The sequence below is a fragment of the Betta splendens genome, chromosome 1 (assembly GCF_900634795.4).
Source record: "Betta splendens chromosome 1, fBetSpl5.4, whole genome shotgun sequence".
In the NCBI taxonomy this organism is placed as follows: Eukaryota; Metazoa; Chordata; class Actinopteri; order Anabantiformes; family Osphronemidae; genus Betta; species Betta splendens.
In genome coordinates this window covers 19,727,907-19,996,295 of record NC_040881.3, presented here as the reverse complement: position 1 = coordinate 19,996,295, position 268,389 = coordinate 19,727,907, and the positions used below count along the sequence as shown (strand labels likewise).

At 40.9% G+C, this 268,389-nt stretch overlaps 3 protein-coding genes across 14 annotated transcripts; 1 reads left to right on the top strand and 2 right to left on the bottom strand.

The window, feature by feature from the left end:
* The first annotated feature begins 56,584 nt into the window (after positions 1–56,584).
* Positions 56,585–189,440, top strand: tenm3 (teneurin transmembrane protein 3). Of its 9 annotated transcripts, none has more exons than XM_055511951.1 (57): positions 56,585–57,239; positions 62,235–62,298; positions 85,127–85,206; positions 90,116–90,227; positions 91,458–91,575; positions 91,682–91,752; positions 94,724–95,011; positions 139,982–140,249; positions 142,583–142,756; positions 143,869–143,933; positions 145,321–145,437; positions 145,708–145,791; positions 146,238–146,362; positions 146,464–146,719; positions 147,137–147,238; positions 147,891–148,085; positions 149,681–149,881; positions 152,285–152,470; positions 153,519–153,545; positions 156,946–157,092; positions 159,196–159,326; positions 159,455–159,543; positions 164,453–164,572; positions 164,830–164,962; positions 165,209–165,337; positions 165,558–165,689; positions 165,804–165,939; positions 166,994–167,137; positions 168,998–169,069; positions 169,392–169,569; positions 169,946–169,966; positions 173,319–173,443; positions 173,531–173,638; positions 175,045–175,199; positions 175,529–175,630; positions 175,789–175,962; positions 176,351–176,410; positions 176,774–176,936; positions 177,109–177,247; positions 177,691–177,796; positions 178,120–178,262; positions 178,385–178,563; positions 179,170–179,274; positions 179,462–179,592; positions 179,768–179,937; positions 180,204–180,330; positions 182,585–182,782; positions 183,224–183,283; positions 183,521–183,865; positions 184,254–184,498; positions 184,687–184,868; positions 185,280–185,482; positions 185,931–186,041; positions 186,127–186,269; positions 186,356–186,480; positions 187,612–187,742; positions 188,012–189,440. In XM_055511951.1, exons 4-57 carry the CDS (start codon positions 90,125–90,127, stop codon positions 188,765–188,767), a joined length of 8,298 nt encoding a protein of 2,765 aa, XP_055367926.1. In that variant the 5' UTR covers positions 56,585–57,239; positions 62,235–62,298; positions 85,127–85,206; positions 90,116–90,124; the 3' UTR covers positions 188,768–189,440. The 9 variants fall into 9 exon arrangements, with proteins under 9 accessions (XP_055367926.1, XP_040927582.1, XP_055367931.1 ...); XM_041071648.2 differs by having other exon boundaries at positions 90,113–90,227; XM_055511956.1 differs by lacking the exon at positions 62,235–62,298.
* A 543-nt stretch (positions 189,441–189,983) lies between these two features.
* dctd (dCMP deaminase) lies at positions 189,984–193,408 on the bottom strand. 2 transcript variants are annotated; one of them, XR_008695750.1, is made up of 7 exons: positions 193,190–193,408; positions 192,404–192,500; positions 191,831–191,966; positions 191,291–191,407; positions 190,837–190,933; positions 190,434–190,571; positions 189,984–190,335 (listed from the first exon to the last, which is right to left on the bottom strand). XR_008695750.1 is itself a non-coding variant. In XM_029149524.3 (6 exons), exons 1-6 carry the CDS (start codon positions 193,228–193,230, stop codon positions 190,496–190,498), a joined length of 564 nt encoding a protein of 187 aa, XP_029005357.1. In that variant the 5' UTR covers positions 193,231–193,408; the 3' UTR covers positions 189,984–190,495. The 2 variants fall into 2 exon arrangements, 1 of the variants encoding a protein (XP_029005357.1); XM_029149524.3 differs by having other exon boundaries at positions 189,984–190,571.
* Positions 193,409–195,799: 2,391 nt separating this feature from the next.
* LOC114859859 (FERM and PDZ domain-containing protein 1) lies at positions 195,800–222,804 on the bottom strand. 3 transcript variants are annotated; one of them, XM_029157905.3, is made up of 16 exons: positions 222,507–222,804; positions 216,420–216,533; positions 211,607–211,732; positions 211,359–211,522; positions 208,781–208,883; positions 208,654–208,699; positions 207,274–207,378; positions 206,258–206,353; positions 205,540–205,665; positions 205,321–205,440; positions 205,075–205,211; positions 204,751–204,970; positions 204,454–204,636; positions 204,231–204,375; positions 202,960–204,138; positions 195,800–201,290 (listed from the first exon to the last, which is right to left on the bottom strand). In XM_029157905.3, the coding sequence occupies exons 3-16, from the start codon at positions 211,726–211,728 to the stop codon at positions 198,094–198,096; spliced, it is 5,943 nt and encodes a 1,980-aa protein (XP_029013738.1). In that variant the 5' UTR covers positions 211,729–211,732; positions 216,420–216,533; positions 222,507–222,804; the 3' UTR covers positions 195,800–198,093. The 3 variants fall into 3 exon arrangements, with proteins under 3 accessions (XP_029013738.1, XP_055366435.1, XP_055366436.1); XM_055510460.1 differs by lacking the exon at positions 216,420–216,533; XM_055510461.1 differs by lacking the exons at positions 211,359–211,522; positions 216,420–216,533; positions 222,507–222,804 and having other exon boundaries at positions 207,274–208,699; positions 211,607–211,715.
* Between the last annotated feature and the right edge of the window lie 45,585 nt (positions 222,805–268,389).

Genomic DNA, 268,389 nt, shown 5'->3' with positions numbered 1-268,389 from the left:
AGAGAGACAGTGGCCAAGGTTTGGACATGCGTCAGTGGTCCGCCTGCAAACTGCAATCTCAGCCCCTGACACTTTTACCACACACAGATACTTGCATGCATGCATCAGTAGGCCAGAAAGGTGGACACATTTGCATATGACTGTCCACACTGTGACTAAGTCCAAAACTCCATTCTGCTCCCTGACATGTTTTGTTTGTCGGACGGTGGACTTGAGGCCTGTTTAACTGGAGCAAACTAGTTAAGCTGTTTTAAGGTTACATTAAGTTTATTGACTTTAAATAATCAAATTGATATTAGGTGTGATGAAGATCTTTGAAAGAGAGATTTATTAGATTTTAAAGAATAAAGCTGTTGTAAATGTAAGAATATCTACTAATTCTTTCCTTGCTTGAGCATTAAATTGCCTAATAGCAGGTGTCCAAAGGTGAACTGTGTTGGCTGTGACACAGGACAACTATTTTCTGAATTTATCATTGAATTTCCTGTAAATGGAACATGTTATTTTGATTCATTTCTGTGTTCAAAATATTTTGTTGTTTGCTGCGTCTCTGTGTCAATAAATAAAATCTGAGAGCAACACACATGCAGTAGAAGCATCCCAGAGAAAAGTAATAATCAGGAGAAAGACAGTCCCGATTGTGTTTCCTCAACAGTGTGACAGAGGGCATAATAAAGATATGAGGAAACCTTTGTCTGCCCTGCTATTATTCTGTCATGTAAGTACAGTAGCACATAAACAAATGCTAGAATATAAAATTATAAAAACAGTAACAAATGTGAGCCAAACAAGTGAGGCAGTGACAGGGGAGTAGCAGACACTTATTGTGCTGACAGCAAGGCTTAGCTGTCTAAAATTTATGCACAACGATGGTGCTTGCACATTTGTCACTAACATTATAAACACACATCCTCGGAGTCACCAAGGTGAGTCAGTCACCTTGTTCATGTTTAAACTGTATTTCAGTTAAACACCCTCTATCACAATAATCATATTAATTACATTTACTTTTATACAGTAGGTCTTTGTTTATAGTATATTATTCAGTTTATCCCGTGTCTATTCTTCACTTTTAGAAGTCTTATTCATAATCATTTTACTTGCCCAACTCAAACGGGGCTGCTCCAAATATGCATGTATTCATTTTCAGACACATTTCTGTCTTTACTCCTCTTCGACCAGGTGATCAATGACGTTTTGGAGATACTGTATGAACTTCATATCACAATATCATTGCCAATTCATGAAAAACAAGCTTTTTTTAAAAGTATTTCCCACCTTTAAAGGCATTAGTAAATATCTCAGGCAGCAAAAACCCAAGAAATAACTCTCTGAAACAATCCAGCTGCTAGCAGGCTTGGCATACTTGGGACACTGGAGTCCTAGAGACACCCCAACAATGACATGATAGACATGCAGCAGTGGTGGTGGACAAGCAGAGACACAGCTGCACTAATAGTGATGGCAACAGGAAGAAATAGAAAAATGTGTAAAGGTGAAGGCAAAAGTGATCCTCATAGTAATTGGAAGACCGTGTATAAAAAAAAAAAACTCCCTTCTCACCCCACACGGGTGGTCTCATCCGTTTTCCAAGCCAGGAAGCTTGAGGGTTCTGCGCAGTATCCTTGCTGTTCCTAGGACTGCACTTTTCTGGACTGAGATGTCGGATGTTTTTCCAGGGATCTGTTGTAGCCACTCCTCCAATTTGGGGGTCACTGCCCCCAGTGCTCCAATCACCACAGGCACCACTGTGGCCTTCACCTTCCAAGCCTTCTCCAGTTCTTCTCTGAGCCCTTGGTATCTCTCTAGTTTCTCATGTTCCTTTTCCCTGATGTTGCCATCACTTGGTATTACCACATCCACCACTACGGCTTTCCTCTGCTCTTTGTCCACCACCACAATGTCTGGTTGGTTCGCCATTACCATTCTGTCTGTCTGTATCTGGAAGTCCCACAGGATCTTGGCTCGCTTATTCTCTACCACCTTGGGAGGTGTTTCCCACTTTGGCCTTGGGGTTTCCAGTCCATACTCTGCGCTGATGTTCCTGTATACTATGCCAGCCCCTTGGTTATGGCGTTCCATGTATGCTTTCCCTGCCAGCATCTTACACCCTGCAGTTATGTGCTGGATCGTCTCAGGAGCCTCTTTGTACAGTCTACACCTTGGGTCTTGTCTGGTGTGGTAGATCGGGGCTTTGATGGCTCTGGTGCTCAGCGCCTGCTCCTGTGCAGCCAGGATGAGTGCCTCTGTGCTGTCCTTCAGCCCGGCCCTTTTAAGCCATTGGTAGGATTTGTTGAGATCAGCCACTTCAGTTATGTTCCAGTGGTACATCCCATGCAAGGGCTTGTCCTCCCATGATGGTCCCTCTTCCAGCATCTCATCCTCTGTTCTTCACTGCCTGAGACATTCACTTAGCACGTCATCTGTTGGAGCCTTATCCTTGATGTACTTATGGATCTTGGCTGTTTCATCCTGGATAGTGGCTCTCACGCTCACTAGTCCTCGGCCAGTCTCAGGGTGCTGGATTTGGGGTGGAACCCTCCATGCATGGTGAGGAGCTTTTGTGTCTTAACACCTGTGGTCTGTATCTCTTCCTTTGGCCACCTTATTAGTCCCGCAGGGTATCTGATCACTGGCAGGGCGTAGCTGTTTATTGCCCGGGATTTGTTCTTGCCATTGAGCTGGCTTCTTAGGACTTGCCTTACTCGTTGGAGGTATTTGGCTGTTGCTGCATTCCTTGTTGCCTGTTCAAGGTTGCCATTCGCCTGTGGTATTCCAAGGTACTTGTAACTGTCCTCAATGTCTGCTTTTGTTCCTTCTGGGAGTGAGACCCTTTCTGTGTGAATTACCTTGCCTCTCTTTGTCACCATCCTCCCACATTTCTCGGGTCCAAATGACATCCCAATGTCCTGGTGGTGTGGATCAGTGAGTCGATGTCTTGCTCATTCTTGGCGTACAGCTTGATGTCATCCATGTAGAGGAGGTGACTTATGGTGGCCCCGTTCCGGAGTCGGTATCCATAGCCAGTCTTGTTTATTATTTGGCTGAGAGGGTTCAAACCTATGCAGAACAGCAGTGGGGACAGTGCATCTCCTTGGTATAAGCCACATTTGATGGATACTTGGGTAAGTGGCTTCCCATTGGCTTCAAGGGTAGTTCTCCACAACCCCATCGAGTTTGCAATGAAGGCCCTTAGATTTCTATTGATGTTGTACAGCTCCAAGCATTCAGTGATCCATGTGTGTGGCATTGAGTCATAAGCTTTCTTGTAGTCGATCCAGGCTGTGCACAGGTTGGTGTGTTGCACTCTGCAGTCTTGGGCGACTGTTCTGTCCAGGAGTTGGTATTTGGCTCCTCTGGTATCCTTACCAATGCCCTTCTGTGCTTCGCTCATGTACTGACCCATGTGCCCACTTATCTTAGCTGCGATGATGCCTAACATGAGCTTCTATGTAGTGGAGAGGCAGGTTATTGGCCGGTAGTTCGATGGGACTCTATATGTGTGTGTGTGTGTGTGTGTGTGTGTGTGTGTGTGTGTGTGTGTGTGTGTGTGTGTGTGTGTGTGTGTGTGAGTGAGTGAGTGAGTGAGTGAGTGAGTGAGTGAGTGAGTGAGTGAGTGAGTGAGTGAGTGAGTGAGTGAGTGAGTGAGTGAGTGAGTGGTGTAAAGTACTTGCCCTCACAAGTTCTGGGGCAGCTCCAGTGAGTCACTTTGCCATGTATACATCTCTCATCCAACATTTACAAGGCTTCAGCTCTCCCTCCTTCCCTCTCTGTCTTCACCTTATCCATGCTCCACTGATTCCCTTCTTTCTATCTCCTGTCCTGCTTCAATCATCACCATGTGTTTCATTTCTCTTTGCTATTTTGTCTTTTCTGCTCCCCTAAAGGTTCCATTTGTGCTTTTATTGCGATATTGTTGTACTGTTTTATTCAATGTTTAAACTGTATTACAGAATTGACATGCCATCCATTTTACAGTATTACAGGTTAGTTATTAGTTCATCTGTATTCAGGTGTAGTCCACATTTTCATGTTTGTATGTTTATTCCTATAAGTCTGCCACTATTTTTCTTCCCCAATTTCCTCAGCAGACTCACTGTACCATGATTAAAAAAGGAATATCCTGCTTTTTCTTGGCCAAAGTGTAGTATAGTCATGCTGTTGTTTGTGTTTGAGAAACAATATCACATGAAAGAAAAATAAGATGATGCTTGATTATTTCTTATGCTTGTTTAAAGGACTGGTTACCAAATATAATGAGTAAATATAAGCAAAACCATCAGTGTTGACACGACGCAAACGCCACCGTCCTCACTGTCAGATGTCCACGTTTGCAGAGGAAGTGCTGCTAGATGAAGGCTAGTTTTGGGGTTACTTTCTCCTCCAGCATCAAGTGTGCAATATATTACCAGTTTAGATAATATAAGTCCTCCTAAAGGCTAGTAGTAGATGAGTACCTTACAGTACCTTGGATCACCATAGGAATATTGGAACATACTATGTATGTTATTACTATGTAATATAAATCAACTGAAAAACATACAATAAAGAATGTAAAGACAATATTTATTTTATGCATATAGTCTAATATAATCTCACAATGATCTGGGTGAGAATACTGTACCTGCTCCATCCATATCCATATTATGATATAATTCTGAGGCCATATCACCCTCTCCTACTGTACAAGCCTGTGCAATATATAGTTTAGTGATAATGTCGAGAAAGGTCATGTTCCTGTACTCTTCCTCCTTCCTGGGTAAAAACCAAATGAGAGTCTTTTCTAGGGCGGGGGCATTGAATACGTCCAAAGGATTACAGTGTAATTCAGATGTGGCATCCACAAAGTTGCTGATTCTGCATAGAGAGGGTTTGTACAGATCTGAAAGCTTTAGCGCTGGGATGTTGTTGTCGTTGTTGGTAAGTCCTCACAAAAATCTATATAGAATGCAGAAACTGAACATTGATTACATTTTATTTCCCAAGTAGAAAACACGTACTATTGCAGTTTTATGCCTCTAATGGCATTGCCTGTATGCCACATGAACACTGCAGTCACGCCAGCATAGACATGTCTAGACATGTCAACAAGGAAACTGAACTATGTGCTGATAGTAGACAAGAGAGACTAGAGGAAGCTAATTTTTTATCAAAACACTTAAGACACTTCAAAGGGATATTAAATTAAATTGGTGGAATTCTGCACTGATCTGTTCACTGTTCAAATAGCTGCACTCATGAGTAAGTGTGACAGTTTTCCTTTACTTAGCCTGTTGCATATTTTAGCATCTTCATCTCAGACTTATATTTTCATGTTCTAGAGCCACAAAGAGGACGGTTTAGAGACCTTGGCATGAGGCACAGTCTGGACTTCTAAATAAGTCAGAAGTGTTGAATTCTCTCTTTTTTGTTAATGGTAAAGGAAACAGATTCTACAATAGCTGAAGGATATTGTGAAACATTTTGGTGGTTGTGCAAAAATGCAGATAATTATGCACAGTACAAGTACTCCACTTTGTACTTTGTAGTATTGTAGTGGCCCAGGGCTGGTCAGGCAGCCCTGAGAATGCTAGGGAGTGTGGGTTGTGTTCAGTTCAGTGTTTGCTGCTAACAACCACCAAAGACAAGAGCCTCCTCCTGGTGCTTTGCGTTAAGAGGAACCTGGGATCGGATGCTGCATGGCACACAGGTACAGTGTTGCCAGACATACCGAAACAAACTAGAAAAAGAAAAGAGTCTGGTGGTGCAGAGCCTGGTGCGTAAAACAAGGAGCTTAATAGGTCTGTCTGTGATTTGGACACTACGCTTCAGTGATTCAACCTGTTGAATGAGGCTGAAGCCTTTTGCCGCTGCTGCAGTGTTCAAGTGGTGTGAGATATTACAGTGTAAAAGAAAACACAGACAAAACATCAAGTCTCTAGCTCCGGAAATGAATGAAGTAATTGTTTAATTGAAGTAACTAAACGTATGTGATTTCCGTAGGTAATGTGCACATAGAATAGGTTTGTTGTAAATTCACTGTAATTTTTAAAGTTGTTTATATTTCTTATGATACTTTGGGTCAAAATATTATCATTTTAAAGCGACAGTACCATATTTCTTTATTTCCCATCTGGCCACACTACACAGGTATCCTCTCCCTCCACTGCACGGTTGAGCTGGAGTTAGCTTCAGTTAGCTCCACTCCAGCTCTTGTACGGTACCCCAGATTGGGGTCAACACATGTTTGGTCATTACATGTCATGTCATGAGGTTAATGGCTAGCGAGACACTGATGTAAAATTAGAATCTTTATAACTATTCATACGGCAGAATGCTGATTGACTACTGGCCACATTTAATATTTTATCATCATTTTTCTCTCACCCACAGGAATATATTGGATGTATAAGGTTCCTTTATACCAGCAAGACACAATGGATGTCTTGGATCATATCTATGGCTCATATTTAGGGTGTAAATGTTTCACTTTCATCCTCAGTGAAGTTGTTTTTAAAACTAATGCTTGTCATTTTTTAAACATATTTTTTTAAAAACAACAATAAATAATAAAGGTTAAAACTGACTATTTTTCTTACTTTTTTTATTTTAAAAATTAAAAAAACCAATTGTGGTTTTACTAAAGAGCTGTGATTTTCTGTGTTAAAGGAGTATCAGCATCAATCAAAATCAGCTATTTTTATTTAAATGATGTTAAGTATTATTGAAATTCTAACACAGATTATTGGACGGATATGTCGTGTTTGTGCCTTAGCTGCATGCATGTTACTGGTCACCATGGTCTGGATGACTTCTGATGCCTTTTGGATGTCATCCTAAATAAATGTTGGCTGACTAATGTACACAAGTATTTCACTATCACATATTTGCATAATTATTGATAATTTTTCACCCTATACATTACACTAAACTGTAGGACAGCAACAACGATTCGACGAATCCATAATAATAAATGACGGAAGTTTACCAGTAATGATATGCCGCTATCGATTAGTCGGGCTGCTCATTTTATGGCACAGCAGGACGGCAAAATAATGCAGCCGCTGGCGCAGTGCCGGATAAAACAAACCAAGCGGCAGCAGGAGGAATTTCTAATTAGTGGGAGAGCTGAACAGCTCTCGCCCTATTGTTATTTTTGGTCTTTATTATTCAGTTTCTTCTTCTTATTCCGCTCTTTTTTCGATTGCTATCTACAGTACTTTTTAACACTTGATCGTAGAATCGTCGTTTAACTTTCTAAATGTGTGTCTTCTTTAGGAGATGTGGGCTATTACTTTTTAAGTTTTCACCTATTAAACTTTTAATGTTATTCAACTTTTTTCATCGTTTTTTTATAATGGTCGTCTTTGGGAATCATCGTTCAACTTTTTGTCAACTTCCCTCTTTTCATCAGCGTCTATCATCGTCATACGTTGGCGTAGAAACGTCATTTCAACTTCAAAAGTGTCTATCATCTTTCAACTTTATCAGTGTCAATCAGCGTCCTCGTAACTTATACTTTTCAACTTGTCAGCGTTTAAATATCGTGTGTTTTTTGTTAGATTTCAGCTTTTCCATGAGTGTGCATTACGTGAGCTAGAGTGCGTGACGTCACAGCTAGAGTGCGAGGGCGCGCTTTTAAATACAGAACTTCTGTCTTTAACTCATCACTACAGCCACAATTTTCACTCTATCAACGTAATTATTTCAGTAAATCTACTTGTCTTCTTCCTAATGTTGTGTCTGGCTATACCCTCAGACCTATACTTTAGTCGCTATGGACCTCGAAGCGCAGAGAGGTCCTGAATTCCTCCCATAGACTCTAATGATAATTTTCGGCAGACGTTTGGGAGAAACGCAGAAAGAGACACATATTGAAATTGCGACTGTGGCTACAGTCTTTAATCCTCAAACATAAAATTCACACCATTTGGTCATTGACGCCTTGGAACTTGTAAAAAGAAATAATTTTTGTGATAACTGTTATGGTTTAGCTGGAACAAGCCTGTATATACAGGGTGAAACTCTGCTTTTACAGAGCAGAGTGAGCCTGATTTTCCCGCCTTTTGTCTCCATGGCAATGGCGCAGCTGCAGATTTGATTCAGTGTACACAGCAGTTCCATGCTTATTACTGATAGTCAACTACACTATTGGATTGTGTAGTAATTAAGCACACACTTTCTTTAAATCCTTTCAAAATAAAAGCACCAAGCCAAATAATTAGCTTTAATAGCAATATTTCTGCTTTTGGCTGGGTAATTATGACTATTTAAAGATAGATTAACAATTTAGTAATTACCCACACATGCTTCCCCTACGTCCTTTCAAAATAAAAGCACCAATGCAATTTATTAGCTTTAACTGCACTTTTTTGCCTTTGAATGGATAATTATGATTATTTAAAGACTAATTGACAGTTACATTATTACCCCCACACATTTCCTCTAAAAGCACCAATGCAATTTATTACTTTCAATGGCAAGATTTTCTAAAAATTTTTGGTTCTGAATAATTACTAAATCGATAATGAGAATATTTTACAGTTCAGTAAATAACCACTCACACTCATGGTGCTTTTATTCTGAAAGGGCTTAATCTGAATCTTTTTGCTTTAATAGGGCTAATTTTGCTTTTGAAAGATAAATTATGACTATTTAATGACTATTTTATAGTTTAGTAATCACTCACACACAAACTAAATTCTTTTAATATAAAAGCACCAATGTAATGTATTGTCTTAAATGGCAAGATTTTTATTTCTGACTGCTAACTTTTGACTAGTTAATAAATTATTACACAGTTAAGGAATTAATTACAAATACTTTCTTCAAATCAAAAAGCTAGTCAGCTTATTTATGATTGTCAACAATGCACCTTGGTCAACTTTTTACCCTTTGACATCTTTTCACCTTGGTCAATTTTTTAATTTTTTAAATCGCCCTCTTCTGTCATCGTTTTTCTCTTTTTTCATCATTTTGCCGTAGTCAACTTTCTGATGTCAGCAGCTTACTCAGCGTTTGGCATCGTTGCGGCAGCAGATCAGCTCTCCCACGTAATTTCTCGAGAAATTACTTTTTCTAGTTTCTTCATGAGCTTAAAATATTAAACAAAGACAACATTAACCTGCAAGCCATACAAAGTTTAGCTGGTGGTTTGTAAATACTACAGAGACACGGGAGAACGTAAGAATGAAACACTGGTGTTCCAGATTTAAAAGCAGTAACAAATGCTGTTTATCCATCACGTGAAGACTCTTTATTAAGTGCCACTGTGTTAAAAGGTACTTTGTTACTTGGCTGCTCAAACATCTCATTCGCTACATAGTGATGAATGGCGCCACCACAGAACAGCGCAACTTAAATGTAACAGCAGCAATAAAATATGACGACATGGTTTTTAGTGGTTGTCACCGTTGCCTCAGAGTCAGAAGGAGCCCAGGAGTCTCTGTGGAGTTTACATGTTCTCATGTGTCTTTGCGGATTTTCTCCCGCAGTCAGGTTGACTGGAGCTGCTGCAGATGCAAAACTCTAACTAAGCAAAACATCAAAAAATGTTTATTTTTTATCCGATTAATCTGATTAATCAAAAAAAAATTAACAGTTTAATTAATTATCAAAATAATAATAGTTACAGCCCTACTAAACTGATGAGTCTGTATAAGTTACCCTGACCACATGTGTCATCTACAGCCAGCAATTACTTGATGACTCCTCTTTTATACATTAAGACTGTGGGCTGCTCCTTCAGATGGCTCTTTCACTGACACAGACTACACAGAGTGGCACAGGATTGCATAAACATTTTGAAATATGTACAGTGTATACTTTATATCTGCAAACCGAAATATCAAACATTTGTTAGATTATTAAGTTAGACTGACTCTGTCAGTCTGTTCTGACCTGTCTCTGACTCCTCTGACTTCTACTCTCTGATGTACCTCTCTGTAATCCCCTTGGTGTTCGCAGACAGACCTTCCCTGGCTTAAATTCTGTTAGTCTAAATAAACATAACACAAACGCTGCTTTGATCAAGTGTGCAATAAAGATCTCTACTAAGATGTAACTTGTTGTGTGCTAAGCAAATCACAACCTTCTGTTCTTTTAAAGAGATGCAACACAAGCTATGTTGTTCCTAATCATAAAACTCTCAACATCATGTCTTGACATTTTGCAGTGCTATCATTTTATGCTAACAGCTGTGCGCAGGAAGATGTGTAGCCTTCAGTATGTGGAAGCATTAGATTGATGACATAGCTGCAGAAACAGGATGGGTAGGGTTAGGAGCTGAGGTGGGGCTAAAGCCCAATGGTTTGGGTTGAAAACTACTGCCATTACGGAGTATTGATGTCTGTTTTGCACACTTACTGTAACTTTACACATTCCATACTTCTATTTTTAGCATGCATGTAATTTAAACAATTATTACTGTATAAATAAAATTATAAAATTACTGTGTAAAACCTTTTTGCCACCTGCCTCGTTATAAAAAGTGAGTCGCTAATAAGTGTTATGTCTCTTTAAACGTTAAAGTAACAAATGGGCAAAAGAGATATTCCAATGTATAAAAAAATCTGTCTAGGGTTAATTATGATTTTGGCCTTTTTTTCCGGAAACCAAATAATTAGATATAATTATTTGCATTTTACATAGTTTCTAGAAAAAAGGCAGAACAAAGTACATATACATGTTGCTGACCTATAAATTATGTGGATAATAATCCAAAACCCGATCAGGTCAAACCAATATGAACATTACCGTTAGAAACAAACTCTTGGTCCTGGTCTGAGCCAAATGTCAAGTGTGGAGGTCTGACCTGAATGGCACAATCAGGCAAGACACAAAAATGTACTTTTATTTAAATTGTAAAAAGACGGGACACAGGAAATTATGAGACTCAACAGCTGGAAAGTTACTGGAAAGTGTGGAAAGTGGAACTGGATGCTGAGGTGGCATACAGTGTATAAATCATGTAATCACTCAGGGAACAGGAACCACTGGGAGGAAAGGCAGGGCATGAACCAGGGTGTAATTAGGTGAATGCAGAGCTGCTGGGGCAGAGTAGGTGACATGACACCAGTGTGTGAGCTTGTGTGCAGGTATATGTAAACATATAGTGATGCTGTGGAGTTGGCCACTAGTCAACGTTTGTGTTCTACTGCTTTTCTGTGTAGCTTCACAAACCTTCAAACCCACTGGGGTCTGTCCCTGCGTTTATTCAGTGCATCTTCAGATTTACCTGTTCTATCCCAGCAAACGGGCAGATATGGACTAAACTGTCTGTGTTTTTTTTGTGTGTGTGCATACTGTACTTGCACAGATTAAACTGGTATTAATATCAAGTCTTCCCTATAGTGCTGGGCTCCTCTCACTGCTTTGTTTGAACACTGTGATAGAAATCCACAGTGGCTGGCTCTCAGCCTGAAATGAAAGGAGAACAGGAGAGGGCACGACTCAAACAGACAGAGAATAGCAAAGAGAATGATTAGCAGTGTGTTTGTCTAAAGATACGTGGCAAGATACACATTGTGATCAGCTAAGTAAAGGCCATAAAATGGGTCAACCAGTAATCAAGTAGAAAACCAAATATTGGCGAATATGATCTTGAAAAGTCAAATTATTGAACACGTATGCTATGTATAAGGGCCAACATTAAACATTTCACTCAACCCAAAAAGAAACCATTCAACAAGTAATCACCATTGAAAGAATAACTATGAATTGTACAACTACATAACCACATCTGAACCTGTTATTACCATCTAATCTAGCTAACATATAATCACTGCACTACAGAACTCACCCAGCGGCTTGTGGTTCTTACCTAAGCACGTTTATGTTTTGAGATGTCTCTCTTTTGAGTGTGGCACTTGCTTCAGACTGTATAAAAAGACTAACAACTGTGCAACGTTTGGTTAGAGGTGGAGGAAATCCCTTACATTTCTGTGATTTCAGCATTTATCCTACAGTAATATTCTGAATAGCCATTAGCCATTTTCTAAATGACCCAGGCGTTGGACCTGGGAAGAGGAGAGAAGCCAGTCTTGTTCTCCCCCTGGCCAATGATTAGTTTTGTCAGCAATCAGTTTCACCTGTTCCTCTTCTGAGCATTAAAACCCCTCAGTTTTCAGGAAATCGCTGCATTGTTGTCCTTAAGTGTTGAGACAACTTCCACAACCTCCATTCAGCTAGGAAATCTATTTGTTTTATTCTTCTTGCCATTAAGAGATGTTGTGTCAGGAACAGTTTTTTGCCCATAGGGTGTTAAGGTCGTGTCTAGCATCATTCAAGTCTATTACGTTTGTTTAAGGACCATGTTATCATTAAGAAATCAGAAGTAAAATCAATCAGAAGTAGATAACCAAAAATTAGGTCAAATTCATAAATTTTTTTTGTTTTGTCCGGCCTCTTGTTTTCTAGATACAGACTTGAAACTTGCCAGAGGCATCTCACCCACTGTTCTTATCTTTGTTGAGTGAAGGTGGTGTCAGCTGTTGCTGAGCCGTTACCTATTCACTAAGCATAACAGCCTTACAAATAAGTTGTAATATTTTGGTTGAAAGTTTTGTTTTGTTCAGAATAAATAAAGCTTTGCTGTGATGTACTGTAAGAATGAGAGGATTCACAGCATTTCAACAATCCATTAAAGCTGAAAGAAACACACATTCCAGCTGCACATTTACTGTATATGTTGAGAAATTGGCCCAGTATGAATAAAGAGCAAAAGTAATGGAAAGTAGAAAGATTGATGTGTTTTTTATTGTCTGGAGTAGGACAAGTAAGACCTTCACCATGCTTATTAACAATTTTATTGAAGCAACAAACACAGAAATTCAGGAGGCAGATTGACTAATAAACAATCTCCAGGCAAAGTGAAGAACCTCTAGTGGAAGCAGTCAAAGCTAGGCACCAGAAATCGTTCTGGATATGAGGGAGTGATTGCTGTGTTCAGGCTGATGTCCAGGAACAGTGTCTACAGATGCTAGATGCTTTTTCGTTGCCAATGGCAACCCTAAAGACCGCTCTGACCATGATAGGGTAGCTCTCAAAAGCCACGGATGTCGCTATACCAGAGTATGAATGAATGACCAACAACCTAAAAAGGCAGACACTAATGACAGTGATTAGACCAGGGCACGGGCAAAGAGAAATGACTTCACATCAACAAAAAAGCAGCCAGAAACTAAACCCAAGACAGCCCAGTAGGCTGGGAGACATAGGTCTCCACCATCACATATCCAAATAGTGTGGTAACAATCATATTAAATATACTGTAAGGTCATACACGGTTTAAAGTGATATTCTGACAGCCTGACTAATGCATTTGTCAACTACATAGTTGAGATGGATCCAATATATATTAAACTTGAAAGCACGTCCTGACCAGGCACCGAAATTATTAAGACAAATCAAACGAGTTTAAAAAATAAAAGCATGTTTTCTGAATACAGCCTTAAATCTGAGCCAGTTCAGAGTTGTGTTTATCTGCATGTTGTTCTGCAGGCGTCGAACTGACTCAGGAAATCAGAGTTCAAATACACACACGCACACACACACACGCTTGCAAAGACACATTATAGACACATCAACATGTGCATATGTACAGTTAAGTGAATGAAATATTTTCACTGTTGCTTGAAGAAATAAAGAAATAATGAGTGGCTGTAGATGAGGTTCTGTATGGGACTGGTTAGATGATGATGAATTTTAGGTTTTCTATTTGTTAACTCAGCAGGTTGAAGCTGCAGTACCGCTGGGCTTCAGTAATATTTCATTTCTTCTTTTAGATATCTTTAATCCATACTTATTCCTTTGCGCTTCCCTCCCCTAATATCAGCCCCCTTTGCCATCTCTTCCATTCTCCCTCTGTCTTCATCATTCCTAAGCTCTGTTTTCATAAATTCTTTGATGCTGATATAATATATTGGATTTTCGCTGACTACTCGCTTCCACCTGAGGACTGAGCAAATGTGTGTCCTTAAAATCCTTCAGGAACAACTCAACATACAGTAAAGGTGCCTATGTTGCGGTACAAATGGTACTATATGGCAATAATGCACAATACAGTATAACTGTGGTGGAAATTTGCCATAAACAAGCAGATGAGTTAGATTTATTATAAAAATAAAGGAAAATAAAAATAATGGGGAAAGCAAATCAAAAACATGGATGTTGATCGTGGACATCAACTGACCAAAAAACAGCTGAGGAGATCAGTGCATACACCACGAAGGTGTGATGCAAAGAGCCCACGATCCTCAAGTTGCTTTTGCCTTTTAATCTGTCTGTCTGACTAGAGTGGAATGTCTGTGTAGTCCAATCAGACTGCATGCACCATCTCATCCCTGTCACCCTGTGTGTGGAAATGTTTATATTCTCACACCTGCATCACTGGCGTCTGGCTCAGAAAGAAAGGAGCACTAAGAGAGACACAACTTTCCGGCCTTGGGTTTGGGAGCTAGAGTCCAGAGCCTATCCATTCTATCCATATCCATTGTCAATTGAACAATGTAGGTGAAATGTTGAATACATAAAACAGATGTAAGACAAAACATAAGATATTAATTGCAGAACATAAGTCATAAATCATATAATAACTGCATAGAAAATAGGAAAAAACTATTTTTCTATTACAAAGGCTCACATACTGTACTGTACATACAACTTATTGTGGCCGGATTATACTGTATATCAGTCTGAACAAGGGCTAAAGTTAGGAAGTAGCTATGACTCCTGGCACTGTGTTTTCTGTGGGCTTTGTCAGAGCCTAGAAGGCTGTTGTGTTATGACCCTTGTGTTTTCCATCCTGTCCTTTCTTGTCCTGTCATGCTCCTTTTTGAAGTCACAAACAGAGAAGGGCCGACAGAGTGAGGCAAAGAACAGTGGGTAGGAGGCTGAAGGTGGCAATTTGGCAAAACCAGCAGAGCATTGGAGTGCAATCAAACGACAGCACTGTGAATGTATGTGTGTGATGACAGAGAGAGAGACTCCATTAGTGACCGCCACTGTCAGGTCACCAAAGAGGTGCCTGTCAACAGCAGGGGAAGAGGGGGAAATAATAATAAAACAGAGAGGAAAAGAAAGTAATCGATGAAATGAAAAGAGAAAGAGAGAAGTGGACAGAAGAAAAATAATGACTTATAATGATGGGATTTTTTTCCAATCATTACTGTTTTGTATCAAATAAAAAACTGACATGATCCAACTGTTGTTACAAACACCAAGACCAGACAGGACAGAACCCAAAAGCAGTAAACAGGCGAGGATGGCAGAATACAAAACGATATATTTATTATACTACACAAAACAAAGGGTCACTACAGAGTAGGCAAAAGGTGCATAAACTAAACTGAGGCGCGCTGCGAAGCAGGACCAAACAAACTAGACAGAGGAATAATAAGCAGGACCAAACAAACTAGACAGAGGAATAATACAAAAACCGAAGCCACTACCAAACAAAACTAGGACACAATATGTCGCTGCACTGAGTAGCCAAATAAGAAGTAACAGGGCTGTTCACGATCCAAACTAAACACAAAACCAACCGTCATACAGGAAGCCAGATGCAAACTGAGAGTCCACCATAACACACTGACAACTGGAGGAGTCTCCATCCTCCATTTAAATAGTCCCCCAGTTAATGATGTTCCGGAAGGAAACAGTTACTCAGTGCCGCCCTCTGAGGTTGGGAGGAGACTCACAACAACTGTTTTCTTCAAAGAAAATATTGCTGATTCTTTTAGTGCTAATGTGTGCACAAACCCCTCCCCCCATACATATAATACCAGCCCGTGTATATACAAAGCTCTCCTTAAGAGCTTGTCATGAATGAACATTGGCTCTGCACAGTTGTAATATGTTCACGCCTCTTCGCCAGTTTAACGTCTGTATAGTCCACGCGTGAGTTTGTCTTAAGGATCCATATCAGCCATGTCTGTCAGCACTCGTGCCTCTGCATAAGAAGCCTGATCAGCGGGCCCTCGGCTTCGTCGCCATCTATCCCCCCTCCTTCTGATTCTTCATTCACTCCTGAATGTCTCACTGTGGTGGAAATTTTCCATAAAGAAGCAGATGAGAGAGTTGTCCTTTTGTGCGATTTATTGAAATAATAAAGAAAATAAAAATAATGGGGAAAGCAAATAAAAAGCATGGTCGTGCACATCAACAAACCAAAAACCAGCTGGGGAGATCAGTGCACACACCACAAAGGTGTGATGCAAAGAGCCCACGATCCTTAAGTTGTCTCTGCCTTTTAACCCCTTTCTCTGGCTCTGGTGGAATGTCTCTCTGCAGCAATGGAATTGTTTGTGCCACCTTATCTCGCTGTGAGTGAGAACGTTTGCTTTCTCACTTCTGCATCGTCATGTCTTGTTATCCAAAGGAAGGAACACCGAGCTTCCAAGACAAGATGCATTCGCTTTAACAGCCTTGGGTCTGGGGGGGAGTCAGATAGGAAGGAGCCAGAGTCCGGGTGTAAAAGACAAACATATATCATAAATTATTAGTCAGTCAAATAGAACATCAGATGTTTAGACTTGATGTACGACAGGGTGCAAGAGATTAGTTGTTTGTGTAAGAATGTTCAGTATTGCACCTAACCAGCACATGACGACTGTGTTGGATAAGAAATAGCACAAGGCAAAATTTTTCCATTACACTCTTCCTGTTCACTTGTGCTTTTGTGTTTCTTCTTCTCTCTTTCACTGTCCTTTTCTTCCAAAACCCTTGAGCTACTGTTCTATGTTTGCTAAACAAAGGCCCAGCAGCAGTAGTCGACACCGGCTCCTGTTTTTCTTTTCTGTCGCTCTCTCCTGTTTGCTAAGTAAAGATGATAATATTCCCTTTCTGCTTGCTGTCTCTAGTCTCTATTTCCTTTCTACAACCTCATGTGTTCATATCTTTCCCATCTTCTGTCACAGCAATTTTTTTTATGATGACCATCACTCAATAATCATAATATTGATTTCTCCAGGATGTTATTATATTTATGATGAGAAAAGTTGTACTATGTGATTTCTAAAAAAATTAAATTAGTTCAAAGTCAGCTTGCTCCTAGATAAAAGTTTGCAACTAAGCCACAGACGTCAGCTTCTGTTAGTCAACATGATTTTGAAAAGGTTTGACAGATTCACTATTGGTTTGAATGTTTCCTCATTAAAAAGCAACATTAGTCATTTTGACTCACATTCTTCTTCCTCGTACATTCACAGACATGCTGGAGGTCTCCCAGCATAAGTGGTGGCGTTAGACCCTGTACAGGCCGGATGATCACACAGCCACATACAGTATACAGTACAGAGAGGCAGTCACTCAGTACCTATAAATTAAATGCTTCAGTCAAACTGTGTTTGAATTGTGAGCAAACCCAGCCAGACACAGGACCACAGCATGGAGCCATGTGTAAAACATCTGAAGTAATTATATTATTTTATTATATTATATGGGTGATTTTGGTGCCTGTAGTTTTCAAAGAGCAACATGAACAAACATTGATTATAATCTGAACCACTTGGTAGTTGTGTGATGTTCGACCATGACTGACGTCTCTGTGGTTAAGCACAATACACCTCATTGCCAGGGACACAGCAGTAAATGAAAAGGCACTGCCACAACTGCTGTTGTATGTTGTTGGAGCAGTGAAGGAGTCAAAAAGAGCAGGATGCCTGTGGAGACCGGAAATGAGTTTCCAGTATGTTAGGGCTGAGTTCACAATCTGCGAATGAACAAGGACAGAAAAGAATAGGTCAGCCACTGAGGAGAAACTCAGGTTGAAAATCCCCTAACTGTTGATCCAATGCTCAGCATTAGGGACTATATTTGCCTTTCATACAGCAGTCAAACATTATATTCCGACTGCATCAGTTCACCTCACTGTATTGGCATAATATGAGTGGTCACTGCATTTGCATTCCCTGCAAACTTCAGATTTAGTTCTTTGTTGAGGTGCTCACATTCTTGAGCAAACGTGAACTTTTTTGCACCTACTGTACTATATGTACAATGTTAACATCTTTAACATTGAACTTACATTCTATAGATGGAGAGTGACCTTGAGCAGAAAAATAACATTTCAGTCACACAGCATATTGCACTCAATTAGCAAAGCACAAAACCTTGAAATCAGGCATTTTAGCATGTATGCGGATCCAGCTACAGTGCAAACAGACTGCGATGTGAGTCATGGAGTTGATCTCTCCAGCTCTAGTCAATGTTTGTACTTTCACCAGCTGCACCACAGTTCTTATCCAAGAAGCCTTGTTACTAAGCATATGCCCTCAGTCGGTTTCTCATAGGAATGCATATGTGCTTCCATCATGAATGTTGTACCTTCCTGTCATAATGTCAGGAAGTCAATTAAGAACTTTTTTTATTATTATTTATCTTATTTTTTATTTGCTTACTAAGTTATTTTATGTGGTCCTTCTGCTTGAAGAGCCTTTGTTAGTGGGTGTGTTTTCTTGTGAGTGATGAGATTGTGCACTTTTATTCATTTATACAGTACACATTTGATTTATGTACTGAGTGGGGTGCCCCCTGGTAATCATAAGGTATCATTACAGTTGGCCTTTAGACAACATAGGCTTTCAGTGAACTGTAATACAATGTCAGCATAAACTGCTTCTGGTTGCACACTACTTCAGTGATACAGTACATGTTCAGTGAATGGAATAGGCTTCTAATAGAGTTGAAGACTACAATGAAAAGCGGATGGATGGATGGATGGATGGATGGATGGATGGATGGATGGATGGATGGATGGGAATATATTTGTGATCATGAACTATTGGTTATTATGGTGGATTCACACTCAACAGTAATAAAAGTAAAGACGAACACATTTGCCCAGCACAACAGATGCTTAGCAACTCCACAATAATTTCTGAACAGCCTTAAACCTACAGTATTGCTTGTATTTGTTGCTTTTCTCTGCATTCTTGGTGGTGCCTTTAATGGACAATCAGCACTGAAGATGCGGATAGAAATAATGGGGGGAAATAGAGAATGACTTGCAAAACGTTCCTCTGAGCATGGATATGTTGTGTCCTGCAACCATATGGCTACCACTGTCCTCTAAATGTGCACAAATGCAACGCCTGATTTCAAATTCACCATTATTACCTTTAATGTTGGGGAAGTTTGACAGATGATCTTAAACAAACAAAACAAAACTACAGTACATCTATAATAGATGTTGGAGAATTAATATTTTGGACAGTGTCTGATTTCTAATTCATAAATTGCTTACTTATTTGATTATTCACCAACTTTTATTAAAATATTTACACATTTATGTCTGTGTTAATCAGAATTTCATAGTAGTTTATTTTTCATTTCCCATTATTTAAATTTATTTTACTAAATGTGGCAAATTGTATGATTAGCTTGACCACACATTGTACGTTTTGTATAGTACTGTGCTACAACAGTACGAAAAGGAGGATGAATTACAGTATTAAAGACTGACTCAGACTGATTGAATGGGACACAACCATTCTAAGCCATGAATAAGGATTTTAATGGGCTAAACATCTTGAAAATCACTCCAATAATTCATTTTGATGCCTAACTCAGACATCTTTCTACTAGTAGCCTGAATTTGCCAATAAGTCTTTTAATAGAATGCATTCTGGTACAAAACTAGAGTACACCTTGTGCTGCAACATAATTTAATGGTGCAGTTTAGTCCAAAAATACTGGACTGCCAGTTTGGCATGTGTTGGCATCGTAGGGAAGACGGACTCCAGTGGTGAAAGGAATGGAAGAGCCGCCTTTGTAGCGTCTGGGATTCGCAGCCAAGTCATTTGACAGTTGCAGTGTTTAAAAAATGGCATGGGGAGTGGGTGTCTGAAATGCCCTCCACAGCGGGGAGCTGTTGAAACAATTACTATAAATGTACAGCAGGAGCACTTTCCTCTCCATACGAGATTTTATAACTTTGCCAATGAAGTTTCAATTGAGCCAACTAATTTGTCTGGCAAATTAGCTTTAGCATGTCTCGCAGCATGATTCAACGCTTACAACAATTGGAGTCAAATTGTTTCTTTGCTTTTTCGCGTCTGGCGTTGTGATGAATGGCTCGTCTGAAAATAGGGAAGTGCTGTTTTAGCTATCAAATTAAATGGTTTTTAATCAGTTGGTGTTTTAATGGTAGCTCAGTGCGGCTTCAGTTGTGCTCAACATAGACAGTACAACAAAACAAATGCAGTAGCTTTGTAATTGAAAGTGCTGTGATACCTCAGTTAAATAGTGGCATTATGATGGTGTTTTTTTCATTTGTTCACTTGCTCAGTTTGATTGTCTTTTTTTTCCAGAGGCTCTTTGGAATTGGTTTGTTACTGTTATGGGCGTACGTGAAAAACTTGTTGGTGATTCTGTAGTTGTGAATTATTGTATGTGTCTATTTGTATAAATAACCAAATAAAAGTTTGGATCACATTTGCAACATTACTACAGTTAATATTACTACAGTTGCTTTCAATCACATTTATTGAGAATTTTGAAAAACTATCATTTAACTTGTGTTTTCAAGGCTGGTTTAAATAATTAACTATAGAGCGTTTTTCTTGACTGTATGACTGTATAGATATCTCGATTTGTTTGACTCAGTTGTATGTGTTTTTGTACAGTAACACTATCACTCAGAGAGCCTCGGCTGTGTTCTTCTGAATAATGAGCCGTACAACTAACATTTGCTGGGTAACACATGTAGTTATACATATATATGAAAATAAATATCCTAAATATACCTATTATAAGCATGACAGCCTTGTGAAATATTTGATAGTATGAGGAAAGAAATAAAAGACTAAGTATCTAAGTAGCAAGTGACAAATTCATTCTTTTTGGGTCAAAGAAAAGAGAAATGGTTGATAATGCTGTAATTAATGGATCATATCCTTGTCACCTATAAGAACTAGACAATCAGAAGAAAAGGAATCAATGTGTTCTTTTTTTCTCTGTTTGATTTAGAGCACATTTTGATTTCCCATCCATGTAAACATGGGTAAGTTCATGGTCACACTGAGGGCTCTAGTGTTAAATTAATACCTCTTCATGCACGACGGATAATCTCACAAATAAAAAAAAGTTGCAAAATAGATCCCATTTTGTAGGTTAGAGACTCCTGGGAAGGAATAGAAAGAAGTGTGGGGTGGTACAATAAGTTAGGCCATCACTTAAATAAATACACTGTCATAACTCAGATGCATAAAAACCTTCCCTTATTCACGATACTCATACAGTACATATCAATGGCATTCAGTTGGCATTCACTCAGAAATTATTTCAAACTTCTTTTTTGTACACATACACACTATTGCTGTGGTTGTTTGATACACACTACTACTACAAAAATTAAAGGCAGTTTCTGTAAAGTTTTTTCTTAATTTCCTTGTTTTAACATTGTGCACAAATACTAAAGATGTTCAAACTATGAACAGACCGGATTGGAATTAGGTTAAACAAGCCAGAAAATGGTTTAATATTTTTATTACAGATTTGCACACACTTGACATTCTCCTAAAGACACTGAGTGTCTGTTAGCTTTTCCTTTATTCTCCAGTCCAACTCCTTCTAAAAAATGTATACTTGATTCAGATCAGTTAATTGGGAAAACAAACTTTCAAGTACAGTATTTACTCCTAAATGTCATGAGCAGTTGTCATTAATTTGCCATTTTTTTAAATTTGTTAAATCACTGTTGTCTGATACTTAATAAGAAAATAGTTGTCCTAAAAGTTTAAAAAAGCTAAATGATGTAAATCTAATTTGCATAATTACTCATTGTGAAGTCATCAAATTTAGCAAGAAAATTTCTAAGAAATGTCACTCAGTAACTAATAAAAAATGGAACATTGTTTATGACCTCCAACAAAAAATTAAGATTTTCAAAGAAGGCTATATGCTGATGATGCATTACTGTTTCTACTAAACCCACAAATTCATAATGAATACAATTTAGACTATACTGTAGACCAAATTAAACAGTTCAGTCTGGACTACAGTATTGACTACTACAATGCTACAGGTGTATCATTCACATACATCAAACACAGCTATATACATAAAAACAATTCCCTAGGCGCTTGAGGGTCCTGTGCAGTATCATAGCTGTTCCTAGGACTGCACTCTTCGGGACAGAGATCATAGATGTTGTTCCTGGGATTTGCTGGAGCCACTCACCCAATTTGTGAGTTCCAGCCCCCAGTGTTCCTATCACCACAGGTTCCACTTGTGCCCTCACCCATCACATCTTCTCTGTCTCTTCTTTCAACTCTTGGTACTTATCGACCTTCTCGTGCTCCTTCTTCCTGATGTTGCTATCACCTGGGATTGCTACATCTATCACTACAGCCTTGTTTTCTCGTTTGTCCACTACTACTATGTCGTGTTGGTTGGCCATTACCAGTTTGTCAGTCTGTATCTGGAAGTCCCACAAGATCTTAGCTCTGTCATTCTCAACCACCTTTGGGGGTGTGTCCCATTTAGACTTTGGGACTTCCAGTCTGTACTCAGCACAGATGTTCCTGTACACTACACGGGCCGCTTGGTTATGGCGTTCCATGTATGCCATAACTGCTAGCATCTTGTATCCCGCTGTTATGTGCTGGATTGTTTCAGGGGCATCTTTGCACAGCCTGTACCTGGAGCCCTGCCTGGTATAGTAGATCCCAGCCTCTATTGATCGAGTTCTCAGAGCCTGCTCCTGTTTTACTAGGATTAATGCATGCGTGCTGTCTTTCAGTCCAATTTTGTCCAAACGCTGGTAGGATTTGTCGGTACATACCGTGCAGGGGTTTGTCCTTCCATGAGGGTTCTTCCTCCTCCTCCCCCTCTTCCGATGAGTTACACGATATAGAAGAGTACAAGGCTGCCTGTGAGCCAGGACATCCGGCAGAGCGTCCTGCAACCGACAGCTAACAGCCTGATGCATCGTGTCTCTGCGCCGATAGAAGCCAGTTTTTCTTGGATGAATTGCAGATTCTACTGCTGAGTGTGTGTATTTGTTGTGATCGGTTTTGGGTTACTGGGAAACTGGAAACTACTGTAGCTTCTGAAACTAGCGTCTGGGTGCCTACTTGGCATTGACCGATATCTAGCTTCCGACCTACCAATATCGTCTTTGATATTACAGTACCTACCTTTTGTAGGTAATATCGGCCTGCCATGTATCGTCACAGAGACTCAACATTTGTCTGTTAGATTCAGTTGTGCTTCTTTCAGCGCAGAGACATGATGCATTTGGCTCTCAGCTCTCCGCCCCCTCTCAGTCTGACTGTTGCTGGGGCCTGTACAGAGGAAACCAGGAAGCACTAGTTGTACAGTAGTTGTCGAGCCCACAGCAAACCATCTACCAAGATATCTTACTGGAGGAATAAATGATAACTTCTCTGCATAGAAATTATGGAGTAGTCTGAGTGTTCCTTCATTCTTAAATATTACCCAAGGTTGTTTTGGTCAACCCCCAATGAAGTCATGGCTTTCCTGTAGTGAATCTAGGCAGTTCTTAGGTTAGTTAGTATGCCTGGTCCTGCAGTCTCAGGTGCCTGCTTTGTCTACCAGTAGCTGGTGTTTTGCTTCCCCGGTGTCAGTACCAATTTCTTTCTGGACACTGCTCATGTATAAATCCATATTCCTGCTCATCTTGGCTGCTATAATTCCTGACAGGAGTTTCCATGTTGTGCAGAGCCAGTTACTGGACGGTAGTTAGATGGGATCGCTCCATTCTGGGGATGCTTGAGGACTGTTCGGCCTTTTGATTAACATACAGGGTGAGTTTCATCTTTTATTCATTTTTGCTGCCAGGTGCTCATGGAGTGAGTTTAGCTTCTTCGTGGATCATGTCAGGGCCTGGTGCTGTCCAGTTCTTTATACCTGAGACCTTCTCTTGGATGACTGTCGTTGTGATGGTTACTGGATCTTGTTCAGGAAGGTTGCTGTAGTCTGCTCTCAAGTCCACCAGCCACTTAGTATTGCTGTTATGTGATGCCTTCTTCTCCCATATGACTTTCCTGTATTCTCCGGTAGTCTCCAGCCTTGGTGGGTCTGCTCTCACATTATTTCTATATTATGTTAGTACACCTTGGATGGCTCAGTGGGGAACATCCTGTTTATTCTCCTGGTTTCAGCTTCTCTGGTGTATCTCTTCAGCCGGGTAGCTAGGGCTGTGAGCATTTGCTTGGCAGTCTCCAAGGTCTCAGGTAAGATCTCTTAGCCAAGTACCTCAAAGATCACAGTTGCTGTTCTGTATACTGTATCAGCTGATTGGTCTCAGTGATAGTCATATTGGTATTGTTTGTAGTGCTGTATTCACATCTTCTAGCAGACTTTCAAAAGGTGCCCTGATTTATTCCTGGTAACCGACCTTGGGGGTTCCATGTGTAGGAGCATGGGTTGCAATGCTTCCTCAGAAGATGGGTCAAATACAAAGGTCAAACTTCCCCATTGCAAAGTGCCCCATCATTTTTAATCAGGAGGAGTTACTGTTCCTATAACTGTAGCCTTTGCGTCGCTAAGGGCGCTCCCGTGTTTTAGGGTTGTTAACATAGTAGTGTTTAGTTTTCCTGCATAGCAGCAATTTTTAGTTCTCACATTGGTGTTTGAACTTTAGTCCTGCATTGCAGTGAGTTTATGTTTGTAATTAATAAATCACTTTATTTCCCTCTTTCCCTTCCCCTGCGACCTGGTCAGCGGATGCGGCCAGGTGCGCATTAAGGTTCAGTATAGAACGTTTTAGATTACAGAGTGTTTTAGGTAGCGCGACATGGTCGCAGTTATGTGCAGTGTGCACATAGGCCGTAGCGCCGAAGTTCCCCGCTCTGTGAGAGCTATAGCTCCCCGCTCAGAGCGGGCGTTAACTCAGTCCCCTGCCTCCACTGCATCTCCCCTCCTGTCCTCTGTTCCTGGTCAAGCCCCGCAGGTTCGAAATTGACATGGAAATTTGTAACACTGTAGCAGTAAATGTGGACCCAGCAGTTGGCACCATCTCTACATACCTAAAGAATGCATCATAACTCATTTTGTTTTATGCCTTATATTTAAGGCATGTTGTCCAAACAATTAATTGTTAAAAAATAAACAAGCTGAAAGTATTTATTTTAAAATCATCCTTAATAGAAATAGGGTAGAAAACCAGTCAGTGTCATTAGGTTTAGGAGTTCAGTTAAATAAAAATGAAAAAAAATAATGTTTGAGTGAGAGAAAGAGTAGTGAATGAATACAAAACAAGCTAAATAGTATAAAAAAGAAAGAAAGAAGAACCCACAAATCCTGATATATTGCCAACACATAGTGAACTCCATTAATTACATTTGCAGGGCTTTTAAATAAATTAGGTCTTAATTCTACCTCAATTACACTCCACTTTCTCCCTAGTTGCATGCTTAATTGGCACTTATCAGAAAGTGGGCTAAATGAAAGAATTACATGCTGTGTAGTTGAAGACAAAAACAGACTAATATTTACTGTAGATGTACAGTACCTGTAAATCTCTGCTATGACATAATTTTGCATTATTTTCCTGAGGAGACAGAAGCTCAACCGCTTCACCTGTGAAAGCACAACAGAATTATACATTTTAAAAATACCCTCATGTCTCAGGAACACTTTAATGTCCTTCACACTTGAGAAATATTATGCATTATACAAATTACAAACATTCATGCATTTTCAAAACCGTACTTAATTCCAGAATTTTTATGATGTTTTATTATTTTTAGTTTAAAAACTGGGATGAGTGTTTTATATGCAGGCAGAATCATGGCTTTCGTGGCCAGTTAACCATTTCCCCTTTTAAAACAGCAGGGGCTGAAAAGATGTCTTCCTTCATCTGCTTTTCTGTGTTTAATCATGTTTTTATCTAATTAAAGTTCTAGGTGGCTTTATATTTTTATATCTATTTTATATTTCATTGTTACCTAACCCTGCGTCTATCTAGGGAGGCTGCTTCACGTGCGTGCGCATGAACATTATCCTGCATGACAGCCAGTGGGCTGCTATGGTACATTCACAGAAACACACTGCATGAGCACTGCTGGCACATGAAGGGATGCGTTGAAAAAAGTGTGATTATAAAAGCTGTCTCCCAAAGATAATTATGGTAAAAATAGGGAAAAGCAGATAAATTCTGAACTCTGACTATCAATATGAACAGGTTTATCCCCATGAACAACCTTAATTATTCTTCTGCACAGTCAAGGTAACATGAAATCTTTGGTTCTCAATAAGTGATTAAAATAATGTAACAATAATGTAAACTGATTTGGCCACGTTTTATGGAGTTGCAGTTCTTCGCAGCTTGAGTGCGTTCAACTAACATTTTGTTGAACGCATGGAGGATGTTATAGTCCTTGTCAATATCCATGCGTATTATAGAGCATGAATCTGCTGTTTATAAAAAGCATGCAGCAAAAAAGAAGCACTCAACATGCATTTTGCAACAAGCGAATGGCCATTGTTAGAGGACAAGAGGTTAACAGGAGTTTATTTTTCTAGATATTAATGTCAACAAACTTTCTTATTAGTTGACTTGTTAGACTAGTTAAAAGTACCATTAATGAGGTTAGTTAAAGTGTTTTTCATTTTGTATGGATATTTTCATGCTCTAAAATGCAGGTCACTGTTGTAGATGACAAATCCATATCTAATATCTTATTGTAACATGAAATATTTTTAGTATTCTTGAGGCTCAGCTCTGTTTGATGGACATTTGTTAGTGTGCGGTCAACCAAGACTTTTTTAGTTTACCTTAAATACAGCAGCCAAGTGACAGGACAGAGTAAGGTGTCAGAAGGAGAGCAGGAACACACAAGTAATGATATCAAAATTGCCATCAAGCACACACATCCCTTGCTTCTTGTAATAGATAATGCACAAAGTGCACAGGATAATTGCTCTCCAGGATCTCTGGCGCCTTTCGCTGGGCAGATGTGTGTGCATGTGCATTCTGGTGTATTATGGCACATTGATGGTCATTAAAATTAATGATGAAGGGCTGATGTCACCAAGTGTGTGTGTGTGTTCTAGCTACAGAATGATTATAATCAATCAGACATACACTTACAGTATGTGTGTTTTGTATGTTTTCACCTTAAGATTTGTTTCATTTTTATAGGTAGAGAAGAGCAGAAACCACTGAGTGACCTGAGCTACTATACCTGAATGATACACAAAAGTATGAGAGGAGTAATATATGTACAGTAATAGTTTATATGGCTCATGCCTCAAGCGGTAAGTTGTAGGGAAGAAAGAATATTTAATTAAACTGGGTAACGCAAAGCTCTGCTAAATCTGAATGAATCAGCAACTTACAAATGGTTTGAAATTTCATTTTTCATCAAAATGACATAAATTGTTGTTTTGAAGGTTGATTTTTAGACTGCACCACCACCAACACAATGGAAAACAGAATTTCTTGAACAAAAATACAAGCTAAAAACTACATCGATACAAAAGTCTAAATCAAACATTGTGAGTCTGAGTAATTGTTATTTTGAGGCACAAAAACCCATCATGCATCACAAAGCTGATGTGGTTCAATCTGTTTTATTTAATAACGACCAGGCATTGATCAATACAATTATACATTTCTCAGGATGTAAATCTAAAAGTAAACGTTCCAAGATACAGAGTGTGCAGAAATACTGTTCATACCTGTGTTACTGTGCATGTGAAGTTAGGCCAGAAGATATCAGGGCCAAAAGGGAAACATGTTACTAAACTATAGTAAATTGTTTTGGGATTGATGCTATGTATCTTTTGCATGTTATCTGGTATTAATTCAGGCTCTCATTAATTCCTTGGTTGTTTTTTTTACTAGTTAGTGTACAGTAGCTGCTTAAACTGCAGCAGTTTTTCATCCAGTCGTATCAGATCCAGCACAAACTTGTGCTGCAGCCCAAAGGAGAATGACTGAATGTTTGTCTGCTTGGTTAAAACACTGTTTATGTGCATTTTTATTTATCTGTTCATTTCATGCTCACGTCTACAAATGGGACAAACTTCCATTGGCCTCTGTCTTTACTGTAGCAACACATACAGATTCACTGTGCTAGGACCCTGTACTTTCCCTTTTCCTTTCCTATGCTTCACAGGTTTACTGATGGAAATGCACAGAATGCACATGCACATACAGGGCCTACGACAAGGCAGGAAAACATCTCTCCTACTGATTTCTGAAACACTTGACTTAACCTCAGGGACGTGCTGCTCCACTGAACACACACACACAACCACATACACACATGCACCTCACTTAACCTTAGAGAGTTGATCCTTGCTAAAACCTACTGAAATATGAAAGACCTGGAAGGAGGAGGAGGCTGGATGTACAACGTAGACACAAAGTGGGGGAAGAGAGAAGGATGGAGATGCAGAATGAGTACGTGAATATTAGATGTGAAGGGAAGAGGTCATAAAAAGTTCTAGAATGTGTTGCATCAATGCCACTACATGATGGGAGAACAGGCTCTGTGCCGCTGGAGAGGCTGAAACATCAGGCTTTAAAGTAAACAACTGACACACACACACACACACACACACACACACACACACACACACACACACACACACACAGAACAAAGTAGAATATGAATAGATAAATATTAATGTAAATCATTAGCGATGTTGGGTTCTAAGAAAAAAAAAGGAATGACAGGAGGGTGTGACAGGATCAGGTGGGGAGGTGTTATTTTTCCCACTGTGCACGCACTCTTATTTCAATCAAGTGTCACAGATCAACATGGTGAAGGACCCACACGCACAGCTTGCATGGACTTAGGTTTGTGAAGGTTTAATCAGGCTTATGGTCAGGCAGGCAAAAGTCAGTACACAGATCAGCACAGTGATAATGGCAACGACACAGACAGGAGTGAGCAAAGGCAGTCAAGATCCAGGCTGGGTTTCATACACAAGGCAGAGTCCAAAGAAACCGACTGGGAGCAGGCAGGACACGGTCAAAACAAGAAACAGGGTCGATACACAAAAGGACTTACGTGGCTGAATGCTAGAGAGTAGACACGCAAACATGAACTAACAATCTGGCAAAGCAAGGGGGTAAGTGCAGGAGTATAAGTAACCAACTAATTACTACTAACTAAATGGAATGCAGGTGATGAAAACACGACTGGCTGAACAGGCTAAAACAGAACAAAACCGGATATGATACCAAAATAATACTTACTTGGTAAGTAAACAAGAACTAAGGCAGACAGGAAACAAGACAGGAAATACTAAAATAAGACTGGAAACTAAGCACAACACATAAACAAAATGCTGGATCTATGACATGAAGCCATGCTGAGTAAAGGTAAATTTGCTGAGTTTGAAGAATATTTTTAGTGTTGAAACTTTACGTATATCTTCTTAATCATTGTTACTTACTCAAGAAGATCTGATTCTACAGTAGATATAATAAAGTGATACTCAGATGTTGACGTTGATGAGAACTCAACAGACCCAATGTCCCAGTGGCATTGAAACTAATCAGTCTATCCCTTAGTCCGGGGGTCAGCAAGAGTGCGCTTATTTTGAAAAAAACATTGTGTGAAATGATAGTTTGTTATTTAATTTAAATTCCTTTAATTTTGTTCTTTAATTTTTTTTGGTGTTACAGTTATCTTTTTGGGGTTTGAGGCGGCTGAATAAAACCTTTTTACTTTGTCTACTGCTTAATACACTACAGTACAGTGTACAGCAGAGAAACCTTACAAGGTGAGGCAGGTCTCTGCCTCGCCCTGAAGGGGGCGAATTTGAGCCGACAGGTGTTGTTCGCTACAGGGAATTGCAGCCCTGCAGTAAAACCACAAATGATTTTCACAAAAATACCTGGATGACAACAAGTTAAGCTTCTAACGAGTCAAAATTTGTCAAAACTGAAAATTTACATATCTATGTTCTTTTGTTTAGAGTGTAAATTGTGAGGAACACAGGGAGGCTACATATCAAATTTGCCTCTTGATGCTATAAAAGAAATGTTTTTTCTAGACCAAATGTTCCAGTGGGTGAGAGAGGAATGGTGATAAGATTTGAAATGTGGCCAGCAGTCAAGTCTGTGAAGCTATAGTTTATAGATTAAATGAATGAGGTAAAAAAAAAAAAACTGAGTAATCTTTAATACAACCCAGAATCAGGTGGTCATGTGTTTATGGTGCTGACGCAGACAAGTTGGTAAGACAGATTTTTTCCTGTGCTGACAGTGAATGTCTCAGTGAAATTACTTACTATATATAAGGAAGGCAAAAAATTCTATACTGTGCATAGTTACAGCACCATACAGTATGTACCATAAATAGCTTTTAAATCAATCATTAAATTCTACAAAAACCTTTATTATAGTAATCACAAATTAGCCAATAAATGCAATCTAAAAATGATAAGCAACTTAATTACAAGTGTGTTGAACCTGTATTTATGCCTAATGCCAATGAGTTCTTCTTGTTCTTCTTGCCTCTTTCACAAAACAGAACTTTCTTTTAAGGTTTCCCATAATTGTCCAATAATTAGTGGGAGAGCTGAACAGCTCTCACACTATTGATATCTTCGGTCTTTGTTATTCTGCTACTTCTTATTATTTCACCCGTTTTTCGGTCGCTTTCATCGTCTCAACGCTTCATCGTAGAATCGTCGTTCAACTTTCTAAACGTGTGTCGTCTTTAGGAGATGGGGGCTATTACTTTTCACGTTTTCAGCTTTTCAACTTTTAACGTTATTCAACTTTTTCCGTCGTTTTTTTTTATAATGGTCGTCTATGGGAATCATCGTTCAACTTTGTGTCAACTTTCCTCTTTTCATCAGCGTCTATCATCGTCATACTGTGGCGTAGAAACGTCATTTCAACTTCAGAAGCGTCTATCATCTTTCGAATTTATCAGTGTAAATCAGCGTCTTCGTATCTTCTATACTTTTCGACTTGTGAGCGTTTAAATATCGTGTGGCTTTTGTTAAATTTTCAGCTTTTCCATTAGTGTGTATTGGCTCTGCTAGAGTGCGTGATGTCACAGCTACAGTGAGAAGGTGCGCTTTTTTAAGACAGAACTTCTGTCTTTAACTTGTCACTACAGCCACAATTTTTACTCTATCAACGTAATTACTTCACTAAATCGTAGTCATACTTGTCTTCTTTCTAATGATGTGTCTGGATATACCCTCAGACCTATACTTTAGTCGCTATCAACCTCAAAGCGCAGAGAAATCCTGAAATTCTCCCATAGACTCTAATGATAATTTTTCGCAGACGTCTGGGGAGAAAAACAGAGGAGACATATTTTGAAATTGCCACTGTGGCTACAAGCTTTTGTCCTTAAACATAAAATTCACACCATTTGCTCATTGAAGCCTTGGGACTCGTAAAATGAAATAATTTTTGTGATAACTATTATGCTTTAGCTGGAACGAGCCTGTTTATACAGGGTGAAACTCTGCTTTTACAGAGCAGAGTGAGCCTGATTTTCCCGCCTTTCGTCTCCATGGCGACGGCGCAGCTGCAGATTTGACTGACAGGTCAAACTGCTGATGCTCAGTGTACAGAGCAGTTCCATGCTTGTTACTGATTAGTCAACTACACTATTGGATTGTGTAGTAATTAAGCACACACTTCCTCTAAATCCTTTCAAAATAAAAGCACCAAGCCAAATAATTAGCTTTAAAAGCAGTATTTCTGCTTTTAGTAGGGTAATTATGACTATTTAAAGATAGATTAACAGTTTAGTAATTACCCACACATGCTTCCTCTACATCATTTCAAAATAAAAGCACCAATGCCAATTATTAGCTTTAACTGCACTGTTTTTGCCTTTGAATGGGTAATTATGATTATTTAAAGACTAATTGACAGCTACGCTATTACCCCCACACATTTCCTCTAAATCCTTTCAAAATAAAAGCACCAATTACAATTTATTACCTTTAATGGCAAGATTGATTAGAAAATTTCTGGTTCTGAATACTTACCAATCGTTAATGAGACTACTTTAGAGTTCAGTAAATGACCACTCACACTTATTAGGGTGCTTTTATTCTGAAAGGGCTTAATCTAAATCTTTTGCTTTAATAGGGCTATTCTTGCTATTGAATGATAAATTATGACTATCTAATGACTATTTTATAGTTTAGTAATAACTCACACACAACCTCTAAATCCCTTCAAAATAAAAGCACCAATGTAATTTATTACCCTAAATGGCAAGATATTTGATTCTGACTGGTAAATTTTTAATAGTTATTAAACTATTACATAGTTAGGTAATTATTTGCAAATACTTTCTTCAAATCAAAAAGCTAGTCAGCTTATTTATGATTGTCAACAATGCACCTTGGTCAACTTTTTAATCTTTGACATCTTTTAACCTTGGTCAACTTTTGAATCATTGTCATCTCTTTAATATTGTCATAGTATGACCTTGGTCATCTTTTTAATCATCATCTTTTTATTCGCCATCTTTTGTCATCGTTTTAATCTTTGTCAACGTTTTCTCGTTTTCATCGTTTTGCCGTAGTCAACTTTTGGACGTAGTCAACTTTGTGACATCAGCAGCTTAATCAGCGTTTGTCATCGTTGCGGCAGCAGATCAGCTCTACCACGTAATTTCTCGAGAAATTACTTTTTCTAGTTGCTTATGTTTTTGCAGGTATTTCACATAACCATTAACTGAAGACATGCAAACTAAATGTAATTAAATTAAATAAAGTTTAGGTTTTAGGCATGATTAGTTTTTAGAGTGTATACTGATCAACCTGTTTCATTGATTTGAGCACTGATTTTAAGAAAAGGTTATCTGATGTTTTTGTGTACAGTATATGTTTCAGCATATTTGCATTATGTTTATTTAAAAAAAATCATTTGAAATCTCATTTTTCATATATATAATACTTAAAAATTGTAAATGTTTTATTAGGGGCAAGAATAATTTTTTGAGTGTACTCTCTGTTACCCAAGTGTGTTTAAAAAGGCTGTTTCTCAAATAATCTAATCTAATCTAATCTATACTGTACCATACTTTGCTTGTGTGTGTGTTTTGGGGGGTCTACATTTCAGCCTTTACACACACACACACACACACACACACACACACACACACACACACACATTTGGCATTAAATAAGCCATTATTTGGAACAAGAGTCAAATGTCTATGAGACTCTCTAATGCAGCGCATGTTAACTGGGACACCATCTACAACATTGTGTGCGTGCATGCGTGTGTACTGTATCTATAGATAGATAGACAGACAGACAGACAGACAGACAGACAGACAGACAGACAGACAGATAGATAGAAGCTATATCTATAAGCTCTATAAGATACAGTGATGGAGCTGGAGCTCTGAAACCCTAGGCACCTTTGAAACGCTGGAGAGCCCCAATCTACAAATAACCTCAATCTTGACCAACACTTAATCCTTGCAACAATGGATGAAGACCTTTAATGCTGATAAGTGTTTGTGCTTAGATATGCATGGAATTCTGCTTATATCTACATTTACGTCCTCAAGATGTTGTGGTGTGCTGATCAATGGTTGGCGACTATTTGTGTGTCTACAGTAAGTTGCTCTTTTTTAATCTAAACTTGTCTGCTTTGAAATAAAAGCGAGACCCAAGCAAAGTTTTTAAAATGGGACAAAGAGTTTCAGGGGAATTTGATATTTACAGTAAGACACTATGAACAGCTCCTCTGTGGGGATGGAAAACTTGGAGTCTCCTGGGACATAATACCGTGTTGTTCGTGGAAGATTTATGACTGTTTATGTTTGGCTTGGTATTTAAACAAAACAAATGATAAATACTGGAGCAATGCAAAAGAAGTAGGCTGGACTAACAAGCACGTCTTGGAGAAATGTAATAAGCTTCATATAGGTAGTCTTACATACTTCAGCAATATGAATTTGTATGTTGTTACATATCTTTACACACTGTTTATTATCTGATACATTAAAAACACATATCTAGTCATTTTACATAAACTTCACACATTTAATTCTGCATGATCTAACTAAAAACTAACAATCAACAACTGCCAACAAATTCACAGACATGACGTACTTACATTACAAAGGATACTTGAATCAGCTCAAACTGACAAAGAAAGAAATGCAATGAAAACTAAATAAAAACTAAAAATCGCTGCACTACAGAAGAAAAAGCATAAAATCACTGCTTTGGCAGCACCAGAGATAGACAAAAATATACCCAACAAGGAAATAGTTTCTAGGCAGAACAATAGAGAATATAAGCTATGGACACTAACTGATAGGGACTACTGAAAGAGAAATGCACTACTGAAACAAGTAGGTAGATATAAATACAAGTGAACTAACTTACAAGAAACTGAAATAAAAAACAGATACCAATGAGCAAAACAGTAGCTAAAAGAGAGCTGACGGGATCTACATAAACTACAAGAACATCCAGAAAAACATGAGACAAACCATCAGTGGGTGAATGACACACAAGTCCTTAATTATTGAGTGTGGAGAGCAGATGGAAATTACACATCCAATGCTTTGTGAGCCTTTCGCTGGAGACGAGATGGGATGCATACGGCTACATTCACTGATGGTACAGAACAGCAGTGTCGCCGATTGCATTATCAGTTGTCAAGCTACATATCTCTTGGTAAACCTGTAGTGAGATGTTGTATTTGTGGTTTGCATGTAAGCATTCACTATATGCTCAGCCACCGCCATATTGGCTGCTTGAGTATGTCACTATTAAGAGGTACAGAACATTTTCTGTCTGTTACACCTACAGAAATATAAAATTAATTAATAAAAGTATTAAAGGTTTTACACATACAGTTTACTTTAACTAAAAGCACAGTGGAGACACTGTTTGACACAAAAGAATACTTTTAAACAGATCAATAAAAGCTGCAGGATTTACTAGACCTGGAAAGGGAACCTTGACAGGGTGCCAGGAAGGGAAGACCCTGGGTAAAAGTAAATGGGTGCAAGAACACAACACATGGTCAGTCACATCTGGACCACGAGACTCAGGCCTGTCCCTCAGCGAGCTGCACAAATACATGGTTGGTCACTACTGGACTGCAAGAAGCGAAGAAGAAGGCAAGAAGAAGGATCGACCCCCAGTGGGCTGGAGTTCTGGTTTGAAAAAAACTGTTGAACTGCAAGCACACGAAATTAAAGAGAGTGGTGGACCTCCGGTGAGCTGAGGAACAACGGCACCAGGGAGTGGATGCTGGATTTGAGCGTGGACATGGTGATGCCGAGAGTTGAATGGGGATGAGTGAACCAGATGTGGAGTCGCAGAAAGCAATGTGTGGACTGTGGTGGGCATGTTGGGCATGGCTATGACATTGCAGTAAAGGTAAATGGCAGGGAACTTCAGTGACAGGTGAGTCTGTAACTGGGCGAGACTGTAGAACAGGCTATGTACCTGGACGTAGTGGGGCATGCTTGAGTTGGTTCCACAGTGACAGAGGTTTGACGCAATGATGCTCCAGTGACCTGGATGGGTCAGCAAGCGGGGGTGCAGCAACAGTGGTGGCGGTGGAGCTGCAGGTGAGGCGACACCTCTGATGACATGCTGGTGTAGTCTTTGCAGATGGTGGAGACCGACTGCCTCCTTGGTGACAGCAGTTTTCATCTGACAGCTTGGTTTCTCTTAACCGCTGAGCTGGAAGCTGGGACAGGAGGCTGGGTATTGTGTGGGATCACGCTGCTGTGTTGTTGTTAGTGTTAACAACCTACTGTCGGTGTATAAGAAAGCAGTCCCTCTAAGGCGTTCACTGCCAGCACAGAAAATGTTTAAACACCACAGACAAACAACGCATGCCGGTTTAGTGTTGCCAGCTGTGTTGCGTTCACTGTAGTGCAGCACAAACAGGCAAGACAAATGTGAGGTTCAGGAACCACATCATAAACGTTCCCAAATGAAGAAAGGCCAAACAATACTAAAGATTAAAACAACATATTACAACATAACAGTGCTCATTAACACAACACTTTCTGCAGCAACTTGTGAGATGACAATTTAGTGAATAAAGGTTAATCTGAATTTATAAGTAGTTGCTTTATTTGAACTTTCTGTTTGTTAAATTTAAGAGGGAAAAGCTTGAAGCCAAGTGGTTGACAGTTGACGGTTGAATTTTAGGACATGGAACAAGGAGTTCATCAATAGAGATTGATGAACTCGTTCCCACCTCCTCTGTATGTCAGTGCTGTACAGCAGTTAGAGGCTTATACTCAACACCTGTGAGATGTAACAGCTGTTGCTTGCTGTCCTTGTACACAGCAGTTGTGGAACTATGGGTCAAGATGTGTCAGAGAAAGAAGAAAGTATGACAGAATTTGTTTGTTGCAATACCTGAATGATGCTGTACAAAATGAATGTTTTTGCAGATGTGTTTTTCTCAAATCTGTTGGGTCCATGTGTACTCCTGTCTGCTGTGAACAGTGTATAAAAAATATAAAATGCATTTGTAAGGAGCATATACTGTATTCAAACCCAAACACACACATATTTAACAACAGCTCATATTAATACACATTCTTAATTTCTTTCAACTCTGACCATGATTGTTCTCAAACCTTCTAAAGGAACATGGGACAATTAGAGACCATAGGGGTCAGTCCCTAAAACATTCTCTAGTGACCAGGGGACAATGTACACCCTGCAGAGTCGGCAGAGGCAGTGAGATAATAGAGAAAAAGTGTGTTAGCCTCTATGACACAAGATGGCTGGCGGCAGAGACAGGGGCATGAAATGACATTTGTCAGAGAAACTGTCTCTTTGTGTAAGGATTAAAATGGCTAACTAAAAAAGGGGGGAGGGTACATTGGGGGAAATATTAAACCTAATGCAATGAGACATGCCTTCATGTATGGGAATAATCGTCAAAGACAGAGAGGATTTGGTAATTATAGCTGTTAAGACACTGGGCAGCTTCTCTCTGTCTATGATAAAAATGAATATTAGAGAAAACTGTTAGTACTCAAGTTACTTTTAGTCAAGGGATCAATTATTTGCTCATCTGGACTGTGATTTCAATCATCATAATTACTGTATATGATTAAGATGCTTGTTGTAAACCGCCAGCTACCTTTGAGCTTACACACCTTTCTGGGGCTAGTTGGACTGGCTGCCCATTGAACACAATTGGACAGGGAGACACTGCTTATCTATGGGGGGTCCAGCATTGCTGGCTGGAGCCTGCATGGCCTGGAGAGTTTCCCATGACCAGTCATTTAGTGAGGGCTTGGGAACATGCTGGCTGATGAAGGACTTAAAGTCCATAGGAAAATACACACACCAAAATCTTAAGTAGACCCAATAAGTTACAGGATACGGTTTACAGAAAAGGCAGGTGACAGGGATTAGAATGGACACAAAATATATATATATATATTATAACACTATTCATAACTGTGTTTGCATTTTTGCACAAATAAAGTCATTAATATTAGCAACAAGACTTATTATTGCTATTTATTATAACTTTGAGAACTTTGTCTAAATATTGATAGAAAAGAGAAAAAAACAGGTGAGGTAGATTAAAATTGTCAAGTAGATAAAAGTGGGGAAGAAATGTGAAATTCAACAAAAGTAAAGCTGTCATTTTCCACAAGGAAGACAAATAAGCCAGGATGTCAACAGGGGAGGAAGTGTTAACAAAGATCCACAATGGCAGGAGGCATGTAAAACATCTTGCTGATGGCAGGTGAAATATATACACTGATCACAGAGCTTTCCAGGTGAGCATTTAATAGGAGAAACTAATCAGGGTTAACGGGTACAAGCAGCACATGAAGCATTATTGTGACAGTATTTTAAAACATAGGACAAAGTGGTTGTAAAAACTTGAAAATAATAATAAAAATAATAATAAAAAAATAATATTGTAAACCTATGGCCTTGATTTGGCTTGATAGAATTCTCCCTCAACATTTTGGTGAGAGCTGTTCAGCTTTGTCCTTCTCCTTTTTTTTTCAGTTAATTTTGTGACAAGTCTCTTACAAGTGAGTTCTTGAGGAAACAGATATGACAGAAACAATGATCATGTATCTCCCTGTAATCTTGAATCGTCTGCTTCCTGTCACATTACTGTAGGTGGAGTAGGTCTGGGCAGAAGAGGCAAGTGAGCATCTTAGGGACAGTTTTAACACAACGGACTGGGGCATTCTCTGACATTCTCACACATTGTATGACGGATCACCAAAACATCTGGCTAATGAGGCCTGTCATTGAACAAGATGGTGTAAATGACATAGATGACTTGAATGGCTATGGTGGTGTGTTACACCAGGTGCTATAAGCTGTGAAATACATTTTCTTTGTTATTGGGTTATATCTGTAACAATTCACAGACTGTTATACAACAGTTTGAAAATATGTAGTAAGTCTGCTTCCATCCCCCGTAGAAGCCTGTGTGATAACATGTCATAGAAGCAGCATATAGGAACCTGAGCACATGATCCCTCCCTGGTGCTTATTTGCCTCCTTTATGGTGGAATATACAGTACAGCTGCGTCTCAACACAAACTAGGCCAAAAGCAGCTCTGTGGAGATGGAGCTGCTGACTTTTGGCACCTGTTATCCAAACCTCTGAAGACTTATATATATACGAGGCCCCCTCAGGTGTGAAGAACTGTGTTATTTATATTATGAACTATGACTCTCTAAGAACAAGAGCTTTGCTCCGTGTGTTTCCTTAATGTTATGATTAAGATTTTTAATGTCAGGAAACTCAATTGTAGTTCCAATTACAGTAAAATCACAGCAATTACACTTTCTGTCTGTTAGGTCAAAATTTACCTTTTTCAATCTTATACATTAGTCTAACTATTTGAATGAATAGTAATATTTTGAAAACAAAAAGGTGAATTCAAATAATACCTCTGCTAAGTTTAAATATTAGGTCCAGTGGCATCCACAAAAATAGTTCAATGAGGTGGCCATGGGGGGCCAGAGAAAACCGTGGGGTGGCGTACCAAATTGGCCTTCTAATGAAGGACTGAGTCAGCGACTTTCGATGCATGCTCTTTGACTCTTTTCTGGTAAAACCACAATAAACATCACTTCACTTTCACCTCAATTTTGAGAAACACAAACATTTTTAAAAAACACATAATGCACATTATTGTCTGTAAATTGACACGCCGTCAGTGACTTTCTTATACAGTAGATTACAAAAAATGTGTTTTTAATTTTATTTAATATACCCTATTGCTTATTGTGAACTGCTTCTTCTACTTCTTCTGTCAACGGACTAAACTTCAATGAGTTGGGGACAGTCTGCTCCTCTGCAGTACTCCACGTGTGCATGTGTTGGCAGATTTTAAGTGTTGCATTTTGCATCTCAAAACCAAAGTAGGACAAACCAAAGCTTTGGAGATGCAGAGGTGACATTTGGCATTCACAGCAAATCTCAAGAGTTCCACTCAGAATTTCTATTATTATCTTTGTTTCCTTAGGTTTGTTTGTTTCCTCACTTTCTTTCTGTCTTAGTTGCTCACAGACGTCATCGCAGTGAACCTGTGTCTATTCTACTTTCTTTGTCTGTTCTTTGTTTTTCTGTCTACATTACATTCTATTGATGTATGTTAATCGTGTATGTTTATTGGCCATTTGTCTGTACAAGGTCATGATATTCACTAAAATATACATCATATGTTCATTTTAATTTTTTTTTATATAGAGCCATTTCATTTCTTTAGAAGAACCTGACACAACTAAACCTAACAAATCTCTTATAAAGCTAGCTTTTGGTTGTAGCCACAGATAAGTTTAAATTAATTTATAATTTAATAGCAACAGTGGGGGAAAGACTCCCTTTGCAATGAGGAACTCCAATGAAGCTTTACATGATCTAATGTTGTTAAATCTCGCCCTCCACGCCAGGAGGAGCTGCTTGTGTCTTTTTTGTCTTTTTGTTTAGTGACATCTTTGTTTGTTCTCCTTATTTTTCATTTGTTACATATGTAAACTAGTTAAATTATGTACTCCTGTTTGTGGAGTAATTACATTAGGTTCGTAGTTTCTGTCAGTCTGGTTCTTGGTTCATTGACTTACATCATGTGGTGTGTTGTTACCATCTCGGTTCTTGCTCCCGATCTTCGTCCGTTGGTTTGTACTGTATCTTGTCTGTGCTTGTGTTAGGTTTCATTTCCTTTTTAGGCCCCAATGCGGCCCATCGGAAGGGGGGGTGTTTTACAGGATAAACAGTGTTTTTTACAGGATAAACAAAATGCATTAATATAGACATGCCTAAAATCAAAATAAACAGCAGAGTGAGGACAAAGATATGATACAATAAACCGTTAGCATGGAGTTAGCATTATAGTCAGCCCTGGGCTAGTTTGCAACCCATTTATGGGTGCTGTGATACTTTATACAACACACATAAACAAGGGCTCAAATGAAAGCTCTAATCTAACCAGAGCATGCTAGCTATCACATGTGGTGAGTTATGAGCCAAAGAATGAAAAATGCTAAGCTGATAGCTAGCTAAATAAACAATGTACATATTCAAATATCATCACACAAAGTCCATATTACTGGTAAACTGATCCCATTCTCTGTTATTTCTGCCTTCTGGGAGGTTATCCACTCACTATGTTCCTCTCTAGCCCTCCCACAGAGCTTGTCTGAAGTAATTTATAGGGGGCGCCATTTGGTGACATTTTTTATTGCACCAGGGCCATAAAACGCGATCAGCCATTTTTATTGGCTACCAGTACTGTCAATCTTGTGTCTTGTGCCACAGTCAGTTGTTGCTAGGCGGAGATGTGGCTGCACAGACACCTGCCCCCCCTAGTGGCCTGCACAGCGACAAATTTGGAAACAGTGTTTTAGGTGGATAGTAGTGGAAAAACATATTGAATATCCACACTAGGAAACTCCTAAGCTCATTTGTCTATTTACATTAAAATCATTATAACTTGGTCCTGCTTCACTGTATTGAAACCAATTTTTTGCTCAGTTGATGTTTACCAATTGTGCTATGATTTCGGGGGGGTTGGAAGTTTCAGCAGCCTCTTCGTTACTGAGATATCCATTCTAACAGTGCATTTTTCTTTAGAAATTACTGAAACATTTTACTTTTCTATTATTCATAAACATCACATCAGTAACGCCTACACTAATTTTACACCTTATATCACATCTCACATATGTTCCCTACATTATGACACTATTTGCAGTAAAATAGACTTTGTGGTTGCAGAGATATATTCATTTGAATGTAGCTATGCCATTTTTCAGAAAACTCTCAGAAAATAGGATTGGGGCATAAAAGGTTCAATGGTTTTTGTACTAGGGTCTCATTTTCTAGTCAAGACATTTTTAAGTGTATTTAGGGAGACATTGGAGTTAATTGTGTTCAGCTCCTTCTCATGTTTTAATACACTTCTACTCACGCTCACCCTCAATGGATTTGAGTCCAACCTCCTTGTAATTCTTCTCCAGAGCTACTGTACCATGTCCTCCTGGAACTCTCCCTCCTCCATGCTCTCGCCCACATCCCATGGCATGCTTTGCTTACTTAGTATCAGACTTATGGTGAAGTCGAACCCAAGCCTCTGATGCTCAGTATGTCAGGATCCCTGGACTGCCAGCCACTCTCTTGTTCTCTCTTTTCTGGACCATGCCCATTTCCTACTCTTCCCCTCTGTTTCAAATAATCAGGTGAATTCCTCCCATCTTTGCCCGCCCTTCTGCTACCCACACTCATCCACGTTGCCTTTACAGGGTCATTAATGACACGCCATGCCATGGAGAGTGTGGTGGAAAGTTCCCATAAAGAGGCAGATGAGAGAGCTGTCCTTTTGTGCGATTTATTGAAATAATAAAGAAAATAAAAAAATAGGGAAAGCAAATAAAAAACATGGATGTTGATCGTGCACATCACATCACCAAAAACCTACTGGGGAGATCAGTGCACACACCACAAAGGTGTGATGCAAAGAGCCCACAATCTTCAAATTGCTTCTGCCTTTTAACCCCTTTCTCTGGCTCAGGTGGAATGTCTCTCTGCACCCATAGAATTGTTTGTGCCACCTTATCTCGCTGTAAGCGAGAATGTTTGCATTCTCACTTCTGCATCATTGTGTCTTCTTATCCAAGGGAAGGAACACCAAGCTTCCAAGACAAGATGCATTCGCTTTAACAGCCTTGGGTCTGGTGGGGAGTCAGATAGGATGGAGCCAGAGTCCAGGTGTAAAAGACAAACATATATCATAAACTATTAGTCTGTCAAATGGAACATGAGATGTTTAGACTTGATGTACGACAGGGAGATTAGTTGTTTGTGTAAGAATGTTCAGTATTGTACCTAACCAGCACATGACGACTGTGTTGGATAAGTAATAGCACAAAGGCACAATTTTTCCAATAGAAACTGTTGGACTGTTCCTAGTATCTGAGTTTCATGTTGTCTTTTGACAGACTTTTCGTGTTTTGTTTGCTTAGTCACGCATTGTTATCCATGTTAAACCCACACTGTGTAAAGCTATGTTAGCCATGCCGCATGCTAAGCCATTCGAGCTGTGTTAGGTGTTCTTGTTTAGCCAAGCCTAGTTCTTGCCTTGTTCTGTCTTACAAGTTTGCCTCTGTTTCTCTGGTTTGTCCTGTGTTTCCTGGTGAAGGGTTCTCATAGTTTTTGTTAAGCCATGTTAGTCACGCATTCTGTTAGTCATATAATCTGTGCATTGTGCTACGATCTATGTTGTCCTCCCTCCGTCATCCATCCAGATGGCGGAACGTGACACAGCATTTACACAGCCCTCTGTATTTTGGCCAGGTCTCCACCAGGGTCTACGGTGGGGGAACTGGTACTTGATACCAGTTGAAGAAATCATCCCCTTCACCAATGACTTTATCACTGATCATATGTCTGTCGGGTTGTTCCAAGCAGAAAAGCTTCCAGCAGGTCCAATATGGACACCAGCCTGACCAACATGGATGGAGATACACTCACGCATGATGAATTCTCGACATTAAGAAATGTATTAAGAGAAGTCAGAGGTTTCTTGTCAGAGATGTGCCCTGTGTGACGCTGAAGTAAACTAAAATTAAAATGTGAATTATTAAAATGTTCTATGGCAAAGATGAAACCACATTGTTCATGACTGTGAGTAGCGGCATGAAGAATGGAGGTAGAAGACATGGCCCATTTGAACTCAGTGTCTCCAACATCGGGATCTGGTTGAAGCTCTAGGCAGGATTTAAAACTCAATCTCACTGCAGGTTTAGCATCTCCAACAAACTCTTACAAGTGAGAGTATGGTGGTGATCAGTTGACAGCTCTGTCTTTCCCATTTGTCTGTCTTCTCCGTTTCCTTCCATTGTTTGTCTAACTGCATAGCATTCCATTTGACTACCAAATGACAAACACAAAGAGAACCAGCTACATGATTACACATCCGTCCATCTCACTTAGCGCACTGTGACCTTTTGTCAAAGAGAAATTGTGAAAGCGGAAGGAAAATGCAGAACTTAAAGAGAGAAAAAGAAAAAGAACAGCAATTAAAAGATAATTATCAGCTGGAAACAGGCCACTACTTTCACAGGGTCTGTGTTTCTGTAAGAAGGGCAACTAAGGAGAATGTGTGGTTCCCTGCAGTGTAAATGTCAAACCCTTGCTTTGACCTTCTGCTACTACTTCCTTCTAGTTCTACAGAATGTGATTCTCACTTACATCCACTGTAGCTGTCAAATAAAAAAAAAAAATTAACAAATTTCTAAGAATTATTTTTTATTTTTTTTCCAGTCGCATAAATCTGCCTGTAATTTGTAAAAGCTGCAGTTCTGTATTTGGATTAATTTAATAATATGCTGTCAACTGTTAGTCCTTGTATCACCACCAGCCAGTTTTGCTGATTTAAAATGTCAGGAAGCTTTGTCTTATTCTTCATTTTTAACATTTAATCCTCCTACAAAACATCTGTAAATCCCTTTATATAGTCATAATAACCACAGAATCTGCTTATAGAAGCATCACAGTTTTTCTTTAACATCTTTGGCCATTGCATTGACATAGTCACGTCAGCTGTTCCTGTTAACAGTGGGACATTATTACTGTGTTCTTCTCCTGTTTTCTCCCTTGTACTTTTTTCAAATTATCCTTGTGTTTGCAGTCTAGGTAGAGAAACGACTTTTGTAAACAGTTTATTTAAAATGGAAAGAAAACTATTGTCATTATTTCAAATGAGATGAGTTGTTTCACTGAATTACTTTCTCATCCACAGTAAATACTAATCATACAGTAGATATGTACTGTCTATTACAATATGCTGATCTACAGTAAGTTAGTTCTTAGTTAGTAAAAAACTAACTGTAAACTAGGAAATATCGGTTATAAACTACATTTGGGTGAATTGCAGGGATATTTGTTGAAAATACAGATATTAGCTCAAAATTTAACAGCAACAACTGCAGATATTCAAGCTGTGACAGAAAGGCAGTCACCAGCTCATAAGTTGAGTTCTCAATTAGCACCTAGTCAGACCATTTCCCCCTGTGTCCCAGAATGGATATTTAAATCTGCCGTTTTGGAAAATCAACACAGAACACAGATGATCTGTTTCTCAGATACTATTACCAGTCCATCCAGAAGAGGCAGTTTAAAAGGGTTTGGATGAGTTTCTTTCATTATAAACGTTAAATCATACTATTGGAGCCACCTGGAGCTGAACGTGGAGTCAGGAATACTGTATAAAGTCAAATGTTTAATTTTTCAGAGACATAATAAAAACAGACCTAAGTTACCATCATAATACGTTTTATATTATCATATCCATGATACATAAACCCTGTAGCATGTTTCATTTTTATCTTGACTGGGTTTCTTTTTTCGTCCAAAAGACCCACTGTGATCACTTCACATTACAGGAATTTGTTTTCACTCACTCACTCACACACACACACACACACACACACACACACACACACACACACACACACACACACACACACACACACACACACACACACACACACACACACACACACACACACACACACAGTTCTTTCCATCAAAGAATTGGTCCCTAAAGTGTCTCAATATTATGTCTGGTCCAATAGCTATGGAAATCACGTCAGTATGTTGAAGACATGGCATTTTGTGAAAACCCAAAGGAGTTAGCAGCCACAATACTGTCTGGCCTGTCAATCTCAGTGTTCCCTTCCTTGCGTCATATGTCAGAATTCAATTCCTCCACCTACTACCTGATCTTAGATGTGGACTCTGGACAAACTAATCACTCACTCACACACATGCTTGCATGTGTCTATTGCAAGCATGTGATCTATTCATTGGAAAACTATACTAGTACCCCTGGACACAATATTGAGTTTTAAAGTAACAGTATAACTTACCGTATCATTAAATGCTTATTCAGTAATCAATAGTGTGTGTTTATTTCAGTTCTGAAATTTTATATTAAGCCTTTGTATCATCATGTTTTGCATAAACCTTCTCAGTCTTGTCATGTTTGAGCTTCTAAATAAAAAAATAAGATATCTCAATATTAGTAGTGAGAGCAGACAGAGTTAAACATTTCTTCATAGCATGGGTTAGGACCTACTAAAAGTAGGCCATGCTCCCTGTTTTTGGTTGCTTTCACCATAACAAGAGAGAATCCTAATGAGCTTGAAAAAGATATTCCATTTGTGTCCCAGGCTGAGAGAGTTGAAAGGGCTGTCGCAGTAGGGGATTTTCAGGCAGACCCCTCCTGTGATTCTTCAAATACTGCAACCGTCAAATAGCTTGGCTTTGGATTTACTATATCAAACAGAGAATGGGCTTCTATTCCACTTAAATATGTAAGGTAATTCTGTCCTGTTCTGACTGGGCTTTTAATGATGGTCAGGATGAAAGCAACCTGTTTGTGGCCGCTCCCAGCATGACCAGTGAATTTTCCCAACTGTGGCTCCCATGGCGACAACTTACATATACTTTGGTTTACTGTAGGTCCCAACGTGGCTGGACTGGGAGATGTGTTAAATTCCTGAAAAAATCTGAAAATTGATGTACTAGAAAAATTTCAAACATGCTTTAACTGCAGTGAGGTTAAAGGATTAAAAGAAATCAAATAGGAACTGTAATGTGAAATGTTGCAATAAGCGTATAAACAGGGCTACAGCACTGCTACAGCACTGGACGTTTGTCTTATCGCAGCACAGTAAGTACAATCCAGAGCCAACACATGGCATGGTGTATGAGGTGAAATTAGGTTCAGAATTAAAAATGTTGAAACTATAAGTCAGAAAAAACATTTTGAAACAGAAAAAAATGGTTTTAAATCTGAAAACTGTTATTCAAACATCTGAAAAGAAGATCAGAATACCAGAAAAATGCTTACATTTTTTTCAGGAATATGAATCTGTCCCTGCAACGGTTTGAAACCTAGTTTATGAGCATTCAGATCTGCCTTTTCAGTGATTCAGATCTGTTTTTCAGACATTCAAATTAATTTTCACGTTTTGCGAAACTTACCCTATTGATTTTTGTCAGTGTAACAAATCTGTGTTTTCGATAGCAAATACTTATCACCAAGTGAATATCTCATTCTTCCTTGTGGCCTCATAAGAAATTGAATGCAGTTTTACAGTATGTTGTTGTTGTTGTTGTTGTTGTTGTTGTTGTTGTTTTTGTTGTTGTTGTTGCACCATTTAAATACAGCACCTGAGTTTAAGGAACATAACAACAGATTAGCTATGAAGCAAAATGGAAACCAAGTGAACTTCCTCATATGTTTATGCTACATTATTATAATTGAGTGAGGGACAAAGGATGGGGTTATTTCAACAATCACTGCTAGTAGACACATGTCCTCATCCGTCACTAAAATATCCTGTTGTCAAGGTAGTAATACTACCGATTGTATCAGGCCTTTGACTCACATTCTACAGTACTTTCCCCTCAAATTGCCCCTGAACCACCACATGCTGTACTTTGCTAAAGCCACCCTAGCTGGTTAAATGCAATGCTAGTTAACGAGAAGATGCTTGTTCCACTTCTTGACCAGTAGGAAAAAGAAAGACATCTCCTCAGATTAAATAAAAAAATCACAAACAGCATACGTATCTCGTTTGTAGTCATGTCATCGGCTCAACTTCGGTCTCTCAGCAACCTTCTAACTAAAAGACGGTGCGTTCCGGTTCAAATTCGCTCACTTCTTTGACAGACATCTGATGCGGACAATGAGAACACCTTTAGACTGGACCTGTGAGCCGAATGGCTTATTCCGCTAAAGGTTGGTTGAGCGCCAGGGAGCTCCCGCCCTCGCATGTTCAGGCTTTCAAACTTGCGAGTGAAACAATAGGTTCAGAATGCATTTTAAAACTTTGAATCTGGTCGAGGCAAAACTCTGAAAAAAAGTCCAGAAAAACTGAAAGCACAGAGACGCACATTCGCAAACACGTTTCAAAACCTCGAAAACACAGATTTGTTGAAAAATACCCTCTGAAAATATTCAGACATTTAAGTTTTAAATGTCTGAATATTTTTCTGAGAGTTTTTTTCCAACATTTGCATTTTGTTTTGCAGGTTTAAAATATATTTTTAGTGCTGTTGATTCTTTTTCATATTTGGATCAGTTGTGCCTGTGAAAAGAGATTTAATAGAGTCAGATTTGCAAAACGTGAAACTTAATTTTGAATGTCTGAAAAATGGATCTGAATCACTGAAAAGGCAAATCTGAATGTTTGTAATTTAGGTTTCAAAACATCACAGAGACAGATTCATAACCCTGAAAAAATGTAAGCATTTTTCTGGCATTCTGATACTAAAACCAGGTTTTTCAGTTTCAAAATGAAATGTTGTTTCAGACATTCAAACTTATACGTTCGACGTTTTGAATTCTGAACTTAATTTCACCTCATAGCTGTGGGCAGTGTGTGCCAGAGTGAGTCATCAGGCAAATTTATATCAAAAGTGAACAGGATTAATTTAAGTTGGAGGTGACAGATGCCAAATAAAACAGCAAGAGCTGACAATGATAGAACTGTTATAAATGTAAAGTATTGCCATTTCACAATAAAAGTCCCTAAAAGTACAACGTCAGGTTTACAGAACTCAACAGCACAACTGTATAGACTGTGTAGAAAATCCAACAAATTTCCTGATCACCACTTTGCAGCGATGAAAAGAGAAACAAGGGGTGGCACGGTGGTGCAGTGGGTACGCTGCCGCCTCACAGCAAGAAGGGCCTGGGCCTGAGTCTGCTTGTTCCCTTCTTTTTCGCGTGGGTTCTCTCTGGGTTCTCTGGCTTCCTCCCATTGTCTGTGTGTTGCCCTGCGATGGACTGGCAACCTGTCCAGGGTGTACCCCGCCTCTCACCCAAAGACAGCTGGGATAGGCTCCAGCACCACCCGCGACCCCACATGGGAATAAGCAGTAGAAGATGAATGGATGGATGGAAAGGGTGTTTCAGCAAAAAATCAGCATTAAATGAGGTTATGATGTAAAGATGAAATAAACAGTACAGCTTTTAGCAATCAGATTTAAATATTATATTGGTCACTTTTTAGTTATATACTCAAGACATTATATGTAAATTAAGTAGCAGGAATTATATTTACCATTATGACATCACATATTAAAAGTTTATTTTGATTAGGGTTAAAAGTTAAAAAGTAAATAAATTGTAACAAAACATAAGTGAAAACTATAATTTGTAGAATGATAATCATTACAAAATGTTTTGAAATTGCCTGCAAATCCTTCAGGCACAGATGCCTCATCTGTAACTATTTTATATTTGTGATGTAGTAGTGAGGTGGGAGGAGACACCGACAGTCACAATGACAGAAACCAGTTCCCTGTAACATGAAGCTGGTGATAGAGAAGATGAACTGCCTCTGTGTGTGTGTGTGTGTGTGTGTGTGTGTGTGTGTGTGTGTGTGTGTGTGTGTGTGTGTGTGTGTGTGTGTGTGTGTTATTCTCCGTGTGATAGTGCTCAGTCAGCAGGGTTTGTGTAGGGCGTGTATCCTCCATCTTCTCCCCAGAAGCACGATCCTCTGCTCAAACGGATAAAACCTGACAGTCGGGTACTAAATACATTTAATATAAATTGTGTTTACTCGTATTTTCTTCCATGTGATCTGTTTTGCCTGTTATTCATTTTTTCTTTTAAAGTAAAAAGTAGACTTGTATTTGCTGGACCCTTTTTTCTTGTCTTGTTTTTTTTTGTTTTTTTAAATCTTAGATTTACTATTATTTAGTCTCATCTTTTCTCTATTTAATCGTTTCTTTCACCCGTTTATCTGGATCATTAGCCAATAGCAAAGCGCAAAAGACTTTTCTGAAACCTTTCTGTTTCAGGTGATGGTTAGAGATAAGACGTTCATGTGCCACTGAGCAACATCTTAGCAATAACACGTAGAAAGATTATTTTTCATCTGATAACTTGCTTAATTGATGGAACAACAAATGGAAAACTATTAGTAACACATTCAGTAGTTGCAGCTGTATATAATATAATGCATCATGACTCCTGCCACTTTCTTTTTCCTGTTCCCGTTTTATCTGCATGTGTCAAAAGTTGGAACCTGTGCATGAGCTGAACCTAGCTTTAACGTTGCAAAGCCAAACTTCTCGGCTACTACGGTACGGTACGTTTGATATTATTTTCTTTCTATTTTGGAGGTCCGGTCTTTGATGTGTGCTGCTATCAGTTACTTTTAAAACATGGCACATGGCACCAACCTTAATGACAGCACAGCATTACCTTTCATGTTTCCTAGGCTGGAGACGCATACCTGAGCCATAATCAATTGGAAATGTGTAATAAATGACCTCCACCTTACAGTACACACAATCAATACTACTAAGAATATTTTATATTAATGTTCTGTTAATTCAGGTGCTACCACAATGTGAACGTCTGTCAAACAAGTGAGAATTATTATGGAATTATTATGGACAGCATATGCAGAAATTACGTTTAGCTTGTGTCATAGAAAAAAGAAAGTATTACTTCTGTTTAAACCAGAGCATTGATATAACACATTCAAGCTGTCTTCAGGTCACATCCAGTCCAAATTATCTGACACTGAAGAAAATAATTATTTAATATTTTATATATTATATATATTTTCTAATATTTTTTCATTTTTGTGGGACACTTTTTTCACTTCTTCATGGACCCTTAAACTGAAACCCATGGTGTCAGTAGATCAACTATAGGGTATTGCTCTAACTTAACCTTAAGTTATTATCTGTGAAAACAAACAGACAGAAAACAAAACAAACAATAATGGGCAGTTCATCTATAAAGGGCACTTTAGTCCTTGCGCTGACAAAATAATATATGCGTTTGACTTTTGGTAAGCAGCAAAACTGAAACACAAATCTTCCAGATACCTCAATCATTGAACCAAATGAGGCACCACTCTAGAATGTAAAAATCAGGTGTTGTAACTTAAAGTTACATTGTAATGTGAATTGAATGTGAAATAACTTTTGCTATAAATGTACTAAATGCGGTTAGGTATTATTGACTGCACTTTAAGCAATAAATAAACTAATTGGCTGCTGGTGAGAAATACACTTATTTTCTTGTATATTTACTTCTGCCTTTGTCAGATTACTCAGTTAATCAAAAATATCAATAGTTTTTACACTAAGTTTTAATATACAATAGCTGCTTATTTTGCAAAAATAACAGCTTTTTTAATGTGCAGAACTTGGAATTAGATTGTACATGTACATGTGCTCTTATTTTGGTCATCTACTTCCTGCCTCCCTTCTCCCTCAGCCATGTTGTTAGTCCTTTACTAGGCTGATCAGGACCAGTTACCAGATGTGTGAGGTAGACGAGATGTTGACAAGGCAAAGCTGAGTGTGGACCTCAGTATTTATCATTCACACTGAGCCCAACATTGACTTGTTGGGCTCAGGCTTTCTCGCTTACTGTGCCATGAATTCAGTCTTTAATAGCCAGACACTGTGCTTCATGACGTTTAATGACAAACAAGTCATTTTTTATGTTACATTTGTTATTATGGTCTACTTTTGCATTACTTGTCCAAATTACAATTACAGTATCTATGATAAGGGGTGTGTTGGTCCAGGAAAATCTATCCCCACTAATCTCTCTCCACACACTCTTTGAGGAATAAGACTCTATAAGATGCAGCTGACGTTACAGGTAAACATTACGTTATTTGCCTCCTTCATGAAATTAAACACCATCCTGTACTTGACTGTCTGCAAAGAGTGATGACTAATCATTGTCAGGGCTCAAAGTGTGAGAGCAAACTGACAGCATTCTGTTATTGTTAGGCCAGGATGGCCCATGTCCTTTGAGGGATCATAGACAATGTCTCCAAGGCAAATAGCCTTTATCTGAATTTGTTGAATCTGTAACTTAAGCTACCGCTACACATGTTAAATAGTGTCCTTCTAAAGGTTTTCTCTAAACATAATTGAGTTATTAAATCAGCCTGCTTCTAGACATTGATTGTGTTTTTTAATGTTTTTTACTTCAATTTAGATGTACTATATACATTTGTTACTGAATGTTCCCCTGTAATGGAAGTGGCAATATGAAACAGATGTTTTCAAAAATAGTATACTCAGGTTTTAAGTCTAATATCAAATGTACACATAAGTGTGAAGTTGTGAACTATACAAATTTCTTTGTTTGGTCTCCAGAGCACGGGCAGACCCTGACTGGCTTCACTCGGATCCGTATTAGCCTGGTAATAGAGATAATTAGTTAATATCAGTTGTATCTATGTGAGCTAATGGTGAGCTCATCTATACTGAAATAGCTTAGCTGCTATCATCTCTACCTTCTGTTCCTAAACAGACGTGACCTGCTATAATGCTATCATATAAGTTTGCACATTACATTGCTACAGTTGCTCAATTATTAATTATTCCATTAGTTGTAAGATTGGAAAATAGTCCTATCATTTTTATTTGAACCCTATCCTTGAGAATCTCTCCAAATGTTCCTGTTTTTCAGAACACACCGGGTCCAGTAAGTACTAGTGTGTGTTAGAGTTTTTGCTTAAACACACACCTGTCACAAAACAGAGCCTGCGTGTGTCAACTGGCTTCATAGACCACTTACCATAGGCCAGGAGTCTTGCACGATGCCTTGCTCCCTTTCTGTCTCTGTCTTAAGTTCTGTCCCTGTCTTTTTTGCAAACATACTTCTGATTGCTTGCTCACAGTTTATGTGTAGCCTGGGCTTCTCTGTATTGAATAATAGGAGGAAGATTTTCCTCCAGAGACGCAGTGTGTCAGTAGGTCAGTGAGTCAGACTGGAGCACGTTGGGTGTCTCCTTGTTCTTCTGTGTGCATGCATATGTAAGTGTAAGTGTGCTCACTGTTTTAGTATAGAAAGTGCAGATGGTAATGCTAATGAGAAACATTTAAAACACGTTTTAGAGTCACATTACATCATCTAGACAAGATCAATGCAATATTTTTTTCACCAAAAATGAAAGAGAAGCAAAGACTTCTTTGTTTTATTTTATTAATCTAAAAATTAATAGTAAAACATTAATGATACTGTAGGTTGTGTTAATATATATCTTTATACATTTGTCTCTACAGACATACAGGTAGAATAGAATAGAATAGATTTATCTTTGTTACACAGTAGCTGTACTGATGTACATTGAACTGTACAGTTAAAAGTTTAATTATAATATATATAATTAGTTACACTATTTTATATTATGATAATTATTTTTCTATATATGTTTATATTATTTATGACTAGGCTCATATACCACGTATATTACATTGTTGTTGGTACATTGCAGTTACCCAAAATAATTTTTTCTTTCAGTTCAAAATGTAGACATAGGTCTACATTAGGCCAAAAGCAATAGTTTGTGTCTCTGTGAATTTGCATCAGTGTAACTCGAACAGATTTTTTGAAAACCAATGGAGGTTTCTTTCTCGATTACACTAATCTTTTACCATTACAGGAAGAACGTTCAGCCTTTTACAAACATGTGCAACAAATGGGGTTTGGTCAGTAGAACGCTATTACTGATGTTCAAATCTTTACTGAACTAGGCTGTGCCTACATGTACTGTAGGTACGGTGCACACTGGCTCACAAAAATATGGAAACAGCATGATGACCAGGTGAGTTTAAAAATAATTATCACATTTGAAAAAAAACTGTTTCTTTGCATATAAGTGCGTATTAAGGTAGCACAATAATTGGGTAGAAAAAGATTTTCCTCAGACCTCAGAGCGGCAGCTCATCGTGGACATGTATGAGGAGGTGAAACTTATAGTTTCTAAAAAGCAGATATGGCTGTTGTAAGTTAAAGTTAAAGAAATAATTCTATATACAGTATCTAGATCTAAATCAGCAAATGCATGTGTAGCATGTGTAAGTTCTGCAACAATAAGCATGCATCAATTCAACAGCTAGTATTTGTTAAGAACAAACATGTCAAAATAAGATAAAATAATATTTTGCAAGTCTGCTTAGTGATTTAATTGTTCCTAATAATGTACAACGTAAATAAAAATGTGTCAGGTTGAAATATTGTCTATGACTAGCATCGGGGCCGCCAAGAGGACGGAATGATCGGACCTGTTTAATGCCGGAATACTTCTCTGTGTATTAGCTTCTCCTTGTCTACTACTCCTATAAAACACCAGAGAAACTAGTAAATGAACATTCACAGTAGTAATATATAGTAGAATGCCTTATAATGGACTTGATTGATAACATTTTTTTAAATTTCATCAGCCGTTTCTAAACTCAACAATTGTAGTAATGTACTGTGTAGTAATCATCATCAAACCACAATAATATCAACACTATTATTGTGATTGTTTACCTGTTTACCCACATATATGTAACAATCGTATTACATAAAACATGCGTAAGAAGCAATGACAGAATCTCCATGGTAACTGGGATTCCAGTTTTTGTCCAAATTGAGAAAAAGTTCAATTGAGAAATGAAGTCGGTGGTTATGTTGGTTTTGTGCACTATCACTTGGTTTCTCCTGTTAGAGCTTCCTTGTTCAAAACAAGTTCTCTTTAGTCCATGAAGTGGCAGCTACATTAGTTTGCACATATCCACTGGGATATTAGAACATACAGAAAATACAACATACAACAGAACATTAAAAGCGTCAGAACAATGTCATTAACATTGGTTCCATTAATCCTTTATTTGTAAAACACATCATCCAATGAGCTGACTTTTGACTTGTATGTACTGTAAAAGTACTTATATCCTTGGGAATTCTTTTTCTAATTCTTTTTTGAGGATTGGGCAATAGAGTGGTGTAGTGGTTAGCTCTGCTGCCTCGTGAAGAAGCAGCTGGGTTTGAGTCCAATGATGTTTTTCCCATGTTGCAGCGTTTACTCTGAACTTTCCACAGTCCAAAGACATTCTACCCACACAGAGACCTTGGGCCTGGGGGGATAGTCCTGAAAACACTGGCTGTCACAATTGTACTCATGGATATTTCCCCAATCCTAATGCACTTTAGTGTCACACACACACATACACATACAGTATAAGCTGTGTGTGTGTGTGTGTGTGTGTGTGTGTGTGTGTGTGTGTGTGTGTGTGTGTGTGTGTGTGTGTGTGTGTGGTGGAGCAGTCTATCGTTGACTCAGGGCTCACACTCGCCTGCTTCCTGGCTAGTCTCTTCCTCCTCCATCTTCCATCCTGATGCCACCTCCGTGTTGTGGGTCCATCTGAGTCCCTAAGGCCGTGGGCGCAGGTGGGCTGGGATCGGCTTTAGGGCACGGCGGGCTTCACCCTGTGATCTCCTGAGGAGTCCTTTAGATTTTGTTTGCTCGTGCCTTTGTTCTAATGCGCTTGTCATCCTACCTGTGGTTCGACTAGTGCTGGGTCTACCTATAGCTAATGCTGCTTCACTGGTGGGCGTGGCTTGGTCATCTCTTAGATTCACGACCTCCGACCCCCGGGAGGGTTATTGTCTCAGTTGCTGGGTGATCGTTTTTGGTTGTACTGTAGCTATGTTTGTGTCCCTGCTTTTAAATATTGGAAAAATTAATATTGATGAACCTTGATATCGGCAAAAATGTGAGGTATATTGTTTTCATGTAAAAAAGTCATTATGCGTTCATAAATAATGTGAGACATTGCTGCGCTGTAATAACTAATGAATAATCACTAGTATGTGCTATCCGCAAACGTCCTTACTAAAATCTCCCATCTCTACTTAGTGTCAGTAATGATGAACAAGAACCTATTCCTAAACCATGAAGAAAAAATGCCTGTGATTTCCTTAACATTACCTATGTTTGCATATAAAACACGATTGCATCATAAGATTTTCAAATTTCAATAATGAAAACAATAATTAATACACACTTTATTGAGTTTTCTTGTCTATACTGTGTAATAGTATGGAACAGGGTTAATCTTTTACTTACTATATGTATTTTAGTATATTTTTATAATACATCGTTGTGTTTTTCTTTGTGTTTATTAATGTGTTAATCTTGAATGTTACAGCTAGGGAAAAATGTATGCAAATATATTCCACACACATGCTGAATGCATTTAGAAAGCAATGACAGCTTAACTATGTCTCCTGTTTTTAGGAAAATGCATCTTGACTTTCTGGCATTGTAGTATCTAATATTTTCTTCTGCATTTTGAATGAATAATTAAAAAAAAAGATCACTGATGAATTCTGCTTTAACATTCTCATTCTCATTCTTTCTTTACACAAAAGAAACACTTCTGCATTTAAGCAGTCACAAAAACTACAGAAATACTGGAAGACTGAGGACTGTGCAGTATGTTTTATATGAAAACATGTTCACAGTGACTTGCATATTAATACATATTATTAATATAACTTTTGCTGACACACAGCACATAAAGTTTAATTATAGGCTTCCGAATGTAAATATTAAATTATTAAAAACTGTAACAGCTCAGTTTTTAAGGGGATGTGTGGTTTGTGAACGACACTGTTTCAGTTCAGAATCTTTCTGGCGTATCTGCTGCAACACTCCATCCTAAAAAGGAATAATTAAGGAGCATAGCTGAGCAGTGGAAGTTTTAATATAATATCCTGACGCGTTTATTGGGGTATTGCATGGTGACCTTCAGGTTTTTTTAGCAATAGGGTTACAATTTATTCCAAAATATGTGCAGCACTATAAAACATGCTACTACTAAAATACCTAGAATTAAAACTATGAATATGTATCTTTACATCTGCTCCACTGATCTACATAAGCTCCAGGTTGTTGGAACTGCTAGAAAAAAATGTTGCAGGTTTAATTGAAGGCCTCTCTTCCTTGACAGTGTGTTAGTCTGACGTTACACACGTCGAAGCTGTAAATGATCACCACTTCTATGCATCAGTCATTTAGACGTGAACCTGAGTACATGTAAGTGTAGAGTGTCAGAGTAATGGGAAAAAAACTCCATTAATCTGAATCCTGCGTCCCTTTCTCTTTCTTGTCATTCCCTGTCAGAATCAAAACCTAAAAGTCACGGCTGCCCCTTCAAACCCCACAACAGCCACCCGTACTGATCATACAGTACGCGAACTGCGCACATACGGAGGCGAGCGCGCGCCAAGCTACCTGCGCGCGCACTGACACATCACTAGAGACGTCAGGATTGGACGCAGCAGGGGATCCCCAGCATTCAGCCTCTGCCTCGCTTGGTGTTTCGTCGTATCTTACCGGGAGGAGATGAGCTCGCGCCGACCTACACTTACAGAGGGCAGCATTACCGGAGGAGAGCGTCGTTCCTCTGTTTTATCGGAGCGTCCTCTCCATCTGTCTTTTATAGTGTTAATGTGCTACAGAGGGTACTTTCTATGCCGCGCACGCGACAGCAAGGACAGTGATCCAAGGGGGAAGGAATTCCGCCACCTGAACGATTTATTTTCGAGAGAATTTTTCTTTTAGGTGTAAAACGTCAGGCTATGACTCCACTAACTCCACGTCAGTTCAGTCGCTGGTCCCTCACAATAACAGACAAGTTGATTAGTTTGTCGTTATAGGCGGCACTTGGTTCTTTTCACCGTGTGCATTCTAACAGCCTCGCGCGCCTTACGTCCTCCACCCGGCACGCTCGAGCGTCCCCGCTCCGCTTTTTACAAACTCCAGAAGAAAAAACAATGTGGAAGAAATCGTTTACAGTTTAAATAGAAAGAACAATGCGCCGGCAGTACGGTTTTGATTTTTTTGTTATTTGCAACGTTGAGATTGAACCCATCAAGTCGTAGACGTTTTTTGTGGAATTAGTGGGAAAACTACATGAGTGCTGTGTTAGACTGGGAGAGAAAGATCGCCACCACCTACACGGGGACGAACAGGTAGGACAACCCAGAAAAAACAAACACACGATGGACTTGGTGTGTGTGTGTGTGTGTGTGTGTGTGTGTGTGTGTGTGTGTGTGTGTGTGTGTGTGTGTGTGTGTGTGTGTGTGTGTGTGTAAGCATCCCGTGGTTCGTTTTGTTTCATATCCACGAGAGTTGTCATTCAAAGCTTCAGTAAAAATAATGCCTTGTAGTTAGAGATGTCGATATGAAGCTTGGGTGTTTGGAAAGTTTAAACATATCCATGCGCCACGATTTGGTGACAGCGCATGTCCAGTGGCTTCAAGTGAAACTTTTCCAATAGGTTTGCTTGGATTTAAGCCATTGCAAATTCAAATAAAATGAGCAGGACGTAGTCACTGAGAAACTAAAAGTATCTAATGCCAGTTAGTTTTACATTTTCACTGCCAGGCCAGGGTGATCTGAACGAGACGACCCCGATCACAGCCGGGCTCTCTGAAAACCGTATTTGAACTTATAATATTCTGTAATATACTTTTTGGAAGTTAGACTGTGTTGCTATATAAGGTGTGGTTTGTGGTTCGTTCTAAATGGACTCACATGCAGATCAGATGGGACAGTCGCCTCATTCTTCATTGTGTCAGTTCTGTGTGCGGAATCTCAGAGGACGAAAACTGGGTTTGAGCAAAAAAAGTTTAACTATTTCGATGTAAAATATTGTTTGTCACCAGGGTATATAAGTGTCGGTGCAAGTGTCTGTCTCCCAGTTCTCCCTAACAGATGTCTTAACAAGTATATTAGTAACCTTCGTTTCTTAAACTTAACAACGGAAATTGAAGCGTTTTTAAAATACGTGTTCCTACAAATGTTGCGTATTAATTAATATACACTGAACACGTTTTGGTATGAACCACTTTTGTGCATAGTTGGTATCCCCATTTTTATTGTAAGTGACGTACAGACATGAAGCGCGTTTCAAGAGAGGCGCGAAGAGCGTCTACTTTATTAGGTCTGTTAATGAAGTCCGTCAGTTCAAATGTAAAACAAATATTTGTAAACTCTAGTTATAAGAAATATTTGTGTTGGAGTCCTTTAAAGTATAATAATAAAGTGCGAAATCACTCATTCATAAATCTAGTCAGGTGTTTGTATTTCTTGCTTGTGTCACGTCCCGCTTTGGATTTTTAGAGCAAGCATGTCCTACAGTGACACCTATTACCGTTAATATTGGCTTTCAGTTATTATGTTTTATTGTACTATTTAGCGAACATGAGCACGCAACTGTTTGCTGAATATGATGGACACTTCACAGTGAATCGTATATACATTTTTTGAGGTTGCGGAGCTGTAAACAGTACTCCAAGTTAAGTCGATTGCCTAAATAACCGATTGTTTGTGTAAAAAAGCAGCTCGTTTAAATCGGAACTATGAACTGGAGTCAAGTGGCTGAAGAGGCAGGTACCGCTAATTATGAGTGCTGTTTGCATACACACTGAAAGTAGTCGTTTCCCAGATGGCAGCGACCTCAGTGGAGGTGAAACTGATATTTAGCAATGCAACAGGAAATTATGTATTGACAGGTGAATGCTTATCCACGTGTTACTAAATCCAGTAACAATAAACCAAATTAGTTGCAAAATTATTTTAATCACGTTATACAATGGGGGAAGAAAGCAGAATACATGCTCTTCTTTCTTATTCTTATTCTTCTTCCTCTCATTCCTACAGCTTGTCTTTGAAGCAAACACTGTATTATTTATCAAACTGTAGGGATGCTGAGAAAAGCTTGTGGCCAGACGCATTTAGAGCTGCGTTTGTAGCTTTGATGCCTTCTGGATTTTTACCAGGACGTTTCTTTCCATCATCCATCTATTTAAATGAATTTTCTTATAACTTTGTAGAATCCTGCACATATAAACATATAAGCGAATGTTTTGCCAGGCGTTAATTATGAAGTTACCCTGATTCGAGTGCTCTGCTCATTAGACTGAACTAAGTTAGCTGTGGAAAACTGATATTTATGGGGTCCAAAAACTATTTTAAACTATTTTAAATAAGTACCTACTTTTATTTTACCAATTAAGGAGTAAAGTCAATCTCTGTCTGTGCATATTCATACTAACTCCACTGAATTGTTCATCAACATTTAACTGACTTTAGGTATTTGATTATTATGTTGTCATTTTATATACAAATATATATAAATATTCTTGCATCTTTCCAACTAGATGTTGTCTCCTTTTTGTTTCACATTGTAGCAATATTAGTCCTTTGGTTTGATAATTTATAAAACCAAATAACATCCCTGAACAAACCACATTTTAAAGATTTATAAATAACTCATATCATATAAGTTTTTAGTCATTTTGAATTCATGTACATAATTTCATGACATGATGCATAGAAACGTTTGTGTTTCTTTTTCATATCATTTGGTCACTTTGCCAGCTGTTGTCAAGAACAAAAAATTGGTTGCACTACAGGGGTATTAAGTGAGTAAATATGAGCAAAACACAGTGTCAGTGCATTTTGCAACTAGCAAAATGTAACACATGCTCAATGGCAACAGACATCCAAACTGCAGATTCCCCCTGTGTGTGTGTGTGTGTGTGTGTGTGTGTGTGTGTGTGTGTGTGTGTGTGTGTGTGTGTGTGTGTGTGTGTGTGTGTGCGTGTGCGTGTGTGTGTAGACCATTGTAGACCAGTGTAGCCTGTTCTGTGTGTTCTTTCTTCCAGTTGTAAGTATTCAGGTAAAACCCTGCTGTTGGTTGTTCACCACACAAATAATTCCTCTCACTGCTGGTGTACATTTGTTTTGCAATCTGATACAGAATGCATTCTGACTGACATTGGCCAAATGATGCTCCCAGTCTGTGTGACTGAGTTTGTATATCTGTAGTCTCTGATTTCTAGGATGCAGACATCACATTTTGTTCACACACTACTAGAAGGTACCTGCCAGCATCAGTCCCATGAGCACACAACACACAACATGGCTGTTGGGGGCTAAGTGTCTCAGACTTACAATAACCTTGTAACGTGTTTATATTTCAAAGGCTGACTCTTAGTTTACATTATACATGTACACACACATTGCATCGCCTGTTAAAGTCTATTTGTTTCATTTGACTTTATGTGTGGTTGACAGTTTTGCTGCCAGCTGTACATAAATATGTTATTTTTTTACATTTTTTGATTATGTTTTTTTGACAGCAGAACAGCATAGTAATGATTAGGAAAGTGTCTGAGTGTGGCCTGAGTTTGCTTCACATTTGAAAGACGGTAGTGATTTTTTGCCATTGACATTATTTTAGTTGCGCTGTAACGTTTTATACCTGAAGCTGGAATGCTGTAGTTCAATGGTCATTGTACACTGTAGTTTGTTATTTTACTACTTTATTTTACAGGCTTTATGCTTTATGCTGATTAAGTAACATTGTGAGTAAAGCAACATTAGCAATGTATCAGCTGGCTCCACAGTGTACAGAGGGATGATACATGGTGCATGTCGTCTGTGTTGGGAGACGTTCGTAGATTTAATTCTCAGCAGTGTTGAGTTGGTCAGGCAGCTGGTATGAAGGCGCAGCTTTAGCTTGGTTGGCTCGTCAGCAGGGTTGGTGTATAAGAGCAAGATACTGGTCGACATTCAAAAAAAAAACATTTCCTGTTTCTTGAGTAACAGCGTGTCTGTTCTGTCTAAAAAAGGTGTTGGTCACAGAGCAAGTGCCAATAAAAGTACATGACATATTTAACAAATAGTGGTTAGCTACTATCATCTTCGGGTCGGATTCCTGGACTCTGCATTACACCTGCTTCCTCAGACAAGCAGGCAGGTACAGCTGCTTGTAGGCGAGTGTGAATGTTGTCCTGCAACCATCAGGAAGACGAGTGATGAAACCATGTCCCCCAGATACATGTATTGTTGGAGATGTGACTGCAGCTGAGTTATGCTTATTAATACTTACTCTATTGGAATACACTGGAGAGTAAACAGCAAATGTAAATGGCAAATGTTCTTTTCAACCTTATTGATACCCGCTCCTTGTGTGTGTGTGTGTGTGTGTGTGTGTGTGTGTGTGTGTGTGTGTGTGTGTGTGTGTGTGTGTGTGTGTGTGTGTGAGAGGCACAGTGTTGCTGTTTTACTTTGCAGTCATCATATTATCCATATAGACTGTACTCCAAAAATTCAGTTAAATTAAGTGTTTTAGGAGGTTTGAGCATTTTGCATCTCAAGCCATAAAGTACTTGGGGCTGACCCAGCTGTTAGAATCTCTAAGAACTCTAACAGTGTGTGTGTTAAATTGTCACTGCCACCAAAGAGATGTTTATCATTACCCCCTTCAAATGCAGCCAGTATCCTACTGTAATAATATATTTTTTATTATTCACCATTGTTTGTAAAATGTTCTGCCTGTAAACGTTTTAATTATTTAACTGTAGTGTATATGTGAAATCCTGTTTTCACTGCTGTATTAGTCATCAGTCATTCACTGGTCACAAGGTTGTTGTTTTGTTCACATATGAACGTCTCCTGTTAAAAAAAAAACAATTATAAGGTCAATACGAGGTGTATCAAAAAAATTAATGGCATTTTACAAAATAAGATACAAAATATATAAAAATACAGTAGCTTTATTTTAGGTTTGTACTGGAAACTAAAACTAAAACTGAAGCTACTCTGGGCTGGTTAACCATGCACAGACATATTTTCCTTTCATTTCTTTGTTTACGGTGGATGATATTTATAAGTACATAGACATGTCTGCATTGTAGTTGTAGTTGTAGTGGAAATGTGTTGTTTGACTGTGCGCCACCAATAAGACAGTGAATATAATCTTTTAGTAAATTATAGAGTAGAGTAAGGCAGAAAAATAAAGAAGGATAACAGGTTTGAGATGAGCTCAAGTCAAACGCTCAAGGAATATTCTAAACGTACGTTTACAATATGGCAGCAGCTAATAAATATAAAATATTTCTAATTTTGTTTCATTTCCTGCAGTTTCAATCAGAACCTTTGCTCGTCTCTCTTAGTGCCGTTTGCTGCTGTCCAGTCTTGAAGAAAACTGGTGCGTCAAGATCACACCTGCAAACACAGGTACATATGGAAAGTGTAGCACTTTATGTTGTGTGTTGTAATGGTTGTGTGTGTGTGTGTGTGTGTGTGTGTGTGTGTGTGTGTGTGTGTGTGTGTGTGTGTGTGTGTGTGTGTGTGTGTGTGTGTGTGTGTGTGTGTGAGGCACAGTGTTGCTGTTTTACTTTGCAGTCATCATATTATCCATATAGACTGTACTCCAAAAAGTTCAGTTAAATGGCTCAGTTAAGTTCAGTTAAAGTGTTTTAGAAGATGCGGGTTTGAGCATTTTGTATCTCAAGCCATAAAGTACTTACAGTAGGACTGACCAAGCTGCTAGAACCTCTAAGAACTTTAAGAGTACTCTGAGTTCCCTCCAGGGGCCAGTGATCGCGTAGCCTCCGCTTCCACGTATCCTGGTCTATTGATAGAGCAGTGATCAGCACGATGCCGCAGCGGCCTGACCCTGCGACAATCAGCTTCTATTTGTTTGTGTTGGTGAAACCATTAGAGCTCACAGTTTGGTATGTCACTGCAGGTGTTGTGCTCGACGCTGCTCCCTCCCCTTATTCAGTCTCTACCCCTCTATGCCCATTGTGCACTGATTTTGGACACGAGAAAAGACAGTCTGTGTAATGTGATTCGGGACAAGCCCCATGTGCTCTTGTACAAAGCTGTTCTGAGCCACAAGAACAGTTGGACTTGGGCAAGAACAAAGAGCAGCTGACATGACACGACTTCCACAGAGTCTCAGCGCATAGATAGACAGAAGAGGTTTGTTCAGATGAAGCACACATACATTCTGAATTAGACAGAACGTATGTGTTGATATACGATGTCCTACTACATCTGGCTGTAATATGGTCTGAACAGTTAAAGGTGAAGGTTCACTCTGTCCAAAGACAATCAGTGGTAATTCGGAACAGGGTGATGGCGTGAACAGTCCTTTTTTCTCTCTCGTAAAGTACGATGCACTTGAATGTTCATAGCAGCATTGTTGGGCTGTTCCATCCGTATAATATGGAGCTGTATTACAAGTGAAATAGTAAATACAGGTGGAGCTGAGGTAGCAGGTTAAATGCAGCATTATGAAATATTCAGATTCACTCAAATTCACACTCCAAATTATTCCAAACCTTAAAGACGTTCTAATGCCTGAGGGTTTCCCGTCCTGTCTCTGCACCTCCGTCATTCACCTCAGTAGAAACGGAGCACGTCAAATTACAAAGAGCTGTTTTTAAAAGAAGTCATGTCCAAGTCTTCAAATTAAAAGCTGCTGATTAGGGAGCTGATGTGAAAAAGCTTAAAAGATGGAGGCTGGTTTGTTGGTTTCTGTTTGACATGATGACCTTGAAGACAAAACGATTTATAAGGATTTAAAGCACATAAACATGCTGAGTCATGATAAAATGATAGATACCCCAGGCTGAGGTCAGATAATGTTCGCAAGTTGGACCTAGAACTTTAACGCTGTGTCTCATTCCCCTATTCAAACATTCAGTCACCGGGGGTGGCTGGGGTTCAGTGTCCTGCCCAAATGCAACTCTTCTTGAGCGACTGCCCGGTGATGTCCGCAGCCATCAGGAACAATTATGTTGCTGAACAACTATTTACACAGCACAACCATGAATCAGCTATATAAGTATTTACAGTAGATGTGTTGGCCGAAAAATATTTAAAAATTTTGCTGTAACCCATTATGATATTTAACGTCTCACAGTAAAATTGTTTTTGGAGAATGGACAATGTCTAACATAATGTACAGTAACACGTGTAACATAACTGCTGGACAACCTTTTTAGTGTCTGCACAGTGACTGTATCTGACGCTGTTTCTGTGTGTGTGTGTTGTGTGTGTGTGTGTGGTGGAGCAGTCTATCATTGACTCAGGGCTCACACTCTCCTGCTTCCTGGCTAGTGTGTGTGTGTGCATGCATATGTACGTGTGGCCAGAGGCTGAAACCAAATGCTTTCCTTCAGATCTCAGGCGCCTGGGATAGTGACAGGGAGCGGACACACACAAGGTTATCACCCAGGCATTGGCTGGATCTAATATCTCAGGTAGAAGTGACAGTCATATTTCGAAGACTGCAGTCTGTGATATCTCGATCCTAATTAGCAAGTGGAATGGGAGGCAGCCCGGTGGCTCTGTGGGATGTAAGGGGGATGTAGGAGGCGCAGGTTCAAACAGCTAGCTCGCGGGGCTCAGTGTGTGGCTGCCTGCCCTCTCTAGTTAAATGCAAAGAACCAATTTCCCCACTGTTCGATAAATACAGTACATTTAGATAAAATTAAATTAAAACATTCCCAGTGATTAAAAATGTTTCCCTGATATTTTTAATCAAAGGGGGAATCACATCGGCATGATAAGTATTAATATAGGCACTTCTAGATTAAGGACTCTATACTGTTTCACTCTTTTTTATGTACTGAGCCTTTTTCAGAAAGAGTATGTATCTAATGAGCAACCTCTTAACAATGACCTGTGGATATTTTTAATATGAACAACTATGAGCCAGTAATTGTCGGCCTTAGGAAAGGAGGGGAGATGATATCAAGTGGCTCAGATGCAGCATGCACTACACACAACAACACAACATCCTCCATCACACAGGTGATATTTGTGCCTATGCATGAACTCGCCACAGGCCAAAAGCCGAAGTATAAGCCTGGCAGGCGCCGGCCCAACCTGGAGAAGCGCTCCCTCCCACGGGAGGCTCAATCACATGGGCCTAAGCCCACCGAGCCCTGGGCAGTGTCCCAGCATCTCCCCTAGTCTGCTGCCTTCACAGGGACAAAGCAACAGAAGCAGAACCTTGTACCCGAGCTGAGCATGGACCACAAACAGCTGTATCACGTACACAGACACTTGCACCCCCCATACAAACCATCCCAAACCCACGTAGACTCCCACAGACCTATCCACACATGAATACAGGCACACACAGGCCCCCTGTAGAGGCAGCCAAACGCAGTGAAACCTGAGGGGCATTTATAAGCAGCCTGTGTGTGGATGAAAGCAATGGTTGGGGCAATAAGGTCAATGAGGTTAGTTACCCTGCCCCCAAACACAGGCCCAGACAGGAACAGGCCCAAAAGGTCTGAGGGCAGAGCATCAGAGGTGACACAGCCAGAACCAGCCCCCCTCAACTGTAAAGCCGGCTCCTCAGTCATTCACACATATGCACATCCACCATTAGAATCCTCACAAGTACGATTCCTTAACACACTCCAGCACTGGTTACTGGCTCCTATTCCCAACATTACTAAAAACACTCCCACTCATTGAAGCAGTCCTGAAAGCATTTCACTATTCACCTCCTTTTCTTTATGTAAGTCATTTCCTCTTATTATTTTTAAAGGCTACACGCTACATGTGTAGGTTACATGTGTAGCTGTGATGTCTTCTATCACACCTGACACACGCACACAATATATCATAAAACATGACTCTCTCTCCATGTTTAAATACCCTGCTGTTGTGTAGATCAGCCTGGGTGTTTGTAGCAACCCCTTTGTGAGTCGCTTTGCCGCTGTTTTGTTGTGACACCAGCTACAGAGTGGGTTTCCTCTGGAAGACCAAAGTGGTTCTTACAGTATTGGTGAACTTATTGGTAAGAAACATGAGCTGCAAAGTTGTATACTGTACGAATATTTTAGAGGCAACTCAAATGCCAGAACTTTAGATCCTTGGGACATTTTGGACTGTACGAACAGGTTAAGAGATCACAGATCCAGTTGCTGTTGAAGGACATTGCTGAACATTGCAGAAAGGTATCTAATATTCTCAAAAGGACAGTATTAATAATTACTAGATAAAGCATTTCCATAGGAAAATGCACAGTGAATGCTGCCATGCTGAATCTATTCCTGGGGAATTGCTGAAAGTAGCTAAAACACTTAAGACAGCTGAAAATAGTTGAAGCATGTAAAGAACAGATGAATGTATTTGAAGAGAATGAGTTGTTTAAACAGAGCTCAACGTGCAGAAGAAGCTGAAGCAGTTGAATTTCAAATTGAGGACAGTTGATTTGCTGAAATTGAAATTGAAAGAACTGCTGAAAATACAGGAAGGCACAATATACGTAAATGTAACAAAAACAAAAAGTAGCTGCAGAGAAAAAAGTAAGAGTCTTAACCAGTCATAATAAACCATTGAAAGGCACAAATACTGCTATTTTTAGCTAAGGATTTGGAGGTCTTATTTTGAAAGGATATGGACGAAACGTGCAGGTAATATTACTAAAATATAAAGTAGACCCATTAAGTAGTCTAATTTAACCAGGCAAAACCCATCCATCCATCCATTTTCAATCGCTTATCCGGGGCCGGGTCGCGGTCGCAGCAGTCTGAGCAAAGAGTTCCACACTTCCCTCTCCTCGGACACTTCCTTCAGCTCCTCCAGTGGGACCCCAAGGCGTTCCCAGGCCAGCTGAGGGACATAGTCTCTTCAGCCTGTCCTGGGTCTTCCCCAGGGCTTCCTACCGGTGGCGCATGCCCGGAACACCTCCCCAGGGAGGCGTCCAGGAGGCATCCGAACCAGAACCTGCTCCTAGAAACTCATAGTGTTTCTCATAGAGTTTCTAGGCTGTGCAAAAATAATGAACAGAACCGGTGACAAAGGGCAGGCCTGCCGAAGTCCAACATGCACCGGGAACAGGTCTGACTGCCAGCAATGCGAACCAAGCTCCTGCTCCGGTTGTACAGATACAGAACAGGCTTAGCAAAGAGCCTTGGACTCCATACTCGCGGACCACCCCCCACAGGATGCCACGAGGGACATGGTCAAATGCCTTCTCCAAGTCCACAAAACAAATGTAGACCGGTTGGGCAAACCCCCACGAACCCTGCACCTGCTGTGGGTATAAAGCTGGTCCAGCGTTCCATGACCAGGCCGAAAGCCACATTGTTCCTCCTGTATTTGAGGTTTGACTATTGTCCGAATTCCTCTCCAGTACCCCCTTTTTGTGAGACAACCACCCCGGTTGTCCAGTCTAGAGAAACTGTCCCCCTCGTCCACGTGATGTTGCAGAGGCGTGTCACCCAAGACAGCCCCACAACATCCAGAGACTTGAGGTACTCAGGATGGATCTCATCCACCCCCGCTGCCCTGCTGCCAAGGAGCTTATAAACTACCTCAGTGACTTTAGCCTGAGTGATGGGCAAATACAACTCTGAGTCACCTGCCCGCTTTTTCAGCAGAAGTCGAGTCGAAGGGGTTGAGGAGATCCTCAAAGTACTCCTTCGGCAGTCCGATAACATCCCCAGTTGAGGTCAACAGCTCCCCACCTCCACTGAAAACTCCACTGAGTTGGTGAAGGACTGATTCCCCCTTCTGAGGCGTTGAACGATTTGAACAGAATCAGAATCAGCTTTAGTAAAATTAAAGAAAATTATTTACAATTTTAATTAAAGTTATTTACAAAACGAACAAATAAAGAATATAAACTGCAGCTCACTATATCACATTTGTTGATTATTGCACATTTATGTTTGTGTCTGTAAAGAGTCATTGAGTCATTGTGTTGTGTGACCGGTAGAGTTCAGCTCAGAAACAGCCTGGGGGAAGAAGCTGATTCTCTGTCTGGTGGTTCTGTTAGCTATGGCTCTGTGACATCTGCCGGAGGGGAGGAGTTTAAATAGTTTGTGTGCAGGGTGTGTGGGGTCAGCAGTGATGCTGACAGCCCGTTTCTAAGTCTGGCCCGGTACAGGTGTTCAATAGAAGGAAGCTTAGTCCCGATAGAGGCGCTGCTGGGTTTTTGGTGTGGGTCATCTCCTGAGTTCATTTCCTGGTTGCAGTGATTAAATGCTCCACCTGTCTGTATTTAAGGGCTGTCTTTTGTTTTACCTGTGTTGGTGTGTATGGGGTTGTAGCTTGGAAGCTACACAAGTTACGTGAGTTAAAGAGGAGTTTTGTTGCAGTGAAGTTTGAGTTTTTTTCGATGTCCTGTCCTGTTGTTCCCTGTGAGGTTGTGAGTGTCTGGTGTCTTCAGGATCCATGTTTAGGTTAGTTTTGCCCGTTTGCAACGGAGCGTATTTAGTTAGCCGGCGTTAGATTGTGCAGTAATTAGTTCTTAATTGTCTTGTTTTGTGAATGTCTTGTTTTTCCAGTTTAGGATTTTTGCTGTAGTGTCACGGAGCGTTTTAGGTTTTTAGTAGCGCTTTCCTGCATCACAGTGATTTTTTGTTCTTGCCTTTTGTGTTTGAACAAGTCCTGTCCTGCCCTTGCAGCAAATTTATGTTTGTGTGGAATAAACCGTTTTATGTTAACAGTTAATTTTGTGTCTGGGTCGTGCATTTGGGGTCTCTCCTGTTCTCCTTCGATCTGGCCAGCGGGTGCGGCCAGGTGCGCGTATCGGTCTGTTAGAGAACCGAGTATTTTAATAGCGCGACGGGTTTGCAGCTGTAAGGTGGCGTGCTGTTAATTCCTCCCGGCTCAGTGAGAGCAGTAGCTTCCCCGCTCAGAGCGGGTGTTTGTCCACTTCTGCGCCTTCATGGCATCTCCTCTCCCGTCCCCAGTCCCCAGTCAAATCCCGAATCGACGGGGCGAGTCCGTAACACATTAACTACTCATAATAAACCAGGTGAAAGCAGAAATATTGTCTTTTTAGTGAAAGATCTGGATTGCTGCTTTTATTTTGAAAGGATTTGGAGGAGGGTCTGGGCTTAATAGCTTAACTGTAGAATAGTCTCTTTGACTAGTCACAATTACCCATTCAAAAGCAAAAATACTGCTATTAAAAAGGTAAAGATTTGGATTGGTGCTTTTATTTTGAAAGGATTCAGAGTAAGTGTCTGATTAATTACTAAACATTCAAACAATGTAATGAACTAATCAGTAATATGCACAGAGCTGCTACACTGAGCATCAGGAGTTTGACCTGTCACTCAAAGCTGCAGCTGCGCTGTTGTCATGGAGAAAAAGGCAGGTGAGGGTTTAAAAAGGAGACGAAAAGCGAGTGAGGGTGTAAAAATATTTTTAAATGGTCTAATTGTAAATGTAGGAATAACTTCTAGAGTACTGTCTATTAATGTATGTTTCAAGCTGCCACATGAGCCATAATATTTTAACAAATCAAAGGTATCTATGGTCTCAAATTGAAAGATTTCACACTTTTCATTTTTCCTCATCACATGTTCTACACGGTAGAAAAAACATTTATAAAGTAGAGCTCCTGGATGTTGTGTTCATAGTCACCCTCAACTGTTTGAGCAGTCAGACAAAATTCCTGAGTATTATGCTCAGGTTTACCTGCTTCTCCTTATATTTTATTCAGTCCCCTTCCCTCATTCATTGAATGACTTTGGGATGGATGTGATTTAAAAATGAGGCAGCATCTCTGCATCTTCTGATTTTTGTAGATAAGTGCGTGTCTGATCCTTCCGTCTTTTTCCTGCAACCTTGCAAAAAAGCCAATTAGAACCTTGGTTACTTAGATACATGGAAATCTCACCTATGCTGTGACCGGAGTTACGGTAGGATTAAAGTTTTCTGCATTTGACTAGTATGTATTGCACCATACTTCCTTGTACTGTAGGAGACTGTGGTCGCTGGTTCTTTTCCATCCATCTCTCATTAAGTAAGGGGTATGAGTGCATTGTGAGCTGTCACTGAGCCATTCACATTTACCATCTTAGCTTGGGTGCGTGCGCGCATGTGTGTGTTCACACAGGTAATGTTAACACAGTAAGTTACAAAAAGTGATGAGTTTTTTCTTGAGTATGACCACAAACGTTTCTTCATACTGTAACTTGATTCATCTGGTTCTAATTATGGTCCAGATTTGCATAAACTCTGATCCTACTGTATTAGCTGTTTGTAAGTTGCTTTTCTTCCTTAGTTGTTATTCTTTTTCTGTATTATGTACTTGCATATATTACAGATAATATAAGACACAGTAGTAATTTCAAGCTTAAATGACATAATTATAACTGTACTCTTTGATTGAATAGATGATACGTTTCATATCATCTCATTATATCAAAAACATGTTGCCTATCATTGCCACCACTAGCTTTGATTGTGTGCAGGGCATGTTTAGGTTTGTTTCTTCTTTCTATTTGATTGATCATCAACTCTCAAACTATTCAGAACTTTATAATAATCATACTCTAAATTCCTACAACCAGCTGTGCTGTAAACAAGATGCTATAAAGTAGCTCTTAATGTCTCCTTTACACGCTGGCTATAATATGTTCCATACAATTACTTTAGGAAGTACTTACTGAGTACCCTGGCTCGTTCATGACTCTTTTTGCTTCATGTACAGTATGTCTGTATTCTATACAGCTGATCCTGAAGGATTTGGACATCAGGATTTGATCATTTTATACATCATGTGGTTGAGTGATGTAGAATGTCAGGATTGGGAATATTTTTGTTTTTCTCAATGTAAAATCTACAATGAGAAATTATCTCAACAATCCTGTTACACAGCAGTTAAATAACTGTTTGGTGCAATACAGTGCCCGTACGGTATGTTACACTATAGTTAGAAATAGATAAAAATCACAGACATGACACAGTGAATCAACCAATGATGAGTCCTTAGATACTGAATAGAGCAGCAGGAAGTGATGTCAAATATGCCAGACAAGACAGATTTGTCAAATTATTAGGTGCCAAGAAAAGCAGCATAAACAACATCAAATAGCTTCCTTCAACATTCTGAAAAATAAGCAACAGGATGGGCAAGTGTGTTAGTGTGTTTTGTGTGTGCGTGTGTGCATGCATGTGTGTCTTAGCCAATCCTCCTGAGCTGAATGTTATTCCATTTCCTTGACAGAGTAAATAAGACGACCTGCACACAGAAACATGTATGAAATATGATTCTGAAAGATGCAGCTTGTAGTGAAGATGGATAAAATGACTCAATGCTGTTTGGAGGTTTTAACAAAAATAATAAATAAATAAATAGAAAGCAGTTACAATTTTGTTTATTCATATTTTATATAATTTTTACTCTAGTTGGAATCAAGCTTTGGTGATTTGATGTTGTCCAGCGACAAGGTCATTGGTGAGGTCAGCGACTTACTGAGCTACTGTACATGTACAAACTCAGAGAGGTGTGAAGGGATCATGCCATGACAGCGATGTGTCACAATGCTGACAACTAAATACCAGCTTGATATCGTTGGTATTATTATTATAATTCTTATATGTAAAAAAGTAGATGTCTGTCAGTGATGTCACCCCTGAATTTGGTGCAACAGTTGAAACAACCATGAATTTAATAAACATTTAAAAAGGTCAGTCTTTTACAGATTGAAAACTTAAATTGAAACATCTGTCATATTTTGCGCAAGACATTATTTAATGCAGATAGCTCACAAGTCAGTTACCGTATCTGAAAGCATATAGTAATGCAAGTATTTTGTTTGACTCCCACTCACAGATCTAAAGAATAAATTATTGGTCCACTTGCCATTGAACAGAGATAAACATGCCCGGCATTATTGATACCTTCTACAGGCATCATGGTTACTTGTTTATCAACAACTTCACTTTTTTTCTCTGTTGTTTGAAACATAAAGAACATTATCCATAGAAAAGCTCAGGCTGTGGCAGGCTCTGTGAAAAACTGTTCCCCAGGTCAGTTGAACCAGAAATTACATGCAGCCCCCCCAATCTCATGAATGATGGACTACCTCACCAAACGCCCCCAGTACGTCCACCTGCAGAACCGTGTGTCTGACATTGTGCTCTGCAGCACAGGAGCTCCACAGGGGACAGTCCAGTCTCTCTTCCTCTTCACCCTGTACACCTCAGATTTCAGGTACAACTTAGAGTCCTTTCATATCCAGACGTCCTCTGATGACTCTGCAATTGTAGGACGAATCCAGGGTGGTGACATCACAGAGTACCAGGAAGTGGTGGACAGCTTTGTGGACTGATGTGGACAGAACCACCTCCAATTGAACATCAGTAAAACTAAGGAGCTGGTAATTGACTTTAGGAAATCTGGGAGTGCTGTCATCCCTCTCACAATTAAAAATTAAGAGGTGGAGGTAGTGACCGAGTACAAATACTTGGGAGTGTACCTGGACGATAAACTGGACTGGAAAAAGAACTCCTCAGCTGTGTAAAAGAAGGCTCAGAGCAGAATGTACTTCCTGAGGAGGCTCAGGTCCTTTAACATCTGCAGCTCCATGCTGAGGATGTTCTATGAGTCTGTGGGTCCAGTGTTTTACGCTGTGGTCTGTGGGGCAGCAGCATGAATGTAGCAGACAGTAACAGACAGAACAAACTGATCAGGAGGGCTGGTTCTGTTCTGGGGGTGGAGCTGGACCCCCTACAAGCTGTAGCTGAGAGGAGGATGCTGGTCAAACTCCTCTCTATCCTAGGCAACACCTCCCACCCCCTACAAATAATTTCTTGGATTAATAAAGTTTTTTGAATTTTGAATCTTGAAAAGGGTGAAAACAGGTTTACTAACAAATGTTAATGCATTAGATGTGACCAGATAAATGTGGGAGAACATGAACTTACAACTCTGCTTATAGTTTTTCAGGAAAGTCACAGGTGTCGTTCAGATGTGTGTCTCAAGTTTGTCATGTCACATCTTCATCCTATAGTTTTTCCAACATGACATTTTTAGGACCATTTGACACAATCCTCATACCTACACACCAACACCCATCATCTGTCATTATTCCTCACTCAGCCGCCACCTTTATCAAATCACAATAGTAAAGCACCTTGACAATTTGATGTTGCTTGCAGCTCTGAGACCCCATTCTGTCAGCACCGGCGCTGCAGAGCCGTGCCAGTCCATACCTCAAATCTAAATGTAAAATAAACTTAGTACAGCCAAAGCATGGTAGAATAAAAGACCGCTGAGTATATTTTTTAACAATACACATTTTTTAAATTGTCTTGCTAAAATCTGTATAAAAATGTATTTGTTTTCCAATACTTCACATTTAAAACAGAGTTACCAGTTTAGTTTGGAGAATGTTCATAAGTTGAGAGGCTTGTTTAACTTCACAGACCAGACTTGGCTGCTGACAGGACGGAATCAAAGCTTGTGTGCTAATGAGGAACACTGTAGGTGGAGGCAGTGATTTATTTATCAAACAATTTCCTTCCTCAAATTTGATCAGCTCAATGTCATACTGGAGACAGGCCCCTCTGGTCTCTGGCTTTTCTACATGCATGTGTTTTATTTAACCACTCTTCAGGTTCTATTTCTTCTCCCATGTCTCCTTTTCTCTCCCAGTTGCTTCATGTGGGTTTTGTTGTTGTTTACTGCACTTTTGAGTGCAGAGCTGAGGACCTAACTTAGATTTTGTAATTTAACTGTCTGTCCCTGGGCTGGCCGTGCCAGATAGTCTCCCTCACCACGCCACGCTTCTGCTCTGGACCACAACCACTTCCTCCTTCCTTCAGGAATCAGGACAATTCCCCACACCTGTGCCTTCCCTTCAGCCTGCCTTCATGTTCTCCCCCAGCCTGTGTTGGGGCATGGAGTGTTTATCACAGTGAATGCTTCCAGCATCTTTATTATTATTATTATATTTGTTCTTCCGTACGTTTTTCCGTACGTTCGATTCCTGTCTGGGGCATGTATATGCAATCACTTTATTGTTCAAATATCTCTATTTCCCAGATAAAGTGAGTTATATCCTTAATGTATCACTATATTAGTAATCTATATCATCAATGAAGAATTTTTAGAATGTTCAGTTTCAGTTCAGAGTAGGATTTATATAGCCACTCTTGGATGTGTGTCAGGCAGCTAGTTTGGCCCAGTGGCAAGACAGCAGCACCCAAATGCAGAGATTCCTGGTTTGAAACCTGGCTGGAGCAAGTCTTCAGAAAAAAGCTTTACAGCACTGTTGTCATGTGTAAAACACTTTTTAGTGAAATCAAACTGCTTTTATTTTATTTGTTCACATTCAGCTCTGTAACTTCTTAGCAAATCTGATCAGCTATACATTCAACTCATCGGCTAGTTTCAGTAATGTTTCAACTGATTATTTACAAATAGGTAATTAGAATATTTTACAGTATAGTAAGGCTTGTTTACGTGTTCACTTCTTAATATAACTATATTGTTTTCTTTCAGATATATTGAGTTATAAATTTTAGCAATTCCCTGCAAATGCGTCATCAAATGCTCCAACTTATCCAAATCTAAATTTCAGCTACTTCTTCTGCAGCTACTGTCAGCTGTTTTAAATGCTTCCACAGCAGTCAACTATTCTTTCAGCTCTCAGACTCCATTTACCTATTTTGATACATTCAACTATGTCTCAACAGGTTCAGCAATCCTTTTCATACTTTCTTCATTTTAGCGTTTCTTAAATTTCAACAGATCTCTTTGAACTATCCTTAATTTGAAATTCAACTGCTTCAGCTTCTTCTGAAAATATTTAACTGTTTAAACAACACTTAGTTCTGTTCAGACACATTTGTCTATACATTGTGTTTAAACTACTTTCATATGTTTTAAAATTTTTAGCTATTTCCAGCAATTCTTTAGCGAAACATTCAGCATGGAAGCATTCACTGTGCATTGGAAATGCTTATGGAAATGCTTTATCTAGTTTTTTTTCTTTAGTTCTTCCGTACGTTTTTCCGCACCTAACTACTCCCGCATCGTTTGAGCTACAGAAACTATTCCAATATCAAAATGTTCAGCTTTTTAAGGGGAAGTGTGCTATTATTTTTCTCATTCATATGTTTTATATTTTCAAGTTATTAAACTTTTTTCAACTTTTTTTCCCCATTGAAATGAATGGAAGAAGCATTTCAAATCCTCTTCAGCTTTGTCTACTTTCAGCTTTAACTACTTCAACACACTTTAAGCTACAGACACCATTTAAACTACAAAACAATCTTCAACTATTCAACTATTAATGTCTTGTTTAGCATTTTGATATCTTTAACAGATTCTGAGTTATAGCAGTTTAAGCATAGGGTGGTTTTTGAGGAATTCTCAGCTTTTCCATTAGTGTGTGTTGGCTTTAATTGAGTGGGGGATGCCACAGCTAGAGTGTAGAGAGACGCTTTCTTACGCCAGAACTTTTCTCTTTAACTCGTCACTACAGCCACAGTTTTCACTCTATCAACGCATTTTCTTCACTTGTTTGTAGTCATACTTGTCTTCTTACCAATGATGTGCCTGGCTAAGCCATCAAAACTACACTTTAGTCTGTATCTGCCTCAAAGCACAGAGAGTTCCAAAAATCCTCCCATTTACTCCAATGGAAAATACTCTCTGACTTCTGGGTAAAATCACAGAGGGACAGACATTTTTAAATCGCGACTGCGGCCACAATTTTCAATCCTCAAGCATAAAACGCACACCAGGTGCTCATTGAAGCCTTGGGATTCATAGAGTGAAGTTATTTTTGTGATAATCTTTGTGGTTTTGGTGTAACAAGCCTGTTAAGCTGGGATGGAAATCAGCCTCACTCCAGCTCTTTGTGCTGATCAGTGGAGGTTCCTGCCTGTTCCATGGCAACGGCGCAGCTGCAGCAGATAAGGGATTGATCTCAGTAGCACTTTGACTTACAAATCAAACTCCTAATGCTCATAGCAGCTCTATGCATATTATTGATGAGTTCATTGCATTGTTGATTCCCCATAAGAGTAGGTGTAGACATTAAGCTTTTTTTAAACTACCTGGTCTGTCAAATAGTTAAGGGGGTGTTTTTAAGGAATTAAGTCAACATTACAGCATTCAACTATATATACAATTTATAGCACTATGCATTGTGGGTAATGCACCATAACAGAACGTGGTGTTAATAGAAGTGACCCTTAATGATGAACAATTATTTGATTAGGCTCTTCATGTTGACATAAGAGACTAATCTTTGTGTTTAATTACAATGGATTTTCATTCTTTAATGATCTGTGCACAGTTGGCTTAGGTGAAGACTTCAGTAACCAACAATAAACTATTTTAGAGGCCAATTAACTGAATGCCTGATCAAATCCTGTACTTATCTACAGCCGATATCATTTGTGTTTCAGCTGCTCAGATTAGACTGTGCACGCAATGAGACACAAAAAAACAGCACCGCTTGGTGCACTTCCTTTGTAGAAAGCAAGCACCCCTTACTTCTCACACACCCATCAAAGCACTGCTCATTGATGGTTACTCCCACACACAATCCCCTCACTCACGGTATACCACACAAAAAAGAACAAAAACAAAAAGAACACATTACAACCATAAATGAACAAGATGCTATATTTAATTTCATCAAAGTTATAACATTTTTGGAATCCTAACTTTAACTATAAGACTTTAAACACAAAAACGGTTGTTTTACCCATAAGCCTTAGCGACTCAGGGCGGGACTAACTGCTGTGAGCCACTACAATATGTTAAAATTGAAACTGCAATGAATGATGCATGATTTTTAATAAAACATTCTCATTTGCTTTAGGTCCACCGTTTTGGGACTGTTGCAACTCTTAAGTCGTTTATTGAACTAATAAATATGTTATATTCACACATACATCTCTCTCCATGTGGAGACAGCTCTTCAGCTACAGTGAGTCCTCTTTCAACTACAGTATATACTGTGGTTCAATGGCTTCAGTCCTTGGCTTGCACCTTTTGTTTTGCAGATCCAATCAGCTATACATTCAACTCATTAGCTCGTTTAAGTAATGTTTCAACTGATTAATTACAAACATTTAATTAGTTATAATATAGCAATATTTCTGCTTTCAACTGGTTTGTTTCTCAGCTTTTCCATTAGTGTGTATTATGTGAGCTAGAGTGCGTGGGCGCGCTTTTTAAAGATAGAACTTCTGTCTTTAACTCGTCACTACAGACACAGTTTTTACTCAGCTCTATGCATATTATTGATTACTTTATTACACTGTTTGATTTTTTATTATTTAATCACACACTTCCTCTGAATCTTTCAAAATAAAAGCACCAACCCAACTTTTAGCTTTAATAGGACTATTTATGCTTTTGAATGGACAATTGTGACAAGTTAATGAGAGTATTTTATATTTTAGCTATTAAGCACACACAGCTTCTCAACATCCTTTCAAAATAAAAGCCCCAATCCTGCTCTTTCGGTAAAGATAGCAATAATTCTGCTTTGAACAGGTTTATTATGACTAGTTAATTAGACTAATATACTGTTTAACAAATACCTGCACAGGCCTTTTCCATATCCTTTCAAAATAAAAGCACCAATCCAGATTTTTAGCTTTAATAGCACTATTTGTGCTTTTGAATGGGTAATCATGACTGGTTAGTTGTGGCTGTTTTACAGTTTAGCTTTTAAGCACACACAGCCCCTCTAAATCCTTTCAAAATAAAAGCCCCAATCCTGATCTTTCGCTAAAGATAACAATAGTTCTGCTTTCAACAAGTATATTATGACTAGTTATTTAGACTAATATACTGTTTAGCAAATACTTGCACAGGCCTTTTCCATATTCTTTCAAAATAAAAGCACCAATCCAAATTTTTACCTTTAACAGGAATATTTATGCTTTTGAATGGGTAATCATGACTGGTTAATGTGACTGTTTTCCAGTTTAGCTATTAAGCACACACAGCGTCTCCACATCCTTTCAAAATAAAAGCCCCAATCTTGATTTTTAGCTAAAGATAGCAATATTTCTGCTTTCAACAGGTTTATTATGACTAGTTATCTAGACTAATATATTGCACACAATATATTACTTTTACTTTTGACTGCTTTTTTTGTTATTTAGGACTACTTAATGAGCGCTTTTTCCAGTTTAGCAATTTAGGACACACACTTCCTCAAAGTACTTTCAAAATAAAATCACCAATCTAATTTTTTAGCCTAAATATTGCTTTTGTGCATTTGACTAGTTAATTATCACTAGGTAATGAAACTATTTTACTGTTTAGCAATTATCTGCACACACTTCCTTCAAAGTTTCAGCTTTTATCTTTTATCTTATGGAAATGCTTTATCTAGTTCTGTTTGATGTGTTACACTGCTTTTGCTGTATTCAGCTGTATGATGGGAGGAGATGACGCTATACCAGACTAGAAACAATTTTTGTTTGCTGTAACAGTCTGGTTCTGTATGAAGTTTATTAGTGGGAGAGCTGAACAGCTCTCCCACTAATAAACACTATTTTTATCTTCGGTCTTTATTATTATTCTACTTATTCCGCCCTTTTTTCGATTGCTACCTACTTTTTAACACTTCATCGTAGAATCGTCGTTCAACTTTCTAAACGTGTGTCATCTTTAGGAGATGTGGGCTATTACTTTTTATGTTTTCAGTTTTTCAACTTTTAACATTATTCAACATTTTTCTTCGTTTTTTTATAATGGTCGTCTATGGGAATCATCGTTCAACTTTTCGTCAACTTCCCTCTTTTCATCAGCTTCTATCATCGTCATACTTTGGCGTAGAAACGTCATTTCAACTCCAAAAGCGCCTAGTACCGTTCAACTTTCTCCTTGTAAATCAGCGTTGTCGTATCTTCTATACCTTTCGACTCGTGAACGTTTAAATATGGTGTGGTTTTTGTTAAATTTTCAGCTTTTCCATTAGTGTGTATTGCGTCAGCTAGAGTGCTACAGTCACAGCTACAGTGCGAGGGTGCGCTTTTAAAGACAGAACTTCTGTCTTTAACTCATCGCAACAGCCACATTTTTTAGTCTATCAACGTAATTATTTCACTAAATCGTAGTCATACTTGTCTTTTTTCTAATGATGTGTCTGGCTATACTCTCAGACCTATACTTTAGTCGCTATTGACCTCAAAGCACAGAGAGATCCTAAAATTCTCCCATAGACTCTAATGATAATTTTCGGCAGACGTCTGGGGAGAAAAACAAGAGGAGACGTATTTTGAAATTGTGACTGTTGCTACAAACTTTTGTCCTCAAACATAAAATTCACACCATTTGCTCATTGAAGCCTTGGGACTCGTAAAATGAAAAAAATTTTGTGATAACTATTATGGTTTAGCTGGAACAAGCCTGTTTATACAGGGTGAAACTCTGCTTTTACAGAGCAGAGTGAGCCTGATTTTCCTGCCTTTCGTATCCATGGCGACGGTGGACATCCGTGGCATTTCACTGACAGGTCAAACTGCTGATGCTCAGTGTACAGAGCAGATCCATGCTTATTACTGATTACTCAACTACACTATTGGATTGTGTAGCAATTAAGCGCACACTTCCTCTTAATCCTTTCAAAATAAAAGCACCAAGCCAAATTATTAGCTTTAATACCAACATTTCTGCTTTTAGATGGGTATTTATGACAGTTTAGTAATTTCCCACACATGCTTCTTCTACGTCCTTTCAAAATAAAAGCACCAATGCACTTTATTAGCTTTAACTGCACCGTTTTTGCCTTTAAATGGTTAATTATAATTATTTAAAGACTAATTAAAAGTTATGTTATTACCCCCACACATTTTCTCTAAATCCTTTCAAAATAAAAGCACCAATAACAATTTCTTACCTTTAATGGCAAGATTGATTAGAACAGTTCTGGTTCTGAATACTTACCAATCGTTACTGAGACTATTTTAGAGTTTAGCAAATAAACACTCACACTTATTAGGGTGATTTTATTCTGAAAGGGCTTAATCTAAATCTTTTCCCTTAATAGGGCTATTCTTGCTATTGAATGACATATTATGACTATGTAATGACTATTTTATAGTTTAGTAATCACTCACACGACCTCCAAATCCTTTCAAAATAAAAGCACCAATGTAATTTTTTACCTTAAATGGCAAGATTTTTGTACCTGACTGGTAAATTCTTACTAGTTATTAAACTATTACACAGTTAAGTAATTATTTACAAATACTTTCTTCAAATCAAAAAGCTAGTCAACTTATTTATGATTGTCAACAATGCACCTTGGTCAACCTTTTAATCTTTGACATCTTTTTACCTTGGTCAACTTTTGAATCATTGTCATATTTTTAATCTTGTCTTAGTATGACCTTGGTCATCTTTTTAATCATCATCTTTTTAATCGCCATCTTTTGTCATCGTTTTACTCTTTGTCAACGTTTCCTCGTTTTCACCTTTTTCATCGTTTTGCTGTAGTCAACTTTTGGACGTAGTCAACTTTTTTGATGTCAGCAGCTTAATCAGCGTCTGGCATCGTTGCGGCAGCAGATCAGCTCTCCCACGTAATTTCTTGAGAAATTACTTTTTCTAGTTTCTTTTGTTCCACTCTCACTTTTTGTGTTGCATATCAGTGCATTAAGTTAGGTCATGTGTTCTGGTCCTTGTCATGTGTCAGGCCCAAAGACCCACATTCTATATCCTAACAGTATCTTACCCAAGGACACTTCATCCCAGGAATTGAACAACGTCTTGGCTGGTGGGTGTCTGCTCTGTCTCACCTAAGTTTTAACCTTGACTTACTACAAACAAAGGCCCCAAAACTCAAACACCATAGAAATCCATGATAAAATTAAATTTTAATACACATTTACTAATGACCTAACAAATAGGGAACCGGACACAGACCACTTCTGAAAGTTTTCAGCCTCCACCTGCTTTCTACTGGCATCATGTTCTTCTTCACTGTCGTCCACTCCTACTTGCTTTGTTTCACCTGGCTGTTCGACCTCCTCTTCTCTGCTCATGTTTGTCACACACAGCTATGGTTCCCTTTGGATGCCTTTCCCCCTCTTCTTTTTATACTTGTGCTGCAGCGTTTCTCCAGCACAACTGCTAACTATCAACCCGATTAAGCCACTACACAGCACAATTCAGATGCTTCATCTAGTTTGTCCTTATTTCGTTGTTGTCAGAACCAAAATGAAAGCAGAATTTTTGATAAATTAAGTTACTTTGTGCTCTGGGTCCAGAGCAGACACATCCAGGACACATTAATCCAAGTGACTTATCTCTTAGTTTAGCTGCCTGTTCTAGTAGGATCTTTATTTTTTGCATAGGTTACCTTGTTGGGGGACCTGGTGTGCATAAACTATTATTAACAGAATTATTATTAAGGTCCCACATGCTCAAAAAAAGTAAGTACTACAGCCTGCATGTAAAACCTTTATCCTGGTTGTAGACAAAGATATTTCAAATTCAAACGCCAAATGGGAGGTGGTCATTGCAAGCAAAAAGTGTCATACAATTCCTAGCTGATGGCAGTCTTTCCTGACCAGAGCGGCAGTTGCAACTCAGGCACAGAAAGGTTGTCAAGATGAATGCCTTCAAGGATCTTTGGGCTGTAAATAACTTGGCCCTCATTTGTCAGAGAAATTAACCATGAGTCTAAAAAGAGTTTGGCAAGTCTGGCACCTTGAAGTTGATGATGAGCTCCTGGCCTTTCCTTGCCTTGCGTATAATTAGTGATGGTAATGTTACACGGTTTGACCTATCTGAAGATCTGAAGATATTAGGCTTTCAGAACCAGAGTTCAGTAAGGTCAGGGAGCTGAAGCACCCCCACCCATCGCCATTGACATGTAATTGCAGCAGGCATTACCCTGTTGGACAAGGTCTCCCAGGAAGGTTAAGAAGGGGGGAGTGTTGTTTAGATTTGTTGTTGCTTGAGCCATCAAGCACTTCCTAAGTGTAGTTCCCCACTTGCAACCACCCGTTCTTGTGGGCGCCAATCTCCTTGTGCGGCTGGCTACGCATCTTGACACCATCAACCACACAAGCCACAAGGCTTGTGGCCACAGACAAGTCCAAGAAGCATCTCATAAAATCCTGAAATGGAGAACATGAGATCAGGACAGACCATTCCCCAAGTGTGTTAAGTTGCTGCTGAGAGCGTCAGTACCATTCTCCCCAGAACAGCAGGTAATCCCATCCGTCTAGTAGTCACGAAGGGGCAGAAAATACCTGGCTCACAAGTATTCTTCCAACCCCTTTACATGGGGCACCAATAGCGGTCTGACCTGTGTGAGCACCTTCAGACAACCTTTGCATGGGCCCAAAGCATCTTGGGATCCAGTGCAGAGGGAGCCATGGCCTATTACAATAGGAAGGCATCCCACATAGGCGCAAACCCTCCCCAAAAAGATTTGGGGAGGGTAAGCACTATCAGCGTCACTTGAGCTTGTGTCGTTCCACTGGTTGCTGTAATGTGGGACGGGGTTCTTTCTCCTCCAACAGGGTGCTTAACCTGCCACTGTCACTCTGGCTCTCAGTTACCAACTGGTAACAGACAAGGGAATGACAGTGTACTGGTGGAATGTCAAGAGTCATTCCTCTGGCCCAGACAAAGAAGAAAATGATGAGACAGACCGCCTGGGGAGAAGAAGAGGGCCCCCTATGGGACTTCCAACCTGACTGGCTCCCAACTTCCCAAACGTGCGGTTATTGCAGTTACCCACCGAGAGTTCAGAGAACAGCAACATAGCCTGCCTGACAAGCATGAGATTCTGCCCCTAGGCAGAAAAGCAGGAGATTCAGTGTGTCTGGTTTCTGTTGAGAGGTCTGAAGGAGCAGCCAGGCTGTTAGGTCGATCATGTTTTTGTAAGGCTTCCTCCACGCATCTCCGTACCAGACTTACTACAGTATGTCCACCTCTTAGTCTCCCTGTGACAGGTGAAGTGGACTGTGGCCACTGTACCTATGGTTCAAGTTCTGTCTGAACCAACCTCTTCCCTCTTGTGAGTGGGACCTCACTTGTGCTCTGACATGTTCCTTAAGGTCCTCAATGTACTTGTTGTCTCCTGCGGGCATTGTCCATGTTCATTGGCAGTCCTTGTTTGCTACAGTTGGAGGCAAGTCTGAGCAGGTCAGAGGCATGTCTGAGCAGAGGCAAATGCATGTCTATCTACAATTCCAAACCATATTATTTCCTGTGTATTTCTCAGGTGAAAGAAAACACAAGAAACGAGAGGGATAGAGTGAAGAGAGGTGTGGTTAGATTTTGGTGGACAACTCATTAAAGAGTTGTTAGCTGCCAAGGCATTGCCAGGTTGGTGTCTTTATGAAGCGTACCTGTCTGTGTTTAGTGTGGACTACAGTCTGTGTAGATTCTCTTGTTACATAAGATCTATGAAGACATGGACCTGCTTCTAGGTTAATCTAAACACAGTTTCAGTTAGTACTGCCAGGGTTGTGTGGGATGCATAACCGTAGTGGTAGTGGACACAAGGCTTTCCTTGATGGGGCTTTAACAGAAACTCAATACGTTGCTACTGACTCAGGCTGCTGACCAAGAAACTATTTACCATGCTGTAAATCTGTAATAATCACAGCCCAGATGGTGGCTAACAAGGCTTTCTCACAGTCTGAGAACTTAACTGGGTCAAAGCACTCAATGTCCCTGGCTAGGGATTCAAGGCGTAGACACAAACCTAAGTTTTGGAAAGGATAAGCACTATCACAGTCACTTGAACTTGTGTCGTCCCATTGGTCGCTGTAATGCGGGTGAACCCAATGCTGCTTCACGCGTTTGGAACGGGCTGCTTTCTCCTCCAACAAATGGCTGCTCCTTCCACTTTGACAGCCAACTCAGGGTTGGGGTAAGTATTGTGTGGGCCAATCGCCAGTTTGATGAGCCAAACCACTACCTGTTAGGCCCTAAAGCGAGTCAGTATGCAGAAGACCCCGATTGCCTTAAGGAAGGATTTTGACTGATCTGCTGAGAGGAGACGGCAAGCGCATTATTCAATCACTGCGTGCCCCCGTGATTACGTGACTATATTGCTGAATATATCCTCATGGGTTGCATTGCTTCACACACACCCAAGCGCGCTTCATTCAAAGAGCTCACCTGCACACGCAGCTTCCGTGCAGCTGTGCCATCTCATCACGCCCCTAAAGGGGGGCACACACACACTCACATACTGTACAGTACACACACCCTTTCATCTCACAACACTTATACACGTACAGTACTTACAGATGAATACACGATACAATTAAGTTGTGATTTGCTGAGTTATTCAAGATATTGTTCATACTGGAGTTAATATTAGTTGTTTAATTTAGTGTTCATAATTTAATTGTTCGTTGTATGTGATTATTTGTATATGGTTTTACAGCACTGGTGAATTGAGTCGGCTATGGTACGGAGTTCACCCTTCAACTAACTTAAATACAATTGAGACTGTATTGGCTATTCCAAATTGGTTATTGGTCCCTGGTAACAGGGTGGTGCCCCGTAAATTAAATATTTTTTAATGCAATTAATATTAATTAATCATAACTAAGTGTTTCACTTACAAAACTATAGACAAGCATCGTACAGTGTATAGTCATAATATCTAAGCTAATAACCAAATTTTGTGAATCTAAATTATAAACATAATTGGTACCTCCAGTCAGGAGCTATGAATCCAATTATAATAATTTTTGCTCCTCGCATATCTCCAACATACTTATTCAGCATAATATGATAAAGTACATCTACTTGTTTTTCTAACAATTTGTATTCATGTAATAATCACAATGACCGGCAGGCATGTTTAAACAGGCATTTAAACATGGGTGAGAAACTCATCAGTAATCTTCACACAAAATACACAAAAATGTAACAATGCTGTCAACATGCACTCAACACTTAACTAAGCAATATAATATGAAAAAAACACATTTTAAACACAAGCTGAGGAGTCCGTAACACTGAGTGTTGAATGTACATGCTTGCGTGTGTGATGAGTGCTAGTATTAAAAGTGCTGTACCGTTTACGTACACCCATCTACATATGTACAGTAAAAGTACTACATTGCCAAAAAGTCACTTTTATATAATATGGCCACTTTGAGAAGCAGCTGATGATGTGTCTGAGATGATCACACCAACTGGACCAGGTCTGTTTCCTTTACAGTGTTGATATCATATGTGTGTGTTGCCTTAAAGGTCTACTCAAACTCATTACTAGTCATTACTAAGGTTTTAATATTTTGTAAATTCTCCTTTCCTTTGTGTGCTTAGTTTCAGAAGCTTTTAGATGGAGATGGCACGACCTGGCAACAGACCTGTTCAGTTTAACTGCTAGACCACTCACCAACGTGGTAGGTGCTACTCTGCGTCTATGCTGTGTCTGGGTCACTGTTTACATAGTTGTGCTGTCTTCCACTGAAACCATGCTTTGTGCTTCTTTCTCTGAAAACAAGCTGGTATAAAGAAGGACGACAGGAACACAAAGGCCTATATTTCTAATTGTAGCTTCCATAGGTGTGTCGCTTAGTATGCAAATGAGGTCACAGCGTCCTTCTTGTCATTCCAGTAATGGCAATCGGTAACATACACCAAACTCACAAAGCAATGACAAAAGCTGTTGTATCACTGTGGTCATCTAAAGTAAAGATATCTTGGCACCAACATTCAGGTCAACATTAAGGCAATCTGATCCGCTACCTGGAACAAAGCCAATGTTTATAAGTGTGAAAAATGTATTGTTAAAATGAACAAGGACAGAGCGGGAGGTGACTATCTCTTTGAGATGGCAAATAGCTGCCTTAGCTTGCAGAGACCATGAGTGAGGTGAGGTGAGACGAGTAAGTGGAGCAATTATCACACTAAACCCCTATCATTTTTGAAGAAGAGGAAATACTTTATTGGTCATTATCACATACTGTCAGGAACACACGGCTGAGGACCCAAATGCACAGCGCACTCTCGGACTGGGTGAATTTGAGCAGGGTTTATTGCATCAGCGTCGTCAAGCAGTCGGGTCATACACAGGATGTCTCAGCATAAAGTACAGGAGAGGAACAGGCGAAAATCGGGTCCAGGAGACAGGCAGTGGTTCGATACACAGAAAGACTCAGCAACGGTACAGGTAAGGGCTAGACAACTCAAAAGTCAGACGGTCAGGTAAACACCAAAATCCAGGCAACGGTACAGAGGAGGTTCAGGCAGGAATCGACGGTCAAAAACAGGCAAGATCAACAAAACGGGATAGACAATACTAGGACGCTGGATGGTGGTGCAAGGACTCAACAATCTGGCGTCTGACTGTTGGCTGAGGTGGTGCTTAAGTACTGGTTGTGATTACAGATTACAGACAGGTGTGCGTGGTGAAACCGGGATGGCAGAAAACAGCTGAGGTGAAACAGGAAGTCCTTTCAACATAAAACAGGAACAGGCATCAGAAACAAGAAACAAGAAACCAGATCGTGACACATACAATGTAACAACGAAATTTGACTATTACTGCATTTAACCCATCCCTGTGGGGAGCAGTGGGCTGCCATGCAACCAAAACATAAGGGTTAGCAAAACCAAGAATTGTAATAGAATTTTGCTATAGTAGTTTGCTATGTAGTTCAGTCCCGGACTGCTCTCACTCTGCTAGTTTGGCCCTCACCTACCCTTTCCCTATAATAATAACTGTGAAAGGAAATTGGCATTTCTCCGACTTTACAAATAACCATGTTTCTAGAGGCCTCTGTAAAAATAACCTGACATGTTGTTGGAGGATCTTAGGCATAAAGGACCACTGCCAAGCCGAGGGGAACCAGCGACAGTCTGCATGTATCAATAGGGTTTACAGCTTGCTGACAAGAGGTAGATTTAATCACCACAAGACATACCATCTTGAGGGGCAGCCTGCTTTTAAGTCCCCTTGCCCGAGAGGCTTAAAAGGTGCTCATCAGAGGGCCCCCAGGACAACATCCAGGTCCCAAAGGGCAACCGGAGCCCTAAGGTGATCACACCCCTCAAAATTATGTGACTAGAACCCTGGAGACCACACAATGGTCTGCAGGTGACTGAGTATGGAGGAAGGCCAACCACCTGCACTAGAGCAGAAATAGGACCCATGAGGTCCTCTCATATGATCCAGGTGCAAGGCCAGAGGACAAGTAACCGGTGACTTTCTGCGTTATGTAGTTTTACTTGTATTGACTTACAGCCGGGGTTTACAATCAGATAAACAGAAACAAACCTCAAACACAAACACAAATGTCTGCCTCTCTCCTGTTCCTCTCCCACCGGAGCCACGCAAAAACTGGTGATTCCAATTGCACAGACACCGATGGTGCAGCGGCTTCGGAAGTTATAATGCTATTCAATGGTCATTATTAGTGGTTATCAGCCCATACGTATGAGCCGGTAGTTGCCCGCCTACCTGCTTACAGCGGTGAATAGGTGCAGTAGATTGCTGTCATTGATCCGTAAGGTTGATAACGGCTCGGATGATTTAACCAGCAGAGTAAATAGGGGCGCTGTTAGGGAAATTGTTAGTTCCCTTTGTAAATCTTAAATAAAGCAGACACAATCAGTTGAGACCTTCTTCAGGATTTTACTTGCAAGGAGTGAGCAGTTTACAGCAAAGGCAACTTCCTCTCACTGAAGAGAAGACAGGGATTCAGCTCATAATATGTATTGCATTCTGGGAGGTGCATCGTCACACAGTACGTAGGAAATATTCTCTGCACAAAGCAAGCATTGGGCTCATCAGATAAGGATGCTACACACTGGTACTCCCTATTTCTTGCAGAGCAGAAGGGAGAAAACTTCAAGGCTATAGCACAGCTAACAAGGCTTGAGCAGATCAGCAAAATAAATTCCAACAATGTTTCAATGATTAAATGCAGTATTTCTCCAACAGGCGCTGTTGAGCGGTTTTGTTCAGACAGGATGATCAAAGTTTTTGATTTTGAGTTATTAGAATGCGCTGATAAGTTCTGATCAGTCCATTCGTTATGGCTGATAACATCCAAAGCGAGTGGATGGTGACTGCGGCATGCTGCAACAACGTAAATTACAAAAATATGTAAAATAAATTAAACACATTTACATACCTGAGAAAAACAACGAAACACAACCCACACACTGGGGTAAATGTCTTCTCTCCTGTACCTAATTGCACCAGACACAAACACGTAATTGAAGTTAGCTTGCTTTGTACAACTTCAAGCTAGCGGTATCACTCAACAAAACTAAATGAAATTCAATGTCTGGAAGGTATAGACATACTGTACGTAAAACAGTAATGACTGAGAAAACAAATATAAACAATCTGAACAATACTTAATATAACACTATTGGACATATATGAACATATTGTCGTAGCTGAAATAGCACCCACCTCTCCCACCGGAGTCATGACAAAAAGGGGAGAGTGTGGGGGTCCAACCCACATTGGGGCAGAGACTGCTATTGGCTGGGTGTAAAACTGAGGTCCAGGATGGGGTGAAGGTTACCATGCTGCTTAGACGAAAAAGTAATGGTCTGCAGACCTGTCCCCTGGGAGCACCTCCCAAAACAGAGCTCTGTTTGTAAAACTATCACATGCTGGAAGTAACTGTTTACCGGGGGCTGTCTAAAAAGCTGCATAGACAGGCCCAGTGACATGGTCACCACCAACCAGGAGTCTGTCTGAGTAAAGTTTAGTGCTTATGACACAGAATGACCATCAGGAGAAAGGCTGCTTGTGGGGGGATCAGGATGCCTTGGCCACCCAACCTAATGGCCTTGGATAACCTTGGAGTCTCCTGAAAAAACAGCAGAGAGCTCCTGAGCACAGCATTGACCCTTCTCTTAGAAGCAACAGGACCAAACATGGCAGAGGGTACCACAGGCAGTCGGACAGTGGGAATTATCTAAAATTCTGCCTGTAGAATAACTTTAGGTTTTAGTCATGACATTGACTAAATTCAATGCTCTGAATAGTGGGTAGCAGCAGTTCTTTTACTTGTTGCTATTCTGCTTGTTTCTTTTTCTAATTCCCATCCATATAAGATTTAATTAAAATAGACGAGAATGGAACGTGCATTCTGAGTAAAGTGCATTACATCACAGACAGGCAAACACACACATTAATAACACACACACACACACACACACACACACACACACACACACGCACATGCACATAGGTCCAGAAGGTAGAGGATTTAAGGCTCAGTGTCCAGATTAAATTGACAGCTTATAAAGCTGTCTGACCACTGCTGGCTTAACCTCTGTTTATAGTTATTCTTTCAAACTGACCTAAGCCTCTAGCTTGTCTCAATTCAGACTATCATCAGGGTCTTCCTAAAGGTCTGGTTCATTTTGCCCAATGTGCTGTTTAAGAAACACACAAACATGGCCCCGCTCTGCAAACAGTCTAGCGTGGGCCAGTCAGCCACTACAGCAAAGCCTGTATGACTCTTTAAGACATATTGTGTATTGTAACTAAAGTGGTTCAAATTAATATCTGAGCAGGAAGTTAATTTAAACAGTCACCTGCATGTAGAAGACAACATTTTAAATAATATATTTTATTTACCTTCAACCAGAGCTGGTAAGGTTCTCTAACCACAGTTAAACAGTAAGGTTTTCTAATTTTGTGATTAAATATTTTTGCATTGGGCGGCACGGTGGTGCGGTGGGTAGCACTGTCGCCTCACAGCAAGAAGGTTCTGGGTTCGATTCCCGGAGGCGGCCCTGGTGCCTTTTTGTGTGGAGTTTGCACGTTCTCCCCGTGTTTGCGTGGGTTCTCTCCGGGTTTTCCGGCTTCCTCCCACAGTCCAAAGACGTGCTTTAGGTTGATTGGACTCTCTCCATTGCCCGTAGGTGTGAGTGAATGGTTGTCTGTCTATGTGTTGCCCTGCGATGGACTGGCGACCTGTCCAGGGTGTACCCTGCCTCTCGCCCGTAGCCAGCTGGGATAGGCTCCAGTGACCCCGCACTAGGGAGTAAGCGGTTAAGAAAATGGATGGATGGATGGATGTTTTAGCGTTATTACTACTTGTTTGGTCAGATTGACCCTTGTGTTTGTGATTTTTTAACTAATGTCTATATATATTTCTATTTACTGTATATGCCATAGACACACCACACACTGGAAACATACTATCTGCTAATTAACATACACTGTTACAGTTAAAACATAATGGTCTTTGTTACATCACTGAATTTTAGAATTTTACACTGACTGCTGCTTTTTCATGTGTGCATCGCTCTCTGTCTGTGTTTGTTGTGGTACAGCAGCATGCCTATATGTTTGCCAGTAGAAAAAGCAGAAGCATTATGGAAGTGAAAGAACGGCGTCCATACTGCTCACTAACCAAAAGCCGCAAGGACAAGGAAGGACCATATCCTGGTAAGTCAACATCTCAAAATCACAAAGAGCTTACTAAACATACTATGAGTAGGTTGAATGACACTTCAGTATATACAGTATATTCCACCTAGATCCAGCCTCAGCCTCTGTTACTTTACCTGATCACTTGATCACTTACTGACCCGGGCCATTTACTGAAGAATTCTCTGACCGGTTGAATGTCCTAAACATTATTGGTTAATTAGAGTCATTTTAATTTTTAGTAAATCTTTAGCTTTTTTACAGCCTCAGATCCTATGACTATGCCCCTGACTACATTACTTCCCAGCACCACTCCCTGTTCTCGGTCTTTGCATGACAAGCCACGTAGACCTATTTGGATGACTTGACAATTCTTGTTTGTGGGAAAAACAGATGAATGCTTGATTACAGTTAGATCTCTGTTTTGTTGAGTTTGTTTAAGGGGCTACTGTCTTCCCAAACTTTTACTCACCTACCACAAAGACAACAGCTCTCAAATGAGATAATAAATGACTGAACTATTTGGTTATGTCTTTTAGGTTAACCATTGCACCTCCTGCAGCATCTGGTCAGTAAATAATTGGGATATATGATAGACAGGTTTGTAGTTGGGTATCTGGATAATATCCTGGTTTTCAACCAAAACATATAGCGGGAGTAGTCAGTAGGCTTATTGTCTCACAATTTTACAATCAAGATTAAAAGATTTCCAAGGCAATGTTCTTTCTTAGATCCATGATCCCTCTGAGGCTGTCCCCAAACCTGACTTTGTACCCAAATCTGCTCATCTGGCCATCAATGACATTGAGGAGAGGATTCTCCAAGCTCATGCTCCATTCCAAGCTCATGCCCATCCTACCAGTCAGCTGGAAGTCCCTTACCAGCTTTGGTCTGCAGTCATCCATTGTTGCCATGATTCGTGCCTTACCTGTTATACTGCTTCCACTCACTATACTTTTTAAGTGTTACATCCCTTCTACAATAACAAAGCTATACTTACCCTACATGAGCCAACTGATTCCTCTTGGTTACCCAGAATTCCATAGGTGTGGACTGGCTAGACAACTTACATGTTCCTACTATTTCTGGATGCATTTCACTGTACATATTCTCTGTTTGTTTGCTGTAAATGCAGGAATTCTGGTTGTACCCCAGCTTGTCATCGCCGTAACAAATACTGGTTTAGATGCTGCAATAATTAGTATTTAGTGCACTTCAAAGTTAAGATGAGGAGTGTGTGTGTTACAGGTTCAGAGGATCGTGACGAATGTGCCATCACCTCCCAGAAACTGCGGGTTCCCACTCAGAACTCCTACTCTTCCAGTGAAACACTCAAGGCCTTTGACCAGCACCAAGACCAGACCAGGTTAGAAATGGCTTTACTGGAAACACACTGAGCTTAAATTCTACCAACACTTTAGTCCGTTTCTACATCAGTTTAATAAATGAAGCTTGTTTTGGCTTGTTGGCAGGTTACTGTACGGGACGACCAAGGGACAGAAGGATATGGTGCACCGTGAACAGGATGACTACAACAGACATGGTCAGAGTCCATACACATGAATAGACACTGAGACACCATTGTCTTGCTTTGGTTTTCTGCAAATACACGTGTACATGTTTATGTCTAGGAGTAATTAATAAGTCTGAGTTCTGGATGCTGCTGCTGAGCTTTTAGGAACATGATGGTCTCATTCAAACTAACATTCATGTTTTCAGTAAGACACAACAGATTACTGTGATGGTCAGAGATATGATATTGAATAGACCTCATTCAAAAAATGAAAAACGGGGGCCAGGAACAAAAGTGTTTCTATTTCAATTTGTGCTTAAAGTTAAATTTGTAGTGACTTTGTGTTTAAATTTGTTCAGTGTGTAACGAGTAACCTGTGACTGTAAACCATGCTAGAAAACAGTTCTCTAAATCACTAAGACTAGTCATAAACTATCGTCATCAGAGTCGCTACCTATGGAACTTTAAATTGTTCATAATTAAATTCAATAATAGGGCAAAAATACCTATATAAACATAGGAGAGACAATTCTGTAAACTGACCATGAAATTATGTCACAAACCTTTTTTCCAAATTAAGCATATAATTATAAAATGTGTTTCATTCTGCATAAAGTTATTATGAAATTCTATTTCTAATAGTTTTTATTATAATACAGATTATCACATCTGCCTTATAAGTTATTTTTTTTTCAAAATGTCGTTTGTCCAAAGTCGGCTTGCATTGCATAACGCCATTTTCCAGGGTGTCATACTTATTTCATAATGCCACTTTTCAGCAGAATGACTCTGTCTGTCAGTCAGGTCTGGTGGGTGGGGCCCCCCCCCAGGTTGATCTTTTCACATTGATTTCTTTTCCTGGACACATGAGCGGGGCTGTGGAGTTAGATGCAACGGAACGCTGGAACTGGAGAGGTGGCGGTAATGAGTGAAGTCCAGTTTACTTTAGCAGAATAAATAGAGAGCTCATTTGCCAGTAGATGCTGTAGGCAGGGTTATTTATGAAATGGATAACTGGATTTACAGTTACATACATGAGTGTTGTATAGAAACTTTTGTGCAGTGTGGTATATCTGCATTCTACCTGAATCCGGTTTTATGTTGCACAGATTTAAAAACCACTGGGTTGTTGACTGCAATGTCTAAGCATATTCTGTATTTCCATGCATAATGTATTTTTCCCTTCATGTTGTGTTTAATAGTCCTGAGAGTAGGATATGGTTTACGCAGGCACAAATCAGTTTACGATCATCATCATCACAGATTTGTTTACACATGCACGCATCTGGTTACGCACGCATGCATCTGGTTACTCACGCACAGATCTGGTTACGCACACACAGATCGGTTTACGCACGCACAGATCTGTTTACGCACACACAAATCTATTGTGACCTTAATTTGACTCCATACAGTAGTTGTATTATTTCAGAGGGACTGTGAGGGCAACACTAGCAAAGAAGGTACGCATAAAAGCTTAAAAGTGATTACATCGGTAAATGGTAAAAGCAATATACGGCAAGAGTAAGTAATAAGAATCACTGTTGGGGTATTTTGGTTAAAGCTTCAGTTGAAAGCAATAACAAGGTCAGTTATTAGTTATGGACATCGGCTCAATACTGTGTAGATGTTTTGGCTGAATGCGGGACAGATGAAGAGACAGAAATGATGTTAAAACAATTGTGGTGAACACCATGAACTAAAGTAAAAGTGCAGTATCCAAATGTAATGAAACAAATACAGCATCAGGCATTCATTGTTCTCTAGCTCCAGTTAATGCAGCATCATATTTGAGTAATGAAAAACATTCCTAATTACTCATCTTATCATCGTTTCTACCGCTGCCGGCCCAGTTGTAGCAAATTTAAATCTAACTTTTAATTGAACGACAGGACCTGTTATCTCATGTTGTTCCATTAATTTCAAAAGCCTTTTCTAATTTCCCTTTCCATTTTCTGATTAAAGATGAAGAAGCACATACTGTGATTTCACACATTTTGTTTGTTTTGTCTTGGATTTATGTGATGCATTCATAAAATACTTCCCAGATTACAAAGAAAAGATGAAAATGCCAAAACAATAAATAAAAAAGTGTCCTACAATTGATCCATCATTACTTTTATTGGTGGGTATTTATACATGAAATTTAAATATTCATTGTTGCAAAAAATGTTATTCAATATGGCAGCACATTGACAATATGCAATTATTTCATTGATTGAGATTTGATCCACGTAACGATGAGATGGGAGTAGAATTTCTATTTAATTAACAATAATTTGAAGAGCAGCTTTTTCACTGCAGCATGTTTGCAAGGGTGTTGGCTAAAAAAGCAAACTGGAAATAGGACCACCAGTCGTCCCCATGTCTCTAGTTCACTGCAGCTCAGCAGCTCATTTCTACCTGCAACATACAGATATTACACCAAACATGTCTATGATAGAGTTGGAGCTAGAGATATCTGATGCTGTGATGCCTACAATGACAATTGCTGTGTAACAGAATGGAGATAATAATTGACTTAAGGAGGATATGAGACATCTTTATAGCTTTATGTTATGATGTAGAGCTGTTAAAAAATAAATAATTTATGTAAGAGGACTTTATTTCTTTAGGGCTTTATTCAGATCGTTGGTTGCACAGAGACAGATTTGTGGTAAATATGATGCATGAATCTTCCTTGTTCATTAAAGATTCTTGTTCCGTGTCCTAAAATTCCGGAAGGTTTTGTGAATGCATCTACAAAGTTTTACACCACAACATTACCATGTGGTTTCCCTTTTCTTCAGTTCCTATGTGAAGCAGAAGAGAAAGATGACAGAGGATGACAGACATCACATGCCTGCTTTCATAAGCCTTATTTAATTAATTAATTCATATTTTACAGTTTTTACATTTTCCAAAATTTGATCATAGCTAAAGTGTGGTCAAATTCTATTTTAATGACCTCCATTATTTAAATAGGCCTACAATATAATATGTATCTTATATTGCATTTCAGCTCAGAATTTCAGCCTTCGTCAGCTGGGCATCTGTGAGCCGCCTTCCCGTCGGGGTCTGACGTTTTGCTCCGAGATGGGCCTGCCCCATCGCGGCTTCTCCGTGGGCCCGGCGCAGGACTTGGATACTGATAGTCAGGCTGTGATTTCTCCAGAACGAGCCATGCGGCTGTGGGGCCGCGGGGGTCTGGGCAAGTCGTCTGGGAGGAGTTCCTGCCTGTCCAGCCCCTCCAACTCTGTGCTGACTCTGACTGACACAGAGCATGAGAACAAGTCAGACAGCGACAATGGTAGGACATGATTTAACTACTCTGCTCCTGATTTTTAGTCTGTGTAGTTTTATTGTTGTTATAGGTATCGTTCAGTACATCCACACAACTGGTGCGTCCAGTTTGCATGCTGAGTGTCTCAGATTTTACACAATACTCACAAAAATCTTGAAGCTCAAGTTTTAACATGAGCCACATTATTTGTTGTTGAAGCAAAAATATAAATCCTCACTTCTCTCTGTTTTAAGACCTTTGGTTTGAATGATTAACTCTCAGGCTGGTCTGACTTAGTGACTGATGTGTTTTGGTCACCAGAGGTAGCATCATGTTGGATGTACAGTATGTAGGAAGGAGTGAAGGAAAAGTCCTTTTTTAGTCCCACAGTGGGGAAATTTGTTCTCTGCAGTTAGCTGTCACATGAACGGTACTCGGGAAGCTAGTGCGAAGTGTCTTGCTCAAGGACACACCTGATGCCGAGTCGGGGAATCGAACAGCAGACCTTGTCTTCCGAGGCCGACACTACCATTCTCTGCACTTTACCCATCCCGTGGGGCAGCAGAATGGCACCCGGGGAGCTAGTGCCTCGCTTATACAGTAGACACACCTGATTGAACCACAGACATTTCCCTTCCAAAGCAGAGTCTCTACCAACTGAGCTACCAGGCCATGTACAGTACAATATTGGCATTCACAAAAATGATGTTAGCCACAAAAACTGTTCTGATTTGTGAAGCCATGTCGTGAAATAGAAAAACACAATTCTGAGGTCAATTTAGTTTATTAATGTGAATGTTCTTTAATTTTAAAAGCATCAAGAAATAAAATTTCTGTAAACTGGTAACGATCGTTAATCACCCATCGTTTGTTTACAGTTTACTATTTATCTAAAAGATAAAACATTTGGAGATTTAACAATTTAAAGAAAAATGTTTGTGAAAGTTCATTTGACAAAATATTTGGAAAAAGCACCCAGCACTGCATCATGAGAGCATCGTCCCAGCAGTAACTGTGGTGAAGGAAACATCATGATTTACACTCTTAGACTTTGTCCTGTTTAAAAACAGTAAAGTACAGGCAACACAGTTGCCATTATTAAACTGTAGATGAACAGTGATTTAATGTAGCTGAAATTTACAGTTTAGTACCGTTTAGTAAATATACAAAAAGCTGTTATTTTGTACCATAACAGTAAAATACAGGCCAATATTTAGCAATTAATTATTGTATATTATATATTTACACCTTTTCTAGAAGATGTATATTTATACATTTTTTTATTTTTAAATCTTTAAATTAAATACACTACACTACTACTACACACTGACAAAACAGTTGACACTACTTTTGAATGAGCATTTAAATAATTAATTAATTAATTAATTGCTAGCAAACATGACAGCATAGATTTTATTTTTTTCTAAAGTATTATCAAATTATTATCTAAGTTCTAATTGTTACCCTTTCCTATATTAAAAAATTAAAAAAAATATGTCACATTAAATTTAAGTCACATAAAATTGTGATTTTAATTTGTAATTTGCAGTAACTGAGCCTCATTGTTTTTCAAAATATGTTTTTTAAAAACTTTTTTGCAGAGCTTTATACATGCAAAACTCTATACAAAGTTCTTAAAAAATAATAAATATAAATTTTAGCCTTATGAATTAAACCAGCGGTCTATCTGTCACAAGTGTGTCACTGTATAACTATATAACTAAAGTGGCTAAGTGCAATACTATATAATATAAAGGCAGGGTTGTCCAATCCTGCTTATCGAGGGCACTGTCCTGGTTGTTTTTCAGTCATCCCTAAACTTAGAGCTTTTGACTGGCTGAATGCAGGTGATCCGCATTTGTTATGGAAAGATGAGCTTGAAAGCCAGCAGGACAGTGACCTTTGAGAAGCAGGGTTGGACGCCACAGAATTAAGGTGTACAGTACATGAATGACCAAAGAAAGGCCTTGTGAAAAAAAGAGTGACAGATTGAATGAGTTCTCTAGTAATCAAGTTAACTTTAGCAGATAAGCTCTGTAAACTCAATCATGTCTATTCAAGTTATGCAGAACAGGCAACTTTTGTACATGTGCAAATGTTCAAGACAATGTAAATTTAAACTTACCATGAAATTTGCAGGATGAAGATTAGAAGTCCACTGCCAGTTTGCAATGTCAGAAATTCCTGAGAAAAAAGTTACTACTATTCCTCCACCCAAGTGCTTTTATCTTTGAAATCTAGACATTCATGCCTAAAACCTACATCATTTAGCAATTGTAAAGATGTACACTTGTCATGCACAATATGACTTGTTTGAAAATGTGATGTACTAATTCCAACAAGCAAAAAAAGCCCCTTACCTTGTAAATTAATGGAAGAAGATGGGGGAAAATTCAAACTTTACGATTGTCCGAAGCACATGGGCTCACTAGTTGCTTGTATTCCCATGATGCATTGCAAAAATATTGTAACGTACTGTTTTCTCTCCTCAAAGTATTAATACAGTAGAAAATTGGTAAAAGACATTTCACAAAAAAGATTTACGGCCATGTACTGCATTTCAGAATTACATCAATATACTGTTGAATTTTATATGTAATTTAACAGCAAAGTCTAAGAGTGTGAGCTTTGCTGCATCTGCTGCAGTCTCAGTTTCTGTTTCTTGCTTTCTGTTACTATGTGATTCATTCTGTACGTGTGAGTTTGTTGGGCTTGTGTTTAGTTTTCAGTCTAGTAGCTTTGATTTAGATGTGTTGCCATCTTCATATTACCTCCTTCGTTCCTGCCTGATGGAGAGGTTTTTAGTTTCTCTCTGCATCAAGCAGTGTTTTTTGTTCTGTGTATTCTAGATATTGTATTATAGTCTTTAGTTTGTGCATTTGGGTCCATAACTTGTTTTTCTGGCTACCAAGTGCTCAGTAGTGTCTCAGTAGTAAGACATGAGAAAACTAGTTAGTTTGTCTGTCGAACTGTCAGAGAATCTGGGACTTGCAGCCACTGATAAATTCCCAAGTATATTAAAAAACTCAAATAATAATTAGAGTATTTCAGTATTTCAGCTTAAATTCTGTAGAAGTCATCCAACAGGTTTAAGACTCATTTTTATTTTAGGCACATTACATTTTTAAAGATGCTACTTTATTCGCCTTAGTTCTTTGTGTTTGTGTCTGCATGTATGTACTTGTGAACGATATTGATTATCTTTAAGTTTGTTTTCTCCAACAGGTGGGAATTTATTTTTTAATGAAGGACTCGTTCATTACATGCACCTACACTTAAACACTGTTTTGACTAAGCGACACACAGAGGGTTTTCATTAAGAGACGTGATGTGGGATAAAGTGCTGAGTTGAGATAATGTTTTAATAAGTGGCATTATGCTGTGGATGTTTCTTCTCTGGAGGATACACTTCCCAGTTCTAAAACTGAGCAGTCATCAAGTTTTCAAAGGCTAATTGACTCTTTAAATGCAGCTGTTTCTGTTTGTGTGTGCATTTTCATTTCATCATTTCAGTAGTGACGGCTGCACAGTAGTGTCTTAAACGTCGGACCAGAATATTGGACCAGTGTATGTGCATGTGTGTAAGTGGTCAGTAAAAGACTGTCCAATGTTTAGTGAGAACGAGCAAAAATAACCATCATCAGCTGACGAGGGACTTGCCACAATGTTTGTTAGGAAAATGATTAAGTAGGTCCTCAGAAGTCCTCTCAGACAAGCACAAAGGAAGTGGATCTTATTTTAACGAAGCATGGGCTGAATGTGATGTGTTTCACGCCCGATTGTGTGTTTGTGTGTGTATTTGTAGCGCATACAAAGGTAGAGGGGTCCCGCCTTGTCTAACCAGATTACCCTACTATGTGTCGACAAAACACTTAATCCTTTTGGTTGCGCTAAGCTGCTTAATACTCTAACCTTACCAGATATCTAGACACACGCGTACGTACAGTTACGCTGAAGGAACCTTTCAGACGTTTGACTCTATATACCCTATTATAGGTAAAGCCCTAGCATTGGGACAAAAATACTTAAATAATAATTCAATTAATATTGCATGACATTCATCAGATTATAGAGTGTCCATTTTAAATTCCCTTGTGTCAGAATGGCTGCTGATTCCTATGCCTAAGTTCTAATGTTGTAATGTCACCCATATCATTATTATCTTACTATTTACTTACTTTACTTACTTTACTATTATTAATCGCCTGTACAGTATTTCCAGTACAGCCAGCACTTTTGGCTATTGAGCGCGTTACAATCAGATTTTAAGTGAAGACGTCAGTTATTTGTCATTACCAAGTTACGTGAAGGAGTATGTCCAGCAGCAAGAGTACTGTAGCTCTGCATCAGCACATCCACAAACAGGAAGATGTGAGGACAATCCCTGAAGACAACAATGATGAATGTATGTGCATATGCTGATTGCTCACACTGTCTCACTCCAGCTCAGGGCTTGAGTTATGAGAACGTGCAAAGATGTCATAAATAAAAATGACTTTATATTTATATGGAACAATACCAACACAAAACAGATCTCTAGGTTTTTCTACAGCAGGGCATGCAGTAGTTGTCTAACGCTTGATACACCAGCACAAAGCTCTGTGTGTGTGTGTGTGTGTGTGTGTGTGTGTGTGTGTGCGTTTTTGTGCGTGCGTGCGTGTGTGTGAGAGTTAAGCTAAAGTGGTGAAGTCATGTTAACAGGAAAAATTGTTTAACACCAGCAAGTGAGAATCACTTGAGTGAGCCCTCCGACCTCACACACACACACACACACACACACACACACACACACACACACACACACACACACACACACACACACACACACACACACACACACACACACACACACACGCATGCTGAGTTGGTGCCAGTCATATTCAATAACAATCTCGTGCTGACCAGAGAAATCAATGAATAACAGACTAACTGACTAGAGGGTTTAACTTTGGCGCCACTAACATGCAGAAGACACTTCATTCCATCAAGTGTCCAACATTAAATCATTAACTGTACAGTATCACTCTCACTCTCCCTCCTCTCATTTCTCATCTCATCTTCCTGCTTCTTTTATGTCCTTTCTGTTTGGAACCTTTTTGTTCATCATTGTTATGATACATTTTATGGAATCTATAGTTACATGGAATGTAACTATTTTGATAGGATTTTAAGAATTATTATTGCACCTACTTAACAATAATTAATAAGCAGCATGTTGCAAAATGATTCATATGCCTTGATTTTTTGGACATTTTTAATGCAGCATATGTGAAGAAACAGCATCAGAAGCTCACCAGACACGTCGGGTCTGGGGAAATGTAAAGCAGCGTTGGGTTTTACAAAAAATCTCTTTAGTTTTGAGCGTCTCATGCAGCACTGTGTATTCAATCATCTGAAATGGAAAGAGTGTGGCACAATTACAAAGCAACTAAGATGTGGCATCCATCTAAACTAGCAGGCCTGTCAAGAAGAACGTCAGTTAGAGATGGTGATTCTGCAGGATTTACAGGCTGATGATACTGACTAGCCGTTCAGGGGACATGGGGAAATGTGAAAAAAAGAGATCAGGATGTTTGGCCTAAATTCAACAACTAAACTTAAATTGAACAAATTTAAAAATACAACTAAGACCAATGGTAGTTAAGAGAATGGCCAAACTCTCTAAACTCTCTTTCTTATTTTTCACTGTTGGAAATACATACTGTATGTTTCTTTGTGGCCCTAATGTTACACATATGGGGACATATGGACATATACTTACCTCGTGCACATCTGGATCTCTGCTGTAACATGCTCAGCTTGTTATTTGTAAAGATGCCACATGGAGCAACAGGTTGGCCACTCCCCTTCATCTTCCTCACCTCCTCCCCTCTTCCTCTCCTCACTTATGTTTCTCAGAACCCATTTAGGCAGAATCCATTACCAGAAGTGCAGAGGGAGAAGCAGGAGAGATAGCGAGGACTGAAGAGAAACAGCGTTCAGCCTAATAAATTCTACAGCAGTGTTGTTCTGAGTCTTGGGATGGAATAGATGTATACATATTTGTTGGCCTTATCTAAAATGCAGAGAAGGTTCTGGACCAAATATCTGTAAATTTAAGGTGTCCTTGCTTCCAGCAGTGATAGGACATTTATTATAAAAAGGCTTCCAGTCCCACTGTAGCTGTTACAGTGGGACTGTGGTTTGTTGTGTTGGTTCTGCTTGTCATGAGATATTTATAGGATAGTATTAAACAAATTCAGTCACACTGTTGTCATTGTTACGTTGCTTCAACTTTAATTTCTGTCTCTTCTATTACGTTATGATACAAAAGATAATCCGCTAGAATGATGATTATTCAGTTAATTTATTGTTTTTACTGTGGGGTACTAATACAGGTAAAGATGGACTAGAAACCTCCGATGGCGTTATTCCACCCCTGAACCAATGACGACATGAGATCATGAGAGTTGAGTTTGGTGAAGAGAATTCTTTTCCTTTCTTCTTCTCAGTAACTGTAGCAGCTTTGGGATTTCCAGCGAGTAAAAAGAGATTTTTGTCTGCAAGCATTTGTTTGAAATATTCAAGGTGAGAACTCATATCAAATATCAGGCAGATCAGGTTTTGACAGAGTTTCATATGTGTCACATTGTAATGGGAGAGTTGATGTTTCATCTCAAAAATGCTGGCACAGACATGTTTTTCCTGAGAAGCCGTGGATGTGTTTGCTTTTCCACTTTCAGTTCTTGCCCTCTTGCAATATCAGGTTTTTAACATAGCCATTTTTATACTACCTCACTGTCTGGCTGCTTCTCTCTCACACTCACAATCATTAGCATGTGGTGTTGTGTAATTGTTGGATCGATAACTGAGCTGTTCTTATAGGATCGTTTGGCACGACACGAGACTCACGAGAGAAGATTCATAAATGATAAGTTTGAGAAAGGAGGAGCTTAGAAAGAAACAAGGTATTAAAATAAGGCCTTCAACTGTGCCATGTGCTCCAGGTTTTTATTATTTGTTCAATTATATTGTATTTAGGAACATGATTTTATGTCCTGTTGTTTCCTTTAATAGATATTTACAGTAGATATGATATTTTCATTCAGTTGGTGGCTAGTTGCTGACTGGCTCTGTGTGCCGGAGGTTGCTTTCATCGCCAAAATCATCAGAACTCTGATGATGTCATGCCGTTTAGTTGTGTGAATCAGCCTGTATGCCCTCTCGTTTACCCATGGAGCTCTGTATCCTTAAGCCTTGGAGTAAATCCAATGATAAGCAAACCAAAATATAGTTTTAAAAATTGCCAATGAAAAGAAGAACAAAACAAAGCATAAGACCGAGTGGGGAATGTTTAAAAGATAGAATACAAACAGACAACTATTACAAACTGTTGCAAATTATAATAACGTAAAACTAATAATCACTATATAATTGTTGTAGTTGGCAGCTAACTGAGATGAGTGCATTATTATCATTATTGTTGTTAGTAGTAATAGTACTGTATTTTTAGTACAATGGCAAACAAGAATATACAATTTAAATGTGCTTTTTGTAATTTATTACGTTTAATTTATGATGTCTTTTGTAATTTTTGTACTCAAGTGATACAGTATATTGTGTGTATGCATGAAATATAATAGCTTTGTCAGTGAATATGTTATTTAATAAGATTTGTCCAGCAATTAACATGTAAAGTATTTTGAGCATGAATAGAGATAAGAAGTGTACAGTATGTATGTCTCTAACTGCCAGATGGTCAATATCTGTGATGTTCCATCCAGGAAAAGTTGATGCTAGTGAATGAACTGTTTGCAGCCCAAGTGGTCCAGGAAGTGGTTAACAGGTCTCTGTGGTGAAACGTCTTACTTTGGGCAATGTTATTTTGTTTATGGTTTAGTGTTGTTTAGGTTGTGAATAGTTTTTTTTTTTTTGATGAATGAGAGGATGTTGCTCGATTTCAAACTAGGAGTCAGAGTCAGGGAGAAAGTTTTCTATTTTCTTTTTCATTTTTCAACAGGGATTATTATTATGTTAGTATTTGATATGATTAGTAACTAGGTATTGTTTGTTTGTAATTCTCATGTCATCAGTTAACATAGATAAGTCAACTGGGTTATTAGTTATTCAACCAAACAGCCTGCATGATGCAAAGTATATTAGCTATTATTATAATATAGCAAAATATATGTATATATATATATAAGGCAGCTTTGTGCATATAAAGGTCCAAGATGGGAACAATAATGTTTGTTGTCCCTGATGGGACATTCTACACATCAGAAGACGTAGATGCTGAACCATTTCACATGCAGAATTTAATATTGATGGGTTTATAAACTGTTTCTCTTTGCTTTAGTTACTTTGCTGAATGTTTGACATTTTTTTATAATATTGTATCTTTAATATTCTTGTGTTGTATTTGGTAAGAGTTGGTCATTTTGGTTATTTCTTTAATCCTTTGATTAGTGTTTTATGTCTTTTATGATGAATGAGACGTCACTTCAAAGGTCAACCAGTAAATCATTCCAATTGTTTCCTTTACATTTCCCATAGCCACTTTGAATGATTGTGTTCCAACGAAAATCATTGCATCCCTGTAGATAGGACTGATACAGTAGCTGCTGTTTGGTACAGTACCAGTGTTTAACTGGTGACACTTAAAGATTAAAACTTGCTCTCGTATTGATATATTTACATTGAACACAATTAATAAATGTAAATAGAATGAGGTAGTTGCACAGAGAATTAATGGTTTTCACTGGAAAATAGGAAATAAACAGCCCTGTACTAATGAGTCAGCCCACCTCCCTCTGCTTCACACTTCCTTACACACAGACACACGCTCGTCGGCCCAAAAGTGTCTGGAGAACTAGTGATAGTGCGGCTGACCCCAGCATATGGATACACACACACACACACACACACACACACACACACACACACACACACACACACACACACACACACACACACACACACACACACAGAGCCTTTTTTCATATTATTTTATCTCACTTAGTCACACACAAACTCACACTCCCCCACGTCGCGATGTCTGTCCTTGGCAGCTATTTCTCTTGTCATATGGCATCAACCAAATGTGATTATGACACTAACAAAGGCTGTTTAGCAGAGTGCTGCATGTGACCATGTTGGCTGGGGTGTACCGCCTGACTTGGCTTCTAGTTTAAGACAACACTGAGCATTGCCTCAAACTAAACAAAGAGTTTAACCACAAACTAATCAAGCTGCAAACTCGTAAGTCAATCTGAAACGTTTATAGTCTTAACTCTATACTGAGATATTAAGTAAGATAGAGGAAAGAAGATAGATTATTATGTGTCCTGTTAAACAGAAAGCAATAATTAGTCAGCAAATCCTATTACCCACAGTTATACCATTTTATACTACGAGCAATAAAACATGTTATTGCCTCCCTCCGGGTGGGCGTTTGGCTGGAAGGCAACCTAAGCCACATTCAAAATCAGATACAAATAGTAAAGTAAATTTTAAATGTATCATCTAATGGATTAGTTTTGGACTGTAAAAGTAATTTTGCCTTTTACACTATTTGTTGAGGAGGTTTACAAACCTGTGTCCTACAGAGCTATAGAGAGACAGAGGGGGCAGCAGAAGGTGAAGAGGTGGTTTTTGAATGACACCTTCACTGTGAGCCAGACACTCTGGGACATGCATGTGCAGCTTCCCCTGCTTTCATCTCCATCAGTGTGATGAGTGGCCTGTATGCAGGCTTTTAACTAATCACATCATCCAACAAATGAGAGCGAGAGAAAAACAGGAGCAGAAGCTTGTGTGAGAGGAAGGTGAAGCACTTCTTCAGAGTGAGTCATGTCCCTTCTCCTGCTTTGACTCCTTCCTTGTCTCTGTCTCCCTCTCTTGGCCCTATCAGCTTCCCTGCCCACGCCCTGCTCTCAGGTCTTATCTCCCCTTATCGCTCACTCAAGGTATTTGTAATCCGCTTATACGTGTTCAAACTTCTCCTACATTGTAACCTGATATAGGCCATGCCCCTGTGAGTGTGTGTAACAGATGAGGTAACAGCCATCGTTCCGGCTCAGTTACATACAAAAACACACGCACACACAAAGAGTCCAAGAACCAAGCTACCAGTCACAATACGAACGCCCCGAGAGATGGCTGCTTCCTGACCCGAAGAGCCTGACTATCCCAGTAGAAATGCTCACTTTATATTTAATTGTTAGGTCAATGAGTTTTAAGAATGAAAATGTGTTGTGTTACTGTAGGTGCAAGTTAACTAGGTGAGTTTTCTCATGTGACCACAGCTGATCTTTATTACTTCATTTGACATGACCTGCAGTGATTTCACGCCAAACTCTGTTTGTCTCACGTTTGCTTCACTGACACAAAAAGTTCATTGTTGACCTAGAGAGACTTTTGTGTTTGTTTGGATATCACCAGTCAGTCATGTTGCGTAAATGTTATTGTTCTTAAATTTATGTGCAACTCAACTGCTACTCAAAAACTCTGTGATAACTGGAACCAGATCTGAATGTCAGACAAAAACAATTCAGGTATAAACTTAGATGTTCAAAGAACCAAGAAGTCACAACAATAACAAGCAATAAATAGTGACAATAACCAGTTAACAACAAATAGTGACATTAAACAAGAACAAGCAACAAGTAGAGTGAGAACAAACAGTAACTCAATAATATGTAATGTGTACAATAAGCAGTGGAAGCTGCATGTAGAAGAGGTGGACTGTGCGTGCGTGCGTGTTTCATGATAAAGAGACTCATTTCACAGCTCTGAGGAAAGAGCTCTGCCTCAGTCTGCTTGTTCCTACAAACAGTCAATTTACTGTTGTTGGTATCTGTCAGGTCCAGTAGGCTGTGGACACCAGCTGGAGTAAACCCTGATGTGAAAACCCTGCGACTGCAGAGGTGTGTTGGTTTCTGAGATAACCTCGTCAGAAGAGTAGATGTGTTTTCTGTGGTTGTGTGGTGCAATGAGAGAACATTCCACCAAGCAGACAGATTGGAGTAACTGTAACCAGGCCATGCTGCCTTCACTGATGTCGTACCTACATAGCATCAACATGGCACCACAGCTAGAGTATCCACACAGAACCACACTTACACAGTACATCACCTTAACATAGGCCAGTAGAGTAACACTGGAAAGGAAACATATATAGAGAGATTAGTCAACAAGTTTGTCCAATAAACTGCACCTTGACGCCGTTTTATAAAAGACCAACAAGACAATAACTAGCACAGATTAGATGAGCTCCTCTCACAGGATCCAGCTTTTAGTAAAAGGTCTGTTGGAAAACAGAGTTGAAACTGTAACTCCAACCAAATCTATCCTCTCTGCTCCTTCAGTGACTGAGTTAGAACACAGCGATAGTTGTTGGCAGCTAACGATTGACGATGTCAAACATTTTGCAAAGTGCCTTCTTTCAGATGACCACCTGCGCTGATCCAATCACACATCCAATCACCAATCACATCCAGCCTTCCAATACATGAATTACTGCCGAGGGAAACAGGCCAATCAAAGACAGCGTCACATCACTTCTAAAAATACAGTAAAAATGACAATGTGACAGGTTCCAAATGATTATTCTCTACAGTATGATCCGAGCAGCAAACATGTTACTGTTTCAGACACAGAGCAATTGCCTCAGGCATTCATAGGCTGGTTCATAACGCCACCAGTGTCACAGGCCATCTGGTGAAATGGTTCAAGCATTTAAGCTTCAAGGAGAAGGTCTTTATTGTTTATCACATCGTCTGTATAATGTTAGGTAGGTTCTAATTGTTGTACAGATGTCTGATAAAAAAATTTCATACATTCTTGTTTAATTTATGCCTAAATGGTATTACTAATCATCTTAGTGGCATCTCCCAGAAGAAAAGAAAAAAAGGGTTTAAATATATACAGTACAGATTTACAAAAGTAAACTTGTATAAAATTAAAAGTACATTAAAGGTACTGTAATGCTTCTTGTGGTGTTGGGGAACCAGAGCACCTTGACGAGAAGTGGGCTACTGGAACAAGAAAGAAATGGCTAAGTTGGAGAACAAGGCTCTGTTGGAATGCTACTACTCAAGTAACCCTAGTCAGAGGGGTTACATGCAAAGAATGTGCAGTGAATAGGAACGGAGGAACACACAATCAAGGCTGACGGCGAAGCAACTAGTAGCTCAGTGTTCCAACATCCACAACTTGAGATTGACAAGATACAGTACAACACAAATGCTACAGCAAGGGGGAGCCAGGACACCAGGTCAGAGGGGAGGTTTCACCATCTCCCCAACCGCAAATTGGGTACAAAGCCCCAATGAGCACAGCACAATGAACAGGCAACCCCAAAGCCAAATACAACGGCTAAGTGAAGTACCATCAGAAAGTCTCATAGAAGATGTGAATGCAGCATTAAGAGTGATCCCTACCACAACAATCAAAGAAACCAATGAGCTGATATACGCTTCAGCATCAGTGATCCTAGAGGTGCTTGGCTATAAGAGCAACCATGGGAGCCATGAGAAACAATACCCACCATGGAAACGAAGGTTGGAAGGCAAAAATCAAGGCAGCTCGGAGGGAAGTGAGCCAAATAACAAAGATAGACAGAGAGGTGCAATGAAAAGACCGATGCCCATACCTGAAGGACTCGGAACTGCCAAGCAAAGGCTACAAGCCTTGGCCAGCCGCCTAAAGAGATACACAGAGACAACGAATAAACCAGCTGTTCGCAACACAACCTGCGAAAGTGTACTCTCAATGGCACGGTAATAACAGCAGAGCAGACCCACCAAGGCTGGAAACTGAACAGTACTGGAAAGATATATGGGAAAGGGAGGCGTCACACAACAGTGATGCACAGTAGCTGGTAGATCTGAGGGAAGACCACAGCAACCTCCCTGAACAGAATCCAGTGACTATCACAGTGGCAGACATCCAACAAAGAGTCTCATGTATGAAAAACTGGACAGCACCTCGCCCTGACATGATCCACGCCTACTGGCTAAAGAAGCTCACCGCAACCCATGAGCGTCTGGCAGCACAAATGAACCAGCTGCTAAGGGATGGGACGATCCTGATAATAAAGGATTCCTCAAAGGGTACAGTCCCATCTAACTACCGACCAATAACCTGTCTCTCCACAACATGGAAGCTCATGTCAGGCATTATTGCAGCTAAGATAAGTGGGCACATAGGTCAATACATTGAGGGCATTGGTAAGGATACCAGAGGAGCCAAACACCAACTCCTTGTTGACAGAACAGTCGCCCAAGACTGCAGAGTGCGACACACCAACCTGTGCACAGTCTGGATCGACTACAAGAAAGCCTATGACTCAATGCCACACACATGGATCACTGAATGCTTGGAGCTGTACAACATCAATAGAACTCTAAGGGCCTTCATTGCAAACTCGATGAGGTTGTGGAGAACCACCCTTAAAGCCAATGGGAAGCCACTTGCCCAAGTATCCATCAAATGTGGCATATACCAAGGAGATGCACTGTCCCCACTGCTGTTCTGCATAGGTCTGAACCCCCTCAGCCAAATAATAAACAAGACTGGCTATGGATACCGACTCCGGAACGGGGCCACCATAAGTCACCCCCTTTCATGGATGACATCAAGCTGTACGCCAAGAGTGAGCGAGACATCGACTCGCTGATCCACACCACCAGGATCTACAGCTCAGACATCGGGATGTCATTCGGGCTCGAGAAATGTGGGAGGATGGTGACAAAGAGAGGCAAGGTAATCCACACAGAAGGGGTCTCACTCCCAGAAGGAACAATAGCAGACATTGAGGACAATTACAAGTACCTTGGAATACCACAGGCGAACGGCAACCTTGAACAGGCAACAAGGAATGCGGCAACAGCCAAATACCTCCAACGAGTAAGGCAAGTCCTAAGAAGCCAGCTCAATGGCAAGAACAAATCCTGGGCAATAAACAGCTACGCCCTGCCAGTTATCAGATACCCTGCGGGAATAATAAGGTGGCCAAAGGAAAAGATACAGACCACAGATGATAAGACACGAAAGCTCCTCACCATGCATGGAGGGTTTCACCCCAAATCCAGCACCCTGAGACTATACGCTAGCCGCAAGGAAGGAGGCCGAGGACTAGTGAGTGTGAAAACCACTATCCGGGTTGAAACATCCAAGATCCATAAGTATATCAAGGATAAGGCCCCAAAAGATGACGTGCTGAGTGAATGTCTCAGGCAGTGGAGAACAGAGGATGAGATGCTGGAAGAGGGACCATCATGGGAGGACAAGCCCTTACATGGGATGTACCACCGGAACATAACTAAAGTGGCTGATCTCAACAAATCCAACAATGGCTTGAAAGGGCTGGGCTGAAGGACAGCACAGAGGCACTCATCCTGGCTGCACAGGAGCAGGCCCTGAGCACCAGAGCCATAGAGGCCCAGATTTACCACACCAGAAAAGACCCAAGGTGTAAACTGTGCAAAGAGGCCCCTGAGACGGTCCAGCACATAGCTGCAGGGTGTAAGATGCTGGCAGGGAAAGCATACATGAAACGCCATAACCAAGTGGCTGGCATAGTATACAGGAAGATCTGCGTGGAGTATGGACTGGAAACCCCAAGGTCAAAGTGGGAAACACCTCCCAAGGTGCTAGAGAACGAGCGAGCCAAGATCCTGTGGGACTTCCAGATACAGACAGACAGAATGGTAATGGCGAACAAACCAGACATTGTGGTGGTGGACAAAGAGCAGCGGAAAGTCACAGTCATCTGCTGGTTTTATGTAAAATTAAATAATACCGATATAACCAACAAGTCGAACAGCAGAATGCTATAATCCAGTGGAGGCATCAGAGAGTAACCCTTCCTCTTGTACATCTGAGATTCCTTCCTGTGTGTATGAGTGTACAATTAACATGTGTGATTTAATGATTAGTGATGTTTTTTAAGTAAACAATTCTTTTGTCTCCTAATTTTACAACATGTGTAAGAGGATGTTGTAACTGCCATGTATTGATATAAAATTCAACACTGGCATCACTCATTTTGCTTCTGTGAAGATTGTGAAACATTTACCAACGTAAAAGTAGTGTGTTCAGTGTTCTAACATTGTTCCTCCATTCCCATGGATACATAGGCAGCTGCTGGTGATTCTGCAATTGTAACCATAATGAATGAATAAGATGGGATGAGATAAGAAATGCAGTAAATAGTTACTGTACATTAATTAGTGTCAGGTTAACTGTTGATTAATAATTTTGTTCTTGCTGAAATTATATAGAAATGAGTCAACAGGGAAGCCGTAGTGATGGATGCGGCAATACCAAGCGATGGCAACATCAGGAAAAAGGAACATGAGAAACTAGAGAAATACCAAGGGCTCAGAGAAAAACTTGGAAGGCTTGGAAGGTGAAGGCCACAGTGGTGCCTGTGGTGATCGGAGCACTGGGGGCAATGACCCCCAAACTGGAGGAGTGGCTACAACAGATCCCTGGAAAAACATCCACAATCTCAGTCCAGAAAAGTGCAGTCCTAGGAGCAGCAAGGATATTGCGCAGAACCCTCAAGCTCCCTGGCCTCTGTTAGAGGACCCGAGCTTGGAAAGTGGATGAGACCACCCGCGGAGGGTGACAATAGAGTTCTTATATCAAATTCATTGCTAAAAGCCTAACTGTTGGAGGAAGATGGAGAAAAAATAGGAAACTGCTTAAGTCTAAACAGTCTAAACACCTCTCTCCACCGTTCTCCCTATGCTGAGTGTGTGTGTGTGTGTGTGTGTGTGTGTGTGTGTGTGTGTGCGTGCGTGCGTGCGTGCGTGCGTGCGTGCGTGCGTGCGTGCGTGCGTGCGTGCGTGCGTGCGTGCGTGCGTGCGTGAGTAAGTAAAAGTAAAACTACTGAATTTATTACTAGCCTCTACATCTCTATAATAAACATGCTGTAAAACATGGAACTTGTCTGAAACCAGCTTTTGATAAAACTACTGTCTAGGAAGCTTCAGCAACCACAACAACGGCCTCAACACCAAGGCTTGTTACAGAGATGAGGTGCAGATCACCTACTGTACAGTACTGTACAGGACCCATATCAAACACACCCCATACAGTTGACGTTCAAGGAGGTGGAAAACGGCTGAACTTGCAGCTACACTTACTATTATTTACACACACAACACACACACTCTAGAGGCTATAGACTCTAGAGTGTCCACCATTCCACCGTCTCTCCAACGTTCTCCCTATGCAGAGTGTGTGTGTGTGTGTGTGTGTGTGTGCGTGCGTGCGTGCGTGCGTGCGTGCGTGCGTGTGTGTGTGTGTTTTAAAGGTTTGTTGATCCTGATGTCAAATGATCCAGAATTTGTATTCTAGGTATTCAAAGTACTAAACGAGACATACAGTAGCAGTTTGTTTCAAATAGGAGCATTTCTATTTAATGGCCACGATACAGTGAATACAAAATCACAGTCATCTGCTGGTTTTATGTAAAATTAAATAATACCGATATAACCAACAAGTCGAACAGCAGAATAATATAATCCAGTGGATGATGAATGATTAGTGATGTTTTTTAAGTAAACAATTCTTTTGTCTCCTAATTTTACAACATGTGTAAGAGGATGTTGTAACTGCCATGTATTGATATAAAATTCAATACGCAATGGATGAACTGAAATGATCAAATGCTCGTTACTCATTTATTGCAGAGAAACATTATAGTTTCACAGTCATCAGTCATTTTGCTTCCGTGAGGAGTGTGAAATATTTACCAACGTAAAAGTAGTGTGTTCAGTGTTCCAACATTGTTCCTCCATTCCCATGGATACATAGGCAGCTGCTGGTGATTCTGCAATTGTAACCATAATGAATGAATAAGATGGGATCAGATAAGAAATGCAGTAAATAGTTACTGTAGATTAATTAGTGTCAGGTTAACTGTTGATTAATAATTTTGTTCTTGCTGAAATGATATAGAAATGAGTCAACAGTTCACAGCAGAGGCTCCACGTGTCTTCAGCAAATTAACATTTTAGTTGTCAGTGAAGCAACAGCAAACACTTAGGAATTTGTATTTCTTTACTTTTAAAATATAAACATTTTTACAACATAAATTCTAGCTTGAGGAAGCATTGCTACATTGTGAAGGTCTCATTGTTATTTACACACAACAAAGTCAGTGGTAGAATCTGCTTTATATAATGATTTACTCGAATGAATGAATGAAGTCAGAAAAATCCTCACCAAACACCCTCAATTAAAACAACAAATTTAGATAAAATAAAAAATATGAAATAAATAAAAGCAACAATTTACATCACAGCTCTAAAGCCACTTTTAATTTTATCATTTAATATGAAGAACTATAAGCTGAAGCAACTAAAGACATTTTGTACTTAAATGTACTTGTTTGCATCAAAGATGTCTTAAAAAGTACTAGAAAATAAGTATTAAAAAAATTAGAACTTTCAAAGTATATATGCTGGGAATGATGCTGAGTAACTGGACTTGGAATACTTAAAATAACAAACAATAAATAAAACAATTTAAAAAATAATATATTATAATGACATGATATTAAATTCATTGATACTATTGTTTCATGTTCATACATTTGAAATTCATCAAATATATTTTGGTCTTTTTTATTATTATTAAATAATGGTGTACATTTAGAACAAGATTGATGAAATAATGAATATTAATTAATATCCACAGGCTTTAATATAGTATTTCATTATTGTGACATCTACAAATACATTGAATCTGTCTTTTGGCTAAATAACTGTAAGGGTTTAGTTGTTCTATATTTAGTATAATAAATCATTTAGTTGGATGCCACACAGTAGCTGAGGTTGGCCACTAAATAGTTATTATGCTATCTGAAGTGGACGGGCTGAATCTACAGGAATCCCAATGGTAACCTAATAAAAACAAGTCTAAGAGAAACACATCTGTCACTGCCACCACTGCCTGTTGGCTTTCAAGTTCCTCTTATTGTGAAGAATATTTATGTGTAAAGCACAGAGGAAAGCTGACCATGTGTGAAATCATACAATTAAAGTGTGAGGAATAAATATTAACCAGATATTAGTAGAAGAATAAAACATCTAGACGAAATGATTTTGCATATTAAATAATATTCTTTTTATTAAAAGCTGAAAATAAAGAAAGCAGAAAATATAAAAAAATATTAATGAATTGTCAGCAACATCAATTGCTAACATTTATTGTTATAAAATATAGTTCTTATGTAACGTAATTTAAATTACACACACACACACACACACACACACACACACACACACACACACACATTCTATTGAGCAGACACCCCCCCCCCCCCCCCCTCACACACACGCACACACGCACACACACGGGGGGCGGGGGTCATTTGTGAGTGGCTGAGGGATGTAGCTGCTGCGCTATGAATACATATGTGGTCGGGAAATCGGGGAGATCAGAGCAAAAGAATGCAGACAGTGTGTGAGGTGGAGGAGACCCCTCCTCTCCTCGCTCCACAGAGGAAGCAGAACCCCCCCTGTTGCTCTGTCCTCTCTCCCGCCCCTCTCCTCCTTTCAGCCAATCACGCGCTTTCCTGCGCCTTCTCTCTGTTTGCCGCTCCGCCCTCGTCCTCGCCCAACCAGCACGGAGCTGCAAACTTACGAAAGCAAAGGGGAGCGAGGGAGAGAAAGGTATCGAGTCAGGCAGCCACGCACTCAACGGCGAGGGCATCAGCGGGCGAGGAGGCGCGCGCACGCACGCACGGACCGAGGCAGCAATACGGGGAGAAAAGAATAAAGGCGCGTGTCTTTAAGTGGAGGAACGAAAAAAGGAAGGGAAGCGTTTTTCTATCCGTCAGCCTGGAGTTGGAGCGAAGAGGCTGAATGAAAAAAACAAGTGAGAGCTCAGACAGAAGCAGTCCCGCAGCCAGGACCACGTTCACCGCACGGAACACGACTTGTGCGTTTTATTCTTTCTCCAAAGATAGCGGAGAACCTCGAGGAGACGTAGCAGGAGGCGTCTTTTTCTGCCTGCCATCCGCAGCAGCGCCCATGCGTCCGCAAACGGATCCTGTGTGTTTTTTGGGAACATTAACCCTTTAAACTGGGCGAAACTGGAGTACTCACTGAGACACGGTATATACGACTATATATATATATATGTGTGTGTGTGTGTGTGTGTGTGTGTGTGTGTGTGTGTGTGTGTGTGTGTGTAGGGGGGCGGCTTGCCTGATCGTCATAGCATCAATTGAGTCAATTGCTCATTGCTGCATCCACCGGCCAAGTGTGAATTCATTGACAAAAACAACTGTGTGTGTGTGTGTGTGTGTGTGTGTGTGTGTGTGTGTGTGTGTGTGTGTTATGTGAACCCCACTAGACTCACACCTTCTGAAATGTATTAACTTGGTTCTTTCTGTCGATTCAACCCGTCCTTCTTTTTTTGTGGGGATGGGGATGAACACAGGGAATACGGCCTAATGATGGTATCAATCAATGTAGAGGACAGACTAAGGAACAGCTAGGACACTCTGGTGGCTTAATTCTCTACAATTCTTCTCTATAGCTGGTCCACAAGTCACAAAGGTTTTAAAACAACTTGGAGACAGAATATGTGGCCAACATCTCCTCACCTATAACGTCCATGAAGTAGTTCTGTCAGAACAAACCATTGTGTTTTCAAATATGTTGCTAGTGTGATGAAACTGGAAGAAAGATGGATTAAACTCGGATAAGGTTCTAACCTGGTGTCTGGGTTTTAACCCAGAAACCGTAGAGATGTTCATTCACATCCCGCTTTCTGACAACCTTAGCTTGTAGCGCTTTAGCTTGTAGCTGTGTCGTTTGTGTGTGAGGGCTCCACTCAGGAACAGAAAGGGAACACAGGCTTTTACTCTTTTTGCCTAATCACTTCCAGACACAGATTTAAATTCCTGTGCTGTGTGTGTGTGTGTGTGTGTGTGTGTGTGTGTGTGTGTGTGTGTGTGTGTGTGTGTGTTCATGTTACACAGCAAGAGGCAAGAAAAGTATTCTCCTACCAAAATGTGCATTTTGTCCGATTCTCTCCACTCGGTTTGCTTGGTTTAAGGACTAAGGCTTTGTTAGAATCTGTTAGAAAAGACAAGGTCAGACTCAGTAAGGGGTTAGCAAACAACTGTCCTCACAGAGATGGAAGTGTGTGTGTGTGTGTGTGTGTGTGTGTGTGTGTGTGTGTCTGTGTCTGTGTGTCTGTGTGTTAGATTATTAGAGCCTATTGTAACTAGTTTTTGTCAACATGTGCATAAGTTGTTGTATTGTCCTTATGTAGAAACACATTGACAAACACATGTTTGTCAAGTACAGTTTTGTATGTTGGGATCTTCCACTCCTCTGGAATGTGGATTAGTGGATTTCATTAATTTGCAGAGTTGGTACATAGACGCTACTGTCAAGTCATTTTAGTCTGTAATTATGACATTAACAGACTTTATTAATGGTTTGTGAGGTTTATATTACGGAAGTGAGGACACAAGGATGAGTGTGAAGCTTTGACATGATTATCATACACTAACAGTATGAGCAGCCACTGAACTGAAGAACTGCATTTTAAAATGATTCATAGTTGTTATCCTTGCAGCACAATATGCAGGCACAGATGCTCATACCAGCTTCACTACGTAGACCTGATGTTTTGGTCTCAGTGATTTTCTTGCTCTGTACAACAGTATGATAGGTATTGTTTTTAGTGTTGTTGCCATGGTAGCACATGCAGACACAGCCACATTTCATTGACTGTTTATTCCCCTGGTTGTCTTTAGCTTTAGAACCACTAGGCTCTTCAGTCAGTGTTGCAGCTATCCAACATGAAGCGTGAACTGAAGGTTGAAGTGTTGAAACACTAAAATGTGGCAACACACAATCTTCAGTTGTAGGTGATGATGAATCTAAAAATAAAAATAAAATTTCAAAATTTAGTTTTAAAATCTGACCAATGTTGTTTAAACAATGTCTAATGGCAATTAAAGCGACCTTGAACCTCGATTTGCAGTGTGTGTGTGTGTGTGTGTGTGTGTGTGTGTGTGTGTGTGTGTGTGTGTGTGTGTGTGTGTGTGTGTGTGTGTGTGTAACCACTGGGGCAGACAATGTGACTACCCAACCGTTATATGACCTGCTGGATCCACGCACACACACACAGCGTCCTCTCTGCAGCGTGGCAATGTACACCACCTTCACATGAGTGACCATGCGTGGACTGTGAGAACACACACGTTGACCCCACCAGTGGGTGAAGTGTTTCTAGTTCATTTACGTGCGTGTGTGTGTTTGTGTTATATCTTTTATCTTCACCCGGTTTCTTGGAAATCTGACTGAATAATATGATGAATTTCTTATTGCTGTACTTTCTCCCGTTTATCTTCACTGTGCTCTTCTATCTACACACAGGCTCCGTCCCCGTCTCCTGCCCCCCCATATCCTTCTTTAAGTCTCTCTGTCGCTTTCTCTCCACAAATAGAGCACTATCTCCTAGCAACAAGGCCTTTGTGAGTGATGTGTGAGATAGATTGCGTGTCTGTCTTATAACCCTGTGTGTGTATCAATGTTTCAAAGCTATAAAGGAAGGATAGAACTTTTAAACATGAATGTGTGTGTGGCTGCAGTGATTTTTGTGTAGATGGGGCAGTTCTACTAATCAAAAAAAAGTTTTATTCCTAAAGGGAAGTGGATCTCATCACTCTCACACACACGTCACATTGTTTTACCTTTGCACATGTTAGCGGTAATTATTTTAAATGGCCCAGCTTAAACACATTTCTAATATTTTGAATGTATTTTTATGGGACAAGTGTAGTTTTAAGTCTGTCATTGTAATAAGCATTTATTTTAAGGGGTATGTGTGTGACATGTACATCTGAAACAGTCTGTGCACAGCATGTGTGAGTTGTTCAGACTGGTTCACACCAACCTGAAGAGAAAAGACCAAGCCTGAGTGATGAGGTGCTACTGACAGAGACAGTCTCCAGATGGTTTGCAAACACACCTCCTCCTCATCCGCATTGATGTTCTGCTTATCCTTCCCTCTGTCTCTGTTTTTTAGAAACTTAAGGAATATTTAGTGGTAGATACATTACTTCCACACACACTGAAGCTGAATGCTTGACTAACAGGCTCCTTTTGGGCCTTATCTGGCTTCTCTGGGAAATGTGACTGGATCATGAGCAGCTGGAGGTGGTGTAGGTGTGTGAGGATGCATGAACTCTGTCTCTCTGGTGCTTAGCTCTGCAGCTGTGTGTGTGGATTGGCTTTCAGGGTGAACTGATTCTAGTTCTAGTAAAATAGGTCCTAGTCCTGCATTATAGATGTTTAATTTCTTCACTTGAGTGTTCCGTTGCAGTAAAAGACAATTAGATACAGATGTGACATCAGAGAACTCTAGTAGCTGAACCTGGTTTACCTGGTTACACAATTAGCAGCTAATAGACACTACAAATATCAAGTTTACAAACCTTAAACTAAAGCAACTGAAATGTTAATTAGAATGGTTTTCTTTTTCATAAAATGTAAAACCCCAATGAATGAGAAAGACATTTGTGAAAATAATTAATTCTACTGAAGTAAAATGTGTCTAAGATGTCTAACATAACATACAGTGGAGAATGTGTCCTCTTTAGGTCTGACCTGCTCCTCCCCCACCTTCCACCCATCCCCATTCCTTTCCCCGTTCTTCCACTTTGTCCCGATTCTTTCCTCATTTGTGTTGTTTAATCATGGCAGGACCAAGACAAGTGGCCACTCCAAAAAGTCATGGAGTCGCCTTGCAATTAGTGTGTGTCGATGCGTTCTCAAACGATGTGTGTGTGTGGGGATACTGTGCAGAGCCCTCAAGCTCCCTGGCCTCTGGTAGAGGATATATATATATATATATATATATATATATATATATATATATATATATATATATATATATATATATATATATATATATATATATATATATATATATATATATATATATATATGCTTGCTGTTCCTAGGACTGCACTTTTCTGGACTGAGATTTCGGATGTTTTTCCAGGGATCTGTCGTAGCCACTCCTCCAGTTTCGGGGTCACAGCCCCTAGTGCTCCGATCACCACAGGCACCACTGTGGCCTTCACCTTCCAAGCCTTCTCCAGTTCTTCTCTGAGCCCTTGGTATTTCTCTAGTTTCTCATGTTCCTTTTTCCTGGGCCTCTATGGCTCTGGTGCTCAGGGCCTGCTCCTGTGCAGCCAGGATGAGTGCCTCTGTGCTGTCCTTCAGCCCAGCCCTTTCAAGCCATTGGTAGGATTTGTTGAGATCAGCCACTTCAGTTATGTTGCGGTGGTACATCCCGTGTAAGGGCTTGTCCTCCCATGATGGTCCCTCTTCCAGCATCTCATCCTCTGTTCTCCACTGCCTGAGACATTCACTCAGCACGTCATCTGTCGGGGCCTTATCCTTGATGTACTTATGGATCTTGGATGTTTCATCCTGGATAGTGGCTCTCACGCTCACTAGTCCTCGGCCTCCTTCCTTGCGGCTAGCGTACAGTCTCAGGGTGCTGGATTTGGGGTGGAACCCTCCATGCATGTGTCTGTATCTCTTCCTTTGGCCACCTTATTATTCCCGCAGGGTATCTGATCACTGGCAGAGCGTAGCTGTTTATTGCCCGGGATTTGTTCTTGCCATTGAGCTGGCTTCTTAGGACTTGCCTTACTCGTTGGAGGTATTTGGCTGTTGCCGCATTCCTTGTTGCCTGTTCAAGGTTGCCGTTTGCCTGTGGTATTCCAAGGTACTTGTAATTGTCCTCAATGTCTGCTATTGTTCCTTCTGGGAGTGAGACCCCTTCTGTGTGGATTACCTTGTCTCTCTTTGTCACCATCCTCCCACATTTCTCGAACCCGAATGACATCCCGATGTCTGAGCTATAGATCCTTGTGGTGTGGATCAGCGAGTCGATGTCTCGCTCACTCTTGGCGTACAGCTTGATGTCATCCATGTAGAGGAGGTGACTTATGGTGGCCCCGTTCCGGAGTTGGTATCCATAGCCAGTCTTGTTTATTATTTGGCTGAGGGGGTTCAGACCTATGCAGAACAGCAGTGGGGACAGTGCATCTCCTTGGTATATGCCACATTTGATGGATACTTGGGCAAGTGGCTTCCCATTGGCTTCAAGTGTGGTTTTCCACAACCTCATCGAGTTTGCAATGAAGGCCCTTAGAGTTCTGTTGATGTTGTACAGCTCCAAGCATTCAGTGATCCATGTGTGTGGCATTGAGTCATAGGCTTTCTTGTAGTCGATCCAGGCTGTGCACAGGTTGGTGTGTCGCGCTCTGCAGTCTTGGGCAACTGTTCTGTCAACCAGGAGTTGGTGTTTGGCTCCTCTGGTATCCTTACCAATGCCCTTCTGTGCATTGCTCATGTATTGACCCATGTGCCCACTTATCTTAGCTGCAATGATGCCTGACATGAGCTTCCATGTTGTGGAGAGACAGGTTATTGGCCGGTAGTTGGATGGGACAGTACCCTTTGAGGGATCCTTCATTATCAGGATCGTTCGCCCTTTGGTTAGCCATTCAGGGTGAGTCCCATCCCTTAGCAGCTGGTTCATTTGTGCTGCCAGGCGCTCATGGATTGCAGTGAGCTTCTTTAGCCAGTAGGCGTGGATCATGTCAGGGCCGGGTGCTGTCCAGTTTTTCATACCTGAGACTCTTTGTTGGATGTCTGCCACTGTGATAGTCACTGGATTCTGTTCAGGGAGGTTGCTGTGGTCTTCCCTCAGATCCACCAGCCACTGTGCATTGCTGTTGTGTGATGCCTCCCTCTCCCATATCCCTTTCCAGTACTGTTCAGTTTCCAGCCTTGGTGGGTCTGCTCTGCTGTTATTACCCTGCCATTGAGAGTACACTTTCGCAGGTTGTGTTGCGAACAGCCGGTTTATTCGTCTGGCTTCGTTGTCTCTGGTGTATCTCTTTAGGCGGCTGGCCAAGGCTTGTAGCCTTTGCTTGGCAGTTTCGAGTGCTTCAGGTATGGGCATCTGGCTGTACCTCTTAGGCATTGGTCTTTTCATTGCACCTCTCTGGGCCTCTGTCATTTGGCTCACTTCCCTCCGAGCTGCCTTGATTTTTGCCTCCAACCTTCGTTTCCATGGTGGGTATTGTTTCTCATGGCTCCCATGGTTGCTCTTATAGCCAAGCACCTCTAGGATCACTGATGCTGAAGCGTATACCAGCTCATTGGTTTCCGTGATTGTTGTGGTAGGGATCGCTCTCAATGCTGCATTCACATCTTCCATGAGACTTTCTGATGGTACTTCACTTAGCCGTTGTAGTGGGGTTCGGGGTTGCCTGTTTAATCTCGCCATGATCTTATCTTTCAGGTCAGTCGCTGCCTCGCTCAGCGTATCTGTGCTTATTGGGGCTATATATATATATATATATATATATATATATATATATATATATATATATATATATATATATATATATATATATATATATATATATATATATAGTGTGTGTGTGATGTCAGTCACATTATATTTAATCTTATGCTGGTCCGATTACACAAATAAGACAAAACAATGTACTTGTTTATCTCATTTATATATTTACGTGGGGGAAAAGTGAGTCCCAAAAGTTGGGATGACTCCTTCTAGGCTCCTGCATCCCTGTGACCCTTAAGGGGACAAGCTGTTCAAATGATGGATGGAGTATTATTTTTTTTTTGGGGGGGGTAATCATAATTTAGGCATTCTTTGAATCAGCAATATACAAGACAGTGAGGTGGTACAGTATGTAACTGTACGCTGGTTCCTTCAGGAGAACACAGGAAATTTGGAATGTTTGAAGGCACAAACCCGGATGTTGTAAGATCGGACAGTTGAGTGGAAATGAAACTCAGAACTGCTTATTGTCCTAAAGGATCTGGAGCCACAGCATCACAGCCACGTACAGAGAAGCATTCATGGACGATTTAGATTCATGTCTAGATGGTTTTGTTATTGGACGGTGGGAGGAAGCTGGAGCAGCCGCACAGCCCCTGACTCCAAACTAGCATTTACTACTACACCATCATGCCACATGCAAACCAAAGCATGTTGCACATCAGATGCTTTTAGTTGTTCAGTTTTAATGTAATGAGATGTAAGCATCATCTTCACCTCTCATGTTTATTGAAGATGTCACTGGGGTCATCATTTTAACTAGTTTAACCAATTATTGAAAGCTCAGAATCACATTGTTCAACTACTTTACTTTTCTACAACATTTAATTGCATACCTAAGTTCTACATACGTTCTGGCTTATTTGCTTAGACAGGTTCCCTTTGTGTAGTTTTTGGTCTGATTTTTACTTTTGGTCATATTCATGCAGAGTAAAGAAAATTGTAGAGGGGATGTGTGGCATGTAAAATAATATTGTAATATTATTTTGTGTTTTTGTGGATGATTGTCTGAGTTCCCTCTGCCCAGTTCTCTGTCTCCATGTCCCTCTTCTCCTTTTACGGATTAGTTTTCAGGTTAAATCAAAAACTATTACGTCTGACATTGTGAGGAAATGTCACAACACATGTAGAGAGGGAGGGGAATGCAGTGGAGTGTGGCTGGTTTCTACTATTAGGTTCAGGACTTTGCTGGCACAGCTAATGCTGTCACATTTCATCACTCACTTAGTGTTTGTAGTTGGACTTGTTTTGTCTATCTTGTCTACTTTCACATTTTCAGTATTTATGAAATGCTTTTTGGCAGCTAAGAAAAGCAGCATGGAACGTGTGAGCTTGTAAAAAGTATAAAGAATTGGGTTCATAGATATTCGTAACCTCTGGTGTATCTCCTTAAAAGCATGCAGGGGTTTGCAGACTGTTCCCACTTGGTGCTGAAGCTTATTCACCCACGCAGACAAACACAACCCTTACCTGGTGACTCTGGGAATTAAATCCAGCTCCTTTGTTTGTCAGACATCAGACACGTTTGAGTGATTATTTCAGTTTTGGTGGTTTATTGTTACACTGCACATTCTTGTACGTCCACGCTTGATTACATGCAGGGTTTGCTTTACTGTGTGTCTTCATTTAGATCTTTTAACATTGTAAATATCAGTGGGTGGGATGACAAAGCTTAGCCCACAACTACACAACCCTGAGCCAAGTGGACTCTTCACTCTGCCTGAGAACACTCGGCTTCAACGTGGAGTTATTTCAGGACCCTGCCTTGGGCTATACTTTGCAAAGTGTCTTGGTGTGTTCTGTTAGCCCCATAGGAAAGCCGTAACCTTTTCAGTGTTGGTGTTTTGGAAACTCTAACTCGGGGACAGTGGCCTTAGCCATCACTCCAGGCCATTTTTAACACCAAAATATTGAAACTTACCTCCCACATACCTATACTTGTTTTTTACTATGCCGTAAATAGGAGCCAGTGCTTGGAAATTATTACCCCACCTGCAGATGGAGAGGCATACACAAGCAGTAGAGGATTTTGATAATCCTAAAAGGGATATTCTTGCACAGCAAAGCCAAAGTACGTCAGATTCCTGCTCAAGCCCAGTTTCATTAGAGCTTTCAGCCTTTCTGTTTTCTGCTTCACTTACATATCTGCATATGATTTAGAGTTTTAACTAGGGATGCAATGCAGTGACTGAGTTCAGCTTGTCATGCAGCATGTAGGCTGAATGCCTCGTTGGGTTGGACTGGTGTGTCTCCCAATCCAGGTGTAATTACCTGATGGTTAACAGTGACAGTAGCCTGGGGATTGGACAGGTAGAATCGTTGAAACACAAAGGGTGATATTTGATTTTTTGTTGGTTTTAGAAAAAGCTTAAAAAAAAACGACTTGGCATAATACAGAAAACAACAACTTTACGACAGAAAGTAAAGCTGTCACCTTTGTCTCTGCGGATTGTAAATCCGTCTGTTAGTCTCCATCATTGTTCCATTGTGTTTTGTGAGTCTTTTACATGTAAAAAATGCACAAAAGTGGTGCGACTAGTGGAGCCCACAAAATCCATCAAAATACACTTGGTATTTGGTTGCAGCAGTGATCGCACATATTTGAGGAACATTTTGCTACTATTGTTCTTGCCTCAGCAAGAATCACGGTTATTGATGTTGACAGCTGATAAATATAGGTCATCACTTACTGGTTAGAACTGAGGCACTAGTCAGCAGTGGAGCTGGCACCATACAGTCATCTGTATGTATGTAAAATACATTTTATATACAGTAATAAATTAAAATGCTTAGCCCATGTTATCCTGCCTGTGTAAAACCACTTTACATACTTTCTACTCCATTCCACTGATACTGTATATTTAAGATGAGACCTTTAACTTGCAACTCAAATGAAAAAAAACAGGAAAAGATGTTTTACTTTAATTTCCCTGCAGATTCTGTAACTACTCACCTATTAATGGTACAAAGATCAGCAAAGATATTTCCTGGAGAATTTCAATCTGTGGAGTAGCAACTAAAGTAAACAATCAGTGGTGGTTGTCAAGACTCTGAATAAGCCCAAGTCAGAGATGGATATAGGCGAGAGCACACCAGTATATGAGGGAGCGCAATTCCTCTGGTTGGGTAAAGCAGTAGAACGATATACAGGAGCAGGCAGAGCGAACAGCTGGCTGCAGTGAAGGTTAAACTGAAATGTAGGTGAAGTAGGTGCTGCTGATCCAGAGGTGAGGTCATTTATGGAGAAGGTAGTTAATGACTTAGCACAAAAGGAGGCCAATGAAACACAGAGACATCATAAAAGAGCATAGAACACAACAACAATCTTCAAAGTAGAGGCACCAGGCATAGGACATGAGCAGCACATGGTGTAATAGACAGCTACATGAGTACTGGTGGTTAGTTTGCTGATAGTCTGCTGCATAAAAAATTCAGCCAGTGATTTTGTATTTGGGTGCTGTAATTTCTGGACTATAAGCCGCTACATTTGTCCAGCGCTTTAAACCCTGCATTTTAAACAACGGTGAAGCTAATTTGGCTTACGGGCTTCATGCTGCTGCACACTGTTTAGATCCTGAAAGCTATTGAGGCTTGTGTGTTGCATGCGCACGTAGTTACGGTTATGTGGTAGCGTTGATACTCTTTATCTTAGTGCAAGCCATGCAGGAGTTGCTGCGTTCAACAAAAGTCATGTCAATTACCACCTTAAAGAAGTTGAGAAGAAATTACCTGTCCATCAGGGCACAGACGACAGCTGCCTCCCTACGAGGAAAAGGTCAAAGAAACCAGAAAGAAAGACCGAGAAAGTGTGCGACAAAGTAATTTTGAGGCCATTTAGTTCTGACACTGACTTTTTTTTAACCAGCCAAAAAACATTTTTACCGTATTTAATTAAATGTTAGAAAAATCTTTGTGTATCATCTGTGTGTAAAAATCTCACGTTACAACGTCAACACCTGCAGCTTATAACCAGGTGCCGCCTATATATCAAAACTTTTTTTGTATAAAATCTAATGGATGCGGCTTAAATTTGAATGTGCTCTATAGTCTAGAATCTATAGTCTGGAATCACGGTATTTCTTCTATTGATAGTTTGCTTCATTTTATTCATTACTTTGTATCAAATCTCTGTTGCCTGTTTGAGTTTGGTTCTAGTTTCCTGTCACTGACTGTGATCTTCGTAATAGAACTGAAACTTTGTGCAGCAGTTGTAACAACCTGGAGTCGTTTCTCTCTATTGGCAGATGTCTGACATTCTCAGTTGTAATTCAGGTCACGGTGAGCAGCCAATCAGCACCGGCGTCCAATTAGCCTGTGCGAGCTCATGTCCTGCCAGTAGTAGTGTAGGTTAATGTTAGCTGTCGATGCTAGGCAAAGCAAACAACCACCTGCAGACTTAACTTAGCACAGTTTGGATGTTTGGATGATAACATCACCCAAACAGCTTAACAGAGCTTCATGGTGGGTCAGATTGCATTACATAACAGGATTCTGCAGTTTCATATCAGTGTTTCCACAAAGGTTATCAGTTGTTCATCTTCATACTCCTCATTGGTTAGAAGGTCTCGTGTATTTCTGTTTGTCCTATTTTTTTATGTTATTGTTGAGATGAGTCAGGTTCTTGATTATAAATTAGATTGTGTGTGTAACAGGTCAACTTGAGAAGTCTGACCTCATAGAACATTCTGGCATTAACATAGTTGGACTATTCAGGATTTGTTGTAAAGAGTCATGCATCATTGGTAGAGTATGCAGTGGTCAGTCATAGTGTGTTAGTACAAGGTTCATACCTGTAACTGCACGTTTGTACACTAATACTGTACACAGTGGAGACTTTGTGCACATGGCCTGATCAGAATCCTGATGTGACCCGTGTTTACTTTAATATTTAATATTGTATTGAAAACCAACCAGCCAGACTCACAATCAAACTAAATCCACACTAATTACAAAGTGTGGGAATGTCCTGTCAGTTTGCAGCCACTGTCCCTTAGGTGATGCCTTCAGGTCCTACAGTAAATGTCGCCCCTGAACGTCAAATGTGGGTAGTGATCGCGTTCTGCAGCGAGTGAGGCCATAGCTGGACCCTGGACACAAAAACAAGCTCATCAGGCCTTAAATATCTGTTATAACGGGGGGGGGGGGGATAGCAGAGATAGCAGCTAAGGCTACAACCACGTAGCCTTAGCTGCTATCTCTGTGTTTGTTTATAGTAGTATAGTATCTTTTAGTATTGTAAACTCCTGTTGCTCCTTCAGTCAATCAGTACAGAAAAGCTTGATCATAGCCGCTCTCCCTGCCTCCAGTCAGCTCTTAGCACTTTTAGCAGGTCTATCACTTGAGGGTGTTGCGAGTTCATCTAAATAGTGTTTATTAAACCATCCCCCACACAGGAGCAGCTCTCTCTAAATCAGCTTAAATTATGTTTGCAGATACCCAACATCTGGCCCAGACACCAAACTGTTTTTTTCTGTTCCAGTTTAAACCATTTTAATTTTACTGCTTAAAGCGCTGAGTAAATGTTGACCCGAGTCCAGCACACATCCTGTGTGGTTTAACACTACAGCTCCAGCAGAGCCAGTAGATTATGGATTTTAAAACGGAACTATTGCCTTGATTAGTTTTTGTTACAAAGATCTAGATCAAACCAAGTTGGCTCTGACTCACTTAAATCATGTCATGACCTTTTCTCCTTATAAAAGCAGGAGCTGCAGGCCCTACTTAGCAAATAACCACTAATCCCAGCTCCTCTGTGTAAAGCACAGAAATAATCAAATCAAAATATAAATAGATATTTGTGCTGATGTGCAATAATTCTACTGGCACCACTCCTTCAAGTAGGAGACCTCGCTCTGGTAGGCGGTTGAATGAGAGGGCTACATCTCCTCTGTTTGCCCAGTATGTAAATGGTAGCAGGTCCAGTGCAGAGGTGTGTGTTTTGATCGTCCTCCAGCAACATTTCGTCACCACACATGTATTGGCCTCTAATCACTGGCACACACAGGGTGTGGTGTAGGGGCGCTGTGCTAGAGCCAGTCCATTACAGGACCACATGTATACACAGACTCATACCTATGTGTGTGTTTGGACTGGGAGAAACCCCAGAGTGTTCTAGAGGCGACTGTACTAACCACTATAACCTGCAGCATTTACTTAGTTAGTAGATTCCTTGTCTGGCTTTGCACTGTTGTAGTTTGAGCTGTTCCATGGCGGTGCCGATCACATCACTCCTGACATGATCACATCTAGTGTGACTGTCCTCAGCAAATTAAGCTCTACCATCATCCCAGAAGAATAAGCCCAGACATCTTACGTGTTGAGTGGTATAATACGATCACAGCTAGTTGTTTGTGGGCTGGACATCCTCTCTGCTGAATCATTGTTAAAGGTTTCTATGGCTGCTCGTAATGACTGATGTGCCTCTTTACTGTTTGCAAAAGTTATAGAAACAGTTCTGAACCGGTTTTATTGTTGCTTGCCTTCATATTAACTGAAGGAAGCCAGATGTACCTGATCTGCTCTGCTGTGGCTACTTAGCTTTAAAACACGTGTTAATGTTTGGTGTTGTAATTAACTTATGAATCAACTAAATTGATTCTGTTTGGATCGGTCCTCTTCTTTGAGGAAGCGGCTTGATTTTATCTTTTCCATTGTTAAAATAAAATGCTTAATATGAAGTTGTAGGAATTAACACAGCAGCTACACGCCAGTCCTGCCCACTGTCCACCTGGCGCTGAGGTTAACACACATTCACTCATTCCCCTTAAGATGCTGAAATAATAGTTTGAGCCTAAACAGCCTAAACAGCTGCTCCAATGTCAAAATAACATGTTTGGTAGCCAAAACTGTCACAAAACATTTGAAATATGCAGCAAAAGCTAATTTTGTCTTCAAACAACACAATTTGCTAACAAGTATCTGAACATGTCCAATCTGTCATAACACAGTGGACAGCAAATAACAACAGACTTATCTCAGTGTAAATCAGTGCTTCAATGATCGTCATTGTAGCCTTTGGCTATTTGTCAAATTTACCTTTTATGCCAAGAATTGGATCCAGATGAAGAAATGCTTCAATGTACTTTTCATTGAATCCATCACATTCAGTTTTCAAACTGCAGCTGAAAACTGAAATATTGTAAATATTACAGAAAATACATGTAAACCAACGTACGGTCAAAACTATTGGAGGATGAGGACAGCCACTGTTGATACTGTAGTCTCTGCCTTAGACCTTCTCCATCGATGCTGGTAAAGAGCAACACAGACCTTTTAAAGCCTGAAGACTGATGCCAATTGAAGATTTGTGTGAAGGAGTGTCAAACTATGGTGACTCACTATGTTGAGTTCATACTGGTCTTGCTAGTTTCCAATAGTTAGGAATAGACTATTTCTGTTTGGTCAACAAAGCTAAAAGTTTAGAATGTTTGAATGTACAGATGGAGACTGTCATACCTGCTTCTTTAGTATCTGTCCACCTGCATCCACTTAAGGTAGTGTTTGTGTTTCTGCCTTGATTCCTGTTAGGGAATGATTTCGTATCAAGTTCCATGTTTTGCTTTTGTACACGCGTGAGAAGGAGTCAGGCAAAGTGACTGATTAGGTCACATGATGCCTAAACCTTAAACCTTACCTTGTGTGTGTGTGTGTGTAATATTTCCTTATTATTGATGATGGACTGTGGCTTTGTCATCCATTTGACATTTGACAAATTCGTATTAAATTAAATTGTTTTGATTGTTGCATTCAAAGTGTGTATATGGATCAGTTGTAGAAAGACAGATGGGTCTGGACCCCAATGTGGGGAAAACCACATTGTTCTATCTGAATTTGAGTTTCCGTATCGGCTGAGTTCTCGCCTCCAGTTCCCTGGCGTTGATTTTTCAGACAAGCTGAGAAGAGGCTGTGATTCCCTCTAAAACATGGACCACAGCCACAGTCGTCCAGTCCACCTTTCTCAGTGGAAGCTGTGTCGCTCCTGTGATAACTATCTAGTCCAGATAGGCAAAGCTGTGTGCTTCTAATATAAATGCCACATTTATACGTTATTTTCAGAAAATGGCTAAAAGGCATCTGAGCAAATAATCATGGAGTTATTTCAAAGTTACTTTGGACCTGTTTGCGAGCTGCTGCATCAGGAGAGATGTAAAGTAGATGCTTTGAAATACAGATACAATATACTATGTGCTGGCAAAACCATTAGGATATATGTTATAAAAAGACATTATATTCACGTGTTTTAAAAAAATGAATATTTGGGAGAATTATTTTGTTCTTTAAAAAAAGATTATTTCCGGTGGACGTTTTATGATTTTCGATTTCAGTTTATTTCTCCTTGCTCACAAATGTGTGGGATCAAGGCAGTCAAGGAGAGCCATAACACGGTTTTCTCTTCAGAGTCCTCCATCATGACAAGTGCCTTTATCAGCAACAAATTACATTCTTTTGTGCTGAGAGTTCAGTCCTCAATCATTCACTCGTCTGCTGCTGCTCAGTCCTCCAAGGCTTCCTGGAACGTGTCCCAGCCAGACCCTGGATAGGTCGCCGCTCCACTGGGCCAAACATAAACACATACAGGCAACTTGGAAAGTCCTCTGAACCTGACTGCAGCCTGTGGACTGTGGAGGGACACCTGAGTGGAACATGCGGACTCCATACGGCAAAGCACAAAGCAGCCAGTTAGCATTCAGACATCGCTAGAAGCCCAGGTTTAACCAAGGCTGGTGAGTCAGGTTCCACAACGTAGCCAAAGATATAATGCTCACACACAAGAGTTTAATAACAGTTAGCATTTAAATTTCTCAAATTTTGTTATTATCTTAATATAAGCAATTATTGATGAGTGTCTATAGTAATTAACAAATAACCATACAAATGACAACAGTTTTTACCAATACTTTAGCAGCTGGCTGTACCAGGTTGTGTGTGTTCAGGTGAGATCTGTGCTCGTTCACTAATGAGAGATGAGGCAGTTCCATGCAGGAGGTTCTTCTTGACCTGTTGCTGTTCTGTCTCGTCTGTACATTGGTGATCAGCTATCCGACACAGCACCCCAGTGACGTTCTTTCGTTCCTTGTCTTTGAGCAATTGCCTCTGATATTTCCCCTCGCTACCATGCGTTACCCAAGGTGGAGTGGTCCAATCCCAGACCCATACATTCAGGCTTTGTTTGTGGGAGGTTGTGGGTTTTATTAGCAGTATTACTGGTAGCAGATTACCAGTATTACTTATTACTTATTAGCAGTAACAGTACATGTAGGTCAGTGTGCGTGTTCTATGTTCTACCAATTAATTTTTCACTTGCTTTAACTGATGCCATCGTTTTTAACATGACCATCACAAAACATCTATATCTCCATACTGAATTAGGCATTTTTTCGATGGTGCTCCTTTCATTCATCATTTGTTTTCCTTCTCTGGATGTGTCATTTTTTTAGGTTCTCCCATGCCCTCTCCCACCTGTCTGTCATCTGTCATTGACCAATCACATCCACACTCAAGCAGTCCATATGGCAGCCCATTGTTATGCAGCCATCCAGAGCCAAACTTAGAAGAGGAGGTGGAAGAGGAGGAGGAACAAGGGGAAGAGGCATATGCAGCCAGATTGTACTTAACTGTAACACATGGTAAAGAGAAATTCATTACGTTTTCCGCTGCATCTGTCACCATTTGTACCAGAGTTCACATATTCATTATACAACGTTACACAAAGACAGCCATTATAGCTTTGGCTGTTTCCATGAGAAGGTTTTGGTAACTAATGCACAGATTGGACAAAAATGTTGCACAAAGTTGCGAAATGTGCAGAACAAAACAAAAACACAGGAACGTTTCAGATCATTTTTATTCCTAAGGTTGAAACTGCTAAATCTGATTGCCAAATTAGATTCAAATCAGATTCTTGATCTCAGACCAGTTTCCTTTTGAGGCTGACGAGCACCAGATGCTGAGTCATGTTGGCTGGCCAGTGACCTCAGATCAGCTTTCTCATGCTGGAGTTTCATGTTTGATAGGGAACAGGCTTTGATGGTTTGAATAAAGGAGCTATGGTAACCACAATTAGACTCAGACCACATTAGAAGAGGAGGAGGAGGACCTCTTGAAGGACAAAGAGCAATTAAGCAGGAAAAAGTCGGGGGCACGGGATTATGGAATAAAAGACAGGGAGGCTTCTTTACATTACTAAATTAACACCCATAAAGAGAAACAGTTTGGAAATGGCTAAAATCGTGGAATCATTTTTACAGCGTGTTTGTGGAAATGTGTGTATAGTCCTTCTATTTCAAAACACCATCCAATATTCAACCAAACATTCTAACCACTCCCTGAACTCTTTAGATCTATTTCTCCTCATCTGACCTACTGTTGGAAGTTAAACTCTGAAACAGGTATTTTATTGATTTCCTCTAAAATACACACATTCCAATAGACAAAGCTTTTTCTATTCTAGAAGGAAAAGCTGAGATTAAAGCACTTTTTCAGACATTGTTTTTTTGTAACTGTTTACTTACACTTACAGTAAGTAACTGGGTATTAGACATCTTCCTACAAATACAGATAAAATGCAGAGTTATGTGCGTTTCAGAGTTTGCCATATTTTAACCCTCTAGTGGCAGAATGCACAGCAGTCTGAGCGCCTGCAAACCCCATCAACAACAATCCATTCATTAGCCTCATAAAAATCACGGGACATAATAATAGTTGCTCTGTAGATCAAACAAACAGCATTACTTATTGTTACTTCTTATTTCATGCAGCCTACCCTGAATAGAGTTTTGTGTCATGCACGTGTCACTCTGAAAAGCAGATTAGAATGTCTCATCTAATCTAAGCATTTACATGACAGACACATTGGCCATGTGGTGGATGAAATCTGGTTTATTTAATCCTGTACCTGATTCAGAAACCTGCTGTGTCCTTATAAAAAACTAAGCTCTTGAAAGAAAGCAGACTTTGACCTTAGCATCTGCTTTATTATAACTATGTATGAGCTCAGTCTGATGCTTAAATTTTATAATGACATTATAGCTGATTCAAACTACAAAACATAGTCGTAGCACTTGTGGTGACATCAGCACGATGTCGCCGGTCCACTGCAGCCAGGAGCGGCCTGTGAGGTTCATAGAGGCATTGCATCAAACATATTCTATTATATAGTAAGTGATGCAGTGTGAGAGGATTCACTAGACTTTCTATTTAACCACTGCACTGTCACGCGAATCAGGAAGGTGTAAAATAAAGGTTTGGCACTTGTTGGTTTGGCCTGTCACCACTAGTTGCCCCTGCAGCTAAAGTCAGATTAAACACATTAACAGGTGAATGCGTCAGCCTTCGGTGGGGGATGGGATGTGGACCACAGACTGGACAAAGGCAGGATGGTTTGATCCATAGGTACCCATTACACACACAGCTGAGTCTAATGATAGACTGGCACTGGTATATTATGGAGAAGGGTTCATGCAAAAATGAATGAGCTGTTTTTTGACTGTGGTTTCGCACCTTCAGGAAAACGATATGATACAATAAAAGTGAAGGGTTGCTCATCAGGATCAAACCGCATGGTGTAATTTTCATATAAAGAACATAGTCAAAAGGTGCAGGTGCTTGTGTGGTACAGATGAAACGTTTATAAGGAAGGACTACAAACAGCCTCTCTCGGAAAAAAATACAGTATCTCCATAGGAACAACAAACATCCAAATCTAAAAAAGCTGGAGTTTTTACCTCCTCCTGCTTTTTGACTTTCTTTAAAGGTTGATTCACTGTAGCTGCATCTCATTTAATCCTTAAGTCCAGGCTATGACATGCAGTGTGAAACAAAAAAGGATGTGATGAGAAAACTAGCCTCAGTACAAACAAAATATATTTCCAATAAGTCCAGCACTGACGCTGGATGAGTCCAGTCGTAGGATGGTTCAGGGTCCTGCTAAGCAGCTTGGAATGGAAAAATACAAGTTAATTTGAAAACTGTGGTGACGCCAGGACTTATTGACATCGTCTGCTGACAGCAAAAGGGAAGGTTGACAGAGGTGGGAAGAAAAACCTCTTAGTGTTTTACCTTGGGACCACGTAGGGAACTTTTCCAATGCCGGGAAGTAATCAATGATCCACTGAATGGAAAAAAAGGACGGTAGGAGAGACTTATTCTAGGCCTACGCCACCTGATCAATGATGATGTCGGGAAGGGGCGAAACAAATCAGTTTTTTAGAATCATTCACAGATTTTTTTAAAACGACTCACCACAATTTCAAATAGTGGGAAAGAGGGTGGATGAAAAAGACTGAACAGCGTTAGTCATTGATCTGCCTAATGATCCTCAATCTGCTGGCTGGAATCTCTCACACGAGAGGGATTGACTGTGTGATTTGTTTGTAGATCATGTGTGTTATATGAACTGAAGCATGTTCATAGAACAAATTAAATACGAAAGTGGAGGATTGTTGCTATTTTGTGTGATGTTTAATTTTTTTCCATGAGTTAGCTTAGTTAAAATAGATATAGATATTATAGAATAATAGAATAGATATTAGCCCAACACTATGATAACTGCATACAGTCTTTTATTATATTATATTTATTATTATATACATTACATTCTTGAATTATATTATATATTTATTATTATATATTAAATTCTACCATGACTGCTAAAAGGCTTTAATTATATTATTATTTTTGTATATTTAATATAATTAAAAAATATATACTTATTCTTATATACTAAACGCTATGATGGCTACAGTACATTCAAAGCTAACGCTGATTAGCACCGTGTTCTGTGTGAACATGTTCTCAGGTGTCGGGTTAATTAAACACTCAAGTACAAGTTCCCTGTAGCTGTGTGGTTGTCTGTGTTCTGTACATGCAGCCCTGTCCAATTTGTATCCAGCCTCCCTCCCACATGACTGCAGAGAAAGGCTTCAGCTCCTACTATCATGACGACGATGATGATGGTTCTAGTGATCAGTGAGCGTCTCAGGAACAGACATAAACAGATGTCAAATTATTTGTTTTTAAGCATAACACCCTGTTTTTGTTGGTCCCGTTTTGTTATTACAGTAATTCCACAACAGAATAGAAAAGTCTGCATCACCTAGGAGAGGTTTGAAAGTTTGAAAGAACTACTATTGTTCACATTGAGAAGTAGGAAAGAAATTCTGAAAGCTGTCAGTTGTGAGTAACCTGTTGTTGGTGTTTGCCTTGTTCCATTATGTCTCATCTTCACTTCATGCCTTCCTGGCTCCTCTTACTTTACTTCAGTTTATTTAGGGGTCATCAGTGTGTGTTGCCAGTTTGAAAAACGTTTATTTTGCATCGCAGGGGCAGCGCAGGTTGTAATGATTGGCACTTTTAGGTATGACCTGGTGCTGCTCGGCGTGTTCCTGTTCCTGCAGGTTCCACCGTCAAAGACGTGCATTCAGGTCATTGGTTGTGCTTGTAGGTGTGAGCGAGGGTTTGTTTGTTAGTGCATAAACAGGCACACTGATGCTGCATTTGTCCACACTAGCCTGGCTTCTGGCTTTGTTCTGACTACTTAGTTAATGACACTAAAGGCAGTGATGTGTTTGTTTGATACATGTATACTCAGGGTTACAATAGTCGACTTATAGTGACTGCAGTGATAGATTTGAACTTGACTGGTCACGGTGTAGTTTAGACTTGTCCAAATGCAGTTTTTAAACTGTAGAGGACTAAAATTCCAAAGGCCCGGCTGTTGGTTCTGTTAGGTGCCATGTTACACTAAGTCCGTCCAAACAGAACTCTACCACCGTTCAAGCAGCTCTGTGTTTTTCCATCCTTCCTACTTTGGGTCACTGAGCAAAAGGGCATTCCTTTACCTGTGTGCCCCACATGGCAGCCTGTGGCTTGGGGACAAGGGCTGCCTCGCTCACCTCGTCGTGCTGGAGAAACGGAGGTGGAATTTTCATGCTTCAAAAACCACGAGTCTTAACTCTTTCACTGGCCTTTTTCACTACAGTCTTTTTTATTATTTTCTGGGAACAAAGCTCCGTCTTTTATCCTCTAAACATCTCACTGCCTTCATTCCCCTCTGTCCTGCAGTTTGTGTTGTTGTACCACACCTAAACTTCCTTGGATCCTTCCTAACCTTCCTTCCTATAAACGTGTGTGTGTGTGTGTGTGTGTGTGTGTGTGTGTGTGTGTGTGTATGTGTGTGTGTGTGTGTGTGTGTGTGTGTGTGTGTGTGTGTGTGTGTGTGTGTGTGTGTGTGTGTGTGTGTGTGTGTGTATATGTGTGTGTGTGTGTGTGTGTATAATATACATACATACATACATGTGTATATTTTTGTGGTGCAGTGGTTAGCACTGCTGCCTTACAGCGAGCTGCTCTACTAGGTGAGAGTATGAGCTTCTCTCTCCTAACAGCACATGAATTGGCAGGAATCAAAGCACCGATTCCATGGGGGATGACTGCTCTGCCTTATGCCTTATTGGTTGTCCTAGTGGGAAGCAGACTGTCCTGGGGTTCTGTACATTACCTGAGGACATCCATGCTGCTATACCTGAGCGCCCTGGAAACATTTTTAACCTGTAATGAAGTTGACACAGACACACCTCTGAGTGAGGGATCCTGAGATGCCTTTTGGCATTGTGCGTAATGTTAAACAAGCCTTTGTGCTCAGATTAAGCGTGAGAGCCACAGTTACTGAAACTATGCTTAAAGAGTTTCCAGATGCAGACAGCAGATCACATTAACACCCACCTCCTGGTGGCAGTTTGGAGCCTCCATATGAGCAAGCAGGTCCCTCCTGAATTTGATCAGGACAGGAGAATTAGATGGATGCTACAGAAGGTCTGTAGAAACAGACACAGAAAATTCAGACTTGAAAATATTAACAGTTGGATTTACAGTCACTGAATTTAGCATTTGCCTGAATTGAGGAAGTCTACGGTTTCAGCTTATTCAGATACAGGAGGGGGTAGAACTCTATCCTCAGGAGAAAAGTGCATACAAATATTGTTTTTAAAACCACATGACAAGAACGTTCAGTATATTGGAACTTGGAAAAGGTAAAATTGGCTAAATAAATGTGAAATGTGAAGGAGCCAGTGCCTATATAGAAAAACACTTGACAAAAGGCTCAGTGTTGAATGTTGAATATGTGTATGTCTTACACTGCAGTAGGTAGAACTGTTTCTGGAACCATCACAATTCGCCTCACTGGTTTTCCACTCTGCTTTAAAACGGTGCTCTGCCGACACATCTACGCACACTGTTTGCCACTGTGTGTATTTGCCTCCTGTCCATATGATAGAGAGTAAAAATAAACTGTCTGGGAAATGGATGAGTAAAACATACTTTAACCACGTAAGAAAGATTTGACACTTAGTTTATCAGATGAATAGTATTATCAACGGGAAACCAGGGACCCAACACTTAATGCAGCTTCTGAACCAGCAGCAAGGCCAGAACAGGGAAAGGATGATTTTCAGGACAATCAAAATCTATCATCTGTACTTCCAGTTTAGTTTCCTGACATAGAAATAGAAAAGTGGACTGGATTAAAAAGTTCAAATATAGTTGACTTCCTGCCCAAAGTGGACACTTAAGCACATAAAGTCAAGATTAAACAGACGTTGAGTTGAGGAAAAGGCCACAGACCTGGATTCAAGCCTGAGACGCTATGGAAATGTGGCATGATTAGCTTCGTTTATGTTCCACTGTGGTGGCTTCTGATGAGTCCTTCCATCCTCAAACCAGTGATGCGACTCACTATCAGCGTCACAAGCATTGATTATTTCCAGGAGTTATTGATACATTCTATCTCTCACCTCAAGTGTTTTAGCTTCCTGTTCTGTTTCCATCTCGCGTTCAGCTGAGTAGGGTTTCATTTCTTGACAACACTTGGGTTGCTCCTGTTACCTCGTCATCTTAAAACCAAACAATAGTCAGTGAAAGCAGTGGGGCTGAGCTGAAAGGCACTGTGTGTTTCTGTATGGGTCTAATGTTAAAGCCACAAAGAAACAACTAAAACTTTATTTATAACGGCAAACCTATAACAAGACTCCCAACGTGACACACAGTTAACATACATATATGTATGTATGTATGTATGTATGTATGTATGTATGTATGTATATAAAGTCACCTCCTCTACATGGATGACATCAAGCTGTACGCCAAGAGTGAGCGAGACATAGACTCGCTGATCCACACCACCAGGATCTAGAGCTCGGACATTGGGATGTCATTTGGGCTCGGGTGTGGCAGGATGGTGGCAAAGAGAGGCAAGGTAATCCACACAGAAGGGGTCTCACTCCAAGAAGGAAGAATAGCAGACATTGAGGACAACTACAAGTACCTTAGAATACCACAGTCGAACGGCAACCTTGAACAGGCAATAAGGAATGCGGCAACAGCCAAATACAGTACCTCCAACAAATTAGGCAAGTCCTAAGAAGCCAGCTCAATGGCAAGAACAAATCCCAGGCAATAAACAGCTTCGCCCTGCCAGTGATCAGATACCCTGCGGGAATAATAAGGTGGCCAAAGAAGGAGATACAGACCACAGATGTTAAGACACGAAAGCTCCTCACCATGCATGGAGGGTTCCACCCCAAATCCAGCACCCTGAGACTATACGCTAGCCGCAAGGAAGGAGGCCAAGGACTACTGAGCGTGAGAGCCACTATCCGGGAAACATGAAACATCCAAGATCCATAAGTACATCAAGGACAAGGCCCCGACAGAAGACGTGCTGAGTGAATGTCTCAGGCAGTGGAGAACAGAGGATGAGATGCTGGAAGAGGGACCATCATGGGAGGACAAGCCCTTACACGGGATGTACCACCGGAACATAACTGAAGTGGCTGATCTCAACAAATCCTACCTATCCTACAGCACAGCAAGGAGAGGAAAGGTAGTCGGGACTGAGGGCATAGAACTACCAGAGGGCAACATAGCAGATGTGGAAAACAGCTACAAATACCTTGAAATCCCACAGGCCTATGGTAACTATGAAGAGGCTGCAAGGACAACAGCAACCACTAAGTACCTCCAAAGGGTAGGGCAAGTCCTGAGAAGCCAACTGAATGGGAAGAACAAAGACCAGGCAATAAACATCGACACCCTTCCGGTCTTTAGGTACCCCGCTGGCATAATAAGCTGGCCAAAAGAGGAGATGGATGTCACTGACATCAAGACAAAGAAGCTCCTTACAATTCATGGAGGGTTTCACCCCAAATCCAGCACCCTGAGACTGTACACTAAGCTGAAGGAAGGTGGCTGAGTATTAGTAAGCATCAAAGCCACTATCCAGGGTGAAACAACTAAGCTGCTCTAAGCAGGAAAATGGCCCCAACAGATGATGTGCTCATTGAATACCTCAGGCAAACAGAGGAAGGGAAGAAGGAGGAACCCTCATGGAAGGACAAACCCCTACACTTTATTTACCACCGATAGATAGAAGTTGCTGACAAATCCTACCAGTGGCTGGACAAAGCTGGACTGAAAGACAGCACAGAGGCACTAATCCTAGCAGCACAAGAGCAGGCTCTGAGAACTAGATAAATAGAGGCTGGGATCTATCACATCAGGCAGGACCCAAGGTGTATAAGATACCCCTAAAACAATCCAGCACATCTTGCATGCCTCATAACAGTGGTATGCAAGATGCTAGCAGGCAGGGCATACAGGAACATCTGTGCTGAGTACAGACTGGAAGTCCCAAAATCTAAATGGGACACACCTCCAAAGGTGGTTGAGAGCTCCTGTGGGACTTCCAGATACAGACTGACAAACTGGTAATGGCCAACCAACCAGACATAGTACTAGTGGACAAACAAGAGAACAAGGCTGTAGTGATAGATTTAGCAATCCCAGGTGATAGCAACATCAGGAAGAAGGAGCACAAGAAGGTCAAGAAGTACCAAGAGCTGAAAAAAGAGATGCACAAGTGGTACCCGTGGTGATAGGAATACTGAGGGCTGTAACTGTAACAGACACATTATCGAAGTCAGATTCACAATTCATGTCATTGGCACGGTTTCTATGACAACCAGGGGGCTTTATGTGTTTTTCCACCTCTCCTCTGAATCCGATCCGCTGCTGTTCAGACTACAAAGAAAAGCCAATTCCCTGTTGTACACCCCATGCTTCATTACCAGGTTTAGCCTGTGCCCCAGCCTCCCTGCAGACCCACCGGTCAACAGCAGCCAAACAGTGGATCAGACACTGGCCTCTGATGATGATGATCTACTAGCATGCATACACCATATAAAAGCATAAAAAGGTGCAACGTCAGGGAATGTAAAAACGCCAACACTGCCCCATAAAGACTGACTACTTTAATTTGGTGTCCTTGCGATCAAAGTTTTAGAGAGTCTGGGTGTCAAGACACTTCAAGCTCTTCAAGCTACTTTATTTACACAAGCCATAAGAACAAACAAAGTAAGTAATATATATATATATATATATATATATATATATATATATATATTATTATTATTACACATATACATATATACATATACACACACACACACACACACACACACACACACACACACACACACACACACACACACACACATATATATATATATATATATATATATATACATACATACATACATATATATATGTGCGTGTGTGTGTGTGTGTGTGTGTGTGTGTGTGTGTGTGTGTGTGTGTGTGTGTGTGTGTGTGTGTGTGTGTGTGTATGTATATATGTATATGTATATATTTATATATATAAACCAGAGTCCCAGAGAGACCATTTAACATACATATTTGACTGTTGGAGGTGGGCCAGTGATTATGACATTTGTGATATACTGTAGTGCTTTAGTTTTAAGATTTTTTAAGAAGATCAGTTTCTCTTCCACATGTCTGATGTACCAACTAATGTTTGTGGCTCCGTGAAATTACACCATGTGCCCAAAGTTTTTCACATAGTTCCTACTAAAACCTTAACATTGGGATATTGTCTGTATTTAAAGCATTCAGCGTTTATGTTTGAAGAACTGAGTGAGTGGAGGAAGAGAGTGGGGGGTGAGAAATGCCGAGTCCTCTGTCTTTGTTTTTCGCAGTGAGCACTGTGTGGAATGAATAACAGCAGGGCTGGGAAATGGCTTTGCAATGTTTTCTTTATGTAAATAAAATACCTGAGTTACCATTCATTTCCTTCAGAGCATTTCAAGAATAGACAGGGAAGCTAAGAAACGGCACGGAAAAGTTGGAGCCAGCAAAGAATATCTTATTATATCCGAAAAAGCGGGGTTTGGTAAAGGCTGGTGTGGACTGTCCATTTATATAATTAGGTATATTTTTATTGCATGCCTTTACTTAATTGCATTTACATGACAATGCAAAACACTTATGTGTACTATCAGGACTTTATGTTCAGTTTGTTTGATTTACCAATAAGTTACTTACTTATGTTTACTCTAAATTTTATTTAGAGTACAGACTTGGTGCAGGCATGGATAGAGTTGGCAAGTGACAACAGGAAAATGTTCAGCTTTTTAAATGTGTTTTTAACAAATATTCAATTGTAATAAATGCAGTTCAGTCCATCTACTGTGTCTAAATATCCTTCCTATTCTCCCCTTTTGATGACAGAGCAATCGTCCAATCATCATGGCTCCAGCCTGCCTCCGTTGCCGCCCCCTCATCGCCAGCAACCCTCAATAACAGCCCTCAATCAGTCCCTGTGCTCCACGCATCAAGCCGGTCAGTCCCTGAACTCAGCACGGCAGCTAACGCCTCCCACTGGAAGCCCGGCTCCTGTGGCCGGCCAGTCACCAGCCGAGCTGCAGACCACTCCACCTGAGAGCGTCCCGCTGCAAGACAGCTGGGTGCTGGGCAGCAATGTGCCTCTGGAAACAAGGTAGACCCACTTATCTTGGCCTCATGTGGCCTAAACTCCTGCACAAGCTAGAACAGAACTTTATTTATCAAAAGGGAAACACTTTTCATTATCTCACCAAAACAATAGACAATATTCTAAAAGGAAGACGTAGAACACAGTAAACATGTGTCGATTGTCTTCACAAGGTGGTCAGATATGGGATGGGTTGTCTGCTCCAGACAGTCCCCTGTAAGTTCTTATGGCCAGGTGGCCTCGTAACTGATGCCTTGGTATATTGGGATCAAAAGGTTAGTGGTTCTATCCCCCGCCTCCCCAACACTGGAACAAGTGTCCTTGAGCAAGATATTTCTTGTATCTTCCCGGGCTGCCCACTGCTCCCCCAGGGGATGGGTCAAATGCAGAAATACTTTCCCCCAATGTGGGATCACTAAAGTCTTTATTATTATTATTATTATTATTATTATTATTATTATTATTATTATTATTATTATTATTATTATTATTATTATTATTATTATTATTATTATTATTATTATTAGTATTATCTAAAATCATATTCTAGTGTGTTTAATGCAACATACATACTTTTAGGTTTGACAGTATTTTTTTTTGGTATTATTCAATTTCGTCTTATAGATGCATTTTGGCAAACTGGGCTGCAAGAACTGCTTTATGTGGGATAATGTAAACATTCTGAGACACATATTTATGTAATCACATGCTTTTAGTCCTGAGTGGACGTGAACAGTGACCGGCTTTACTCTGCCCCACCTACACAGTAACACAAAGACAAACAATGCTTTTGTATTGTGGCTCCAGATACTAAGTATAAGCACAGTTTGGGTTGTTGATGCATTTTCGACACTGACATAATCAGTTAGAGCAACTAATCCAGCAGCCGCAATATTCGATTAAATCTTCACCACAGCTGTTATAATAATAAACTCCCTAAATCGCTTGCGCCATCCCTCATTCCAGACTGCTTTTAAGCTGACAGTTTGTAGAGCGCTGTTAGTGAAGCTTTGCTTTATTTACTGGCTGTTTTTTTTTACCCTGTGATGCTACACAGGATGTAGTCGAGTGTTTTCTGTTATGTCTCACTCACATAAATCCACAGCAACATTGACAAAGAGCCCAATCATATTGTCACTGCCGTGTAAACGGAGATTATACAATAGTGTGTTTGGAGGTATTATTAGCAGACAAGCAGATTAGTTATGGTTGACAATATGCTATTCTCAGCCAGACACACTTTAGTTATGGTAATTTTACACTCAATTATCCTTGTGTCCCCCTGGCTGCTGCACTTCAACATGTAAGCACACAGGCTATGTTGGTCTGGAGTTTTGCGTAATTGTGAAGTAGATGTTAATATGTATAAAATGCAAATCATATATTATGACATTTATTATAACATTCTATTATGAAAAATATATTGGTAATTAATTTATTCTAGCTAATTTAAAGTTGATAATCAACTATACGAATGTGTGTTAAACCAGTGCTAAGGCACTGGACTTTCTACTTTGTATTCTATGGTCAAAGATAACAACTGCTTTATTTTACTGGACGTTCGTTTAAAGGCCCACCATTCATAGTGGTGTGGTGGCTAGCACAGCAAGATGCTTCTGGGTTCAATTCCCGGAGGCAGCCCTGGAGCCTTTCTGTGTGGAGTTTGCACTTTCTCCCCGTATTTGCGTGGGTTCTCTCCGGGTTATCCGGCTTCCTCCCGCAGTCCAAAGACGTGCATTAGGTTGATTGGCCTCTCTCAATTGCCCGTAGGTATGAGTGTGTGTGTGAATGGTTGTATGTGTCTGTGTTGCCCTGCGAGGGACTGGCGACCTGTCCAGGGTGTACCCTGCCTCTCGCCCATAGCCAGCTGGGATAGGGTCCAGCACCCCCGCGACCCGCATAAGGGACTAAGCGGCTTTGAAAATGGATGGATGGATGGATGGAATTATATCATTATGTGCATATTAAAACTGAGTTTCAATAAAATTACATAAATTAATGAGGTTTTTGAGGGTATTTCAATATGGTAAAGCAGTGATGCTCACATAAACACAGTCAATATTCATAAACATGTCTACACTAACTCTGGAAAAAAAAACAGTTGGAACTGGCAGCCAATAAAAAATAAAATAGATGGAATTCTTGTCTTGCAAATATTTAGGAAACATGCTGTAATTGCATTAGAGCTGATGAATCTGAGTATGGGGTGTAATTTAATCCCGGTTGTGTTAATGGATCAGGGTTAGGGTTACACTCATGACGGGGTGTCAGCATGTGAAGACTTGTGGTTTTCTAGGCTCTATACTAATCCACGGAATCTGATTTCTCCCCCTTTGCAGGCACTTTCTTTTTAAGACAGGCACAGGCACCACTCCCCTCTTCTCTACAGCAACTCCTAGCTACACTATGGCAACAGGCTCAGTGTACTCACCACCTACAAGACCGCTGCCACGGAATACTCTGTCCCGCTCTGCCTTCAAATTCAAGAAAACCTCCAAGTACTGCTCATGGAGGTAAGGCGGAACAGAATCTGCTTTGTCCATTAGTCCTGTTTCATTACACTCACATCAGTGAAAAGACAACAACAGGTAAAATTGAAACCTGGGTCTCCTGTTGCAAAACCCCGTGGTCCCACCACTCAGCCACAGGACATGTGAGACTGAGATGTTACCATCTACACGCAGACTGTAAATGCCTTTGTACAGAGCACTGAAAACAAAGCCACAGCTGACTTGACTTAATCTCTGAAGTAACGGTTCCATTATAATTTTCTTGAAAAGACAAGGTAAAGGCATTATTCATGACTGTATTGATTAAACTGATAGGACTGAAAAAAGAAAATAATTCAAAATAAAAAAATTACCGTTATACCAAAACCAAAACAGAAACTAACAAAGAACTTATATAATTTATAATTAAATTTCATAATATAGAAAGATTTTTATTATTATGAACTTTAAAATTCAAAACAGGTTTCCTTTTTGTGTGAACTTTTATTTTAGGAAGGTTTTATTTTTTTCATGTGAGTTTTTAAAATTAATGCAATTTTTGTGCAAGCGTTTTATTTAGCAAGGTTTTTCATCCGCGCTTTTAAATTGAAAGCATTGTTTTCTTTTTTTCAAATGACTGTTATAGTTTTTTAATGATCAAATAAAAATATATATTTCATATATTTAACTACAGGCCACTGTAAATATGCACTATTAATAACAAAATATCACAGAAGCCTTGAGAATAAATAAAGTATCAGGGTTAAGAAATAAAAAATAAATTTATATGTTTTACATACATCAGCTGATACTAGTTATGACAATATATGCATTAAAACTAGAAAACAACATAATAACAAAGTCACGCTGTGTGAACTCTGAGCATGTGTGAAATACAGAAGGTGTCTGAAGGTTTCTGTTTTTGTTTACTGTTTTATACTTTTAAGACAAAACAATTATTTAATTGAGCAACGCCTACATTTCATTACAGAATTAAAAAGCACAAAGTGCACAGTTTACGGTTGTATATGATCATCAAAAAACACTGAATGTGTTGGTTGGATACAAAATAAAGGTCTGTGTCAGGCAGTTAAAGATGGAGATGACGATAATAAGACAACTGTTGGTTTTTCCAGGTGTACAGCCCTTACTGGAGTGGGACTGTCAGTGCTGCTCTCCATCCTGCTCTGTTACTGCATAGGTAAGACATGTTTGTCTTTCTCTCTCACCCACAAGCAAACACCTTCAAAATGACTAAATAGCTTTTATTTCTGTGTCAGAGTTTTTCTTTTTCACCATGTCTAAGCTAATATGAAAAGCCTTAGCATGCTAAATGTGCTATCATAAAGTTAATGGGCTAAATAATTTATTGGTAATTTCTCAAAAATATATTTATTTTATATTAAAGTGCTGTGAAAGGGCATTTTTTTAGTATGATTTGTTCTATGTTCCCACATAAATATTTATTTTCTACACACACATCTGCATAATTTAAAGTCAGGTGATACTGAGTAAAACATTTGTGATGTTTAGAGTATTATATATAATATGTTGGTGTCATGTTGGTGGTAACTGGTAGGAATTTTTAAAATGAAAATAACATCAGGAGGATAATTCTAAAACTTTCATAAATTGAGGAGACAGTTTGGTGGTTACATTTTATTATCACGTTTTTATAACCTGTTAGATAAATATTGTAATATTTTGTTTGTTTGAATTGTTTCAACCACAACATTAACGCAGTCTGATCATTGAATAGACAGCAGCACGGCTCAGAATAAAAAAATTCCTATTTACGGCCACATTACAACCATCAGGCACCGTATTTACAAAGGTTTATAATTATCAGAGTTGCTGCTGATTAAAGTATAAGAATTATAAATTCTAATTTTTAGGAATTTCACTACACTAGATCATAGTAAGGCTAAAATATATATTTCAAACTCTTAATAGAGTTCAAACAGTAAAAAACTAAACAATTAGGAGAAAAGATGACTTTGGCAAATAGTTATGAGAAATGATGTATGTTCTCACAACCCAACCTAAAGCAGAACTGCTATGAAGGAAATACAAATAATCACTCACACAAAGTCAACCATTTCACTGTTGAAAAAAAAAGTTTGTAAAAAAATAAACGCCTGTCAGTGGTTGCTTGGACTTTTGTGCTGAAGAATCAACCCCAGCGGCATCTTTGGAGGGTGGGAGAAAGATAGAGTACTTAGAGCACATGAAGGCTATGAAGAAGACAGTCACTTTGCACAACTCAGGATGTGGGAGAAGTTACCAGTTACATAATGTTTTATCATTTATTAACTATTCAGACTCCATGCAGACAGGCACCTGGTGTAGCATGTGCATGTTCCATCACTGTGGTGGCTGCTGGGTCTCTCTTTGCCGTCCAATTTAGGTTGTGTACCACTCATCCAACCACGCATGGTCCTGGCTCAATTCACTTGCAGAACTTATCATCACTGCTATTAATGTTTTTAATATTGTTATTCTATCATCAAAAGACCTGTATACATTCACTCACTCACTTCTTCTTACCTTCTTTGTCTCCCAACCCCCCCCCCCCCCTTCTCTTTTAGCTATGCATCTGTTTGGTCTAAACTGGCAGCTTCAGGAAAGTGAGGGATATGGAGCATTTGAAAATGGAGGAGGGAAAGATACGACTCCCAATACCTTTATGGTGCCCACAGACAATGGTGAGTTCCTGCTGCCCTTCCTTCTGAATAGAAAAAGAAAAGATGGGAGTTAGACTTGCTAAAAAAAGATGCTAAAAATGCTGATTTGGTTAAAATATCGCCACAGTCATTAGACTGTAACTTAATTTACTGTTTATACTTGAGTTCTGATTAAATTTAAGCATATCTTGTTTTGTGTTCTTGTTTTCATGTGTTAAATAACATTACAGATTCATAGAAACACGACTTTTCCTTTTGAATACTTTTTTAATTAGTTTTTTCACTGTGCAGTTAAAATGTTTCTGTTCGAGAACAATACCATAGACATAGGAGAGGTGGATGTGGGGAGAAGAACCATACAAGACATCCCACCAGGTCAGTGACACACACACACATGCACCCAGGTATAAACACACGCTCTCTGTTTACAGTTCATTACAGCAGATGCACTCCTAATGCTCTGGGCTTTAACAGTGTGCGTAGTTCTGCAGTATGTTCACTTTGACTGTAGATTGTGATGCATTGTTTCATGTTTACAGATGTTTCTGTTATAATGTCAGTTAGCGTATAACAGAAAAACTAAATAGCAAAATACATCCTTCTGCCTCAAATGTGAATATATATAATAGATTTATATCAATGCTATAATTTATCTGTTTACTATTAAAAACACAACTCCGTATGGTTGGACCATGTGAGCAATAATAAACACAGTCAGCATGTTTGATATATAGTGGAGGAGTGTGTGAAAATTATAATGGTTTATTTATTATGAATGGTTTATTTTTGTATGATTTGTTTGTTTCTTTCATTTGTTCAAGGTGTATTTTGGAGGTCCCAGTTATACATCGATCAACCACAGTTCTTGAAGTTCAACATCTCTCTCCAGAAAGATGCTCTTGTTGGGGTTTATGGACGCAAAGGTCTTCCACCCTCACACACACAGGTTGGTCACAGCTCATGAAGACTAAAGGAAAGGAAAAGTCACAAATGTGTTCTTTTTTTCTGAAACACTCGAACTAATGTTACCTTTCTGTGCATTTCCAGTATGATTTTGTGGAGCTGCTTGATGGAAGTCGCCTTATTTCTAAAGACAAACGCGCCCTCAGCGTCACCGACTCGGGTCAGGAGCACCCAGCTAGCTCGTATGAGGACGAGTTTGGAGGAGGAACCCGGCACACCAGATCTGTGAACCTGCACGAGGCGGGCTTCATCCAGTTCCTGGACATAGGAATCTGGCATCTGGCGTTTTATAATGATGGCCGAAACCTAGAACAAGTCTCTTACAATACCATGACCATAGGTGAGCTAAGTGCAAGGCATTGTGGGTATAAGAGTCTGTGTGGCGCTGCAGCTTCACAGAGGCCTGATTTCTTTTAAATGTCTAACCTCTGTTTAAACCAAGCTGTAAAATATTGAGAGGAATGTCTATTATATTAATGCAGGAAGATAAAAATATATAAATGATAATCCTTTATTGCTAAAACACTTACACTCGTCGTTCTGCCCAAGGTTAATGTGTGTGGGGAATGACCTTACTTACAGCACACATTCAATATTACAGTTTGGTAGAAGGACAGTAACAGTAGCTGTAGGATGATCTGAACCAAAGAAAATCCGTCTCTCACAGTGTGTTATTACTATTTTTCACCACACATTTTAAAATCATTAATTTTGTTCTCATTGTTTTTCTCTCTTACTTTCTATTAATCTTAATCAGAGTCTATCATGGAGTGTCCTCAGAATTGCCATGGAAATGGAGATTGTCTCTCAGGATTATGCCACTGCTTCCCAGGGTTTCTGGGCCCTGACTGCTCTCGAGGTAAACACACAGACAGTCATAGACAGGGGGTGTGACCTGTGCTCTTTTCTGTTCTGTTGTGTATTGTTTTAATACATTTATGAACCTATGTAAACACTCTTATCACCGTCGGTTTCAAATGCAGCATTTACAGAACATTATGCAAATGCATAAATCTCTGTTCTTGGATCAGAGATTTTTTATGATTGATACAGACACAAGTTAGAAAAGGTTACATCATTTATTAAAAGGGTTTTTAATCTTCAGAGATTTTTCTCAACAGCTGCAAACCTGTGACACAGATGTTTGATGTGAATGTTTAAATAGGTGGATTGTTTTGTTGAGCTTTCTCTCATTTCTTATATTTTTCTTATCATCACTTTTTGATTTGATAATGTACTAGAAGAATCTACACTCAGTTTACACTCTGCGTGGTAAATGCCTGAATATTGCATTAAACACTATTTTTGGGACTGGCGTCTATGGCTGTAAGGACTGTCACAAGCTGCTGTCAGGTCATAAATTGGTCAGAGTTTAGATCACCTTGGTGCTGTTTATCAATCCTGCCAAATTTGCATAGCACACATACTGTAGGCCTTGACTGGGGGCATGTTTGCGTGAGGAAGAGGTTAACATGCTCTTACAGCCATCTTCTTTCATGCCTTTGTTCCAGCTGCCTGTCCAGTGCTGTGCAGTGGTAATGGCCAGTACTCCCGTGGCCGCTGCCAGTGCTACAGTGGCTGGAAAGGGACGGAGTGTGATGTGCCAGTGAACCAGTGCATCGACATCCACTGTGGCGGACATGGCATTTGCATCATGGGAACCTGTATCTGCAACACCGGTTACAAAGGCGACAACTGTGAGGAAGGTACGAAGAATAAAAATAACACAAGACATGCAACACAAAATGTGCTTTGCTACACATGAAGACTGTAGACTTTGTATTTAAATGGACGACAGGGAGGCAAACATGACTGCATGCTTTCATAGGACTTTATATGACAAATACAAGCCTGCGTCATGAAGTGTTTACTGTGTAACTGTAGTTTTTCATACACAGTCAACAACCTGATCTTAATTATCCTTTTTATTATATTCATCTGATGTTTTAGTAACACCAATTGTTATTGATTAAACTATAACGTAGGCTCAACACCTGTGACACGTTAAGGGCAATATTTAGATGTTTCTTTTAAATAAAAATAAAATAATGGTCCTAAAGAGGTTATTCTCTAGGCAATTAACAAAAATCTAACATCCTCCATTTGATTATGGGGCCTGTTAATTTTTTTTTATTCTTTTCAGGTACAGACACGTTTCAATTTTAAATTTTCAAGTTTAATACATACGTCTTCTATCCACTGTACTGTGTGTGTGTTTTAGGACATGGATGCACATTGTGTGTTTTGGCTTCATTCTTTTGACATGTCTGCTTTAGTTATTCTTGTATAATTAATAATTATTATTTTTCTTCATACACTTCACAAATGTATAAAATGTGTAATTACTTAACTCTTGTTTTTTTTTGTTCAAGACAACACTTGATTTTGAGTTCATAAAGCTAAAAACTGTTACTGAACATCAAATGTAATAATTAATAATACAAAATAATTAATCATAAAATAGTATTTATATAAAACAATAAGGGCGGCACGGTGGTGCGGTGGGTAGCACTGTTGCCTCACAGCAAGAAGGTTCTGGGTTCGATTCCCGGAGGCGGCCCTGGTGCCTTTCTGTGTGGAGTTTGCACGTTCTCCCCGTGTCTGCGTGGGTTCTCTCTGGGTTCTCCGGCTTCCTCCCACAGTCCAAAGACGTGCATTAGGTTGATTGGCTTCTCTCCATTGCCCGTAGGTGTGAGTGTGTGAGTGAATGGTTGTTTGTCTATGTGTTGCCCTGTGATGGACTGGCGACCCATCCAGGGTGTACCCTGCCTCTCGCCCGTAGCCAGCTGGGATAGGCTCCAGCACCACCCGTGACCCCGCACTAGGGAGTAAGCGGTTAAGAAGATGGATGGATGGATGGATAAAACAATAAATAAATTTTTGCCCAAGCAAATTTTTGTTTAAAATAAAAATACATTTTCAGTTTCATTTATTATTACTTTTGTCAGTTTCAAGTTATTTCCATGACGACTGTAGGGGAACAGTTCTGTCCATGCATGTACAGTCGGTAACTCTAACCTGTGCGGCAGAATGGAAAACAGGGATCCACAATAACACTCCTACTGTTGACAGTTTGTTGGCTTAGAAGCTTTACTTTTTCTATACACACTTCACTAATTCAATTTGCATTGATCAGTACTGATCTACTCAACACATACTGTACTACACAAACTAGCTTTAATGCTGCATTTAAACCTAGTAACATCAAACATTCAGGAATGATGGCCGAATCACGTTAAAGACCAGGAGATGGTGATGCTTTAGTAGATGTTAACTCCCTCCCTTCATTTTCTTGTTCCAGTCGACTGCATAGACCCCAGCTGTTCGGCCCATGGTGTGTGTATACAGGGAGAGTGTCACTGTCAGCCAGGCTGGGGTGGAGCCAGCTGTGAAATCCCCAAAGCCATGTGTCCGGACCAATGTTCGGGTCATGGAAAGTATAATGCAGAGAGCAGCAGCTGTACCTGTGACCAGAACTGGACTGGAGCAGACTGCTCTCTAGGTGTGTATGATGCTTGTTTAAATGGTGATGTGCAGATTTTCTTCCAGTGTAATCTTCTACATACAACATGAACCATGTACCTTCAGAACCTGGCTGGGAGTTTGGAAGAGAACTCTGCTCACATTGAGGCATCTGTTATCATCAGGCAAAGTCTTCAACAAACTGTAGCTAGAAGCTAAACCACACAGATCATTAAGATCAATGGATCAATTCTTCAACTGCAGCCAATGAAGAGTAGCTAAAATACACATATTATGGCGTCAGGATGACTTGTAGTGCATTACACACAGAATGACTCAGGAGTCCAGTAACATTTATAAGTGGCAGATAATGTTACTGGACAATTCTGTGGCTCAGAAAAACATTCAGTTAGAGTCTAAAGTTTGAAGCTCTATTTGAATATAATGAGTTCTAATTATTCTAGGTGCATTATGATTAAATGTAGGGAAAGCCTCTCTGAACAGACAGAATTCATCTGCCTCAAACAATAAGGTACATTTGTGCAGTGAGTTAGGGAGTTTGAAAATGTTACACACAGGAAAGACAAACATGTTTTGCCTTTTTTCCAGTGTTCCAGATATAATTCAACACTATTTACAGTACTTCATTTAAATTAAACCTTTCTTACTCTTGCTTTTACACAAGTGTATGGCTATTAGCATTAAAAGAACATTTCCCTCTGTAAACCTGGTAGGGAACACAAATGACTTCCATCTAGACTCATGGCACAAATTAATATTTACAGGACCACAGAGCCTGTTGTCAAAACGTAGCTTGTTACTTACTATTATGTTTTGATAGATGACATCCTAACAGAACATGAGGTTTAGGCATTTACTGATATATTACTTAGCGCAGGAAACAAACTGGTTGGTGTAATATCACCACCTTTCCAGCAGGTGGCGGTGTTCAGCTGTCATTGCAATCTATAGTGGAGGAGTTTTTTTCTGCCAACTAGTCACAATGTGAGCTCTAGAGGGCTTTGAGGTTGGTGTTTATTTATACTAGAACAAAATGCGAAGGGCTGCTAATGCACAGGAAGAGACTGAGGTTGACTTCAAACAAGTTCAAAGCCACACTAGAGAAGTTGAAAAGGAGGAAGAACATCTAGATGAATGCTTTAGATCAGCCAAAGCTAAAAAGAATATTCTCTGCCAGAAACTTGAGTGTTTCCTCCAAATCAAAGACAACCACAAAGACACCCAGAGGCTGTGAGTTAAGTGGCTTCTTTCTCCAGACTGATCCAAGTGAAGGTTACCTCACAGGCCTAGTCTGCATACTGCACAGGGAATAAGTCAGACTCTGGAAAAACATAATTTCAGTTCATGGGAAATGTAGATGGTCTCAGATTCCAGGTCTTCAGCTCAGTTTACCCCTTTCTCCATATTATCCAGCTTCATCTGCGTTGAGGCAAGGGTGGAACTCTCAAATGATCACTAGCTGTAAATTGTGCTGCCACAATTGTTCCTCAGTTTCTCACCACATTTGGTTAATAGAACTGTAAGGTCACTATGCAATGTTTAGAATGTGGATGCAATGGACACATTACAGCAGGTTATGACCCAGACAATGTAGTAGAGCCTAAGATACATCATGGCGGCATGGAGGAACAGGCTGCTTTGACCTCAGTTGCAGCAAATTCATCATGGAAAATGATGTGTGCAATCCTAAAACCAGAGCAACAGGGTCTGGAAAGTCAGCTCTGGTTCACAATGCAGTCCTGATGCTTAAAAATGCAGCCATCATAGTCTCTCTCTGCACAGCGTTGAGCACTGGCTGGGTTATAGTGGGTGAAGACAAGCCTGTGAATTACCCTTTTGCCTCAAGTCACAAGTATTAGACACACAAGTACCATTACTGCAGTTTGCAGTAGGTGTGTACATCTAACTATGGCTTGTACATGTGCCACCTGTAATATGTCTTATGTATGGAGACCTAAGAGAAAATGCAGAATATCATTGGTTTCTTCATAGTTTTATAGTTCTTCATAGTTCCTGGCACACTGCCTGATGGAAGATGGCATGTTGTGCGATGATTGTTTTCTGTCTCTAGATTAAGTGTAAGAGCAGAGTGGTAACAAGTGAAACTTGATGCTAGTTAGCAACTGGGGAGACGGACCAGAAGTAATTAAGTGATGCAGAGACAGAGAAGAGACATATAATACAGATGCTAAACACAGCAATGGGTTACGTCCTTATTTACCAGTATAAACCGTACTTAATTACCTAATAACTTTAGAACCAATTAAGCCAATTAAACTGGAACCTGCATATGTTTCAGACCCCCTCCTCCTAAAACATCTGCTCCTAAACTTTACATTTTTGTCTTTGATATGAGTACATGTGTTTAAAATGTGTTTTTGCATTGCTTGTACAAAAATGTTTTTCTCTCTCTGACCAACAGAGGTTTGTGAAGTGGACTGTGGGAGTCACGGTGTGTGCTACGCTGGGGCATGTCGCTGTGAGGAGGGATGGACAGGAACTGTGTGCAACCAGAAGGCCTGCCACCCACTGTGCAACAAGAATGGCGTGTGCAAAGAGGGCAAGTGTGAGTGTGACCAGGGATGGACGGGGGAGCACTGCAATATTGGTGAGTAGATCAGACACAAACATAGACCCACCTGCATTACAAAACAATGTTTAGAAGGGAAATTGACCAAAAGGCACAAACGTGCTTGGAATTCTTTTTTTTTTAAATAAATATATTATACAACACATAACCTGTATGGGTTGCTGAAGATGTTAGCATCATGTTACCATGTTAAGTCAGTTTCATTTTAGCAAACTGCTCAAAGTGCTTCATTCCCACTTCAAAGCAAAGTGACCAACGTTACTGTATATGACAGATAGAAAAAGACTGTGCACACTCCAGAAATAAGAGGAAGAAACCTCAGCAGTAACAATAACAATAGTCTTCAAGTATGTGAAATTCTTCTCAGAAACAGAAACAGGCATCAGCACACGCAGGGGTAAGTGTAGAAAATTTTGCAGCACAGATTGGCCACATGTTAGAATAATGTCTGTAGACAGTGATCAGCAGGCGCCCACAGCAACATACCGTAGGAAAAACACATGTTGCACAACATGTTGGCCTTATACTGATTTAGTGGATGCCTTAGTCATTATGGATCATTTTGGACTTTCTAATGGAACTATACTGTGTTTATCATATGTGAAACAGTCTCTCATTACAATCAAGACACAGTTAGAATTTTTTTCATGATGTAAGGATTACATAACAAGCAGACTTAATACTGAACCATAGCGTTAGTACAGGATAAACTGACACACCGAACTGGGCAGAAGGTTTGTAGGGGGTGGTCCTTATCAGCCACAACTTCAAGCTTCACAATGCTTTATTCATAATCATAAATGAAAGACATCTATTCCGGAACATGATATGACACTTTTGCTTGACCTGAATGCCTCAAACACTAATCTGAGATATAACATATAAACTATAAATATTAAAGATCACCTGTTTTCCTTTTTCCTTCTTTGACTGTATATTTACTCTTATTCTCTTACCTGGTAGACCATAGTGAGCGTTTGTAACCTGCTGCCCTCGCTGGTTGTAGTTTCGTTCTTGTTTTTTCTGAACTACATGCTTCCTCTTTATCTTTGTGTCTTTATAAAAGCTCACAATCCGGATATTAAAGTAAAAGGTACTGTATCGTTTTCTCTTGTTTTCCTCATTACTAGCATCTTCTTCTTCTCCTCATCGTTTTCTGTTTTCTTAATGTGCTGTGGAGCTGTGGCTTCATCAGCAATAGGTTCTTTTATCTATGCATTTATTAAAACAGATTTGTTTTATATGGAAAGGATTTGTCATTGTCTTCATCAGTTTCCTGCTCCAGTGACACCTTTTATTGTTGTTTTGAACGATTCAGAATAGAGATGTTGTATGATTTCACACATGCAGTGCTCAACCTGACATTACCCGTTTGAGGCGCGTTCTCACTTTGTTGAGATGCATCCACATTATTAACAAAGGAACTTTATCAATCCTTGTGTTTTTCTATGCCCCAGTCAACTCAGATTTCTAACAGACTTTCAGTAGGACTTGGTAGCTTGCTGGAAAAGGTTAATGTGATGTCTGTTCAGGAAATCTCGGGAGTTTTTAAAAACACCTGTAGCTCAATTAAATGTCTGATTGCACTGTGTGGTATTAGATTATAGTAGGACCGGTTTTAAGTAGTGGTAACTGCTCTTAACTAGTTGGCTAAGATACCACAGAGGCAGAGAATCAGTAACTACTACTGCTCACAATGTAAACAATCCTCAAACATGCTGTAGCTTAGCCATCAGTAATAAAGTGGACTTTTTAGATACTAAAAATATGCAAGAGTATTTTTGTTCTATGGAGCTTTAAATATATTTAAACACTGAAACCTATACAAAGTCTGGGAGTGAAAAAAGAAAAGCTAATGTCTCTTTTGCATACTGTATGATAAAGGCAAGCACCTAATTATGTTGTTTAAAATGACCTGTTGTGCTTTAACTCTAGGTAATGCCTATTAATATCTTTTGTCTATCTGTACATTAAGGTGTTTGCTGTCTGACTTCAGACCTGTTCACACTAACACCACATGAGTTAATTCACAATGTACTTTGCAGTTGTAACCCTCACATTGTCCAGTTCTGAGGCACATGCGCATTTCTGATAATACTACAGTTTTTTTTTTTACAAACAGTATGTGTTTGAACCGCACATAAGCTGTATGAAGACAGATGTGACTGAAGCACATTGTGTAGCAGTAATAATAGAAGCTCCTCTTTGTCTTTATCTATGTCAATGCACTCCCGTGACCCCAGCACCTCCCTCTTCTTCCCTTGGCTGCCATTTCCATCTGTCAATCACAGAGAGTATATTTGGCAGTACTGCTTTTGTTTCGATTTACTTTTTCCCTAATTTTCCTCCCTCTCTTCCTGGTGCCCTCTCCCATTCTCAGGATATAAAGGTAATTCATAAGAATGTAACAAGGCCTTATTGTCCCAAAATTTAATCACATCATATTTTTCAATTTCAATTTTTTTGTGTATTTCTCAGTCTGTCAAACTGTCTTTCAATCCTGGTTCTCCGTGTTTTTGGTTTTGCATTTCTGTATTGTTTTCTTCCTTCTACTATTATTTATGCATTCTCATGTTATGTTTTTTTGGTTACGTTATTATTTTCCCTTTTTCAAAACAAAGGTGTTACAGATGACGATGCACACAAACACATACACACAAAATGAAACTACAAGAAAAAATAAGGCCCAAACCCAACGTGTGTGACTCCTGTTTGTCTTGCATCCAGAAGCCTGATGTGTGTGTTGAGTTAGTCTTTAATCTGTCTCCTCCTCCTCACAGCCCCTCTTTCTGTCTCTACCTTCATTCCTTATTCTGTCTCTCCAGCTGTATTATGCTTGACCCTGATCCTCACTGTTTAATCGGTCTCTCTGGTTGCCAGCCTCACTGTCTATCTTGTGAACGGGAATGTCACACAGAGGCATAAAGTATAGTCTTTGGAGGCATACAGTCCAAAACACTGTGTTCTCGCTATACTTTGTGCACTGTGTATCTGTGTACCTATTGTGTTTTCACATGGATTTCAATTACTTTGTCTTTTCTTTTTTTTTCCACACTACCTAAAAAAATAAGTAGTTTTTAAATAATACCAAATAAATAATAACAGTCTATTTGAAAAACCCAGGCTCAGACACAATCATTGACTATTTTCCTATGAACTTTGCTTTTGTTTGTATTCATCATAATATTATGAACCAATAGAAATTTCCATTGCTTCCAGATGAAAAAAGATTAGAGTAGAACCATGAACTATTTGCCCATTGAAGCCGTTTTGGCTTTAAGCTGCCTTTGTGGTTCATGTGAAACTACAAGCTCAGTACATTTCACCGAAGGCTGACTGCGTGTCTGTCTGTCTGTCTGTCTGTCTGTCAGTGTCTCTTACATGTCAGTTAATGTATTTATTTGTTCTATTTATATACTTACTTGTCTTTCAGTCATTTTGTTCGAGAAAGATTTATCACACGAGGTGACAAGTCTTTATAGGCATCAGGATTTTATACATATGAATTTTTGAAGTTTGAACTTTTTGGACTAAAGCTGCTGAAAACCAGCATTTTGTGCAGCCAGGTGATGGCGTCTTTACATGTACAACATCGATACCAAAAACAAGATATGAGCTTCTGAAACAGCATGTAGAGCATTACATATATTTACTGTGCTGAAAACTGGAAGATGTTTGTTGATGAACTGATGAAAGACAAGAACAATATAACTCTTATAACAACGTACATATACATATTTAAATAGCAGCAAGTGTAGTCATGCTAATGTATCACAACTTTTAAACTATTGTAAATAGTATTTATTCTTAATCCAAGAAATAACATTGAATTCCAGCTGTTTTAAAGTCTAATTTGTTTGATTTCATATCTAGATTGCTCATTCTTAATGTGCATTGTCTGAATTGTCTTTGGCTGAGCCAACAACAGATGCACCTAGTGCAAGTCTAAAGCCTAAATTTACACCACTATGCAGTATGGACCACAACTACACCATCACATCACTGGAATTTAATTGGGAATGTTTCTGAATATTAGCATTTATTTGAACATGGGTGTAATTGGATATGTGCACTTTAGTTCAATCAATACAACCTTCATACACAATTTTAACCTAAAGGAGGAAAGTAGCTTATAGTATGTATTTTCTCTGAAATTCTTTCCAGCAGTAATGAGCTCATACTTTTTTAATGATTACATAGACTGCATACCTACATGGCCTGCTTCGGATTTCGGTGCTTTTAGTAGTCATGTCCTAGATTTTTCATGGTAGCTTGAGTGCTATTTCAGAGGCCTTTCCAAGTTGAAGGAGAAAATGACATTGAAAATGATGTGAAAATGGTTGGTTCAAAATTAAATGTCTTTTCTCATCTTTCAGAGCTTTAGCACAAAGCTGCCTTCAAAAATTGATATTGGTTGAAGCCAGTTCCCCCTGACCCAACGCCAGTGTTCGCATTCCTTTACCTCCTCTAACTTTGTCTGTTCCTGTGCTCAGAGGGTTGTCCTGGACTCTGTAACAACAACGGCCGATGCACTCTGGAGACCAGCGGCTGGCACTGCATCTGCCAGTCAGGGTGGAGGGGAGCCGGGTGTCACGTAGCCATGGAAACAGTCTGCACGGATGGAAAGGACAATGAAGGAGGTACATGTGTTTAACTGTTCAGCATGTGAATTTGACACTCCCCTGCCTGATTGGAAGCTGTCTAGTTTACAACTTCTCTGTTTTCTAATTATTCTCACTTTCTACTGGGCAGCGACCAATTTAGTTGTTGTTCTAGTTCTTTCATTTTGTGTAGCTCATTGTTTGTGACAGATGGTATATCATACCTGGTAATAATATACTTTGCATGAGACCCAGTGAATGGGGTGCTAAGTTTTAAATTACTGAGCTACTTTGAAGGTCATGGCACAGCATTCACTGAATGCACACGAGCGGAAGAAGGGAGTTGCATTCATATCCTCCTTGTTATTATATTATATTATATTATATTATATAATATAATATTATATTATATTATATTATATTATATTATATTATATTATATTATATTATATTATATTATATTATATTATATTATATTATATTATATTATATTATATTATATTATATTATATTATTACGTTACATTTATTTATTTAAATCTGCTTTTAACCTCGGTATACTAGTTATCTAATCTGCCCTTTATTTAGAAAATTCTTGGAAACATTATTTCAAGGTAGCTATGTGACCACCTGCATAGGGTTAACACCAGTGTGAAGATTTCTAGTCAAGATTTAGATCCATCATAGAGCAGAGAAATAGCTCTGGTCAGAGACATTAATGATCTTCTCTTAGCTTCAGGCAAAGGTCTAGTTTCTAGCATTGGAATAAAAAAAAAACAGTGCTGGAATGGTTTACATTTTTTTATCTGAACAGTTTCCAATTGTTTTTGCTAATGACAAATCTTCCATAAACTGTGAGCACAACAATTCGCTTTGGAGTTCAGCAGGGTAAACTCTTAAAATATTTCTTGAGATGGCATTTGTTGTGGTTTGGTGCTATATAAATAAAACTGAACTGAACTAAATTCAGCTTTTTGCAGTCAAGTCAAGAATATGTTCAACCAGCATACAGTATTTTAAAAATTCTGGCTTAATCCCTTATTTTGATTTAACAGCAAACCTCTCTGAGCCTTTGTTTGCATTTTGGCTTTATTAAAACAGTGATGTGGTGCAACATCTCAAAGGGACAGGCTTGAAAGGAGAGTAGCAATGATCTGCAGCTCCCTCTCCTCTTGGGGGGGAGAGTTGATGTGTTGTGTAAATTCCTAAACCACCTTTTTTGGGTTAGCTCTATTAAAGCCCTTGGCCTCAATGAGAGTGGCTTTACATTTTATGTTGCTTAGCCTGAGGTTGGAAGTAGCCTCATGGGAAGTTGAGTCTTACACTTACAATATGTACTCCGCCACTGAGAAATGTTAGAAACATGCACATGAACAGCCAGGAAAGAGAGAAAGAGAGCGAGCGAGCGAGAGAGAGAGAGAAAAATCAGGTAATGTATTTATTTTATCAAATCTATAGTATGATGATTTCCTCATACCTTAGTTCATCATGCTATTAATGTCCTTTTAAAGAGTGTGTGTGGAAGCAGGTAAAATAATATTTAACAAAGTGTTTTTACTTAGCATTAAGGCCACCATCGACAGCAGATCCACTGAATGCCAGCCATAGCCCTGGTGTGTTCCATTATTATTCGTCTAAGAAGCAACTTGCATGGCACTAAATAAATAAGCGTCAACAGAAACATTGAAACATTCCGCTTTATCAACTCCTGGCTTCCTCGCTCCTCACTGCTCTGCCTCTCTGGCTCCCTGTGCTTTGCTTATCCCTCTCCTTCTGATCTCGCTTTGAATTCTGTCTGTTCAGTAGCAGATTCGGTTCCATTGCAGCTTTTCATCATTTCCCACCCCTACAGTTTGACTGCAGAACATAAAACTGAGCAGCATCAGCCCAGTGCAGTAATACAACCTTTTTAGTAGGTCATTGTTCCATAGCTCCATGTCCAGCTGTGTTTCAGGTAATTATATTAGCTCTGTCTTAGCCGTTTTTTAATTTTTTGTTGAATAAATCCTGTATTAATAAAATTTTCTGCCTCAAGCTTCCACTCATGTTTAAGATTAAGTTTAATTGATAAATATTGCTGCATTGATGTTTATGCTAATTGTTAAATATTCTGAACTTGTGTAATTATTTGTGTGTATTGTAGACGGTTTGGCTGACTGTATGGATCCAGACTGCTGTTTGCAGCCATCATGCCAGAACCAGTTATACTGCAAAGGATCACCTGACCCGGTTGAGGTTCTGAGCCACTCCCAGTCCTCACTGGGTCCTCAGCAGGTAAGTGTCTCTGATAGAAATATCATGAAATTAGGATCATAGCTGTCTTTTTCTGGTGAAGACTGACATTGAGAACAGAACTAAAACTAAGCAGGTCAATCTAAATGCATTTTCTTTTATTTTCTCAGGCTTCTAGGTCATTCAATCAGCGTATTCACTTCCTGGTTGGTGCTGAATCTACTCATGTTATCACCGGAGATAGTCCTTTCAATAAAAGGTAATTGTGTCTCATGAACATTACATTTTTAATAACTCCATTCAGTAATTGTGCCACTGCTGTAATTTCCATTTAGTCAATTGCTTGGAAATCATTAAAACTTTTGCTGGGAGAGCTACAGTGTAATGTGTCACAGTGTGACAGGACCCAGTAAAATCTCTGAACCCAAACTCAGTTTAAAAAGTTTATTAAATAAAAAAAGCAATGGCAGAGCCCAGTGAGACATGCTCTTCAGCACTAGAGCTCTATTACAGGCACACAGGGGAATTAGTAGGAGGCAGAATGTTTCTTATAATCAATAAGTTATCAGTAATGTCCGGACAGCTTGAGCTGGTATGATGGAAAGCAACTTTTATCTACAAGCTGCTTCATCTGACGTTGTAGGACGTTTTCATCTGTAGCACCACTGTCTTTCTCCATAATCTCCATAAGCAGAAGATTGTTTTTCATGCTTTTTTGTCATTATGTGCTGCTAGCTGGGCCGTATCCTCTAACAGGGATTGTACAGTTCTTTTCAGAGCCTCTTCTCTCGGTGGTGAGAGAGACGACCTGGTGCTGGCTGAAATCCAAAATTCTATATTACAAAACTGTTATAGATTAGTGTGTTTTATGCTTATGTTGTCAGATAATCTAGTGGACTTCTAATTGCTTGCCGCCTTGCTGAATTCTCACAGTCTCATTTGTTCTCACAGCACCTGTTATCACTCTTTATGCTCATGAAGCTTGTACTGCTACTGCTGGGAATGAATGTGGAGTAGGAAAGGGTTACGGCTTTCACTGGTTGGTGTGGGGTGTCTTTGTTGGAAAGCCAAATCTTCAAGATTCAGATTGCAGAAGGATCTGACATCAATAAATCGAGGTTTCAGCTGAAGGAACTGTGGCATCCAGCTCCTGGGAGAAAAATGGAGGAGGCTGGTACCCAGATGGATGGGTGTTCTATTCATACATAGTCCAGAAGAGGTTCTAGGACCATCAGAGACTGTCTTTTTTTTCTTTTTGGGTCAGAAGGAGTATATAAGAAATACATATACTGTTTTGATTAATGGTTTGTTTAATGTTTTAATTGGTCCATCCTAAATATGTGTTATGTTGCTGTATTGGTGGACAGGTTGAGTTTGTGCGTGTGTGTGCGGGGGGGGGGGGGGGGGGGCAGCAACCAGCTGCTGGAACCAAGCAAGACAATTAAGCAAACAATAGGCACAAAATAAATAAGTAGGGATGTGCCTTAAGCTGGAAGTTGGTGCGTAAACAATGCCACTTGTGAAAGCCAGAGTGATGGTAGGAGCTCTCTGCCTCCGCTCCCCAGAGACAGGCACACACCAACCCTCCAAATGGCCCTACTCTGGCACCAGACTGCCGGTCCTAGCAGCCACTACACCTCAACTGCAGGGGACCCATGCGGTCAAGCCAGAATTAACCAGTCCCACTGCCCGCGCAGGCCGGCACTCCCAACCATCAGGCACCCTCCCACCAACGCGCCAGACACGGCGCAGCACCCGAGCTCCACGGGTGCTGCGCCGTGGAGCTCCCTACCTGAAAATGGAATCAGTTACTGTAGAGTGTAGTTTTGTTTATTGAGTAAAGCTTATTTTCCTTTTAGTTTTCCAGTTCATGAGGATGATTTTCTTTCTTAAGCACTTTCTCTGAAAGTGCTTATTTTATGATTTACTGATTTTGCCCATATTTCAGTAATCCCTTCATGCTGTCTTATTGCTGCAGCTAGAGGTTCAATAAATATTGCAAATAATGATGGAGAAAGTGGACAGCCCTGTCTGATCCCTCTATGCAGATTAAACCTTGGTGAGATCTGACTATTTGTTCTGACTGTGGTGTTTGCTGAGCTGTATAATATTTGGATCCAGTCTATGAATGAGTTCCCAATGCCAGATTTATGTAGAGTGGCTAAAATAAAACTTCCATTTTACTCTATCGAAAGCTTTTTCTGCATCTAAGGAGACAATGGTTGACTGTTTATGGGTGGTGACATAACCAATTTTTCCTGGTTTTTGTAGCAGGCTTATGAAGGCTGAATTCATATGTTTAACTTCAGCTATCATTTTGTAGAAGCTCCTATAAAAATCAGTTGGGAATTCATCTGGCCCTGGAGCTTTTTTATTGGGCATCTCCTGCAGAGCTTTATGTAGTTCTGCCAAAGACAACAATGAGTCTAGAGTTGTGGTTTGTTCTTCCTTTAACTTTGGCAGTTCTAGTTTATTCAGAAACGTGTCTGTGGCTAAGGTGTATGGATCTTTTTGGAACGTATATAACTCTTGGTAAACGTTTTTAAGTTATTCTTTATTTCATGGGGCTCATGTGTGATGTTGCCTTTTCTAATAATTATTGAATAGATTGTTTCTTCCCTATCGTTTTTTAATTGGCTGGCTAAAAAATTAACACATTTGTTAGCGTGGTCAAAGTTCTCCCCACGTAACTGATTTATCTGAAACTGAGTTTTGTAATCAATTATATTATTTAATTTCAGTCATTCATTTTTTAGATTTCTTAGGTCTTCTAGGACATCATTGGTTGGAGAGGCATCATATTTAATCCCAGAGATTTAATTTTTTGTTCTAATTCATGTAACGCCCTTTTTTTTCTTGTGTGATAATATAATTATCACAATTAATAATTGTTTTCCATAAAGGTTGCCCACTCTCTCTTCACATAACTGACCCTGGTTGATGGTGTAACTGTCTTAATCAAGGAAACTGGTGCATAATCTGGTGCATGATCACTGATTGTGATAAAGTGAATATTGGCGTCAGAGACATTTTACAAAAATGTAATCTACTGTATACAGGAAAGTGGTGAACTGGAGACAAGAAGGTGTATTCCTTCGGGGTAGGATGAAAGGAACGCCATGTGTCACAGAGACCAAAGTCATCTATGTACTGTTTTAAGGTCTCTACTGATTGCCAGTTCCTGTTGCTCACAGCTTTGTTTAGCCTGTCCAACTCTGGGTTAAAGACTAAATTAAAGTCCCCTCCTACTATAACTTTGGAACCAGAGGGAGCAGACAGTGATGCGAAGAAGTTGTGAAAGAAAGAGGGGTCGTCAACATTAGGACCATACACACTAGCTATGCAATATTCAATGTTTCCTATCAGGATATTAATGATTATATATCTTCCTTCTGGATCTACAATAGTATCATTTTGAATAAAGTCTTAAATCTTTTTATTTATCAGGATGGCGACCCGTCTTTGTTTAGAATTGTAACTGGCTAAGTAAGCATGTGGGAACTGTGGTGATGCCAGAGTGTAACCTAGTTTTGGGAATATGAGTTTCATGTACTAAAGCAATGTCTGCTTGTAGGGTTTTCAAATGGGTAAATATTTCAAATCGTTTCTCCTTCCTATTGATTCCATGTACTGTACATTCCGAGTGACAATCTTTAGTGGTGTCATATCTTACCTGACGGCTGTGGATCACTAGTCTTGTGTGTGACTGAACTTAGTACCTGTGTATTCTGAGTTGTGTGTTATCTATGTATGTGCACGTGTTTCCTCTGTGCAGTAAATGTTTGTGTGTGGCTGCTGGAGGGCTACATAGCTGGCTGACTATGTGGGAGAAGAATAGAGAAGAGAAGGATGTATACAGTGTGGAGTGAAAGTAGGTGATGGAAAAAGAGTGAACGAAAGAAACATTAAAGTAGAAGGAAGGTGACGAGATGGATGAGCACTTTGCAAACTGTGAAGTGAGTGACATTAAAATGACAATAAACATTTAACTGAAACATCGGCATGAGAACGAGTTTGAATATTGGATGTAAAGTTATAACACTTATTTACCTGTTATTTTCCTGTATCAAACCATTTTTGTTACATACCACCCGCTAGTACAGCCATGCAATTTCTTCCCGGTCCCGGTAGAGCTCTTCGTTGACGTACAGTTTGTCGACGATTATGACAGCCCTGCAGCCTTCTGCCATGAACCTTTTAAGGACGGGGAACAGTCGGCGGCGGCGGTCGAGGATCTCCTTGGGGAACTGGTCATTGACACTGTAGTCGGTTACCTTCAGCTGTCTGCCTCGGCTCTTAACCGGTTCCTTCTGCTTAAACTCATGAAACTTGGCAACGATGGGTCGTGGGCGCTGGTCATCCGGTCGTCTTCCTTCCTGCCGATGAGCGCGATGAAACGCGACGCTGTCCACAATCAGCTGGAAGCGTCATCTGTTGCATCAAAAAGTTTTTAATTGTGGTTTCCGCGTTTTCGTCAGTCTGTTCTGCAATCCCAGAGAACACTAGGTTGTCTCTCATGCCGCGGCCTGCAGATCAATGATAGTCGCGGAGGGCGTGGAACTCTTTGTGGAGAACTTCCACTAGCACCAGAGGCACATCGAAACTTTCTAGTTTTTTTCTCTATGGACTCCAGGATATCCGTTATGTTTTTATCCACCGAGCCAGCTCCAGGTGAGTCAGACGGACAAAATCTTTTTCCCCATTACGGGACACACTCGTTCTTGGGTGGTATCCAGATTGGTAAGATGGTTGATTGTTTTTTGTAGCTATTTATATATTTATTGGCGGATAGTTTATCGAGCTGTTGTTTACTGCCGGTTGCGCTCCGCCTTGTTGAACTTCTCGCACTGTTCTCGCAGAGTCTTGCGTCCTCCTCAACTAAGCTGAGTCTTGATCTCCTGGTTTGCGCTTTCTGACCATTGAAAATGGACAGAAAGTAAAAGACAGAACAACAGACATACAGAGTGTCACCTTGGCTGATGACCGCTTGAATAGGAGAATTAAGCTTTCTACTGTGAGGATGGCTGTCATTTACTGAGAGGGTGAAAGGCTGATGACAAAAGGCACCAGGGTGTGTTCACTCTAATTTCTTTTGTAAATGTTATTTAATACATACTCTAATAATATTAACATTTCTCTGTTATTTCCATGTCTGCCTTTCTCTGCAGCTTGGTTTCAGTAATTCGGGGTCAGGTGCTGACAGCTGATGGAACGCCTCTGATTGGAGTCAATGTGACGTTTGTCCACTACGCAGAGCATGGATACACTGTAACACGCAAGGATGGCATGTGTGTATTTTTTTAATGTTTGTTTCAGCTGTATGTACTATTTGATTTTATTGGTACATCACCCTCAATTCTCAATGTACCTAGTTTTTTTCATTGTAGAAAGTAATAAACAGTAAAATAATATAATGTACAGTAAATTTAAATGATCCCTAAATTATTTAAGAAAAACTATTAATCCCTCACTTTTCCCCCAGTTCTATTATTCACATGATTTTTCAGCTGACAGCAGCTTTTGTCTCATTATTGATGCGTTGCAGGTTTGATATCCTGGCCAATGGTGGCGCTTCACTGACTCTGAGCTTTGAGCGTGCACCGTTCCTCACTCAGTACCGAACCGTGTGGGTGCCATGGAACGTCTTCTATGTGATGGACACACTGGTCATGAAAAAGGTGAGTGGTGTCATTGCTTTTTGTCTTCTGGTGTCATAGACATAGGCTATGAGGCTTAAACAAATTTTAAACTATAACAGATCTTTGAATGTTATTTTTATCTATTTCATGTACATGTTTCAGAACCACTCCTATTGTTTATGATATTTACGTTTCTTAAGTGACACCTTTTTTCACTAGCTGAGTAATGTACACAGTCTTTGAATGAATGAAGAGACTTATTGGCACCATCTCTGACTATTTCAGGAGGAGAATGACATTCCCAGCTGTGACCTGAGCGGTTTCATCAGACCTAGCCCTATCATTGTTGCTTCTCCTCTATCTACATTTTATAGAAGTTCAACGGAGGGTGGACCGATTATACCTGAAACACAGGTAAGAAATGCCACAGGATATTTTTTCTTTTTCTCTGTAGTTATAGTCCCAGGCAAAAGCTGGAGCAAAGAGGCACTCCTTATGTTTGTGGTACTGCTCAAGACTCAAAATGTTTTACAGGGAAAATATTTTGGGTTCCTTTTCAGAAACTCTTTACTCATGCGAAACAGTGGATCCTAGCAGTGAACATTCAAATATGTTTTCTGTATTACTTAATCAGGTTTTACAAGAAGAGACATCGATACCAGGCAGTGATCTAAAACTTGTCTACCTGAGTTCTAGAACTGCAGGATACAAACCTGTTCTGAAAGTCACCATGACACAGTCATCAATACCGTTCAACCTGATGAAGGTGAGACATCATGTGGTCAATACATGAGGTAGAGTGAGAGAAGTGGGCCCCTGTAAACGTACCAGTGCCAGTGCCTGTTCCAACAGTGGCCTTTACATGATGCTGACTCTGCAGGTTCATCTGATGGTGGCTGTGGTCGGTCGCCTCTTCCAGAAGTGGTTCCCTGCTCAACCCAACCTGTCCTACACTTTCATCTGGGATAAAACTGATGCCTATGGTCAGCGTGTCTATGGGTTGTCTGAGGCAGTCGGTGAGTTTCCACATCAGCAGCTCTGCTTTTAGCAGATTTTTTGCAGCAGAAGCAGAGATATAGATAATGTTGCTAAGGAAGTCACCATCATTGATCATCAGATGCAAATTGATATAAGGTTTTATGTGACTGAATGTCAGGCTTAGCTGTAAGCAGGCTTGTTCACAGATGCTAACTAGAGGGATGGGAGGGATTACTATGTTACCAGTTACCAGTCCATCACATCACACTATGGGCTTCCTAAATTCATATGTTTTTTTTTTATTTTAATGATATAATGTGTCAGGATACACTTTGTTGCATACAACAATAATGACTGTTGGATAAATGTACATATCTGTTTCTTAATGTTAACAACCTAAACTTGCATCGTATTTTGCAAATGAAAATACAATATGCAATTTGAGACAACTTTGAGACTCTTGGAGCGTTTTTACAGATCATGCAATTCATTCCGGCTGTCTGCTGTCGCATTTGAATAAAGACCAAACCACGAGAAAATGAAATGCAATTGATTAAGTCTTTATTCAATCGAGTGTTGAATCAACACTTTTTAATAATGCATTTCCATTTGCATTTTTAAAATGTGTATTGAATAGCCAATTGCAGGGGGGGCTGGAGCCTATCCTAGCTGGCTATGGGCACCCTGGAAGGGTCGCCAGTCCATCACAGGGCCGCACATATACAAACAACCATTCACACCTACACTCACACCTATGGCCAATTCAGAGTGACCAATCAACCTAAAAGACTATAAAAAACCATGACAATACGAAATGCAATTTATTAAGTTTTTATTTATACTTTTAATTAATGAAACTGAGTATTGAATTGCCACTAACAACGATATTGCATATTAAATTGCCAAATGTATTGTTAAATTGGATTTTCAGTCTGAAAAACTTCCATAGAAAAAAGATTTATAGTGCCTCATAATTATTATTATTAATTAACCATTACACCCATCTGACTGAGAGCCAGATGCTTTGGTTTGGTTTTGAACTAAGCATAAGCAAGAGATGTTGAATTATTATGTCCTGTGTCTGTTTAACAGTGTCTGTGGGGTTTGAATACGAGTCCTGCCTTGATCTCATTCTCTGGGAGAAAAGAACGGCCATTCTACAGGGCTATGAGCTAGATGCCTCCAACATGGGAGGCTGGATGCTGGATAAACATCACATCTTGGATGTGCAGAATGGTAGGTATCACCATGACAAAACAAACACTGTCAAACCATACAGTGCACTAGAGTGACGCTTACTCTGAGAAACCTGGTTCTGTAGGTGACATGGATCATTTAGCATTGGAGTAATCTAATTCTTCTTCGTTCTTTCTTTTATTGTGGTGGAAATTCCCAGAAATAATAATTTCAAATCATCACTTCTTGAGACAGGAGTGACAGAACAGAGAGCCTCATCCTAGTCTTTTGATAATAATTGATCTTAATTATCAATTTATGATTTCATCCCGAATAATTCCTGAACTTCAGAATCAAATCTATAATCATATTATGCCCCCCCCCCACAAACACACACATATGTACAGTCACTTTATTCAAGGTGGAAACATGCACATTAATATATGAATGTGTCTGCCTTCAGTGGGTGATGCATCGTGAAATAGACCCGTTCACACTGTTTAGTTCCACATGTTTCACATTTGGTTAAACTGGTACTTCTGACCGTACCTGTTCAGCCTGTTGTTTCATCCTGAGACAGTATAGAATAGAATAGAAATACTTTATTGATCTCCGAGGGGAAATTACTTTTGTCCCAGATGCTCAATACAAGATTAGAAATTGCACATATAAAAACAGACCATATTGAAATCTGACATGTAGATGTGGAGAAAGAAAAAAACTATATATACATACATATATAAAGTTACAATATGGTTAACCAATATGGTTATGAAAGAATGATGGCGTCTGGCCCAGTGTTCTTTCTGACGACACAGTGAGATCTGACGATCTGTGCTTGTTCTGCTCAGCTGTTGTTTCAAGTGGTAGAAATCTCTGTCTGTTCAGAAAAGGAGAGCTCTGTCCTGAACGGGTCCAGGAGGCTGTTGTGAACAATCCTCCTGATCCTCCTTAACCCCTCCCATGCCTGTATTTAGCATCTACTGTATGTACATACTAGGGGGGGGGTATGGAATCATAGTGTTTATATAATATAACAATATTTGTCTGTCTGTTTGTATATGTCTGAACAATTAGGTAACTCCTTCCGGCTTTAACCCGTCAGGGTTCACATTGTAGATTTGGATTCACGCCGGATGCCCTTCCTAAGGGGATTTAATCTACGACCTGGGCGACAGGACTATGCCACGGCCGGGGCCTGAAATAACATCTGAGCAATTACTGTACAATAACTTAATAACTGTAAACTGTAAACTAAACACTAATTATCATATTTATTTAAAAAAAACTTAAAAAGAAGGTTAGCAAGAAAAAGGTTAACAATTGCCCTTTGACTGGGTCAAAACTTGTCATTCGGTGGTGGCTTGAGTTTTGCTGCTTGTCAGGGGCAGGACATGCAGCACGTGGGCTCCTTTCACTAGGGGTAGGAAAGCCACACCGGCAGCTACTTGCAGCAGAACAAGTGTTGTCATCTTCACCACCCTGTTAGCGTTCAGCCTTGTCTTCGACACGCGGTCTCTGTCCGCTGGTGGGTGCGCAAGCACGTGTCTGTGTGTGAGCACATCAGGGCGGAACTCCGCCATGCCTGATACGGAGGACAATTGTAAATGTGGAGACAGAAATTAGATGCAATCATATAAATAACATGTCTATTTAGTTTATTAAAACCAAAACTTCTGGTATTATTCTGCGAAGATAAAATTAAATTAACTTGACCGTCGGGGGGGAGGGTGCCATTGGCAAAATAAAGTCTTCGTCATAAACCAGTGCTATATGAACAAATGATGCATAAACAGTGTGGCATGTTATAACACTTGCTTGAATCAGAAAGTGGACATTAATGCAAAGTAGATTCAGCCTGGACATATTATGTATGTAGTCTCTTACGTCTCTGTATATGTCTCTCACACTCTTCCCCAGGTATATTATACAAGGGCAATGGGGAGAACATTTTCATTTCTCAGCAGCCCCCTGTCATTAGCAGCATCATGGGTAAGAGCACATAAAATGACGCTGACTGATGTGAATCTTTATAAACTGCTTATTGCATCATGGTTAATAATTGAATTTATTGTGAAGTAAGGATTAACATGTGAAACCTATGCGCATATATTAGGAAGGAAATGAATAATATATATTGTTATGTCAGAAATATCCAAGAACAGAAGAACAATTAGTAAATGACAGTGCTCAGTGTTCTCGGTTCATCTGATGCTGTAGTTTTAGTGCAGCTTGCTCTCATTACCTATGAAGTGAGCTCTTGTCAGCCTGATTTAGAAACCCCAACAGCAACACCCTCGAAATCCTTTCCTAGGAAACGGGCGCCGTCGCAGCATCTCTTGCCCCAGCTGCAATGGACAGGCAGAGGGTAATAAACTGCTAGCCCCCCTGGCTCTGGCTTGTGGAGCTGATGGCAGCATATTTGTTGGCGATTTCAACTACATCCGGAGGATTTTTCCCTCTGGGAATGTGACGAGTGTCATGGAACTGAGGTAAGTCCTGTTGGTTATCGATGCCCAACAGAGAAGAAGCGTAATAAAAGCATCAGCATTTCTCATTCTAGTTGTAATCATTGCACTATACTGTAGTGTATGCTGATGGCTTTTAATAGAGATTGAGACCAAAATATTTCATCCTTTCTTCCTGTACTTACCTCTGAATTCAGTAGTATTGGATTGAAGAAGTACAGTACAAACAAAGATCTTACTCAAATTAATAAAATATTTAATATTTTAAAATCTTTACTTAATAGCAATTTTCTTTTTTCCCACTGATTTTCATTTAACACAGATAACACTACTAATGGGTACTGTTCTGTCTACTAACTCTTTTTATTCTCTGCTTTCTTTCCCTTGTACTATATTAAAGAAACAAAGATTTCAGACATAGGTAAGAGTGAGTAATCATTTTCAACCTTTGATGTTTTAATTCCACTTAAATTTTTGCTCAAGACTCCATATCCACCTCATATCCATCGTGCCTTCCCTCAATTTCAATCAATGCATGTCGGTCAATGGCAGCCTTCAGACCTCCGAAAACTGACACCCTTGGGCCAAAGGTACATCTCATACAATGATGTGAATTTTTGATTAGGACAAATACATCATGCAATAATCCAATTCCACTTCTCATATGAAGCCTGTTTATTATACTGTATAAGTTGAAAGTTAGCATTAACTAGGAATCTAACTTTAGTTGCCTAGCCAGCCCAGTTAAACACCACAGCTGCTCAGTAGCCTTTTTTGAGACATTCTGGGTCAAGATGAAAAAAGTATTTGTCCTGTCCAGCCTCTAAACAGAGGACATGTAGTTCAGGGGTTGATCTTGCAGATCAATTTAATGTTAACTCTGATGCAACAGCAGCAGCAGGAGATATAAATACCCTGACAGATGCAGTAGCTTAGTTTAAGGAGCAGCTGTGTTTTTTTATTTACAGCGTGCCATAACCATACCCTAGGGTTGTGGGTCACTGGATTATAGCTGGGTTTTTTACATGACTCATTCTTGGGCCCTCTTTTAGTCTCTGTACAGCCACTAAACCTGTTAAGTAAACTAATACAACTAGCCTGACGAAAGACATTACAAGATTGTTACACTTTGCAGTTAGGCTCCAGCGCTGAGGGCCTGTTTTGTAGTAATCGTACGTTCACATCATACAGTTACTGTACAGTCAGGTCAATAAATATTGGGACAGTGACACAATTCCATCATTTTTGGCTTTATACACCACTACAATGGGTTTGAAATTAAACCTACAAGATGTGCTTTTACTGCAGACTGTCCGCTTTTTATTTACATCCAAATCTGGTGAACAGTTTAGGAATTACAACAGTTTGCATGTGCCTCCCAGTTGGACCAGGAGCTATGGGACAATTGGTTTCTCAGCTGTTTCATGGCCAGGTGTGTGTTATTCCTTCATTATTCCAATTACAATGAGCAGATAAAAGGTACAGAGTTCATCTGAAGTGTGCTGTATGCATTTGGAATCTGTTGTTGTCAACTCTCGAGATGAGATCCAAAGAGTTGTCACGCTACATCAGTGATGTCTACATCAGTGAAGCAAGCCATCTTTAGGCTAAAAGAACAAAAGAAAACCGTCATAGAGATAGCAAAAATATTAGGCGTGTCCAAAACGACTGTTTGGACCATTCTTTAAAAGAAGGAACGCACTGGTGAGCTCAGCAACGCAAAACGACCTGGAAGACCACGCAGAACAACTGTGGTGGATGACCAAAGAGTTCTGTCCCTGGTGAAGAAAACACCCTTCACAACAATTGGTCAGATCAAAAATACTCTCCAGGAGGTAGGTGTATGTCAAAGTCAACAATTTAAGATAAGACTTTAACAGAGTTAATACAGAGGGTTCACCACAAGATGTAAACTGAGCCTCAAAAACAGGAAGGCCAGATTAGAGTTTGCCAAAGACGTCTTTGCAGTTCTGAAACAACATCCTATGGACATATGAGACCAAGATCAACTTGTACCAGAGTGATGGGAAGATAAGAGTACGAACTGCTCATGATCCTAAGCATACCACCTCATCAGTGAAGCACGGTGGTGGTAGTATCATAGCGTGGGCATGTATGGCTGCTAATGGTTCTCTTGTATTTATTGATGATGTGACTGGTGACAAAAGCAGCAGGATGAATTCTGTTGTGTTATTCTGTTATTCAGTTATTCTGTAGTGTTTCGGGCAATATTATCTGCTCATATTCAGCCGAATGCTTCAGCACTCATTGGATGGTGCTTCACAATGCAGATGGACAATGACCCAAAGCATACTGCAACAGCAACCAAAGAGTTTCTTAAGGGAAAGAAGCAGAATGTTATGCAATGGCCAAGTCAATCACCTGACCTGAATCCGATTGAGCATGCGTGTCACTTGTTGAAAACAAAACTGAGGGGAAAATGCACCGAGAACAAGCAGGAGCTGAAGACTGTTGCAGTGGATGCCTGGCAGAGCGTCACCAGGGATGAAACCCAGCGTCTGGCGACGTCTATGCGTTCCAGACTTCCAGCTGTAATTGACTGCAAAGGATTTGCAACCAAATATTAAAAATATTAAAGTTTGATTTATGATTTTTATTCTGTCCCATTACTTTTGGTGTGCGAGGAACATATGCAAACTGTTGTAATTCCTACACCGTTCACCTGATTTGAATGTAAATACCATGAAATTAAAGCTGACAGTCTGCAGTTGAAGCACATCTTGTTTGTTTCATTTCAAATCCATTGTGGTGGTGTACTGTATAGAGCCAAAAATGTTGGAATTGTGTCGCTGTCCCAATATTTATGAACCTGACTGTATATCACAACTGCAATAGCGCATCATGTTGCTGTTCCCCTTGTGTGGCATTGAAAGAACAAATTAGTGTTTTTTTAAGTGTTTTTTGTGTTTTTGTTTAAACATTGGTTTTAAACCTACTGTCGTGTCTTTTTAACATATTTGATTAGATTATGTTTAATTTTATGTTTTATTTATGTTTTATTTTATATTTCATTTTATTTTATTTTCACTGAGTTGTGACTGAACCCGGACACTCCCTCTGGTTCAGTGTGGTAAGAAGAAGTGGGGTGCTCGTAAGGGAAAATTATTACACTCCCTCTGGTTCAGTGTGGTAAGAAGAAGTGGGGTGCTCGTAAGGGAAAATTAAACTCCTTACTACAGTATATGCTCATGTAAAGAACACATACTGTTTACACTCTGGTGCTAAAAACCCAGTCACCACAGTTCAGGGTAGAGAGGTTCTGGATAAAGAATCAGTGAACAGCTTAAGGACTTTTTCAGCACCACAGACTGGGACTTTTTCTGAGGGGGTCATAGACAGTCTCACACTGCATGACAGGAGAGTGCAGTACAGTTGTTGAGATGACTTAATTAAACATATTTTATTTCATAGTCTTTATGTCTTCATACCTTTTTTCAGAACTACCTATTCAGAAACCATGGATTCTTCTTGTTGGTGTGTGTGATGTTACATGGCATTGGTGGAAGCATTGTGTGTGTTAAGGAGCATGGTGATTGAAAGATGCAGTTACATAAATACAACATACTGTAAAACAATGTTCCTCATCAGGAATGACAAAAATAAATCATTGCTGCCATAAATGGGAGTTTATATGGCTTTTAATATTTCAGTACAATCGTTGGAGCATGTAGTAAAGTGGTGATGGCATTGATTAACCAGTGGCCTCTTGTTTGTTTCCCTGCTCCCCTCCTGTCCTCTACTGTTCTCCACAGCAACAACCCTGCTCACCGTTACTACCTAGCCACCGACCCAGTGACTGGACAGCTCTATGTGTCAGATACTAACTCGCGAAGGATCTATAGACCCAAGGTCCTCAGTGGCGCCCGTGACCTCATCAGTAAGTATCGTCTCAGTTTATTATGAACTGTGATTTACATAAATACTGGAACCTTTGCCTTAAATGTATACTTGTGTATGTGCGTAGGTAACGGAGAAGTAGTGGCAGGTACCGGTGAGCAGTGTCCTCCGTTTGATGAAGCACGGTGTGGAGATGGAAGGAAAGCTACCGACGCACAGCTACTGGGCCCTAAAGGTTTAAACACACACAATCCACAGTACTGTATGTTACTACTGAGCCTGTTGTCATAGTCAATATAGAGTATTTATAAGGAAATGTAGATGCACTTAGAGGTAAACAAAGTTTAACCTGTGTATTTAACACTCTGTCTAAGAATGCACTTTCTTCTATATTTGAGTTATGTGACCTGGTAGCTCAGTTGGTAGAGCGAAAGGTCCCGGGTTCGAGCCCTGCTTCTGTCCTTGAGTAAGATACTTTGCATTAGTTCCCCGAGTTAGGGTCGCTGCTCACTGCTCCCCCAGGAGTTGGGTCAACATGCAGAGAACCAGTTTCCCCACTGTGGGACTAATAAGGGAATTTCTTTCACCTCCCTATAGGAGGTGTATGGGCCCTAAGATGTGGTAGATAGACTAAAGAATATAGTACGGACATTTATGTAGACTCTTAAGTGATCTGGAATATGTTCTGCCCTCATAGTTTTTTATACTGTATGTTGGCATTTAAGGAACACAGTTCTCATGTTTGATTATATCATTCACAGGAACATGAAGTAGTAAATATGCATCATTGCTATTACTTGAAATATGAAATATGTTATAAAACAAGTCTATACGCTAATGAAATACAGAGAGAGAAGTTGTATACTCACCTCCCGTTTTAAATTTCAGCCTTGTAGAGAACTTTTCACCTCTAATACTATATCAACTGGACACAATCTTCCATGCGTCAATACACTTTGAGTTCTACCGCTCCTCTTTCTACCACTCTCCAGTCAGGGAGCAGTAGATACCTTTAGAATGTTCCTCTAGGATGTCATTCATGACAGAACAAATTTATTCCCCATTGCTAAAGGCAACAGAGATTGATAACACATTGGAAGTATTGCCACCATAAAATAATGGTCCTGAGTAGTCTCAACTACAGTATGTTCTCCCTGATGCCAACCCAGACGTCTTAATATACTTTAAGCATCTGCAAATTTGCTTTAAAACACCGAAACTCATCCATCGATCCATCCATTTTCTACCGCTTATGCGGGGTCACAGGTTTACTGGAGCCTATCCCAGCTATCTACAGGCGAAAGGCAGGTACACCCTAGACAGGTTGCCAGTCCATCGCAGGGTAACATGCACAGACAGACAACCATTCACACGCACACTCACACCTAGAGTGACCAATGAACCTAGGGCATGTTTTTGGATCATGGGAGAAAGCCAGAGAACCCAGAGAGAACCTACGCAAACATGGGGAGAACATGCAAACTCCACAGAGAAAGGTACCCAGTCCGCCCCGGGAATCAAACCCAGGACCTTCTTGCTCTAAGTGCTACCTAACTTACCACCGTGCCGCCCAAAACCATAAATTTTTTTTACCATGACATTTTTAATTCATCAAAGTTTCTGTTTTCTTTGTTTTTACAGGTATTGCAGTCAATAAAAATGGATTTATTTACTTTGTGGACGGGACCATGATCAGGAAAGTGGATCGCAATGGAATCATCTCTACAGTCCTTGGCAGCAATGACCTGACCTCTGCACGACCTTTAACATGTGATACCAGCATGCACATCAGACAGGTAATGCTGCATCTGCTCCTCCACCCCTACTTATACTAACAGCCAGGTGGTTTTAACAAAAACCTAATCAATGTCGAAAAAGATTCACTTCTTTCAACATTGTAAAGGATTTTTGTACCTCGATCTTTTAAAGCAATCATATACGTTTTTTAATCTTGATACTGATAACATTAGTTTATTTATGTAGCACCAAAATCAAAAACAAAGGTTGAGTCAATTAGTCAAACTACAAACAAAAAAAGAGCAAAATTCCTGCACATGAAGTCAGACTCGGGCTGATACTGAACGTTGCAAAGTTTAGAGATATATTCTCCCTTCTGTATATCCAGGTCCGTTTAGAATGGCCCACAGATCTTGCCATTAATCCAATGGATAACTCCATCTATGTCCTGGACAACAACGTTGTACTTCAGATCACTGAAAATAGACAGGTAAGAACTTTTTGTAGTGTCTTTTTCACTTTGGCATCTGCATGATTTACATGTGCTGCTCTCTTATTCTCTTAATAAATTGCTGGACTCCACTTAACTTTTAGATAAAAATGTACACAAAGATACACAAAGCCAGTAATGTATGTTTGTGTGTTCAGGTCCGTATTGTGGCAGGTCGCCCCATGCATTGTCAGGTCCCTGGTATTGAGTACACTATGGGGAAGAGAGCTGTGCAGACCATGCTAGAGGGAGCTACAGCCATCGCCTTATCGTACAGCGGGGTCCTCTACATTGCAGAGACTGATGAGAAAAAAATCCATCGAATTCGACAGGTAAAGTCTTGCTTCAGGACACATTTGACCTATTGAAGCACTTTGTCTCCTGAATCTTGAAGCCTCTTAATTTACAAGGAGTAGAACGTGACTGTCTCCCCAAGTCTGTAAATGTGTTACTTAGGATTCTAGTTGCCATGCATTTATCGCTCGATGTTGGATGTTTCTGTTCTAACACTGGATTTTCGAGTCTTCGTTTTTACTGCTCTGCTTGCTGGTCTGACATTATGATGAATGTTTGTTTGAAAACTTCTGCATAGTATTTTGTATTACAAATAATTATTAGGTAGTATCCCCAGCCGGCTTATGGCAATCAATGTACAGTATGTGGTCATCAGTAATGTACTTTATGTTTATTGTATATTATTTTATTTTGACTTGTTACTAGGTGTCAACTGATGGAGAAATTACTCACCTAGCAGGAGCGCCATCCGACTGTGACTGCAAGGTACTATGCCATGATGCTGATCCCCTACTGACAATGGTCAAAGTAACGCACACAACTGTAGTGTAGTGTTGATGATTTTTAGGGTTACTATAATACAGCATGAAAATGAGATTCATATATATATATATATATAAACTCAGCATTATAACATTGTTTTTGCTTCTTACTGTTACAGTAAGTAGTGTATCACTAACACCTGTCTCATTACTACACCAAGCTGTATTTATTTTACTGCCTCCCTAGGATTTATTATGATGATTTATTAGAGGTTTGTGAGGATTGAGCAGTACGCGTAAATTATTTGTATAATGCCATTTTAAAATTATTTGCTGACTTCCGTTTTCTGTTTACTTTGCTCTGCAGAATGACGCCAACTGTGACTGCTATCAGATAGGCGATGGTTATGCTAAGGATGCCCGTCTTAACTGTCCGTCCTCTTTGGTGGTGTCTCCAGATGGCACACTGTATGTGGCTGATTTGGGAAACATCAGGATTCGAGCCATACAATGCAACAAACCACCTTCTGGTATACATGCATTCTTGTTGTTTTCTGCCTGCGCCTGGGTTTTAAATAGTCAGTGTTTAAGATGTAGGTACAATCTCTGTGTGTGTGTGTGTGTGTGTGTGTGTGTGTGTGTGTGTGTGTGTGTGTGTGTGTGTGTGTGTGTGTGTGTGTGTGTGTGTGTGTGTGTTTTCAGGCTCTCTGGCTTTTGGTCCCAGCGCCTATGAAGTTGCATCTCCAGCTTCTCAGGAACTCTATGTGTTTGATGGAAATGGGACCCACCAGTTCACTATGTCTCTGGTTACTGGAGACTACAAGTACAACTTCAGCTACAGGTAAGTTTAGTTATGGACATTGTGTGTGTGTGTGTGTGTGTGTGTGTGTGTGTGTGTGTGTGTGTGTGTGTGTGTGTGTGTGTGTGTGTGTGTGTGTGTGTGTGTGTGTGTGTGTGAGAGAGGTTTGTCTGTCTAATTATGTGACCCTGTGTTGGACTGGTGTACCTCTGTGATTGACAGCTGGGATAGGGCCCATCAACATGTTAAACCCCTCCCGGGGGTTGAATATTTGGCAAAATATCGAATCGATCTTGAAATTAAATGAATCAGAACATGAACCTGATATTAGGCTGATGTCACCAGTAATCTGTAAATCTGTAAACTGTAATCAAGGCAGAATATGAAGCATCAAGTGAAACAGATTGGCATTACTTAGACTTAGAGATTAGACAGCAGTTAAAATAAGGGGCTTTTCAGATTGTTTTCTCTTCCCACACACTTAGCAACGAGGAGGATCTAACTGCTGTCATAGACAACAGCGGGAACACGCTTCGTATCCGCAGAGACACCAACAGGATGCCTGTACGTGTGGTTGCCCCTGACAACCAGGTGAGATGTGCAGGTTGTTTCCTGTGTAAGAGCACTTATTTGACAGACTAAACGTTCTATCCTCATGTTTGTTTGACGTAAAGTAAAGTTCATAATATTCGAAGGCGGTCATAATAGTTGTTTGTCTGCATGAAGAGAATAACAAGGTTAAATAGGCTCAGGAGATATTAACTAGACAAAGTAATACAGAAATGTGGGCAACAGAATCCTAAACACGTTCTTTTGTTTTTTGATGAATCTTGTAAAAGGTGGACAGAATGTGGTGTCAGATCCACTACTATTTCCATCCTAGTACAGTGTGTAATTCTTGCGTGTGTATTTAGGTTATCTGGCTCACCATCGGGACTAATGGAGGCCTGAAGACTCTCACAGCTCAGGGTCAAGAACTGATTTTATTCAGTTACCATGGTAACAGTGGCTTGCTGGCTACCAAGAGCATCCAAATAGGCTGGACTACCTTCTATGAGTGAGTTTTTATTGTATGGACATTTTTTATGGACATTTTGCTTTGCTGTATTAGAAGACATTTATCCCTGATAAATAATGTTTCCTCCATCCTCATTCTCTGCATCTCTACTGTCCTTCCAGTTATGACAGCGAGGGACGTCTGACCAACGTGACCTTTCCTACGGGCGTGGTCACCAACCTCCACAGTGACATGTCATCAGGAGCAGTTGCTGTTGACATTGAGACATCAGGGAGGGATGAGGATGTTTCCATAAGCACCAACTTATCGTCAATAGATTCCTTCTACACTTTAGTGCAAGGTAAGATGTTTAAACAAGTATACAAAAGGTTTAGTGTTTTGTTTCTGTGATTTTCTGTTGTTGTTGTTGTTGTTGTTGTTGTTGTTGTTGTTGTTGTTGTTGTTGTTGTTGTTGTTGTTGTTGTTGTTGTTGTTGTTGTTTTTGAGTTTGGCAGCATAAGCTGCTACTCTTATGCTTATGGTGTAAAGAAGCCCAATACTCAACTCTGGTCAGATGCTAGGGTTCTGTGTTACAAGCGCCACCTTCTGGTTGCAACCTAGGATTGTGTTATTTGTGCCGTAAACTGACCTGAACATGTCAAATTATTAAATAACTGTGTCATTGTGATAATTGTTTTTAAAAATGTTCCTGCCTTTACATCAGAATGAAATGTTTTGTGAGAATATAAGTAGTATAAAATATGTTATGTTACATTGATAAATCATTCACTTGATTGTTTAAATGATGTACAGTATAGCCTTTAGTCTTAACAAGGAGAAGAGATATAGCATTAAATGATGCTGAGGGATGCTAACACTCTTTACCTCAATTTATTTAAGTATTAAAATAATGTGCCAAACCATGTAATAAGTCATTACTAATATTGGCTGTATCTTTGTTCCACAGACCAACTTCGTAACAACTACCAGGTGGGTAATGACCATTCACTGAGAGTCATCTATGCCAACGGGATGGACACACACTTCCAGACGGAGCCGCACATACTGGCAGGTATTTGTATTATAAACTAGTCTGAGGTTTCCATTAAGTGACTTTTCTCCTGGTGATGCTGTTGTGAATTTATGTGTCACAATTGTTTGTTATATATATGCAATTGAGTTCATCTGATTCATTATTTGTTTGTGTTTTTCTTGAAGTCAATACTAAACAGATTAGTTTTTTTTTTGTTGGTTTGTAGGAGCCGCTAATCCAACCGTGGCCCGGCGCAACATGTCACTGCCAGGAGAGAATGGACAGAATCTGGTGGAGTGGAGGTTCAGGAAGGAGCAGACACGGGGAAAAGTCATTGTCTTTGGGAGAAAGCTCAGGGTAAGAAAACTATTGATGAAGATTTACACACCTGATGCTTGTGTTCTGTATATATAAGTGGTGGGAACCTTAAGCACCATAAAGCTCTTTGTGACACTTGGCTCTTGGATCTTACCTCATCCTCTGATATTACTTACATATTGAGATTGATGTTTGTGTGCGGCCACCACTTCAGGTAAACGGCAGGAACCTGCTGTCTGTGGATTATGATCGTACACTGCGGACAGAGAAAATCTATGACGACCACAGGAAATTCCTGCTTAAGATCATCTATGACACCCAAGGCCATCCGACTCTTTGGGTTCCCAGCAGCAAGCTGCTATCAGTTAACTTAACGTATTCCAGGTAAGCCTTTCTTTACCTTCACCAAATAGATTTTAGATTGTAATAGCCTGTGGCTTTAAGCTCCAGTGAGCTTGAAAAGCCCAGTTTCAGAGTTTTTGTCGTATGCATGAGTATTGTAAATACTCTTAATATGATCTACCTCATTCATCAGGACAGATCTGCCATACTTCAGTTGTTTCCTCTGTCTCTTTCTGCTGACATCTTTTCTAATGTGGTCATGCTTCCATGTGGAGTTGAGCTGTGTTTCAAACTGTGTGTCCTTCCAGTATGGGGCAGGTGATAGGACTCCAGAGGGGTCCGACCACTGAGAGGTGGGACTATGACAGTCAGGGGAGGATCGTTTCCAGAGTCTTTGCTGATGGAAAGACATGGAGCTACACTTATCTTGATAAGGTAATAGTAGAACTTTTACTTTCCAAAAAGACAATCAATATTATACGTTTGGAAATATGTCTTGAATTTGTCCAAATGCGTGCTAAACTAAGCATTGTGCAAACACACATGTTTTACTGTAACATACTAGAATGACTATCTCAGGCTAGTTCTATTCAAGATTCAATATTCAAAAACTTTATTAATCCCAGGGGGAAATTATTTTGCACATTTTGTTCACTGTCACAGTTGGAGGTACACACGAGAAGGTAGGGAGATTAAAAATAAGAATGCTAACACGTCTACACACACTTAACACATCACGTCTAATTACATCTAATGACTAGCTGAAGTTTTATTATACATGTTATTGCATGGATGAAGATCAACCCTTACAGAGAGAGGAGGAATTGTACAGGCTAATGGCCACCAGTAGGAAGGTTCTCCGGCGTTCTGTGGAGCACCTAATACTGATCAGCCTGTGGCTGAAGGTGCTCCTCTGTCCAGCCAGCACACTGTGAGCTGTGCGGTTGAGGTGTTGCCTAGGATAGAGAGGAGTTTGACCAGCATCCTCCTCTCAGCTACAGCGTGTAGGGGGTCCAGCTCCACCCCCAGAACAGAACCAGCCCTCCTGATCAGTTTGTTCTGTCTGTTACTGTCTGCTACATTCATGCTGCTGCCCAAGCAGACCACAGCGTAAAACACTGTGGCTCTGTCCACATCAGTCCACAAAGCTGTCCACCACTTCCTGGTACTCTGTGACGTCACCACCCTGGATACGTCCTACAATAGCAGAGTCATCAGAGGACGTCTGGATATGACAGGACTCTGAGTTGTACCTGAAGTCTGAGGTGTACAGGGTGAAGAGGAAGAGAGACAGGACTGTCCCTGTGGAGCTCCTGTGCTGCAGAGCACAATGTCAGACACACAGTTCTGCAGGTGGACGTACTGGGGCCGGTTGGTGAGGTAGTCCATCATTCATGAGATCAGGGCCGCTCCACCTGCATGTCCTTCAGTTTCTCTCCCAGCAGCGCAGGCTGGATGGTGTTAAATGCACTGAAGAAATCAAAGAAAGTGATCCTCACTAAGCCGCCAGCGGCCAGGTGGTTGTTGGTGCGATGGAGCAGATGTATGATGGCGTCATCCACTCCTAGATGGGGTTGACATGCAAACTGGAGGGGGTCGACTGAGGGTTTGACCAGAGAGTTCTCTGGTCAATGATGTGATGTGAGGGGGGTCAGAGCCAGAGGTCTGTAGTCGATGAGGACTCTGGGACGTGGCATCTTCACTTGCACAATGCATGACTTTTTCCACCCAAGAGGAACTCTCTCCAGCTGCAGGCTCAGGTTGAAGATGTGTTGAAGGACACAACATAGCTGGGGAGCACAGACTTCCAGCACCATTGGGCTGATTCCAGCAGGTCCTGCAGCCTTTGTTGGATGAAGCTTGTTCAGCTCATTTCTAACCTAATCTGCTGTGATGGTGTGTGAGGTGGGGGTGGAGGTGGATGAGCCCTGTGGGTGATGTGAAGGGGGGGGGGGGGGTTATCGTGAGCAGCCCAAGCTGGAATCTGTTAAAGAAGTTATTAAGTTTGTTGGCCCTGTCCACAGATCCCTTAGTCACCTGGCTGCTGGACTTCTAGAGAGATTGTTTGTTGTTGATCATTTCTCAGGTTTTTGGGCTCTAAATCAGATCTTTACATCCTTCAGGAGTAATTCCTAATAAAATGCCCTAAGGAAAATACAGATTCAGTAAAGATAATATTCAAAAAGTAACCTTTGTGTTATGAAAATTTGAATTTTGTGCTATAATAATATTTTAATTATGATTATATTTAGAACATTCTTAAATACTTATTCCTTCTAGGCACCTTCCAGAGACATGTGTTGAGGTTAACTGGTGAGAGTTAGTGGTTCTCCAGCTTTGCTGTCGGCTGTGATAGACTTCTGTGTGTGTGACCCACCTAGGTGCACACCACCTACACCCCAGTGACCTTCATACAGTCATGATCAAAACTGTTGGCACCCTTGTAATTTTGACAGACATAAATAATATTTTTTTTCTGCGTAATTAGATCAGATTTTCTTTTCCTATTTGTTTTTTGTGTTTTTCCAATGCAAACAAAAAGAAATGAACACATTTGCACCTGAAAAAAGGGTTGCATTGACTGACAGAGTTGCATCAGTATCATTGGTACAGGAAGTGACTGGATATACACAGAAGCATCTGAGCTTTTTGGCGTTTACTCCTCTGATGCTAAATGTCTTCTTTACAGTCCATGGTGTTGCTGCTGCACAGCCAGCACCAGTACATTTTTGACTATGACGCTGGAGATCGTCTGTCAGCCGTCACCATGCCCAGCGTAGCCCGACATACCATGCAGACCATCAGATCTATAGGATACTACAGGAACATCTACACTCCTCCAGAGAGCAATGCCTCATTCACTGTAGACTACTCTGAAGATGGACAGGTGTGTTGTTGCTTTATGACATGATGATTTATTTCTGCAGCTGATTTAAGCTCCCACATTCCCTGCTCTTTAAAGTTGTGTGTTTCATTAGTGGACATTTGACAGACGACCACCACCACCACTGGGAGTTTGCACAGCGGAGCATTTTGCTGTGTTGGAGTCTGTAATTGAGAACACAGAGAACAACATCATGAAAACACAAGGCCCCTTCAGATTAGAAAAATAAGATTTTCAGAAAGAATCATTTTGGTAATGATTGCCCCCACATCAGCTCTGGAACGTTCCATTTGTTTCATTCAGTGCATGCTGAATTCCCCCAGGCTACAGAAAATGTCAAGATTTACCAGCTAGTCCTGCATTTCATGTGAAGTTAGCACCACATTAATAGAATCATGGTTGTGATGAATCACCCATCACTGATGTTTTTCTCTTTTATCCCAGCTTCTCAGAGTTGCCTATCTGGGCACAGGCCGCTGTATACTCTACAAATATCGCAGACAGGTATTTACCTTTTGTCTTTACAGAATTAAGATGAATCGATAATAAAAAGACAAAACTGAGTGTTTTATGTTTGTGGCCCGGTTATTGTTGAGTTGTTGTGCATAATTAATAATTGCTGTGCCTGTAGGTGAACATCTAGAAGCCATTCAAGCCTTCGTTTAAATCGCTTTGCTTACATGACGTTCTATATTACCGGCTACTTATATTTAATATTTTTGTATTTGCTTTTCCCATCAGAACAAGCTGGCAGAACTCTTGTATGACTCAACGCGGGTCAGTTTCACATACGATGAGACTGCTGGTGTGCTGAAGACGGTCAACCTGCAAAGCGAAGGCTTCATTTGCTCCATCCGCTACCGGCAGATCGGCCCGTTGGTCGACCGGCAGATATTCCGCTTCAGCGAGGATGGGATGGTGAACGCTCGCTTTGATTACACCTATGACAACAGCTTCAGGGTTACCAGCATGCAGGCCGTAATCAACGAGACTCCGCTACCGATTGACCTCTATCAGTTTGATGATATATCTGGGAAAGTGGAGCAGTTTGGGAAGTTTGGAGTCATCTATTACGATATAAACCAGGTAAGATGGAGTCGACAGCAATGAAATAATTTAATGGTGCATAGATAAAAGAGATGTAGATCCTCATTCCAAAGGTTGTTGGGAATAGAATCTGTTGCCTCGTCATTGTACTGTATTAAGGGTTTGTGACATAAACATCATACAGTATCAGCACAATTTCCACCTCGCTATTGTGGACTACAACTTAGAGACGCAATTCAATCATCAACATTTCTTATCTAACATCAGCAGCCATTAAGACACAATATTCTAAAGCCAATTCATCAGATCAGATCAGTTTTACTTTATTAGTTATGTCCTGTTCTGCTTAGTCAGTCATGTCCAGTCTCATCAGCAACATGGTGTAAGACGACTGTTGAATTTCTCAACTTGTCTTCCCCTGCCTCAGATCATCTCCACAGCTGTGATGACCTACACCAAACACTTTGATCAACATGGCCGCATCAAGGAGATCCAGTATGAGATCTTCAGATCACTGATGTACTGGATCACCATCCAATACGACAACATAGGCAGAGTCACCAAGCGTGAAATCAAGATCGGACCATTTGCCAACACAACCAAATATGATTATGAATATGACGTTGATGGACAGCTGCAGACGGTCTCCCTCAATGAGAAGATTATGTGGAGGTAGTGACCGCATTAAACTGACACATAATAATATGCGATCGCATATTATGTGTCAGTAATCCTGATCTGTCCTTTAGTAGCCAACAGATCAGAAATACTATATCTGGAATCTAAATATTATGATTATGATCAGTTGACCCAGAAGGTTTTTATCAACAACTTCTCTAATAGTTTAATGTTTTTTTCAGGTACAATTATGATCTGAATGGTAACTTACATTTGCTAAACCCTGGGAACAGTGGGCGTCTAACCCCCCTGCGCTATGACCTGAGGGACAGGATCACTCGTCTGGGTGATGTTCAGTACAGACTGGATGAGGATGGATTCCTGAGGCAGAGAGGAGCCGAGATCTTTGAGTACAACTCCAAAGGTGAGAATGAGTCATGTGTTGGAGCAACATATCTGTAAAGGTGCATTAAGACCAAACAAAATTACAAGTTGATCTGTCATCTATTAATGTATTCACCAACAGGATAAACTTTACTTTTCATTTGCTTTTAACCACTGTCGCAAAAAGCTTGGATTCTGACAGACAATGAGCTGTGAAGAATTTAATGACTAGTGTTATAAATAAAGACGTTTGATGTAGTTTACAGATGACTTGTCTGACACATGGATCAGAAGCACCGCGATAACAGGAGGCACTGGTAAAAAAAATAAACAGTAGAACTAGATGTACTTTTCTCTGTTTCTGCAGAAAGAATGAACCCTGAATCAGTTGTCAGCACGGCACCAGGGACAAATGTACAGCATTTCATTCTGCTTGTCATCTGCCATTCAGGTCTTCTGGTTCGTGTCTACAGTAAAGCAGCAAGCTGGACCATCCAGTATCGTTACGACGGCCTGGGTCGCCGCGTGGCATCCAGAAACAACCTAGGCCAACACCTGCAGTTTTTCTACGCTGATCTGAACTATCCAACCAGAATCACCCACGTCTACAACCACTCCAGCTCTGAGATCACGTCATTCTACTATGATCTGCAGGTAGCATTGTTTATTCTAGCATATCATACTTTTGTATGATTATGTGTCATATTCATATTTAAAATAAGAGACTTTTAATTCACTCCTTCATGGTTTTATTGCATTTTTGTTTTTGTTGCAACTTAATTATTCTAACTTTCAGCTTCAAATCTTAGTTTTTTGTTTGTCTGTTTTCATGGTTGAAATGATTTGGCTCCTTAAGTGACAGCCTGAATTTTGGGGAAGTGTAGCTGAGAGTTCTCACTTACACTTACTGTTCATGTAGCACTTTTGGATTTCCTTCTCACTTCATTCATGCTGTCTGCATAGAGCAGTTCCTCCACTGACCACAGGGAAACCATCAGAGAGGATGGGCTGGTTTTCTTTGCAGTAGTCATGTTGTGATAAGGATGCAGAAAGCATTGTATTGCATTGTAATTTTATTCATTCTGTGTTTACTGATACACAGGGCCATGTGTTTGCTATGGAGATCAGCAGTGGAGAGGAATTCTATATAGCTTGTGATAACACTGGGACCCCACTGGCTGTCTTCAGCAACAATGGACTTTTGCTTAAACAGGTATGTATGGAAATGTAATTTATTTGTTTCTATACCTGTTTAAGGATTGACAGATGACTTTTATGTCTTTATCTTATATCTTTAGGTGCAGTACACAGCATATGGTGAAGTTTACTATGATTCTAATCCAGACTTTGTACTAGTCATTGGTTTCCATGGAGGGCTGTACGACCCACTGACAAAGCTGTTACATTTTGGAGACAGAGATTACGACATTCCTGCTGGCAGGTATGCAGTCTATTACTTTCAGCCAAGGCTTCTGTATCCACTACGCTTGCTGTCTCAGACTTTCATTTTCATTTTCTGCTATAAAGGTGGACCACTCCAGATATCAGCACATGGACACGTGTTGGGAAAGACCCACAACCTTTCAACCTTTACATGTTCCGTAGCAACAACCCCATCAGCAAGATTCATCAGGTCAAAGAATACGTCACAGGTAACACAAACACTAAATGCTGTAGGAAGACCCCGAGTGTTGATCTGTTATTGGACTTCTGTGCTTGTCACTGTTTGTCTATTACAAACACCATGTTCAAACACAAGAGTGTCTATCAGTACACATGGCCAGAGATCTGTGATTGACTTTTCTAGTACTGTCATCTGTCGTATGTCTTGGACACTAAAGAGTGAGGATGAACTTTCATCAGAGCACCACCTGATATGGCTCCTCTGGCAGAGAGGGTATGTCAGTCAGACCAGACAGGACCAAATGTATTCTGAGGGTCTGCTGACAACATCTGGCTTCAACCTCCTGCAGAACAGATTCCGACAGAGATCAGAGAGGTTAAGTCTGATTGGACCGTGATCTCCACCTCTGTTGTTGATACAGCTGCTCAGTTTTCTCCCCAAGGTCTCTGGTGCCTGTCGTGGCTGCAAGCCCTGAACCCAATGATGGACATTAGAAGTAAGGGATGCCGTCAAGCTAACCGAGGCTGGAGAGAGAGAGATGAGATTCATTGAGTACCTCAGGTCTCTGGCCTAACTTCTGCAACATTGCATGGAGGACGTAGAAAACTAGGGAGGTTGTTTCTCTTATTAGGAAAGGGCTGTACAGTAGCCAGTATCTGAAACAGATGCCTCCTGGACGCTTCTCTCAGGAGGTGTTCAGGCTTGTCCCACTGGGAAGAGGCCCAGAGGACGACCCAGGACATGCTGGAGGGACTGTGTCTCCTAGCTGGCCTGGGAACGCCTTGGCAACCACCTGGAAGTGTCTTGGGAGAGGAAACTGCTGTGCCTGTGACCCAGCCTTGGAGCAGAGCTGCTGCTTCTCCACATCAAGAGGAGTGAACAGATGGATGTAAAACTTAAGCAGGAGGTTTTTTTTTAAAAAGCGTGCATTTCAGGTGCTTTTTAAGATTTACTCTGTATAGTTTGAGTGTGTGTAAGTGAAGGCTATCCACCATCTTTGATTTGGCAACTACGTGAGGTTTTCAGTCTTACAAAATTCAGCTTGAGCCATTATCAACTACAGAGCAATGTGTAGAAACTAGTAAACAGTGTGCGTTCAGCCCATTCTGCAACTACTTGAATTAATTGTCCTCTCTTTATGACTCTGCTTTCTTCGTAGATGTTAATATCTGGTTGGTCACATTTGGCTTCCATCTGCATAACGCAATCCCAGGATTCCCCATCCCCAACTTTGACCTGACACAGCCATCCCTGGAGATGAGGAAGAGCCAGCTGTGGGATGACTTGCCTGTATGCATCTGAATTATTTTATAATTGCTGAATAACCGGAAGACAAAAGTCATTTAGTGTCATCGTCCTTTTATACAGCTCTTTTTTAGCCCACTCAATAATTCAATAATTAATGCAACTGCACATATGGACTGAATCTCAAAAACTTTTAGTTTTGTGAATCAGTGGTAGTGTTTTCCACACAGGAGGCAGAGCTGACTGTACTGTATGTACAAGTATTGTCGTTGGTTTTGTAATGATTTTTGATGGCAGTCTTCTCTCTCACACAGGCCATCTCAGGCGTCCAGCAGGAGGTGACCCGTCAGTCTCGGGCCTTCCTGTCCTTCGAACGCATGCCAGAAATCCAGCTCAGCCGGCATCATTCAGACCAGGACAAGCCCTGGCTGTGGTTCGCCACTGTGAAGTCTCTGATCGGCAAAGGTGTGATGTTCGCTGTGATACAAGGCCGTGTGGTCACCAATGCCCTCAACATCGCCAATGAGGACTGCATCAAAGTAGCTGCCGTCCTAAACAATGCCTTTTACCTCGAAGACCTGCATTTCACAGTGGAGGGACGGGACACTCACTACTTCATTAAGACCAGCTTGCCTGAAAACGACCTCAGCGCGCTGCGGCTGACCTCTGGCAGGAAATCACTGGAGAATGGCGTCAACGTCACCGTATCCCAGTCTACAACTGTAATGAATGGGAGAACGCGGCGCTTTGCTGATGTGGAGCTGCAGTACGGCGCCCTGGCACTCCACGTGCGCTACGGCACGACGTTGGACGAAGAGAAGGCAAGAATCCTGGAACACGCCAGACAGAGGGCGCTGTCGAACGCCTGGGCGCGGGAGCAGCAGCGCGTCAGAGACGGGGAGGAGGGAGTTCGGCTGTGGACCGAGGGGGAGAAGAGACAGCTGCTGAGCAGCGGTAAGGTGCTGGGCTACGATGGCTACTACGTCCTGTCCATAGAGCAGTACCCAGAACTGGCAGACAGCGCTAACAACATACAGTTTCTACGGCAGAGTGAGATAGGAAAGAGGTAACACAGCATGAACCCAGTAGGTCAAATAACTAAGTATTAGCACAAGGTTCACAGTCTGGACAGTCTAGATGTTCCGATCACTCCATTGAAGAGTCCATTTGTTTTAATTGGGATTTGACTGAAACATTGTCACAACTGTCACTTTAACCCAAAACATTCTGACAGTTCCATTGGATTTTTTGAAGCGTGTTAAGCCTTAGCTTGGCTTTCCTCCACTCCCCTTACTGTCTGCTGTCAAACAGCCCCTCCCCCTTCAGGTTATCCCTGGGCAGGACTGGTCACCTATCAGTCTGTCCATGTTGAGGACAGACGATGGACTAACAGCAGAAATTTTTTTTTAAGGACTTGTGATCTGCCCACTCTACTTTAACATACTGGGTTCCCTCAATCTGGACTTTCAGCTATCAACAGAACTAATGGATCTCGAACAGTCCGCTTTTAACTCCTACATTTTAAACCTAAGTCAAGTCTGTTGTTTCTACGGCTGAAGACATTGACTTGAACCTTTATGGACTCTCTACAGAGACAGATGTCAAAGAACTGCAATTTGTATGGAGTAAAACCTTATTTTGTGTTTGGATTGTTTTTGTGTGTTTGTTTTTATATATAAAATTGCATTTGCTTCAGACAAAAAGCTTTAAAAAAAAAAAAAAAAAGTGTTTACATACTATAACCTACAGTATACCACTATTACTACTATTACCACCACCACCAGAATGGATCATGAAGTCTGAGTTGCATTTGGGATTAGTTGACTTTAATTGTGTTCTTGCAGCCTCACGTCATGTCATACTCTGCATTTGAACGGACTATAAACTCATACGACTTCAGACTGCAACCAGGAAGCAGGACTTTGTGCCATGGCTGTCAGATATCATGTGAACGTACTCATGTTAGGCCAAGTGAATCTAGCAGCAGTGGTTCAGACCAGGAGTCCTTCATAATGTGACTCAGCCTCCAGATGCAAACATCTTGTGCTTTTACCAGTCGGTCTTGTATTGCTTGCAGTAGAAACATATGGGGGAGTCAGAGTAGTAACTATATGTTGCTTCTCTCCTTGCTTTTTGCTTGTTTCTTCTTAAAAGGAGTAACAGTAATAGATCAACAGTTGATATGGATGTTTTTTTACAGATTGTGACTTGTACTCTTGTAGAAGAGTTTTATTTGTGTGTGTGGAAAGGTTTTAAAGGAAGGACATGAACTTAACATGAGAAATATCATCTTTAGCTACCAGTCAGAGACAAGCTGACTGCCTGATCTGCTTTATTTTCAACGCTGAGAAATTCCACTTGTCTGTACATCAATATTAGTCTCAGAGAAAATAATTTATGTACAGTGTTTCTACAGTAAACAATTAAAATTCTTTAAACTATAGAAGTTTTTTTGTTTGCTATATTCTTTTACTGTTTGACTCTCAAGGTAACATTTTCTTACAATCCTTGAATGGTACCTGATTCAGACTTGGCCTGGTTGAAACAAGGAAGGAAAATTCTTAACTGGGCAGCAGTTGTCACAGAAAGGTGAGTAACACAGGATTTATCCTCCCAATTTCCAGCTGGGAGAGATCTTCTGAGGGAGACCATATTGGCACAGGTCATTTATAAAGCTATTGCATGTAAGTAAGAAACATGTTTTTTAAATAAGAAACATGTTGAAACAAACTTTACTTGATATACCCCCTGAATTAAGCATCCCCCATTTAGCAGGTCCATGATGAGCTTCTCCATTTTTACTTGATCGGTTTTCCACAGTGGTTAATGGAATTAAAATCAATGACAATCTCAGTCCTCTTGGGATTGAATTGTCTGTCAAAGAACAGTGCAAACACAGTCAGAAATACACTGATTAAAAAAAATGGAATACACTGATAATGACAACAATAAATACAAAAAAAACTCAATGAAAAACTTGCGTTGTCATTCCTAATTATTGGAAATGAGTCTTGAGTTTAAACATCCTAGCATTAGCCACATCAGGATTTCTAGTTCTAGTATTTAAAAAAAAAAAAAAGACGCTGACTCATTCGACAAAGTACTACACAAGAAAAAAACAAGACAAATGTAAACCCACCTGCACTGTATTCCGGCCATGTCGAGAAGTCGTCTGGAAGCTGTCATCTCTGGTGAGTTATGGTACTTGTCAGAAAGATAAACTACTTCCTTAATACCTGAACAGATAGAGAATTATGAAAAAAGAATATAAGAGGGAAGTGCAAAGTTTTGACCTTCATGAGAGCAGTTAAAACAAAGAGGCGATTCAGATGGTGGACGTTGCCATCTAGTGGTCATACATATAACCCAAGTCTGCCACATGCCTCCTCAATGAAAAGCACTCCTCTGGTGACCTTTTTTAAATAAGCAGAAAATATGTATATGTATATTAAATAGAATAAACAAAAATCTTCCAACTTTAAAACTCTCCAACTTGAAATCCGTACTATGAGTAATTATTGTTTAAATGTATGTTTATAAAATACCATAAATATTAAACCCTTAAGAGTAAACGTGTCACAGTAAACACACACCTGCCTGGATGATGAGCTTGGCGCATTCGTTGCAGGGAAACAGGGCCACATACATGATGCAGCCTTTCACATCTGCACTGTTCTTGTTCATGATGGCGTTCAGCTCTGCGTGGCACACTGTAGGCACAATGCTCAGTCAAAGCAAGACTCATCAGGTAGTTCTTTTACTTCATGTATGAAACCTGTGCATGCTCGAGCAAAAAGCTAAATCGTCCAGCTCTCTGTGACACCATTTTTCACCATTTTTTACTAATTATTACTTAATAATAATTCGACTTGCTTTAGTCTCATGCTTTAAATTGTAATATTTATCTTATTTTGAAAACAACAACTATATTATTGTGAAGGTGAATTCACTAAAGTCTTATGCTTGAAATCATAAAATTAGTTAGTTAAAAAAAAGCCAAAGTCAAGAATTTGTCATTAATTAAGAAGTAACAATAAAAAAAAGTATTCTTCAAACAAATTTAAAAGTCTTGGTCAACTTCAATGCCACGAGTTTGCTTTAAACTAGAAGAGTGCATGTGCATAGGCTCTCACCATAAGGGTATTTGGTGTCAAGTCGATCGTCAGCTGACCGGGACCACGGCAGCAGATTGTCATCACAGCCGTTGGGCATGCCGTTGTAGCCAATACCCACGATTTTATTCTCCTGGTTCACTATACACGCACCGACCTGCAGCAGGAGAGTATGTTATGAATCCAGAATCCAGGCTTTAGTCTACTGCTTCCATAGTATGTCAGACAGCCTTTAATGTGTCTTGATTTGAGTGTTTGTACGTTTACTTTTACTACTTACATGCAACATACATTTACTTGTATGTTAGGCTATTTTAGCGTTCAGATAATGTGTCCATAAGCATGTATTGACTTGTGTGTTCGTGTTGCTTCATCCATGTATAGCTCATGGCTGAACGAACGCTGGAGCCTTGGACACCTTTGCTGTGCAGCAGTGAATGTGCACCAAGGTATTGGTGTGAGTTTTGTCAAATGATGCTGACCACAATCTGATGAATGTAAACAATACGGCCACAAGTTGGACTATTACAGCAAAGCCTAGAAATAATTGTCAGATTTCAAACTTTGATGTGTTCAGTGTTCATGCAAACCCACCTGTGAACTTGGGTCTTTGCTTCTCTGAGCCGACAGAAAGGCAACAGCCATAAAGTACTCTGGCCATTCAAGGTAGTCTTCTCTTTTCTTAGTTGTGCTGCACAAAGACCACAAAGACACAAAAAGAAAACAAGCATGTTAAATGTATAAAAAAACCCATTCATTTTATTCTGATGGTAGTAAATGCAAAATGATAATTATTTACAGTTTAGGGATCCAAGCTTAATGATCAGTTGTCCTTGTAAACGACAGTTTACAATAATTAGATTTTTTTAAGAATTCAAATGTTTAAGGATTTCAATGTTTATGTGTTGTCATGAGACTTCTATGCTTAATGTCTTTCTCATGGTTTTTCAAGGGACAGACTAGTGTAAATACATAATATAAAGAATGTTTAGATGCAACCAAATGTAAAGGAGTATTTTTTTCAATAATAATAAATGATAAATTAACAAGTACACTGATACAGAGCTCATTCCAGGCAAACTTGTCTGACTGCATCGCATTGCCTGTTATTTTTCTTTGTATAACATCATAGTTTATTCCAGTATACTGTGAGAGCAAAGTTTCACAAAACAGAACACAGGGCGTTGGTTAGCAGAAAAATCTCGAAATTGAGTGGAACCTGTTGGTTCAGATGGTGACGAGATCAAATGAACACGACTCAGCCTCAGACACTGTTGGTTCCGTTCTGAGATTTCATAGTATTATAAACATCTATAAATGTTTAGGTTTTTATCGTATAAAGTCCTCACAAATCGCTGGTGGCTCTAAAAGAACACTCACCCCTTTACGTCACTTTGCTTCGACTGCTGCATTTCATCCATATTCCACAAATACTTTGGTGTTATTCCGCTTTTCTCGTGACTCTGCGTTTTGAATTTATTACCACAACAGACACCTGGAACAGAAACAAAGGGCTCTAACTTCTTTCTTCCATAACTGAAACAACAGACCTCACTGTCCCGCCGCTTTGACGGAGTCTTCCTCGGCCTTGATGATTTGATTGGCTGTCGGCACTAACTTATAAGGTGCGTTGCTGCCACCTAGCGGACTGGAGGCGAGAACAGTGGACTAAAAATGCAGCTTCTTTTATTCGTGTTATTTTTTTCTCTTATCAGCATAACAACCACCTTCTAAGTAGGAACATGCATCGATTACTCGTCTTTAATTAAAGATAAAATAACAAAATGTTAAAAACTATCTTCTTTTATTTAACCCAGTTTCCTCTGGAAGTCTAAATACTGCTCTGAGATTTTATATTATCTGTATTCATCCCTAATAATACTTTTGATTCTTTTTTCTTTGCGTTTGAAGGACTTGTAAAAATTACATTTTTGCAATGTAAAAAACACATGAATCAAGCATTCCTATATTCCATATTGACCATTTTCCGTTTCGTCCTATTTTATTGTCATTGTAGTATTAAGCCTGTGTCCAAATCTATTGTCATTTTACACTGTATCTTATCAATACTCCAACTTTGCCCTGTATGCTATGACAGAATAGCATACCCTTACCCTTACTTCCTTTAGCCAATTCTTCTTTTAATTTATTTAATCTTTTATTTATTTATTTTTTTATTTTTATGATTAGACTTTTAATCTTTGATAGATAGATAGATAGATAGATAGATAGATAGATAGATAGATAGATAGATAGATAGATAGATAGATAGATAGATAGATAGATAGATAACTTTATATTTAAATCAATGTGTCAGTATGTGATTTGATGTTCATACATCAGATTCTTTAACATGCAGCACAGTGTACTCCGTCACACAGTTGTCATATTACAGAGATCATTCCAGATCAATTTGTAACCACTGGAGCCATAAGACTAAGGTGTGCAACAACTTGATGAGCAGTAAACAGGCTAAGTTTAAAATAGTGAACTTTAGTCATACAACTGTTCAAGAAGTCTCACGTGGGCAATACAATTATAGTATATTAGGCATCCAGTTGATATACACTTTGAAGTTTTTGTACCCAATTGTCCACAAGAGCATCAGAGGCATCTCCACAGACATGGCAGAGATCAGTTATCTAAAGAAACCTGTAATACAAAGTAACTCAAACAAACCTACATTAAAATGTCATAAAAGGTGGACTGTAATTTAAAAAGGTAAATGGAATCCAACTTTTTTGTCTGGGTTGAGGCTCCAGAGATCTTTGCTTTTGTAAAAATATAATTCCTAAAAGAACAATATTGCCATCTTTCCTTATGTGGATTGTGTGGTTTAGGCACCAATAGAATTAGTTACAGCTTCTGGATGGAAACCCAATTGTTTCTCTTACCTAATCATCTTCTGCGGCCTCAGAGGGAAAGCTGGCTTCTCTCCTGAACACCAAATAACAGGAACTCAACAAGCCAACTGCGCCACACGTACTCACAGACACATGGGTGGGTGTGTGGGTGTGCACACATCAAGACACACTACCACAAACTCTCTCACAAAGAACTAGTCAATCATACGTGAACCAGTGCACTCACACTCACAACATTCGCTTGTTTTCATTCATGGGGAGGGTAGGTCTCTGGCCTGCTGCCTATGTGGCCCCAGGCAGGGACCGCGGCACCTCCCGAGACCCTCCCTCACCTCGTGTTACGGGCCCGGTGTGGTGCCAGGGGATGTGGTCTGGCCGATGGGGAGGCCCCGTTCCGCTTGTATAGGGGTGGGTCCCACTCTGGGCGCAGGAGCATCTCCTGGCGGGCTCCCTATGGACCGTGGGTCCTCGGGCTCCCCTCTTTCAGGCCGACCCTCCCACCGGGGGGAGTGTTTGCCCCTGGTTCTCATGGGGCGGACAGCGTTGACCCACGATGGCCCACTCTGACCTCAGGTGCTGTCTCTGTGGCTGCCGCAGCTCTGCCTGGGGGGGCTTTGTGTGGGCGGCTTGGGTCGCAACACCTGCCCTCCTGGAAGTGAAGGTGTGTGGGCTCCCTGGCTGCTAGGATTCTTTCCTCTGCTCGTTGGATGGGAGTAGTGGCTGAGCTCCTCCCATCACCCTGGCTTCCACAAGTGGCATTGTTCATGCACCAACATCTGCCTCACCCCTTGGGTGAACAATGTTAAGCTACAGCTTTACTAACCTTGTAGTGGGACACTCAACACCTGAGCTGATAAACAGGCTTTCTAAACCTAACTGTAACTACTACTGGTACTTATCACTACCAATATCAATAATGTGTAAATATGGAAATTGTGATGTTGTATTTTAAGGCTATTATTAAGTAGTATGAGATTATGTATAACAATGCATTTGTCTAAGTGTGTATGTATATGATATATGCATGTTTGTATGGGTGTGTGCACATACCTTAACACTATTATTCATATTTAACAGTTAAACCACAGTACAGCAGTTGTTTTGTTATGAATCTGTCAGCCTAAGGTACATCCCTACTTATTTATTTTGCTTGGTTTCAAGCCCCCCGTCCACCAACACAGCGACATCACACATATTTACATGTAGGATGAACTAAAAAAAACATTACATAACTAATTAATCAAGAAGAGTATATATATTTCGTATATACTCGTCTTGTAAAAGCAAAACAGTCCAGTGATCTACCATACAATCAAACTGATTAATTCTGTCTGAGATCATCCAGGCATCTTAACTTTGCATGTCAAGGCCTATGTGCTTCATAGAGGCATCATAATATTTTGAGATTCATTTTAATGGTGGGAGTTGAGCATTACAAAGCGAGAGCAGACATCATTAACCAGTTGTACACAGATAAAATCCCTGATAGAACAGCATTGCATGGTATGGATTGGTACAGCATGCTTCATGAGCTCAGATGACGACCCATGAAAGGTTTTTTCTATCATCCATTCTCAAATTTCGCTCGTAATGGGAATCTAATGCAAGGAACAATATTCGTGCAACCACAGGGAACAAACCAGCAACGAGGTTAACAGTGTGTACCCCCTGTCACTGTAAATACAAATGGTAAACAGTTAGCAATGTATAATGCTCCCAGTACTGCCAGTACAGTAGTATTAGTGCTACATTTAATTTGTCCCATGAACATGCATGCCCACTGACCATCGAGTCGTCTTTAATAAGAAATATTCTGAGTAAAATACTGCAATTTAGCCACTTATCCACAAAACTAACCACTATGTAAGACAGTCTCAGACACAGCTTTGTTTTATTTTGAATGTACCGAGCCTCACATGTCTCTATGTGAGGCTACAAAATACTAGGATACTCTGCATTTCTGCACTTCTTGAGCTCTGTGTCCATATTCAGTCCACCTTTAGTTTCGAAATCTGTAGTAATAATGCACTTAGTGGAAAGGATAGTGCATTCTGAGCATAAAGGCCTCCCTGCTGACCTGTCCCCAAAACTCACGCACAAGGGTGCAGATTCCTGTGATCTTAACAGTCTTCACAATTGAAATATAAGATTATGAAAGTTTTCATAAAACTAGAAAACTTACGTTTACCAACGTTTTGAAAACCCCAAAACTGGGATTCTTCCTCACAGTGGGCTAAATAGAAAAAATCAAGATGTCCTGGTTCAGTGCTTGAGCTAGAGTTGGGCAAAACAAGGGAGCAAGTGATGAACATCCTAATTAAATGTGTAAAGGTCCATACCTCATCCCTGCTCCTTATCAGGTCGTCAGCATTCTGCTACATGTACTGTGTATAATGACAATCATCCAAACATTGGGGTCATTTTAAAATATTAGAGTTTCTCAGGCACCTACTTAACTATGTTACATCCCCACCACTCAAACAAATAAGAAAAACATTTATTTGATTCATTTATGTTTTGTGAAATTGATGCAATGCTGAATATTAGCTTATGGGAAGACTACGTGACCCTTCAGATGTTTATTGGTACAGGGTGACACAAAAAAATGGGAACTTTTGGCAATCAAGTTCAATGTTCAAAGTTCCCGTTTTTTTGTATGACCCTGTATTTGTGTCCCATCCCTGTGCCATCGGTCCACGTTAACCTCAGTCACAGACACGAAGGTAAACACAAACTGAAGCGAATGAAGAGCTGCTAACACCAGACTGTACAAAGGACATGACCTGATTCAGCTATTGTACTGTAAATACTACAGTACATCGTTCCTCCAAAGTGTGACTTGAACATAGGTCTTAATGATTTTCTCCTCCTGTACCTTGACCTCCAGTCACACACTTTGAATAATCAGATAACATTTTAGGTTATATTTATGCAGAAGCAAAGGGGTCAGCGTTCAAGCCCCACTGGATAAATTGTCAGTAAACTGCAGTATTTCTTTCTCACGTTTAAACAACCAGTTGATCAATTAATGATAAACATCTATTAATGATGAATGAATCAACAGGTGGCTCACATCTAAAGCCTGTAAACATTTTAGGATGTTCTTTTTTCCTAAGCTTTACGTACATTCCTTTCCTGCTCCTTAGATCTTAATAAATAACAGAAAATACATTCAAGTACATTAGCTGCTCAACGCTGGAATGCAAGTGGCTTCTGGTTCAGCTTCACAGTTCGCACTACTCAGCCTAGTTGTTGGCTGAATAGGTTGAAGGCTGCAGGACGTGCACATGCACCATGATAACAGCACAGGCATGTTGGCTCTGAAGGTGAGCTCAGTGTCCTGGACCTCACCAGTTGAGACCATTCACTCAGCTTTTGCAGCGGTATAGGGCATGTATCTGAGGGTACAGCAGTGTCCACTCAGAGTGAGGTGAGCGTGCGGAACAGCTGAGTGAGGCAGAAGACGGAGGCCGTGAGCGCAGTGCACTGCTTGGCCAGCAGCTTGGTGCTCAGGTCCTGGCAGCAGCGCTTGCTGCTGGCCCGTTCTGCTGCCACACAGAAGTCCCTAAAGGAACGGGCGACGTCTGCCAGACCCGCCACTGCCTCTGCATTCCTTTGGTCGCACCTGTCGCAACCAGAGAACCACAGACACACGCCGGCCAACTCCACCAGGGTACGGAAACTGTCTGCCAGGGAGTGAAGCATCTCCTGTGAGCTCTGTCCGATCCCCACCACCTTCTGGCAGCCTGCCATCAGTCGCCGGGCCTCTATCTGGAGCACCCGCTTGTTCTCTGTGAAGTGGGCGGGGCACGTGTCTCTCAGGTGGCGTCCTCCTTGACCTGCAAAAGGCCTCTCGCCACCGCTGCTTTCTAGAATGGAAAGGAGCTGGTCCACGTCTATGCGGAGAACTTGGAAACCTGCCGGGGGCTCTGGGTAGCGCTGCCTGCGGAGCCTGTTGATGGTGTCTTTGTCCTTGTTCTGTCCTTGAGTTAAAAAACAGTCTGAGCTGTCTGACAGTGGCGACAGCAGAGGATTGAGCTCAGAGGTAGATGATGAGAAGAGTATGGAGCGTGGGAAGGAGACAGAGTCACTAGTGGATGTGGACAGGAAGGAGGGCATGGGTGAGGAGGTCGCGGTGGGAAAACCTGTTCCTGAAGTCTGGGTCGCACTGCTGCTCTGTGTGCGGCAGGAGAACTCGTAAAGAGTCAGTTCATCGTCGAAGCTAACGCCTCCACCAAAACAGTTGGCATAGACCGCTGGACAACCGCAGGCATCAAGCGGTACCTGCACCCCCTCGACTACTGACTCGCACCCGGATGCGAGTACAGAGCTGCAGCTGTAGTCATATTTGAGCAGAGTGGCAGCCTTCAGCTGGGATGGATTCTCACAGACGGTAAACACCTCACAGCCTGAGGAAAGTCCTGTTGATGAGTCTGAATACTGCTCCATCAAAGACCGGTCCCTGCTGATCCATTTTACTTTCTGTGACTGGTTCTGAAAAGGCCCATTCAGACTCTGAGTAGTCACAACTATCGGAGGAGGAATAGAAGCTGGCTGATGGCTCCTTTCTGCTTCTGGAGCATCGCCTGGAGGCCCAGGGACATCTGCCTTTAGGCCTGTGGTGTCCCTTTGGAGGCTGCTCACTATGGAACCTGGAGGCTCCGTTATTGGTCCAGGTGTGTTTGTGCTTGGGCCCGTGTACAGAAGCTGATTTGGCTGCTGGGGTTTGGGCTCGGTCTGGACAGGCACTGGAGCACAAATGTCTCTCACCTCATGAAAACTCTTTTCCACGGTCGACGCTGAAGAAAATTCTCCCTCCACTTCTGATCCTGTAACCGTTGTATCCGAATCGTCTGAATCCACTGATTTAGCAGTTGGTCCCATTTTAAAGTCTACAGTTTGTGTGACATCATGAACATCAGTAACTTTGATAGTGACCTCCACGTTGGCCGCCCCGACTTTGTTCAGGGTTTCTTGGGATCGTGATAAATAAAGGGGCAGGTTTTGAATTTTTCCTCTGAGTGTTGAGGCAGATAACCGACCCATAATGCTCGGAGAACAGGACTGGAAGAGGAAGTGAGTTGGAGAGGAAGGTCGTCTAACGAGATCCTGGACAGGTTTAGTTAAGCCAGGACCAGCAACACTGTCCTTAGCTTCAAGACTGGGCAACGTGGAACCAACTTTGGGTTTTTCTACAAGGTGTTTTAACAATGAAGTACTTTCATTTGCAGTGTCACCTTTAAGTCTAGAGCTGCAATTATAAATTGGAGTTGTGACACTCATTGCAGCTCCAAGCTTTGCTGTGATTGAATTTATAGTATGAGAATAATCACTGTCAGAACAGATCCGTGACTGATCTTCAGACTTTGTCACAGATGATTCCATGGCTTTTGTGATTGAGTCTGTGCCTGTGTCTGATTCAGCCCTGCTATTAGGTCTTGTGGCCGAAGTCCAGTCATCTTGCTTGTCACTCGAGCCAGATTTTAAAGTGCTGTTCATCTCGTCGTCCTCAAAAACGTTGTCTGAGTTTGTGCTGTCGGTGATTTCATCGCTGGTGGAACTAACAGCGACTCCTCCCTCGTCATTAACACTGGCTGGGATCTCTAAATGTAACCGTGCTTTGTTAGCGCTGCTCGGTTTTGACGTCACTTCCGATGAACTCTTGTCACCAGCCTCTTGTTCCACCTCCCAACCACCACCGTGGGACTGACCGGTTATTAGATGTAGAGGGGATGAAGGAGGAGGTGGTGGTGTTGGTGAGTGTGACAGAGGATTTGACTTGTCCTGCTTTTGAGCATCCTCTTGGACGGCGGACTGAGTTTCCAGCACACTGTTGTTATTATTATTAGCTTTTTTAACGAGGTCTACCAAACATGCATGCAGTGTGTTGGCTCTCAACTGCCTCCCAGCACCAGTATGTGTCATTTTCAAACTGGCTGCTTCCGTCCTCTCCTCTTCTGTCGCTTCACTTTTATCACCCTGGTGGGTTTGATTAGTAAATGACCTGTTCCCAGACATACCTGTCTTCTCCTCATTTCCCTTGCTCATATCCTCCTGTCCTGCCACTTCCTCGTTCCCATCACCCTGACCATCAGCACTTTCCTTCCCATCTGGCTCCACCCTGCATCGAACGATGGTGATAGTCGCCGGTACAGACTTCACCGAATCGGTGACCGATTTGAATTCCATTGAGTCAGGTTCCATCTCCATCTCTTGACTCCTGTTCCGGGATGAAGTCTGCGGGTCTTTCATCAGCTCATGAGATGCAAAGTCAGACAGGGCATGAGAGTGAGGTTTTGACAGGATGGGCTTTGACTCGAGCTGAGTTGGTTCCCCTTCAGAATGCTTCAGAGAAGAGACAGTAGGGCCTTTTTTAAGCAGCCTACTCTGACCCAGCTTTGAATCTAGATCTGGTACTGGATATGACACCATAGAGGTATAGCCTGTTTCCATGAAGGATCGCCGCTTGCGAGACCTTTGTCTGAGCTGAAACAATGTTTCTCTGCCTCCTCCTTTCTTGTCGTCTTGCTTTTGGTTGCCTTCTTCTTTTCCATCTGCCACAGAGCCTTTAACATCACTGTGGCCGAGTGAGTCCAGTTTCATCTTTGTGCAATTATCTACAAGATGAAAATTCAATTAATAATAAGATCATGAATAATCATTCAAAATATTCTATGATATATTATTTGTACTTCTGTACAAAGTAATAATCAGATTGGAGAATTGTTACAGTTTTTCTCGATTGCTAAATCACTAACAAATCTTTTGAAATAAAATTTCAAAAATAAAAACAACTTTGCATCAAAAAGCACAGCAATTCCCGTAAACATTACTCCCCTGTTTGAGTCAGAGTAGTTGAGCTGTCCCTGTTCACAAAATTCCCTTCATTCCTAATTGCCTAATTATACCTCGTCGTCATTTTGTCAGCACTAGCATTCCACTCTGTTCACCCAAGTCAGCACAGTTTAAGATCAATTAGCAGATAATTATGCATGAGTCAAAGTTGACCAAAAGGAGAAGCAGGTGTGCAGCCATTCTAGGATCCTACACTGGATACTTTCCATCACATATGTTGAGGTTGATGACCACAGGGAACCAGCACAGCCAGAGCAGCCTCCCTGCGTTGCTTCCATTGTGCTGCTGTGGTTCATGACTAGTTTCCCAGTAACATTTTTGTGTCTGCATACTTTCCCTTTTCAAACCAGCGAGAACCTTATATCTGTCTGCAGGCTTCTTCCATGACCTGGAGTTGAACACTCCAGGTCATGGAAGAAGCCTGCCTACACATACAGTATCCATACATATGCATACATTACAGGTCAATATAGCCTGTGATGTGGATCAGATTCTCTGACCCAACCTACACCAAAGACAGGACACTGAGGCAGAATAATTCTTTCTGCCATTCTGTTCATACCATGAGATTAATGCGCTATCTCCTACAATCATATACTGTATTCACATAACACTTCAGAATAAACACAATTGTGAAATTGTGTTTTGGTGCCGTCAGCATGTCTACTGGGTTTAGGTCTGGTCTAATTTTTCCAAGGAGTAAGGGTGTTGTACATTGACATTTATGTTTAGATCTATTTTTCTTCTGTCTATCTGGCTTCTGAGCTCCACCATGACATTATTATAATAAACGTATAATAAATATTGTTGAGGCTTATTTTGGAGGGCAGTGGGACGGACGTTTGGTACTCACAAAAAAAATCTTGTGTACAATAGCTTATAAGAAAATCCACCTCCCAGGCCCAGTCAGAGCACAGACATCAGCACAATAGAGACGCTGTGAACTTGCCTCAAGATGGAGCCTTAAGCTGCTCACAGACAGAAAGTTGCCTGTCTGTCTGGGGTGGAGCGATTCTGAGGAGGCTTGGTCTAAAGCAGGTCTAATCTGTGGCTGCAGGAATTGCTTGTTTTATGCTAGTAGTGCCAAAACTGGTTCAAAAACTAAAATATTATTGTATTATTTTTTATATCTCTAATGGGACAGATCATGAGTGCTTGTTTTATTGGCGAGTAATCCCATTTCAAGACCAACTATTAAGGAAAACCAAGAAGAATAAACATTCTGTAACTATATCTGTCAACAATGTTGCTGAAATAAAAACTAATGTTTAATAGAGGAAAAGCTACATTTACAGACTTCTCAGTGGACCATATCTAAAAGCAGTGCTCTCCAGTCTAATATTGCGCTTATTCTGCATGTACAGTAACTCTTCAGCCACAAGATGGCAGCAGAGCTAAATATTTTCTTGCCAGATGATAACACTAGCTCACCTCTTGGGACAGCCCCTGAGGTAGGGTCTTCAGGTGACGTAAAACGATCTCTGGCATCAAAGAACTCCTCATCTGAGCTGCTGTCCCCGAAGCCAGGAGGCGGTTGTAGGATTGGGATTATGTCTAGGTCTTCATCTTCCCCCACTTTTGTTCTTTCTTCTCCCCCTTTGTGATGCGGTGGGTGGGAAAGGCTGCGAGCACTGTCAGGGGTGATGTTGGAGCACAGTTTGTAGTAGCAGAGCGTGTCACTCTGGTCAAAGTTGAACACAAACTCATTGGAAAGGAAGAACGGGGAAAGAGATGATGGAGGCTCGCTGTTTGCATCCATTTGTTTTAACATCTTACTCCTCAGCTCATCATCCTCGTTCTCATCATCCTCGCTGGCCTCTGGAGGGCTGGGCAGTAAGTCAGCAAGGCGGGAGAGTTCGGCAAAGCAGAGGGAGCTGTCATCAGAGCAGGGGTTTTCCAAAGAAGCCTGGACGCAGTGACGGTTGGGACAGTGAGGGACATTTTCAAGGCATTCATGTGCTCCATCACAGGACTTTTTGTCAATTCCCCTGTCATGGGTAGCAGAGGCTACGAGGGAGTGAGAGTGAGCTGTTTTAGAACAAAGGTGAAGGTGCGCAGGACAGCGGTTGTGCAGACAAGTTTGTGAGAGGGATGAAGAACACGATAGTAAATCATCTTCCTCCAGAGCGTCAAGTGAATCGCTGGAGGGGCTCGTGAGGACGTGAGAGTCAGTATGACACGTATCTGATGTTTCTGATGCAGACAGCTGCTCCTCTACTGGGGGTCCGTCCTTACTACTTCCAGTCTTACTTTTTCTCTGTCCCCCAGGCTCATGGTTCGTTATCTTCCTTTCTATCTGTTTGTCTGTGTCCCCATCACGCTCTGCATCTTTATTCTTGCCCTCTTTGTTCTTCTCTAGCTGAGAATTTTCCTTTTCAGGGTCACCATCTTTTTCTTCTTTTTGGTTGTCATCCTGGCACAATTTTGCTTCTTTTGCCTGATTGTCTTTGTTTCTCCTTCTGATTCTGTGCTTTCGTTTGCTTCCCCCTGGATCTGATGAGGACCTGAGATGAGAGGAAGCCTTCTCATTGTGTGATACCATGGCGACCAAGGGCTCCATGTCCAGGTCCGACGACTCATCTGAGTCGCTGCAACATCGAGAGACATAACCTGTGAACAAACACAGCAAAAGCCAGGTTTGAAACCGACTTTACAGGCATCAGTTGTACAGAACATCACTGTCTTGTGCGTTTTCTTTATACCTTCTTCAGCAGAGACTCTGTGCTTCTTGGAGTGCTCTATCCAAGGAAAGACATTGAGGTTGGAGTCAACAAACACCCGACAGTATCCTGCTATTAGGCAAGACAAATCTTTGGCGGCCGCTGACTCCAACAGTAACGTGATGGGCTTTGTGCAGTAAAGGAGACAAGACAATATTAGATAAGACATTACAAGAGAAGTTTTAATATGCCGTTGTGCTGCTACCTTGATGTCCTGCAGGTATATTTTGAGCAGGCTGACTCTGTCAGACTCAGGCAGCAGCTCGATTCGTGTGATGCTGGTGAACTCTGTGAGGGTGGACAGGATGCTGAGCTTGTGGTTGACTATCTGGCTCACCCCGTAGCGTGCTCCTACCAGCAGCGTCACCATTGACTCCCTATCCTGGAGCTGACATTGAAGTGTGGAGAGAAGCACAGAATAGGAAGAGGTTAAAAGATAATAGTAGTCAATCAGATCTCAGGTGAAGAGTTTGGATAAATCAAACACTGGTCAACCTCATACCATCAGTGTTGCACTGAAGGACTTCCCTCCAAATGACTTGAGCTCACCCAGCTCCTCCAGGTAGTTAATCCGCGCCTGATCAACTGACAGCCCCTTCTGCTTGGGATCGTGCTGCGACTGGCTTTTCTTCAGGTGGTAGCTGATGGCCTTCTTCAGATCCTTCTCACGCATGTTCCTCAGCAAGGTGGATGACACAAAATTCTCTATTCCCCATGTCTTCCTGGAGCAAACACATACAGGCTAACTAAGAGAGTCTGCTTGTATTGGCACAGCGCCACACAGAATAAGGTCATTCAGCCTTAGGTACTGTAGTATATGTCTCACGTGATTGTCTTGAGGCTGGTCTTTGGTGACTGTCCACAGCTTGCCAGTCGCTCCTGGATATGCAGAGCAGCGAGTCTCAAAGCAGAGTTGCACCTCATCTCCATTGCAAAGCGCTCCTGCAGCACATCATTCACACCCTGACAAACACAATGTGCATTCACTTCAAAATCATTTTATAGACTTGTAGCTCTTGTGCTGGTGTTATTCAGAAGCTTGAACTAACAAGGAAGACACATTGCATAGTACCTGCAGGTAAAGATACTCAAAGGCAGTGGGGTCGTCTTGCAGCAGAGTTTGCAGGTTTTTGGGCATGAAACAAACACGGAACAGACACCTGTAGTCGTGGGCCTCCTTCTTTTGAATCAGCTGGAGACGCAGACAGACGTGCAGATGTGTTCTCACGTACACGCAGTCACACGTATCTACAACCGGGACAGTGAAGTAACGTGTGTGTGCAGCATGTACCTGATGTATTCGCTCCTCGTCATGTAACAGCAGTAGTTTACTGATGCTGTGTTGCTGCTCCAGTGCCAGGGAAAAGTGTTCAATCCGGCTAAGAGAGAGCTTTTCCTTCAGCGTCATCACAATGTCCTGAAACACGAAATGGGACATCATTTATAACATGACAAGCTGAGCTGACATATGGAAGGAAGCTGACTTGTATTGAATAGTGAAGGCTGACAGACTGAGTGAGCTACCAATGTTATTAATATTTAACTCATTTGGACGCACAATATGTGACACGTCACTTTACTCTAGTTGTAGGGATGATTACAGCTTTCCTCACTGCACTCCACCAGTCAAACTATAATTAGATCTATATAAAGAAATTAGCACAATTAAACACCACAGACAATGTATTTCCGTTTGTGAAGACTAAATAAGCAGGACCTAACAACAGCTGCAGTAATGGAAGAACAGCGTCAAGTTGTGAGAATTGTCTTTTGTCAAATTACAACGTAATGCTTTGCAAGAGAATGTCATCCATCCATCCAATACACACACTTTGAAATATTTGGGCAAAGGTTTTTATCCTTCATACCCAGTTATTACTGTCATTCAATTTTCTGTGATTTGAGGTCATCTTCATCAAATCAGTGACATACAGCATCTATCAAATATCTTAGTATTCACTCCAAACAAATGTTTGGGAGTTGCAAGTGTTGACTTTGTTGTGTTTTACCTTGACTGTGGTGCTGGGCTCAAATTTGAAGGCTTTAGTCTGTCCATTTTCCAGATAAACCTTCAGAACATTAGGGAGGAATAGCAGCGAGTTGCCCTGCAGCAACACAAAGGCCAAGGGTCAAATGAAAATGTGCCGATTGTAAAATGTCGAGGAAATGTTCAATATTAATGAATGTGCAGTGTTTTGTACTGCAACTGTAATTTTTCCAATATGCCTGCAAAGTGAAAGGAAGGAAACAAGGCACGTCTCACTTTCAGGTCCTCTCTCACCGCTCTCCACATCACAGTCTCTGCCCTGTTCCTGTCTGTAGGCTTATTCAAGCTGGCGACTTGCTCTTCTCTCATGATTGTAGAAAGTGTTTTTGTGTATAATGCAACATTGATGCCCGTGTGTTGTAAAATTTGAATGGAGAACTCCCAGGTTTTAAACAGTCCTCTGTCATCTTGCATGTCTCCCATTTTCTCTCTTAAACCAGCAGCTAACAAGCTTCTCCCTCTCTTGCCTTCCTTGTCTACCTCTCTCTCTCTCCCTCTCTCTCTCTTTCTCTCTCAATCTGATGCTTATTATCCTGTAATCACAGACATTAGTAGTTGAGAATGAGGCAGATATTGATCTTTGTTTTCTCTGTGATTAGTAATGGCCACTTCAGGCTATGTGGTTTCCCTCATCCAGCTAATGTCACATCCGCTGGTACAGTAGGATGGGAAGTATGATCGCCAACAGGCAGGCATAATAAAGATAGACACATATAGCACTGAATAATGCTGACCTTGAAAGTCATCCCTACTACTGAAAAACTAAAGCTAATCTTTATTTTAAATTAAACTGTGTGTTTTATCAAAAAAATTATAAAACATTTTTATCATCCAAAAACTTAACTAAAACATATGTTTGTTTTTGTTTTGCTTCTGACATATTATGCATACACGTTTATACACATAATGCCTATTAACTATGGTGTCAAAACACAAAGGAACAGATTATAATAAGTACCTTCACATGTCCTTACTTACCTGAGAGTGACCATTGACTTCCACCTCCTCAGCGAAGTGAACTTTCACAGGGTTGGACCTGAGCTTGGCCCGCTTCTCTGGTGTGATGAAGGACGACTTTGGGCCCTGGAAGCAGTCAGTGTAAAAAAGTCCTATTTGCAATAAGTGTTTCACTGTAGAAGAGGGATTGGCAACCCACGGCTCTTTCATCCTTATACTGCGGATGCGAGTGGCTTGGGAAAATAAATTAATTGCTATGATCTTCTGTCAAAAAAAAAAATTAAATATTAAACCTCTGGTCCTGTCTTTTGAGTCTTATTTGGTTTAAACTCAAATGTTAAATGTTCTCAAATATTGTGAAATTAGCAAATAATTATTGTAACGAGATTCAATCTGGCGGGCACTCCACCAAGACACACACTCATGGCCTTAACCATTGCACCACTGAAAGCTCACTACTGACCTTATATATATATAAAGTCACATTTTCTTGACAGTAGCAGCTAGATCAACCCATGACCACAATGATTTGGTGTTACTGTACAATTACTGGTTCTGCAAACATAACTCCCCTTGGCTCCCAATGCTTTTCTTTTTTCGTGGAAAACAGGTCCAAATGGCTCTTTGGGTGTTAAAGGTTGTTGACCCCTGCTGTAGAGCAATGCAAAGATTCTGTATAAATTGAATTAATGTGTCATAGACCTTAAATTTAAATATTTAGCTGTTCTTTTCCTGACCAAAGGAAAGAAAAGCTGTAAATACTGTACATTAGTCAGTTGGGTAATATTTATAAATGAGTGGAGGTTTTAAGTGTAGCAAACACTGATGGAGACTTTTAAGCATTAAATGGTACAGAAAACATTGGTTAGAACATGCATGGCCTTGGTGCACAGCTGCTTTGTTACAATCAACACAAGTGACAGAGATGAATATTCTCAGGGAAATGCTAATAAATCCCTAAAGCTCAGCAATGATTTCTTGGAGGAGCTGTAAATCAGATGCTGAAGGTGCTTCCATCAGCAGAGCTGCAGAGAAGCAGGAATTTATTTACTGATCTACTTCAACTCAGTGCAAACACATACGTCAACTTCCTAAATGAGGTTTGAGGTGGACCACCCACACAAATGCATACGCCATCATCACACTCGCACGCAGTGAATTGAGTGGTCTCTGTGTAACATCATGTCATGTGGCGTAGCCTCCTTGACCTGCTGAGACACTGGACTTAATTGTGTGTGTGCGCTTTTACAACGTTGGGGAAAACAGGATACGAGGAACACATTAAGTTCATCTAAAGTGCTGCTAGAAAAAAACAACAACCATTATCCAATAGTGTCCATCAGTGTACCATGGTGAAAAATGTGTTTCTGTGAAGTGTGCTGTTAGATGCAACAGACTCACCAGCATGATTCTGAGAACTGTCATTGATAAAGCATCTTGACACTCCCTGCAAAAACAAGAAAAGAGAGGTGATCATGCATCTGTCCAGTGATTGTGTGTGTTTGTCAATGCAGCCGTCTGTGTAGACCTGATTATTTCAGCAGCTTGCTCCGGGGTCAGGTCCTCGGCAGAAACGTTATTGATCTTCACGAGCTGGTCGCCAGGGACGAGCCGACCATCTGCAGGACCACCTGCACACACATAATGTCCTTGTGTTGTCATTCCTGAGGGGCTTCAATTGGCCTCTATTCACGCTGCAAATGGGGTCGATGACAAGCTGTAGCATCGCCCTTTCATCCCACATGGCACCTCCCTCTGAACATGATCATCCCAAAGCAGGCAGACCAAGATTTCAGTTACTGTAGATTAAATATTAGGTAAGTCAAGAAACTGTGTGTGGACTTGACCCAACACTGCATTGCTCATAATTCATTCTCCATTGTTTAACAATTAAAAGCGCAAAAAGACAAGTTTTTATTTTTTTCAATAAACCATGATTGAGTAATTCAAAGCACAGGTTTACAAGAGTTGCCTGCTAAAAACACACAGTCACCTTACAAATTCGTAAACCCTCAGGTGAACTGCTTGCTGTTTCGGCCCAAGCTTACACTAGACACTATACCAAGTCTGACAGATATCATATTTTAATTTACGGATGTTGCAGCATGTGACAAAGATTGCGTCAAGGCTCAGTGGAACCACTGGAGACATGGGCAGCAGTAAGTATGAGTTCTGGACAGATGCAGGTGGTGACAAACTATAGGGACATAGGGACTTGGGGGAGTTTAGGTACTTGTAGCATGATTACAAGCTGCAAGTAGACAGTTATTTATGTTAATGTATATAAATGTATAAAATCTGCAGCATCTGTTCTGGTGCTAAGCACGGTGTCTTCTGGACCTGGGTTTGCATTTGTTGCCCTCTGTCTGCGTGTGTTTGTTCTAGTTCCTCAGGTTTCCTCATACAGTACAGTCCCAAGACGTGCAGGTTGACTTTGTTGCCTTTTGTCTTTGTAGCCCTATGATGCACTTGTGACCGTTTAAGGATAAATGGTTCAGTCAGCTAGTCAGTGGCCTAGCTTGTTGCTGCTTGTGGAGCTTTCAGGATCTGCAGTGCCACGTCAAAGGACTGTGACAACCTCTATTGTTCTTTAGCCAACCAGAGCGTGGAGGCAAATTAAGGTTATTTTACTTGTAAATTTAGCCACAATTTGTGTTTAATTTTAATGCCCCAAATTTTAAGTGTAAGCATGGTACAGCCCCACTAAGTCTACAGGTACGAATCTGGTTACGTACGCACAGATTTGATTACCCACACATGCATCTGGTTACACATGCGCAGATCGGTTTACGCACACACAAATCTAATCTGACCCTAATTTGACTCCATATTTGTTAAAAACCTAATGCAATGTCCGAATGTTTGGAAACCAGAGGATAACGTTGGAGTCACACGCCCTGCAGTCGGTGGATCAGGTAGATTCAATTAGAGAGATTAAAGTTATTCAAAGGTCAAAAGGTTGGAGCAAACCTTGTTATCAATCATCAGACCAAGGCAGACCCTCAAATCTAAAGCTCACCATGAGTGGTGAGGATGCAGTTGACCAACAGACTAAACAGCTTCTAAGGCCAGCACGAACAAATCCCTTCACCGGTAAACTATATAAATTCTACTAGACTCACTAGTAGCAGGAGCCAGACCAATCAACTAGAGGAGAGGACCCCAAAACAATGACCCCACAGACAGACATTACAAAAATATAGAATTTAATGAGGTACTCAACTTAGACATTCAAGGCCAAACTAAGAATACAAGCAGGGAAATAAAACTATCTATAAACTATTACACACACCTGAACCACAAATGAAACCCAAAACAGGTACAAAAGAGAGGAGCACGACAGCATACACTTAAACAAACAGAGAACTAACATACTGTATGGGGAGATCGGCCTTAAATACTAACAGAATGAAAATGATTATAAGTACCAGGAAACCCAACGGGAAGTCACACATCACCATGAATAAAGACAAAAGTGCCTCCAGCAGGTCAAAGAGCCAGATCGTAGCCTTCTGTGTATCTATCTCACAACCTATCCTATTTGATATGAATTTGATTAGAGGCTGCTTTGCTGTGATGCATCTTGGCTTTATGTCCCTGTGCATTTATTCAGTTCAGCCAAGTAAAGATCCAGCTACGCAGCATCTTCCACCTCCTGTGCAAAGGATACAGTAACACTCCCGTCCATTGTTGTTGTCCTCCATTACATTAAGCTGGAAGGAGTTATTGGAGCCTGCCTGAGAGCCTCAGTTAAGAGCAAAAAGTCCTCCTCTTGCTTTTTCTTCTCATTACAGTGAATAATACTTCATGTACACATACACACACACCCAGAGCCACACAGAACTGCAGCGTCAAAGTGATTCTTCAGCAACTTTGTGTGCATGTTTACAGTATCAACCTCACTCAAAGGTTTTACCTTTTGTGTTTGTTCTAAGCGCTGGCCGAAAGCCTGCAGTGGTCTGGCACAGCTCCACTGCTGAATATGCTGATGTGACTTTATGTAGACTAAGAGCTGGGTGAATCAAACAAAGGGACCTGATCTTGTCTCTAACAATGAGCGTACAGTGTACTTCCTCAGGGCACAGGCAAGCAGACAAACGTCTAACCTGAGGCAACCTCTTGCACCAGGATTGGGCTCTGACAGGACAGAGTGAGTCCGTGAGAGTTGAGCTTCGGGTCCCGTTGAATCTGGACATTTAAACGGAAGGGGTAGTTCCTCTGATCACATCCGCTACAGTCAGCTGTCTTCCCATCTGCTGTTGCATGGTCTCTGGGTAGGAGCAAGTAAATCTCACCAATGTGGACATAAACACAAGTCACTATTACAAGCTACATGACAGGAGCTAAGGCTCACCTGCCCAGAGAGTGAGACCTGCTGCCTAGGTCTCGGGACAGTCTCAGCCATCGTCCCACTACCTGCTCCACCCGGCTGGTCTTACGGGACGGGGAGCGGCTCCTGTCCTGCTGCACCTCCATTTACCTGCAGCAAGAGAAGGTTTAAAGGAGTGCGCAAGTGTCCAACCATCAGCTAAACAAAGTAATATTTCAATCACAACATGACATACTGTACATATGTTTGTTTGGTTTAGACAGGGGCTGATGTCAAGTATGATGTCACCGGATTCATGCAGCCTAATGCTCAAGCCTCAGTAAACATCAATATCAGACGCTAATTCCCAATAATGCTGATGTCTCCTTTAAATGGGCCTATTATGTGTGTTTGCCACCATAAATGATCGCCAACAGGCTGTAGCGGTTGGTGAGATGAATGTAATGGACATGGGTAGTGTCTGGTGTCAGTGAGGTTTGCTCCAGCTAATGCTAATGGGACTAAAGTAGCGGATTAATGGGTCCTTGTGGAACCTTGCAGCATTTTAGGAGAATACCAGGTTAACTTGCATACAGATAGAGACTCAAAAGGGTCTAAATGGCAATGACATAGTTCAGTGCCAAAAACACTTTTGTCAGTGTGAAGTTGGTTGATAGGAATCAGCATTTATCAAGTGTTTAAAGTAAGTAAAAAATAAAATAATTCACAAAAAAAACACACACATACATATGCTTACCAAATTATACTTACACATACAAATAGTAAACAGTATGAACTGGTGTTTTAATGAGACAAGGCAGTGGACTGCAAGGTATCTTCTTAAAAGATGATACAGTTTAAAATTACCACAGTTTTTGCTGAGGTACAGTACGGTTGTGTTACTACTAAGCCACGGGTGTGCGCCTAAGGATTGTATAATCCTGCAGCAGGCAGAAAGACATATCAGGATGCTAGTCTCGTTTGAACCACCACTCGTTTTATTCAAAATATATTATTGCATTCATAGACATTACATTTATTGACTACTGTATTTGTCATGATTTCCCGTGTCCTCAGATGGCCCAGGTAAAGGAGCACCTACGCTGCAGCAGCCAAAGTGAGTGACTTTTCGAGAGCATTACAGATGCCTGCCTGATTCACTTTTTTTTTAAATGGCAGACGAAAAAAATCGTTTGAAATCAATCCTTTACATCTGGCAAAACAACAGACAAAGCACCACAGACGAATCTACTCCAACAGACTCATACCTCTGCCAGAGAACGACACAGCGACGCCTGAACAACAGTTCAACTAACGTGAGGTCTGGTGAGTAAGAATCTGCTCACATTAGCTAAGTTAGGAACATGTTTTAGCTTCATGGGGTGTTTGTTAGCGGTGGAAAATGTTTTAACCACGTGTATCCATGTAAGCTAATTGACCAACAGTATCAACAGTATTAACTTCCTGAGGTTTAATGTCAGTAAGGACATAATTCTCATATGCTTTGTCTACATGTTCTTTGCCTGTGCATTTGTTAGGCATAAAAAGGGTGGTTAAGTTGCAAGTGTTACAGTACTGTATATGTTTCAGACCACTCAGCCAACGGACAGTGGACTTAGTGGACTTCCACATATCACTCATCTGATCATTCTCAGTTCTTGAAGACCTGCACTATAAGTCTTAATTGTTGATAGTCGTGAGGCAAGTAGATAAGATACCTCAACTTGGCCTGAGGGCTATTTATGCGCTTGCACGTTTTGTACTGGTACAGCGTGTCTCATATTGCTTTATGGAATAAATTTTGTTCTTGGTTTTACAACCAGTAGATTGTACATGTCTAATTATAGTAGTAGTTGTATGCTGCTATACTAACAGTTTTATTACTTTTTAGAAAAAAATTATTTTCATTTGCTTTATCATTATAATTTCCTTTTATTAGATTAAATTTCACTAAAGACAACTCTCTCATCAGCTTCTTTATTGAAAATGTCTGCAAAGCATCAGCATCTGCTGTAATACTCTGGGTTGGTGGAAATGAACTTTCTCCTAAAATTCCTATGTATAAACAGTTCGGATATTTCAGTTCTTAGATTGTGATGTTAAACTGTTTACACCTATGTATATAGTACCAAACATATACTATGGCATAGTTACAGTATCTCTGGTTGGGGGTTGCATTACAATGGGGACTTCTGTTTATCATATGGCAAATGGCTGAGAAACCATGTTCTACTGTCTTTTATAACCTTTTATAGTTTTGATTAGGCAAAATTAAAGGCAGGGGTCTCCAGGCTTTTTTTGACCAGTCCGGTAAATCCTGATTTTAAATTTAAAATAAAGTAGAACAAGAATACATTTGTATACAGTGTCTTTTGTTTTTTATGATTTTAGTGGTAATGATTAAAATTTAATAAAAAATTAGTGGTAAAATGTTGCTTTGACTTAACTTAAGATAATGAGGTATTATAAATGTTTTTTGGTTAAATCAATTAGGTAATTACTGCACTGAACGTAAAGTTTTAAGTGAAGTAGTCTAACACATATGTTGATACTATTAAAGATATTGAGTTAACTGAACATTGCATATACTGTATTGAACTCCAAATTAAAATGTTGGCCTTTTTATTTTTTTTGGCATGAAACATCACCTTTATCATGAACACTATCAATAGCACACTTATATTATAGTGACATCTGATTTGACCAAATACGCTCAACGGCTCACTGACTGAGTATTTCTACAAAAAGGTCGGTAAAACGAAATAAGTGAAACTAAGTAACTAAATAAGTAGAAATGTTTTACCACCTACAGTACAGCATCGTGTCAAACTCAAACCACCATCAAAGTCAGCAAATCTCAGCAAATCTGGGTCAAAAATTTTGAATTCATATGTGTTAACCACTACACTATTCACACCTTGAATCCTAGCAGTTGTACATAGGTCTATATAAAAAACACCACAACAGCTTTTGAGGAGTACAGTAGGAGTGTGAGCTGAAAGTCACCTACAGGCCAAAAAGACCATTCATAGGCTGAATGAATGAAATGGTTGTGGAGGGTATATTGTTGCTGTGAGCAGCTGCAGGAAGGAATCTCCCTCAGACGGATGTTGCTGATGATGAGCATTAGCTACATGCATTAGAGGAAAGGAGAGGGTGGGGAGTGGACCACGTAGATACAGTAGAACAAAGAAAATTAAGGTGCATGTCCAGTGAATTGTCAGGTAGTTACAGTGTGACGTACAGATGCAGGATTGAACAGAAAAAGAAGACATTCACCAGAAGGTGGGATTAGTGATGGAAGTGTGGAGCGACACACAGACAACAATGTCTCCTGGGGGATCCTGGGAAGTCGTAAGCACATTATCCTCCCATCTGTCTGCGAAGGCTGATTCCTGCCCCTCATTTCTCACTCCTCCATATCTCACTCTTCCTGTTTGCTTTGCCTTCAGCATCTTATGTCTCACATTACACATAGATAGATACGCATAGATTGGTGGGTTTGGGAAGGTTTGTTGGGATCACAGTAGTCCAGTTATCGCAACAACGTGGTGACATCACAAAATAAACAAACATGCGCAACTATATAAAGACCGGTCCAGATGATGGTGCGTTTTCAACCTGCATTAAAAAGAGGATGATATGCATTACTTCTCCCTCACATCATCATCATCATCATCACCATCATCATCATCATCATCAGACATCCAAGCTGCCACTGCTTTAGAACATGCTGCTGGAACGCTCTATATTTAAAGAAATCACTTCACCAAACACTTTAGATATCACTATACTGTACAGTACTACACAGATAAAATGACTCTAATTCAGAAAACACTTTCTTGACATTTGGCCTCTTAAAATATAAGAAAGAACATATATTCTTTTGAGTCAAAAGATGTGATGTTAATATTTATTATTCCGAATTGGTGTAAGAAAATACTAGCGCACTATTTCAAAAGAACATTCTGGTTATTTCTCTTCTTTGTGGACAGCTCGTTGACATACAGTACAGTAACACAGGGACAATGTGACAACCTCTCTGCAGGGAATAAATGAATCTGACTCTAACACTTTCTACAAATTATAGTAGAAACCAGGTATGGGTGAAACAATATGTGCTTCTCTCAGCTCCATCTCAGCTCAGTTTATAGTTTACTTCACACATTCAGTGCCATTCAGTATTTCACGCCATCTTCAATGTCCATTACAGTTTATTATGTAATTGTAGTTCTAATCAAAGTCAGATCAATTCTATGCCTATATTGTAAAATTGCTGTAGGAAGGTTTAAAGTATGTCTTGTTTTGCTCTGCTCTGTGACAGCATAACAGGGTGCAAACACACACACACACACACACACACACACACACACACACACACACACACACACACACACACACACACACACACACACACACACACACACACAGAGGAGTGCGGCACCTACATGAACTGACTACACTGCTCTTCCTTTACAATCTAAGAAGAGGTTCATTCTATTATATAATGTGCATTGAAAACCCGGACATCCTGCTGCAGTCGGAGCTATGATCAATGTCTTCTTGCCAGACAGTTAGTACAGCTGTATCTAATGGACAGAGTCTGTGCATTTAACAGAAGGCAAGGTTAAGTGTACCATACGCTGAAATATGCTTTGAGATCAGCTTCATACACAACTTTCACACAATGCTCTGAGTGCAGACACACACACCAACATGCAGCAGGCTAATGGGATTACAAAGCGTGTCTGCAGGCGGTGACAGGGCATTTGTGCGTCACTCCCACTGAGCCAGATTACACTGAGCTTCACCTCGCTGTGCAGCTCTTTTTAACGGACCTGCAGACACAGACACAAACCTATTTTCTGCTCTGTGTGTCAGGGCTCCATGAAGGCGCCAGCTGTAGGCCCGCTCTGTGCGTGGTTCATCCATCGTTTGGCTGGAGAGCAACGACATGATGCGTCTTCATTTCCTGAGGAAAAACAAAACAGTATACAATACAACACATGCATTAACCCAACAACCTGGTGTAAGGGAACCTAAACATAGTTAATAGGTAAACAAATGGCAACAGAGAAAACACAAACTTTTGTCACTGGAGAGTTTGAAGTTTGGAGCAGGACCCAAATATTGGAAGAAAAAGGTGGAAGACGAAGGAGCAGACAAGGCGAGAACGACAGCGGGGCTCCATCCGAGCCTCCCTGGACTTGCCTGTGCTCTGCTCCAAGCACCATACATATTTAATGAGGCCCCTACAAAGACCTGAAAGGAGAGCAGCTGGGAACTTCTCTGCCCCCCTCGCACTTCTACAGTCGACCTGCGTCCTCTTCATGACTCCATCTTCTGTCCTCAACTTTTCTCGTCTTGTTTCCTGTGATCATTTACTGCTTCTATAATCTCTCCCTTTTGATCGCTAGGTATATTTTAAATATACAATGTTGCCCCCAGCTCCTTAGTGTCCCATTGTCCTACTAAAGACCTGATGGTGTAAAGTAGGGGGCAAGGCTATGCTACTGGTTCAGCATGTGGTTTCAGTGCATTACAACGAGACGACTGCTTTTATACACCAACAGCTGTACATTACATTACTGAACCCTGCTCTTGGCAAATCCAACTATCCAGCATGCTCCTCTCCATCTTCATATCTCATCACATTAAAACACCAAACTGGACTTGTATCCACACTGCACATATGGTTAAATGCTGAACTGCATTTCGTTGCCCTGTACTTGCACATGTATAATGACAATAAAGATTAATCTAATATAATGTGTGGAGTGTAGCTACAGTACCTACGCATTTATGTGAGTGGTTGGAGTTTTGTGTTAAAGCTACTGTACAGTATATGCATTAATAATGTATCTAGATAATGTAACTGCTTCACTCTCGCAACAACTAACAGCAACTAATTCAGACTGGAGCAGGAAGACAGAGCTCAAAAAGGATGGATGAGTGAGATGCAGAGGTGCACAGTGAAGGAGAGAAAGGAAACACATGAGGTAGCAAAGAGAGAAAATATGAGATGGAAATGTGAGTAACAGAAAGTGAGAAAGTTGCTGCAGTGGACCTGTGTGATGGACAGTTACTGTAGCTACAGATGTACTGCATGTCTGTGTGGTTTTGTCTTCATTTAACACCACAAAGTGTGACCAAGGCTAAGACTTTCAGTTTTATTTAAAAATAAGTAGTTGGGATGTAATTGAGAGGCGGCACGGTGGTGCGGTGGGTAGCACTGTCGCCTCACAGCAAGAAGGTTCTGGGTTCGATTCCCGGAGGCGGCCCTGGTGCCTTTCTGTGTGGAGTTTGCACGTTCTCCCCGTGTTTGTGTGGGTTCTCTCCGGGTTCTCCGGCTTCCTCCCACAGTCCAAAGACGTGCATTAGGTTGATTGGCTTCTCTCCATTGCCCGTAGGTGTGAGTGAATGGTTGTCTGTCTATGTGTTGCCCTGCGATGGACTGGCGACCTGTCCAGGGTGTACCCTGCCTCTCGCCCGTAGCCAGCTGGGATAGGCTCCAGCACCCCGTGACCCAGCACTAGGGAGTAAGCGGTTAAGAAAATGGATGGATGGATGTAATTGAGATGAGATATAATTGTAATTTGAACACTGACCAGCCTGACTCTGGGTGAGGCCCAGAGTTGGTGTCAAGCATCTGACTGACTGGAGGTACTGGGATAAGGAATAAGATGATGCCCATGCCAGTGAGAAAAAGGTGAAATAAAGACCAAATCAAGGAACATTACTGAAAGGTGCAAACCACCTAAGAACAGGAAAGAGGAAAAAAGTTGAAAAAAAGTCTTTATGACCCACAGCAAATAAAAATGCTTAGGCTAGGTCTTGGCCATGTGGCAACTATCTGCAGCTAACAGACATGCGGCGTGTATTAGTGCAAAAAATAAAGCATTTCCATCCTTCTACTACACTGCCCACTATGGAGCATGGGTGAAACCCGGAGGGGTTTACAGGTGTACTATACTACTATAGATGCCTATAGATGTACTATAGATGACAAGCTACTAATAGCACCTAAATGGGCAGTAAAATGACACAGATCTTTGTGAGATGATGGTAGAACAGGGACCCATAATGCACCCAAGTCATTTTATTCAGCTTTAAAATCTAATAAATGATATAATCATAAATAAAATAATTAATGATTGGGGTACTGCATTTAGGTGCTATGAGGTTATAGACAGAAAGAAGGAAAGATATGTATTCAGGCGAAGCTATGCCCACCAGAACTCAAGTTTCACTCAGACTGCAGACGCTGAATCCCACAACATAGTCTGAACTACTGGAAGAAAGAAGGTTGACAGAGCAGTAAATGATAGTTTCATTGTAAAGTGTGCTTATAAGAGGCTGTTATGTACAGTACTGTAGGTTTAACTTGGAACATACTCATGTTTCAGGATTTTCAGTACATACTATGTATTCAGTATTTCTTTAGGCAGAGCAAACTGTCAGATTCTTCAGTGAACCGTCCTTTATGTAGTTGGATTTTAAAGTTGCTAACATCCTTCCTAGGAATGCATCTATTTGTTGACAACATTGGAAGAGTACGTACTGTAGGTACATAAGTTGATGTTGTAAGATATTGTCTCAATGCAAAGTAACGCTCTCCAACATACAGCAGACCTCTTTTGTCTTGTCTCATTACAAACACATATTAAAGATGCACTGCAGGACAAATATAGACCAGATTTCTATAGAACACTGTTGTTCATCCTGTTGGATGATCTGTTACATTGAACCTTACAATGAGTTCTGTGTCTCAGCAACACGTGGTTGATTCTGATTTGTCTTTTAATAAACTAGGACGGCTCCAGCAAATAAGGCAACACTATTTCTTACACTTTTTTGTGAAATGATTATTTGTAGTTTTACAGTAGGTTATGACTCTACAGTTAGTTCCAAGATTTTTGTAAGTAGATAAATATCTGTTTACTAACAAACAAAGGTGGAGAAGAACTAAGATCGACTAAATGTGCACAATCAGACTGACCTTAATGAAATATTGAGCTTTGCTAATGGTCTTGAATCGACACAAAAGTATGTCATTGTCCTGCCTCCATAAGAGGAATGTGGCTGATGAACCATCAATTATCATGTTACCTTAATCCATAAATGTAACTTCTGGCTGTTTCAGGGTTGGTTACCGTTCATGACACCTATTAAATCATTAAAAATGACTAACGTCCTAAACAGACATCCTCTAGTGCTTTACAACCTCTCCTCGCAGCTCAATGGAAATATACCTGACTGGCGCCAGTTCCTCAATGATAAAAGGCATTGATGCCACTAAGTTACCCTAATATACTGTATTCTATGACTATTCTATATTTTTGCTTTGAGAAGATGTTGATGGAAAAGTACAGACAGGTACAGAGAGCAGGTGGAGAAACAGCTGGAGAGGTGGAGGTTTGCTCTGGAAAGAAGAGGCATGAAAGTCAGTCGTAGTAAGACAGAATACATGTGTCTAAATGCGAGGGGTCAAGGTAGAACAGTGAGGCTACAGAGGCTGAGGTGAAGAAGGTGCAAGAGGCAAGTGGAGCGGAGCAGGTGGAGGAAAGTGTCAGGAGTGTTGTGTGACAGAAGTGTCAGCAAGACTCAAAGGAAAAGTGTAAAGACAGTGGTTAGACAGCTCTGCTCTGTGGGTTAGAGACGGTAGCAGTGAAGAAGAGACAGGAGGCAGAGATGGAGGCAGCAGAGATGAAGATGCTGAGGTTCTCCTTATGACTGAAGAGGTTGGACAGAATCAGGAACAAGCTCATCAGAGGGACTGCTCACGTCGCCTGTGTTAGCAACAAAGTCAGAGAGGCCAGAATGAGATGGTTTGGACATGTGCAGCGGAGGGATGGTGAATATATTGGTAGAAGGATGTCATAGAAGGAGCTGCCAGGTAAGAAAACAAGAGGACGACCAAGGAGGAGATTTATGGATGTGCTGACAAAGGACATGAGGTTGGCTGGTGTGAGTGTAGAAGATGCCCAGTATACTGTAGAGTGAGGTGGAAAAGAGAAGTAGAAGATACTGTATTCTATGGCAGTGATTCTCAACTGGTAGGTCGGGACCAAAAAGTGGGACGCGAACCTGTCTTCAGTGGATTCGCCAGCCAGGCTTTTCTTTTCCCCAGGTGTGACGTCTACTCACGCTCCTCAACAGTATGTAGAGATAATGCCCTGTAATGCTAACTGGCACTCGCTGTGTGACCATAGAAAAAGACCAACGTAAGCTAACTGAACATGGCGAAAAAAACTGCTACTTAAAACTACGTAATTTCAGTCAATGTATATTTTACATGGAAACACCAACTGAGTGTTAAAAATGATTACATAGAGAAAACTGTTGCTGAAATCTTCTGATTGTTATATCATCCTTATGATTAAATGCAGCAAAGGTTTCCTTGATTTGGTGGGTCCCCAAGCCAGACCGGTTGAGAACCAGTGTTCTATGGAACATCATATATTTGTGCATTATTACCACCACAGACTGTTCATGATCCTGTTGATACCCTCATTCAAGTTTTGGAAAAGATTCCTCAAGACGCCATCTGCCATCTTATAAGAGACAAATACATACTTTTGAGTCACACTGTGATAATAAAATTTGTCACTTTGATCTTCAGTTGGATTTGAATGTGATACCTGCTTCGTATGACATGGCTGAACTTCCTATAAGAATCAGAACCTGCTTCCTCCCAGTGACTGACAGCATCTGATGGGCCTCCTGCACTAATAGTGCTTAAAGAACTATTTCTGCTGCTGTCGGGAAACCCTTTAATCAGACGTTTGACCAGAGCCAAACTTGGCTGAAAGTGCTGTCTATGTAGCAAAGGAGATTAGGGTTGACCTAAAACCTTTTAGCCCTCATCAGGGCAGTTCCTCCTAACCCTCTTTACTCTTCTCTCCGCCGCTGCTCCAATCAGTTAGGAAAAGTTGGATTTCCTTGGCACTGCCATTTCTTTTTAGCTCTCCGCACAGACTTTGACGTTCCAAATGTTCGGAGACTCTTAACAAGGAAAGTATCTGTTACAATTTTTAAGTACAGCACAATGTAAAATATGAGTTATATGGTAAAAGGTTCATAGTTCAGTACATTTATTTTTTATTTTATTGTGCTTCTTATTATGTGCAAAACCTTAAAGCTCAGACAGAACCTTGTCCAAAGCTAAAGTCATGAAAAGTACTATACTGTACTAATAAACTACTGACTACAACACTACGTCATTGATTTTATTATACACGTCAAAGTGTGGGTTTGGTTGACAGACACACCCCCAGTTTATGCTCGGTATTAAACTTGAAAGAAATGAAGTATCCAGACTAAAACTAAAACAATAAATTCGTAAAGCCCTTACAACGCAGGCGGCCTCACCTTCTACTGTTTCAGTTCTGCGCTGGACCCCAGGCAGCGTTCCTGTGCACGCGCCACACACCCATTCCAAACACACTGGCTTGTTACAGCCGCGTTAACGCCGTGTGATGCGCTTCAGGAGTCCGAAGCGTGATGCAGCAAATTATCCGGAGCAGCGTCTTACTGTACAATGTACGGCGCAGTGTGTCTGTGGCTGTGGGTCTGTGTGTTAGCAGGTGCATTGGTAAACACTTTCACAGGCTAAGCGCTGGTCAAGAAGACGGAAAAAAGACCGAGTCACTTGCTTTGATGCCTCCGTCTGTTCATTGAGACGCGCAGAGCAGCAGCACCGCCTTCGTCACTGGCACCGTTTCATACTGTATTAACACCTAGACTTTGATGAAAAGTGTCGATACGTAAAAGACGGAGTTGGCGTCAGGATGTAGCTTAACGCTAAGTTCTTCTTGTCGACAAACGCAGCGCGTCATGCTAGGAAGCCGGCGGAGCATCCAAAGAAACAAATGTAATTTCTATTGACAGACATCTATTTTTAGCAGCCCACGTATGTGGCGTGTGCAGCGGTGTAAAACCTTACCAGGTAGCGACTATGTCCTGTCTAATCCCCCGCTGAGCGCAGGGCGGGTCGTCCCGGCAGCGGTGGGTGGAACAACTTGGAAAAGCTCCGCAAAACAGCCGCACAAGTCAGTAAATCCAGATCACCTGGCAGCGTTGGCGGCGCGCGCAGTGCCGCTCCGAAGCACCTGCGAATTTACAAATCAAAAAGGTGCGTTTTGTGAAAGTCTCAGAGCAGGTGAGCGCGCGAGATGGGGACGGCTAAGGTGCACGCGGCTCAAACGACCGTAATCTCCACTCACTCACTCACTCACTCACTCAACAATCCGCTTCGCTGCCCCCGCCCCCACCTCGTCTCTCTCTCTCTCTCGCTCTGTCTCTCATGCACACATAATTGCGCGCACATAAAATTTTAATTGGGATGACGGGAGCCCGTTGCTGTTTACACATTTTCTATTTCTTACATGCACGTGAATATGAAAACTGAAAGACAAACGAATTAAAAGATGATGTTGATATGTGCTACAAACATTCAACCATTAGTTATTTCTATATTATATGGAATCGTCGCATAGTCAGTCGTGTAGCTTAAACGCGTCCCTGCTACTCAGAGCAAACGATAAACTTTACAGTATAAAGACTAACAAAGAGCGTTTAGGCCAGTAGAGGGCGTTTCCAGCGGCTTTTTTGCCTGTTTTCTTGAATTTTTACTTAAATGTTTTTTTGACAGAAATTGCCTTGTAGCAGTAAACTAATAACTACATTTTCCCTTTTTGCTTAGATGTGGGTATATATCAATAAATATTTTAGGTCTATATATATATATAATTCTCCAATAAAATATGCAGAGTGGGACTTTAACACTTCAGATAATAACCAAAATGTTAAAAAAAATGTGTATATACATATATATATATATATAACTCCCTTCTCACCCCACGCGGGTGGTCTCATCCACTTTCCAAGCTCGGGTCCTCTACCAGAGGCCAGGAAGCTTGAGGGTTCTGCGCAGTATCCTTGCTGTTCCTAGGACTGCACTTTTCTGGACTGAGATGTCGGATGTTATTCCAGGGATCTGTTGTAGCCACTCCTCCAGTTTGGGGGTCACAGCCCCCAGTGCTCCGATCACCACAGGCACCACTGTGGCCTTCACCTTCCAAGCCTTCTCCAGTTCTTCTCTGAGCCCTTGGTATTTCTCTAGTTTCTCATGTTCCTTTTTCCTGATGTTGCCATCGCTTGGTATTGCCACATCCACCACTACGGCTTTCCTCTGCTCTTTGTCCACCACCACAATGTCTGGTTGGTTCGCCATTACCATTCTGTCTGTCTGTATCTGGAAGTCCCACAGGATCTTGGCTCGCTCGTTCTCTACCACCTTGGGAGGTGTTTCCCACTTTGACCTTGGGGTTTCCAGTCCATACTCTGCACAGATGTTCCTGTTTACTATGCCAGCCACTTGGTTATGGCGTTCCATGTATGCTTTCCCTGCCAGCATCTTACACCCTGCAGTTATGTGCTGGACCGTCTCTGGGGCCTCTTTGCACAGTCTACACCTTGGGTCTTGTCTGGTGTGGTAGATCTGGGCCTCTATGGCTCTGGTGCTCAGGGCCTGCTCCTGTGGGGCCAGGATGAGTGCCTCTGTGCTGTCCTTCAGCCCAGCCCTTTCAAGCCATTGGTAGGATTTGTTGAGATCAGCCACTTCAGTTATGTTCCAGTGGTACATCCCGTGTAAGGGCTTGTCCTCCCATGATGGTCCCTCTTCCAGCATCTCATCCTCTGTTCTACACTGCCTGAGACATTCACTCAGCACGTCATCTGTCGGGGCCTTCTCCTTTGTCGACTTATGGATCTTGGATGTTTCATCCTGGATAGTGGCTCTCACGCTCACTAGTCCTCGGCCTCCTTCCTTGCGGCTAGCGTACAGTCTCAGGGTGCTGGATTTGGGGTGGAACCCTCCATGCATGGTGAGGAGCTTTCGTGTCTTAACATCTGTGGTCTGTATCTCTTCCTTTGGCCACCTTATTATTCCCGCAGGGTATCTGATCACTGGCAGGGCGTAGCTGTTTATTGCCTGGGATTTGTTCTTGCCATTGAGCTGGCTTCTTAGGACTTGCCTTACTCGTTGTAAGTATTTGGCTGTTGCCGCATTCCTTGTTGCCTGTTCAAGGTTGCCGTTTGCCTGTGGTATTCCAAGGTACTTGTAACTGTCCTCAATGTCTGCTATTCTTCCTTCTTTGAGTTAGACCCCTTCTGTGTGGATTACCTTGCCTCTCTTTGTCATCATCCTCCCACATTTCTCGAGCCCGAATGACATCACGATGTCCGAGCTGTAGATCCTGGTGGTGTGGATCAGCGAGTCGATGTCTCGCTCACTCTTGGCGTACAGCTTGATGTCATCCATGTAGAGGAGGTGACTTATGGTGGCCCCGTTCCGGAGTCGGTATCCATAGCCAGTCTTCGTTTATTATTTGGCTGAGGGGGTTCAGACCTATGCAGAACAGCAGTGGGGACAGTGCATCTCCTTGGTATATGCCACATTTGATGGATACTTGGGCAAGTGGCTTCCCATTGGCTTCAAGGGTGGTTTTCCACAACCTCATCGAGTTTGCAATGAAGGCCCTTAGAGTTCTGTTGATGTTGTACAGCTCCAAGCATTCAGTGATCCATGTGTGTAGCATTGAGTCATAGGCTTTCTTGTAGTCGATCCAGGCTGTGCACAGGTTGGTGTGTCGCATTCTGCAGTCTTGGGCGACTGTTCTGTCTACCAGGAGTTGGTGTTTGGCTCCTCTGGTATCCTTACTAATGCCCTTCTGTGCTTCGCTCATGTATTGACCCATGTGCCCACTTATCTTAGCTGCGATGATGCCTGACATGAGCTTCCATGTTGTGGAGAGGCAGGTTATTGGCCGGTAGTTGGGTGGGACTGCACCCTTTGAGGGATCCTTCATTATCAGGATCGTTCGCCCTTCGGTTAGCCATTCAGGGTGAGTCCCATCCCTTAGCAGCTGGTTCATTTGTGCTGCCAGGCGCTCATGGATTGCAGTGAGCTTCCTTAGCCAGTAGGCGTGGATCATGTCAGGGCCAGGTGCTGTCCAGTTTTTCATACCTGAGACAACTCCTGTTGGATGTCTGCCACTGTGATACTCACTGGATTCTGTTCAGGGAGGTTGCTGTGGTCTTCCCTCAGATCCACCAGCCACTGTGCATCTCTGTTGTGTGATGCCTCCCTCTCCCATATCCCTTTCCAGTACTGTTCAGTTTCCAGCCTTGGTGGGTCTGCTCTGCTGTTATTACCCTGCCATTGAGAGTACACTTTCGCAGGTTGTGTTGCGAACAGCCGGTTTATTCGTCTGGCTTCGTTATCTCTGGTGTATCTCTTTAGGCGGCTGGCCAAGGCTTGTAGCCTTTGCTTGGCAGTTTCGAGTGCTTCAGGTATGGGCATCTGGCTGTACCTCTTGGGCATCGGTCTTTTCATTGCACCTCTCTTTTCATTGCACCTCTCTGTCATTTGGCTCACTTCCCTCCGAGCTGCCTTGATTTTTGCCTCCAACCTTCGTTTCCATGGTGGGTATTGTTTCTCATGGCTCCCATGGTTGCTCTTATAGCCAAGCACCTCTAGGATCACTGATGCTGAAGCGTATATCAGCTCATTGGTTTCTTTGATTGTTGTGGTAGGGATCACTCTTAATGCTGCATTCCCATCTTCCATGAGACTTTCTGATGGTACTTCACTTAGCCGTTGTAGTGGGGTTCGGGGTTGCCTGTTTAATCTCGCCATGATCTTATCTTTCAGGTCAGTCGCTGCCTCGCTCAGCGTATCTGTGCTTATTGGGGCTTTGTACCCAATTTCCAGTTGGGGAGATGGTGAAACCTCCCCAACCGGATAAATATCATAATAAAGTGACAAATAGAGTGCAAATTGAGTTTGTTGTTGCATTGTACATTCTAACAATGGTTGGGATGAAGGATTTGCGCTCCTTCCTATTGCTCTTACCCTATAATATATTATAGGATTTTTTGTTTATATATTGTATTTTGTCAGATATATAATAATTTAAGAATAAATTAACAATTTTAGATCTTACAGATATTCAGAGTGAGTTCCATTGTTTATGTTATGTTTACACAGCATAGCAATATTATTATAATATTCCAAAAAGTAAATAGTATTAAGTCTATTTAAGTTTCTTGTTGAAGAGTAGGTTGTTTTGATTGTGGTTTTCTTATTGGAACAGTCCTGTCTGGAAAATGGAAACAGGATATTGCTGCTGGCGGCACGGTGGTGCGGTGGGTAGCACTGACGCCTCACATCAAGAAGGTTCTGGGTTCGATTCCCGGAGGCGGCCCTGGTGCCTTTCTGTGTGTTTGCACGTTCTCTGTGTTTGCGTGGGTTTTCCGGCTTCCTCCCACAGTCCGAAGACGTTAGGTTGATTGGCTTCTCTCCATTGCCCGTAGGTGTGAGTGAATGGTTGTCTGTCTATGTGTTGCCCTGCTGGCGACCCATCCAGGGTGTACCCTACCCCTCGCCTGTAGCCAGCTGGGATAGGCTCCCGTGACCCCGCACTAGGGAGTAAGCGGTTAAGAAAATGGATGGATGGATGGATATTGCTGCTTTGTGGCCAAACTTGAGTGTGAATTTATGCATCTGACCACAAGATGTCACTGTAACACAACTGTTTAGCTACTTTCTCTCTGTCTCAATTACTGTACATGCTAGTATAAAGCAGCTTTAGCACTTGTCCACCCTCCAAGCTGCCATTATTAATAAAACTTTTATATTAACAACCACACAGCCCTCTTCCAGTCACTATCAAGCCCCTTGATCCTCCAGGAAGCCCACATGTCTACTGTAATTTAACAGAGATTAGGAGAGAAAGCCCTTGTGTTCCTCTTGTCTCGGCCTCCTGCTTTGTGGTCAGTTTGATCTCTGTCCTTGGCTGTCAGCTGGCAGACACAAGTGTTTTTTTGGGGGGCGTGGGAGGAATTCTGTGACCTGTTGACTTGTAAATTGGAGCAAAACTAATTCAATGGTTTTCAAGCAAGATATAAAGTAACCAACCACATGAGAAAGTGTGTGAACTCTTACTCTAAACATGAAGAGCCAAATGCCATTTGCTGCAAGTCATCCTGTTCCTCATAAAGCATGTTTTTGTTTATCCATTCATTTTTGCCATAACTTTGATTGAGCGCACTGTCGAGTCTGTAAACTAGAAATACATTTCTCGTCTTGACCAAATGTTCCAATTTTTCAAAGAAGAGTCCAACAAACTCTTGTACTGACTACAGAACTCAGCGTACACACATTCTCATCACTTCCTTTCCCTTTTCCTCTCTATATGAAGATGAAAAGATCTTTCATGTTGTTTCCTCTTGTTGCATTATTTATTGCTGCGTGGCACTTTATTAGCTGGTTTCATCTCAGATTTCGCAGGCTGTTATTGGGGAAGCCTTTGAAATGTGTTTCTGACTCCAAACAATCCTTCTCCCTCTTTCTCTCACTTGTTCCAGTCGCCTCCTATCTCATGATAAAAACCCCAGCAGATTTTCAAAGTGAACTGAGCCACCCTGTGAAGCCGGGACCCATTCAATACTGTCCTAAGGAAAGGAAATGTGACATGAAAGCAGAAATGAGGATCATCTGTGCCATTAGCCTTGTTAGCATCATTAGCACAGTATGGTTGAACTTCAAATGTGTGTCTCAGAGTTATTTGTCATCCTACTCTAATCTATACTCTTTTTCGATGGAGGCTGTTGCATATTGCTCAAGAGGCAGATGTACTTTAAAGAAAGACGAAATGTTTGCTGCCACTAGATGGAAGAGCTGCCCCTGATTCACTGTTCATGAAAGAGGAGAGACGAACTGGACCTAATGAAGCCATTTGAGATGTTTGCAAATGTTTTCAACATACTGAAATCTGATACAATAGAATTATCTTGATTATTTTACATATTCGTTGACATATGTGCATTTGAACAAGAAGCAAAGAAAACAATGCCAACAGCATCAGATGTGCATGATTTCACAGGTACGTAAATGAAGGTAACTGCACCTTACACCTTTTGAATCATACAGTATAAAACATTTATGCCATTCATTCTCAGTATTAAGACATGAAATATGAGCTATATAATTAAAACTATATGTACTTTATTTTACTATTCAATATACAGTAAAAAATTGTGATTTGTAACCAGCATTAGAATGTGTCCAGGTACATTTTTGTTGTTGTAGTGAAGATCTGATCAAATATCATTGCATGTATCGAGCGCTGTTCTTGCAGCTGTATTTTTTAAAAAAGGGCCAATCATTCAGCAGTACAGTGTTTTATTAGATGACACTAGACAAGGACATGAAAATACAGAAAGACTGGACGTCAAATCTCACAATGAGAACTGAGAAAAGGGAAATGTTTTGTAGAATCTCATGCTAACAGTCAGTGATGGTGGTGGTGGTTGAAGCCTATGCAAACTTAACGGTTGAGCCTTTTTTCCTCCACCTTCTTCTTCTCTACATGACGTCTTGCATTTTTATCAGGAAGTTCCAACCACTGCAGCCGATGGTGGATAAGCCCAACAGGCTTGATTTGGTCTGAACTCGTCTTTTATTCATTCCATCGCTCCCAGTGCCCACACCTCCACCGTGGCCCGGTTTTCCCTGGCAGGCCTTAACCTGACTCCCTAATCGGCTGTAGACACGAGGCCCTGCTGTTCCCCACAGGACAGCACGTAGGATGTGGGCAAGTTTGCAGAATGAGAACTGAGTTGTCTGTTTCTCAGGGAGCCATCTTTCTTTTTTTGGTTTTGTTTATCTGCTGGGATGAGGAGAATATACACAGGTCTTGCTACATTATGCCTAAATCTGAGCAGGATCAATAATCCTAGTCGCCAGCTGACTGGGGTACAGCATCAAATGCACCCCAGCTCTTTGATCCTCTGAGGGAGTCATAAACAGCCCCGTCTTTTATTTTATCCCTGTAAAAGAGGAATAAATAAGTACAATCCACTTCAGTGAGGGCCATTGTGCAGGGGAAGCAGCTGGAGATGGCACGGAGCCCTGGTATTGTTTGCCAGCAGCTTCCTAATCGGACCGTGGTGCCGCGTTGGCGTCTGGAGCAGCAGGCAGGACACGTCACGGACATGAAAGGGAGCGTCTCGGGTTTGGGACGCTCGCTGCGGGTCACTTTGTTGTCAGGGTTGTGTCTTCTTCAGTTCCTTCTCATCATTGTTCATGTCACTGATTAATATTCTCAAGAGTGATCTCATTACCGCATTAGTATTTCTACAGCATAACAGACATCAAACACAACGTCTTATTTAGAAGTTGAGGAGGGAAATTGCGCAAGGTCTGCTCTAGATTGAACCCTGTTCAGCCCCATGTGTGGGACTCGCATTAGAGGATTCCAGGGCCTGAATTCTGAACAATGTGGCATTTTCCTCTCCCCCTTTCTCTGCCATGAGTTGGTGTTTTCCTGTTGAGTCTGTCTTTCCCTTAGATGTGGTTCACGGTATTTACAAATCCAACTTTTGGAATGAGAGTCCAACTCCCTTTCGTCTGGGATTAGATAGAAAGAGAGAGGGATGAGGGGTGCGGGAGCGAGACGCGGATCATAGCACGTACTACAGGGTGCTGCCGAGGACAAACTTGAAAGGATTAGGAGGAAACATACAAAATGTCCAACAAATAATAAAAGTGCACATTATTTGTTGTTGGCTATAAAGGCAGATCTGTGTGACTTCTAACAATGCTTGATTAGTTCTGCAAAGGCATAAGTTAAAGAAAAGAAAAGTGGGTCCAAAGAGCTGTATGGAATATTTTGTGACACACAGAGAAGTGACAAGTTCTCAGCCAGCTGGTGGCAGGACATGAGAAGCAGACAAGATTCAATTCAAGATTCAAAAACTTTATTAATCCCAGAGGGAAATTATTTTGCACACATTGATCGCTGTCACAGTTAGAGGTACACTCAAGATGGTAGGAAGATTAAAAATAAGAATGCTAACACATTTACACACACTTAAAATTAGCATACATCAGGTCCAGTGTCTTCACACCTCTGGTGGGACGGCTCAGAAACTGAGTTAATGTAGGAAGTGACTTGTCGAGGCTGGTGTGATTAAATTCACCAGAGATCATAAAGTAAGTGTCGGGATGCTGGTTGACTACTGGAGAAGACCATCTGTATGTAAATCAACGTAAATGTAGTGTTGATAATTGATCATAAATCAACGTACACATAACGTTTATGACTGACCATAAATCAACATAAATGTAACATTCATGAATGACCATAAATTACCTAAATGTAACGTTGACGATCAACCATAATCCAATGTTGACATAATGTTGCCCCAATGTTGAAATGCCTGCTGGCCAATGCCTCATTATAGTATATACTACTGTATTTAGTATATAGTATAAATGTGCTGGAGGTCCGGAATTTGTCATTGATGCATAGACTGTACCTGTCTGCACTGTGAAATGTGTGAAAATATGGGCACATGATGCATTGGTCTGCCAGAAGTTAGTGGCTGTCACAGACTGACAGCGTAGAGGACGTGCATGCAAACGAACTTCAAGCCGGCCACAAAACAGTCTATTGGTGCAACACTCCACCAACACGTGGTGTCCGTATGTTTAGGACAGCACATACAATACAGAATCCCTCATACTGTACACGGCATAAAAAGAGAGCAAGAATCCTCACTTTCCTTTTTCCTCCATCTGGTCAAGATCTAGCAGATGGATACAGTAAATCAGAAACACGACTGTGAGAAGGGTCCTATTAGCGCAGTACTTTCCTTTGGAGGGGAGCACTGTGCACCTGAATATCTGAGAGTCTGGTCAAGTCTTTCCAAAGAACCTGGAATCATCTGCCATTGGTGGTTGCTGTTTGGAAGTTTATTTCACCAAAAGCCACCCAGTATCACAAACACAGCATGGGTGGCCTGGAACTACATGCAACGTAGAACGTGGAGACGATTCCACAAAGACTGCAACGTCTGCCATGAGCAGTAACAGTGTTTTCATCAAAGCGTTCCTTGTTCATTTCATGAACCAGTGGATGATTTGAAATACGATGAACACGTTAGTCATCCACAGGAAGCTGAGACCAACAGCTCCCAAGTTGCGGTTTGGAGGGGCTGGAGGAAGTGGCTTAGTGGCAACACAATGCCCCAGCGTGGCCGCTACACGCCTGCCTGATAAACAGTGGTCGGAGGAAAGCCGAGTGTCAGCCGGATGCGGCTTTGAAGTCTTTGCATATTGTTTTTTGGCAGATAAAAGAGGCAGGTGCCTTTGTTGTCCGAGGCTGGAGGAATGTGAGAAAAGTAGCTGCCATTCTGTGCCATTAAATCCACTCTGACTTTGGTTCCCAGTCAAAAAGGCACGTACAGTATTTACAGGAGAAGTGGAGCTCCATTACCTGCTAGTTTTATGTTACCTTGAGGTAGTAGGTGGAGGTTAAAAGGACTGCTGGCCTTTGATGAAACGGAGCAACACTTAAGCCCCAGAAACCAAGAGGCTTTGATCTCTTAACCTGATCTTCTTATATTTAATAGCAAGACCCAAGGAACAAGCATGGGAACAGGCTGCAGCTCCTTTGATGATGTGGCTGTGGTCCACATGTGCACCTTAAACACATCACAGTGTAATAGTATAAGTCACAAAGCCGAGACTGGAGTGTGTGTGTGATACAGTAGGTGCAGGTTATTGGGACATTTTAGCTCTAATCAATGTGTACTGAGAAGAAGAGACGGACTCTGAATTATCACCTAAATCACAGAGAAGTGACGTTTGCTGTGCAAAACCAAGGAGACAGTGGGCGTCTGTGGTTGAAACAGAGCTGAGTGCTGCTTTGTGCAGACTGTCCGTAAACACCTCACACACGCTGTATTGTAAATGATGGAGCAGCTGTTTGCTGACGTTAACGTGACTTGTCAGCATGTTGGAGCATCACCAATCTCTTTTCAAGCCATTTTTTATAAGTAATGGCTCCATACTGGACCTTTTCTCAGGCTTGTGCCAGAACTGCCAGATGGCCACAGATCTGCATTTGTTTCCCACTAATATGTGTTATATCCGATTCTGACACTGAGGAGACGCTCCTCAAAGTGGTATTCCTGACTTGTACTATTGCATTTAAAACTAAGGACAATGTTCTTTAGTTAGTTCTATGCTGTGCTCATGTCCATCAGATATCTCATACAGACAGAACTGACAGGAAACCGACAGAGGCCGATCTCTGGGTGAAACAAGCTTCGCCATCTCAGTTTTTTCTTCTTCTTTCACCACACCACTCTTGATGTCTGAAGGCTGCAGTTGCACAACCAACACCTGATCTTAATCTTATTCTACCCACTATGTGTCACATCCACATTGAAGCATCAGCCTTCAATATGTTTGTTTTTATAGCACACTGAAAATGACAGCTTTAAAACTGTGCATTATTATGGACTCCACTACTGTAATTCATGGATCTACGTGCAGTCATAAATAAACAATCCACCATTTTCTTGCTATGTACAGTATGCGTTACAGGCTGAGCTGTATTTTCCAGGGGTAGTTTTCTTAAGGGTAACAATGTAGCCTGTCCAGCGAGCTCCCGCATTTACTGGTGCAGTCGATGTTTCCCAGTTTCCATTTGACTAAGGTCTAGTTCACTACTGGCTCAACACTCTCCCAGGTTTTTTGGCTACTCAGCAACTAAGTGGATTTCAATTTTGAAAAATGTATTTAGAATATATTTGAGCAGCAATATCTGAGCAGAGGTGTAATGTATGTACAGTAGAAGCCTGGTCACATTAAGCGTCTGTACTTTTCACATGTTTAGTAGTTTAGGGCACGTCCCAACACAGCAGCCTCCATTCCAAGCCGGCCACTGTGCACTCAAAAAAATAATCAGGCCCAAAACTTGGGCTTTATGTAATTTAATTACAGGGCCACGGTGGAGGTGTGGGCACTGGGAGCGATGGAATGAATAAAAGACGAGTTCAGACCAAATCGGCCCTGTTGGGCTTATCCACCATCGGCTGCAGTGGTTGGAACATCCTGATAAAAATGCAAGACGTCATGTAGAGAATAAGAAGGTGGAGGAAAAAAGGCGAAACCGTTAAGTTTGCATAGGCTTCAACCACCACCACCCCCATCACTGATTTGACGTCCACTCAGTCTGTATTTTCATGTCCTTGTCTAGTGTCACCTGACCTGTGACAGTGACCTGTTGCCTGCCTTAATAAAACACTGTATTGCTGAAAGATTGGCCCTGTTATTTAAAAATATAGCTGCAAGAAAACTGAAGTGAACTGAGCCTGGATACATGCAATGATATGTGATCAGATCTTCACTACAACCACAATTACATTAATGTAAATTGTCCATGTAATTTTATCAATAAGAAGTGACATTTATGTAAAGTCTTTCAGTCATCTTAGAGTTAGGCTATTAAATTGCATAATACATTAATTTATTGCAATTTTACACATAAATCTTATGTTTTTGTTCAGAAACCTGATGTAAGGAGGTAATGAGGAATATTATATTAGCGTTAACTATTTTATCATCAAATTATTACAAAAAAAATTATACATTATTGAGTCTCTTTGGGAAATTGTATTCGCTACATCTGACCTTTACCTTACTGTAGCAATTGTGAAGTGTCTTCAGATGGGCATGAACAGGCAACCAGTCTGCAATACCCATTGAGCCTCTAGAAAACTACTTATACCTCATTTTTAAAAAGTATATATAAAACTATAAATAAATATAACTATAACTGTATAAGGTTAATATATAAAGTTGATTGGTTATTGGTGAACCCTGAAATATAATCTATAAACATAATATAAATTATACAATTTGTACTTTTTCTATTTAGTATTTCCTTTAGTATAAGTACAAACTCCTTGAAGAGTCCTTCATTGTGAGCTCTGGTAGTTCAGTTGGTACAGCATTACTTGTGAAACAGGAGGTTTTCCGTTCAAGCCCAGTTTCCCAGTTTTTCATTTATATAATACTTACAAATTATAAATATGTTTATTAGGGGCAAGAATCGTTTTTATGAGTGTGGGAGCGAGTTGCCCAGCAGTGTGTGGCAGGTGGTGGGCAGGCGGCAAAGAATCTCCCTGTGGTCTCAGAGAGACGAGTGGGACAGGTGGTGGTGGACCCCTTTAATGTCGCTGAGCAGTAAGTCTTTACTGGCAGACCTGCTGCTGTTTCATGTGGTTTCACCCCAGTTACGTCTATGCTATGCGGCCCGGCTCCTTAATCCACCAGCGACATGTGCATTGCTGTCATTGCTCTTGTTCAGAGTCACCTGTCCATGACAGCTGGCAACCCACTTCTATACATGTCCTATTTTTCTCGGATGAACCTGATGCTACATCATAAAGTTCTTAGGAAACATCAACAAATTCATTCAAAGCTGAGCAGTTGTCCAACAGTTTGGATGTGTTTACATCTTTGTTAATGTCTATAATTAGCTAAAACACTGAAAGTCATGGAGCCAATTGTTGTGTGTTCACAGCATTATTGTTATTAGGGCTTTGGAGCAGAGTGCTATCACTTATAGCATATAGCATAGGGGCTGTCACTGTCTGTGCTTTGATGGATTGCATCATTAGCCTAATGCTGTTTTTCTGTGTGTGCTAACGGGGGGGACCTGTCAATATGACCGTGTCTAGTTTCATATTCCCAGGCCACAAAGACGAAACTCTTGTTTTGGGCAGAGACTGGTTGGGGCTCATTTGTAACGGGCTCCGGGTGCGTTTGATGTCGACTGGGCCGTTCAGCATCTGAGAATGCGAGTGGCAGATACCAAACAGCAAATGAAGCGCTTGAGATTACAGAGAGAGCTTCAGTTATAGCCATCGATTTAACAGATGGGTTTTGCCCTGATCCATCAATTTAACACTCGCCTCACACGGAACATTTTATGATCAATACTGATGTGAAACTGGGGTTGTGTAACTTTAAGTGCAGCCTACTATTTCACTGCGCTGTCAGTTAAGACACATTCAGACTAATACATCTGATTCTAGCTTTCCCCTTTGTTTTCCACATCCTTTACCAGGAACATGCTCTTATTCTTTTCATTAGTGCCTGTTTGTTGGTCCTCCGTAATGATCTCATAAGGGGCTTTTTAGTAGAACATGGTGCTCTGTGATTGAACGGTTTTATGTGGAGTCAAAGCACTCAGGTTTGCACAGCAGGGCGCCACTTCAGATCACTCAGCATCAATCTCTGCGGCGCTCTAAGGGAATAAAAGCATCGATTTCTGCGCGGCCTCCGTCTCCGTTTCTCCCTCTTCTACCCCCATTTTCCCCTCTTGCACAATAATCTACTGGAACCGTCCCACACTATTTCCTCTCCTTTCCCCTGGAACCAGTGATTAAGCGCCTAACCAGTTCATACAGAAAAAGAAATCTGCTTGAAATGCAAACATTGTTGTTCTGACAGCATATATTTAAGTCTACTTCATACGTATGTAAATGTATAATTGTATAATTGTATGTTAGCATGTTAGCCAACAATTTATTGACATTCTAAGCACATTTTAAGGCAAATTTAGGCAAAAATATTATAAATACCTTTTCGTGCCACTACGGGATGAATTGGTAACAATGCAGCTGTTAATACTGGATAGTTTTCATCTTACCATAACAAAGTTTAGGTGACCAATGCACAAATAATGAAATATTGTGTCTCATTAACCCTCTTCTTTAGATGCCATCTCCCTCTTGGTGCCATCTGCAGGGCTCAGCCTGAGCCCGTGACATCACTTCCTCTCACACACGCAGGCGTTAGTGGGAAATTGTAACCACATGACATCACGTAATGGCTCCAGCGTGCGGTGAGAAGCCTCCAAGCGCCAGGAGATGCTGGAATGCAACAACTCACTTTCTTTGTTTGAGCGTTGGTTCATCCGCGCTGACATTTCACACAACTATTCTGGAAATCAACCTTTTTATTGTACTTATAATAACACAAACCCAAAAGTTTAAAGTGAAACTGCACATTAATTTGGGTGTTAATCATCAGGTCACGGCAACCTTTGCACTCTCCCTCTGCTGTTATTATCACACTGCTCAAAGCCTTCATCCAATAACTGGATCTGACTCCTCCGAGTCTTTCATTCTGCCGAAGGAGCTTCACACATCTTGTATCCATCATCTGTCCCTCCCACACACGACACACTCCTCCTCTGTTCTCACGTTAATCTGTCCGTTCCTCCCTCGCACATTTGCACTCTATTCCAGTAATTTGCTCATGTGAGACCCTGGGACACCACCACCCCCCACCCCCGCCTGCCTCCACATGGCAACACCAGCAACCAGTGCACACAACCAGTCCAGGCACAGACTCTGGATTCTAATATTGCCTCTTCAGATTAAGTGTACTAGATGGCTGTGGAGAGGGGGATTCCTTCTCATGTGGCTGCAGTAAAAGATCAGAGGATGTGGAAGTAGATGTCCACTAATCCATCTACTTATGATTCTTGCCGTTTTGTTCCACTAACTTGAACCACCAGTCACGGAAAATGACTTATGAGCGCTCTGTACTGTACACGGCACATTTTTGGTTTGGTAGCATCTGCGGATAAAGCGTTTTCGCATGCAGGCTGTTGACTCGCTCTCTCAATCCGGAAACAGGAAGAATAAATCTATGATGCAAAAGCCGCAGCTTTGCTGGTCAAACCAAGCTGTTTATACATTGAACTCTCGCCTCATGCTGTCGCAAAGGGTAATAGTCCTGCCACTTGTAATGAACTTCAGAGAAAGCAGCCCCAAATACTGTGTGTAAGCCGTGTTTGTGTGTGTGGGGGTGTGCGTAAGCCGCTGTGCAAATGGAGCAGCCTTTGATGTAGCGCCGTTCGGATTCTGTAGCAGTTCGCTGTTCCCAGGCTGTCTGAGCTCGTCCTCCCTCTCTGTCAAGGGCAGGACACGGAGGAGAGAGATGGAGAGGGGCAAGAGAAAGAGGAAGGCAAGCAAGGTCATCGCAAGTGTTCTACTGTAGGAACAATGTGGATGCATCTAAATGTTATGGAGGACTTTTAAAGGATTCATTTAGAGCCATTGACTGACTTTGATGTGCCATCAGCTTAAGCAACCCCCACCCCCACCCTTTGGTGGTGTTGCCCTGTCAAGTGCTCACTGACTGTACCTCTTGTGTCGTCCCTGGTCCTGTCCTGCTTCCACATCCCCCTAATGATTAGTGAGTTTATTAGTTTGACTTGTTCTCTCAGGCTTTGGTTGCTTGTACCTCAGTTCTTTACGTTTTTTTATTGCAGACAGATTATGACACTATAGCAAATTTTGACACATGACATATGACTGTGTTTCTGCTCACATTCCTGTTTCCTCTTAATGTAATAGAGCAAGCTTTACAACTAACTGACCCATGTGGTTGCAGTGGTGTCCCCAGAAAACTTTCAAAGGGGGGGGGGGGGGGGGGGCAGAGGGGGGCAGAGAAAACCGTGGGGTGGCGTACCAAATTGGCCTTCTAATGAATAATTAGATTATTAGCCATCCGCTGATTATAAATCAGCGGATGGCTTTTGATGCATACTCCTTAACTAGTTTCCATTAAAACAACAATAAACATCACTTCACTTCACTTTTACCTCAATTTTGAGAAACACAAACATTTTGAAAAAACACATAATGCACATTATTGTCTGTGAATTGACACGTGGTCAGTAACTTTCTTTTAGATTACAAAAAATGTGTTTTTAATTTTATTTATTATACTCTATTGCTTATTGTCAACTGCTTCTTCTGCTTCTTTTTCTGTCAGCGCACTAAACCCCATGTGAGACATTATCGCCCACACAGGTGGAGGTTGGTTTTACTGCTCCCAGCCAGTTAAAACTGATGAATAATTGGCTACTGATTTATTTATTTGGGTTTTGTTTTGTATTTATTTATGGTTTGTATTCATCTATTGATTGAACATGCCTGTAAGGTGTGTATGCACTGAATGTGAGTGAGGCTTCTCTAGGGTGGCTCAGGGGGGGACATGGCCACCCCTGGCCAGCCCTTGAGGGCGCCACTGTGAGGTCGTACTCTTTACAGTATCATGCGAGCAATGGGGGTTTGAAGCATTGGTGTGGTTGTTTGGGGGACTGGGTATTGGGGGAGACTTGTATACTAGTGTGTTTATTTTGAAACTTGAAACACCATAAACGTCCTATGCTGTTATTTTAAATGACCAGATACTTATGAGATGAGGAAACCAGAAACTGTGTCATCACCTTGATCTCTGGTGGAAATTATTATTATTACACAGCACTTCTGATGGTTGTTGGCTATAATGGTCAAACTTGTGATTATCAGAGTATCTGTGGGTCTGTGCAAATCTTTTTTATTCTAACTGTGGCCACTACCCCAAAATTGCAGGCTAACGCAGATCCGCAGGGGTTTATAGTGTGGTATAAATCACTTCCTGTCAGGTCAAAGGTCACATAGTCTTTGCTCTTCAAACCTTTCCTGCTCATGCTCTGAAACAGCGCCTTTGGAAACATCCAAGCTGCTTCTTCTATGTTTGCTTTTAACATAGCAGATAAGGCTTGTTTCAGTGTGTGTGTGTGTGTGTGTGTGTGTGTGTGTGTGTGTGTGTGTGTGTGTGTGTGTGTGTGTGTGTGTGTGTGTGTGTGTGAGTGAAGCAACCTGCAGGTAAAGGAGAATCCAGTAACCTACACTATCTCTAGCCTTCAAACGGCCCCTTTATGTTCCACCGGCAGATGTGGAGAGAAGCAGCAGGAAGCGGTGGCTCAGAGCCAGAAGGAGCTGTGTCAGGGAGCTGCCTTAGCAGGTCGTTGTGTGTTTTCATTTTTCTTCGTCTGTCTTGGAATTATTTTACTATTCCTGAATTTTGTAGACTCAGTGCACAGAGAAGGGCTGATTGATGGTAGGAGGACCATCAACAGCCTAAAGCCCTTCCCTCTCCATCCAAGAAACTAATGTTGTGAATTACATCTTACTTTTTTTCTGCCCACAGTTAACGCTGAACACATGACCGTCTCAAGGTCTAAGTCTGCAGTTAAACCTTCTCGTTCATTGTCAGAAGCGACTTTCTGACTCAATTCTCCCTCTAGAAGCAGAAATGCCTAACAACAGGAGCTTTCACCACCAAAAATGAACTTTCTCCTGCTCTATGATTTGGGTGGAGATTTGGACAATAATCTCATTTTATCTTAGAGGAAACACAGGAACATTTATACAGCAAATGGGCAAAGATGAGCAGCTTAGTTAGAGACATGGGAGACACATTGGTGTTGGTTCAGCCTGAGAGCTGCCGTCTATTACGCGTTTAGCTTTTAAAAGTAGGAATGCTTCCTCCAAATCATCTCAGCGCGTCCCTCCTGGGATAACACATGCTTGTATTGATGAATACATACACACCTCACTTATCTCTGCATTGAACATCTGCTATACTGTTCACCCCTCCACCTGAGCAAGAGTAATCTCCCTTCTCTTGATCCCCCATTAAGTCTCCACAACTTTCCCCAGAACAGATGTCAGGCGAACATCGTGCAGATTGATGTTTTTAATAAAAATGCAATATGAAGAACAAAGTGGAGGAGGAGGAAAAAAGGACAGAGGAAAAACCTGCAGGTAGGTGCATCAGTGCAAGTATGTGAGCATGTTTGTCTCTTACTTGGCAACACTTTTCTCAAGTTTCATCCTCGACTGATGTGGTTGGCGAGAAACTTTTTTTTAAAAGCACATTTGAAGAATCTCAGATGTTACAAGACGAAACACCCACATGTGTTTGTGTGTGTGCGTGCGTGCCAGCGAGTTAGCGCAGATTGACTTGACTTTCACTTCAATCGCATCTTTGTAGGTTCTGCTTGTGGATCCTATAAGCAAAGTGTGAGGGGAAAGGTTGCGCAGCAGAGCTTCAAAGGTTCCTTTGGCTGAGCCATAAGGGATCCGTAGCACCAGTAACCTGACTGGCAGGCAGATGGGCGAGGATGAAATGATAAAGTATCAGACAGGAATCAGTGGAGGAATTCAAAAATGCTTCGGTCAATAATCCGTGAGTTTACACAAGCACCTGGACGAGGAAGCAAAGAGAGGAGGACACAGAGAGAGAGATCAGCCGAGTGATACAAAGTGTTGACTTGCTACAACAGCAGATGGATGCAGATAGAGCCTCCAAAGCCACACTGAGCAGAAAAGCCCCTTTTATTCTCTAAATGTCTTAAACAGTCCAAGGACGTCGTCGGCACTGACCCTACGGCTCCTGATGTATTTATCCACCTGACAAATAAATGTGTCAGTTGAAAAACGCTGTGTGTACAGTATGAATAATAAATCTATGGCAGCTGTACATTTTTAATTGATTCCTCCCAAGTACAAACAGTATGGAGATTCACATGCTCCCTGTGGGAGTCAAGTTAGATTTCCTTTCATTGACTATGTAATGTTATTGCTATTAAAACTGGAAGCAATTAGGGAAAACGAATGTGATGAATATTTGAACACGTGCAACATGTCAGAGAAACATCCCGATGCCCGGCTTCAGTCTGAGCGCCTGCTTCACAACCTCTGCCTTGTTCAAGATTTTGATTAACTTTCATGATTTTGATGACTGGTCAGTTGAGAAGTTCCATCAAATAGACAGATAATCGTTGATGACTGTGAATTTGTAGTATCACCATCACATTGATCATTCTTCACCTCACATCATCCTCCACCTGCGTCCATCAAACCTAAACGTAGGATGGTCATGTTGCCCTCTTTTCACACTACAACTGTGTTTCAGCAACTAACAATTGATTTTTATAGTTTATAGATTGTTTACCTTTTCTAGATTCCTTTCAGGAATGAGTAAATCATAATAGGACAATATAATCATATCGTAATACAATGAAAAATAAATGATTGTGCTAGTTTTATTGCCAGGTAGTTGTTTAATATTACTGTAAAAACTGAACTATAGATTTAGCTGCTCTGCTGTTAATTAGCTCATAGTTGCTGAACAGATGGCGCCTTGATAATGTAACAATTTCCTTTAGGGAGTTTGTGTTGAATCTTTTCAACTAAATATATTTGTTGAAAAGAATAACACTGAATAATCAGGCAACAACAGTGACAAGCTGGGTCCTCACCTTCATGGCATAGATTAGAAAATGTCCCTCCTACACACACAAGTTTACAACAGCTGTATGTATGTATTTTATCTTTTTTTAAAAGCTATTCAGTGTTGACACAGCATGTGTGTTGTGTTTTGCACTTTTAGTACAAGCCATTTGGACAGGAAAAGTCAATTCTTGACCTGTGGTAATCTGTAACAGGAAACGTGGGTTTTTATGAACAGCACTGACGCAACTTCCATTTTTTTCTTCTTTAAACTTGCCTCGTCCAGTCACCATCATTGATTAAAGGTCAGCTTTAGTTTGAACTGTTTCTGCCCTGAGGTCACTGAAGAGGAACAGGAGGAACCTTTCTGGAGGCTAACATAAACATAAACAATTATTTCTTTACTGAATGTGAACCAATGACATGTGTAGGAAGTGTACTTGGCTGGTCTTGGTATCTGCCATTAATTGGGGGTTCTTGTCTCGTGGCACGAAGATACATAACACTAAATTTTAATCTCGTACAGATTTAGATCTACAGCCTTTTCCTTGTAGCTTAGAAAACAATATAATGGATGTAACACCAGTTCATGATTTAGCATCTATTATTTTTTTCTATAATTACAGACACATTGTAGATAATGTCAGGAAAACCAAAATGTATTACAAAGCAAGCACTTTTCTAGTGCAGGGCAGAGGAGTGAGGCGGAGCAAGCAGTGGCCGTGACATTGGGGGGTGAGACTGCTTAGACTCGGACAGATGTTTTGTTTATTAGCAAACCTTAAAGAATGCACCTGCTTATTTTCCTCCCAGTCTTCTCAGCTTGGCTACATACCGACAGTAAGGCCGTGTCTTGTTGATGTACAGTATCTTCTCACTTCTCCAGTCAATGCCCCGAAAACATTTTACTTCACTACTTTAACATTGAAAAGTGATGACCACAACAAGCACCAAGGACAATACAAGAATGAAGGATGGACCCTGCATTCCACTGATAAGAGCAGATAATCAATACTATATAATTTAACACTTCTCGTTTGATAACGTTATCATCATTCACAGGCAACACGGGAAAATGCCATCAAAGGATGACATTTGCTTCTGCACATGTCCTTGGACCGGAGCTCTTAGATAGACAGACGATGTGAGCGGCTTTTTTTTTTACATTTCCACATCGATGATGAACAGTTACAGCATTAAGGGATTTTCTGCTACTGGCCCTGAGCAATAATATATGATGCAGTGGAAAGCGGTTAAAAAGTGTTGTTCTGCTCTTGGTGTTGTGTATTGTGACCTTGCCATAATGAAATGTCACCATTTGTTTCCCTCTTTCATTTTATCATCTAGTCTAAGACTAATGGGTAAAGGGAAGGTTGGATTGGTGGCCTGTTCACTGTACATGTACCCTGTTACTATAGTTTACTTTCCACTGATGTGGGACCGAATGAGTTTGAGCTCCTTTGAGGTGATGTCAGACTTTCTAGACTCTGTGTCCGTCTATCTGCGTTGGCTGATGTTGGAGGCTGCAGAAGATTAGCGCTCATCAAAAACAAGTCAAGTCAAGCTCAAATCAAAAGAATGTAAGCAGTGCTTTTTATCAGTGACACCTAGACAGAGCTGGCGCAGATGGGATCTGGAAGCCTTGCCCCATAAACAAAAGGCAGGAGAAAGTTGTATCTGATCCTGAGTCTGTGTTCTTATTTGTAACACTGTTGAGTAAACAGTGTGTTCCTCAAAGGTTTCGTTTTCTGGCCTCTGGATCAGGTGGCAGAAGTTCAAAAGCAATGCAAAGTTCATGGGATGGAGGAGGCAGGAGGTCCCCAGCTGTCCTGGTTATGCCCCCCCCCCCCCCCACCCCCCCCACCCCAACAGAGGTCAGCCCCAGGTTAGAAGGCCGTTGAGAAGAAAGGAGAGGAGGAGATGAGGGGGTTCAAGAGGAGTCTAGAGGGCGTATGTGTATGTTTGTCATCTTCTCCCTCCTTGGTTCTCACACACACACAGACAGCGTGACCAGACGTCCCCCTGGCCCCTGATATTTATATGCTCGGAGCAGCCTCTGCTCAAAGAGGGAGACCCACAAGACGCACCTGAGCAAATATTAACATCCTCCATGAGGAGCCTTTGATGTGCAGGGGCCAGAGCCCGGGGTCGGCCCCTCGGCCGGCTCGGCTCAGGGCGTAGGGTCTGCGGAGTCAGAGGAGGAGTGGCAAGATATCAACGAGCAGATCGGCCGGACTCCCAGCGAAACATCACGGCCATGCAGCACCATCATGACGAGTCATATCTGCTGTGTTATAGGTGGGAGCTGCAAAACACATTCATTTGGACTGAAAAGCACATTTACTTTGTTCCTTTAGTAGAAAGACCTCAGTGCAGGAACTTCTGTCTTCAATCCCCTTGGAACAACTGTCGAAAGTTCACAAAACTCGGTAGCACACAAAAACCCACAACTTATTTGAAAGAGGAAAAAAGATTAACTTCCAGAGACTTAAGTGTCTTCGCTGCTAAATCCCTTTTCAAACGTTGGGAAGCGACTTGAGGGAAATAAATATATAAAGTCATCCAAGAACCGGGCTAAGTGGTTTATCTCCTTTCATCTTGCCACCGCTATATGAGGACTAATCCTGCCTTGTGTCTTCAGCGCCGAGCCGGGGCCCCTCTGAACTACATTAAATAGAATAGATTAGCTCCTCCACAAAGTCACAAGGTGGCATTTCAGAATCTGCCTTGTGTTTTGGTGACGTTAGATGCAAGATGGCACGAGTCGGTATGAGCGCCGGCTTTGTCTTTGAGCGTGCAGCTCTCATCCACGCTCGCAGGATTGGACCATACAGCGACATCGATTGTCCGCTGGCAACCAGCTTTCCTTAAAGGATGACGTTTGTGTATGAGATATATATTTTGGACATCTCACATTGTGTTTGTAGCTGTGATAAAACCACGTCAGTCAGTCAATAAACCACCATCTGCAGGAGCGTTGTTCTCCGTCCATTCCTGCAGACACACAGGACAGATTAGTGCAGGAAGTGGAGCAATTAAACGACTGTCGTCTTCTTTGATCTGCCTCGTTTCATCTGGTCCTACTAATTTGGAGGAGAAATCAGATAAGGCAAAGCCGTCACGTGTTTGCACATCAAAAGTGATGGATGACAATGTTTCCACATTGTTGCCTCCTCATCTCCTCACTCAGACGTCTGAGGGCATCAATGATTAGATCATCTCCAGTCTTTCACAATGGTCTACTGTGGGGAGCAGCAGCCATAGATTGGACCCGTCAAAAAGATCTAGTTAAGTCTGAATTAAACACATCTCATTCCCTGTTTATTTCTGCTAGTTCCTCATTTCTCTCCTTAAATGAGTAGAAGTGCAAGGAGATGTCCTTCAGTCAATAGGAGGAAGGAGGACGAGGTCTGAAATACCCCCCCCCCCCCGACAAAGTCAAGAAATCTGAGTTGGAGGGAAGAATTAAAAGGACCGCAGCTATGCCAGATATGCCCAAACAAAACAAGAGGCGCTGAAGAGACAAAGGCTGGACACAGAAGGCTCCAGATTCCACTTGTAGGCCTGTAATCTGGAGTCGGACCCAGGCCTGCGTCCAGCGCTGGGTTATTGTTTCCTGTGTCTGATTGATTCGAGGGGAGCGTTTACCAGAACATCACAATGGAGGCAGCGTGATATCGTTTATGGCTGTTCATAAATCCTTCTCCGGCTCCAGCTCTGCTCCAGCATGGTACAGTGCTCCACATGTGCCCCAAAGTGTTCAAACTCAGGGTCTCAAGGAATATAAATCTCTAGGCATTAGACGAAACCTATGGGTCAAATATGGAGCAGATGTATAGTTGTCCTTTACATTTGACCTTAATCTAGATTATGAACCACATTTACACAGAATTAGATAAACAGGATTTAAAATAGTCTGTGGAATCACAAGCAACACCTACACATTCTGTTGATATACTGTTGAGTGAAAATAAACAATGTATCATGTTCCTGCGATCAACTAAGGGAACAGTGTAAAAACCACCACAGACTAAAAATCAGAGCTTCTACCGTGACAACCAGCTCTATCAGCTAATATGGAAAACACCCTTTTGCCATAAAATGGTAGTATTGTACAGTACACGGGTGCTGCATACTGTATAAACACTCAGATCCGCCATGTCGTCTGCTTCTTTATTTTAGTTTGTGTAAACAGAGGCCAGCGTTGAACCTCTGTCTGTCAGCAGAAACACATCAAACCAGGGCCTGAGCCGAGGAGCAGGCCGCCTCCTTTAATAATGAATCAAGGTGCAGTTCAAGGCCCACAGTTTGATGAAAGCACCATCTGTCAGGCAGAATTAACCCCGTCCATCATTCGATTATTGTTGTTAGTTCCATTCCTGAGCATCACTCCCTCCTCGCCCCCGTCCCCTCGTCTTATGATGAGTTTGAGGCTGTCGATGTGTCAATTAAAAGCGGGCAGCGGCATGTTGTTTCATAGCTCCGGACGTTTGATGTCTTGATTTAAAAGCGCTTTGAAATCTATTTACTTTGCCTTTACGTCCGCCCTCCTCTCCTCGCCGCCTGGCGTGTGGCATGCTCCTCTTGTCTTTTGTGGCACGAATTAAATAGCAACAAAAGTGTCGGTGACGTCAGGCTTGATAGCAACTGTCCACAAAGCTGCTCAAAGGCATTGACATAAACTGGTTCAATGGACCCTGCTTCTTGCAGGCCCACTGCGTACTGCAGTACGCGTGACCGTGGAGAGCGCAGTGGACTCTGATTCTGTCCTCAGTGTAAAATGTAATCAGTATTGATGACAGCTGAAGAGGTTTTTCCTTAAAGCGAAGCGCACTCCTCCTCCATCAGCACCATCCATTAACACCAAGTCCTGGCTCCGCACTTAAAAGCCTTAATCAAGTCGGTCTTTCATCGTCAGGTGTATGAGCCTGCGCCTCACACATTCCAACTCTGGCCTCGCGTGTGCACTTGTGGCTTTAAACACACGCTTGCTGTTCTGATCTCTGCATGAACGCAAACATCTATACTGTACAACACATATGCATTGCATGCTGTACATACTGTAGCCTTCTCTTCTCACTACCCTCACAAAAAGGCTGAGAGGAGGCAGGTATCAATCAGAATAAAGGCAACATCTGGTCAGCGTCCAGAGGTGCTGTGTCAGTTAGGCTGTACCTTTGCAGTGTGTCTGAGTGAGAGTGACTGTGCTCACCTGCACCAGCACCTCAGCCTCCTGGGCACAGCTGCTTTATTAAACATGCAGTGTGTTTACTAGGGTCCGAAGACGTCCAGTCACTTAAGAACAGCAATATTGTACGGTGTGATGCAGAATCATTGTCATTTCTGTGTTCATAAAGGTCTGATTACTAGAACTTTACCTTCCTTTAGCTACAGTATCTGCCTCATACTGTACATTCTTCTAACGTCTTTTTGCCGTTTTGTGGTCTACTGTAGTAACTATGTATTTATAACCTTTGTTCTTTATTTTAGGTTGGTGGAGAAACATACAACTATAAAGTCTACTATACAACTGTGACGTTCTGCCTCCGCGCCGCTAGAGGCGCTCCTAGGGTTTTGATGTGGGTCTGTGGTTGAAGTTAATTTCCTTTGTAATTAGTGGACCCACCTGGTTGTGTTAGTATTTAAGGGATGTTTTTTGTTTCACACATTGCTGGTGTGTACGCTCGGTGTAGCTGGATGCTACCCCATTGTTACGTTGAGGAGAGTTTGTGATGCCAAGGAGTTTTTGGTTTTGATAATGTCCTGTCTCACCTCGTAAGTTTTTGTGAGTGTCTTATGTTTAGGTCTTATGTTTCATGTTTAGGACTTTTGCCCGTAGTGTACGGAGCGTTTTAGTTTAGATAGGTTGTTAATCGTTTTCCTGCATTGCAGTGATTTTTAGTTCTTCCTTTTGTGTTGAACTGAGTCCTGCGGTGCAGTGAGTTTTTGTTGTATTTAAATAAACCACTTTATGTTAACTGTTAAGACACTGTGTTTGGGTCGTGCATTTGGGGTCTCCACCCTCTCTTGTGTTCCCTGCGACCTGGTCTGCCGGTTGCGGCCAGATGTCGGTGTGAGGGATTACACAGAGAGCTGTGTGCGGGAAGCGCGTCGGGCGTGGTGCCTGAAGCCTCCGCTCAGTGTGAGCGCGTTCTCCTCCCGGCTCCGGGAGAGCCGTAGTTCTCCCCGCTCAAGGAGCGTGTTTTAGAATCTTGTGAAGTCTAGTTTGACCCTCGTTCGTAACTATAGTAAACCGTTCGGTCTAGTTTGACCCTCGATCGTAACAACAACAGTGTCAAAGCATGAATGCAAACACCCATTAGCACATATGCATAGAGTACGCAGCCTTCTCTCCCTACTGCCCACACCAACTACCCACAAAAAGCGCCAGCGTGTCAGCAACAGCACCCTGAACAGCAGCATTGTTCCTAACGCACTGCTCGTATAGCAGCGGCTCATCTGTGGAAAAAACACGATCAGCCACTGAAAAAGGAAGTACAGGTAGAACAGGACAGAAGCTGTCTAGCATGTGGAGCTGGACGCTGACACTACTGTATGTTCCCCCCATGCATAGATAGATAGAAGAATTTTATTGATCCCACAGTGTGGAAATGTAATTGCTGGAACGGCCACTAGAAGACAGCAAGGAATTATGCAATTGTGCAGGATTGCAATAAAAAAGAGAGCCATAGTAATTATAGTAACAGTAATAACAACACTATAATAATAATAATAATAATAATAATAATAATAATAATAATAATAATAATAATAATAATAATAATAATAATAATAATAATAATAATAATAATAATAATAATAATAATAATAATAATAAGGAGAAGGAGGATATATGAGCTCAAGCTCCCACACTCTGGTTACCATAGAGTCATATAAAGTCCTTAACACGGGCCTGCACACTCTAAAGGACCTCAGTCTCCTCAGCAGGTGGAGGCCAATTTGGCCCTTTTTGTACAGAGCAACTGTGTTATTACTCCAGTCCAGTTTATGGTTGAAGTGAACACCCAGGTACATAAAATGGTCCACAGTCTCCATGTGTGAGCCCGGGATGTTCAGCGGTGTGTGGTGTGTTGTTCTCCTCCAGAGGTCAATCACCATCACCTTAGTCTTACTGGTGTTTAAGCACAAGTGGTTGCTTAGTAGACCATTACAGTACATGCACCTTAGGTTATTATATGAGCTCATTTATAAGTAAATGACTTCAACTATGAAAAAATGAAGTATACATGTGCATTGACCAGCATCATTCATGTAGTTATAATGAAAGGATGACAGACATTAAGTTCTGGGAAAGGTGTCACCTTCAGTGTTTGCAGGCACTGCTTTCTTTCTTGATGTTGACGCTTTGCTGAGACAATGCGGACCGTGTGACCGCCTGCACCTTTTGAGCCGCCCTCATAACGCTTTGTGTGTACTCTGTGAAGCCATCAAAGGGGTTGTTTAAAAAAGAAAATCAGATTAGATGGGAAAGGGCTTCCACGAGATCCGCAATTCACACGGTTCCCACCAAGAAAAAATGGATTCTTACAAGCTCCTGCTACTTTAAATGGCTCCAAACTACTTTTTAGATAATGCTGCATTTGAAGGAAGTAAAATGACAAATGGGAGGATGTTTTTTATACATACTGCATGTATTGTGCTTTTGGATATTGGCCACACTTTATTTCACTTATTTCCTCAGGTTTCACAAGCTTCTGCACCTGAGTATGAAGGTGTATAGCTGTGGAACAGGGCGGACTAGGCCTCAGGCCCCCTGCTGGGCAGAGGGGACTGTAATTAAGACGGACTTCAACAGGGGCCAATGGTTTAATTCAGTGCTGCAGTTAACAGCCTCACTAAAGATCAAATGCGGTGCAAACAGATCAAAGCGAGCGGAGGACTGCTTGAAAGGGGACGCTGCAGCCCAAATTAATGAGGGCTTTAATTCTACACAGTCGGGTGGCTGAGAGGAGGCAGGTATTCAGAGAGCATAAAGGCAACATCTGGCCACTGACCAGAGGGGCTGTGTCGGTTTGGTTGTGTCTGAGGAGTGTGTCTGAGTGAGAGTGACTGTGCTCACCTGCACCAGCACCTCACCATCCTGGGCACAGCTACTTTATTAAACATGTAGTGTGTTTACTAGGGTCCGAAGACGTCCAGTCACTTAAGAACGGTAATATTGTACTGGCAGTGTGATGCAGAATCATTGTCATTTCTCTGTCTGTGATCATTAAGGATTACTGGAACTTTACCTTCAGCATCTGCTTATACTGTATATATTTGTGTGTGTTGCCTGTACTTCTGTGAGTAGGAGCATCCCTCCAGCACTTTATCCCCTCACCCCTTCCAGGCCCTGCTCTTCAACATTTCCCACCGACGTCCCACCTAATCGGTTCCCACAGATGACGACAGTGTTTACTCTGTGTTTACTCGACTTGTGCCTGAGAGATATCGCACCAGACCACCACGTGGACACAAGCCTGATGAGTGGACTCTGGCGCCGCCGAGCCAGCGCCTCGTTAAAGGCTGATGTGTTTGGCCGCTGCAAACAGCGACGACGTCACTGCTCATTTAGTCTCCTGTGTGAAGTACAGCAGAGGCATCCAGCTTCCTTCTATGGATTCCAATCCCACAAAATTCTCACCCTGTTTGTACATAATTCCCATGACAACACAATTCTGTTTTTCTAACAATTGATATGTAGTGACTAATAGTGTCCATGCATTGTATGGGCCTAAGAAGACTAAACACAATGCCCAGTGGAATCAGAAGCTACTCAGAAATAACTAGAAAAAGTAATTTCTCGAGAAATTACGTGGGAGAGCTGATCTGCTGCCGCAACGATGACAAACGCTGATTAAGCTGCTGACGTCAAAAAGTTGACTACGGCAAAACGATGAAAACGAGAAAACGTTGACAAAGATTAAAACGATGACAAAAGATGGCGATTAAAAAGATGATGATTAAAAAGATGACCAAGGTCATACTATGACAATATTGAAGAGATGACAATGATTCAAAAGTTGACCAAGGTTAAAAGATGTCAAAGATTAAAAAGTTGACCAAGGTGCATTGTTGACAATCATAAATAAGATGACTATCTTTTTGATTTGAAGAAAGTATTTGTAAATAATTACCTAACCGTGTAATAGTTTAATAACTAGTAGAAATTTACCAGTCAGAAAAAAAAAATTGCCATTTAAGGTAATGAATTACATTGGTGCTTTTATTTTGAAAGGATTTAGAGGTTGTGTGTGGGCGATTACTAAACTATAAAATAGTCATTAGATAGTCATAATTTATCATTCAATAGCAAGAATAGCCCTATTAAAGCAAAAGATTTAGATTTAGCCCTTTCAGAATAAAAGCACCCTAATAAGTTTGAGTGGCTATTTACTGAACTCTAAAGTAGTCTCATTAACGATTGGTAAGTATTCAGAACCACAAATTTTCTAATCAATCTTGCCATTAAAGGTAATAAATTGTAATGGGTGCTTTTATTTTGAAAGGATTTAGAGGAAATGTGTGGGGGTAATAGCGTAACTGTCAATTAGTCTTTAAATAATCATAATTAACCATTCAAAGGCAAAAACGGTGCCATTAAAGCTAATAATTGGCATTGGTGCTTTTATTTTGAAAGGATGTAGAGGAAGCACGTGTGGGTAATTACTAAACTGTTAATCTATCTTTAAATAGTCATAATTACCCATCTAAAAGCAGAAATGTTGGTATTAAAGCTAATTATTTGGCTTGGTGCTTTTATTTTGAAAGGATTTAGAGGAAGTGTGTGCTTAATTACTACACAATCCAATAGTGTAGTTGAGTAATCAGTAATAAGCATGTAACTGCTGTCTACACTGAGCATCAGCAGTTTGACCTGTCAGTCAAATCTGCAGCTGCGCCGTCGCCATGGAGACAAAAGGCGGGAAAATCAGGCTCACTCTGCTCTGTAAAAGCAGAGTTTCACCCTGTATAAACAGGCTTGTTCCAGCTAAACCATAATAGTTATCACAAAGATTATTTCATTTTTCGAGTCCCAAGGCTTCAATGAGCAAATGGTGTGAATTTTATGTTTGAGGACAAACGTTTGTAGCCACAGTCGCAATTTCAAAATATGTCTCCTCCTTGTTTTTCTCCAGACGTCTGCCAAAAATTATCATTAGAGTCTATGGGAGAATTTCAGGATCTCTCTGTGCTTTGAGGTCGATAGCGACTAAAGTATAAGTCTGAGGGTAAAGCCAGACACATCATTAGAAAGAAGACAAGTATGACTACGATTTAGTGAAATAATTACGTTCATAGAGTAAAAATTGTGGCTGTAGTGACGAGTTAGAGACAGAAGTTCTGTCTTAAAAAAGCGCACCTTCTCACTGTAGCTGTGACATCACGCACTCTAAATGACCCAATACACACTAATGGAAAAGCTGAAAATTTAACAAAAACCACACCATATTTAAACGCTCACTAGTCGAAAAGTATAGAAGATACGACAACGATGATTTACGAGGAGAAAGTTGAGCAATGATGGACGCTTTTGAAGTTGAAATGACGTTTCTACGCCAAAGTATGACAATGATAGACGCTGATGAAAAGAGGGAAGTTGACAAAAAGTTTAACGATGATTCCCATAGACGACCATTATAAAAAAACGATGAAAAAAGTTGAATAACGTTAAAAGTTGAAAAGCTGAAAACATAAAAAGTAATAGCCCACATCTCCTAAAGATGACACACGTTTAGAAAGTTGAACGACAATTCTACGATGAAGCGTTAAAAAGTAGATAGCAATCAAAAAAAGGGCGGAATAAGTAGAAGAAGAATAATAATAATAATAAAGACCGAAGATAACAATAGTGTGAGAGCTGTTCAGCTCTCCCACTAATTATCCTTACATCTTAACCTCTCTTACTTTCCCTTGGAACTGGCTGCAGCTTCAGAGGGATACACAGTGTTTGCTCCCTACTAATGTTGGGCCACTAAAACAAATATTATCCATTGGTTTTAGAATTTCAACTAGTTTATTTGCTTTCCTACTTGCATCAAATGCCAGAACCAATAGAGAACGTGGAGATAATGAACCCAGAACCTCCTCATCTCATTTCCTCCTCCTCCTCCTCCTCCTCCTCCTTTTCTCTTCATGGGTGGGAGTTTCTCGTATGCTGATCTGACATCAGCCTCCTTCTGTCATTAACTTGTTGCATGATGAATTATAAAGCCGGTGCAGACTCAGTCAATAATCCTCTGGTGTCAGCTGGGTGACATGATGGAGGAATGGGAGGAGGCACATGACAGAAGGTGTCTTTGCTGCCACTTTTAGTTTCTTTGTATGTAAGTGTGGTGTTAACACCCAGAGAAGAGGGAAGGTGCCTCTGCCTGCGCTGCGCTCATAGCACAGCCATATGTTTTCTAACGATTTGGTGCATGCACATCCTTGGCCCTGCACTCTGACGATACATTACAGCCTTCACTAACAGCCTGTTCAGTCTGGGAGGCTGATAGACGACGAGATAGAGCGATGCACGGAGGAGCCGAGGTAATTAACAACTCCTTTAGCCTTCGCCAGTTGAACGTGAACGGTGGAGCTGCTGTGACTGGTTGAATGAGGCTCGAGCTGCAGCAGTTGAGAGCAGGAATGAGCAGGATAATCATAGCTTCATAGCCCTGTGAACCACTTCAAAGTGGAGTAAGCTGCATGCAGGGTGCATATCAAGTGAGGGGTGCAGAATGGCAGCGACATAGGGGTGTTTGAAAGTCCAGCTAAAGCCCTCAGACAGGAGAAAGCTTCAGGTCGGCTGTACTTTAATAAGCCATTGGCCCGTTCGCCACGCGCGAGCAGCGGTTGTTGTAAACTAGCGTGTCGTGGGGGAAGCTGGCGCTCTGCAGTGTGGGACAGCGTTTGTTTCTGTCCTTTCTGTTTCTCTTTAAGGTTTCTGTTTCTCCATGCAAATGAGGGACGCTACATTGATTTGGCCTCCAGTTTCATGTTACTATGGCAACAACATAGAAACTATAAAGTGCTTTAAGCGCAGCACTTTTATCCCGGTGTCCCTCTGATCATCATAGGAAATTAGCATACCAGGAAACAGGAGAGCTCACAGAGGAAAGCAATTGTGCATCTGGACGGCCGGGCTGGCTGCCTGGACCAGAACCGAGGGCTGTAAGGGGAAAGACAAAACCAGGAGGACAATACAAACCAACGCCTTCTCTCTTTGTCGAGTTTCACGGCATCACATTTGCATTCGTCCTGTCAACATAAAGTACAACTCGCTCTCATTCTGCCTCTGCCTTAGTTAGACAAAGACACAAAAGCCAACATAGGTGCACATTCTCCCTCATCTCATCACCAGCACAGTGCTGCAGGAAAGAGGAGCAGCGCCTTTCCTGCTGGCAATGTAAATGAGCACGTATCCGCCAGCACTTGTGCTGCTGACTCTGAGTGCAAAGAAAGAAAACACAGGATAGAGGGGTGGACACCGGGGCCAGAGCACCAACGGAGATTTGAAGGCCAACATCAAACAGCGCATCAGCTCATTAATGCATGTAAGGGTGACCTGGACCCAACACGGAGCAACACAAACACATCAAAAAGGGCTTCCAAAGCCCCCACAGTGACCGTCATCACACTGATCCTCAGGACGGCTGTCCAATCCACCCACAACGCTGAGGATTTCAGTTGTTGCCTGCTTCTAATGTCTCTCTGAACTGCAGAGATGGACAAAAGCTACAGATTGAGTTTTGGAGGCATGGCATGGGGCTGACAAAATTCGATTCACACCAGCACCGGTGTGTAATGGATGTACTTTTCCCATGTTTGAGAGTAAGCCCAGACTACTTTTCTAAAACAAGATGAGAAAATAGCCTTTTCTCACACCGGTATCTGGGCTATTACGTTGGTCAGATATCAATATTGTTTTCCAATTTTGCCTGCTGCACAAGGTGGTTAGCTGCAGATGAAAAGTGCTACGCTTCAAACTGTCTCACTCGCTGATTCGGTGTGCCTGAAGGCTACCCAGCATGCAATTCTGAAACAAAGGGGCCTCTTTTTGATTTCCACACAGCGTGACCTTTTTTGATTGGGTGAGATTGGTTGGCATGGAAATCAATACTGCGTTGTGCATTTGATGCAGCCTTATCTCTTCTCCACACTGTCTGCAGGTAGAGGCAAGGGAGGTGTGTGTGTGTGTGTGTGTGTGTGTGTGTGTGTGTGTGTGTGTGTGTGTGTGTGTGTGTGTGTGTGTGTGTGTGTGTGTGTGTGTGTGTGTGTGTGTGTGTGTGAGGAACATAACAATAGCAATACTTCCTCTTCATGAAGTAAATTACTAATATGTAGCAAATAAAAGACAAAAACTCATTATCAGTTATACTGGCAACATACTTACGCTCAGATTTTATAGCAAAACTGTACAGAAATTAATCAAAACATCATTGCAGATTTTTTGTACCGACCTTTTGTCTGCCTGACCACGAGTATTAAATTCTCTGCACTCCAAGCTTTGTTCGTGTGCTGTGCACTTGGGTCCTACACCACACCACATCCCAACACTTACTGTAGCAGCTAATTACATTTTTTTTGCATGTTCATTCCTCTACCCAGGACTTAATATTCAAAACTCCACTTTGCTCTTATCGAACTATCTTCAGTGTTGCAATATCTGCACATGTGCACAAGAGTAAATGTTATCAGAATTGGATTCAGAATCAGCTTTAATCACCAAGTTTGCACAGGACAATCAAGAAATTAAGAATTTGTATGTGGTCTGACTTTATTCCCACTTTGGCAAAAAAAAAAAATTCTTATGAATGAATCCTGTAAAAGCCTAAGGAATCTGTAGAGAAAGATGAAGGTGGCAAAACTACAGCAAGGATGAAAGAAATTGTACTGACACTGTACTGTATGAGGAACAATGTTGCTGGGATGTCATACAAACAGAAACTGGAAGTTGTGTTTCCACTGTGAATCAGCCAACATGAACACAACCTCAGGCTAAATAGACACAGGCTTTATTCAGATTACTGGGCTCATTACTTGTAATGATCACAACAGGTAGTTTAGAAACAAGGAGTCAACAACTTCACAAGCCGACAACAAACTCGTTGTCGGTTTGTGAAGTTGTTTTGTAACTTGTTTTGTGTTCAAATTGTGCCTTGAAGTGTACTGAGGACAGAGAATCACACTATCATGCTCTTCAGAGTCATTGTGTGATTTTCTTCCCCTTTGAGATTTCCAATAAAAACCAAATTAATCAAAAGCAATCTACAGTCTTTTAGAAGATTTTTCAAAGAAATGTCTTGAAAGGAATTCTGGAGCAGATCCGCTCATGCTCAGTGTTTCAGTTCAAAGCTCAACTCTAATATTCATATAGCAATTTGACAGCATAACATTGTATATATTGGCTCAGACTGGACATAGTTTTATCAAAGTTTTGTGCAGATCCGTATCAGAAAATGTACTAAAACATACCAGCATGCTACGAAAACAGAACGTGAAGAGGCGCCGATGCCGAGTTCTGGCTGTTCCTCCCTGAATCCTGCCCACGGGGCGACTTTAACAGCCTCGACACTCCTTTTGTGCATATCAATGGCCACAGCAGCCAGCTGTTTCCCACTGCACACCTCCAACAGGCGCATCTGAAACCATTTAAATCAAAAGCAGTCACAGTTTCCACAGTGCATTATGGGCATTCCAGCGTTGCCGCTCGCTCCACGCTGCGTACCCTCGCTCTGCTGGGGGAGTAGAAAGTGGGCACACTGCAACACAAATATGCAGCCCACTGTGCGCTGCCCTCAGGAACTCTGCACACAAGCACAAGAGGGAAGGAATCTTTGAGTTCCTTTGCTCCGGCTTCTCAGGTTAAAACCTTTTTCCCGCCTCAGAAAAGAACCTTTCCTCGTCTTTGAAAGCATTGTCTCCTGGACAGATCATGGGGAAAACAGAAGAAAGCGCAACGCTGTCTTACTGGCACACCCCCGTGGTGGCTGCTCGTACAAAGGGAGACAGAGGGAGAACAATGAGCTGCACTCCTAGGAGGTTTTAAATGACACTTTTAGAGTGAGATTAAATTAATGACTCCCTGTAGTGTCACGTGTTTGTCTCCTGTCAGGCAAAACACACAGCTAGAGCTAAATAAGGAAAAGTGGGGTTAATCAATGAACAATCAGTCGATCCAGTCGATTGCATCCATCCTTCCATCCGTCTGTCCATCTAATAATCCATCCATTTGTCTACACTGGATCTACACTGTATTTACATTAAACAGCTGTGAACTGATTAGATTTGCCTTTAAAGTCATGGAAACCCACATTTACCCATCAGCTGCTGTGCACCTCTTACTTTAAAGAGACATGCTGAGTCTTTGTTCCTCTGACTGGATGATGTGTTTTTTGAGATGTTAATTTGCTGTTGGATAATGTTCAGAATCAGTTAAACATATAATATAAGACAAGGCAGTAAAATGGGTCATCAACTGAATTAAGGATGAAAGTGGAGCATCTGTTTCTCAGTGTTTGATCAGCACAAGCACTGACCCAAACGTTTAAAACCACTTTGTCATAACTGCCGTGGTTTTATTATATTATTGTCACTTGAGTCATGTTTTTCCTTCAGCACTGAAGAGCTATGTTGTTATCTGAGAAACTCAATGAGAGCAGCCACAGAGCAGAGGTCGTCCTCCCCTTGTCTCCCAAACAACTGTATTACCTCCTCTGGCCAAGCTTAGGCCACCAGATGAGTCCAGTTGTTGCCTCCCCCAGGAGCCCAGGCATCCTGTCTCACCCGGTGGCCTGCAGTTGGCTCATCTTTCATAGAGCACAATCAACGATAAAAGGCAGGAAGTATCCACAGGGATCCACAGATGCAGCGAGAGACTACAAAATGGCTTCCTCCCGAGCAGCCATGCAGCTCTTGACCCTCAGAACAGGACACGCCACACATCACGGCATCTGGAGACGCTCAGTGACAGGTGACATGAACGCAGTGACAGCGTGAGGAGTCCAACGAATCATTGATGGTGCAGGAGAGTGCTTATTCAGACAGACAACTTTTTTGTAAAGCACAGGCGAATAATTGAAAGTATGGAAAATATGGTAAAACTTGCTGAACGCCAGAGTAACTAAATAGAGTAAATAAATGGGTGGATAATTTGAAGCATTTGTTGGGGTGTGCATGATTAGGGATTTGGAGTCTGCTCACTCTGCTGCTCGTCTGACTACAAAACCGGAGCGGGCCGCTGCTCCGAGCCGCTTCCCTCACCCTCTCCAGCCAGCGATAATCTGTTCCAGTACACTTGCCATGAAATGAGCGATGCAGGACTCGTAATGCACTGGACAGGCAAAGCCTAACAGATAACATAAGCCCCCTTTACTCCCCCCCTCATCCCGCCCCCCCTTGGCAGCACCAAGCCTCATCCCCCTGCACTAGCAAATGAAACGAGGCTCATTACAGCAGCAGTGTGACGTGTAATGTCTGTGGCGAGCTGTCTTGTTGCTGTTGTTGCTTCTCATTTGGCTAAATGGGCCATGAATATCGAATGTTTGGATGATTTTTATTTTGCTCTGCTGCCGTTTGGTGCTCACTGGCTCCTTTAATGCTTTGGTTCTGAATGTGATACCATCCATGAATCCATATATTTAAGTCAGCTACATTTCCCTCTCACTTACTTGCTGTGATAAACAGGAAACACAAACAGGCCTGACATGCAGCACTACATAAAAAGCAGAGTGTCACACTTTTTACTGTGACAAGATCACATTAGGAACCAAACACCCATAATGTAAAGATCCCGTTGAGTTTATTGTGTAACTGAAACTGCCACCCTGATTTAAAAGTGTGCAGCGCTCCAAAGACAACAATCATCTTCATATGGAATTTGTGTGAACGTAGATCAAAACACTGACGAGGGCGAGGACTGAATTCATGTCTCTTGATGGGGACCTCCCTGGCTGCGTGTTTGACAGCAAACAGCAAACGGGCCTGGCTGTGATCGATAGGCCCCTGGCCCCCGTCTCCCCAAGCGCCTCGTGGTTTGGGAGGTTTGGAAAAAGTGCCACGCAGCAAGGCCCCCCCATCTCGTCTGAGCCGAGCGTCACTCCTCACTCGCTGGATCGCCGGCGTGCCGAGGATAACAGGGCTTAGTCAGATCCGACAGGGACCTCTCTAATTTGGGCAGTCACTCCCGCCACTTCCCCTGACCAGAAACCAATTCCAATTAGTGGCCACGTCGAAGCGGGCATTCCCCTTTTCCGCCCTTTTACGTTTTTTTCCCCCCTTAAAACAGTCTATTTATTCCTGTGTGTCTTGTTCCTGCTCTGTCTTGGCTTGGAAAAAGAAAGCAAATGTATTTCCACTCTGTATCATTGTCCGTCATTCATGAACCCCCCCGCCACCGCCTTCATCATCAATGCCACTTGTCAGACACTATCACACAGCACAGCAGCCATGTGCAAGCGCGTCTGAGCAGGCTGTTCCTGCCAGTAAGTGCTGGGAGAGTGACAGACCACCCACCTTCCCTGGCTCTGCTTACCGATGTCAGTGGGAGGGCAGCTAATGGGATTTCACTATCTGCACCTCAGTGTAGCCACCATGTCAGCTCTCCCACCTCCGTAGCGCTACGCACAGCCAAGCAAGGTACGAGCGCTCAGCTCTGATTGCTTAAGACCGAGCGTGAAAGGCACGAGACATTCAGAAAAGCACACAGTAATGCAGTTTACAGTGATGGCCTCAGTTTTCTAACATACAGGCCGGTGTACAACCTCGCAATCTGCTGGGAATGAAACAGTTTTTTCTACAGTTGTTAATTATTTTTAGTTTATGATTGTCTGGACTAAACATACAGTAGTTATAGGAACAGCTAAAGTCACACGTACATTCACACACAAATAAATATTACAACACATGCCTCGGCCTGTCCCTCAGGTCAAAGGTCACAATGGAGTTTTTCTAGTTTGATGCAGGGCTGAACCGAGTCACTATGACCTTTTGAACTCAAAAATGCTTTTAATGTTGCTTTGGAGGTTAAAATGGAAAGAATTCCCACTAGCGTGGCTTTTCCTGCTAATTTATCCTTAGGATAGTGTTTTTGTTTATTTTTGTGGTTTAATCAAAAACTTAGACAATTACTGTTAACACCAATATTTTATTAGCTTCCTATTATTAATTATTGCATTTTACTTAACAATGCAAAAGACATGACATTATTTTTAATATTAACTCCAAGTCAGCTGTTAAATAAAACTCTTCTTTTCTGTTTCCTCATGTGAAGGACTGAGTGAAGGCAGAGCACCTCATTAGTCACTATTACCTCACCTGCTCTGTCACAACAACTCTTTTCTCTTTCTCTGTGTCTCTCTTTGTGTTTTTTATTTCCAGCCTTCTATGGCACTTTGTTTCTCTGTCTTTCAAAGTTTACAACTATTGTCTGAAAGTTCACACTTCGAGTTTGGTGGCAGCATCGCACATTTTATTCCTTTTTCCTTTTTTCCCTTTTCTCCTTGTGTTGCTCCACATCAGAGATCCAGAGAGAGGCCTTTTGTGTCTGACGTTGCCCCAAAGGCAGTCGTCTTGCAAGGCAGATTAATAATTACAGAGTACACAACATTGGGGAAAACAATTTCAACATCTTTGATGTCAAACATGAGAGAAACCAAAATTACAAAGGCAAAAAAAAGATGATGAGGAAAGGTCTTTAAAGACACTCTTTCTTTCGGTCTCCTTGTTTCTTGGCAGTATTTCCTGTTATTGTTGCTTTCTGCAGTTTGTCAGCGCTTCAAAAACACTAAGAAGGACTTTAAAGAAAGCAGCAAAAGGCCCACATTTGAGACGCTGCACGGCGACGGCTCTGTGTGACAGTGTCACAGAAGATGACAGGGAGCTGTACAGAACATTTCACAGGCGTCGGTCCATCTGTTTACATGTTGTGAACGTCACTAAAGCCATGGATAAATAGGAACCATGGCCAAATATACAGTAGGAGGAGAGAGCTGTCGCATCCATGAGTTATGATTATGGGCTGTAATTGGAAGGTTGAGGGCTCACTTTCCTTTGCTGGACTATGAAGCTACTTGTAACTGAAAAAGCCATGCATCATTGGAATAAGGATTTACAGTGACGTGTGAAATGCCTTGTCCTTTAGGAAACCAAAGCTTTTGTTTTTGGTTATTGTTTTTCTATGACCTGATGAAGCTTCTGTCTAGTGTCACAGTGGCCTCAGTGTGGCCTCCAACACACCATGACGATCTCCGTAATAATTATACTGAAAATCAGCAGATCACAAACAAAGCGCCCACGACCACAACTGAAAGTCGAATGTTTCCTGTAAATCTCTTTTGACAAATGCCAAGATTTAATGTGGATTTATTGAGCTTGTGCTGCTGGTGACGCCCAAAATCCACTGTGTAGTTAATACAAAAAACAACAACACTATCAAGGCTGTCTCATTTACTGAGTCAGCTGACGGGCTGGTTAGAACCATGACCCAATAGAACTTTCTAATCAAGTGAAGGTAGGATTTGCTGTAGGACTGTTTAGATTCTGTTTTATTTTCAGTTATAGAAACACAGTGACATGATTGTAAAGGGATCTATGCTTTATTACAGGCACTATTATCATACTGTATTCACCTGTGATTGTATGCATACATTTAAATATATGGGTGTGAAAATGTGTTTTATAAAATTACTGACACTGTTTTAGTCACATTTCACAATGTGTATAATGTTAAACAAACTGTGATTGAAGTGAAACGTGTGAGTGTTAAAGCTGCCTCCAACTCTCGACAGCAGCGGCTGTGACAGGTGTCAGTGTGGAAGCACTTCTCTTTCCCTTCATGAGATGAAGATCGGTGGAGCTGCACTGAGCTGTGACAACAGCAACGGAGGTGTCAGGCGCTAAAACAACACAGAGGAGAAGCAGAATCCTAGCGACGGTGGCAGGAAGCTGCCTGCTCGACGGGTGCTGGTGCGTCATTGCAGACTTACAGTATTTAGTGTAAACGCAAGCAGCGTCTGCAGTGGCTGCGACGGCCTCCACGTGTCTTCCGTTTTTTTACTTTATTTGTTTGTATTTGCAGTAACAACACTTATATATGTAGGAGCATCCAGACACACTGAGTCCATCTGACTGTTAGCTGTGACCGAGTCTAAAGGTTCTGCGCTGACGTGACGTTGCTGTCTTTAAACAAAGCAACAGATTTTGTAGGTCACTGCCAAACTAGAGCAAACTAAAAACACACTTATTTCAAGTCAATTTTTCACAAACCTACAGAATGCAAATATTTGATCAATTGATTTAACAGAAAGTTAATTAAAGCAACAAGTAACTATTATTTCCCACTAACGTTTTCAGAAAGTTTGCTCACCAATTTCATCAGCTTGTTTGTACCAGCAAAGATCGCAGAGCAGAATGAGATGCACATTGACGTGACCTTGAGTGAATGAAGGTTAAATTATGCTACTGTTTCTCACAGCTTGTTCGAGATGTTGAAAATGGTAAACCTAAATTATCTAGTGTCTAGATAGAAAAGGTTTTAACTTTTATTTAAGCATTTGTTAATTATAACAGATAGCAATAAAGAGCTTTAAATTTTAACAGATGAAAAATGATTGGTTCTCCACAGTCACAAGCTGCAGAGGATGTGTCCACTGAACTAAAAAGCAGGCTTGCGCGATGACATTGTGAAACACGTTCGTTGATGCTTTGTGTGGGCAGCTGTTTGCTCAGCAGGTCGGAGCAGCGGTGGAGCCACACGGAGCGAGCTGGTGGTGGACAGGCAGCTGACAAGCAGCAGCAGGTGGGAATGGATGAGGTCCGGAACCTAACGTGAGGCTTCAGTCGGACACAGAGAGGTCGCTTCTAACGTCATGACCTCTTGTCCTCTGTCCTTCTGTGGCCTAAAGACAACTCATTGTTCAAATGTAAGATGGATTTACCTCTAATACATCACAATTCTGTATTCACACTTATCAATGCATTCTCAAAAACTGTCTCACCACTTGAACTATAAAATCTTGGAAGGTTTATTTGTTTTTATATAGTTGTCAAAATTTCTATGAGACAAACTAAAACATAAGCACAGTATAGCTTCATCTGGTCAATTTGGGACTTAATCTTTTGTTTACAATGTTATATTAATGTTACAAGATATATTAGAAAATGTTTAATGATATGTAGAATGGAGCAGCACGGTCGCGTCACAGCGGGTTTGATTCCCGGTGCCTTTCTGTGTTTGCATGGAGTTTGCATGTTCTCCCTGTGTTCCCGTGGGTTCTCTCTGGGTTCTCTGTACAGAGTGTACCCCGCCTCTCTCTCAAAGACAGCTGGGATAGGCTTCAGCATGGGAACAAGTGGTAGAAAAATGTATGGATATGTAGAATGATTACTCATTTTCAGCCTTAATGACATTGCTCCTTCTGAATATCCTGCATGAATTGACTGACTCTGGCAGGAGTGGCATCGACAGTAGCCAATCCTGAATATGGCCTGTGGCCCCCCCTGGCCCCCTGTGGTCACACCCCTAATGTAACTCCGTAATTCACTGCATCTATAAAAGATCTCCTTCTTCACACATGGTGTACTGTAGCTATACATCCAGCTTTTATACCAAACTGAGGTCCAGTTGTTGTGACGTTGCCTGTAGGTGCAGGATTTGGAGTGAGCAGCATGGGAAAGTGCACAGGTGTGAGAGAAATTACACAAATATAAATATACTTCCAAGGGTGTGGTGCTTTAAATACTGAAGGAACATAAACATACAGTATGTTTGGCAAATTGGATCAACTGATATACAAATATATCTATATCTTAATTTTTCATGACATAGTGAAGATGAGGAAGAAGACGCAGACGGTGCAAGTTTCGTTTGTGAAGTCTGACATAAATGAGCCGACTTGTAGTAGTTTGGTTTAGATATAATGGGGGCAACGTGGAAATGCATCAGAAGTATTAGTCGCACTCCAACGCTGCCTCACACGCCTCAAAAAATCAAACCAAGGCGCTGACTGACTGACTGACATGCACGAGCTGGTGATTTTGAAACCTGGTCCTCCCTGTACGGCTGACGAAGGCATTCTGCAGAAATCCCACAGAGACCTGGGTGAAAACATTACTCGGTTTTATTTTGATGATAAGGGATCAAAGTCTTGATTCTTCTGGCTCATTTCCTGAAAAAGTGTGAAGACACAAAAAAAGGAAAAAGAAAAATCCCGATGCTGAAACAAACAACGGGGATGCAGCTGTGTTTCATTTCCTGCAGCATGCTGTTTCCATCACAGGGTCTTTTCATTTGCACCAATTGAGCTGGGGTTAGGAACGGCCATGAATCTAACCCCAGCCTGCTCCCTCCCTCCGCTTAATGAGCGCTTCATGTAGGAATGCTGGGTCTCACCCACACCTTTTCCCTCATGAGCTTTTCCATGATGATAAGGACCAAACAGTCAGCCCTTTAAATCATTTTCCATCCCTTGTGACCAAACCTTGGATTCCATATACAACCTAATCTCAATCATTAGCAAAATCATTAAACATTTAGTACTGTACCTTCCAATACCCTGAAGCCATCGTCTTAAAAAGAAAATGCACTTTCCATAGTCTTCAGTTCTCAACCTTCTACTAATGTTTCAGGCTTTTACTGCACTGATAATACAACAACAGTCAACAGCGAGTTTTCCATTCCTGAGCTCTCTGATAGGATCCATGTGGCCGTAAAGAGGAATTGTTTTTGTATGGCCCGATGAAATTGCAAACATCCCTTCATAATTATTTCAGAAAAGCATCCTGTTTTGAATCAAAATGTGCTATGACGGAAACTGTATGATGGTAAACAACAACATACTGCTCACATGGGCCTGCTTTTCCTATTAACCTCCTTTATGTGCAACGCAGAGCATGTTTCTCATAAAGTCACAAAGAACGGATCGTTGGGCTTGCATCGCTGAAGGAGGAATATCAGAAACTACAGTCTAGAGACTCCTTGTGGGTGTTTGCGTATCCAGTGTCCCTGGACATCATTAGCCGGTGTCCTTATTAAGAGTCTCCTTGCCATCCCCTGGAGAAGCCTAGTGAGAGTCTTCCCGCGTCAACCCCCCCCTCCACGTGGCCTTTGGACTTCCCTCAGTCTCCAGTCCCACATCAAAGCTTTGATAGAGGCTTCCTTTTTTCTCTTCTCAAGGTGAAGTACAGGCTGTGCGTGGATGTGTGTGAGACTGAGACGGGCGAATCACAAGTAGAGGACTTAAGTGCATAGTTCTTAATTGGGTTACATACAGAATCCTCTAAAGGATGAGACAGTAATATGCATCTGTGACTTGTATTAGTAGTGGTAAAAGTAAAATTCTGCTTGTTTCCAGGAGCCAACAAGGAGCATCAGTGTTTCCATTCTTAGGTTGATCACACATGACAGTGTACATTTATCCTGTCGTAATGTAATGAACCACAGAAGCTAAAGTAACAGACTAGAAATAGTATTTTAACATACTGCTAAGCTAATTGCTAACCAATTTGTCGCCCAGGATTTCAGGTGGTGCCCTATTGCATCACAGTAAATTCCACTGTTAGTGTATATACTCATAAGTGTCGGACATTCTCATATTTAACAAAAGCCATTGCACACTCAAAATACTTAGAAAGAATTAAAGAAGCAAATACAAAAAAATTAACTGAACATATGAAATACAATATAAATAGCTTTTATAGTGTGCAACAAGTGAGAATACTAAATTATGCTGTAACATTCCACTGTTAAGTTTAACATGAGAAACACTAGATATTATGAACTGTACTATGGAAATGAAGAGCATTGCAAGCCTATTAAAACGTCACATAACTATGTCAATTAACGTTATTACACCTGCGAAATAGATTTAATATTTACAGATTTATCCGAGGAGGAATAATGGGGGTAGTTACATTACAATTTTATGAAAAATAGGCTCTTTCATAAAATTATCGGACGATGTTAACAGAGACCGTCAGAAACAGAAAATGATGTAAATGGAAAAGGTCAACAGAACAGATCAACAGAAAGGACACAGAAACAACAGCGCCTCCGCAGGCCAAAGGGGTGAATTGTCACAAAACTTGTCAACCTCCTTGTCATCACCAGAGGCATGCAGCAAGTTTTTGATCTGGGCTTTTACCTCAGTCTATTTTAAAATCAACTTTTGTTGGCACCACCTGAAATGCCAGTAGAATTAGACGCTTTGAATGACAAATTAAACACAGAAAGTATGTTAGATGTTTTTTTTTTATCAGCAGCAGCTTTATCTTGCACTCTGAGCAATAAGTAACAGACAGATGGTGCATAAGTTGTAAATTGAGATTCTAAATTATGAAAATACAATATCTTACACTAGTGTGTCTGGATTAGTGGTTGATGGAGAAAAGGAAGAGTCACTGGATTATGACAAAGTAAAAATGTAGTTGTTTTCATAAAAGTTATTATTCACATGTTTGGACTGCACAAGCAGGGGCTGCTTCTGCTTTCACTCACGGAGACTGAAATGCCAATATCATGTCAGTGCAGCAGAAATAGGTCAAGCCCGACACGCAGATACGCACTCACAAGCACACAGATAGATGAATTACTCATTCTCTTTCATGGCCTTTGTAGATGGAGGAAGCGGATGCCGATGCAAAAAGATCAAAACCCCTGTGCGCAAGAAACAAGTGTCCTCCCCCCAGCAGCCGAGTGGGAGGGAGGAAGAGTCGCTCAACAGGTTTGTGTCCCTCCTGCAGCTCTGTGGCGTTTCATGGCATGTCCTCTGCCAGGTATCTGTTTTTGGATGAAACGTCTGCTATCTGTGCATCAGTTTGAAGCTTCCTGCGTCTGTGGAAAACACAATCAAAGAGAAAAATCAATGTGTCCTCAAGCAATAAAAAAGTCAATAGCTTTCATAGAATCTATATTTAGTGCGGAGTGATGCAGAGATGTTCGGTTCTGCCGGCTGCAATTTGGAATCGAATGTTTGCCACATTATTTACTCATCAGTCAGCTTAAGGATGAGACGTCTGTATGCGTTCAATGTCTGTTAATGCTCCGGCATGTGAACATACAGTATACACAGGATGAAGGTGTGTGGGGGAAGTGGTGGACATAATGCTGCTCAATGGGACAATATCAATTTTCAGAGAAGATTAGTTGCTTGTACCATTTAATATTCTATGAATTTACCCAAGTTCATTATTATTTTTATATATTACATTCTGGACAAATCTAATATTAGGATCAGCTAATCTTGATTAATAATCTTACCTCATTTCGCTGTGTGATTGAAACCTAAACCAGTGTAATGTGCAGGAAACGCTTCTATTGTTTGGGGGTAAATGGTTTCTTTTGAAGGACAAATTCCTGATTAAATTTCCACCTGAAGCTTCAACTGGGCAGTTGGACATGTACACAATGCAGCACCTCCACCCTCGCTGGAGGAAACACTGCTGCAGCGGTGGGGGAGGCTCCTTAGCAACAGCTGGAAATCTGTTGGCCACAGATTCCTGTTGAACCGTCAATTACAGCAAGTCTGACAGGATATTTTGAACGTTTTAAAGGAGGAGGTTCCTTTCATGGTGGAGTGTGAGATGTGTGAGATCTAGAAGGGTGTTTCTAGATCTGAAGGTGGTTTATAATATGCTGATATCTTGATTAGACTTTAGCTAGTTCATTGTCATATAAATCATAAGATATGCTTTAGTTTCCAGCTTGTTATTTACTGGCCAGTAAGACAAGTAATCACAGCCATCGGGTTAGGATGTGTTATAATAAGGTGACTTCCTTTTCATTTGATGATTAACTTCTCTTTTTAGAATCTAAATGAGTTGTTTAGGTGTTTCTGAGCGTCCTTACATCCACATTATCCTACATTAACTCAGAGCTATGGTTCTGAATGATCTATAAACAGGTGATTCCACTTTACACACACTGGTACTGTAGCTAATCTGCCTCCATAAAACCTACATTCTGCTCCCCTGGGTATGACTGGGGCTTAGTAACCACAAGGGCTGCCGACTAACCCTTTAACCAGGGGTTTTTAGAGCAAACACCTCGCATATCATGTGGTCAGAAAGCCAAGAGTAAGCATTTTAACAGCTGAATGTGCAGCCTGTCCCAGACGGAGCTGCTCTGTCCTAATATAGTCCCAAGCTGCAGTCATTTGTGGCCCTTCATTGCTAATAGCATCACTTTAAATGAGCTCCCATTTCCTCATCTCATCTGAGCCCAGCATGACTCACAGATAGGCCCTTGTAAATTCCCTGCCTCATCTGGCTCCTTTTAAGTCTATGTTGCTATGTCAAAATGGCATCCCGTCACTGCTGCTTGTTATAAGGCAGAGTGGGGCAGGAGGCTGAGACATTCCAGAGTTGCAAGCCTGCCAGCCTCCTTCGTGTAACATGAGGAAATGAGTTTATGTCAGGACTATTTTGGAGTTTCTTTGAAGTCTTATTTTACCCACTTTGCCTCCAGGGGGACAGCACAGAAAGCGAAGGGGGGTTGGGCGGGTACGATACGAGGAATTCTGCTGAAATGCCCCAATAACCTAAAAGGCGCTGTGCTCCTGATCTTATGCCTGGGTGGTCAGCGCACACATAAAGACATCGCCAGGCGGGTTGTCTGTGTGTCCCACTGGGTCACGTTAGGATGGCACCTCTGCTTCCATCTGCACATGCTGTAGAACACGCGCTGAAAGAACCAGTCCTGTTCTCCTGAGGCTGCGTTTGTTTTATTTATGCATTGATTGCATTTTGCCATGATCATTTATTAATTAAGATCAAAACTGCAGTGGAAACTACAGGAGACTATTTTTACATGTACGGTACAGTAGGTGTATTTAACCAAATATTGT

Coding starts and splice junctions, on each gene's coding strand:
- tenm3 (XM_055511956.1), top strand. CDS start 90,125: ATGTTTGCCAGTAGAAAAAGCAGAAGCATTATGGAAGTGAAAGAACGG. Junction 91,576..91,681: donor CAGCACCAAGACCAGACCAG/GTTAGAAATGGC, acceptor GCTTGTTGGCAG/GTTACTGTACGGGACGACCA. Junction 169,070..169,391: donor TGTCATTAGCAGCATCATGG/GTAAGAGCACAT, acceptor ATCCTTTCCTAG/GAAACGGGCGCCGTCGCAGC.
- dctd (XM_029149524.3), bottom strand. CDS start 193,230: ATGGATGAAATGCAGCAGTCGAAGCAAAGTGACGTAAAGGG. Junction 191,967..192,403: donor GCAAAGACCCAAGTTCACAG/GTGGGTTTGCAT, acceptor CTCCTGCTGCAG/GTCGGTGCGTGTATAGTGAA. Junction 190,934..191,290: donor CAAGCTCATCATCCAGGCAG/GTGTGTGTTTAC, acceptor CTATCTGTTCAG/GTATTAAGGAAGTAGTTTAT.
- LOC114859859 (XM_029157905.3), bottom strand. CDS start 211,728: ATGGAGGTGCAGCAGGACAGGAGCCGCTCCCCGTCCCGTAAGACCAGC. Junction 205,666..206,257: donor AGCCCAGCACCACAGTCAAG/GTAAAACACAAC, acceptor TTCGTGTTTCAG/GACATTGTGATGACGCTGAA. Junction 204,376..204,453: donor TATACCTGCAGGACATCAAG/GTAGCAGCACAA, acceptor TACTGCACAAAG/CCCATCACGTTACTGTTGGA.